A 288,358-nucleotide genomic window follows, 5' to 3' on the forward strand; every position below is an offset into this window, starting at 1 on the left:
ATTTTTATATCTTATGGTTCTTGTCTCGAGCCATGTCATTAAAGTCCAGCACTGGCAGGGTAAATCTCTGCTAATTTCCTTCTTTCCTATGCAATTGTCAATTTGGATGTGGCATGGGTAGAGGCCTTCTTTTGCATTAACACAACAGAATACTAGACACACATACAGAAATAGAACTAGGAAGCTCCCTCAACTTATTCAAAACCAAGGCAGCAATTGTGTCATATATTATATTATAAGCACGGCAACAATTGCAGTTGCCTCTTAGCAAAAGCACTTCAAGACCAACAGTTCATGTCCCATTCCCCCACTGTTGTCACCCCCGGAGGTGAGAAAGTCAATCCTCCCCCAAAAAATAGCAGATGCCTTTGAATTCTTCTGTTCCCCCCTATACAATCTCCACACCCTAACTTCTAGCATCTCCTTCCAGACCCTCAATGAACTGATTGACGTATATACTGTATAAACTCCTTTACCCTTGCCAAATAGAATCCCTATTTTCAGTCCACTCTATACTCAACAATAATGACTGATGAATTCCGTGCAAGCCACCCCACTGTACAAATCACCCAGACTATGTTTTTTACGACCCAATATTACAAAACACTTTGTACCAATCTGGCTAGACACTTTGAAAAAGCATTCAATTCCCCATCTCTAAACTCAAAACATTTCTCCGCTAACTCATTGAAGGCTAATATATCAGTATCCCCAAGGAAGGAAAGGACCCTATCTCCTGTGCCAGAGTCAGCCCCATTTCACATTGAAATATAGATCTCAAGCTGTTTCTAAAGCCAGTTCTGATAGTAATATCAAAGTTCTTAATCTGATACATACAGCAAGGATCACTGCCTCACCTTATATATTATTGGCGACTGACATTGAGAAAGCTTTGGATGAAGTAAATGGCAAATAAAAAAACTTGGTGCTATAGCATTTAGGTTTAAGGGAAACCCTGTTAAAGTGGGTCAATGCCAACTATTCTACTCCCACAGCCTGAGCCAAGATAAATGGGGTCTTCTCAAACTCTTTCACATTATGTATAGCAGCACTTCTCAGCTGTCCTCTATCGACCCTCCCCATTTTAGAACCCTTTCTATGGAAATTATGTGAAAATTCTGACATTTACTGTACTACACTCTACTATACTGTTCCCATCCCAACCCCGTTATTTCCTTCCACAGTCTCTTAAAAGGATTCCAGATCTATAGAGAACTCTCCTATCTGAAATTTAATTGACAAAATCAGAAGCCATAGAGTAAGCAATTCCCACACATGACATTCACAATGAACCTTCTTAAATATTTACAGATAATACTGGAAACGCTAATCACGGGCAACCTGAAGTATAACCATGGTCTAAATATTCCTCCCCTCCTATAAAAGGGTAGAACTCTGCTTTTGAAGTATAATTCAGGCTTGTTTTCATGGTATAGATGCTGTAATATTATCAAAATGTCTATTTTACCCAGATTCTTCAATCTCCTTGTGTTTCTAACTATTCATATCCCTCACTCTTACTTGACACAGGTTAACTCCTTCTCCTCAACTTTTGTCTGGGCCGTTAGATGCCCTAAATTCAAATGTGAGCTTCTTATGGAGAAAGCCTTGCCTGATCTAACCAAATATCACTGGTGAATCACAGATGAGAGATTGGTGGACTTGTGCAAGCATGACCATTCTAAAGTGGTTGTAAACTTCTGTCACGAAATATGAACAAAGCATATAGTATTTACTTGTCTTAATCCAGAGCACTAAATGTCATTTCTGTACACTGGCTCATTTCTCTGCTACCAGCGTGAATAACTTCTGACAATTTTTCCTGACACCAAGAGAAAACGATCAAAGGGGAGAGAGCTCCAGCACACAGACTTTGATTGACAGCCTCAGCATTGTTTCTGTGTAATCGGCTATCACTGAGATCTGCAGAGTGCTTTATAAAAGCTCAGACAAGCTGTATAAATTCCAAACTTTGAATTGCTGTAAAAAAGAGAGGGCTGCAGATGGACAGGTACAGATTTTAGGTTGATTTGTTTCTTCTCTGTGTATCACCTGAGGCCAGTTACTTGGTATCGGGTATATGTAAGGGTACAATCCACACTCACGGAACCCCTTAAGAGACAGACTGGTGTTCTTCTCAGCTTCCACCACTACTGAAGACCCATTGTACTCAAAGACTTTTTCCAGGACAATCTCTCCCCAAATCATCCCCTCTCTAACCAATAATTTGCAACCAGGGATTACCCTTAGGGAACATCTGCAGCTGCCTGAGTACCTGAACAGTGACTGCATATGGTAGGATGCAGTCACTATATGGCAAAGAAATTTCAACCCAAGCCCATTTGATATTAAAATCAATCTCTATCAAGCTGAGTGGTGTCATCAGGGCCACCCACTGCTCGAATTTTGGCAAATTCAGAAGGAATCAGCATACATTTGAGCAAGGTATATCCAGCACACTGTTTCTTTAAAGCTGAACTCCAGGAAACCTAAAAGTCCTTGTTTTCAGTGGGGCTTCTCCCACACTGCAGGGCTAACTGCTATTTTATGCCTAGGGGACCAGGTAAAGCAGTTTTACTTACCCTGCTATGGGAGTGAAGGATCAGGTAAGTCAAAGTGTTTTTGCTGTCCCAAACATAAATGAGAAGGTAAAGCAACATTAAACCCATAGCTCCCAACTGTCCCTGATTTTGATAGACTGTCCCTGATTTGGACAAAGTCCCTCTGTCACTCTTTCCTCTTCAGTGGTCTCTCATTTTGGTCTGATCTTTATAGTTGTATATAAAATGCACTATTTGTCTTTCAAAAAGTGTTTCCCAGTGCTAAACCTTTCAACCAATTTCTAAATTGCTGCATTTGTATATTTCAAAAGCCAATATAAAGGAATAGTAGTGGTAAAAAAAAGTTGTGGCTTTAAAGTGTTACTAAGCTGAGGACACTGCATTCACTATATCTGGTCTCCCACAGTACACAGGATATGGAAATGCTATTATTTTAGTAAATATAAACCGCTAAATACCTTTTCCCATCAGCGGAATATAGCAGTCTTGTGACTTCTATCAGTTCCTGGTTAAAGATTGTAGGAGAAGTTTTCATACTGCACTGAGCTGTCCTATCAGGATGCAGGACCCCTGACCCTCTATCTGGACAGAGCTGATTGGCCCTGTGCTGATCACATGCACTCTGCCAAGAAAAGAAAAAAACTCTCTAGCAATACACACCAAACTGAGCATGTGCAGCCTAACTCTCCTAACTCAGTCTTATCCAGACCTGCTTTGGATTCAGAGGAAGCAGAGGAGGATCTGTGCATATAGGATCAAACAGCCTTTTTATGCAATTCAGAGGGTTAACCCCTTAGGTTCCACAGTGAGTATAACAAGCATGCTTTACTGTATATACACACTGATTTTACTATTGTGGGTTTATTTTTTGTATAATTCAGAGTCTTCTAGCTGCAAAGATGTGGCTTGCAACTTTTTTGACCATCCTGCAAGCGCACCGCTCCAGTGTGAAATGCCTTTTTAAAGATTTTAACCCCCTGATTGCCCCTAGAGTTAACCCTTTCACCAGCGATCACCGTATAAGTGTCACTGGTGACGCTGGTTAGCCAGTTCGTTATTTAGGTTCCCCGTCCGGGTTTTTTATAGCGTCAGGGACCCCCATATACTACCTAATAAAGTTTTTAACCCCCTGATTGCCCCTAGTTAACCCTTTCACCAGTGATCACCGTATAAGTATTACGGGTGACTCTGGTTAGTTAGTTTGCTTTTTATAGCATCGAGGCACTCACCATTTATTACCCAATAAAGGTTTAACCCCCTGATCACCCGGCGGGTGATATCAATTAGGTTTTAGGGTAAGGGTCTGCGTCGCCCCAGGCAGCGCTAGGTTAGTGCCAGTACCGCTAACACCCACGCGCAAAGCATACACCTCCCGTAGTGGTATAGAATCTGAACAGATCAATATCTGATCTGATCAGATCTATACTAGCGTCCCCAGCAGTTTAGGGTTCCAAAACTCAACATTCCATAATGCATTGTTAGCGGGATCAGCCCAGATACCTGCTAACACCTGCGTTTTGCCCCTCCGCCCAGCCCACCCAAGTGCAGTATCGATCGATCACTGTCACTTACAAAACACTAAACACATAACTGCAGCGTTCGCTGATCCCTGCGAGCGCTAACAGTTTTTTTTGGTAGCGTTTTATATTTAAATCCTGAAAGCAGTGCTTGGTTTTCGGGGTCCCGTAAGCGGCTAGGCTCCCAAAAAGTCCCCCACATGTGATATCACCGTACTCGGGAGAAGCAGCAGAATTTAATTTGGGGTGTAATTTCACTTATGCCCATAGCATGTGTGAGCAATATATCATTTAGTGACAACTTTGTGCAAAAAAATTTTTTTTTTAATATTCCTGCAACTTGTGGCAAAATATAAAATATTTCATGGACTCAACATGCCTCTCAGTAAATAGCTTGGGGTGTCTACTTTCCAAAATGGGGTCATTTGGGGGGGGTTTGTGCTATTTTGGCATTTTATGGCCTTCGAAACTGTGATAGGTAGTGAGGAGTGAAATCAAAAATTTGCACCCTTAGAAATCCTGAAGGCAGTGATTGGTTTTCGGGGTGCCGTACGCGGCTAGGCTCCCAAAAAGTCCCACATATGTGGTATCTCCGTACTCAGGAGAAGTAGCAGAATATATTTTGGGGTGCAATTCCACATATAACTATGGCATGTGTGAGCAATTTATCATTTAGTGACAACTTTTTGTAAACTTTCTTTTTTTTTGTGTCATTTTTCAATCACTTGGGACAAAAAAAATATTCAATGTGCTCAACACGCCCCTCAGCAATTTCCTTGGGGTGTCTACTTTCCAAAATGGGGTCATTTTGGGGGGGGGGGTTGTACTGCCCTGCCATTTTAGCACCTCAAGAAATGAGATAGTCATAAATTAAAGGCAGTCATAAATTAAAAGCTGTGTAAATTCCAGAAAATGTACTCTAGTTTGTAGACGCTATAACTTTTGCGCAAACCAATAAATATACGCTTATTAACATTTTTTTTACTAAAGACATGTGGCTGAATACATTTTGGCCTAAATGTATGACTAATATTTAGTTTATTCGATTTTTCTTATAACAAAAAGTAGAAAATATATTTTTTTTTAAAAAAAATTCAGTCTTTTTCCTTTTATATCGTAAAAAATAAATATCGCAGAGGCAATCAAATACCATCAAAAGAAAGCTCTATTTGTGGGAAGAAAAGGACGCAAATTTCGTTTGGGTACAACATTGCATGATCGCGCAATTACCAGTTAAAGCAGTGCAGTGCGAAATTGTAAAAAGACCTCTGGTCCTTAGGCTGACAATTGGTCCGGGGCTTAAGTGGGTAAAATGCGAATCAATTTATAACTATTTTGAAATGCGTTTTTCTAGATATTTTTGTTGGTATTCTGTTTATCACTGTTAAAATAAACCTACCATTACAATTATAGACTGACCATTTCTTTGTCAGTGGGCAAATGTACAAAATCAGCAGGGGATCAAATACTTTTTTCCCTCACTGTACATGTTCCCCAGGGCAGTAATATATATGGAAAATGCGCAGCGCTAAGCAAATAATGATCAATATCAAAAATAACATATGAAAAAATGCAATATAAATAGTGACACGTGTTCCGTGAGTAGGCCCTCATACCCTTTTTATGTCCAATAACTTGCATATAAGCCTTCAAATTGGGGGACTTTTGATTTTTCAAGTTCGGGTCCCTTAGACTTTAATATGGTTTGCGGTTTGGGTTCAAACTTTTTCCATGTTCGGGAGTTCTGGTGCAAATCTGAACCGGGGGGGGGGGGGGATGTTTGGCCCATCTCTACTTATAATGTGTTAGCTGGAGGTCAGCTTTCATTTGCTAGTTAAAGGATCTGTTACCCCAACACTTCATATTCCTGATATGTGCCTGCTGTACCATGAACTTTAATGAGAATGTATCCTGTTCTCTTTGTTTTGCTTCCTTTATGTGAAATCCCTGGTGTTCCTGACAGTCCTTTTGCGTTACTATTAAAAACTGACCACACTAGGCAGCAGAGCACACAGTGGTCAGTCCTCTAGCTATGCTGGGAACTCAGTATGCTCTCCTCCAATGATCAGACACACCCCGCTGCACACTGCAAAGCTATTGACTGGGAAGCTCAGTGTACTGTTGCTTCTCCTCCCCCAGCTCTTATGCAGCTAAGAACAGAGGGAATATGATCACTTATAAAAAGAAAAAAGGAAAAAAGGTATTTGTAATGTTTTTTTTATCTCTATATAAAAATGTTTTGCCTTTCATTTTTATTTTAAACTGAATAGGTTGTTTTACAAAGTGATTGTTTACAAAGACAGGAAGCATGTTGCTGGCCAGGCAAAAAAAAAAAGCACATCTTGTAAGCTGCAATATATTAAAGTTTTGTTTTTGGTTTTAACACGTTACTAAATCCACAATAGTAAAATCATTCTGTGTATGCAGTAAAGCATGCTTGTTATACTCACTGTGAAACCTAGGGGGTTAATTCTCTGCATTGTGTAAAAATGCTGCTTGATCTTGTATGCACAGATCCTCCCCTCCCTGCACTGTCCCCCTGGACAAGTCCGGATAAGCCAGGCCAGAGCCTTTGGAGTCAGGCTGCACATGCTCAGTTTGGTATGTATTGCTAGAGAGTTTTTCTGGGGAAGGTGCATGTGATCAGCACAGGGCCAATCAGCACTGTCCAGACAGATGATCAGGAGTCCTGCAGCCTGATGGGACAATCGGAGGAGAATGAAAACTCTTCCTACAAGTTTCAAGACAGATATACAGGCATACCCCACTTTTAAGTACACAATGGGGTTTATTTACTAAAGCTGGAAAGTGCAAAATCAGGCTCACTTCTACATAGAAACCAATGAACTTCCAGGTTTTATTACCAAAGCTTAATTGAACAAGCTGGGGTTAGAAGCTCATTGGTTTATGTGCAGAAGTGAGACTGATTTTGCACATTCCAGCTTTAGTAAATAAACCCCAATGTGTACTTAAAAGAGGGCTATGCCCAGGGGCAGACTGACAACTCATGGGGCCCACGGGCAATAGGAGATTATGGGGCCCCCAGGCAATCAGAGATTATGGGGCCACACAGTATACACAAACACAGTAAAAAAAAATCACACAGTATACACAGACATGTTTCTATTGGCTGAGAAGGTACTGGAGAGGCCGGGCAGCTATAATCTCAGGATTTTTACCAAAAGGATGTCAGTAAGGGACATTTTAGAGACAGATGTAAAAAAAAACACAGATTTTTACATAATGTCCCTGGTTTTACTGAGGCTGGCCACCCTGATGGGGTCCTCTATTGGCCTGGGGCCCTTGGGCAGTGCTGAATGGTCAGTCGCCCCTGGGTATGCCTATATACTGCTGATGGGAAAAAGTATTTATCAGTTTATATTTACTAAAATAATTGCATTTCCATGTTCTGTGTACTGTGGGAGACCAGATATAGTGAATTCAGCCCCACTTTTAGTTTTTCCCTGGATTCATGCCTTTAACCATCTTGGGATTTGAGATCAACACAGATCTACCCCAAAAAAATGAAAAAAACACTATAAATTGTCAGGTTGGATGGATCATTTGGTCTTTTGCTGTTTTAGTGACCTACCCAGGAGTGTTTGGATAACTCCTTTAACAGATGAGTTCTTCCATTTAGAGGAAAGGACATTTCTCGGTCGGTATGGTAATGTCTGATGCCTGTATTCCCTGGCTGGCAGTATATTGCAGAGTAGCAGGAGCAGGTATCCCATACTGTACTTTCCACATACTCGGCCCCTCCCCTCCTCCTCCTCCTGCCTCCAGCTGTCAGTGTGGCCCCGCCCCCGGCGTGTCTCCAGCACTCGGAGCGGTGCAGGCTGTGCTGGGAAGGGGAGTTGCTCGGCGGGTGCACGGCTGCAACCTTCTCCCTTCTTTCTCACTATTTTAGTCACCCCCCCAACCCACCTACCCATCCCCCGGTCACCGATCAGCTCGGCAAACTTTCCCGGGACGGACGATCTGCACACACAGGTAAGAGGACAGCGGTCACTGGGATCACACATGGCTCTGCTAAACTTCCCATCAAAGTCATCAGATCGGCAGCAAGTGGCACATCGCCAGTAAGTGTCATCAGATCGCCTATAAGTGTCAGATCGCCTGTATGTGTCATCAGATCGCCTATAAGTGTTAGATCGCCTGTATGTGTCATCAAATCGCCTACAAGTGTCAGATTGCCTGTATGTGTTATCAGATCGCCTATAAGTGTCAGATCGCCTATACGTGTCAGATCGCCTGTATGTGTCATGAGATCCCCTATAAGTGTCAGATCTCCTGCATGTGTCATCAGATCGCCTGTATGTGTCATCAGATGGCCTCTATGTGTGAGATCAGCAATGAGTGTCAGATCATCAGTAATGGTCATCTAATATCAAATCACCACTAATGGTCTTCCGATCGGCGCTAAGTGTGATCAGATCGCAGACACGTTGCTCATGTATCTGTGGGGCGATGACGGGTGGGCTGCCATTCACTGACCAGCAGGCAGAGCAGTAAGAGGAGAGTGGGAAGTGATCAGATGATTATATTTCATCTGACATAGGTGAAAGCAGCAGGGATGAAGTAAGTGAAGATCAGCTCTCTTGTTGTGTATAGGGAGTGACAGGTATTTCTTCAAGGGATCCCTAGAGTGTATGCTGGGATTGCTATCTCAGGAAATCCCCCAGTCCCTGGTGACATATAACCCTAGATGATCAGCAGCCTGCTCTGCAGCACTGGCAGCCTATAAATAAATGTGTTTTGCATTGTGTGCATGCAATACACAAGTAGGACTTTCCTGGGTAATGCCATGCATACATTTACCCAATGATACCCGGGTGATCATTCATAATCACAGGCTTATTTAGGCTACTAATAATGCCTTGTCTCTTTAATCCATCATGAAGAAGATATTGACTGTATAGTGGTTAGAATTGATCTGATTTTAGAACAGTGGATAGTGGGGTATGGAAGCCTTGGCTGTGTACACTGTATAGTTTGCTGGATGCCATAAGAGTAATGTCTGGCCTGTGATCAGAGACCATACTGTTATATGTTACCTTTGTGTACTAGCTGGATGGATGCACCTAATGATATAACTGAAAGTAATATTTCCAAATGTCCCATGCGGTGTGCATGCTGTTGCTGTATTTAGAATAGCTTGAGAGGCAGCGTCTTGTCATCACACCCTGCTTCTTCCTCATTCGCCTTGTAAATTGATATACAGCCTGCAAGGCAATATATACAATAGTTCATTCATTTGCAAGATGAAGCATTGCATGCTAGCCCTTGAAAGTGAAACACGCTATAAAATGATAGAAGATAAATGGAATCTATAATGATAGAAGAAGATAAATGGAATCTATAATCTATAATGATAGAAGAAGATAAATGAAATTTATAATCTATAATGATAGAAGAAGATAAATGGAATCTTTAATGATAGAAGACGATAAATGGAATCTATAATCTATAATGATAGAAGAAGATAAATTAAATCTATAATGGTAGAAGAAGATACATGGAATCTATGATAGAAGAAGATAAATGTAATCTATAATGATAGAAGAAGATAAATGGAATCTATAATCTATAATGATAGAAGAAGATAAATTAAATCTATAATGGTAGAAGAAGATACATGGAATCTATAATGATAGAAGAAGATAAATGTAATCTATAATGATAGAAGAAGATACATGGAATCTATAATCTATAATGATATAAGAAGATAAATTAAATCTATATTCTATAATGATAGAAGAAAATACATTAAATCTATAATCTATAATGATAATAGAAGATAAATGCAATTTAAGATAGAAGATAAATGCAAAAATATTATGATAGAAGATAAATACAATCTAGCGATAGAAGAAGATAAATGCAATCAACAATGATAGAAGAAGGCCAATGCAGTCTATAATGATAGAATTATAGAATTAGTCTATAATGCATATCACACTGATGATTAAAATCAATTTCATCCTTAAATCAGTTCACCAAAGTTTGTTGTAAATATTGATAAGACATCTGAGGAATCATAGACTGCGCTCATGTTGTGGTTCCGAAATCTTTGCTCGCTTTAACATTTATGTGCTATGTTACTCTTTACAGTCTGGTGCTTCAGCCTTTAAAATGATTTAAACACATGCCGATCTTGATTTTACTTTTTTCCGTAAAGTTCCCGAGCCAGCACAACTTAAAAAACAAATTTCCTTTGTCCTCAAGCAGAACATGCAGTACAAAAAAATTAGAAAATGTAAATTCGTAACTTTATTTTTGCAGATGCAATTTTTGTGTTAATACCTGAACTGGCCATTTTAGCCAGAAACTATTTTAATTAAATATTTTTAAATATTTCATATTTTTTTTCTCTCCATCTCAGGCAATTTTAAATTATGTAATGTGTTATTATTACCAAACTTAGATTCACATATACCCAAAGCAGGCCATGTTTCTCTAACATCCAGGCAGACAAACCAATGTATTATCTAGGAGCCGATGCGAGTGTCCAGCGGGCGCGATGACCGCCGGACACTCGTGATCGTTCATGACAGAGCGAGAACCGGGATCTGTGTGTGTAAACATCCTGGTTCTCTCAGGGGAGAGCAGACAGATTGTGTGTTCCTACAAAGTAGGAACACCGATCTCTCTTTTCTCCTAGTCAGTCCCATCCCCCCTACAGTTAGAACACCCCTAGGGAACACAGTTAACCCCTTGATCGCCCTCTGGTGTTCCCTTCCCTGCCAATGACATTTATACAGTAATCAGTGCATTTTTATAGCACTGATCGCTGTATAATTGTCAATGGTCCAAAAAATGTGGTAAAAGAGTCCAATTTGTCCGCCGCAATATCGCAGTCCCAATAAAAATCACAAATCACCACCATTACTAGTAAAAAAAACATAATAATAAAAATGCCATAAATCTATCCCAAATTTTGTAGATGCTATAACTTTTGCGCAAACCAATCAATATACACTTATTGTGATTTTGTTTCGTTTTTTTTTTACCAAAAATATGTAGAAGAATACATATTGGCCTAAACTGAGGAAAAACATTGTTTTTTTTAATTTGGCATATTTATTATAGCAAAAAGTAAAAGTTATAGGGGTTGATTTACTAAAGGCTAATCCACTTTGCACTGGAAGTGCACTTGGAAGTGCAGTCACTGTAGATCTAAAGAAAAGATCTGAAATGAGGGGAAGCTCTGCTGATTTTATCATCCAATCATGTGCAAGCAAAAATTCTGTTTTTTATTTTTCTTACATGTCCCCCTCGGATCTACAGCGGCTGCACTTCCAAGTGCACTTGAAGTGCAAAGTGGATTTGCCTTTAGTAAATAAACCCCAATGTGTTTTTTTTTTAAAATTATCACTCTTCTTTTGTTTATAGCGCAACAAATAAAAACCACAGAGGCAATCAAATACCACCAAAAGAAAGCTCTATTTGTGGGGAAAAAAGGATGTCGATTTTGTTTGGGTACATGTATGTTATCCACCAAAGCATACAGTGCAAAGAAGCTCAGCAAAGCATCGATAATACAGAGGGCTGGTAAAATAAGTGCTTACATTTAAAGAGAACCTGTCATTTCAGATCCATCATGGCAGTGGCTGTTAGCGCGCATGCACTCACCTGCTGCCGCCGCGTCCCTCACCTTATTGTGTTACCGCCACAAGTGAATGGTGAGTCAACAGCAGGTCAGAGTAGCTGCAGGACAGAGATGACAGTTGTTCTTAAAAATTATAATTTAAATCAAGTGGATTTAAATCAAGCCTTTTTACTAGTAATTTAAATCAAATCCATCCTGTTGTAAAGGAAAAATATATATTTATATAAAATAACAACATGTTATACTTACCTGCTCTGTGCAGTGTTTTTTTTTGCACAGAGCAGCCCCGATCCTCCTCTTCGTGGGTCCAACACCGGTGCTCTGGCCCCTCCCATTTTCCGAGTGCCCCCATAGCAAGGTGGTTTCTGTGGGGACACTCATGTGTGCTCGCTCCTGAGCCTGCTTTCTGCGTCCACAAGACATGGGTCATGGCTCAGCCCCACCCCCTGCTCCCGCCTCACTGTCTGATTGACAGCAGAGGGAGCCAATGGCCTTAGGTCTTGTGCACATCACTGGATTGAGATGGGGCTTAGGTAAGTATCGGGGGGCCTGAGAGGGGAGCTGCACATTGAAGGTTTTAAAAAAAAAGATATATATATAGAACGGCAGAGCTTTGCAAATTTGTTGTGCCACATCTGATAATAGAAAGCTAAAAAAGAGGGACCCCTAGTGGTGGATTTTGAAGGCACGTACAAAACATTCAAATAGAAAAAGAACAATTTTATTTATTCATTACATTGATATAGAATCATGTCATAAAAGGTCATTTAAGAACAACATAGTAGAAGACACAGTACAATTAGCTAGTAAGCTTATCACCTATACAAGATACAATTGGCTATAGAGCTTATCACCCTACGCGTTTTGGAGTGCTGGGAGTCTCCTTACTCAGGGGTGAATATAAAGCATTGAACGTAATTCTGATGGAGGATACAAATGACAGGGTATTAGGACATGAAAATAATTACAGACATTATTTGCTGTTTTATCTATGTACTTACATATCAAAGTATAGTAATGTACAAATGCAGTATAATATTCGTAAAAAACAGCAAGGCGGATCAGGTATGATGGATGGCTTCCCAATATCCAAGGCTCCCATGTATGGATGGTATTGAGCAAAGTTCTAGAATGTCATTTTTTTTTATTTTTTTTTTACTGCCAATAGGAAGGGGGGGTCCTGGAGATCCCCAGAAAGGTTCCGCTGAGTGAATCTGGGAGAAACACTGAGGCGAAAAAGTGCTAAGCCCTAAGCGCATTTTTGCCTCAGTGTTTCTCCCATATTCACTCACTGGGAGCTTTGGATACTGGGAAGCAATCCATCTTACCTGATCTGCCTTGCTGTTTTTAACAAATATTATGCTGCATTTGTACAACACTATACTTTGATATGTAAGTACATAGATAAAACAGCAAATAATGTCTGTCAGAGTTCAAATTTTTTATTTAAAGAAAAAAAAAAATGTAAGTCTGTTTTTCAGACAGAACTGTAATATAATATGTATGACAGACTCCCTTGTCATAGGCAGGTGATAAAAGCTACCTGAGCTTGCTGTCACTTATGCCAGCCATACAAAAACAATGTCCTTAAAAAAATAAAAATAAAAATTTAAGAGTGTTTGTTTGATTTTCTAATCGTTAGTGGGGTAAAATCGATGTTTGAATTTTCCCATCACTGTGGGTGAAAACTAAGGAGCACAATAGAAAACTTCTTGGTAAAAGGCATTTTCATACAGTGTACAGTATAATATAGAGTGCCCTTATAGCAAGGTAAAAAAAACAACAACTTCTGCCTTTAGAACCATTCACTTCCTGCCCAGGACTACATGTCCCAGAGGCATTGCTCCTCACACATTCACAAGCTCTCAGGCACTTATTGACATGTATGGATGGTGTACTGAGTTGTATGTGTGCTGCACTGTATTTCCTTATATGTAAACAAATAATGCATTCTGTATGCAGGCCAACTAATCGGCTGACTGATTAATCGATTATGAAAATAGTTGACAACTATTTTCATAATCGATTAGTGTTGATTAATCAATTAGTTGTTTCGGCCCTAGTACTTACACTAGTTGGTGTTAGAAAATATACTTTTTATATATTTTAAAGATTTATTTATGTTAAGATATTCACAGAAAATATTTCAATATACTGGGACATTGTCAGAGACATATTGTAAGTTACAATACAAAATGTCAGCAGTAAGTGAGTCCGTAAATGACAACACCCCATTCATAGTTACATAGTTACATTGTTAGGTTGAAAAAAGACACAAGTCCATCTAGTTCAACCATAAAAAAAAATCATACAATCCCATATACCCAATCCTATACCAACAGTTGATCCAGAGGAAGACGAAAAAAACACCAGCAAAATATGACCCAATTTGCTACAGCAGGGGAAAAAAATCCTTCCTGATCCCAGAGAGGCAATCAGATTTTCCCTAGATCAACTTAACCTATAATTGTTAGTACCCAGCTATATTATGCACATTTAGGAAAGAATCCAGGCCTTTCTTAAAACAATCTAATGAGCAGGCCAGAACCACCTCTGGAGGGAGTTTATTTCACGTTTTCACAGCTCTTACTGTGAAGAAACCTTTCCGTATTTGGAGATGAAATCTATTTTCCTCTAGACGTACGGAGTGCCTCCGTGTCCTCACTGTTGACCGTAAAGTGAATAACTTAACACCAAGTTATGGACCCCTTATACATTTGTACATGGTGATCATATCCCCCCTTAATCTCCTCTTCTCAAGAATAAATTCAGTTCCTCTAATCTTTCCTCATAGCTGAGTTCCTCCATGCAGGTACCTAGTGGATAACTGATTCTATCCTGAAGGTCTGATACCTTGGACTCTTCATGGTTGTAATCCTGTAGCAGAGATGGTTAATTGAAGTGGACCTTTGGCTGTATATGAGGCAGGCCACACATATTTTGGATATTCTTAGTTGTAAAAGCTTTTTGCAATAAGTGTGCAGTCATGGAAGGAAGATTAAAAGAATACTAAAAAGAGAATGAGTTCAAGAGGAAGGAGAGGAGGAATAGATAAATGATATTAACTAAGGAGTGGGGGGGTATTGGATATCTGGGTCATGGGAGGGGTGCCATCAAATATTCTACTTTGATAGGAGAATTCATGAAATATTAGCTTTAAATCATGGAGTATCCAAGAAAATGACCCAGATAGTCCAGGTGACAATAATATATACTGTATTGTCAAAAGTATTGGGGCACCTTCCTTTACACGCACATGAACTTTAATGGCACCCCAGTCTTAGTCCGTAGGGTTCAATATTGGGTTGGCCCACCCTTTGTAGCTATAACAGCTTCAACTCTTCTGGGAAGGCTGCTCACAAGGTTTAAGACTGTGTCTATGGGATTGTTTGACCATTTTTCCAGAAGCACATTTGTGAGGTCAGGCACTGATGTTGGATGAGAAGACCTGGCTCACAGTCTGCTCTAATTCATCCCAAACGTGTTCTATCAGGTTGAGGTCAGTCAAGTTCCTCCACCCCAAACTCGTTCATCCCTGTCTTTATGGACTTTGCATTGTGCACTGTTGCACAGTCATGTTGGAACAGAAAGGGACCATCCTCAAACTGTTCCCATAAATTTGGGAGCATGAAATTGTCCAAAATGTCTTAGTATACTGACGCCTTAAGAGTTCCCTTCACTGGAACTAAGGGGCCAAGCCCAACCTCTGAAAAACAACCCCACACCATAATCTCCCCTCCACCAAATGATTTGGACCAGTGCACAAACATTCCCATAGACACGATCCTAAACCTTGTGGACAGCCTTCCTAGAAGAGTTGAAGCTGTTATAACTACAAAGGGTGGGCCAACTCAATATTGAACCCTACGGACTAAGGCTGGATTGGCACCTATGCATTTTTAGTGCTTTTTTGCATTTTGCAGATTTGTACTACAGAACGTGTTCCATAGGAAACCATGTTGAATGGGCTGTAGTGCAAATCTGCAAAATGCGAAAAGCACTAAAAATGCATAGGTGTCAATACAGCCTTAAAGACTGGGATGCTATTAACCTCCCTAGCGGTGATCCTGAGTCTGGCTCAGGTTGGGATTTCAGTGCCATAAGCGGTAACCCCGAGCCAGACTCTGGATCGCATCGCTGGATACAGGGAGACTTACTTACCTTGTCCCCTGGATCCAGCGATGTCCTCCGTGCTGTGTGATCGAGCTGTCCTCCTCTAGATTCAGACAGTGCCCGAGTGCCGCCGAGCTCCGTTCCCTGCGAAGTTATGGCACACGGGAGCAGAGATCGGCGCCAAATTCAAAAAAGTAAAAACACACAAAACACACACAGTACTGTAATCTTACAGATTACAGTACTGTATAAAAAGATTACACACCCCCTTTATCCCTAGTCCAGTGCCCTGCATGCACTTTTATATTATAAATACAGTTTTTTCTGCCTGGAGTTTGGAGATTGCCCACAGCAACCAAAAAGTGTCCCTTTATGTCAAAAGTGATTTTAGACCAACTAGAAAACAGCGATATTAAATTATAATCACTTGCAGAATTGAGCGATAGCGATTTGTGGGGAAATTTGTCATCAAACACTAAATCTAATGACAGCGACAATTCTGCAAATGAGCAAATTTCAGTGTTTTTGGATTTGATTACATTATTGAATAACTTTTATTATTATTTATGATATTATAAATTTTATCATATCCGGGATGTCTGCTAGACTCTGGTTTGAACAGATTTAAGAGAGTTATTCCTAAGAATTGCAGGCCTACAATATAAAACGCTAAATTTCCATGCAAAATAATTGTACCGCTTTCAGCACCTAAAACCAGAACTAATCATACCGCCAGGGAGGTTAAAGTTTATGTGCTTGTAAAGGCAGGCGCCCCCAATACCTTTGATAGTATAGTGTAGGTTGAGTACCTGTCATAGGCCTGAGCTATCAGTTGTTCTAAGCGCTGTTAGTTCAGTACTCCACTTTTTTATCATATAAAAAATTTACATTTTTTCTTTTTAAAAACACATCTGCATGAATTGTTTTTTTCAGCGATAAGGGCAGGTGATAGGAAACTGGGATAACTGATGACATTTTTGAAAGCAAGGAGAAACATACAACCTGTATGGAGGTATATTCATTTCCCAATATAGACCTCTACTACAAACCAGCAATTCTGATCACTGAGCTGAACGTGAATTTTGGGAGGTTAGATTTCCTACTCCTGGTTTGCCTTTCAAAGCATGCTTTCTGGACTTGTTTTCTTTCTTACAATAGATTTATAATTAAAGCACACAGAAAAATAATCAAGCATGGATTTGTTAGTTTGTGTGCTTTTTTTTTCTCCATATTTTTTGATTACGAGCTGCAGCAGTATCTGTACAGCACTCTTCTAATCAAGAATTTTGTGGATGATTGGAGGGTTCTGTGTTGGATTTTTGATGGCTAGAACTCCCAGGAGAAATATATTACGTGTAACAGGTTTAATTTAGGGAACATTTCTTCTACAATTTAATTTTGTGTGCATTGTTGTGTGAATTTTCAGGACATCTTCTGTAGGAAATATTGTGGAATATTGTATGAAAAACGTAGTAATGACAGACTTGTCATGCATTTGTAGAATCCTCTGAATTTTAGAAAGATCAGCGTAAAAAACATTTGTCAGGATGATTTATGATGTTCCGGTTATTTCATTATAAAATCTGCAAAGAGCATCATTAATAAATGTGACCTTAGATAAAGTGATAGCATTTCTCCCTGATTACTACAAAATAAATGAAAAATATCACAAAATTTAGATGTCTAGCCTTATAAAACATAATGTGATATGAATCAAAACTTTTCTGACCTGCAGCTTTAGATGTTTTACATTACTTTCACATGTATGTACACTTAAAGAAACCCTGCACATTAAAATATATTATACACAGGTGGCCAGATTAGGGCCAGCTGACAGTTTTTCATGCAGACCTGATGGGAAATTCCATGTTAGTTTATAGGTGGCTGATCAACTACCATCCAGGCCTAAATGTAAAAAAAGGAAAAGTTCATCCAAACATGACAGCTGGAAGGTATTTGGATGTGTACGTAAATGGGCGTCCATACTGCAGAATTAATACTAGTCTGAAAAGTTCTAATTTTATAATACAACTGTAGCAAGATCCTGGGTGACCTCAAGGGTTAGGGAGAGCTGACAGCCTTCCTTGTAGAGTGCGTTACCAGGCATGGTGGATGTGATGCAAGAAGAATGATGGACACCAGTCGCATTTTGAATGCAAACAAGAGATTTATTGTCTCTTAACGGAACTGGGGGAGAGCGGGCTAGGGCCAGGACACCCTTGAGTAAATGCAATGATAATTGTCAGACTCTGAGACTTCTATAGGTAGATAGCTATATGATGGAAGGCCTCCAGCCAGATCACACATCTGTATAGGTAGGACCGCTGTCTCCTATGGCAACTAGTCTTGCAACAGTCACTAAGTAGTTGTACATAACTCTTGGTAACACAGAACAGTCCTTTTACTTATTTCACAGTATCCCACTGTAAATCTTCACTCAATGAGCTTCAGTCTCTCACTAGACTTCCAGATCCCAGTCGTCACTGGATCGCCTGAGCTCTCCCACAGCTAGCCCGCTGTATACTGCTCAAGCGTCATCCCTGCTAACTTGCTGGGTCCTTTGCTTGGCACTGGCTGATGCTTTTCCGCTTCTTCACCATTCCTGGCTGGTGAGAAGACTGCTCAGGTACTTGCTTCAGCTTGCTCACAGTAGTCTCCGGTAACAAGATGGCCGGTCCCTTAGTGGCGACAGCTTCCCTTCTACCTCTGACCACAACTGGTTCCCTGTCCGGCTGAACCTTCTCAACTCAGTTGGACTCCAATCCTGCAGTCCCAATCCTACACTGCTTCTCCTGCTCCTGGATAGGCCTCAGGCAGCCTAGCAGCCGGGTGTCCCCAGGATAGGCCTCAGGCTTCCAGCCTAGCAGCCCGGGGCGACATAACACACAACCACCAAGACAGATGCTTAGGTGGCACAGAACCCCGATCACCTGGCTCCACACAAATAAAAAGGCTGTCCCAGCAACCTGCTTTCAATTCACAATAGTGTGAACCCAGCCTGATGGTAAAAAACTTTCTGAGTGTACTTCCCCTTCACCCCAGCCAACCCCTAATACTAACCTGAGCTCTCAAACCAGCCATTGGCTCCTGCTGCTGCCAATCACAGCCAGTGAGCCAATGAGGAGAGAGAGTAGGTGAGGTCGAGCCACTGTGTGTGACTGCTGCTTGCTCTTGGGGCAAGAGAGAGGAGCTTTGAGCGCCGGTGGGGAACCCGAGATTAGGAGGATTGGGGCTGAAATGTGCAAAACCACTGCACAGAGCTGGTAAGTGTAATATGTTTTTTATTTTTATTTTTATCAATTTAGCATGTAGTTGATGATACCACAGTGATCAATGCAATAGGCCTCATTTACATGTGGTGTGGTATACTGTACACCCAGGGCTGTGTTTACCTGATGGGGACACACAGGTGGTCCAATATGGCCCAATAGGACATCCGCCTGGCTGCGGATGCCCATCCCTGAATGCAGACAGTGTGAGTTCTGGAACAAACACACACGCAAGCACCGCAGCCACACGGATATCATATTAACACACTGTTGACATGTCTGTGTAGCTGCTGAGCCTCAATTGACATCATTGGAACTTGTCTGCATGGGGATGCTTAGAACACCTGTGCATCCCTGTGTGGTTAAACGTGGCCCTGCATGGGCATACAGTGCAGTGCACCCCATGTGAACTATGCCGTATTCTGTGTCATGTGACGAATGGCTTACCTTTTACATAGTAACCACAGGAGGTTGCTTTCTCAGCCCTCCCTCCATTCTCAGAGCAACTTGTATTTTTTTTCAATAAATACCTTGAATTTTATGCTTGGACGAGGTGGAGATTGTGACCTCACTGCCCTGCAACTCCACCCTACCCAATCAGAGAACGCCTTGTATTTATTTAAAACATTTAAAAAAAAAAAATAAAAGGTTTCAGTGAAAGGTGGCAATGCTGAGTGAGTAACCCCCTTGTCAATACTATGCAGAAGGGAAGACACTCAGCACAGGACCTGGAAGACGGTTGCTATCTCTGTAGTAGTGTTGATTACTATAGCGATTGATAGCTTGTAACAGTGGTCCAAAGATATGCATACTTACATTAGTCCAAGCTGGATCAATTTAACTACCTTACAATGTAACTCACTTTTTTTTCAAATTCTCCATCACTTCTTCCTTTTTCCAATAGTAGGATGGGATACAACCTCTACAGGGCTTTATGCTCATACCCTGATCAATGTGGTCAGGACTCTGCAGCAGGCTGACTTTACCTACAGCTAGAGGTAGGAAGCTGCTGCAGGGCAGTGAAGCCTTTGAGGGGCTTTGTGCAAACCTGCTCACAGCCTGCTAGTGGCACACTACCAGTGCGGTCGCACAGGGGCTGAGGCTGATTCTGGGAATATTTATTGCTGCGGCCGGTGTATTATCACATCAGCATCACATATTCAGCATACTGTATGTGAGTAGTGCTGTGATGCAGGAGCCGAAGGGTTTCATTGCCTGGTGCCTTGCGTTCAGCAGGCCACATGTGGCAGCCTGGTTAGCCCCATTCGGCCAGTGGCCCAAGGGCTGGACACCAGGGGTTTACATCTATTTATTGGAGAATTCGTTAAAAAATGCCTTACTGAGTATTTCAAATGGTAAGCTAGTTTAACAAACTGTTCATTTAGATGTAGATAATTTTGAATATCTACTTTTTTTTTAATATAATTTATTTTTTATTTTTTATTTTATTACATTTTAGTCTAGAACACAAAACAGATAACAAATACAGTTCACAGTTTCAAAATTGTCAACCACACACAAACTGTTTGTGCTCCACTCCTTAAAATTTGGTTGATCGCATCATTGTCATGAATAGAGGTAATATACATGTATTAATAATTCAAACGATTGAGACCGTAGGACATTACAAGCAGACTTAAGACTTAAGCAGAGGACTGCTACTAAAATATTACAGACTGGATCAAATGTGATCTATTTTAAGGCCTTATATACAAAGATGGTGAGAAACATAAAAATGCTGGGTGTTAAAATCCAGGCGTTTTTCCCCACCAGCGGGAACCATAAGTGCCACGTGAACAGCCATTCAATTGTATGGCAGACTGTGTGGCACCAGTGGTTCTTTGGGCTGTACTCTCATTAATGCTGAAGCTTTTTGGCATTGACTTATACCGATGCATGCGAGTACAATATAATTGCTGAATACTAAACTTTAGCATTCAAAAATACATTGTACATATGTGAGCTGATATATGCTGGTACATTTGTGTCCAGTTCACTAAAGTACGGCTGAAATGGGCATTTACTTGTAAGGCAAGGATGTGCGCAACACATGCAGCTCCCTGGGTGTGGGAAAATGCTCAGGTTTTTATGGCCAGTATTTTTATGCCTCTCCCTGTCTGTGTGCATGAGGCCTAAAGGAAATCTGTCATGAGGGTGCCATTGCCTTCTTTATTTCTTGAAAATGTTTGTTGCCTGCCTTCTTTTTTTTTTGTTGACTCCATTACTTTAAGTACTTGACCTGGAACAAGAACATGGATATGGACTTCTGACCTTCCCGATCTGCTTCCTTGTTCTAACTCTGAAAGTGTCAAAGCCATTGGTAAGCATAACAAGCCAATTGGCATTTTCATCAGTATGTCAGCAATAGCCCCTATACATATTTCATAGCAGCTTTTTGATTGAGTAATTAATAGTGCAAGTATAAGGAAAACAGGATAAGCTGTCAACAATTACCTTGTCTTTCCATTTCTGTCTTTCCAATATCATTTGCAGCCCTGAGGACACAGGTGTGCAAATATCAGCATTCCCAAAGCCGCTATTTGCAATAACATAGCAACGCAGCCTCGCCCCATGCATGAAAATGCTCAAACCTGCCAATAGGTAGCCCAACCATTAGACATTGTATTGTGATATGGGGCAAGTGGTATGTCTAATTTTCACTACTTGGGCATGGAGACAGTTGAGGGGATTCCAGGCAGCATTGGGGGGAGGGGGAGCAGAGCAGGCAAGATAAAGCAAAAGCTCGATACTTAATTTTCACAAAAAGGCAAAAAAATCAGCTTAGAGCTGTCGGCAACAACAAGGATACTACCGCTCAGAGACCTTGTAGCTTACTTTTAGGTTTCTTGCTTTTTTTAATTATTTTTATTTTTTTTAAATATGAAAAATATTTATTCATTCGTCATAGATCCTAATAAGATCCAATAGTTAATATGAAGAATAAAAAAGCTGTGGTAATGGAAAGGAATTTTGCAGTGCTGAATGTTTTTTTAGCATACCACTAGCTGCGGCATTTGTCACATTTGAATGTCACTGGTACTCCAATATCCTGCTGAAGTAGGTTTAAGGTTTAAGTCAAATGCCTTGCAAGATGATCACTTTTTTTAGGATTCTTGCTGTAGCTTACTTTTTATATGCTAGGTCGTATACTTTTTATATAGTCTTTATTTAGATGTTGTGTGTTATTTAATACATTTTTGTATTCACTACTTTGGATATTTTTGAATATTAAATAAAACGTTTTAATAACATATTTTACCTCACTGTATTAGCCACAAGTATCGGCAATAGTAACCATTATTTAAAACTCTGGCACTCTTGCTGTAGTTCTTTTTTGCACCATATAAGGGTTACAGCTAAGATCAAGAGAGCCAGAGCCAGAGAACGGGACATAGTTATAGGTAGATGGACAGCATCCACACCATGGACATTGCCCTTATGGATTCTCACCTCATGGAGGTATGCCTGGGCCACTACATTACCTTAGTTAGGATTAGGGAAAGGACATTATTTGCTATGTACGGTCATACTGCATTTGAACTGTAAAGTTGCATTAACCATCTGATGCTTGTCTGAAGGGTCTGTATTTGCACTATGGGGTATGAAGTAACACAACCACGAAAAGGTTAACTCGGAAGAACAATAAGAGAAGTGTAGTTGCTATGGGTAATCTAAGTGAAAAAACAAGGTACAAGCAACCAGTCGTTAAGCATGGTACCAGGTAAGTTGGCAGTTCCTCCAGTAGCAGAGGGGTTGATGTTCTGCCTCCCTCCCTAGCAGTCTGTATCCAGTGGCAACTCCGCATTACGGAGATCTATGGCCTGGTCAAGAGGTATGGGAAGGAGAGAGTTAAGTGGGAGCATGCATGAGGTCCACGCAAGGTGCTTGGCCGGACCCCATTCTGTTACTGGGAGCGGGGTAACAGAGGTATACTGAACTGATGGAGTGGGTGCAGGCTCAGAACCTCCTTCCTATTGCAAATATACAAGTACAGTGTTTAGTGACATGGGACAATTCGCTTTTCAAGGCAACTCTGTATTTTATTACTGCACACAGAGGAAGCTTATCTCTAAGTTGGGGGAACTGCCTTAATGTTTGACTTTTCACATGACTGCAGTCTATGGCTGGCTCCAGGCATTGATGAGCACACTCCACAGGAGAGGAACCTCACGTGCACAGGCGCAGATGACCCTGACCACCAACAAGCTTACTATATAATCTTTTTTCCATGTAACTACCTGCTGTAATGGGTGTATATAATTGTCAGCACACCATGGATCTACAATCACTGTCCAAAGTTTTTTATTGCAAAGAGATCACATCACAGAGACAAGTATAACTTTTCAGAGCCGTGCATGGGGAGCTATGGGGAGCACAGTTGCTTCCTCATTCACATTTGTTTGTTGGCTTGAGGGATTATATGTCTACCCAGCCCTTTTTTTACTGGGTTTGTCAATTTCCTGTACAGTATTTTCTCAGGAATAGTGTTTTTAACCCTGCGATTTTGACAAATCAGATTTCCTTTCTTGATGTGCTAATCACCAACACCCATGGTACCATTACTACATCTCTTTTTAACAAACTCACTGATAGAAACACCGTGCTTCATTTCCATAGTGCACATCCTACACATCTGCGTAAGAACCTACCCATTTTACAATTTGTGAGAGTTTCAAAAATGACAGAAAACAGCAACTTGAGATAATGTATCACAAGTTTTTGGAGAGTGGCTACCCCACTTGGGTGCTTGATCTAGCTCTTGCCAAAATCTTATCTGATTGACCCAGTGCTTCTTGCGCTGCAGATCGTCCACCGTTTGTCCACACATCCAATCGGGAATCAGGTGTGATTAAATGGGCAGTAAAACGCAACTTGAATATTTTACAATCCGACGATTTTTAGGATCTACTATCAGGACCAGGGATGGGCTTTATGTTCGAGTCGGACATTGGCTGTTCGCCGAACAGCAAACAATTTTGGGTGTTCGTGCCACGGAAAAGTCTATGGGAGAAATCAAAAGTGCGCATTTCTAAAGGCTTATATGCATGGTATTGTCATAAAAAGTGTTTGGGGACCTGGGTTCTGCCCCAAGGGACATTTATCAATGCAAAAAAAGTTTTAAAAAGTGAAATTTTTTCGGGAGCAGTGATTTTAATAATGGGTAAAGTGAAACAAAAGTGTCATATTCCTTTAAATTGCGTACCTGGGGGGTGTCTATAGTATGCCTGTAAAAGGGCACATGTTTCCCGTGTTTAGAACAGTCTGACAGCAAAATGAAATTTCAAAAGAAAAAAAAGTAATTTAAAATTACTCGCGGCTACAATAAATTGTCAGTCCGCAATACAAAGTTCACTGATAAAAACGGCATGGGGCTTTCCCCACAGGGGAACCCCGCACCAAAATTTTAAAATAATGCCGTGGGGTCACCCCAAAAATCCATACCAGACCCTTATCCGAGCACGCAACCTGGCAGGCTGCAGGAAAAGGGGGGGACGAGAGAGTTGCCCCCCCTCCTGAACTGTACCAGGCCACTTGCCCTCAACATTGGGAGGGTGCTTTGAGGTAGCCGCTCAAAGCACCTTGTCCCCATGTTGATGGGGAGAAGGCCTCATCCCCACAACCCTTGCCTGGTGGTTGTGGGGGTCCGCGGGTGGGGGGCTTATCGAAATCTGGAAGCCCCCTTTAACAAGGGGACCCCCATATCCCGGACCCCCCTGTGTGAATTGGAAATGGGATACAAATGTACCCCTACCATTTCACAAAAAAAGTGACTAAAAGGTTAAAAAAGACAAGAGACAGTTTTTTCATCTTCTTTCTTCTGGTCTTTCTTCTGTGATCTTCTTGTTTCTCCAACTTCTTCTTCTCCATCTTCTTCTTTATCTTCTTCTTCCTCCGCTGTTCTCGCCCCGGAATCTTGCTCCGGCTTCTTCTCCATGCTGTCCGCATGATCCGCCTCTGTGGGAGTCTTCAGCCATGTGACGCTTGAATTCTTCTGACACTTCTTAAATAATGAAGGGAGGGGCCACCCGGTGACCCCGCCCTTCTCTGACACACGGGGACTTCCCTATGGTTTTCCCCGTGATGTCAGAGGGGGCTGGGTCACCCATTTACGTATACAGAGGCTGATTGTGCGGACAGCGTGGAGAAGAAGCCGGAGCAAGATGCGGGACGAGAAGAGCAGAAGAAGATGATGAAGACGAAGATGGAGAAGAAGAAGTTGGAGAAACAAGAAGAACATGGAAGGAAGACCAAAAGAAAGAAGATGAAAGAAGAAGAATTTAATAAAGGACTTGTCAAAAACTGTCTCTTGTCTTTTTTAACCTTTTTGTCACTTTTTTTGTGAAATGGTATGTGGCCTGGTACGGTTCAGGGGGGGGGGGGGCTCTCTCATTCCCCCCTCTTTTCCTGCGGCCTGCCAGGTTGCTTGCTTGGTTAAGGGTCTGGTATGGATTTTTGGGGGTACCCCACGCCATTTTTTAAAAAAATGTTGGTGCTGGGTTCCCCTTAAAATCCATACCATACCTGCAGGGTCTGGTATCGATTCTGAAGGGGACCCCCACGCCATTTAAAAAACAAAATTTGGCGCAGGGTTCCCCTTAATCTCCATACCAGACCTGAAGGGCCTGGTATGGAATTTAGGGGGACCCCTACGCATTTTTTGAAATTTTGGTTTGGGGGTTCCCCTGTGGGGAAATCCCCATGCCGTTTTTATCAATGAACTTTTATGTGTATTGCGGACCGACAAAGTAGCCGCGAGTAGTTTTAAATGACTTTTTTTTCTGTCAGACTGTTCTAAACAGGGGAAACATGCGCCCCTTTACAGGCATACTATAGACATCCCCCAGGGGCAAAATTTAAAGGAATATTACACTTTTATTGTTTCACTTTAAGCATTATTAAAATCACTGCTCCCGAAAAAACTGCCATTTTTAAAACTTTTTTTTGAATTGAGACATGTCCCCTGGGGCAGGACCCAGGTCCCCAAACACTTTTTATGAAAATACCATGCATATAAGCCTTTAAAATTAGCACTTTTGATTATTCATGTTTGTGTCCCATAGACTTTAATGGTGTTCGCGTCTTCAAACAAATGTTTTGCCTGTTCGTATGTCCTGGTCCGAAACGAACGGGGGGGAGGGGGGGTTGTTCAGCTCATCCCTAATCAGGACTAAACCCATGACAGCATACAAACGCGGTAGGACACTGTGTGACCTATCTGCGTGACCTTATCTGCGGCAAACACTTTTCACACCCACATAGGGGAGATCGCTATCAAATACGGGACTTATTTCAATTGCAACACAGACTTTTGTGTGTACATTTTGAAATACCCATACACATTGACCTATGTGGATGAGACGATTGGCCCATTTAAGAAACGATTCCAAAAGCACAGAAGCGACATTAGGATGGATAGCTTTGACCAAAACAGAAAAGGGTGAACAGATTGACCTCAACAAACCCGTAGCGTACATTTTGTGACATCCAAGCACCAAACCCACGAGTTGCGTGGAATGGTGTTTGAACACGTCAAGCAACCCAATAGGGAAGGTGACAAATTGCTCCTCTGCCGTGAGGCCTATTGGAGACACACGTTAGGCATGATATAGCCTGTTGGTCTTAATACCAATCTGTCTCGTACATGATTTCTTGACAACACATAACAATTACTTTTTTTTTTTTTTTTTTATTCATTTATTTTTTTATCCAATTTTGACATACTTTTTTCCTGATAAACACAATTATGAGCCATCCTTATGATGCATTATTATTTCCAGCTCTGGTTATTCTCTTTTTCTTCCTTTATATTTCTCCCACTCTATGCTAACCTGGGACACTGATTTTGAGTAGCCAAAAATTATTTATACTTGCAGGCTCTTTTAATTTTACACTTTTTGACAATTTTTGCCACTGGCTCTCACTAAAACATTTTAATTAACATTTTTTAAGCTAATACCTTTACCCAGCAATCTCAAAGACAATGAGTGTTTTGCACAGAAGCCATTTGTCCTTCTATTTTTTGTTTATTTTCTAACAGTTTTTTCTTAATTTTTCTTTATTTTCTCCCCCTTTTTTTAATTTTTTTATATATTTTTTTATTGTTTGTTTATTTTCTTATTTGTTGCTTGCATGCTTACTTCTAATTTTTCACTTCTTATTTTGTCATTTTGTAATAAGATTTTTTTCATTATTTTTATTTTACATATATTTTTTCTTTTTTCCCATTTGAGATTTTTTCATTTATTCATCTTTTTCTTTTTTTTTGTCTTTCCCAGCCAGGTTTTTCTCTAATTTCTTTTTCTTTTCTTTTTATGTCCTTTTATTTTTCTCTTTATCTCTGATCGCTTTTCTTCCTTTACTCACTTTTTTCAGCCTGCTTCCTTGGCTCCTTCACGCTCACACTTTCCTTTCTCTCTTCTGGTGTAAATAATGTGGTGCCGGCCTGACATCACGGGTTTCAAATAGCAAATAGATGTCTTCTCGCCGCCTTTTTGCTAACAGTGCGGCACGCATGCGCGCTATACGTGGCGCATACTGATTGGCATACTGATTGGTGGCTGGCTCTACTGGTTGGTGGCTTTGTCCCTATGTCCTAGTCACCATGGGGTTGGATCTGGCACATCTGGCTGATGTGCCTGATCTGCTGCAGTTACATTGATGGGATCCATACAGACTGCAGTCCCCACTAATAGGGAACATAATATTTATGCCTTTATTGTTTATCCTTGTCACCATTAGTTTTTTTAATGCATTTTGGCAGGATTTGACGTCATCTGACTTCAGAGGATGGGGGTGGTACCATTTTTTTTTTTCATTTTTTTGCATGTTCTGATTGGTGTTTGATGTATTTATATTCTGTTGTGCCACTGTTACACTTTATCACATGCCTGATGAAGGGGTCCTGTGCGGCTCCGAAACGTTGCACTTGTCTGCTAGACAAGTTGTACACTCACTAGTTTACATTGTAGCAAAGTGTCATTTCTTCAGTGTTGTCACATGAAAAGATATAATAAAATATTTACAAAAATGTGAGGGGTGTACTCACTTTTTTGAGATACTGTATATATATATATATATATATATATATATATATATATATATATATATATATATATATAGATATAGATAGATATATAGATATATATTGATATATAAAGTGCAGAGACTTTCTGAAGACTATATACAGTATGTCACAAAAGTGAGTACACCCCTCACATTTTTGTAAATATTTTATTATATCTTTTCATGTGACAACACTGAATAAATTATACTTTGCTACAATGTAAAGTAGTGAGTGTACAGTTTGTATAACAGTGTAAATTTGCTGTCCCCTCAAAATAACTCAACACACAGCCATTAGACTCCTTTCACATTGCCCGCTTTTCAGGTGTTTTAGCGCTAAAAATAGCACATGTATAGTGCCTGAAAAGCACCTCTGAAGCCACCCCGGTTTGAAAGCCTGAGTGCTTTCACACTGGGGCAGTGTGCTTGCAGAACGGGAAAACAAGTCCTGCAAGCAATATCTTTGGGGGGGGGGGGGGGGTGAAGGAGCGGTGTATACACCACTCCCAAAACACCCTGCCCATTGATATGAATGGGCAGAGCTGCCGAAGTGCCTGCAAAGCACTTTGGCAGCGCAGCAACACGGTGCTATTAATTCTTCGGCCACTAGCGGGGGTTAAAAGCGAAAAGTATCACTATGACAGTGGTAAAACACCACCAAAACTAGCTGCTCTTTACCGCTATAGCCGGCACCGCCCCAGTGTGAAAGTACCCTTAATGCCTAGACCGCTGACAACAAAAATGAGTACACTCCTAAGTGAAAATGTCTAAATTGGGCCAAATTAGCCATTTTTCCTCCCCGGTGTCATGTGACATGTTAGTGTTACAAGGTCTCAGGTGTGAATGGGGAGCAGGTGTGTTAAATTTGGTGTTATCGCTCCCCCTCTCTCATACTGGTTCGCAGTGCACATTTTTTCTTTCCTGCGGGTTAGCTACACCTTGCCATAGACTTCTATTATAACCTGCAGGTGTGGTGCACTTTCTGAAAGCTCACTAAACCTGCAGGTAATAACAGAAGTCTTTGCCTCAGTGCAGGTAACCTGAAGGTGCACTGCACCTGCGGTTCAGTTTGAAAGCAGCCCAGTAACCACTGCAGAAGAGATGTGTCCATATATACACTGCAATTTTAGTAATAAACTGACCTTTACTAACAGTCTTCCATTCAGGTATTGCCTGCTGTTGCTATCCCCAGCAGAGTGCATTTGGTATCACTCCACCTGTGGCAAGAGACGGCGCTGTATAAGCATCAGCTTATACAGCTCTGCTCCACAGCTGTTTGCTTTGCTGGCTTCATTAACAACACAGATGCTCTGGGATAGCGGGTCTGCAACTCAAGATCTGGGCCTGGCCAATCTGCCATTCCACAGAAGGAGGTCGCCGGCCACATCAGAGGGCTCTGCGGGACACTGGTTGGGCACCCCTGGTCTAATGAGACCCACATAAACATATTTGGTTCAGATGGTGTCAAGCATGTGTGGTGGCAACCAGGTGAGGAGTACAAAGACAAGTGTGTCTTGCCTACAGTCAAGCATGGTGGTGGGAGTGTCATGGTCTGGGGCTGCATGAGTGCTGCCGGCACTGGGGAGCTACAGTTCATTGAGGGAACCATGAATGCCAACATGTACTGTGACATACTGAAGCAGAGCATGATCTCCTCCCTTCGGAGACAGGGCCGCAGGGCAGTATTCCAACATAATAATGACCCCAAACACATCTCCAAGACGACCACTGCCTTGCTAAAAAAGCTGAGGGTAAAGGTGATGGACTGGCCAAGCATGCCTCCAGACCTAAACCCTATTGAGCATCTGTGGGGCATCCTCAGATGGTAGGTGGAGGAGCGCAAGATCTCTAACATTCACCAGCTGTGATGTCATCATGGAGGAGTGGAAAAGGACTCTAGTGGCAACCTGTGAAGCTCTGGTGAACTCCATGGGCAAGAGGGTTAAGGCAAAGCTGGAAAATAATGGTGGCTATACAAAATATTGTCACTTTGGGCCCAATTTGGACATTTTCACTTAGGGATGCGCTTTTGTTGCCAGCAGATAAGACATTAATGGCCGTGTGTTAAGTTATTTTTGGGGGCAGCAAATTTACACTCACTACATTACATTGTAGCAACGTGTCATTTCTTCAGTGTTGTCACATGAAAAGTTAGAATAAAATATTTACAAACATGTGAGGGGTGTACTCACTTTTGTGAGATTCTATATATATATATATATATATATATATATATATATATATAAAACACACAATACAATTATTATTACTGTTATTGTATTTTTATGATTTTTCAATAAAAGCTTTTGTAATCAAAAAAAAATAAAATAAAAGTGTGCAATATCCATTGTAGTTTTTCCTTAAATGAACCTTTTTCGATAGCATTTATTTCAAAGAAAGCTACACAAAATTGCTGCTTTCAGTTTCTCACAGTGGGGGGTGATTTACTAAAACTGGAGATTGTGAAATCTGGTGCAGCTCTACACAGAAACCAATCAGCTTCCAGGTTTGATTGTCAGAGCTTAATTGAACAAGCTGAAGTTAGAAGCTGATTGGCTACCATGCACAGTTGCATCAGATTCTGAGTGCACCAGTTTTAGTAATGGGAGAAAAAAAATCCTGTGTTGACCCTTCTTATGGTAGTAAAAAAAAATCTTTAGACTGATCATCTCACAAGTACATTTTAGCAATTATAGCTGAAGGTGTTATTAGTTAAAAAAAAGTCATGAATACCAAGCACAGAAGAAAATGTATAATTGCAATTATTGATCTCCAAGCATGAATTAATTGTGTGTCACACTGCAAAATTTTTTTTGAGTAATCGCCTACCTTTCTGAGTCACAAAAGCCTGCTCCACTGCTGGTTTTCCTCGCCCATAGTTAGACTCAGAGTACACCCCTAGACCTTCTCACATCATGGACCCTGCCGCCTGTCCACCGCAGAGACCACTATTATCGGAAACCGGACTGCCTGTGGAAGGAGAGGATAGCAGGGTTATGGCAGATAGCTGCTGCCATAACAAAAATATCTATTTTCAAAGTTAGGACGTATATCGGCATGCGGCGGTCCAGAAGTGGTTAAGAATTCTCTCTCTGGGATGAGAGCAGGGAGGGGGCCCTGGGATGAGAGCAAGAAGGGGGCCCTGGGATGAGAGCAGAGAGGGGGGCATGGGATGAGAGCAGGGAGGGGGCCCTGGGATGAGAGCAAGTAGGGGGGCTTGGGAAGAGAGCAGGATGAGGGCCCTGGGATGAGAGCAGGACAGGGGCCCTGGGATGAGAGCAGGGAGGGGGCCCTGGGAGGAGAGCAGGGAGGGGGGCTTAGGATGAGAGCAGAGAGGGGGTCCTGAGAGTGGCAGGTGGCATCTCTTTGATTTGAGGGGGGGGGCAAGAGGATATGTGCTGGGGGGTGCTTTTGGAGGGGAGGGGAATAGTGCTAGTAGGGGGGGTCAAATTTGATTAGCACAATTACTCTCCCCTCCAAAAGCACCCCCCCCCCCGGCACATATCCTCTTGCCCCCTTCTCACATCTCTTCTCCATGTGTATATCCTTGTTACCTGCCCCCCTTTCCCAGTTAAGGTGTTCCCCTCCTCTATCCATTAAGTAACATCGGAGCCCAGGAGGAGGATCCTCAGTGAGCTCTGTGTGGTGCGCAGGCTCATGGGGGAGAGATGCCAGTGACGGCTGGTACAGAGGACGATCGCTGTATGAGGGAGCTTGGGCACACGGCAAGAGACGTGGGGAAGGTGTCCTGAGTGCCTGACACTAACGTGCCCTAATAGTCAATCTGCCCCTGCCCACAGCACACCTGCAATTATCTTGCGGCACACTACAGCGCCACAGCACACAGTTTGACGATCACTGGCCTATACTGTTTAAAAGAAACATGAGCAATGCTGGAGGCAATGTACAGCACATACTAACTTCGGTATCATAATTACTAATGTGGAATATACGTTCCTTGCTAAAGTACATTATTTTTATCAAGTTGTTATGGGACAAGTCACACTTTAACTGGAAGTATATGAATACTGTACACTTGGTGGAAAGACCGACAACAAATGTTCGATGGAACATACACACAGTCGGACTTTCAGCCACCCAGCTCACATTGAACATTTGTTGTTGGAAAATCCGATCGTGTGTACGTGGCATAATACTGTGTCTCTGTGTGGCTATGTACCTTTTCATACATAATATATCACAGAGGAATTCTTTTCCTGCCTTTTTATGTGCAAATTCTTTTCTTCATTACATGCTTACTTTCATCCTGCTGAATGGTTTAAAATTTAGGTACATTGAAAAAAAAAGTCTTTGTAGTTTCTAGAACTAAAAAAGTAATAATATAGAACTAGAGAAGCTAATACGCCAAAATTCTAGCTGAGCAAGAATTCACATGCAAATGCATCAACAGTTTTCTTTCATTTAAAGTAATCCAAGAAATGTTAAACTCTTGACTGAATACATTTTTGGTTCTGTGGTCAAATTTTGTTTTGCTGTACATTTCATGGAATATGACATCAAATTACCATGATGCAATTTATCATGTAGGGATTGCCGTACTTTTAAAATGACTAAAAAATTTATATTTTTCCTTCGTGGTGAAAAATTAATATCTATATGTGTGTGTATGCATGCATGTCTGTGTGTTTATATATATATATATATATATATATATATATATATATATATATATATATTTGTATATTAGACATGTCCTTAAAATGCAATCTGTTGTCCAGTACGCTACAATGCATATTTTTTTGTTACTGCGTAGGAAGAGCTTTAGTGCTGGTTCACACCAAAGAAATGCAGTCAAGAGTCTCTGCATGCACGTTTTTGATGTGTTTCAGTGTGTTTTTCCCCGTTTTTGTTTCCTCAAATTTCTAGGGCTTTTTTTTTTTTTGCTGTAATGCATTTCCGTGATGTTTTTGTTGGGTTTAGATGTGTTCTGACGTGTTCCAGTGCAATTCCTTGCAGAAAAAATGCAATGTTCTATTTTTGTTGACTGTACTTGAATGCACTGCAATGGTGTGAACTTTGTAAATGAGATCTACTGTCCATGCATTTTTCATACAGAAGAAAAAATGCACTGGACTGCATGTGGTATGAATGTGCATGTGAATGTGCTTTAAACACAATGCACAAGCTGAGGTTCATTTATCTGATCTGAAAGTGTGCCCTATATTGGGTGACTGGAATTTTTTGCCTATACCTCCTGCAGTAAACAAGCAGTTGCCCACTATGATTTCCATGGTTTCATATACTTTCCCTAAAAAGATACTGTGAATCGAACGAATGGAAAGAATAAAAATAAATTCAAAATAAAAACATCATTACCAAGACCCCACAGTGCAAAATGACCACATATTAAACAATCACCAGACAACCTCCCCCCACCTACTTTGCTACTAACTTTCCAAAGGGGAAAGTACACCACAAGCTGTGGATTAATACAGACATAGAGAACATGCAACTGGTACAATAGGAGCCGCCCCCTTGGACTTTTAAGGCAGAAATGGGTGTAATGAAGTATGTAAAAGGCAACCAAGTGCCACTTTTATTAAGTACAAAAGATTAATTTTATCATCAAAAACAGTCACTTTAAAATATACAGCATACACCAATGAATTTGTTATACATAAATATATCAATATATATATTATATATCAAACTCAAACCTAATGATCTAGGCACTGCCAGAGTCGAGCTGAGGTCAGTCCGTAAAGATTTGTAGCATGCATCCCGACATGTTTCGGAAATTTTTTATTGGTACATATTTTCCTTCATCAGGGGAGATTTATTTTTGGGTGACTTTCTCTTTATCTGTAACATAGATATAGTATATAGTATTTATACAATGGTACATGAAAACAGGTAATTTTTATATAATGAGCTGTACAATATTTTTAGGCTAAAAGGTACGTACATACAGGGTTCATTGGAATAATGAATGAATGATGAATGAGTGAATGAAAAATTTGTATAGCGCTACAATGCGAACTGAATCGCCTCAAGGCGCTGTATTCATGCTTTGTTGTAACGCTTCTTAGAAGAGGTAGGTCTTGAGTTTTTTCCTGAAGACCTGATGGTTTTCTTCCACGTGGATGTAGGTCGGTAGAGCGTTCCAGAGCCGTGGTCCTTGGACAGTGAATCTCCGTTCCCCCTTTGATTTGTATCGGGATTTTGGAATGAGGAGGAGGTTTTGGTTAGAAGATCGTAGACTGCGGTTGGGAGTGTAGTGTTTTATTTTCTCGAGTAGGTATTGAGGAGCATCTCCATGAGTACATTTGTGGGGGAGGCAGAGGGTCTTGATTGTGATCCGATTCTTTACGGTTAGCCAATGTAGGCTCCTCAGGGAAGGGGAGATGGGTTCCCAGGATTTTTTTCCTGTTATCAGCCTTGCCACCATGTTTTGGATAAGTTGTAAGCGCGCAAGTTGATATTGGGGTAATCCTATGTAAAGGGAGTTTGTGTAGTCAAGTCGTGAATTAATGACTGTTCTAACTACCACCGCTTTGTCCTCCTTTGGAATGAAGGGGATGAGTCTGCTTAACAGGTGGAGCAGATGGTGAGAACCATTGACTACAGCTCCTATTTGCGTGTCCATTGACATTTCTGAGTCAAAAGTGACCCCGAGACTCTTGGCCTTGGTCTTTGGGGAGATGATCTGTCCGAAGATGGTGGGTGGTGTCAAAGGGATCTTGGTTCGGGAATTTTGGTTTGCGTGTAGGATAAGACGCTCTGTTTTCGATTCATTGAGTTTGAGGGAGTTAGTGGTCATCCTGTCGTCTATCCAAGTGAGGCAATTTTCTAGTTGCCGATGATGGTCTTTTTGTCCGGTGATCAGGGCCAGATTAAGAACATCATGGGCCTGGTGCTGAGGATTTTGGTGGGGCCTTTTATAAACAATAAATAAATAAAAATGCTAACTATTTTTTGTGATAACAAATAAAATTAAAGAGAGAGAGGGAGGATGAGAGAGAGAGAGAGAGAGAGAGAGAGAGAATAAAAGAGACAGAGAAAGGGGATTAAATAGGGTGTGAGGGGTAAGGGAGGGAGGATGAGAGAGAAAGGGGGGATGGGAGAGAGAGGATGCACATGAGCATGTGTGGGAATGACATCAACGCAGCCTGGCCAAGGCAAGTGACCGAAGGCACAGAACCCAGAAGGAAGACCGGGTGAAGATGGAAGTGCCCGGGCCCCGCCGGACTGATCACAGCACAGCACTGGAGGGCTCAGTCTGACAATTTAGGTGTACCCTAATGTGCTAATATGCTGGGCATACTTGTACATTATGGCATAACCTACCCCAGGGCCTCTAAAAAGTAGTAATGTTAGAAAAGTTTACTACCGCTTTAATATCACAGGAGCCTCTCATGGGGCCCCCTACTGACCCTGTGGCCCTTGGGCAGTGCCTAAGTGCATAGTTGTCAACATTTCAAAAATATTTTCAGGGACGCTTTTTTTTTACAAGTGCTATATTTAGAGTAGCTGACATCCCCCGTGTTCCTCTATACATCACAATAGTCATTACAAAACTAAATAAGTACTAATAATGGGGCAGAACAAATATGAGGACTGTGAGATTTCCTTTAGTTGAACTGACAAAAGTGCCCATTCTAGAGCTGGTAACATTGAGGATATTCAGTATAATTTTAAAGAACAGTTTTTGTGGGTAAGAGGCATAGGGGAGGAGTATGGATGGTATAAAAGTGGGAAGTATGTGCAGGTGAGGGAGAGCAATGTGGAGGGTCTAACAGTGGGCAATATGTACAGGAGAGGAGTGTGAAGGGTATGACAGTGGGCAGTATGCACAGCAGAGGAGTGTAGATGGTATGACATTGGGCACTATGTATAAGAGAAGAGTGTGGAGGGTATGACAGTGAACAATATGTACAGGAGTGTGGAGGGCATGACAGTAGGCACTATGTATAGGAGAGAAGTGTGGAGAGTAGGACAGTAAGCAGTAATTACAGGAGAAGAGTGTGGAGGGAGGGTATGACGTGGGCACTATGTATAGGAGAGGAGTATGGAGGGTATGACAGTGGGCACATTGTATAGGAGAGGAGTATGGAGGGTATGACAGTGAGTAGTATGTACAGGAGAGGAGTGTGGAGAGTATGACAGTCAGCGCTATGTATAGGAGAGAAGTGTTGGAGGTATGACAGTGGGCACTATGTATAGGAGAGGAGTGTGGAGGGTATGACAGTGAGTAGTATGTACAGGAGAGGAGTGTGGAGAGTATGACAGTGGGCACTATGTATAGGAGAGGAGTATGGAGGGTATGACAGTGAGTAGTATGTACAGGAGAGGAGTGTGGAGATTATGACAGTCAGCGCTATGTATAGGAGAGAAGTGTTGGAGGTATGACAGTGGGCACTATGTATAGGAGAGGAGTATGGAGGGTATGACAGTGAGTAGTATGTACAGGAGAGGAGTGTGGAGGGTATGACGGTGGGCACTATGCATAGGAGAGGAGTGTTGGCGGTATGACAGTGGGCACTATGTATAGGAGAGAAATGTATGACAGCGGGCACTATGTACAAGAGAGGAGGAGTGTGTAGGATATGACAGCGGGCGTTATGTATAGGAGAGAAGTGTGGCGGGTATGACAGTGAGCAGTATGTACAGGAGAGAAGTGTGGAGAGTATGACAGTAGGCACTATGTATAGGAGAGAAGTGTAGAGAGTATGACAGCGAGCACTATGTATAGGAGAGAAGTGTGGAGAGTATGACAGTGGGCACTATGTATAGGAGAGAAGTGTGGAGAGTATGCCAGTAGGTACAATGTATAGGAGAGAAGTGTGGAGAGTATGACAGTGGGCACTATGTATAGGAGAGAAGTGTGGAGAGTATGACAGTGAGCACTATGTATAGGAGAGGAGGATGAAGTAATCTGGGAAGGAAAAATGTAAAGGTTTGTGGAAGGATGTTTAGGGACTGTGTAGTGGTTAAGTGGGCCAGACATATTAAGCAGAGACCAGCCATTGTCGATCTATGTATGGGCTAGCTGGTTTTACACAAGTCAACCTATTAACCGACTTGAGTACAACTAGCCTGTCAGGTTTTCCCCAAAACAATCAGTGCTGCCAGCTATAGTTAGCAACACTAATCATTGTATTCACTGGCAGAACACAATAACACTGCGGGAGTGATTGCCCCATTCACAGGTCAGCAGGTGAGAGGGTGTGTGGGGACAGGCTGGGGAGAGATACTAGTCAGTCCCTGGGTAGGCACTGGTTAGTATCAGAGCCAGATACACAAAGGTTACATACGCCACGATCGTTAGAGCGAGAACAATAATTCTAGCACTAGACCTCCTCTGTAACTCTAAACATGTAACCTGTAAAAAAATGTAAAGCAAAATCGTGCTAACTTTAGTGTTTTTTTTTTATGAATGAAACAGTTTCTTTCCAAAAAAAAGTTTGAAAAATTGCTGCGCAAATATCGTGTAACATAAAAAGTTGTAAGGACCACCATTTTATTCCATAGGGTGTCTGCTAAAACAATATATAATGTTTGAGGGTTCTGAGTAATTTTCTAGCAAAAAAAAAAAGATGATTTTTACATGTAGGAGAGAAGTCTCAGAATGGGCCTGAGTGGCAAGGGGTTAATTATCATAAGTAATATACAAATAATTATTATAAGCTCTGTGAGTTCATCCTCTCAGTCTGCTGCAGAGTGTTCCAGCTTGTATTTAAACTGGCCGGTCTGTATGTAGCTTCTGACAGGCTAAGCAAGGAGCCCCGTATCTCCAGAACCATAGATGATTTTGAGGAGTGGACAGATGTATATGTTGAAGAGCACTGGTGACAAGGTTGATCCTTGAGGAACTGCCCGAGTTTCAGAGGCGAATGCTCCTAGTTTCACTGCCTGGGAACGATTTCCTAAGAAGGATGCGAACCATTGTAGATCTGAGTCTGCGACTCCTGCTACTTCAGTGAGGCGGATGAGTAGAGTATTGTGGTCCACTGTATCAAACGCTGCACTGAGGTCCAACACTACCAGGAGACATGATTCTCCGTCATCTGCTGCTTCAAGGGTGTTGATCCATATCTTGAGGAGTGCTGTTTCTGTTCCATGGCCCGCGCGGAAGCCTGATTGCAGCGGGTCCAGGAGATTGTGTGTGTCCAGGTGGTGTATCTGTTGTACTACCGCTTTCTCCATAATCTTGGAGATGGTGTTAAGGCTTGTTATCGGCCTGCGGTTGTTAGGATCCTGAGGGTCGGGGTTGGGTTTCTTTAAAAGGGTGTAGCTATGGGGGCAAAATATGCCCCCAGCCTCGCCAATTTGTTTTTGGCCAAGTGGGAGGAGGACGTCGTCTATAAGGACAAGAGTCCTCATCTGTCCTTTTGGGCTAGATATATAGATGACGTCCTCCTCCTATGGGATGGGACAGTTTTGGAATTGGAAGAATTTTTTATTAACTTAAACAATAATGAGAGAGGTATTAAGTTCACATATGAGGCTAATCAAGAGAGAATTAACTTTTTGGATTTAACTATTTGGAAGAGTGGTGATACACTTAAGACAGTCTCTTTTTTCAAGAAGACTGATAGGAATGCGTTTATACCCAAAGGGAGTTGCCATCATGAGGTATGGGTGGACTCGGTCCCAAAGAGTCAATTTTTGAGAATGAGGCGAAACTGTACTGACCTCGATGATTATAAGCTGCAGGCAGATATAATTAAAAACAGATTAATAGAGAAGGGCTATGAGGTTGAGTCGTTGAATCAGATAATGCACCAAATAGGAGAGATCGATCGTTCTATCTTGCTAACTGTAGGCCCAAACAACAATAAGAAAAAGAGGGAGAGACCGGTTATACCTTTCATTACCACATTTTCAACTCAACATTACCTCATTAAAAAATTGCTTTGCAAACATTGGCATCTGTTGGGGAATGATAGGATCATTAAAACTTTTTTACCGGCTAAACCTCAGGTGGTGTTTAGGGGAGCACCCTCGCTCCGAGATAGAATTGCTCCGAATGCTGTAGATCCGCCCACTAAAAAGATATCTTTTTTCCAGAACATGTCAGGATATCATCAGTGTCGCAAATGCCAAATTTGCGCACTAAACAAAAATAAACAGAGGAAAACTGAATCTTTCATTTCTACAAGTACATCTAGGGAACACATAATCGAACCGTTCATCACATGTAGTTCCACGGGGGTGGTGTATCTCTTACAATGTCCCTGTGGGTTCCAATATATAGGTAGGACCAAACGCACCATGCAGGTGCGTTTGGGTGAACATCTAACCAATATAAGAAACGGGTTCAGATTTCACTCAGTGTCAAAACATTATGCTATTCATCATAATCGCAACCCAGCTAACACGTTGTTCTTGGGAATAGATAAATACAGTGCTCATTGGAGGGGAAGCTCTCTGGTAAGAGAATTATCCAAGTTAGAAATGACTTGGATACATAGGGTACGTTGTTATACTCCTTATGGCCTTAATGTGGAAGTGGATGTTAACGCTTTTATTGATAATAGTTAGATGGCAGGTGATAAGATAAGCTGTGAACCCACTGTGAGTTTCTCTATGACCAAGTAACATGAATTTTGCTCTCCATTTATTTTTACTATTTTTACTATTTTTTCTAATAAAATGAATTTTCTCTTGAGGTGTCTTTAGAGAGCCCCACTATTATGATGGCAGATTAACGTTTGTTATTATTATTTGTGGGGTGGCAATTTACATAAATAGCCCACCAATAAACAATCTTAAAAGAAAGGTTTCTGACATACCATATATGATCCATTTGAATTAAATGGGGTCCTTATATATTTTCTATATTTTTTATAGGTTCCCCTCAGAAATGTGTAGAATAGTGGCTGGTAATCCTATAGGTAGAAATAATAATGTAAGGGAATTAAACCTTTTTTTCCCTTATTTTATAATTTTTTTTTATATTTTTTAGATATATATTTTTGTCTTTTAAAATAATTTTAATTTTATTTTTTAGATCATTTATATATTGTCTTTTTTGTCTCAAATTAATTAATTATTTTCCCTTGCTCCGATATGCCTATTGATTTGAATGTGCTGGCCGCAAGGTCAATGCATATCCTGGCGTTCGGTTTGATATAAAGTAATTTTTGCCCAGATCTAATATGGTTACTTTTAGATTTAATATGGCCGATGTTGTTTACAATATAGCTGATCACATGTGGCGGAAGTGATCTCATTACAGCTGATCACATGTGGGGGAAGTGATCTCATTACAGCTGATCACATGGGGCGGAAGTGATCTCATTACAGCTGATCACATGGGGCGGAAGTGATCTCATTACAGCTGATCACATGTGGCGGAAGTGATCTCATTTCCGCCCACATTATAGGGAATCTTGCCCTTAACTGACATGGTCAATGGAAGCTCAGAGCGGGGCGGAGTTAATTGTACACAGTGCTATTTAATGCGGTGAGTCAGTACGCCGCCTGTGCCCCTGGAAGACGTTACCTATAACGAAACGGCGTAGGGAGGAGCGACGTACTGACGTCACCGCGATCTACGCTGGACCCGGAAGCGACGGGCAGCGTTACTAAGCCGGCCGGCGAATTTGTTTGTTTTACAAAGGGAGGAGCGACGTACTGACGTCACCGCGATCTACGCTGGACCCGGAAGCGACGGGCAGCGTTACTAAGCCGGCCGGCGAATTTGTTTGTTTTACAAAGCAAAGTTTTTTCTACTTGATGTAAGTGCAATCTTTTTTATTATATTAAATTTCGTGACTATATCACACTATGGCGATTTCTTTCGTTATTATATGTGCTGGGCAATGAGCGGTGTGGCCGTAGGATTTTTCTAACCATTGGAATAAGCGGTGTGGCCGTAGGATTCTTCTAACCATTTGAACCAAGCGCTTAAAGAGGATACACCCTCCATGCAGTCTTGACTCAGAGGAAGCGTTTTTGATTTGGCGATATCTGGTCTCTGAGATGGGATCAGTGTAGCTGGTAAGCGGCAGTAGTGTTGGTGGTGGAAGTCCTCTTTTTTCCTGCAAACTCTGATGACACTTTTCCTATATCGGTGTGGTGTGTTTAAAACACGTTGGAGATTACAAGCAAAATGTTTTTGGTTGATGGGATGATGGACTAATATTTGAACATTAGTATATGCATTTCCCTGTCTGCACTTTGTTAATATTTTTTGATTTCATGCTTTATTTATTCACTCATTTGCTTCACATAGCATTTATCGGATCAGTATAGCGCAGCTTATTTGGGAATAATTCTTTAAAAGGGGTTTGACGATGCCTTGTTTGAGGGCGCCCGGAACAATCCCTTCTTTAAACAACTGATTTATGAGGTGAGTTATAGTGGGAGCCACAATGTTGGAACATTCTTTCAGGAGTTTTGTGGGGATGATGTCAATTGGTTATGTACTGTCTCAAAGGTTTTTGATGATGTTTTTCGTGGTGTCCGTGGTGATTGGGGTCAGAGAAAACTTTGGTGGTTGTGGGATGTTGGTGTCGATATCTTCTTTTTGCTTTAGTTGACTGAAGTTGGCTATTTTTTTTCTGATGAATTGTTTTCGATTTTGTTGATGAAAAACTCATTGCAGAAATCTTGGGTTTCGTTAGCTGGGGGCTCTAAGCATACCGGGTTCATCGATTGCGCTACTATTTTAAAAAGTTCCAGAGGGCAGTTTAAGGCCAATGAGATGGTATTTGAGAAATTATCCTTTTTAGCTTTGAAGATTGCTTTGTGGTAATTCTCTGTGAGTCCTTCGTAGTTTATGTGGTTTTCCTCGGTAGGATTTCTTCTCCATGCTCTTTCAGCTCTTCTACGTTCTTGCTTTAGTAGAGTGAGAGAGCCATTAAACCATCCCGAGTTTTTTCTCCAGATGAGTGTTCTGCGTTTTGGAGCCACTGAGTCTGCTGATTGTAGTAATACCTTGTTTAGGAAGCTGAGTGTTTGTTCCGTTGAGTGGCTTAAATTCAGCGTTGCTATTTTGTTTGATAAAGTGGTTTTGAAGGTTTCGGAGTGTAGTTTCTTCTGCAATATGGTCCAATGAGTTGTTGTTGCAAGTTTCTTTTTTTGGTAAGTGTTATTAGTGGAGATTTTAAATTTGATGGTGTGGTGGTCCGTCCATGGTAATGGTATGATGTCGAGTATGTTGATGTCCATATTTTGTTTGAAGATGGGGTCCAGGGTGTGTCCTGAACCATGTGTGGGAGTCTTTATCAGTTGCTGGAGACCCAGTTATTCCAGTTGGTTGATGCAGGCGGTCGCGATAGGGTCTTGGGTATCGTTTGCCCAGAGGTTAAAGTCCCCCAGTACCAGGAAGTTTTTGGATTTCAGGGTGTGTATTGAAATGAATTCCATGAGGGATGTAAGAAGATTAGTTTTTGGTCCTGGTGGTCTATAGCATAGTAGAATGTGAGTGGTATCATGGGGTATTGATTGAAGATGTAACGTCAGTGTCTCCATCCTGATCCGGGTTTTTTCCTGTAGTCAGTCTAGATATCAGCCTTGCCGCTGTGGTATGGCTATTTGTAAGCGCGCAAGTTGATCATGGGGTACACTATGTGGAAGGAGTTTTAGTATTAGAGTCGTGTATTACTGGCTGCTCCAGCTACCTCTGCTCGTAGCGAAGATCCTGGACCTGAAGAATTCTGCTGGTGACAGCTGTGTAGTTGTGCCGATGATAGTGTAAATAGTTCCGGTGGGGGTGATGGAGGGGGGCCTGCTGACCTACCCCCCTCCCGTTGATCCAGAGGAAGGCGAAAAACCCCTAGCTGTGACAGCCAATTGCACCATTAGGGGAAAAAAATTCCTTCCTGACCCCCGTGGGCGGTCAGACCACAGGACCCTGGATCAACTGCTGGGGGGGTGGCTGGGAGGGTCCCTAGGCTTACCTGATTGGAGATATTACCGTGAAGAGGTTATTGATTTGTGGCAGTCCTGGCTTGCTGTGTCACCTGGTGCCTCTGCGGTGAGGTCCGGTTGTTAGGGCAGCAATGTTCTGGGCCGGGAAGGGGATGCCGGCATGCTGACGGAGGTAGGGTAAGCTGGTAGGTGGGCTGACGTGTGCTGGGGCTCAGCCACTGTCTTCCTCGTCAAGCTAGCTAGAGCTGAGGTGACCAATGATGGCTGTGGGTGTTGCCCACCTGCTGACTGGTGGGAAGGGGACCAGGTCCCGTTAGAACCTGTTAGAGGGGGTCCGGGGTGACTCTGGGTCCTGGTGACATGAGAGGCGGTATCTGGGTGGACTTGGTGGACCAAGATGGCTGCCGGGCTAGGCCGGAGCCGCAGGCTATCCTGGTCTCGAGTTCCTGGTCCTGGTGAGGTTGCTTTCGTGGATGAGGGGGTCCAGTCGGCGTGTGTGCCCGGCGATCCGGCGCAGGCGGGGCTAGGCCGGAGCTGCGGTGTGTCCTGAGAGCCTGCCCGGAGAGGCTGGCGGGATGAGATTGCGGTGGCGAGTGGCGCGATAGAGGTAGGCTGGGCGGCGTTAGTCGTAGGGTGGCCGGGGGGATCATGTTCCTAACCCCGTGCCTGGGGGGGAGAGGGGGGGGGCACTCTCATTGCCGGTTAGGCTGCTGGAGGTTCGGGAGAGCTGTAGTAGCTGTAGTCCAGAAACTGCTAACATGGAGGGGCTTTTAGAGGCAGTTACAAAAAACGTCAAATGCCCAAAACAGCAGCTGTAAAAACATCCTTTTTGCATGAGCCCTTACCTGTAGGTACAGTGAATATCTCCTAAACTGGCACTGTTTAGGGGATATTCACACAACATGCAGCTGGTGATGTCACTGCCTCGTGCTCTGAAGGGACGGCATACCGTGCTGGACCTTCAAAGCTCTGTATCAGACCCGGGATTGATGTCATTGCGACCCTGGCCACTCCATACAGCTGGAGCCCGCAAACCCGAAAAGGAAGACTAGGTAAAGATGGCAGCAGCAGGGAGCTGCCCAGCGCTGGAGGGCCCTGTGTTTGGGTAAGTCTGTCATAATATGCTAGTATGCGGTGCGTACTAGTACATTATGAATTAAACCTGAAGGGAGGCCCATTATTTTTTTATTTTTCTGGTGGTTTACTATCGCTTTAATAAGGCTATAACTCATAGTAAGAGGGAAAGAAAAATCCAGGGAGTTTTAGAAGACCATAGAAGTTAAGTACAGACATCATCAAGGGCCTGCATAATATTACTATACTTTAGATCAGCCTTTCTGAACCGTTTTACTCCATAGGAATTTTTGACACAATTTTCGTGTCTTTGGGTACCCCAGCTAAAATTAAATAATTGGGAGTCAGAAGGAAGAATCTCCCTTACATTAATGATTAGTCTAAGGCCGCGTACACACGGGCGGACTGTTCGCCCAACTTAGTTTGTCAAACAATCCGACAAACAGTCCGCTCAAAATTTGCATGAGCGGACTTGACCACACACGATGAACGAACAGTCCGCTGAAAGCGTGCGCGATGTCGTGAACGGCACGTACGACGGGACGAGAAATTCGACGTCCAATACACTGCAATGCAACCTTCGCCGTGTAAATCCTTTCTGAGCATGCGCGAAACTTAGTTTGTCGAACAAGCCTACACACGAGCGGACTGTCCGCTCAAACCAAGTTTCAGCGGACTGTCTTACGGGAATTCCGAAAAACTTTGTTCGTCAGACTGTCCGCTGAAACTGTCCGCTGAAGCCCACACACGAGCGGACTGTCCGCTGAAACACTGTTCAGCGGACAAAGTTGGGCGAACAGTCCGCCCGTGTGTACGCGGCCTTAAGAATGTTTCTCTTATACCGCGTACTATTCAACAGACTTTGCAGTTGAGGTCCATCAGACTTTCAAACAAACGGACTTGCCCACATACTATCACTCCAAAAGTCTGCCAGATTTGAACGTGATGACGGACGACCGGACTAGAATAAGGAAGTTCATAGCCAGTAGCCAATAGCTGCCCTAGCGTCGGCTTTCGTCCGTTGGACTAGCACACAGACGAGCGGATTTTTTGACTGGACTCGAGTCAGTCGGAAAGATTTAAAACATGTTTTATTTCTAGGTTAGGTTATTACAGCACGACTGCCTCAGGTGACCTGGACGCGACAACTGCGGCGACTTCTGTATAGAAGTCAATGCAAGTCTCCTCAAGTCGCCCCAAAAGTCGTACAGGAACCTTTTTCTAAGTCGGAGCGACTTGAGTCGCTCCAATTAGAATGGTTCCATTGCACAGAGTGGGACGTTACTTGTCAGGCGGCTAAGTCGCCCCTATGTGAACCGGCTCTAAGTGGTAGCATTGAAACTACCATTTGAAACCAAAATGTTATGAGCTGAAGTTATATTTTCCGAATACAGTCATCAGAACAGTAATGTGAAGTCATCCAAGCACTAACCTTCTATTTGATAGATAGGCTTATATGGAGAGCAGCACAATAGGGCAGCACAATAGAGCTACTTTCAGAGTATTTGGGTAATAAACTATTATATGTGATTGGGACAGCTGACATATAAATATAAGATGATGGGCACGAACATAAGCCAAAATCATATCAATAACAATGAAAAATGAACTCTCTCTCTCTCTCTCTCTCTATATATATATATATATATATATATATATAATGTACAGTTGTGCTCATAAGTTTACATACCCTGGCAGAATTTATGATTTCTTGGCCATTTTTCAGAGAACATGAATGATAACACAAAAACTTGTCAACACGGTTGATTGATAATAAATGGCTTCAGCCAAACACCTACCACGAGTGAAAGAAAAGTTTTTGCGTTTTCATATTCTCTGAAAAATGGCCAAGAAATCATAAATTCTGACAGAGTATGTAAACTTATGAGCACAACTGTGTGTGTATATATGTATGTATGTATATGTATGTATATAAATATATATATATATATACACATACAATATATATGATGGTAAAAGCATTTGTTATATAAAGTCTCAAGAGATGAAAATATAGGTCTTCTTGAAGAAGAAATGCTTTTTACACATTGTGAAATTTGATAATGTTGCAAAACAGAGCTATTTTAATGTTCATTGGTATGCTCAAATCTTAAAGACAAGGTCAGCTTTTAGAAAATGTAAGCCTTCTATTCATAGCCCAGACTTGGCCCACCTAAACCTATTCTTCCCATAGGCAGCAGGGCTGAATGAGAAAAAACTCTGGAGGAGCCGCTGTACTAACCATGCAATGTTAGTGCAGTGATCTCTCCTGCTGTGCTATTGTGTTGTGACAGGAGGACCGACACCCCCCCTCCCACGCCATAACACTCTGGTCAGCTGCTCTCAGATTGGCAGACCTTTTTTGGTCATGCCCCATCAACAGAAGACTCTGTTGGACTGGCTGCAGTACACACGGGCCAAATGTTGGCCGGTTTCTATTTATCTGGCCAATGCCGTCTGTGTGTACTAGGCTTTAAAGGGATTGGTTTACTAAAGGTAAATAGACTTCTCACTTTGCAAAATAATTTTCCCTGAGCTTTTTTTTGCACGTGAATGAAGTGGTTGTTAATGTATTCTTGGCATTAAGGAAGAAAAAAAAATCCTTATGATATCAGCTTCCCCCAGATTCCCTAAATACTTACCTGAACCCAATCTCGATCCAGCGATGTGTCCAAGAGCAGCAGCATTGCTCTCTCTCTCTCTCTCTCTCTCTCCCTCTTTTTTCTAACTGGACATGGAGGCAGCAGCAAAAGCTATTGGTTCCTGCTACTGTCAATCACAGCTTGTGAGGAGGGGGGGGCTGAGCTGCGCTGTGCTGTGTGTGGTAGTGGACACACATAGCCTGGCTTGGGAATGAGCCTGCACAAGTGACTTGATATGGGGGCACACAGAAGGGAAGAATAGCCAGAAGTGCCATCGGGGACCTCAGAAGAGGAGGTTTGTGGCTGTTCTGTGCAAAAGCATTGCACAGAGCAGGTATGATTGGTATGTTTATTATTTACAAAAGAATCAAACCTTTAGCATTACTTTGAGTATTCTTTGCAAAAGGAAATTTTACCATGTGACAGAAGGTTAATATCAAGACAGACCTTGGTACTTGTGCACCAACTCTAAGCAGTCTAGAAACTGTGTTAAATAGTTGTAACTTGTATTAGAATACAGTGACTCTCTCTACTTTGTTGTAATAACTAAGAATTTTTGTGCAAGAAAGTCAATAAAGCTTAACGGAGTTGAAAAGCTAGACGTTTTTTTTTTTAATCTTAATGCAGTCTGTGCATTAAGATAAAAAACCTTCTGCGTGTAGCAGCCACCCCAGAACCCCCCTAATTACTTACCTGAGCCACATCTCTCTCCAGCGATGGCCACGAATGTGTAAGCCACCCTGGACACTCCTCCTGATTGTCTGAAACTCAGCAGCAGCATCACTGGCTCTCAATCAGATGAGAGAGGGAGTGGGGGCCGAGTCAGGGTTCCATGTCTGAATGGACACATGGAGCTGTGACTCGGCTCCAGTGCCCCCATAGGAAGCTGCTGGCTGAAGCCACAGCCGGGCGCCCACAGTCAGAATGCTGGCGCTGCGGAGAGGAGCGGGGCTTTGTTTGCCCGCTTGCTGGACCATGGGACAGTTGAGTGTCTGATTATTAAAGCACTTTTTGTAGCTGCTGAGTTTTATATGGGTGGAACTCCGCTTTAATAAAGTGGTTGTGAAGACTTGTGAAGAGGTTTTTTACTTTTTTTTTTTTTTTTTGAAAATGTTTTTTATTGAGTTTTAGACAGACAAACGAACATTCAACAAAAAAAAACAAAAAACAGTGACATGCCACATTGTTATGGTTAGACCCACGCAGGGGTCGTCAAGTGATTCTAACAGAATAATCGACACCTGTAGCACATCCACAACAACAATCACTAACTTAGTGCTAGGTTGGCTCCCGCTCCATATAACAACTTAGGACCAATTTCTGTAGTCGGGCCGCAAGGGGCACCAGAATAAGTGAACTAGGCACATAGGATTGGTAACACTAAAAAACCTAAGACATTGAAGTGGAGCAATGCCAGGGGGCCCTCCCCAACCACACTCCCATCTTCCCTCAGGATGACATCCCGGACATGTTAATCTGTAGTCACTGTGGAGGCATCAGCCAGCCACTTAGACCACACTTTCATGTATTTTTTGGGGCAACCCCTGTTATGATACGTTTCTTTATAATGTGGTAAGATTTTATTGACATGGGATTTCCACAGTTGTAATGACGGCGGGGCCTGCTTTTTCCAGCATAAGGTGATCATTTTCCTGGCATAAAAGAGTAGAAGTCCTATCAGGGTTCTGTCTGCTATCCTGGGGGCCACCCCTTCCACCAATCCCAGAAGGCATATCCGCGGGGTCTGGGCTACATCTATTCCTACCACTTCATGAATTATGGACAGTACCTGTGACCAGTAACGCTGAATTACCGGGCAGGACCAGAAGATGTGTATAAAGTCACCCGGATCCCCAGTACATCTCCAGCATTCCGAGGACAGGGAGGTTCTCATTTTATGTAATCTATACGGGGTAATATATGCCCGGTGTAGAATTTTGTATTGTAAAGAAAAGTCAGTCAGTACTCGCAGCGCTCCCCTAAGAGAAGGGCCTGCGTCATTCAGAAAAAGCAAGAGGTCGTCAGCATACAGTGCCACCCTCTCCTCCAGCCATGCCATTTTCAGTCCCTTTATATGGGGTGAGACCCGCAATGCTTCCGCCACCGGTTCCATAGCAATGGCGAAAAGTGCTGGAGAGAGAGGGCAGCCCTGCCTGGTACCCCTGGACAACGGGAAGGGAGCAGAAACATCCCCCGCCAGCCTAATGGGGATCCTTTGGGGATCTGTACATAGTCTGCAGCCACCCAATAAAAACCAACGGAAACCCCATCCTCCGCAGAACCTCCCAGAGATAAGGCCACTCAATCGAATCGAATGCCTTCTCGATATCAAAGGAGGCAACCGTTCTAGTGCCCACATTATCATGTTTGGCATGGAGATTGGTGAAAAGTCTGCGGAGGTTGATGTCCGTCGATTTCTGGGCCATGAACCCTGTCTGGTCAGGGTCTATAACGGAGGGCAGAAGGGGGTTAAGTCTAACCGTGATTAATTTAGATAAAATTTTAAAGTCAGTGTTAAGAAGAGCAATGGGTCTATAGGAGGCGCATTGTTTGGGATCTTTATTGGGTTTGAGAATTAAAATGACATGGGCATCTGCCATGGAGGGTGGAAGCGCTCCCCCCTCCAGACACTGGGTATACAGGTCAGCCAGTAGAGGGGCCAGGAGATCCGCGTGGGATCGGTAGAACTCGACGGGCAGACCGTCCGGGCCCGGGGCCCTCCCAGCTGCGAGCGAGTTAATAACAGCATGCACTTCCTCCGCAGTAATAGGTCGGACCAGATGGGACCTCTCCTCATCTGAGAGCCACCCCAAGGCCAGGGGGTCCAGGAGAGGCGCCATCCCGCCCGGATCCACAACAGGAGGGAGCGTGGAAGTGTATAATGTCTGATAGAAGGCCCGAAACTCCCTTAGGATGTCCTCCCGGGATGTAAGAGAGTCCCCGGTAGGAGAAACCAATTCGGGAACCAGGGTCATAGGGGTATCATGGTGAGACATCATTGCCAGTAGCCTACCATTCCTATCACCCTGCTCAAAAAACTTTTGTTTAGAGTGAAAAACCTCCAACCGGGTAATCTCAGAGAGGTGGAGGTGGAGACACCGTTTTGTGGAATGAAGCCGATCGAAATTGGAGACCGAGGGGTCCGACCCATAGGCAGCAGCTGCCTCCTCAATCTCTCCCTCCAACTGGGTTTTTGTGACCTGCTGAGTTACCTGGACCGCCTTAATTTCTGACATATATTGCCCTCTAGTGTATGCCTTAAAGGCATCCCAAACTGTGGGAGGAGAGGATGACCCCGCATTAAGTTGAGGTTTTTTACTTTAATGCTTTCTCTGCATTAACCTCTTCACACCGTACACATATATGTGGCTTCTCGGCGGGTGGGCCTTAATGCCAATATATGCGTACCAAAATGTAAACAATGCTGTGCCAAGCATGCGCACTCTTCGCACTCCTGGTACAGTTACCCTTTCTGTCAATGAAATCTAGTGGGGAGGGTGTGGGGCTGATCTGCACTTTGTGTGTCAATAGACTCACACAGACCTTTTTGGGCTCGAGTCTGCACATGTGCCACCATAGGAAGCCGCTTTCTATGGTGGCACATGGAAAAGAAGAAGAGCCGAAAGCGGGAGACCTTTAGAACAGGAGAACTGGGGCCGACATGACATGTTTGTTATTAAAAAAAAACAAAAAAACTTTACAATCACTTTAAATAGGCCTGATGCTGTTGGAGAGCCATGATTTTCTGGATGGGGGATGCCAACTAAATTTTTGACTCTACCTTACTAAGGCAAATATGTATAGTATATGGCATGCTTCCTTTGAATTATTGATTTCAACAAGTACGAATGTATTTTCAGCATTTTTTTTAAGATTTTATGCAGCTTCTTAAAAGCTTTTTTTTAAAGCTTTTTAGAGGTGTATTACACGAGTTTTACAGCTTCAGGCATTTTTGTTTAGCCAATAGAAAGCACTGGGGGAGGAGAGAGAAAGGAAATTAGGGATGGAAAGCTGCTATTTGAACGTTTTATGAGCGTTTTTCGGCTCAAGTCAGGCATTTCTATTGAAGTCTATAGGGCCAAAAACACTTTTTCTGTTTTTTTTTTGTGTTTTGCTTCAGGCCACAGAACGCTCATATGTGAACTTTTGAAATGAATAGAATTTAGCTTTTTTGGCATTTTGGAGCTTCAGAGATGAGCGTTTTACAAGCTGAAAAGGTGTGAACGGGGCCTTAGTTAAAGTGCGGTTCAGTTTTAGCTGATCAAGATGTTTTCTGCTGGGCAAAATAACAAACGTAAATGAGGGCTATACATTTAGGTTGCCTTCACACCTAAGTATTACTGTAATGAACATTTATGGTTACTGTAAAGGCACAGGCTATACAAAGTATCTCACAAAAGTGTGTACACCCTCACATTTTTGTAAATATTTTATTCTATCTTTTCTTGTGACAACACTGAAGAAATGACACTTTGCTACAATGTAAAGTAGTGAGTGTACAGCTTGTCTAATAGTGTAAACCTCAAAATAACTTAACACACAGCCAATAATGTCTAAACCACTGGCAACAAAAGTGAGTACCCCCCCCCCCAAGTGAAAATATCCAAATTGGGCCCAAAATGTCAATATTTTGTGTGGCCACCATTATTTTCCAGCTCTGCCTTAACCCTCTGCGCATGGAGTTGACCAGAGCATCACAAGTTGCCACTGGAGTCCTCTTCCACCCCTCCATGATGACATCACAGAGCTGGTGGATGTTAGAGACCTTGCGCTCCTCCATCTTCCATTTGAGGATGCCCTACAGATGCTCAATAGGGTTTAGGTCTGGAGACATGCTTGGCCAGTCCATCAACTTTATGCCCAGCTTCTTTACCAAGGCACTGGTTGTCTTGGAGGTGTGTTTGGAGTCGTTGTCATGTTGGAATACTGCCCTGTGGCCTAGTCCTCAAAGGGAGGGGATCATGCTCGGCATCAGTATGTCACAGTATGTTGGCATTCATGGTTCCCTCAATGAACTGTAACTCCTCATTGCTGGCAGCACTCATGTAGCCCCAGACCGTGACACTTCTACCACCATGCTTGACTGTAAACAAGACACACTTGTCTTTGTACTCCTCACCTGGTTGCCGCCACACACGCTTGACACCATCTGAACCAAGTAAGTTTAGCTTGGTCTCATCAGATCACAGCACATGGTTCCAGTAATCCATGTCCTTAGTCTGCTTGTCTTCAGCAAACTGTTTGCGGGCATTCTTGTGCATCATCTTTAGAAGATGCTTCCTTCTGGGACGACAGCCATGCAGACCTATTAGATGCAGTGTGCGGCATATGGTCTGAGCACTAACAGGCTGACCCCCCACCCCTTCAACCTCTGCAGCAATGCTGGCAGCACTCATACCTCTATTTCCCAAATACAACCTCTGGATATGACGTTGAAAACACAAGCACTCAACTTCTTTGGTCGACCATGGCAAGGCCTGTTCTGAGTGGAACCTCTCCTGTGAAACTGCTGTATGGTCTTGGCCACCATGCTGAAGCTTAGTTTCAGGGTCTTGGCAATCTTCTTATAGCCTAGACCATTTTTATGTAAAGCAACAATTCTTTTTTTCAGATCTTCAGAGAGTTCTTTGCCATGAGGTGCCATGTTGAACTTCCAGTAAGCAGTTTGAGAGAGTGAGAATGATAACAACAAATAAACACACCCGCTACCCATTAACAACTGAGACCTTGTAACACTAACGAGTCACATGACAACGGGAAGAATGGCTATTTGGGCCCAATTTGGTAATTTTCACTTAGGGGTGTACTCACTTTTTTTTGCCAGTGGTTCAGACATTAATGACTGTGTGTTGAGTTATTCTGAGGGGACAGCAAATTTACACTGTTATACAAGCTGTGCACTCACTACTTTACATTGTAGCAAAGAGTCATTTCTTCAGTGTTGTCACATGAAAAGACGTGTGGCAATATACTGTATATATTGCCTTTAATAATCAGTTTTTATTGTGAATGTGAATGCAGGAGTTCGTAAATGTGCCTCAATACACCCAAAATCTGTATAATTGTTTTTCTACATTTGGCATTACTAAAATGTTTACTAACTTTCTGCAAACAGGGGTGTGTTGGCAAATCATTTTAATAATGGAAAAAAATTCTCCTATTAAAAATACTTTAGGTGTCTTATAAATGTGAAACGTAGGTATTGTACAGTTTTGTTCCTGCAACAGCTTTAAATCAGCTGTTAATATTATAAAATAAACATTACAAGTGTACTACTTACCCTGCCATAAGTGTAAGTGAATTTGGCAGAATTTCACTGGCTCATTATAGAGCAGTAAAATGATTAAAACATTAAAGATTTATGATATTTTTGTGGAATGCAAAGGCAAATGGATTTTGTAGTCCTCAATGGGGAAAAAAACAACTCTAGTTATCTAGATAAATATATCTTGGTATGTATTCATGTACATGTTTTGTAACAGTCTTTTGTATGAAGGTAAATCATTTTATATTTAAATGTTTACATTTGCCACACTTTATAAAAATGTAATAATTTACTGAAGTTTACTGAAGTCTATGTACATCCAATGTTCCTATCACACTCACTCACAGCCCCCAGATGTTAACCCCTTCCTACCCAGTGTCATTAGTACAGTGACAGTGCATGTTATTAGCACTGTTCACTATATTAGTGTCAGTGTCAGTTAGCCAGTGTCGAATGCCCGCTGCACTATCACAGTCCCACTATATGTCAGTGATCAAAGAAAAAAATCCAGCATATATACCGTCATTTGTAGACACTATATTCATGCATGCCAATTAATATACACTTATTGGGGGTTTTTTATGAAAGTTATGTAGCAGAATACATTTTGGCCTAATTTTTTTTTCATTTGTTTATGGGATATGTTTTATAGCAAAAAGTAAAAAAAAATGTATTTTCTTTAATTTTTGTTCTTTTGTCATTTAAAGTGCACAAAATAAAAAACCCAGTGGTGATCAATGGTGATCAATTTCCACCAAAGAAAGCAATATATGTGTGAAAAGAATTATAAAAAAAATGAATTTGTGAACAGTATTGCATGACTTTGCGATTGTCAGTTAAAGTAGCGCTGTGCCTTAGAGCAAAAAACCTTTGTTAATAATAAAACCCAGGTGAGTCACATTCTCTGTTTATGAAGCATTTGGATCTTTCATTCTCCAGAGGGTGTTTCAAGTCTCCAAAAGGTCAACTGATTTTAGGGCCTTTTGGACTTTGCCTGCAGAAAACACTGATATTCTATGAAATACAGTATATCTAGGTGGCAACTGTTGTTTTTTTTTTTTTGCTGTTGAATGTTGATTAAAGGATTCATCATTCTTATAAAAAAAACACATTTGCCCATGGCTTTGGCTAGTTGGACCATATTTCCCCATTTATTCAACATTTGGATCTTTTATTCTTCAGTGGGCATTTCACAAAGGTCAACTGATGTTAGGGCCTGTGTCCACAGCATTTGGTCTTATGTCAATGGCCTTAGTATGACATCAGTTTAAGATACTTCTGAGATCATTCAGAATTCACTGATGGGTGTATTTGACCTGCAGTTGACCACCTTTGGATCCTGGCCCACTTCAAGTAGGTTTTGCATTCCAAAAACGTATAAAGAAATTGATAACCCTTTGAAGAGAACAAAAGCCATGTCACAAAGGTCCTTAAAGATGCTATTTCCATTCACTTATAATTAAATGCTTTTTTCAATTGTTAAATCATTGATTCCTATGGAGACCTTCCACGTCCAATCCTGCCAAGTCACTCAAGTCCTTGTTCAATACAGTGGAAATTAGAATTTAAATGTACAATCTTCATTTACATATGACAGCATTTAGTACGTGTACCTGGTACTGCTGTTATAAGTTCTGATAATATTGGGAGGTGAATGCCAACACATGGCTGGTGAATGTGTAATGCTTCAACCACTTATAATAAAAATGGCCCTTAATTTAAAATTTTTGCATTGGCAAAGAATCCAAACCTAGTACGCAGCTTCTTGCTGAGACTTCCTTTCAACCCATTTTACTGTTGTTTTGCTTCTTGTGATTTTTTTGTATAGCGTTAAGCCCAGTTACTTATGAAATATACTTGAAAGCTCTGACACATCATCTGTGAGGACTGCAGCTTCTGTGACACCTTCACGTGCATGTGCAGGTCATATCTGCTGGGACTGATGCCGTATTATATTTGTAATCCCATTTTGTCTATCCGGAATTGTCTGCCCTCTCTGTCAGAGGACAGCCACATACAACAACAAAAGAGCAAGTTGCAATGGATACCCATTACCCCTGGCCTGGAGATCATTACTTATTAATACTACTTTTATGATCTTAAAATAGACTGCTGTTTACTTGAGAGTGGAGTCTATCTCCTGTCTGAACTTTCTTGAATTCGCCAAGGGTTATGATTCCACAGGAAATTTACATCACAGAGCCAGCCAGCATTAGCTTGTACAATACAAACTAAAACTCGCACTAATGGAATGATAAACAATGAAACAAATGGTGCAAAAAAATGTGAAAACACAGCAGCTATTACAAAGGTGCTAAAACCCTAAAAAATTAGTGTACAGGTATTTAACAGTGCTAGTGCAATATAAGTAGTAGTAAGTAGTAACATACAATAAATGTAAATACAAGTGCAAAGTGCAAATAATATGATACTGAAAAGTGATAGAATAAGGTGTCAAGTGCTTCCAACGACAATTCACACAGCCAGGTAGAAATAAGTCTCAGATAATACTGAAAGTGATACAATAAAGTGGCAAGTACTTCCAGCGGCAATTCACACAGCCAGGTAGAAATGAGTCTCAGAGAACACTCAAAGGACACATGCCCCTCTTGTGACCCCACTCACCAGAACGTATGGACCCTCAGCTTTGCAGTGCAGGGGTCAGAAATGCTTAATGGGGTTGTGGTATAAAGATCCAGAATCAGAGATGTTTCCCCTGATAATATTCATGCGGACCGAGCAGGATAATATATGTTGGAAAAAGAGAAAAAAGTAACATAGTGAAGTACTACCGGCACTGTATTACTGCACATTTAACAAACACCACTCAAGAGACGGCTTGAGAAAACAGGCATCAGTGTGTTCCGGGTTTGCATTGCGTGACTGATACGTAAAACCAAAAATGCGTTAGTGCGCTTCGCCCCTCCTCCAAGGCGTCATCAAGGACATCCTTACTGACACTCTGGAGGAGGTGCAAAACTCGTCAACACATTTCTGGTTTTACGCACCGGTGACTCAACTTCGTAAATGTGGAACGCATGCTGCAGACGCGAACCTGGAACACACTGATGCCTGTTTTCTCAAGCCATCTTGTGAGTGGCGTTTTTTAAATGCGCAGTAATCCAGTGCCGATAGTACTTCATTATGCTAGTTTTTTCTCTTTTTCAAACATATAGTATCCTCTTCAGTCCGCATGAATATTGTCTGGGGAAACATCTCTGATTCTGGATCTATATACCACAACCCCATTAAGCATGTCTGACCCCTGGACTGAAAAGCTGAGGGTCCACAAGTTCTGGTGAGTGGGGTCACAAGAAGGGAGTGTGTCCTTTGAGTGTTCATTGAGACTCTTTTCTACCTGGCTGTGTGAATTGCCGTTGGAAGTACTTGGCACTTTATTGTATCACTTTTCAGTATCATATTATTCGCACTGTGCACTTATATTTACATTTATTGTATGTTACTACTACTTATATTGCACTAGCGCTGTTAAATATTTGTACATTAGCTTGTATTATCATTTACTAGAAAAGGAACTATCAGCTGAATCTGGGGTATAAAGGATTAAAATGAGCTAAATATGAATTGGGTATGGATTATGATGTTGGTATAAGGCATTCTGGTTGGTTGCTATGAGTCCCTGCAGCTGACTCGGAATTAGGTGTCTGTAATGCAATTGTTGAAAGTATGTTTTGTTTCTGAGAAAGGGTTTTGAAGGATCAGCAGGAAGAGTGCAAGTTGCATTTACCGGATGCGTGAATGGTTTGTTGCTGTTGGCTAAGTGGCTTTTATTTTCACATCTATCACTCAAAAAAGCTATATGGGATAGTTTTGTTGAATGCATGGATCAATAAGGCAATGATCACTACTTTAGGTTTATCATGTGACCATAACAGCCACGGTAAGTTCTTTGTCTCCCTCTCTTTCCTTAATTGAAGAAAGGAGGAACTTTTCTCTCCAGTACAATATGTGAGATTGTAATGAAGACATTTTCAGGTTTATTCAGTATGGTAAAATACAGTAATCTGTGGAAACCAAAATAATATATCTCTCTCTCATCTAAATACAATATAATAAATATGATTGGTTGCTCTGTACTTCTGCACTTTCTACTTCAGCTTTGCTTTTTACATTTTATCATAAATGACTGGCAATATTTTGTTGTATTTATTAAGTAAGCCCACGTGATTAATGAGGCACAGGCTAAAAAATAATGCACTAGCAAATAAATAAATAAATTGTAAAAAAAAAAAAAAGTAATTCCCCTTAGTGTGGTTTTATATAGTGTTCCTTCCTGAGCAAAGTGTTGCTTGTTGACTGTAATAAATTGTGCTAGCTTGCAACAAATACTCTTTCATACACTCAGGCTTTGCAGTTGAAACTACAATAGCCATACTTACATCACATAATAGAAAGAATTTATACAGAACCTTTGGACCTGTTCCTTTTGAATGTATTATGCCGTTAATAGTGATATTTTTTTATTCACAAAAGTAATTTCTCCTGTGGTACAGTAGCTGTCATTTCCATTCCTTTACCCTACTTATGCACAGCCAGATGCAAATTCATTTCTTAGAATTTGGCAAACAGTATTATGACTATATAAAAATTATTTCTTTATTGTCCTTTGAGGTACACAAGAAAATAGTAATTCTTAGGCAATTGGGTTATATGCAGCTGCCTTCAGAAGATGGACATTGACAAACAGAAAAAAAAGGCTATCCCTGTGTAACCCCACACATAGCCCCCCGCCCCATCCCCCCCCCCCCTCCAACCATCATACTTTTTTGCTAGTGCCCTACAATAATTTGCTAGTGCCCTAGAAGGTTGAGTGCCTTTTCACCAGCTCTTAGGAGAACTCTATCTATATTTTTACTGTTTCTTTTCTTCTATACTATGAACATTCTCACTACTTTGTAGATGTTTTTTTCTCTTCAGTCAAGACTTGCCACTAGAGCTGGTCCCTACACAGCTGCGTTTCAAATAGCTTTGGACGTGGACTCAGCTGAACCGAAGATTGATCAGCCTCTGTTGTGGCCCAGTGTCTAAATACTCATATGAGTGAGTAGGCCTCTGGGCGTGGCAATGCTAGGCTGGAATGTGGCCTTCAGGTACCAGGTGTCAAAGGGCTTTCTGGGTCCACAGCTGTGGTATGACCTCTGGTGTGACATGGTCTCTGAAAATTCATTATGTAAGTAGGCTCATGGATGGGGCATGATAAACTGGAATGTGATCTTCAGGGCAGTAAGCCAGTTTCAGAGAAATGGTACAGTCTTCAGTGTAACCCAGTCTCTGATGTCTGATGTTTCCGAGTGTATGTAAGCCTGCAGATGTGGCAATATCCTGATATGTTTTTTAAACACTGAACTCTGCATTGTGGCATTTTTAACTTCTTAATATTGTATTATAAGCCTATTATGTGATCTTCCAGCACTGGGCTCTTTCCAGTTTCAAAGCCTTGGCTCAACCCTTGTTGTGATCCAGTCACTGAAACTCATATGCCCTGGACTTTGCCTTATGTCACAGTTGTCTGTTCACTGCTTTTATTATTTTGTGGAGTACTATCCAGGTTTAGAGCTGTAGCACCGCCTGTAGGTGTGACCTAGGCTCTCCTAATGCATTTATTGATTAGGCCAGCCAGGGTGAAGCAAGGGAGCAGCATCACAATTGTAAATATTATTCTGGATTTTTTTTCTTTTAATACTGCCCTTTTACCGAGATAACATTTTTAGACTGAGGGAATTTAGTGCTAATTCTATTTTCCTAGAGATGTTGCTTCTGAACTCCTTTTCTGCATTCATTCAGAAGAGAGTATTTTCCCTCAGCTTTCACTCTTTGAAATGCATTGTTGACTGTCCTATTTCTATAGGATTGCTTTATTAGGAGCTTCTATGTCTATGTCTCAATTGATTACATACTTTAAAAAGGACTCTTCTAACATAGAACGAGACGCTCAAGTTTTTCCACTTCTTGAGCAACTGTTTGAAGCCCTCCACAGGTACAATGACCCTTTAGAAGCATCTAAGTTGGTTCTTCGCATGATAGCAGGGCTCAAGTCCTGCGGGAACGCATGGAAACGGAGTTCCTGTACTTTTTCCACAACAGGAACTCAGTTCCCGTTAGCAGCCGCGTCCCGCATATGCCTGAGTAGGTTGCTAGGCTGAGCAGCACCTTTGAGAGATAGCAGCCAGCCACAGACACCACACCAGACAGAGCCACACTTACTGCTGGTAAGGATCCAGCCTTTGCCCACTGCCCAGTCAGTGCCAGACAGTCCCGGGGCTGCCGCCGACTACTCCCACAGTCGCTGTAGCACATTGCAGCCCAACTCTGAGCTGCCAGACTTCTCCAGTTCAACTTCTCCTCTCCTGAGCTGAGCCTCTGAGTCCTCCCACCCACGAGGTCCGCTGCGAGTTTGCCACCCGCCAGAGTCATTGACAAACTTCCAGGTTTGTGTGTTACACACACTTTGTTAGTTACAGTGAGCATGCTCCCCCTCCGTTCTGCTGCTGTCCCCCACTCCCTCTCCGTTCCGCTGCTGCCCCCCTCCAGTTTTCCTCCATGTCCCCTTCCGTTCTTGTGGTTATTAGTCTGTTAGTTTGACAAGTTAACTTATTTTGTTGTTGTAAACTGGCACTTTATAATAAATGTTGCACTGTATATTCTGTGAAATATATATGCATATGAGAGCATCCTTTTATTTATTTTTTGGTGGGGGAGTGGATCTTAGGTGGGAGTTCCCACACTTTTTTCCCCAGGACTTGACCCCTGCATGACAGTAATGATGTCCATATGGTCCATATGGGTACGGTCCTGGAACATATATTCAAAAATGCATAAGGCATCTGTTTTGAACATATAGTGTACATAACAGTGGCATGTCCAAACCTCCTAATTCTCGCGCTGCACACCATTTTAACAAAGAAGTACCCAGTCTTCGGATGATACAGCTAAAATATCTTATAGGTAATCAAAACTTTCTCCCATGTGAACTGTAGATCTTGTAGCCATACACTTTCTATTCAAATGTATACCCCCATTTTTACCTGTGGGTTATTGTTTCCTCATTCTATTTGATCTCTGGGAAGTTTCTTCCTTTCAGTTTGAATCATCAGGCTTAAACCTACAGCTTATTTTGTCCTGTCCCAAAGTTTTCAAACGTCAGTTTTCTTAATGATTACATTCAGTTCTCAGAAGATTTTGGGATTCTTCCTACAGCACTAGGTATTCAGTCTATACAAGTGTTCTTTGATCCTCACTGAAAACTTGTCAGTGCCCTGGATTCTGATAGTTCCTGTTATGCTGTCAGAGTGTCAAATTGTCTCTACACTTTAAGTATAGCAGGTTCTATCTTGAGTTGCAGAATCTGGATTTCAGTAAATATATTTCTCTCTTAGGTTTGGTTCTATAGAAGCGGGAAGCTTCCTAAGTCTTAAGACAATATTTGATTCCATCTTTAGTGCTGACTCGCTCTTCACTTTAGGTGTGCAGTTTTCAGGGAAAATGAATACTCAGGCTGTCATTACAGATATCTGCCTTTTTTACACTGCACAGTGTTGGCGATCCCCTCAGTATTTCCATGTAGGATACAAAGTTTTACCTCTGGGTCCCTCCATCTGAAAAGATTCCTCCTTCCCAGGAGGGTTCTGTTTGTGAACGCAACTTATTTTCTTTACTTACAAGAATTCAGTACATCCTCATTTAACCTTTTTATATATAGGTATAGATCTTCCACCCTTTCCTTAAAAGGAACTTGGTAGTCTTGTCTTCTTTGTTTTATTTTGAAGGGTTCCTTTTAGAATACAATTAAGAGGGCTGAGCTGACCCTCAGTTGTTTACTGGTTGGTCCTTGGTGGGAACATACTTTGTCCAACATTCCTTTCCCTGGGGTCAAGGGATAGGTATCCTAGGTTTCAGCCTTTTCCTTACAAACATTATTGTATCATTGATCTGTTGGTCTAAGTTTTCTTTCACCTGTTTTAACTTACAGTGGTTGCTTTTTTGTACTCCACATTATTGTTAAGGTCTATCCCTCTTTCAGAATAGCAGCCCTACACTTTAGCTACCTGCCCTGCTTTTTTCATCTTGTCTTGCTCAGGCATTTATTCCTTTGAATATTTTTCTAGTAGGATTTTCACATCTGTTGGATTTCTAAGTTACAGTTGCCCACCCCTCCGATGGAGTGCTTAGGGTCACCCCAGTTATCTAAGAATTAATATTTCCTGTGTGCCTTAAAGGACAATAAAGAAAATAAGATGTTCGAAATGTGTTGAGATAAAATAGTCACACAAAGAGGAGGGAATGTTAGAAAAGTTTTAAATGTTTATTGTGTGACTATTAGAAAAACAATATTCCTGAGACTGATTTTTAAAAACTTACTTCTGAGCACATTATTGTATTAACTTGTTGTATTGTTTTGTCTTAACTAACTCCATAGTAAGTTGTAGGATATATAGATTTAACTAAATATGATAGCCTAAGAATGTACGGGGAACATGAATCTCAAAATAAAGTACCATCGTGTACCATGACAACGTTATTTATGTTTCCTCAGCCAATAGAAGCATAGAGGTGGTATTCCTGTAGGAATAAGGGGGGGGGGGGGGAGACACATTCTTTTGTGAGACATTTTTCTTCAGCTTCTGTCCTGTAAGCATGTCTCCCTGTTGTGGGCCACATCAGAAATAAATTGTCTGCTTCTCAATACATCTGGAGTTTTGACTGATCACAAGAGAAGATTCCTACCATTTGTACTTACCATAGATTTTTTTTTCATGAAGTCCATTGAGGAGTACAGGTCCTATGATATTTATGATCCTATGATATTTAGGGATGAGTTTATACTACAGGCTGCCCTTCAATTTTTTTTGTTTGCCACTTACTGAGGGCACAACCCAGTTGTCCAAGGATTAGTAACTTGCTGTGTACAAAAAAATATTTTGTTATCTTGAAACACTATTGTAGTGTCCACACCTATAGGATGATAAACTGACTTTTCTGAGTTCGGCATAATTATATAACTGCGGGCATTTTTTCAATGCTTTAATAAGGGTAAATACTAGCCAGATAGGATCAATACCAAGTCAACAGACATATATGCATGTTGCTGTAGAATACATGTAATGGAACTTTAGTAATATGTGTAAAATATATGTGTTTGTACATATGAGTATTTCCACATGCTCCTTGCAGGTTTTAGCTTATCCTTTTAAATGTTTACAATACATTTATTTAAAAAAATTCAAGTTAAGGGTTATGTTGCACCAGAAACTTAGCAGCAAATATTTGTAGCAGCTACAAATTTCACTTATTTGCTTTGGAGTTTTGTAGCTGGCTACAGAGTTGTTGCAGTAGCTGACTACAATCCTGCTTTATGCAACTACAAATTGCTTGTGTGCCTTGATCACCACCAGCTGCATTGGATAATATCATTAACTACTGAACCAGAGATTTTGTACCTTGCCATGAGTACTGCAAAATGGTTAATGGCTCAGTGACAGAGTTACAAATCACTGGAATCAATGCAAAAAAAAAAAAATGTGTTAGAGAGAAAATCTGTATCTGCAACAAAATTACTCTACCTAAGGCTGCCAATAAGATGGATAGATATCTGTCTTAAAACAAAAAGGATTATTTGCCAGCACGACACAATATTTAAAAGTACTCCTTCCATATTCAGTTTTAAAAAATAATCGTTTAAAGAAAAAACTTTTCTTGCATATACTGTATCACCGAAAGAAAGTGTTTGCTTATTTAGCCAAATTCCCAAGCATCTTCTAACTTTTTCCTGTTTCTTTTTTTTTTTTTAAGGCAGTGCTCTTCATACTGGTATATTGTGAATTTAAATCAGTACAAGTACTGTTCGGAGTGAGGATGGTACCACAGACAACTGCACTATGGCCAAATCTATTTCTTCACTAATGCTTACACAACTTGTTGGAGTAATGAACATGTCAAGCTACCAACTTAATCATGGATTGAATATAAAATGGCAGCATTTCACAATTTAGAAAAAATGGGGGACAGCATACATGGTTGACCTGAAGGAAAGAAACAATGCTATCCTGATGTAGAAACCTTCTTGATCAAGGCAGCCATGGGCGAAAATGTGAGTTTTTGGGAAAGCCTTGTTACCGGACATCCAGTGTGTCCTGAGTGGAGGCAAGAGGCCGAGGGATCCATTTACCACCTGGCCAGTGTTCTCTTTGTGTTAGGTTGTATGGGTGGAAGTGGTTTCTTTGGACTTCTATATGTGTACGCCTTCTTTGCCTTGAGTTTTCTCTGTACCTCTATATGGGCCTGGCTGGATGTCTGTGCTGCGGATGTCTTCTCCTGGAACTTCATCCTTCTTGTGATCTGTATTGTGCAGATCATTCATCTTGCCTACCAGCTGAGAAGTGTCACCTTTGACAAAGAATTCCAAGATGTGTACACTGCAGTCTTTAAACCCCTGGGGATCTCATTAACTATATTCCGGAAGATCATTTCATACTGTAATGCAGAAGTGGTCACGCTGGAAAGGGAGCATTGTTATGCAGTTCAAGGCAAAACTCCCATTGATAAACTTTCAATGCTTGTGTCTGGAAGGTTGGTGTTATAGTTTAATATATCTATATATACATATGTAGATGTTTGTAAATACGTCCAATCAGGCCAGTGGTAGCTTAGCTTATCAGCTTTTAAATTGATGCTAACCTTTGCCAACCTTGGGTATGCAGCTTTACGTTGCATATTCCTTATTGAGTGTTTTTCTACTTTTAATGTGTATGTAGGGGCAAAATACAAAAAATAAAAAACACACATGTGCAGCATATCTCTTTATGCAATTAATGCACATTTACTCATGTTCTGTCTGTTTAAAAATACCTAATGGCCAGGGTTGCCAACCGCCAGTATGTTTACTGATAGTTTGTAAAAATCTGTGATTTTTATTTATTTTTTTACAACTGCCAGTAAATATCAGGGACTACTAATTTCACACTGTGTTGACTTTTTAAGTGTAAATCAAGCAAATTGCTTTGTTATAGGTATTGTCAATGTTTCCATATCATGTGTATACTGTTTAAATATTCACTGTGTTAATTTTCAATAGGAGTTCTGTAATTTGTCAGGTTGGCAGTAAAAAAATGTGCTCCGCCAGTAAGTTTTCCATGTTTTGTCAGTAAAAACTGCTGCAGCTGCAACTATTGGCCCTGCCACAAATCCATCAAGCTTCTAGCTTTCTGTAGCAAATTGACAGTGCTACCTCTGCTGAAATACATAGTAGTGTTGTCAGCCTTGCCCATTGTATTCCATACTGGATTGTAGGGGTGCAACGGATCAAAAAACTCACGGATCAGACCGTTCCTCGGATCAGAGTCACGGATCAGATCATTTTTTGGATCAGCAAATAATAATTGAATTTGCAAGAACCTGTGAAAATTCCACCACCGTATAGTCCCCAGTGTAATATCCACAATCTCCCCACTGTAATATACATCTCCCCCACTTGTAATATCCACAATCTCCCCCACTGTAATATCCACGTCATCTCCCCCACTGTAATATTGGCTGAGCATGGCTGCGTACGGCTGAGTATCGCTAAGTATGGCTGGGTATTACCGGGTATGGCTGGGTATGGCAGAGTATTGGCAGGGTATTGCAGAGTATTGGCAGGGTATGGCAGAGTATTGGCAGGGTATTGCAGAGTATTGGCAGTGTATGGCAGAGTATTGCAGAGTATTGGCAGGGTATGGCAGGGTATTGGCAGGGTATTGCAGAGTATTGGTAGGGTATGGCAGAGTATTGGCAGGGTATGGCATAGTATTGGCAGGGTATGGCATAGTATTGGCAGGGTATGGCATAGTATCGGCTGGGTATCGCTGAGTATGACTGGGTATTACCGGGTATGGCTGGGTATGGCAGTGTATTGGCAGGGTTATGGCAGAGTATTGGCAGGGTATGGCAGGGTATTGCAGAGTATTGGTAGGGTATGGCAGAGTATTGGCAGGGTATGGCATAGTATTGGCAGGGTATGGCATGGTATTGGCAGAGCATTGGCAGGGTATTGGCAGAGTATTGGTAGGGTATGGCAGAGTATTGGCAGAGTATGAAGGGATGGCTGTGACTGCAATTGTCACAGAACAGAGCTGTGGGCACAACAGATGCAGCCCACAGTGCTCCCCCCCCCCCCCCCACTGTACAGATCTGTACACAGAGGAGAGAGAGGAACTGGCATCATCATGACGCCAGTTTTGTTTACAAGTGATCGCTCCGCCATTTGACGGAGCGATCACATTGTAAACGCCGATGGGTGCACCAAGATGGCCGCCGCTCCGGAAGTAGGCCAAAGCCGCATCCTTTCCTAAGGCCGAGACCGCGGAGCACTCGGTGACGATCCGTTGCACCCCTAATGGATAGCATAACTACATGATGACATCACCACCCTCTTTTCACCATTTATATTTTGAATAATTCTTAGTACAGGTGAGGAAGTGCTGATAACATAAATAGGGAGAGATTGTTGAGACGAAGAGGAGGATTTGTTCTTTAGTCCAGTAGGTGAAAACATAGGGCTCATAGAAGTTAGGAACTCCCTGAATAACTGTACTTGCAGCATTTTTACAAAATGTGATGAGGCGTGCATACATTTTTTTTTTTTTTTGCCCAGACATAAACCTTGAAGAAAACTTAGCCCTGTTTCAGACTAAGGGAATACTGCTCTGTTGGAATAGGGGGGCTTTGGAGGTGCAGATGATGTAGAAATATTCCTCACTAATCTGCCATTCCTAAAGTGTTACTAAACCCAGGACCCTGCATTCAATATATCTGGTCTCCCACATTACACAGAACATGGACATGCAATTATTTTAGTAAAATAAACTGCTAAATACTGTGTCTCATCAGCAGTATATAGCAGTCTTGTGACTTCTATCAGTCTGGTTAAAGCTTGTAGAAGGATTTTTCCTTTTACTATGACTGCCCTATGAGGCTGCAGGACCCAAGACCTTCTGTCTGCACAGCGCTGATTGGCCCTGTGCTGATCACATGCACCCTCCCAAGAAAAAAAAATAATAATTCTCTAGCAATGCACACCAAACTGAGCATGTGCAGAGTGCCCCCCAAGGCTCAGCAGATGGGTTGTGGACTATGGAAGAAGGGGAGGATCAGAGAAGACGGAATCAAACAGCCTTTAGGTTCCACAGTGAGTATAACAAGTATGCTTTACTGCAAATACAGACTGATTTTACTGTTGTGGGTTTAGTAACACTTTCAATTACCTTCTCACCTCTTGTGTATTAGATGTACGTACCTCTGATTGTAGTAAGCAGTGATCCCAAGGAATGGTACGGGTATTTTCCAAGCCTAAGCAGGAACCAGAGGAGGAGCTTTTCTGATATTTACAATACCTACTTTGACTGGTTACATTTGAAACTCATCTTTTATGTAATATTTATTTGTGAGCTTCAGCATTTGTGTATATTGTTTTGTGTTGATGTTTAAGCAGAATATATACTGTATACATTTTTAATTGCTGAGTTATTTTATTTATTTCTGTTCTCTTGAATGAGACACAATGCAGACACCACTAGGTATTCTAATTTCAGACAGGAGTGGTAAATAACTGATTAGATGATTGGTATAAAAAGCAAGAAAAATGTTTGAATATTATAATCTGTAGATGCCAATAGATTTTTTTTTAATACATATTTTTTGTGCCATATACATTATATCTATAAAACTAGAATTTTTTTTATACCCCCTGTGAAATGTGAATCTAACTGAATACAGCTAGGGGGATCTGAATGGCATAATCTATCACTCTAGTCTGTGTTCACATGAAGTACAAATCAAAGTTTTTTTTTCTAAAATAGAAACTTACACTAACCAAAATGGGTCATTTCAGATAACTAAAGCTTTGTACAGACAATCGGATTTTCCGCAGACAAAGCGTCTGACTTTTGTCTGAAGAGCGCTGGCCAGAAACTTAATATATAAACAGCATACAATTGTTGGCCAACAAACACGAATGTAGTGAAGTACTACGTGGTTTTTCACCTCTTTAGCGCCACCCTTTGGGCACCTTCTGCTAATGTTGTGTTTGGTGAGCATTGATTCCGAGCATGCGTGTTTGTACTTTGGACTTTTGTCTGACGGACTTGTGTACATACACTCGGAAAATCCGTCAACACACCGTTGTCCACGGAAAATTTGTAAACCTGTCATCCAACATTAGTCCACAGAAAGTTGGCCAACAATTGTCTGATGATGGAGCGTACAAGCGGTCAGATTTTCCGCCAACAGCCTGTCATCACACAATTCCCGTCGGAAAATCCGATCGTGTGTACAAGATTTTAGAGCTAGGGTGCTTTGTGGGTAATTTGTCACTGTTCAGATAAGCCTGAAGGCCTCAGATAAGCCTGACGGTTCTCTATGTATGCGAGGTTGGATTAGACATCCCTTTACAGAGGAAGTAAACCCTGATGGGATTTACTTACTTTTTTTGTTCCCTGCAAAGTAAAAGCATAATGTGCTAGTATGCATCACATACTAGTACATTATGTGACACTTACCTGAAAAGCCCATGCTGTCCCCACTGGCCGCATCCATGTTCGCCCTTCTTCCTTCCTGGGGGCCACGAACTCCAGCTCTGTGACTGTCTGGCAGTCACTGCACTCGCTAGTAAAGAAACGGCACAGAGGGCCGTTTCTTCACAGCGCATGCGCTGATGACATCATCAGCGCAGTACAAAGTAAGTATCTCCTAAATGGTGCACGTTTAGGAGATATTTACTGTACCTATAGGTAAGCCTAATTATAGGCTTACCTATAGGTACAACTTGAAAATGGACATTTACAACCTCTTTAAGTATTGTCATTTGTTTTTTTCTGGGGGGGAGGGTTGAGACACCTAGTATCTGTTAACTCAAAATTATTCTGCCCCTTCAATTGCTGTAAAGCACTCTGCCCCAGCTGTCAAGGTGTATTCATCAACCCCTGTCCCACTGTCTGTCTCTCTGACAGCGCCTGCATCTGCCGCTGTAGATATAATGTGACCAGCATCCCTGCCCTTTTATTATGTGTGGCTGCATTGAGGAATTTCACGGCTGCAGCTGATTGGGCATGTGGCCTGCTAACATGTAAAAATTTCCCATGGGTTTGGCCTGGTTCTCTTGGTGTTGTTCCTCTAAAGAGGCCTGGTGGGCTTCAGATAGCTCTTGTATCTGTGGGGCAATTAAGAGGTTCACCTCCTGCAGTAGCTGATTAGTCGGTTGATTATTGTTTGCCCAATAAAAGCTTTTTTTTTTTTTTTCCAAGTTCCTTGTTTGGATTCAATAATAGATTTCTATAATATTAAGGCACTGCTTACACCTGAGCACTAAGTTTTAAGAGGAATAGGCTAGACTGCTAGTGGCAGTGCTAAACCATGCATGAGACCAGGATACCCAGGAGCAGTAAGAGCAGGCTTGTCTTGCACTTTTATTCAGTAAGGCAGCAAAAAAACATGCAGTAGTTTCAGTACAGGAGGGCTTTGTACATCATGTCTATAGCATAAAATATACAAAACATCTGATTGTCCAACTAAAAGACTAAACTAATAATGTAGAATATTTTTGTGTAAAATAACTACGTATTTGTTAGAAAAAACTAAAAAACTCAGATCAATTTCTGACTAATAGGGACCCCCTTAATAGGGTTCTCCAAATCAAACAGGCAGCACCTGTATCTTTTTAGTGTTATGTCAGCACTTAGTCTTTTCATACTGCAGCAGCTCCCACAGCAGAGAGCAAAAGACAGGCCTGAAGACCTGACCATTGGTATGCTCACATATAAGCCTGTGTACAGCTGAGACAGATAACAAGGTCTGACTACCAGGTAGGATGTGGACCTAGGAATGGAGGATTATTCCAATCAAATTCTGCAAATCCTCCGGGTTCCAGAACCCAGTACAGAATTTATTATGATTCTACAAAAACACGTTTGCTTTCCCTATATCGGTCATCAACCCTGGAGCCTCCCACAATGTGTAGGTGAGTAAACTAGGTGACACATACAGTATACACCCTCCACTAACCTACTAGCCAGTGCCTCACAGCATATATTTCAATACTGAAAAAAAAAAACCTTTCCAATGAAATTTTTTTTTTGCAATGATGAAAAATGAAAATCAGACAGCTTTTATGTTTATGCAAATACCATTGAATAGGGTCAATTCTGTAAGCTATTTGTAGTTATTTGTATAATGATCTTTATTTTCAGCTTTTTTTTTCGAAAAGCTAAAAATGCTTGTCGCTATGGCAAATCGAAATTATTATAGCTTTGTGAATTGAGCTTGGTGTCTTTTCCATGACCCTGGGGAACCTGATTTACAAAATAGGATTTTCGTACGTACCATAAATTCTTTTTCTTAAAGTCTGTTGAGGGACACAGGACCTGTAGAAATTCCTAATGTGGTTGTAAGGGCAGAAGGTTTTTTATCTTAATGTGTTCAACTCTCCCTCCAACTCTCTCTAAATACTTACTTAAGCCTGATCTTGATCCAGCACTGTGCCTAAGAGCAACAGCTCTCTCCTCTCTCCCCTCTCTCTCTCTCTCTCTCCCCTCACTGGACACGGAGGCAGCAGTGGAAGCCATTTGTTCTTGCTGCTGTCAATCACCACCTGTGAGAATAGAGCGGGGGCCAATTCATGCTGTGTGTGTCAAGGGACACTCATAGCCCTGCTTAGGATTGATCCTACACAAAAGCCCTCATAGTAAGTGTCTTGCTATTGGCACTTGGAAGGGAGGAGGAGCCACAAGTGCCGACGGGGGACCCTAGAAGATGAGGAGCAGGGTTGCTCTGTGCAAAACCATTGCACAGAGCAGGTAATATGAAATGTTTATTATTAAAAAATTATTACCACCACCACATTTAGCCAGCCCCTGTATAATCCCACCTCCTACTGTCATGCTTCAGTTTTGTGAGCAAGCAGGACAAAGAGCTAGTGAGAGAGTGGGATGGGACATTTATCCTTTAATGGACAGTAAGTAAAAAAAATCGCATTTCTTTATTGTCCATTAAGGGACACATGAATTGTAGAATTCCTTAAACTATTGAATGAGTGAGTGACTTGTATAGCGCTACCTATGCAAACTGAATCGCCTCAGGGCGCTTTCTTGCCACCAGAGTCCATCTGTGGCTTTGTGTGGTCCTTTATCCCGTAAGGTCCTGACACGCTTACAAACACATACAACATTGACATACACATACACACATATTAAGGCCATTTTTTTTATTTTTTTTTAGACAAGGTCTAATTAACCTACCAGCATGTCTTTGGAGTGGGACATCCGAAAGCAGTTCAACTCAGGGGTGGGTAGTAGCCACTAAGAGATCCAACAGATGTGGAGATCATACCACAAGGGTATCTGAAGAAATCAACGTCTGAACAAAGACTAGAGGATCAACCAATAAGAAAATTGCCTTGACCAATAAGGGGGTACAGAGGATCAGCCTAATGCTCCAGACCAAGAAAGATCATCACAACTAAAGAGAAAAAAATTACCTCAAGTAGCTTTAGGCCTCAATCAGTTAAGTGTAGGACCAATAAAAAATATAAATATAGTTGCGCTACCAAAATAAAGTGAAAAGTGTAGCAGCCAGCATCAACAATGATGAATTGTGAAATCAAAAATAAACAAAAAACGCAGCGCTATATTAAAGAGGAAGTAAACCCTGATGAGTTTACTTTCTCTTTCATTCCCTGCAAAAGTAAAGCATAATGGACTACTATGCATCGCATAGTAGTCCATTATGTGTCACTTACCTGACACAGGAGCCAGCGAAGTCACCGCTGTCCCCTGTAGTCCGGCGCATCCATCTTCTCGGTGGGTATTGCTGCTCCGCCGCTGTCATTCGGCGAAGCCGCGATAACGTCACTCCCGCGCATGCGCATAGAGGGGCGCCACTCTCAGCATATCGCCGTTGACAGTGGCGTGCTCAGTGCTCAAGTAATCATAAATAGAAATGTGATAAACAATCAGGGAGATAAACTCACTAGTGGCAGTAAACCAAGCAATAATAGTGAGACAAAGAAATATTATATAAAGAATTTCATGACATTAAATCCAGAAAAATTATTAATATAAAAAACTGTGCAGTTCATAATAAATGTAAAGTATCCTGAACATAGAATCAAAAATCACATGGGAAATCAAGTAAAGTTTACTGCCACAACACTGATTAGTCAGTCCTTCATGAAACACAATCCAGTTCTGATAAGGGGGACTTCAAATGTACAGTGCCTTGCGAAAGTATTCGGCCCCCTTGAACTTTTCAACCTTTTGCCACATTTCAGGCTTCAAAACATAAAGATATAAAATTTTAATTTTTTGTGAAGAATCACCAACAAGTGGGACACAATTGTGAAGTGGAATGAAATCTATTGGATTTTTGAAACTTTTTTAACTAATAAAAAAATGAAAAGTGGGACGTGCAAAATTATTCGGCCCCCTTGCGTTAATACTTTGTAGAGACACCTTTTGCTGCGATTACAGCTGCAAGTCACTTGGGGTATGTCTCTATCAGTTTTGCACATCGAGAGACTGAAATTCTTGCCCATTCTTCCTTGCAAAACAGCTCAAGCTCAGTGAGGTTGGATGGAGAGCGTTTGTGAACAGCAGTTTTCAGCTCTTTCCACAGATTCTCGATTGGATTCAGGTCTGGACTTTGACTTGGCCATTCTAACACCTGGATACGTTTATTTGTGAACCATTCCTTTGTAGATTGTGCTGTATGTTTGGGATCATTGTGTTGTTGGAAGATAAATCTCCGTCCCAGTTTCAGGTCTTTTGCAGACTCCAACAGGTTTTCATCCAGAATGGTCCTGTATTTGGCTGCATCCATCTTCCACTCAATTTTAACCATCTTCCCTGTCCCCGCTGAAGAAAAGCAGGCCCAAACCATGATGCTGCCACCACCATGTTTGACAGTGGGGATGGTGTGTTGAGGGTGATGAGCTGTGTTGCTTTTACGCCAAACATATCGTTTTGCATTGTGGGCAAAAAGTTTGATTTTGGTTTCATCTGACCAGAGCACCTTCTTCCACATGTTTGGTGTGTCTCCCAGGTGGCTTGTGGAAAACTTTAGACGAGACTTTTTATGGATATCTTTGAGAAATGGCTTTCTTCTTGCCACTCTTCCATAAAGGCCAGATTTGTGCAGCGTACGACTGATTGTTGTCCTATGGACAGACTCTCCCACCTCAGCTGTAGTTCTCTGCAGTTCATCCAGAGTGATCATGGGCCTCTTGGCTGCATCTCTGATCAGTCTTCTCCTTGTCTGAGCTGAAAGTTTAGAGGGACGGCCAGGTCTTGGTAGATTTGCAGTGGTCTGATACTCCTTCCATTTCAAAATGATCGCTTGCACAGTGCTCCTTGGGATGTTTAAAGCTTGGGAAATCTTTTTGTATCCAAATCCGGCTTTAAACTTCTCCACAACAGTATTACGGACCTGCCTGGTGTGTTCCTTGGTCTTCATGATGCTCTCTCGCTTTCAACAGAACCCTGAGACTATCACAGAGCAGGTGCATTTATACAGAGACTTGATTACACTAAGGTGGATTCTATTTATCACCATCAGTCATTTAGGACAACATTGGATCATTCAGAGATCCTCGCTGAACTTCTGGAGTGAGTTTGCTGCACTGAAAGTAAAGGGGCCGAATAATTTTGCACGCACCACTTTTCAGTTTTTTATTTGCTAAAAAAGTTTAAATTATCCAATAGATTTCGTTCCACTTCACAATTGTGTCCCACTTGTCGGTGATTCTTCACAAAAAATTTAAATTTTATATCTTTATGTTTGAAGCCTGAAATGTGGCAAAAGGTTGAAAAGTTCAAGGGGGCCGAATACTTTCCTAAGCCACTGTATACAGTGGTGTGGAAATGTTGATACTTTGCGGTCCAAATTCCACCAGCAAAACTCTTGTAAGGAGATAGCAGGCACACTTAATAAAGAAATATAATGGGCACTCTTACCCTAAGGTGTGGAGCCACACACCATGATGGTGAGTCAATCATGCATCGAAATGAATCCACCGCAAATGGTCCTCCAAAGGTGATGGACGAACTCCCAACTTTCAATCAAGATATCCAATGTAGATTGTCAGTGTCTTGAACTCCATGGAAAGTGTGATTGTGCACGTGAAGGTAAGTATAATGGGGGGAAAAAAAAATAGAAAAAAGGCCTCCACATAGAGTAGATCACTCCAATACAAAAAATAATTTATTTAAAAATATATAAAAAAACATAATTCATGAAGGTACAAGCCATCAAAATAAAATATGCAAAGGCAGAGTAATTCATAAAAAAGCATGGTATATCTGGCCGACAGGCTATGTAACCTATCCCATACACACGGTCGAATAAAGTTGTCGGAAAATCCGATCGTTCGGAATGAGGTGAAGTACAAAATGTACGACGGGACTACGTAGAGGCCAGTAGCCAATAACTTTAGTCTGCAAATTTTTTCTGAGCATGTGTGGCACTTTGTGTGGAGGAATTTTCTACACACGATCGGAAAAAGTCAGAACGGATTTTATTGACGGAAAAACTTTAGATCCTGCTCTCAAACTTTTTCCGTCTGAAATTCCAACGGAAAAAGTCCGATAGAGCTCACACATGATCGGATTTTCCAACAACATAATCCGATCTGACTTTTTCTGTCGGAATTTACGACCGTGTGTACAGGGCATTAAGCTGGTAAAAAATTGAAGTATACTAATCTGTAATCCTTCGTAAAGTGGTTGTAAAGATTTAAGGATTATTATTTTATTTTTTTACCTTATTGCATTCTCTGTATTAAGGTAGAAAACCTTCTATGTTCAGCTCTCCCCCCCCCCCCCCCCCAAATGCTTACCTGAGTCTGATCTTGATCCAGCACTGTGCCCAAGTGCAGCAGCACTGCTCTCTCTCCTCACTGGACATGAAGGCAGCAGAGGGAGTCTCTGGCTCCTGCTGCTGTCAATCAAATCCACTTAGGAGTAGGAGGGGCCTAGCCACACTATGGGTGTCAATAATTACATACAGCCTGGCTATGGATCAAGCCTGCACATGCTCTACCATAGGATGTGGCTTCCTGTGGTGGCACACAGAGAAGAAGAATAGTCGAGAGTGAAGATTGGGGAGCTCGTTAGTATGATATGTTTGTTATTTTTTTTTAAATGTACTTTATAATCACTTGAAAGCCTAAGTACATCCAAAATCACAAACGGAAAAATCAGCACAACACAACTTATAGTCAGTAAGATGTGTCCCTTGTGCTGATTTCTCTTCTGTTAGTGAAAATCTCCCTGTGTCCGAGATAGAAGAGGACTCCTCTGCAAGGAGGACTGTGAGTATGAGTGGGATACCATAACCAAGGATAGGGTAGGCTGCTGATTCAAAGGTAAAAAGTATAAGCTACAGGGGGAAGCTTGAGCACTAAAATTGCAAGGGAATAAATTAAGTAGGATGAACAAATAGGTCCTCACTGAGACATAGGGCTTTTGGCATATTAAGAAATTGCTCCTAGAAGCAATAGAGGAGTATGAGTTGAGGTCACCTATGGCACAGGGGCTGCCCTTTGAGTGCAACATGTTGCACTATGTAACAGAAAACTAGGCCCAAAGTGAGGCAAGGTCTAGTGTACTCACAAACCCAAACAGCTGATGCTCATAAGGGCCGCAGGTCACCAAGTCAACGACAACAAATGATCCATGAAGTGTTTCAGAAGTAGGAACAGCAGCAGGGTGGTGTTTCCTGTAGGCTAAATGGTGGGAGGAGTGCATGCAACATTAAACCTAGTGGATTATGGCTGAAAGATGTCAGTGGTGGGAAAATGGCACCCAACTGTACTAATTATGAGGTATCTCTCAGTTCTTCAGCCAAACTGGCCTCAGAGACAACACCAGAGGCTGTGCCACAGCTCTGGGCCTGTAAAGCACTCTGCGGCTAACAGTATACAACGGCCTGGAAAAAGCCACAATGTGGAGTGCCCAAAGGTCACTTTTTAAGCTAGCCCTGCAATCTTTGGTCCAGCAGATCCCAGGTACAGTTTACGTTTTTTCTGAGAATACGCCAATCTGGATTGCTGCTGTTTAGAGACTAGCTCAAGCAGTGTTTTTGTCTTAATTAACGTCCCTATTGAGGAAAAATATTGACGGTGAATTGAGTATATCGATTGAAGAAAAAAACGGAATAAAAAAAAGAACAAAAAGGCTAGTAAAAATATAGTTAGGCCTCATTCACATGGGCTTTTTAAAGCAGAGAGCAGATCCCCGTGCAAGAATCAGCAGATTCTTGTGGCTGGCTGGAATCACGGAAGGTTTTAGATAGCTGTGGCTGCTCAGCCAGTATAAATCAATGACAGGAGGAAAGGAGCTGCAGCTATCTCATACTGTAATATCTGCACATCCATCTGTTGCCTGTGGCAAGGAACAGATGCAGACAGATAGCGTCCAGGGCCAATCATCTGTCATCTGTACCCACAGGTAAGGCTGAGTAGCCACAACTGTCTGAAACCATCTGTGATTCCAGCTGCAAGAATCCGCTGCTTGGACAAAAAAGTCTGTGAATGAGACCTTTTACTTTTGAGATACTTTTTCTTAGCAGAGCTCCAGTCTCCTAGCACACTAGTGTAGTACACCCCACGTAGAAGCTGCAGATGAAAAGGGATCCCCCACCCTCCACAACTAGGCATTCCAAATTTCCACAGTCTCCCAAAGTAAAAATTTTGTATTTTATTGAGGGGATAAAACCTTGATGGGGAGTAGGTAGGGCGGCCTGTCCATTAATGCCGCTCGGGTGCCACCCCCGTCCATCGGCGCCTCCCCTATCCATGCGTGCGGCCCCTTTCAGGACACCGGCGCATGGATTCCAATGCGGAGGGGCTGTTTTTTTGAAGCATCGATTAGAGACAGAGGCTCTAATAGGCTTCAGTATAGGGTGGGCTCGGGTCGCAGAGAGTGCAGAGAGAGCCCACCCAAGTGTGTTACAAAAGTGAATCAATATTTACTGTTGTAACACTGATCCTCCTCCCGGCCAATCAGGAAGCAGGTCCATCGCCACTTTCCCTATCCATGCGTCTGGCCCCTTTGAGGACACCGTCGCAAGGAATCCAATGCAGAGGGGCTGTTTTTTTTGAAGCATCGATTAGAGCCAAAGGCTCTAATAGGCTTCAATATAGGGTGGGCTCAGGGCGCAGAGAGTGCGCTCTGAGCCTACCCAGGTGTGTTACAACAGAGAATATAATGGGCTAGCATAATGGGCTTGTATGTATCGTCCCTCTTCCTTCCGGGGCCGTGGACTCCAGCTCTGTGACTAGCCGGAGTCATGAGACGTCACTCCTGCGCATGGGCGTGGAAGCCGTCAGTCATGGTACTTGCTAGTGAAGAAATTGCATGACAGTGGCGGCCCGTCATTAGGGGCACCCGGTGCCGCCACCTCTATCTTCACCACCCCCTATATGAATAATGGATAGATTCATGCATAGCTGTTGTAACACTAATCCTCAATATGGGCAATCAGAAGCGGGTGTTAGACCCATTTTCTGATTAGCTGAAAAGAGAAGACTCCCGATTGGCTGGCGAGAAAGATGGAGGAAATGGAAGCTGCTGCCATGGGGACCCGTGGAGAGCAGGGGAACAGGAGGCCACTGCCGAGCCTGAAAAGTCATGATGGGGTAAGTGCAACTGACCATCCAGTCCAACTGACCGAGCGACGGTTGCATACTGTTTGCCGCCCCCCCCCCCCCCCAAAAAAAAATGTCCACCTGCAGCCACTGGAGGCAGGTAGACACTGAGGGCCATTTCTTCACAGCGCATGTGCCGCTGACATCATCGGCACAACTACAAGGTAAATATCTCCTAAACGGCGCACGTTTAAGAGATTTTTACAGTACCTATGAAATGGATTAGAACTATAAATCAGTTCTTGGTTATCTGCTGCTATTCCTAATTAAAAAGTATAAATGTGCATGCACATTAGAAGTAAACACTCTCTGAGATATGTTCAGCTCAGGCTACTTCTAAATACTGATTTATTGGTGGGCGGTGTTAATATTTTATACAGAAAGATACGTCATTGCTATGTCAGTCTAATTGGTACATCTCATTGGTTACAATACAAGAGAAATTAAGAAACTTGATGCTTGAAGTTTGGTTGAAGCTGGTTCTGTTATCTCAAATGAATTCTTCTAATGCGTGGGATGTAGGGAGTGGACGCCATCTTGGCTCCGAACATATAGTCAATCTGTATACTACATAATAAGTAAGGAACATGTATACACATAAGCAAATAGACATTTTCTGATTATCATTATGTACATTGGATTCCTTAACAGTCCCCCCTAAAATGGCTATTTTCTTCTGTCCCTCATCTAAAAGGTCCTACTCACCTGGCCCATTCTCCTCAGCAACTCTTTTTAGGCTGTATATAGAGTTAGGCAGCAACTAGTTCACTACCCCCCTCGATACAGCTGGAGAAGGGCAATCAGGTGCTATCTACCCCTATAACCCTAGAGGATTGTGAGATTTTGGACAGGAAGTGACTGTAGAGGAGTGAAGGGTTTGTCACCCTCCATCATAAGAGGGTCCTCTTCTTCTTGGTGGAGAAATGTAGGTGTGCTGTTGTCTACAGCCTTGCTTATTAACTTCTTTACGAAAGGTAGAATACAGCATACAATCAGGGCTAAAAGAACCAGGATTATTAGTACCGTTACCCCTATCTGGGCGAGCACCTTCTGCCACCCACTCATCCAGCTAAAATATTGATCCCATGGGTCTGTAATACCGGAGTTCTTCTTCAATTCCAATGACAGATCCTCTAATTTCTTTATAGCTAAAGTTACTTTACCATTTGGGCCGGTATTATCAGGAATGTAGGTGCAACAGGTTCCCGTTTTTTTTTTTTTCTATCATTTTACAGACACCTCCTTTCTCAGCTAACAGCATGTCTAAGGCCATCCGGTTCTGGAATGTCATGTAGGAAGTGGGGGGGTAACTGATCAGCAATTCCCTGGCTTTGAATTCATCAGGGACCCCCCTTGGGACCCCTATAGCATCTATGTACACATGAGTGTCAAAGCTTCCGGAGAGAGCTGCTCGCTTCCTCCTCTGACTGTGTGCTGGGTCAGTGTATGTATCAGGGGTATCTTCTGCTAGGATATGGAGGGGCATAATGACCTTTTTAAGGGCACATTCACCGGTCCAGATACCCTCTAATCTGGTCCTATGTTCCAACCCACTGTCCCTCCCAGGAACCACAATTCTGGCCCCAGTAACTGTCTGTAAAACACACATATATATCCTTACCATCAGGGATGTCACTGTACCAATGGCATTGCCATGAAAAAGTCAAACGGACAAGGTACTATGTCACAGTAATCAAAGGTAAAGGTGGTCACATGTGTACCTGAAGAGTTGTACCAAAATGTAATTATGTTATCATTTTTTGTGATGACCCCCTCCTGGGCCTCCCCCCTAGACCAAACAGAAAAAGGATATGCAGCATGGTCGTCATGAAGTGGGCGGGATCTTGTCCTTGGGGGTGGAGCTTTCTTGCAGTGGGAGGCGTGTATTCAGGTGTTCTTCCCGGCCAATTCCACTGAGGTGGCTGTGGTCAGCAAAACTTGGAATGGACCATCATATCTGGGTTCAAGAGAATGTTTTCTCACAAATTTCTTTACCAGCCCCCAATCTCCAGGCAGTAGTTGGTGTGTTCCTGTATCTAATTCAGGATCTGGAATGGAAGAAAACACCTGGACATGCATTTGGGTTAATTCTCGTGATAATGAGGTCACATAATTAGTCAACACATCAGATTGCAACTGTAACTGTTGTGGAAAGTGACAGCCAAGTCTGGGGCTGAACCAAACTAAATTTTATAAGGGGGATAGGGTATATTTCCCCCGGGGTGTGTAGAGCCAACTGAACCCCCAGTGCTGCCCTAATCTTTTGTAAGGGTTGCTGTGAAGGCTGGGCCTGATCACTCTCTATCACCTCTGGGACCTCAAATCTACATACTATCTCACTCAGTAGTTCCTTAGCTGTGGTCCTGGCAGTCATGTCCACCTGCACTAGGGCGTATTCGAATCTGTCACTCCTTTGGCATTTGGGAGTGATCAATTTGTATCCTCTGGAAGGGGTATAGAGCTTTTGCCAGGTGCTTCTTCTGTGCCTTTTCTGTACATTCTGGGTTACATTTGTTGCAGATAGTGCATGATCTGCAGAAGTTGTTGGTCAATGAAGTAACTCATAAGTTCATAAGAGTCTTTGTCAAGTGGGCAGTTCCATTTCCCCATTGCACCATGGCTGGGTACATACTCCTGGGTAGACAAGGCTTCTTGCTGCACTCGAATAGTCCATCTCTGAGAGTTCCTCCTCTCCGTTTTCCAGCTTTCCTTCTCATCCGGACTTGCTGCTTCCTGTAATTATTTCAGATAAACTCTGTCCACTGGGAGAGTCTGTAGGATAAGCACAGGGTGGTCTTCTTCTACCACCCTGCTGTCCACTTCCCGTGGAACACTGCCTGTCTGTTTGGCAGCTGAATCGTCTAGATTGCCTCGAGCTTCCTTCGAGTTTAGTTTGTCGTGTGCTTTACTTTAGAATAGTCACTTGGGTTGGGAGAAGCAGGGCGTCCATCAAGTCCTTGATGGCTGAGCTGTGTTTCACAGGTGTTCCTGCAGCCATCAGGAACCCTCTGTCCTTCCAGATAACACCAAAATCATGGGCAACGCTGAAAGCATATCTTGAGTCCGTATGAATGTTGGCTCTTTTTCCCTCTGCCAATTTACATGCTGTAGTAAGTGCTTGCAGCTCTGCCACCTGTGGCATCACCGGCGGTAAGGTTTCAGTTTGGAGAACCGAGTTTTCAGTGGTGACCTGGATCCTGCAGGGGTATTTCACTCACGGTGGGGAGATGGAGATGCGTGGTTTCCAGCCGCATTCGTTCGATGCAGTTATGGGGTGACAAGTCAAGACTCCTCCTCCTTACCCCCCTCGAGAAGTGGAAGTAGGGTGGTAGGTTTCGGTGTTTGACAACGTAAGAGTAATGTTGTCTAGAAGGTAGAAACACAGGAGTCTCAAGTGTCTGGCAATGGACAGATGTTTCGGCTGGATCTTGGTGGAGTATGGGAGCAATGTCATGGGAGCAAGCAGAACGAGGCAGAGTCCGAGAGCCAAGTCCAAAGTTTTGTCAAACAAGGCTTGTGCAGCAAAGACAGCTCGCAGACACGATGGGCCTCCTCTTGCTATCGCATCCAGCCGACAGGAATAATATCCTATAGGGCGTAGGCAGATGCCGTGTGATTGGGCGAGTACACCTGTAGCATGTCCCAGATGTTCGGATACAATGGGCTTGAACGTTTTGTCGTAGTCTGGGAGCCCTAGCGCCAGAGATGGTGTGCTTGAAGGCCTCAAAGTTGGATATTGCTTCAGGAAACATCTGGAAGGGGTCTGCTTTCAGGGCATCATACAAAGCTTGCATCAGTAGGGAGCCTTCTGGAATCCATGCTCTGCAATACGAAATTAGTCCAAGGAAGGAATGAAGGGGCTTCTGGCCTTGTGGCAGTGGGATGTCAGAGATTGCTTTCACCCTGTCTTCAGTGAGGTGTCTTGTCCCATGGGACAGTGTCCAAGAACAATTACAGATGTTGAGCACCACTGCAATTTGGGCTTTGAGGCTTCGCAACCCTGTGTGGCAAGATAGCCCAACTGGCTTTCTGAGGTGACTTCAACAGTGGGTAAGTCAGCTGCACAGTGGAGAAGGTCATCAACATATTGGAGGAGAATCACTTCCAGGTGATCCTCTTGTTATGTGTCAAGGATGATAGCCGTAGCATTTGCAAACTAGCTTGGAGAGTTCTGTGCCCCTTTTTGGCATAACTGTCTGGGTACGTTGCTGCTTCTTTTCGTGGGAGAAGGCAAAGAGGTACCTGCAGGAAGGATGCAGGGGTACACTGTAGAAGGCATTTGCCAGGTCCACCACAGTGAAGTACTCAGCCATTGGAGGTACAGCTGATAATAAGGTATGTGGATTTGGCACAATTGGGGTGTCCAACACTGTGACTTCGTTAATTGCTCGCAGATCCTGCACCATCCTGTATCTGTCAGGTTCTCCCTTAGGTGTTTTCTTCTTGACAGGAAAAAGAGGTGTATTACATGGTGAGGTACAGGGGATCAAGGCCCCATTCTGGACCAAGGCAGCTACATGTTTCGAGATAGCTTCTGATTGCGCCAACTTAAGTGGGTATTGTGGTTTCCGGGGCAATGATGCGCCCTCTTTGAGCTTGACTGAAACTGGTGGCACTTTTAAGTGACCAATGTCTTCCGGGCCCGTGGACCATAGACACGCAGGAATTCTGTCAAGTACTTCTTTTGGTATTGAACTTGGAGTTATTGCTTCATGAAGTGTCATCAGGAGAGGCAGAGAATACAAAGCAGATGAGTCTTCCAAGGATAGGGGAGTATGTAACTTCACCCCCCCCTATAGGTGTGAAGATGAATGACGCCTGTAGTCTAGACAGCACATCAGCTCCTTGTAGATTCAAGGGACATGTAGAGGACACCGCGAATCTGGTAAGCAAATCAGGAAATGTCCCCACTTGGAGAGGCTCAGTGAGTGGACTGGAGAGGGGCACCCCATCGACTCCCACGCAGGAAACATCAATAGTGGAAAGGAAAGAATTATCAGGCAGGTCCTCAGCCCTCAACACACTCCTGGCTGCACTCATGTCAATGAGAAAAGTGGTAGGTTTTCCTTGTATAGGTAACGTGACCTTTGCTAGGGGTCCTCCAGTCACATTTGAGGACACTGTCATAAGGGGTGTTACGGGTTTGCCCATTTCCTAGCGTGAGTTGGGGCATGGTGGTGGAGGTTCATTTCCACGTTGCCCTTCGCGGGGATCCCTGTCTTGTCCCGGATATCTTGGGGTTCTGCATACTCTTCTGATGTGACCCCGCTTCCCACAGTTGTAACAGATGATCTTTTCCCTGGTATTGGGCAGTGGTGGTGGACGAGTGTAGGCGGGATCTTCATCTTGTGTTACCATGAGGGGCGTTGGTTTTTTCCTTTTTGGTTTTCTATCCCTCTGGCCACCAACAGTAAATTAAACATTTTCATTGAGCGATATTCAGGGCGGGCCACCATCAGGCTTTTTTCTGATATCCTCTCTGAGTCCTGAGACAAAAGCAGATGATAATGTGTGTGTCTTTTCATAGAGGGAGAAGCCCAGATGTTCAAAGGCCTGTATGAGTCTAGCATGATACTTCTCCACAGACTCCCCTTTATCTTGGGCAATATCTTGGATTGTGGTGGTCTGATCTGCCAATTTCTCCTTTGCCCAGTCGCGGAGTTGTGCACAGAACTCCAAGCCTGAGGTATAAGAAGTGGCACTTGCCAGGCAGGCATCATTGAAGGCTGTCTGCATGACTGGCCAAAAGACATGTCCTGCTTTAATTTGGCATAGGGTGATCAAGTCTCTCCAGGCAGCTGAGTAAGCTTCTTGTATCTGCACTATCCTGCGGTAGAAGGGCATTGGCTGTTTCTCTGGGTCAGGCAGACTTGTCACTAAGGTTGCTGCTTGTGATGGGGTAAAAGCGACATACATCACCAGTGCCCCTTCTGGTAACCGAGACTGGTGTTGAGGCGGGGGGGCTGAGAATGGGCACTGTTTCTCATGGTTGTCAGCATATGTTTGAGATCCTCTCGGAACTGTGAGTCCGGAGCCGGATTAGGGGTTAAGACAGCAGGTGGCCTTGCTGCCTGTTGTTGGCCTTCCCACTCGGACGCTTCTTCATCATTAACATATCCAGCCTGTGAAGGTAGTGCTTCCATATTAGGGAAGACAGGTGTGTGGTAAGAACCATCCTGGTTTAAATGGGAAGAACTGGTTATATGCCACGGCTGGGCCTATTGGGTGTACCAAGATGGCCGCCGGCAGGAAGTGCACTGGGCTGTGCCTGAAGTGAGGGCTTGGGTGTACCAAGATGGCCACCTGGGAGTGGTCACAGTGGGTTGTGCTCGGGTTGGGGTGGTGAGAAGGGAGTGGGCGGATAGCAGGGTTGTCCCTCTCCTCCTTCGTTCCAGTTTTTGTATATGGGGGCGGTACAGCCACATGATTATTAACTCTGTGATTCACATACATCCTCTTCTATCCAACCTTCTTTGCAATGCCCTAGCTGTCCTGAACCATGCTTCTGCCACATCCAATAAGCCGTTATCACACAGAGTCCCCTTTGTCTTCTTATCAGCACATGCCATTCCTCTGCTTCTTGCAACATCTTCTCTCTTCTTCTAATATCACATTCTAGCATTCCCTTCTCTCTCTCTCTCTCTTTTTCAGCGGACGGCTTAAGAGGAGAATACAGGCAACAAAGTGGTTAATACTCCTCTGACTGCTGTCTTATCAAAGAATTCCTAGGGTGGGGGCTCGCATCCCTGCGAGAGATCTGTCTCCTAGCACACTCCTGACTGTTCGAGGGTCAAAACTAGCACGTCAGAGGTGGTGTGGAGCAGTGGCTTATGGCCCAACTGATCCTTCAGGTAGCCACTTTCTCTCACTGTCACCCTCTTCGTGTATATCAAACAGTAATGGACAAATACATACAGGACATGACACCTGACACTCTTTGAACTGCAAAGATAGCTCTCGGGAAAAGCTCACCTGAGTCACAAGACTGCCAAATTCCAGCTAGCCTTCTTTCAAACTGCCCTAATTCACAGTTTGAGATAAACCCTCAGGAAAGCTTTCCCGAGCAGAACATTCATAGACGTTTCGCAAGACTGCCACATCCGCAAGCCTTCTTTCAAACTGCCCTAATTCACAGTTTGAGATTAACCCTCAGAGGTCCTACACAGCCAACCTCGAGTAACCCCGTCTATAAATGCCTGCAGAATTCCACCCCACCACTAGAGGTAGAATCTAGGGGTGAGGATGGACACACGCGCCTGCAGCTGCACTTTCAGTCTGCTAAATCTGCAGCCCTTCAGAATGACAGACACTGAACAGATAATAGTCAGCAGAAAACCATTAGCAGGTTCGTTAAAACGGCTTCAGGCGAGAAATAAGTTACCTGCCTCTTTGAACAATCGAAAGGAGCCAACAAGACCAAATCAACCAGCCAAATCAGAGAGGTCGTACAAATGGTAAGGATAAATATGCTTACCGTACTGTTAGGGCTGCGCGCTTAACCCCCTTCTCTGATCTGGCCAGCCGTTCAGTCCTGGAATGCGGTCTCCCTTCGATTGAAGCCTGAAAGCCCCCGCAGATTTGGGCGCCAGTTGAAATGGATTAGAACTATAAATCAGTTCTTGGTTATCTGCTGCTATTCCTAATTAAAAAGTATAAATGTGCATGCACATTAGAAGTAAACACTCTCTGAGATATGTTCAGCTCAGGCTACTTCTAAATACTGATTTATTGGTGGGCGGTGTTAATATTTTATACAGAAAGATACGTCATTGCTATGTCAGTCTAATTGGTACATCTCATTGGTTACAATACAAGAGAAATTAAGAAACTTGATGCTTGAAGTTTGGTTGAAGCTGGTTCTGTTATCTCAAATGAATTCTTCTAATGCGTGGGATGTAGGGAGTGGACGCCATCTTGGCTCCGAACATATAGTCAATCTGTATACTACATAATAAGTAAGGAACATGTATACACATAAGCAAATAGACATTTTCTGATTATCATTATGTACATTGGATTCCTTAACACCTATAGGTAAGCCTCATTATAGGCTTGCCTATAAGGAAAAGTGTCAATGAGAGGTATACAGTCACTTTAAGACTGTTTTCAAATTTTCACAGTTCCTGTGTCTATTAATGAATTATAAAGAAATATTTATTTGAGAATCAAAATTCAAGACTGGCTTTCCCCTGTTTTCTTTTAAATGTGATGGTCAGTAACCAGTAGCGAAGTGTAGTAGACAAATCAGCTTTCAACTCTTGAATTTCAAGGCCTCTAAGTGTCTGGAGAAGGCACTGAAATCTATATGCTATTCATTAATGTTGAATGAAAGAAAGCTACAGATCATTGCAGTGCAGTACTGAGCTCAGCCTGCTCAGTTATAAGGCAATGTACACAAAGCACTGCGCTCTGCTGGGCCGCTAGATGATGCATCTGGAGCTCTGTGGTCTTTTAGTGTAAATACTGCAGACGCCAAGGTGGGCTTACAGAACTCTTTTCACGTAATTGATGGAACGTATCCGTTTATAATACCTATATGTACTGTATGAAATCTATATGTCCATTTTATTACAGAGATTACTTTTTTTGTCATATGTTTAACTGATTGTCAAGGCATCTATAATGTTCACATTACAACTAGATGTCACTTTTACTTGGGTGCTGTTCCCTATTTTACCTTCAGACTTGCATGTTCCCCCTGACTCTATCATTTTCTTCCCACAAATAGAGATTCTTTTGGTGGTATTTAATCACCTCTGGGGTTTTTATTTTTTGCTAAACAAATTAAAAAAGACCCCAAATTTTTGAAAAAAAAAAGTTTTTCTTAGTTTCTGTCATAAAATTGTGTTTTCTCCTTCACTGACGGGCACTGATGAGTTGGCACTGATGGGCACTGATGAGTTGGCACTGATAAGGTGGCACTGATGGGCACTGATGAGGAGGCACTGATATGTAGAATTGATGGACACTGATAGGTAGCACTGATATGCAGCACTGATGGGCACAGATAGGCACTGACAGGCAGCACTGATGGGCACTGACCGGCGGCACTGATGGGCACTGACCGGCAGCATTGATGGGCACTGATAGGTGGCACTGATAGGCACTGACAGATGGCAATGATGGACACTAATAGATGGCACTGATGAGCAGCACTGGTGACAGGTACAGGTATTGACAGGTGTTACTGTTGGGCACTGTGATGGGCACTGATTGGTACTGTGATGGGCTCTGATTGGCACTGTGGTGCACTCTTTGATTGGCACTGAGAGACTTTATTGAGGGGGCACCGACTGGCAGCTGTTGGGCACATCTGAAGGGGGCTGAAAATGAATGTGCTGCACAGACACCCCCCCCCCCCTTTCTGACAGGGAGAGCCGCCGATCGACTCTCGGGGTCAGCTTGAACCGATGAAAGACGTTTACCGGCACTTCCTAGTTCACACGATAATCAGCAGTAATTGGTCACAGCTGATCATGTGGTAAGAAGCCACTGTCCGAGGCTCCTTCTTACGATCAGAGATGCGTTGTGTCAGACTGACACGCCGCACCACCAATCGCCGTGCTGCACGCCCCCACAGCAGCATGTTATCCTGCTGGACCTCATATGACGCCAAGTCAGGATAACAGAACTACCGCACAGCCGTCAATCTGCTATAGGCCGGGCAAGAAGTGGTTAACAGACAATCTAAGAGTTAAAGGATGAAGCTAAAACATACACTCACTGAGCAATTTATTAGGTACACCTTGCTAGTACCGGGTTGGTCCCCCTTTTGCCTTCAGAACTGCCTTATTTCTTAGTAGCATAGATTCAACAAGGTATTGGAAACATTTCTCAGATATTTTGGTCCATATTGACATGATAGCATCACACAGTGGCTGCAGATTTGTTGGCTGCACATCCATGATGTGAATCTCCCGTTCCACCACATCCCAAAGGTGCTCTATTGTATTGAGATCTGGTGACTGTGGAGGCCATTGTAATACAGTGAACTCATTGTCATGTTAACCACTTCAGTTCCGGACCAATAAACACCTTAAGGACCAGAGGTCTTTTTGCAATTTCGCACTGCGCTGCTTTAACTGGTAATTGCGCGGTCATGCAATATTGCACCCAAACGAAATTTGCGTCCTTTTCTTCCCACAAATAGAGCTTTCTTTTGATGGTATTTGATTGCCTCTGCGATTTTTTTTTTTTGCGATATAAATGAAAAAAGAGCGAAAATTTTGAAAAAAAAGATATTTTCTTCTTTTTGTTATAAGAAAAATCGAATAAACTAAATTTTAGTCATACATTGAGGGCAAAATTTATTCAGCCACATGTCTTTAGTAAAAAAAATGTCAATAAGCGTATATTTTTTGGTTTGCGCAAAAGTTATAGCGTCTACAAACTAGAGTACATTTTCTGAAATTTACACAGCTTTTAATTTATGACTGCCGATCTCATTTCTTGAGGTGCTAAAATGGCAGGGCAGTACAAATCCCCCCCAAATGACCCCATTTTGGAAAGTAGACACCCCAAGGAAATTGCTGATGGGTATGTTGAGCCCATTGAATATTTATTTTTTTGTCCTAAGGGATTGAATAATGACAAAAAAAAAAAAAAAAATTTTTTTTACAAAAAGTTGTCACTAAATGATATATTGCTCACACATGCCATGGTTATATGTGAAATGACACCCCAAAATACATTCTGCTGCTTCTCCCGAGTACGGGGATACCACATGTGTGGGACTTTTTGGGAGTCTAGTCGCGCACGGCACCCCGAAAACCAATCACCACCTTCAGGATTTCTAAGGGTGCAAATTTTTGATTTAACTCCTCACTACCTATCACAGTTTCGAAGGCCATAAAATGCCAAAATAGCACAAAACCCCCCCAAATGACCCCATTTTGGAAAGTAGACACCCCAAGCTATTTACTGAGAGGCATGTTGAGTCCATGGAATATTTTATATTTTGCCAAAAGTTGCGGGAATATTACAAACTTTTTTTTTTTTGCACAAAGTTGTCACTAAATGATATATTGCTCACACATGCTATGGGCAGAAGTCAAATTACACCCCAAAATAAATTCTGCTGCTTCTCCCGAGTACGGGGATACCACATGTGGGGGACTTTTTGGGAGCCTAGTTAACTAGCTACCTAGCGACACTAGCGACACTGATGCAGCGTTCAGAAAAATTATCGCTTAGTGACACTGGCAAAAGGGGGTGAAAGGGTTAACTAGCGGAAATCAGGGGGTTAAAACCATTATTGGGTAGTATATCGGGGTACCTAGCGCTATAAAAACCTGGCGGTGAACCTAAAAAAATAACTAGCTACCTAGCGACTGTAGCGACACTAATGCAGCGATCAGAAAAACGATCGCTTAGTGACACTGGCAAAAGGGGGTGAAAGGGTTAACTAGCGGCAATCAGGGGGTTAAAAACATTATTGGGTAGTATATCGGGGTACCTAGCGATATAAAAACCTGGCGGTGAACCTAAAAAAATAACTAGCTACCTAGCGACACATGCAGCGATCAGAAAAATGATCGCTTAGTGACACTGGCAAAAGGGGGTGAAGGGGTTAACTAGCGGCAATCAGGGGGTTAAAAACATTATTGGGTAGTATATCGGGGTACCTAGCGCTATAAAAACCTGGCGGTGAACCTAAAAAAATAACTAGCTACCTAGCGACTGTAGCGACACTAATGCAGCGATCAGAAAAACGATCGCTTAGTGACACTGGCAAAAGGGGGTGAAAGGGTTAACTAGCGGCAATCAGGGGGTTAAAAACATTATTGGGTAGTATATCGGGGTACCTAGCGATATAAAAACCTGGCGGTGAACCTAAAAAAATAACTAGCTACCTAGCGACACTAGCGACACATGCAGCGATCAGAAAAATGATCGCTTAGTGACACTGGCAAAAGGGGGTGAAAGGGTTAACTCTAGGGGCAATCAGGGGGTTAAATCTTTATTGGGGGGTGATAGGGGGCTACCCTGGACCTAACACTAACTGTCCTGACAGTTTTTACTGTCACAACTGACACTGAATGCATTGATCAGTAAAGAAATGATCAATGCAATCAGTGACACTGTGACTGGGGGGGGAGGGGGGGCGGGGGGGGGATCGGGGGGCGATCGGGGGGGGTTTGTGTGCCTGTGTGTACCTACATGTCAGTGTAGTGTTCGTGCAGACTTACTTTTACTCTTCTCCTCGTAGTCCGGTCAAAAAGACCGCCCCGAGGAGAATGACATCACTTCCTCCTTCCTGTGTAAACAATACACAGGGGAGGAAGCTTCTCATTGGCCAGGAGCGATCCAGAGGGGGTGGCCGAAAACGAACGGCCATCCCCTCATCACGGAGCGCTCCTGGACCGAATCGGACCGCCGTATCCAGCGGGAGGGGGTCCGATGGGACCCCCCACCCGCTGGAAGGCAATCACGTAGATGTACGTGATTCTGCCTGCCTGTGCCATTGTGCTGACGTACAATGGCAATACGGCGGTCCTGAAGTGGTTAAAGAAACCAGTGGGGAGATGATTTGAGATTTGTGACAAGGTGCATTATCATACTGGAAGTAGCCATCAGAAGATGTGTACACTGTAGCCATAAAGGGATGGACATGGTCAGCAACAATACTCAGGTAGGCTGTGGCATTTAAATGATGCTCAATTGGTACTAAGGGGCCCAAAGTGTGCCAAGAAAACATCCCCCATACCATTACACCACCACCATCACCAGTCTGAACCATTAATACAAGACAGGATGGATCCATGTTTCATGTTGTTTATGCCAAATTCTGACCCTACCATCTGAATGTCGCAGCTGAAATTGAGACTCAAGAGATGGGGCAACGTTCTTCCAATCTTCATGCAATTTTGGCGAGCCTGTGTGAATTTGTAGCCTCAGTTTCCTGTTCTTAGCTGACAGGAGTGGCACCCAATGTGGTCTTCTGCTGCTGTAGCCCATCTGTTTCAAGGTTCAATGTATTGTGCATTCAGAGATGGTATTCTGCATACCTTGGTTGTAAGATGTGGTTATTTGAGTTACTGTTGTCTTTCTATCATCTCAAAACAGTCTGCCTACAACAAGGTTTTTTTGTCCACACAACTGTCGCTCACGGGACATTTTCTTTTTTCGGACCGTTCTCTGTAACCCCTAGAGATGGTGTGCACAAAAATCCTGTCACTTCCTGTCGAGTATCTTGTGGCCATTTCCTGGTGCTGGAAGGCATGCTGACTCTTGGAAGGGCAGCATTGGTGTACCCAGGGCCGTCTTTAATATTGATTGGACCCCGGGCAAAAAAATTTTTGGGGGCCCCCTCCCAATTTCACTCTCCACCTGCTCTGAGACATACAATAAATAGAAGCTGGACTTAAAATCTGTTTACAGTATCAGATCAGGCAGCAATTGTGATTGCTTGCCAGAGGTTACAGCATATCATTACTGCTTACTGACTGGTTGCTAGAAGTTACAGCACACATTACGGCTCACTGATTAGTTGCTAGAGGTTACAGCAAATGATTTCTGCTTGTTAATTAATTGCTAGAGATTACTGTACAGTAATACTGCTCACTGATTGCTAGAGGTTACAGCACATCATCTTCTCACTTCAGGGAAGCATGATATACATATGAATGCCACCTTTATTTACATATCAATGCAGATGGCCACAGCTCTTTGCTTAGTAATGCCGCTGCTATTTACATATGAATGTCAGTTATTTACATGTAAACACAGGGTCTGCAGGTGAGTCATCTGTACACAACAACAGGGCTAAAACTTCAAGGGACAAGGAAATTTAAACTGGGATATTTGGCAAGTATGAGGCAGCTGCTTTGGGTCCCTCAACAATGACAGGGCCCAGGGCAGCTGCCCCTTTTGCCCTGCCTTAAAGACGGGCCCTGGGTGTACCCTGCTTGAGGCTGTATATGTTGGCAGCACTGGAAAATAATTAAAAATAAAAAAAAATTGATTTTTTCTTTTAGCTGCTATTTCGGGTAATAAACCTATTGCACTATCACCATTGTTATACTTTTTTTTGGGTACGTGGTTATCCACGGAGGAGATCAGGAGTAACTATTGGTTCTAAAGGCTTGTTAAATTTTGATGCCTGGTGGGTGTTCATCTGTCACACACTGTGGTGGAGCACATATGAGCTAATATTGGCACACTATTCACTTCTGAGCACGGTGTTTGGAGGACTTTTGAGAAGAAGATCTTCAGTTTTTTGGGATATTCCGGACTTTATAATTCTTCTCTTTTTTTTATAATATTCTTATTTTTTGCACATACAAATTGTGAAGATTTATATATTTGTTCAAGGATTATATTATCTTTTATGGATATTTTTATGTAATACACTATGTGATTTTGTGGTTGCACAATAGTGCCTTATGCCCCGTACACACGGTTGGATTTTACGATGGAAAATGTTCGATGGGAGCTTTTTGTCAAAAATTCCAACCGTGTGTAGGCTCCATCGGACATTTTCCATTTGAATTTCCGTCATTCAAAATTTGAGATCTGGATTTCAATTTTTCCGACAACAAAATCGTGTGTACACAATTCCGACGCACAAAGTTTCATGCATGCTCGGAATCAAGCAGAAGACCGCATTGGCTATTGAACTTTATTTTTCTCGGCTGGTCGTATGTGTTGTACGTCACCACGTTCTTGACGTTCGCAATTTCCAGCCAACTTTGTGTGACCGTGTGTATGCAAGACAAGTATGAGCCAACATCCGCCGGAAAAAATCCATAGATTTTGTTGTTGGAATGTCCGATCAATGTTTGATCATGTGTACGGGGCATTACTTTTTTGTTATATTTTATGCACATTGAAAGGAGAGATCGCTGGTATCGCGACCACCGGCCACGCTCATCGGCTCCGGCATCACGCACACGCCCCCTACAGCTCTTAAAGCAGCGTGCCATGGCTGCGATTTGTCCAGGGGAGCCAACCTGTCACAGTGTAACTGCGGCAGCTGTTCCCTAAGTGGTTAAAAAAGACCTCCACAAGGCTCAAATCATCCCATAAAAAACATCAAGGACAGTGTTTGTACAAGTTTTATATACATGGTGGTGATACCAAATACCATAAATGACTGTACATTTCAAATAGTTCAGTTATGCCGCATCAACACGACCGGACTTTCCGGCAGAAAAGGTCCAATTGACTTTCAACGGAGTTACAACGGACTTCCAAACCAACGGACTAAAGTCCATTCAAAAGTCCATTCGTTTTGAATGTGATGACGTACGACGGGACTAAAAAAAGGAAGTTCAATAGCCAGTAGCCAATAGCTGCCCTTGTGTCATATTTGGTCTGTCGGACCAGCATACAGACAAACGGTTTTCCCAATAGCAATTGAATCTGTCGGACAGATTTGAAACATGTTCCATTTCTAGAAAAACAAACAAAAATCTGATTATCCCACACATTCCGTAAGACCTATTCTGCCGGAAACTCCGGTCTTGTATATGTGGCATAACAGTTTTGTATGGAAAGGGAACCCCAACGCATTTCAAATATCTGTAAGTTATCTTCATCAGGGATAGCTATCCCCACCCTGTAATGTAGAAAAGGCTGCTAATAATTTGCATTCTACATTCGTACATCATAATACATAATTCCAAAGCTATATATTTAACATCTGCCAGTCTCCATGTAGAGCTCAAAAGTCCTCCACCCAGCGGGCGCTTATAGAATCACCCAACAGGACCACATATCTTTTTGATTCATATACATAACCCCTTAGGGCTGAGGGCTTTACCTATCTCTCAATACCGTATTTGCTTCCAACTCCAGTCTCTGGAGGGATTTTTCCTTGTTGGACAACTCAGCCCTTGGGGGTTATATATATGAATTAAAAAGATATGTAGGGTGATTCTATAAGCGAATACTCTCATTGGTGTTTTTATGGGATGATATGAGCCTCATGGAGGTCTATTTTAGAATTGGGAACAATAAAAATTTATATTTTTATACCATATTTTTTTGTTACATTATTTGCCATGTAAAAGTCCCACAAAGAGGCATATTGGAGTATTCTTGAATTAGGCTGAACTCTACTAGGCACAAAATTGTTCATTTATTTTATATTCCTCAATGGCCACAAAGGATTGAAATGCACTTTGTCTTGCTTTGCGAAGAGCAGTGACATAATTACTGTGTTGTACATACGTAGCTTGCACAGAGAGCAGAGATGTGGAAGGAACCCAGCAGGCTCCACCCACTATCGTCTGCCTATAGAAAACTACAGAAGGGGCGGAGACAAGACCAGTCAGCCTACAAAAGGAGCGAGAGAGCAGCAGTGACTGGTCTTTACTACAGGAAGCTAACGCTATAAATAGTGGGTGTAGACTATGAGTAAATGAAAGGGGCTCTAGAAAAATCTTGTTTTATATTTTGCTTCCATAGAGATGTGAACATCCTAAACTCATGCAAGACTTGGACTAGGAGGTCAGGTTGTCTTATGCAAAAAAAACTTGTTGGTTGGCACATTTCCCTTTTCAAACCACTTCTAGTTCATAAAACAGGCGTTTGATGTAATAAACTGGGGTGCTGGATTTCCCAATCTTCATGTTACATGATTCAGTTCTAGGAGTGGGTCCTCTAGAGCAGGGATCTCCAAACTTTCCAAACTAAGGGCCAGTTTACTGTCCTCCAGACTTCACGAGGGCCAGACTGTGGCCATTGGGAGTAGAAATTGTCCTGGTGTCAGAGGGAATAAACAATACATCTTTGGTATTAGGGGGAGGAATATTGCCCTATCGCTGGTGCCCCATCATTGGAATAGTCCCCCATCATTGGTGTCAGTGGGATTAATAGTGCCATATCGCTGGTGTCAGTGGGAGGCATAGTGCCCTATTGTTGGTGTCAGTGGGAATAATAGTGCCCCATTGTTGTTGTCAGTTTGAATAGTACTCCACTGTTGGTGTCAATGGGAGAAATAGAGCCCCATTGTTGGTGTCAGTTTGAGGAATAGTGTTTTGTATCAGTGGAAGGAAAAGTGCCCCAAGGGCCAAATAAAGACAAGCAAAGGGCCGCAGTTTGGAGACCCCTGCTCTAATGGTTTTCTATGTGCCCTGTTCACATTTGAATGCAGCCTCTGGGTGAGTTGCAATGCAGTGCAGAAATCTACAACATGTCAGTATTTTTCTACTCCACACCCGCCAGTCCTTTTCTCTACATTACAGCTGAGCTGTGATGTATCAAAACAAATGAAATGTAACACTGTGACATTTTAATAAATGGAAAAAAAACAGGACTCTGCGCTTTACAAGTGCAAGGCACGTCCTGCCAGAACAGATATTTCATGCATGATAAATTGTGGCATTTTACCATGCATGAAGTGTGAACAAGCCTGTAAACTAGCAAAGCAAAATGTATTTTATTTATTTTTTTGGATGGAGGAGAGAAGGGTTATACCCTCTTTCAGCTTTTTTTTCATTGTGTTTCTTTAGGGACACTTCCTGTTCCATAGTCTAAACAGGAAGAGGGAGAAAATCCTCCCAAAGTGAGGAAATTCCTTGTTGTCACCAGAACTAGTGTCCCCATTAGAAGATTTCCCTTTATTACTGTTCTGGTGACATCCCAAAATTTAGGATTTTCTTGCAGTTTCATTTTTGGTGTAAAGAGGACAAATGGAAAGAGTGAATCTTCCTAATGGGAGTACAGATAGCAATAAAAACCTGACAGGTGTTCAAATCCCTCTCCACTCTATCCAAAACTAAAAACAAAAACAAAACAAAAAAAAAAAATCTAAAGCCCAACTGTAGCCAGGAAAGGGCTAGAATCTCTGTCAGGTTTTGACTGCTATTTGGCTATGTCACTTTTGGAGAAATGAACAATCACTTTCTGTTCTGATAAAGCAAAAACATTTATAGTAGAGTTGGGAAGAGTTGAACTTCTGATACTGTTTTTATTGCTGTTGGTGCTGTCCTGGTAACAACCTTGTCCTGGTGTTAGAGGAAAATCTTTCAATTGGGGTCACAGACATAAGTAAAATCTCATAGAAATGTGTATCTTCTCGATCTTTGGTGTAAAGTTTTAACTGATATTGTATTGCTATCTGAAAGCATAAAAATACTATAAGGGCTCATGCACAGAGGTGTATCAGAATATAACAGGCAAAAAATCCAGCGTAACTAATGCTTGTTTTGTCACACAATTATACATTTTTAACCCCTTAAGTACTGGATATTTTCGGCCCCCTCCTGCCCAGGCCAATTTTCAGCTTTCAGAGCTGTCACACTTTGAATGACAATTACTCAGTCATGCAACACTGTGCTTGAATTAAATTTTTATAATTTTTGTAGAAAAAGAACTTTCATTTGGTGGTATTTATTCACCACTGTGTTTTTTTCCCAAATAAACGAAAAAAGACCAAACTTTTTAAAAAAGAAAAAAGTTTTTCTTAGTATCTGTTTTAAAAATTAGCAAACAAGTGTTTTTCCTCTCCACTGATGGGTGCTGATGAGGCTGAACTGATGGGCACTAATGAAGCAGCATTGATGGGCACTGATGATGCAACATTGACGGAAACTGATGCTACAGCACTGATGGGCACTGATAAGCTTCACTGATGATCAGGGCATTATGGGGTTGATTTAATAGGCAAAAGGCAAACAGACAAGTGCAGTTGCTCCAGAGCTTAGAAAATGAGGTAAAGCTTTACTTTGCAAAGAATACCCAATCACATGCCAGGAAAAAAATTTAATAAAAAAATTAGCTTGCACATGATTAGATTATGAAAGTCAGCAGAGCTCTCCCTCATTTACTAAGCTTTGGAGCAACTGCTTTTGCAAAGTGATCAGTCTATTTGCCTTTAGTAAATCAACCCCTGTGTGTCAGAGTATATAATTTACTCACTGTGCCCCTCACAGATCGTCTCTCCTTTCCTCACATGCTGTGAGGAAAGGGGAGCCGATAACTAGCAAAGGCAATTTATTCTGTTTACATCTGTTACAGCTGTGATTGGACATAGCTGATCACATGGTAAAGGGCCAATGTGATTGGCTCTTTACCCAGATCTGTGACCTGCTGTGTCCAAGGCACACAGCGATCCCAGAGCATGCCCAATGCATGCTTCTGGGGTTGCACAGGAGCTGTGCACATGGGAGGACGTCCAGAGACACCCTCCTAGATCTAGGAAGCCATATTGTAGTTCAGCCCTCAAAAATTCACCTGATAGCATTTTGCGAGTGAATTTTGAGGGCTGGCGAGGAAGGGCTGCCTGGGAGTGAGGGGTGGCGAGCACCGCCGGCCAGCGGGTTGTATTGGAGTCCTTTACCCAGCAGAGGGGAAGAGAGAAAAGAGAGCTGGCTGGATGATCATTTCATTTCAATAACCGAGTATTCCCCGCACTCGCTGTCACACACAGCCCCGCCCTCCTGGTCCCAGGGAATTTGATAGACAGATCACCCATCCAACCCGGGACAAGTGATGTGTATCAAAGTTCTGAGGCCAGAGGGGTGGGGCTGTATGGGACACAAGCAGCGGGAACAAACAGCAATTGAAATCAAAGCTGTTCCAGTGATGCCCCTCTGCGCTCTCTCATCATCCGGCCAGCAATGTCCTTCTCCTCTGCTCCGCTGCATGATGAACACAGGTAGGCAGCACGATGAACATGGGCAGTCTGCATTGGTGGACACGGGTGAGGCTGCATTGGTGGACACGGGTGAGGCTGCATTGGTGGTCACGGGGGAGGCTGCATTGGTGGACACAGGGGGGGCTGCATTGGTGGACACGGGTGAGGCTGCATTGGTGGACATGGCTGAGGCTGCATTGGTGGACACGGGCGAGGCTGCATTGGTGGATAAGGGTGAGACTGCATTGATGAGCATGGATAAAGCTGCTTAATTCTGCATTTAAGGGTAATTTCATGAGATAATTTATGAGGGTGTGTTTGGGGGTGGAATTAGGGGCACGGAAAGGTAGGGGTTGGGTGGGGCAACTGGTGGTGAGTAATCCTTGAGGCCTGGCTAGTAGCTCAGGGCTTGAAATTTCTAGCACTGTAGTAGCCATATATCGGCTATAAACCAAGCGGCAAGTGGTTGAAGGTGTAGAGTGTTTCGAAGCATATGCATGTAAACTAATTTTCTTCCTAAAATATAATTTTTTTTCTAGCCACTAGAGTGCATTTACAAGTGTTTATATGCAGACGCCCACCTCCCTTTTCTAAATGCAGCTCTTCCGGGCCAGAGTAGATCGATTCTCTGTGATGGCAATGAACAATAAGAATCACTGTGGTCAAACCCGTAAGCATTACACAGGGAAGAGGGAAAAGAGCGGGGATTTTAAATCCTCAGACCACTAAACCAGCTGTGGGGACACAGCTCAACAATGGTACAGAACAGAGGTAAGTACAGTCGGAACCGTGAGGGTGGGGAGGGCTGTGGTGCCAGTCCACCTTTACATATTTTCTGTAAAGGTGAACTAACACTTAAAGGCTTCATGCACTTGGCGTAGCAGAAAATTCCAGCACAAAAGAGTGTTCATTTTGGGGCCTTAACAGATGTGTAGCATTTAGAAATGTATGTGTGTTAAACTAGAATATTGTTATTTTGGCCACTGGAATTCATTTAATTTGTCACCTAGGTTTATGTGTGTTTATGTGTAAGTCGTGTCAGTAAACTCCTCTCTGAATGCAGGTTTGGGACTAATAAATATGGGCCTAAATACCACATTATATGTGGACATATTGGCTAAAATAGTGCTCAATTCCGAGGCATAAACAAAATGAAAAATTTCTCCAAACGTGGCATGAGCCGAGGGCCCCATGCCACTAAGGAGCCCCATCAGGGTTGCCAGCCTCAATAAAACCAGGGACAGTATGTAAAAATCTGTATTTTTTTTAAAAATCCCAAGATTATAGCTGCCCCGCCTCTTCAGTACCCTTTCAGTGTGTGTATGTGTATTCTGTGTGTGTATACTTTGTGTGTGTATATTGTGTGTCTATGTGTGTATACTATATGTGTGTGTATACTGTGTGGCCCCATAATCTATTGCCTGGGGGCCCCATAATCTTCTATTGCCGGGGTACCCATAATCTTCTCCTATTGCCCAGGGGCCTCATGAGTTGTCAGTCCCCCCCTGTGCATAAGTCCTTAGTGAAACCTAAAGGATTCTCCCTGCATTCCTATTGTTCTTTACTGGTAAGTACTTTAGTGTTTCTCTGTGTACTTGAGCATAATATAGAGATGGAAACACTAAGAGCGTGGAAAGCTGTTAACTACTAGCGTATGGCCAGAACCACCATATTTGGTCATTGGAATGTTTCCACGCAGCCCTGTGACATTTCCAAGTCCTTCAACCATACCTTTTGTGGAGTCTCACATTTTACCATACCTTAGATAGGATGCTAAACATATAGACGCTGATTTGGAAGCTGGGATATATTTGCCACCAAACCTTCAAAGCTTATCGCCTTTCACACACTTGTCACTTGTCACAATGAGCGTTTGCTTTGCTTTGTGTTCCCTTTCTATAAAGAACATAGTTCAGATGGGATAAGAGAGAAAAGAAATCTCCAAAAGGAATTTCATTTTGTACCAGGAATAGAAGGTTGACCTGCAGATACAAGAGGGAGCACACAAGAAACAAACCAAGAATTAAAATGACATTAACTCCTGTTCTTGGCTAAGGCTAGCATTCACGTGACAAGCTCTGGAGCAGATCGCCGACCTAGAAAAAAAAACGCAGGCCTTTTGGGTTTTCTTTATCAAGGCTTTTTTTTTTCTGATTTCAATGCATTTCATTATAAAAGAAAAGATCCAGATGTATTAACTGCTCTTGTCTCTTGGATTGTATCTTTTTTTTTTTTTTTTTTTTTTATAATGCTTGGCCAAGATGAATATATAAAGGTTTTAATATTTCTTCATTTTATAGCAGAGGATGAAAAATGATCAGATATCTTTTCACAACCTTCAGTTAATCAGGAAATATTCTTCTCTGTTTTAATTTTAGAAGAAAGATATTTTTTTTCTGGCAAAGCATATAACTGAATCGCACCTGAGGTGTTTAGGAAATAGTGTCATCATACCACCAATTTATTTGTTTTAGTTTTAAATGCAGTAACCCAAAGAATCCATTTTGTACCTGTCCTTCAGCGAAGTTCGATTTGATTGGTTGCTATGGTTTACTGTGGGATTTTCATATAAAGAATGTGTAAACCTTTACATACTGTAGACTCAATGAAGTGACTGGCCTCATGTGATACACAGAGATTAAACAAATCATCCTACATATGTTGTACCTGTGTATCTACAGTCTTCTCTACATCTGCTCAGTCCAGAAATATAAAGCTTGTCTGACAGTTCAGAAAAAAAGCGGGGGTGGGGGGGGAGCTGAAGTTACACTCTGAAGAGCTGAGTTAGGAGACACCTCCCCTCACACAACTCACAGGAATAGACCTAAGGCTGTGAATCTGCTGAAGGTCCCTCCCCTGTCACCATTTTTCTCTTGGAGTCTGTAAAACTTGTCAAAAGTTATTCTTGCTTCCACCTCCCCATACAAAGAGAAGCCAAGTTTGCCCTACTACATTGCCCAATTCCAGCCTGTTTGCCTACCAGTGGAAGCTCGCTTCCTTTCTATTTCCTATCTATTTTTTTCACCCAAGAGATTGATTGCCCAAGCTTGGAAGAAACCACCTGTCCCCTTCCAGGGAGTAAGAGATCACATGACCACGTTGATGTTTAAAGAACAGATGTCTAGCATCCGCAACAACACTCATAAGTTCCTGAAGGTTTGGGAACCATGGCTGACTTATGCCTTTCCTACTCTCCCCCCAGCTAGTTTGGGTCACCTATGATGGACGGCCTTGATGTTCCAGAGGCCCCCTCTCTAGGCCTCTAAACCACTTCCTCTCTAGCTTTCTTCACTCTCTCCCTGGCTCCCTACTCTTCGGGTGTGCATTCTCTCTTTCCTTAAGCCCCATCTTTCTGTCTACCTTCCTCCTGGTTTTTAATCTATCTCTTCTTTTTTTTAGATTTGTATAGGCCATAAATTGCACCAATGTATGGATATTGGTGGGCCTAGTGGATGTGCTGTTATTGTAGGGATCTTCCATAAGACCCCTTGGCCCTCATGGGCATTATGAATAGGCCTATCTCATGTTGTTACACTGGTTCTTGTTTTAATACCGCTGCATTTTTTCTGTGTAATCTAACTTTTGTTACCACTGTCAATGCTAGCCCCTTTGAGGGTAGAACAATAGCATGCTAACTACTTGTTAAACTGAATAAAAATGATTGAAATACAAAAGTGATCCATGCTGATATCAGAGGAACGAAGTAGCAGACAGAAATGTCACTTAGTGCACATATTTGAGACAAGTAGACACTATAGAGGGATATGCTTTGTTAACATTTCATATCTGAGGTTTACAACCACTTTAAGTGACACCAAAATATATAATTTTTCTCCAAATATAATCCATAATCATCTCCCACTTGTTGGTCCTGCAATCCATATTACATTGAACATTGCCTTCTGGGTAAGCATGGGTAATGTCACATGTACCCCGTGTACTCAGAAGTCCAAGTTTGCTCTCCAGCTTCTAGCTACAGATCAGGAAGTTGAGAGCAATATAAATAAATGCTTTCAAAGAGGAACTTCACCTTTACCTTACAACTAGGGTGTGCAAACTTTTTAAGCACAGGAACAGTTTTCTGTCCTTCAGACTTTAGGAAGTAGAAAATGCCCCAGGCTTGGTGGTCAGTGGTGGGGAAAAAATTACCTAACGTCTGTTGGCAATAGGAAGTATTGGTATTGGTGAGAATAATAATCTTCATTGTTGGTGTTAATGGGAGGAATGGTGCCCCATCATTGATATCAGTGGAAAAAATAATCCCTATCTCCCCATCATTGGTGTCATTGGGATCATTGGTGTCAGTGGGAGGAACAGTACCCCATCTCTGGTGTCAGTGGAAGGCATAGTGTCCCATCATTTGTGTCAGTGTAGGGAATAGTGCCCCATCATTTGTGCCAATTAAATAAATAGTGCCCCATCTATGGTGTCAGTGGAAAGAACAGTGCCCGATCATTGGTGTCAGTGAAAGGAATAGTGTCCCATCTTTGGTGTCAGTGGGAGGAATAGTTCTCCATCTTTGGTGTCAGTTGAAGGAATGGTGCCTTGTATCAGTGGGAGGAATAGTGCCCAAACGGCCACATCTGGCCCACAGGCCGCAGTTTGGAATCCACTGCCTTACAACAAAGACACCGTTAGAAATGTTTAGTAATAATCTACAAAAAGATACTTATAGGTAATTGCCTTATTTTTGTTTTCTATATATACCTTTATACCTTTTATACCTCAATGTTTCTTTTCCTACCCATTCTTCTCATGGTGGTTATTTTTGAAATAAATCCATTTCCCTATATTTCCTGGAGCTCTCTCTGGAACTCTGGGTCTGCCTCAAGACAGTGTACATCATCTGACAGGGGAGGAAAAAGCTTTTCCCCTGAGATCCCCAAGTTTTAGGTTCCAGGTGAGATTTCCCAGGAAGTCACTGGTGATATAGCCACCCCAGAATGCAGCTGTGAGGCCAGGGCTACATCACCAGTGTTCCACTCAACCAAGGCAGTAGTCTAAAAGTAACTGTAAGTAAAAGTAAAACATGTTTGTTTATGAATATAAGAGGAGGCAAAGTTCTGATTTAAGAATCCCTGCAGTAAAGTGAACCTGTACTGTGCCCAGTATGAGGAAGGTACAGGTCCACTTTAAGAAAAGGAATACTTTATTGAATAAGTCTGTAAAACTTTTCCTTGGACAGTAATGGTGACATTATTTATAGCAGGAAAGGAGTGAAATCCTTCATGTCATTCAGTTTGAATGAGTGCCAAGATATAATTCATAACTGTCAGTGGCATGCCGATAACCTTGTAGAGTTATCTTTGTGTTCTACAAGCTTTAACTTTCAGTAGGATGCCTAGGAAACACATAAAGTTATACAAATTTGGATACCCCTATATAATACAGCGGGGATACATTATTCCCAATATTATAATATGTTTACACACATAATAGAAGAGGAGCATGCATATATTTAGCCAGTGATCGGTGTTGCAAGACGAATGCCATAGTATACATAGTTATTTACTGCATAGTCAGTTTTTATATTTAGCATAGGCTGTGTGCTGGTTTTATCCTCCTAATTAAAGATGGCATTTTATATCTAGCATACGTAACAATTTCACCACCAAAGCATTGTATACGTAACTGTTCTTTAATCTGTAATGCTTTTTGCACTTTGACCATTGGTGACACACAAAATAAGCCAATTCACTTCATTCCTTTCTGACAAAGGGACCTTAGCATGTCTGTGCTACCCCATTTACTGCCCAGGCCAGCTATTGGTTCAGGTATCAGATGGCAGCACATTGACAGAAGCATACCCATAGGAAAACTATTGTGAAAGCTTATGGGGTTTCCACATGATTAGGGAGAGTTAGAAATGCGCACATGTTCAGCTGCGCTTGGTGGAAAAAAATTTAATCCCAGGCTGTTATTAACATTTTCCTACAATTCCACAAGGTGAAAGAAATGTAAAAGGGATCATTATAAAGTAGGACAAACAGGGTAAGCATTTAGATTGAAGAAGAACCTTTAGGATCATAATCAACTAAATACGTTGTGCTTTAAATGCTGAGTTTATAAGTGGCCATGTTCATGCATGTTTCTGTGCAATAATTAATGTCTTTGAATGTCCAAAATGCATCTTAAAGTGGAACTAAACATTCCTATCCTTTTCAACCAAGGGAGCTGCCATCTTGGCTTCTGTTTGATTTGTAACTGCCATGATGCAACACATGTTATCAGTTATGACTCCACCCATTTGATGGTTTGACAGTTTGGTTGAGGGCACAAGCAAATGTGACAGTTAGCATTCCTGGCATTCCGGGAATATAACTGTTTTTTGAAACTGCTAAATCAATGGGTTTAGTTCCACTTTAAACAGGAACTAAACCCTTCTATTCTTTTCAGCCAAGGAAGCTACCAACTTAGCATTTGTTTGATTTGTAACTGCCATGATGCTGCACATGTGATCAGTTATGACACCAGACATTTGATGGTTTGACAGTTTGGTTGAGGGCACAAGCAAATGTGACAGTTAACATTCCCAGCATGCCTTGAATATACTGTAACTGCTTTTTGAAACCATAAAATTGATGGGTTTAGTTCCGCTTTAATAGAAACCTACACTATGAAGGAGGCTACTGCTGTCTGACCTCTGAAAATGTTCACTGCTTGGCTGATCCTGGCTACAATACTCTGGGAATTATTGATGGTTGGATTGAACCAATTTTGTCAGCTCCCATGGAAAACTGTCACATGATCACATCTCCACCAGCCCTCTCAGCAGTGCCTGGGTCATTCCCCACCCTGTAGTTGCACATACGATGGGTGGGAATACTCATGACAGCATTAACCTAATATGAATAAATAAAGCTGCAAGACCAGAGGAAGAACAAGAAAGATGGCGCCATCTTTGTCCAGGCATTATCCAGAGTCACTGTCTACTTCTTGGACTGAGATGCCAGTTCAGTGATAGTTGAGGAAGTCTTATACCTCATTCACACAATCAGATTTTCCGACAACAAATGTTGGATGTGGGCTTGTTGCCTTTCCACCAACAAATGTTAGCTAGCAGGTTCTCACATTTTTCCACCAACAAAACGTCGGAATTTGCAGATCGTGTGTACACAAGTCCGCCACACAAAAGTCCACACATGCTCGGAATGAAGCAGAAGGAACCGCACTGGCTATTGAACTTCCTTTTTCTTGGCTCATCGTATGTCTTGTATGTCACCACGTTCCCACATTCGTAATTATTGGCCAACATTTGTGTGACCGTGTGTATGAGAGACAAGTTGGAACCAGCAACCTTCAAACAAAATTCCATGTTTTTTTTGTCAGAAAGTCCAATCGAGTGTACGGGGCATTAAAAGAACCATACCTCCATCTATTGACTGGGAGTGCGCACAGTTGTAGGAGAGTCCCTAGTGGAGAGGAGGTTTTGGAGTATCCACAGATTGGGAAACATACAGGCACAATTTCTTTTGATTGGTATGAGTTTTGAGAGCACATTGGTTTTACCATAAGAGCACATTTATATACAGTACAGTGTTGGATTTTTATGAACACTATTTTGTATGATTGGACATTTCTAGTTTATGATAATATTATATATTGCAATATGAATTCGTTTTATGTTCATGTGTCGTTTTATATACTACTATGAGCATATATACACTATGTTGTGAAAAGTATTGGGAGGCCTGCCTTTACACGCACATGAAATTTAATGGCATCCCAGTCTTAGTCTGTAGGGTTCAGCTCTTCTGGGAAGCTGTCCACAAGGTTTAGGAGTGGTCCAAATAATTTGGTGGAGGGGGGGAATCATGGTGTGGGGTGGTTTTTCAGGGGTTGGGCTTGGCCCTTTAGTTCCAGTGAATGGAACTCTTAAGGCTTATGCATACCAAGGCATTTTGGACAATTTCATGCTCCAAACTTTGTGGGAACTGTTTGGGTATGGTCCCTTACTGTTCCAACATGACTGTGCACCAGCGCACAAAGCAAGGTCCATAAAGATATGGATCAGCGAGTTTGGGGTGGAGGAACTTGACTGGCCTGCACCTAGTCCAGACCTCAACCTGATAGAACATCTTTGGGATGAATTAGAGTGGAGATTGCAAGCCAGGCCTTCTCATGCACATCAGTACCTGACCTCATAAATGCGCTTCTGGAAGAATGGTCAAACATTCCCATAGACACACTCCTAAACCTTGTGGACAGCCTTCCTAGAACAGTTGAACCTGTTATAGCTGCAGTGGGTGGGCCAACGCAATTGTGAACCCAATAGACGAAGACTGAAATGTCAAGTTCATGTGAGTGTAAAGGCAGGTGTCCCAATATTTTTGGCAATATAAGATGTATGTTTCTATATGTGATTTAATTAGGCAGTCACTTTGGTCAGTGTACACAGTGAAGTGTTATTCACAAGTATTTATATATACTACTTTTCTGAATAGCACACTAAGCATTATTGATTATTCAAAGATCAGGGCTACACTAGTTTGCTTTTAAGCATTAAAGGGTCCATATAGTGAACTTGGTGTTGAGTTATTCACTTTAAAGTATAACTAAAAGGTAAAACTTGTTTTTTAGTTTTGGATAGAGAGGAGATGGGTCAGAATACTTGTCAGTTTCCATAGCTGTCGCTGCCCCCGTTAGGGAGATTTACTCTCCCTATTTGGTTTGTTTACCATTATCGCTGAAAATGAAAGTAAAAGAAAATGCTAAATTCTGGGTTGTCCCCAGAAAAGTATTAGCCCTTGAACACACAGTCGGAGATTCCGACGGAATGCTTCCTATTGGACCGTTTTGTCGGATATTCCGACTGTGTGTGGTCTGCATCGGACTGTTTCCGTTGGAAAATCTGACGGACCAAGTTTTCCAACTTGCCGGTAAAATTTTCAGACAAAATGCTTCTATTGGACATACTCTGATCATGTGTAGCCTACTCCGACGGACAAAGTGCCATGCATGCTCAGATCAAATTCCTAGACCAAAGCTATTGGCTACTAGCCTGAACGTAGTCCCGTCGTAACGAAATAACGCCATCACGTTATGTACAATCTGATTTTCCGACAACTTAGTCCGACCGTGTGTATGCAACATCACTTCTGGGCCTCTTCCGGAATTAATCCGTCAGAATTATTCCGACGGATTTGGTTGTCGGAATCTCTGACCGTGTGTACAAGAGCTAAGAGGGGAAATCTTCCAAAGGGGACACTAGTTCTGGGGACCAAGGAATTCCATTAATTTGCAGGGATTTCCTCTCACTTCCTTTTTGGCTACGGGACAGGAAGCGAAGGGAAATCTTTGCAATGGGATGGCGAGAAAAAATCTGACAGGGGTTATAACCCTCCCTTACTCTATCCAAAATGAAAAAAAAAGTTTTGCTTATAGTTCTATGTTAAAGTCATCACAGAGGACAAGAGGTTACTCTTTGCATTTGCAGGAAAAGAGATTTAATCTCCAAACATGGAAAGGGTTCTTGCCGCGTACACACGATCTGACTTTCCGGCGGACCAGAGACCGTTGGACAATTCGATCATGTGTGGGCTCCAGCGGACTTTTTCTTCCCAAAAATCCAGCAGACCTAGAAATATTTGTCTGCTGGACTCAGCTTTTAGCGGACAATCCGTTCGTCTGTGTGCTAGTCCGACAGACTAAAACCGATGCTAGGACAGCTATTGGCTACTGGCTATGAACTTCCTTATTCTACGTTATCACGTTCAAATCTGTCAGACTTTTGCAGTGATCGTGTGTGGCCAAATCCGTTAGTTTGAAAGTCCGACGGACCTCAGCTGCAAAGTCCGTCGGATTGTCCGCCGCACCAAGTCCGTCAAAGTCCAGTCGTGTGTAAGGGGCATTAGAGCTGTGAAAATGTCAAATAGACTCCCTCCAGAGGTGGTTCTGGCCTGCTCAGTAGATTTCTTTAAAAAAGGCCTGGATTCTTTCCTCAATGTACATAATATAACCGCGTACTAACATTTATAGGTAAAGTTGATCCAAGGAAAATCTGATTGCCTCTCGGGGGATCGGGAAGGAATTGTTTCCCCTGCTGGAGCAAATTGGACCATGCTTTGCTGAGGTTTTTTGCCTTCCTCTGGATTCACTCAGAAGGATTGTGTATATGGGATTGTATGATTTTATTTATTTATTTGTATGGGTTGAACTAGATGGATTTGTGTCTTTTTTCAACCTAACTACTACCTAACTATGTATGTAATATAGCCAAAAGGCCATGTTTGGTTTATGACATTAATCTAATATGGCCATGTGGTCATATTAGATCTATGATGTCACAAACATCCTCTGCCCTTTGTGCACGTTCAACTGTGATATGGGGAATGCCCCAGGTGTTGCTGATTGTATCGGAGGGAGTGCAATCATTTATCAACTCCCCACAACTTCAGTCAAACTGGATTTGGACCAGTTTGGACTTAACCCAGCTAATCCCTCCTCTTGATCAGCATGCTTGTTCCAAGTTAGCACCTTAAAGTGTATTTGCTCTTTTATAAACCCGGTGGTCCTGCCAGTTGTCCCTTGTCTGACCACACCAAGCACTAAAGCTTGTAGCTGCTGGCGTGGTCATTTAGCTTGCCAATATTTGCTCCTTGGAGATGCTGGATACACTGTTACACAGAGTGCCTATATCTCTATAGTCAGTTTACCAGGGAATTGGTGTTTTTACAAGGAGAGCTCACTTACCTGTCTCCATACATCCTTGTTTGAGGTTTAAATCAAGATAGGTCCTCGTAATCCAGTGTGGATGGACAGTGAGATATCTACAATAACTGAACTGGGCTTGTTTAATAATCAGTGAGAAGAATTTATAATGTATAAATAAACCATAACAACGAGTCAGCTTTTACCTAATCAGATCAGTACTTTCTGATTGGTCAGTAACTGTAATTTGTACTTCATCGTTGCTCCATGTGCTGCCTTATTTAATAATCATATATCAATGATCTCACTTATAATAAGTTTCTGTGAACTTTCTTAGATGTTCAATTTCTGTGTTATGAATTATATCTTACAAATTTGGCAGGATACGTGTGACAGTCGATGGCGAGTTTCTTCATTATATCTTTCCGCTCCAGTTTTTGGATTCACCAGAGTGGGATTCACTTAGACCCTCTGAAGAAGGGTTTTTTCAGGTAAATAGCTGCAATAGGCTAATGCATGGCTTTTGTTTTAAAGTGGATCTAGAATTCTTGTGTCATTGTTTAAAAAAAAAAAAAAAATCTGTATTTGGAAGCAGCTATATTTGATATTTACAGTTACATGCCATGTTTCCTGTTTACTGACGCTGTATAGTGATTATGCTTTTTTGTTTCTTTCTGGCAGTCTGCTCTGAGTGATTGGCATCTTGAAACATCTTCACCTTGCAACCTCAGTGTTTGTTAGGTAGGGGTGCTGTCTGTACTGCCTGTTGATGCCAATTAACGCTTAAGCTAGCCATAAATGGCTCAGTTTTTTTTTTCATTCAGCCAGCGGGCTGTGGTGACAGCAGGGGAGTTAGCTGGACTCCACTGTCAGAAAACACCAATTAGCAATGTAGCCTATAGACTATGACACCTGTGACTTCCTGCTATCTCACAGCCAGTTTCCCACTGCGCGCTACACTTTCTCAATGGTCCCGCAGTCTTCTGGGACATGTGGCATAATGCTCCAGTCATCACAATAACCTGCAGCCCAAGGATCACATGCGGCCTTTTGGTATATGATGTGTGGCCCTCAGACCTCAGCAGTTTGTCAGTCCAGTTTGTAGAAACATTGATTGGGGTAATAGCGTTGATGTCTACTAGCATCATGTAGCATGCTCCCAATTTCATATTGTCTTCTGCAGCATATCCTCAGCCAAACATGTACACAACATACACTCTCTAACTCTCCTTTTCATAAAGAGGAAGTAAACCCTGATGGGTTTTACTTCCTCTTTGTTTCCCTGCAAAGGTAAAGCATAATGGGCTACTATGCATTGCATAGTAGCCCATTATGCATCACTTACCTGACACAAGAGCCAGCGATGTCACCGCTGTCCCCTCTTCCACAAAGCGTCCATCTTCCTTCTGGGTATTGTAGCTCTGGCGCTGTGAATGGCCGAAGCCACGATGACGTCACTCCTGTGCATACGCGCGGGAGCTGCCACTAATGGCATGATCGCTGTTAACAGCGGCACGCTCAGTGCACCTGCGCGCCCCTGTCCACAGTGCATGCGCTGTAGACAGCGGTACCTAACATTTGCAAATATCTCCTAAACCGTGTAAGTTTATGAGATATTTCTTGCACCTACAGGTAACCCTTATTCTAGGCTTACCTGTAGGTAAAAGTGGTCTGTAAGGGTTTACAACCACTTTAATTGTTTCTGCCGTTTCTGACACTTGTATCAAGCATTTCATATATGGAACATTCTGTGTGGCCCTTTGAAGATGTCAGGGGTCACATGTGAGGCTCCCTATTGCTCATATGTTGGCAACCACTACCCAAGTGCATACTACTTATGTAGCTTCATTCATGACTGTATTTATGAGCCTTGGAGTCACAGGCCTTGCATACATTCATCTGTAAAAACCAATGACAGGATGTGGCTATACACTGGTAAACATGGATCTGAGTGTATACATGGGAACAGATACAGATGGACACCCCTGGACGCAGTGTGCATCCAGAGAAATACACATGTACGCTTTGTTTACCAATGTAAAGACACATCCTGTCATTATTTTTTATCTGTAGAGGTATGCAAGACCTGTGACTCCCGGGCTTAAAAATATGGCCGCATATACACTGTATGGCCCCCACTGCACCTGTGTGCATGAGCCCTTAGGCTTAGTTCACATTGGGGCAGCTTCAAAGTCGCCCCATACAGCTCGACTTTAGCGCCGCTTGCAAATGACTTCTTTCATAAAAGTCAATGCAAGCCACTCCAAATTCGCCACCCAAGTAGTGCAGGAAACTTTTTCTACTTGAGTCGCTCCGATTAGAATGGTTCCATTGCACTGAATAGAGTGCGACTTGTGAGGCAACTAATTCGTCTGATAAATCGCCCCAGTGTGAACTGGGCCTTAGATTTGACAGGTTGTGTTTGGTACACAGATGTGCTAATTAGTAATGGCACACAGAGCTCATTCATGCTGCATGTGTTTTCATTGGAAAAGGTATATACATTGAGGCAGATTTATTAAAGCAGTTGAGAATGTTCACACAATAAACAGCATAGAAATTCACTTTAATTATCCAGTCATATGCAGATGAAATAATTAAACAGGAATTTTCTTTTCACCTGATTGGATAATGAAAGTAAATCTTCACGCAATTTATTATGTGAACTTACTCAAATCTTTTTGTAATTTCATTGAGATGTAATGTTCTGCATGCTTTTACATGTATTTTAAATGCATTTTACATCCTTTGTCATCATTTTAATGAATTCTTATTGATGCTGAAAACGCTTATAAAAGTACAATTTCTCACAAAGTATATTTCCTCCCATTGCTTGGAGAGGATAAGGCACCTTTCACACAGGCATTCCATCTGTCCATTTTTCATCCATCCATTGATGGATAAAAAATGGACAGCAATGCATTTCTATAGGCAAATGGATGTAAACGGATGATCCGTCCGGTTCTTTTATTTTGTTTTAAATGGAACAAGTCTCTATTTTTTAAAAACAGAAGCAGACCTAAACAGAAATAAACTGATATATTCAGAATACTTTTTTAATCCCAAAGGGAAATTATTATAACATCAGTTTTTTTTTTATCTGTTTGTCCATCTGATTTTGCATTGGTTGTTAGGAGCCAGCACCCGCCAGAGTCCTAACAACCAATGACTTGTCCCTTCTGTCAGCAGCAGGGATGAGTCATATGATGTTAAAGAGCCAGCACAAACCAGCATTATAACAATCATGACCCATCCCTGCTGTCAACGGGGAATTCCACAATCGACGTGCAGTTCCTGATGAGAGAAAGAGCTGGGAACACACCGCTCAAAGCTACCTGTGAGGATCTGATGAGATGCTGAAGAGATACGGGTGCTTGCTTGGTCCACAGCCAGGGAAATCCAATGGCAACAAAGAAGAATGGTGCAGAACCTGGAAGTAAAATCAAGAGAATTTATTGAAAGTTCATAAAATCAAGCGAATATGACAAACATCAATCCAAAAAAGATGCTTAATTATCCCACAAGGGATGAGTAAGCATGTCTGTGTGAAACGCGTCCACTGAGCACCTTTTTTAAATCGATGTTTGTCATGTTCGCTTGATTTTATGTACTTTCAATAAATTCTCTTGATTTTACGATTTTACTTCTGGATGTGCCACCTTTCTTCTTTGTTTCCATTGGACGTGCAGTTCCCCCGACTAATCCATACCAGGCCCACAGGTCTGCTATGGATTTTGGGGGGGAAACCTCACCCCAGGAAACAAAAAAAATGGCGTATGGTCCACCCAAAATCTACACCAGGACCTTTTCTGAGCATGGAGCTCAGCAAGCCAGCCAAGAGGTGGTGAGCGTGCCCCCTCCTGAACTATACCAGGCTATATGCCTTCCATCGCTTAAGTAAACAAGGGGGTGGTATCACAGCGTGTTTATTTAAGTGGCTGGGGAAAGTGGAGCTGCCATTTGGCGTTAGCAAGCATCAGGTGCAATCAGGAGTCGGCAGCCCTCGTTTACCATGATTGACATGGAACCTACATCATTTTTAAATAGATTTTAATACTTGTAAAAAACTGTTTTGTGTTTTTATTTACAATTGTAATTGTTTTGGTAAATGGGTAGGAGTACTCATTCACATGGAGGGACCAGGATCTGTGGGCCCATTGTTAAAGAGGGCTTCCAGATCCTGATAAGTCAACCACGCACCCCCCACAACCACTAGCTTGGGCTAAGGGGAAGAAGACCTTGCTCCCCCTGGCAATGTACCCATATGGAGGAGGACATGTGTGTGTGGCCTTTATGGTTCGGGGGGGACTCTTGATTATCCCCTCCAATTTCTGGCCTGCCAGGCTGCATGTTGGAATAAGGGTCTAGTATGGACTTTGGGGGAGACTTAATTACTTTTTTGTTTTTTTGTTTTCTTTTTGGCATGAGGTCTCCCTTAAAATCCATACCAGACCTGAAGGGTAGGGGGAACTGCACACGTTTAGAAAAAAATAAATATTTGTTCACGTTCTGCTGGATGTAAAAATTGATGTAAACTGAACTGAACTGAAAACTGAATCTTTTTTTCTATGCATAAACCTGATTAAATGGATGATGCCCATGTGAAAGAAGCCTAAAGCTAAAAAAAAGTTAATTTCCAATGCCATGTAGTGCAGAAAGATGCATCAAAATAGAGACGGGGGGGGGGGGGGTTTACTAAAGCTGGTCCACACAGAATCTGGTGCAGCTTTGCATACCGGTAGTAAACAATCAGCCTCTAGGTTTTAATGTCAAAGCTTAGTCGTACTAGCTGACATTGGAAGCTGATTGGTTATTATGTACAGCTGCACCAGGTTGTGTGTGCTCCAGTTTTAATAAATCTCCCTCAATGTGTATGAGGTCAGGTTTTGATTCTATGAAGAGATCTGAGCATGGTACATTTTCCAAGTGGACTGGATTCTGAGAAACACTATAATAGAGAATGGTGAATGCACTTTGATAGAAACAATATATGTTTTAGAGTGACATTTTGTAATGTTGCAAATTATGTCATTTTGCAGGTAACTCTAACTGCAGAAACAAAGTGCCGATACATTACCTGGAGGAGGAAAAAACTGTATTTATTATTTGCCAAGCACCGCTTCATCTCAAGACTCTTTTCAGTGTTGATTAGGGGAGACATTGCAGATAAACTCTATGCATTAAATGAAAAGGTGTTTGTGGACAGTGGGTTCCGATTTGACATCCGATTACCCAACTATTATCACATGGCGTTACCACAGCAATCAAATACGACCACGCCTACTATTCGTGTTCAGGACTTTTCTACGAGGAGGAAAGCAGCCAAACAACCATAATAAACTCTACTACTTTCTTACTGGCATCCCAGAATGATCTGGGGATCGATTATGGTCAAGACTTCTCAGCCATTCAAAGTGCCACTAACTGCATTCATAATGAGCAGTTTTCATTCGTATTCAGTCTTTTTATAATGTCCAATGTCTATTGATCTCATTACAGATCATTTGAATAGGTACTGTATTTTAATAAAATAAATGTAGGCATTGCAAAAGCCATTGGTGTTACGTTACCCAGATTGCAGAAATCTATACGTGGGCCAATTACTGTGCCAGTTTTGAAGTAAATACACCATCAATTGCGACTTATATAGGGAAAACATGGCAGATCAGTTTCTGAGATAAATCAAATACAATGGATGGAAACTTGAATTATAGAATACTTTTATGTATCAATATATGAGGTCCTCCTATTTTTTATTAGTTTTTTTATTATTTAACACATGATCCAGTTGCAAAGGGAAAATTCATGGGACGCCATGCTGGCCTTCCCTTCTAAAAATGCTTGCCTGGGGTTCAAGGTGATCCAATAACTTCAATACTTTTAAGTTGCTAACTCAGAATAAGCTTGCAGATCTGGAGTTGTGACCTTATTCTGATAAAACAAAAAAAAAAAAGTTTTGATTACATAGATACACTTAGGTGTGTGGTCTTCAATGTTTGTGTTAGCAATGTAGATGGAAACCCGATGTGAGTTTATCTTCACGTTCTCTGCATACGTTTAGGGCAATAGAGTAATGTTTCTTTTACAAGGATATATAACTTCTGCCACACATTGCAACATTCCTGAAGAATGACTAAAATTCCTAAGCCATGAACCCTGTAAATGAAGACCAGCCTGCTGCCAAATAAGCCTTTAAACCAAAAATGTGCATGTTTTGGCCTAGGAAGGAGAAAAAAGTTGAGGGTTCAGTCTCCAGCCTACCCAAGGGTAAACCAATATCAAATGGCTCTGAAAATCCATTACAGCCTATTACATTGTCCCCCAAAAGTCCTCACGTGGGAGATGCTGGAATAGGGCCACAGATATGGAATAGTTATTTATGTAACAATCTAACTGTACAAATCCTTTTGGCTAGGGCTACATGGGCAATTTATTTTTTTTGCTATGAGGAAGTGTAACTACATGCGCTTTTCACTGGCTACACACTGAAATCAACATGGTGCTAATGAAATAACAGTCATTAAGCAATTAAATCTGTAAGTAGAAAAGAGAGTTATTCGTCCATGCAGCACTACCCTTAAGATTACCAAAACTATGTAATGTGAGGGTCCATCCAATTAATGTATTCAATTTGTATTCGCTTAGGCAGACCTTTGCACTGCATACCTGTTAATTGATCTAAAGGAGGCTGCAATTATAATGTAACGTCCATTGTGTGCTTAACATTTAAAGCACACCAATTGTTTTCATGTGACAAGCACATAGCATTTATAAGTATTTGCTAAATATGCAGTTTTCATGAAGGAAATCTGTACAGACGGGAACTTATAGACTGCCATGCTTGCTTTCCAGGCCGCAATTATACCCAACATATTTTTCTCACTTTAGATTTCCTTTAGGCTACAACTGATTGAGCCTTACCTGGCATAGGTGGTCACATTAACCAGCAAAAAATGTAAATTAACCTGCTAGTCCAGGCCTGAATTGTGTGTAAGTTACTCATAGGAAACCTATGGAGATTTCCATTAAACAGAATTTGGCTTTAATGTTTTCTGGGTTTCTGACCTGAAAGGTGTATGCAGCTAGTGAAGTCAGAACACTTGATTTGCATACTTGTTCCAGGATATGGACACAAATGGGTTGATTTACTGAAACTGGAGAGTGCAACATCTGGTGCAGCCAATCAGCTTCTAACTTCAGGTTTTTCAATTAAGGTTTGACAATAAAACCTGGAAGCTGACTGGTTTCTGTGCAGTGTTGCTCCAGATTTTGCATTCCCCAGCTTTAATAAATCAACCTCAAAGTGCTGAAGCTAAGGAAGTCCCAGAGACCGCCAGGCAGTTTCAGCTTTAGAAAAATGTTGGTAATGGTAGCCTGTACATTTCTCTCAGTATGGAATTTCTTGTAAGGGCTCATTTACAGTACACTTTCTTCAACTTCAACACACATTAACCTCCCTGGCGGTACGATTATTTTGGATTTTAGGTGCTAAAAGTGGTACAATTATTTTGCATGAAAATTTGGCGTTTTATATTGTAGGCCTGTAATTCTTAGGAATAACTCTCTTAAATCTGTCCAAACCAGAGTCTAGCAGACATCTCGGGTATGATAAAGTTTGAAAAATGAAATCATAAATTATAATATAATAATTAATCATACCAAATAATAATATAACAATAATAAAAATGATTCAATAATGTAATCAAAAACACTGAAATTTGCTCAGTTGCAGAATTGTCACTGTCATTACTTTTCAATATTTGATGACGGATCTACCCACAAATCGCTATCTCTCAATTCTGCAAGTGATTACAATTTATTATCGCTGTTTTCTAGCTGGTCTAAAATCATTTTTGATGTAAACGGACAGTTTTGGTTGCTATGGGCAATCTCCAGTTTCCTGCCATAAAGAACAGTTTGTATAATATAAAACTGCATGCAGGACACTGGACAGACCAGTAGGGACAAGGGGGATGGGAAATTATTACATACAGCAATGTAATCTGTAAGATTACATTATACTGTATGTAAACTGTGTGTTTCACTTTTTGAATTTGGCGCCAATCCCTGTCCCCGTGCGTCGCAATGCTCACAGGGAACGGAGATCGGCTCTGTGATGAATCGAGCGGAGGACGAGCCGCTCGTACAGTGGGGGGACATCGCTGGATCCAAGGGAGAAGGTAAGTAACCTCCTCCTGCATTCAGCGATGCGTCCCGAGTCTGGCTCGGGGTTACCGCTTTTGGTATAAAACTTCCACCCCGAGCCAAATTCGGGAATACCGCAAGGGGGGTTAAAGTGCCTACCGCTTCAACATGCTTTTTTCATGTGTTTTTGATGCTTCTGTATTGCTTCAGTAGTGCCTCGGTGGTACTTCTATGATGCTTCGATGGTACTTCAGCAGTGCTTTTTTCAAGCTTTAATGAAGCTTGGCAGATGCCCTGTGTGTGTGTGTTGATATCGCATACCTGCAAGTTCTCCAAAACAAAGCGAAGCTAAAGAATTAAAGCCACTCAAAAGCTGCAGGTGCTTCAAGCAAGCTTTGCCATAGACTTCTGTGGAGGCTTTGCAGATGCTTTGAGCACCAATAAAGCAACATGGGGTATCATTTTTCAAGCAAAGCCAAAGCAGATCAAACGCAAGGTGTAAACAGGGCTCTAAGATAACCATTTTACTTAGTTACAGGTGCTTTGACTGGCATTCAGAACGCTTTTGCAAAGCGTGTCCAAAGCCATGTTTTGAAGCAAGTGTAAATGAGCCCTTAGGGTACATTTTTAGCGAAGTTGACCTTTAGATCTTTCCTCCCCCTCAGTGGAAGTCACATAGCAATGTAATTACCTTTAGTTCCACTACCAGAGATCTGTGACCCTGGAACATCTCTAAAGAGCCTTTGTACAAAAGAGTTCCATCCTTGCCCATCTCCCTACTGTGCATGTACCTCATTACTCCATTCCTTCTTATGGCTGGGTCCATACTCTTGATGAACCAAGCTATCCGAAGGAGTACAGAGTCAGTCATAGGAAAGGATGGGGCAAGTGCCACACACGAGCAGTGTGAACCAGATACAGCCAGTGAAAATCATTGTGCTACCACAACAGGTTGGTATAAATGGGCCCCTAAGGATGAAGAAAGTAAAGAGTGACCTATAATTGACACACACCAAGCAATACTACTAAGAATGAATGCTTTCTAAACATCATTAATAATTGACATTTGTTTCCTGAGGAGGCTAAGTGCTCAAATTGAAATAGTGACACTTGCTAAGAGCGTTGGTTTTAAGGCTACCCATAGACATTAGATAGGATCTTAAGTAACATGTGATTTACAGTTGATTAGAAAAATAGCACAACCAATACTTCCAGGAAAAAATAATGATGAAAAAAAGATGGAATTGATTTACTGTTTCTGCTAAATAAAAAATCTATTCACATGAATTTTTATTTATCCACAGGTTACAATTCACATACAAGGGCACCCGTCAGCATTACGTAATATTATATTGTAATAATATTACAATATTATTTTGAAAAACCTACCTCTTGTGATAAATAAAAAAAACGCCAATACCAACCCTTTTTAACTAGACAAAGCAAGTCATATGGGGTGGATTTACTAAAGATAAATCCACTGTACACTACAAGTGCACTTTGAAATGCAGTCGCTGTAGATCTGAGAGGAAGATCTAAAAAGAGGGGAAGCTCTGCTGATTTCTATTATCCAATCATGTACAAGCAAAAATGCTGTTTTTTTTATTTTCCTTGCATGTCCCCCTCAGATCTACAGTGACCACACTTCCAAGTGCACTTTCAGTGCACTTGTAGTGCACAGTAGATTTACCTATAGTAAATAAACCTCCATATGTCTCTGCCCATGAGGAGCATTATGTATATTTTACATATTAGAGAAAATAGTGAACCCTGACGTAAAGTGTATTCTGATAGGAACCCCTGGTGTAAGGTGTACTCTGATGGGGACATGTGATGTAAGGGGTGATGTAAGGTGTAATCTGATGGGGACCCTTATGTAAGTGGTACTCTAATGGGGACACCTGATGTAAGGGGGTACTCTGATTGTGACTGATGTAATGGGGGACTTTGATGGGGATACCTGATGTAAGGGGTACTCGGATGGGGACCCTGATATAAGGTGTACTCTGATAGAGACCCCTAGTGTGAGGGGTACTCTGATGGGGTCGTGATGTAAGGGGTACTCTAATGGGGACACCTGATTTAAGGGGTACTCCAATGGTGAACCTCGTGTAAGGCGTACTCTAATGGGGACACTTGATGTAAGGGGTACTTTGATGGTGACCCTGATGTGAGGGGGGCCCTGATATAAGGGGTACTCTGATGGGGACCCTAATGTAAGGGGGACTCTGATGGGGACCCTGATGTTAGACACGACTCAGATGGGAACCCTGATAAAAAAATGGGCTCTGATTTGGTTTCCTGATGTAAGGGGGGACTCTGATAGGGAAACCTGAAATAAGAGGCATAGGTTCTGCTTAATCATCCTAATGTAATGACAGCATAACACAAACTAGTGTTCCCTGTTCACTCTTGCACTGCTTCTGCACTACCTGTCATACATTACTTCCGGGTTATGATTTATGGTACAGAAGCGCACCGAGTATTCAGGGAATACTGGTTCCCTGCATCACTGTTATACTGTTGACATTATGCCCCCTGACTTTTTTTGACTGCACCCCCAGATCACATAAGCTAGATCTGGCTCAGGGCTGTATATGTAATGAGTTAAGGTGGTTATAAAGTCAAGACATTTTTTATCTTAATGTATTCCCTGCATTAAGATAAAAAATGTCCCACTACTATCGCCCATTCACCTCCCTAAATACTTACCTGAGTTCTATCTTGAACCAGTGCCTGTCTGCAGTGGCACTTGTCTGTGTTCCTCCCCACAGGACACATAGGTAGCCAATGGCTCCTACTGCTCTCAATCAAATCCTGTGAGAAGGGAGTGGACCTATGGACACACACAGCCCAGCCCAGGAGCGAGCCTATACGTCTGTCCCCATAGCAATCAGTTTACTAGGAGGGCAGACACAGAAGAGGAGGAGCAGACAGTGCCAGTGGGAGACACTAGAAGAGGAAGTGCAGGGCCACTCTGTGCAATACCATTGTACAGAGCAGATAAGTATACCACATTGCCAATTTGAACTGTTCTATTGCAGACAATGGGGTGCAACTTGTCATGTGATTTGGAACTGTCAAATTGCATGACAAATCTCCCCCACAAATGGGGGCAAATGGTGCTACTAATAAAAGGATTGCCAACAATGGGTTTAAAACGTAGTAATGTGAGTCGTATTGATCCATGTTGTTGGGATCATTTTTTTACATTATATATAGAGACCAACTGAAAACTAGTACTTAGACCTTGAGATGCATATATAGTACAGCATACTTGCCAAGTAAAGCTTCGTACACACATTTTCTGATGGGAATTGTGTGATGACAGGCTGTTGGCGGAAAATCCGACCGTTTGTGCGATCCATTGGACAATTGTTGTCGGATTTTTCCACAGACAAATGTCTGCTGTCGGATTTTCCGAGCGTGTGTACACAAGTCCGTTGGACAAAAGTCCAAGGTACAAACACACATGCTCGGAAGCAAGGACAAGCTAGAAGCAGTCGGTCTTGTAAACTAGCATTTGTAATGGAGAATTAACATTCCTGACGTAGCAAATTATGAAATGTTGAAATGCAGAGCACATTCTCTTCTTCTTTAATGGGATAATAATGAAGCTGCTTTTCTGGTGATACTGATGGAGTTATTGCAAACACATTTTCAAAGGCTTTTTTTTTGTAGTAATATCATGCTTGTTATTTTTTTGTTTGGTGCAAGTTACCACAACACCATTATCCCATAGTTTTTAAGATCAAAGATACAACTATGTTGGTGTCCCTTGTTAATTTTACATTGTATTATTTAAAATGTAACTGCCTACTCCCAAACTGTTATTTGAAGTAAAACACATAGCCAATTATTATTCTCCACAATTTTTTTATTGTGCATTAAAAAAAAGAAAACAAATAAAATTAGACATGCTATCTGCCAATAGAACTTAACCAAAAAGTGCATTCTATGCATCCAAAAATATAGAAAATATACCAAATCAAATCATTATTCAACCAAAAAATTGAAATAAAAGCCTCATGCATGTGTCTTGCTTCTTAATATAGGGGGTCAACAATGCCAAGAGTTGGTGAAAGCAGGGGTCTGTCATCCGGAGATAATTCTGAAAATCATCTGGATTATTCTCCTGGAGCTCCCGCAGCAAAGGCATATGAGATAATTGGTCATGATTAATAAAGCAACCAATTTTTGGTCCAAGAAATCCTCCTCCTCCTGTTCTTGGACTGGGCTTGGGTCAAAGCAATTACTTCAAGGCCAATAATAAATAACACATTATCTCCTCCGAGTCCGCAACATGGCTGGTTGACGAACGGCCATTCAGAAACAAACTGAAAAGCTGGAAATTAAATGCATGAAATGAGAAGCGCAAAGCAACACTCACCAAACTTCTACTAGCATGAAATTAGCAGAAGGAGCCCAAAGGGTGGCACTAAAGAGCTGAAAAACCATGTAGTACGTCACTAGGTTCATGTTTGTTGGCCAGCAATTGTGTGCCTTTTGTATGCAAGACATGTTTGGGGCCAACGCCCTTCGGACAAAAATCTGAGGTTTTGTCTGTGGAAAATCAGATTGTGTGTACAAGGCTTAAGTTCACTTTGTCATCTAGACATTGCTCTAGAGCACCAGTCTAACCTAATCCCCTCTTATCATTAATTTGATGATCTGAGAACCCTGCTTGTGATTTCCAAATATCTATTGCATGCTGCCTTTCTCTTAAAGAAAGCCTATTTCAAAAAATGATAGTAGTAAGAAGTTTCTCACAGCCTTGTATAAAAGTTTTATTACCTAGTAATACCATAAACTATGATCCAGCAATCTTGACGCTGATGGTTTAGAGTGCACTGATCAGTCCGCTGAAGGTGTTTATTATACCAGTCTGCAGCCATCCCTTGGTGGTCTTCATCACGCCTGCGCTGTCATCTTTGTGGGACCGGTAGCCATGTCATCAAGATGGAACTTGGTTGCTGCTAGTGGTACCTACTTTCCATCCCTAAAGATCAGAGGACTGGTATGTCAGCTGTTGTGGGACAATGATTAGATAATTAGATATTACAGAATATTATATATATATTTTTTTTTAAACTGTGTTTGTTTATAGGTAGGAGGCATTTTTAATGTGGCCAGAATTCCACTTTAATTAAGGCGTGTACCTGTCCAGATTTGTAGTGTTTGCTGGGTAGCATTAGTAGCTCATGATTGGTTTTCCTTTAAATAGAATAGCTGAAGCATGGGGCAGACATTAGTTTATGATGCTCTTGCCACCGAGACCAAAAATCATCTAAAAATGTTGCTTTCTTACTAAATTGAAAATTAAAAAAAAAAAAATTGTAGAAGGAATGTTTTACAATACTATAATAGTAACCTGCCCCACCTTAGAATATGATTGATAATCCCTTGATGCCTGTTGCTTACCTGGCATGCCTTGCAGTGCTTAGATCCTGGCTTTTGTTTTGTCCAGGAACAGTATCTGCATGCAGTTTGAATGTTATTTACTGTATGTGGGTTTTCCTCCAGCATTCAAAGTCACACTAATGGGTTAAAGTGTATGTATACCCTAACAATGAACTTCTCATATTTTTTTTCGCTTTTCATATGTTAAATACAGCATTAAAATATTTTTTTTCTTATTCAATATCTGTTCTATGCGTGCAAAAAAAAAACCAACAAAACTGTTGATCCTGCCACAAATCTAACGAGCTGATAACTTTCTTTACTCTGCACCTGTGCTGCCTTATATCAGATAGCATTGTTCCCAGCTATCTCCGTAAATGACAGAACACCAGCTATATGTTATGGAGAAGAGGGGAAGTGTTCTGTAGTCCTAAAACACTTCCTGTGCTAAGTTGCCAGCGCAATTCCTCAATAGTTTCAGTACGGCGAGTAACTGTTGTCAGCCTAGGACAGTAAGTGTGTTACTGGTCAGATTACTAGGAGAAATTAAGGAAAAAAGCCTGAAAACCAATGCAGCCCACACATCCAAAGAGGGGTAAGTTGCAGTATTTTATATTTTTGTTCTTGGGTTTAGATACACTTTCATTTGATCTAATGTATCAGTGTTTGACTGAAGTAGGGAGTTACATTGCACTGTAATCGCCATCTGGAGATAAGAATTATTTTGTGTACTTTGTAAGGTGCTGCACAATTTACCCGCACAATATTAATCAATAAAACAAGCTAATGCAACCATACTGATACAATAAATGTTTCTTGATAATTGCATGCACATGTACAGATAACAGTCACCCGCCTAATGTGTTATCTCCATGGTGCTGAAAAAATACTTGAATTCTTTTTCTGCCAGAGCCATTTTTAAAAGAGAAGTATGGACTTTTTCTGAAACATACCAAGCCGAGTGCTCGGTTCTCAGAACTCCCTGAGCAGAGAGCTGGTGTCTGTCAGTCACTGCTGTCTGCTCTGCAGGGGCGGGGGCAGCCAGCTCAGGCTCTCAGCAACTCACTGAGAGACTGAGCCAGGTGGCGGTCCAGGCATGTGGGCAGATCCCAACTTCATTGTCGTGATCTTGCCTGAGCCTGGACCAGCTCTGTGACATCAGCTGACAGCAGGTTTTGGCCCGCTGTCAGCTGAAAATGGGTCACAGGGGTGCAGAACGAACTGCACTTCTTTGATCCACAGGGGAAGTACAGCCAACTGAGCTTTGGCTGTACTTCTCCTTTAATGTTTTTTAACTGCAGATTTTAGACCTGAAGGTTAAATGTAAACATCTTCCCCCACCCCAAAGCCTATTATATTTTCTGAAAACTCAAACACTGTAGAATAAAATAGTGGCAAAAAATGGTGGCAGTGGTAGTGGTAATTATTTATGTTATTTATGTCACAAGATAATTAAGCTACTGTTCTTCAAATCAATATTTTCAGTAATACACTTTTACTATATTGACACTTTAATATGTTAACACACACAAACAGAATATGCTACACAATTTTTGTTATGATATAAAATATTAGGTTGTGTCATGTAATTAGATATCAAATATGTCATATCTTAAAATAGCACGCACCTGAAATGGCAAAAAAACTATAGTATCTAAATTTGCCCACTTTAAAAACCTTATCATTTTAGTGTTAACAGTGAATCATGGCACTAGCAATTTTGCTCTAACTTTTTTGCGCACCCGACACATGCATTTGCATTCACATGTGCACACTCTTTTTGTTGTATTCATTTTTAATTTTAACCATTTCACCGATCCTAGAGCCATTTAGTCATTTTTTTTAGTTTTTGTTTGCATATTTCAAAAATCATTTTAGGTCTAGAGATTACTTAAAACTCCCAAAATTATTTTTTGAAAGCAGACACCCTAGTGAGTAAAATAGTGGTAGTTTCATGTGACAAGTTTTTGTGTCACATGATATTAGTGCAACCGTTTTTAAAATGCTAATTTTCATTAAAAAATATATACTAAAGTTAATTTTAGGGCATCATACATGTCACTTCCTGGTCCATTCATGGGGGGGGCCTTCACACTGACACCCGCTATGACTGCACTGGGCCCGCAGATGGGGCAGCGGAGCCCAGTATACATGGCATGGGTTGGCACATTGTGCTGATTGTGAAAGTGATTGTTAGCTTCAGAGCTGCTCGTATCACTTCAAAATGAAAGCCGACAGTCAAATTTGCAAATGTAAACACACCACCGGCCGGTATACCAACTGGGTGTGTGTTTAAAGCATGTGCTCCCAGTGCAGTTTTTTTTTCTAAACTTTATTTCTCTCATAGTGTTTGCACAGTGTAGGTGACAGGTTTTGTTTCTATTAGACCCCTAATGTTACCTCAGCACTCTTTTGAAGCCGACTGGGCATAGATTGAGTTTAATCAACTTTTTACCTGGCCAAGAAGACCAGTGATTGACAGGTCTGAACCTTGAAATGCTCAGAGCTGAGCATTTCCAGGTTCATTTTTCACAAAGGTGATCAGTGAATGGAAGTTCCATGGCTCTTCATCCTGACACCTGCTATGAAGGTACCAATCACCCAGGAGGGACAGGGGAGCCTTGGATACATGAAGTGATCAGCCACCTGAAGTACTTCTACTGCATAGCCTGAGGTAAAAATGCAAACAAACTGCTGGCTGCTATAGCAGTCTGTTTACATGCCAGCAACATAACATTTGTTGACGGCAGCAAAAGGATTAAATCGCAGGTATAATATACCTGTTTATACAGTATATACATACACACACACATGCTAATCTAAATGTAAAAATAATATCATAAAAGTTATACATAGTTGTTTTTACTAAATGTGGCTCAATTGACCAAGTTTTGCATCAGTCATTTTTTTTTTTGCACAAATTTTTCTTAATAATATTCAATTCATGAAAAAAAAAAAAAAAGATCACAGCACTGAAATCGTTTTTTGTTCATAAAATGGGCATCTAACAGCTGACAGCCTTATTTTTTTTTCTTGATTTAGTCACCTCAAAGCACAATCCAATCTCCATTTACAGACATTAGGCAATGCTACTGTATTTTTGAACACTGCAATTCACTCAACTTTAAAATGAGTTTCTGGAATGGATCACTTTCTCCTGGTAAGCCAGTTGAAAAGCAATTGCCTCTAAAACTCACGCTGAGCTGACATTGTGAGTGAGCAGGCATGGCATAGAGAGGCAATGATTATTCATATCTAACAGAATTCCTTCTCATCTGAAAGTGAAAGCAAGATTCCTTGATTTCTAGTTATTCGGCACATGTCATCCCTGATGTAAAAGAGTGGTCATAATCTTATTGAAATTGTGCGTGTAATTATGTAAGGGCCAGAAGCATGGGGCTACACAATATTTATCTGCTACTAAGTACTTGGTGACATAAACGTCTAAAAAGGGAAATTCCCTCTGGTGTTTCGATTTTCAACCACAACAAGCATGCACAGACTAAAAGTTCCCTCTCAAAGAAATAAAGCAGGCTAAATACAGCAGACATTAAGACACAATCTGACCACTTTCAGATATATTTGTCTCTTAAGGGCTAGAGATCAGGAAACTCTAGTTTAGGACTAGAGAGTAGGCATCATGGTAACATACTGTATTAAGATTGGCTAAAAAAATAAAATAAAAAAAAGACAAAATTTCCACTAAGTTAAAAAAAAATCCTAAACCCACAGTCAATTTTGCAGAAATTTGTACATCTACCATATTTGAAGCAAAACAAAAGCTATCCAACAATTCCTCCTCCATAGCCAGTAACCTCATCCATAGCCAGTGCTGACTGCAGATGTCCAATACAGGCATACCCCACTTTTAAGTACACAATGGGGTTTATTTACTAAAGCTGGAAAATGCAAAATCAGGCTCACTTCTGCATAGAAACCAATGAGCTTCCATGTTTTATTACCAAAGCCTAATTGAACAAGCTGGGGTTAGACGCTCATTGGTTTCTATGCAGAAGTGAGCCTGATTTTGTACTTTCCAGCTTTAGTAAATAAACCCCATTGTGCACTTAAAAGCGGGGTATGCCTGTAAATGGTAGATTGCTGCCTCTATCTGACTAGGAACTGCATATAATGTTTTCTGGCATTCTTTTTTCCAAATAATAATATAGTAGTAAATGGTCAGACGATTTGAAAGTGGGGATTTCTTCTACAGCAACTAAAACTACTAGCCATACAACAGCAAAAATGGGGACATTCATACATATTAGCAGGGCCGTCTTTAATATTGATTGGACCCTGGGCAAAACTTTTCTTGGGGCCCCCCATGCAGTTTCACTCTCCACCTGCTCTGAGACATACAATACATAGCAGTTAGACTCAAAATCAGTTTACTGAATCAGATCAGGCAGCTATTGCGATTGGTTGCCAGAGGTTACAGTGTATCATTACCGCTCACTGACTGGTTTCTAGAGGTTACAGCACACATTACGGCTCACTGATTAGTTGCTAAAGGTTACAGCACATGATTTCTGCTTGTTGATTGGCTGCTAGAGATTACTGTGGATATGACCTCAGGGGACATATCAATGCCGCCGACCGCTGCTATTTACATGTGAATGCCAGTAATTTACATGTAAACACAGGGTCTGCAGGTGAGTCATCTATACACAACAAGAGGGCAGAGCTGGGCAGCAATAGTAGCAGCACTTCACACTGAGATATTGGGACACAGCACAGGACTAAAACCTCAAGGGACGAGGGAATCTAAACCAGGATAGTTGGCAAGTATGAGGCAGCTGCTTTGGGCCCCACAACAATGGCAGGGCTCAGGGCAGCTGGCCCTTTTGCCCTGCCTTAAAAACAGCCCTGCATATTAGGCTCACACCTTCAGACCTCCAGCCCCAGTCTTTTTCCTGGAGAACATAAGCAACTGTCCAAGGAAAATCCATCTCATACTAATGATTTTTTTCTCTGGGACCTGTTCCATTATCTGACCATTATCTGCTGGATCAGGTCATGATCTGTTAATGTATTTGGGTTCCTTACAACAAAGGTGTGGTTAAAAATTAATTTGTTGTGTTTAAATAGCCCAGAGGTGTAGAGTCAAGAATAATAGATGCTGTAAATAGCTGGTGTAACAGATACATGTTTTTCTCAGTGGTGCCTGGAATTCTTGGCTGCCATGCAATAACTAATTCTCCTCATCCACTACTTGCTCCTAGTGTGAATCAGACTAATGGAGGGCAAGGTTTTTACTGACAAATAGTGATATCTTTACTGATGAAACACATTTTTACCAACAGCCTAAAAAAAACCCCAAAAAAACAGAACTCCTATTAGAAACGAATGCAATTAGTATTTAAAGAGTAAAAACAATATGTAAAGGTAATGCCCACAATAAAGCCTGGGACTCTATTTTAAAAGAGAAGTTTGTCATTATGAAGCAAGTGTTAAGAGAAGTATGGGATTCCAAAATAACGAACACACATACTTTGCTAGATGGCTGCAACATTGATCTGAGTTACAGCTGTCCCCCACAGAGAACTAAGTGATTAAAGACCACTGACTGTCAATCAGCCCTCTATGCTCTGCCCCTCCAGCGCTCACGGAAGTGCTGGACTGGAGGAGCGAGACCGGCTAGCTCAGGCTCTCTGCTGCATGCTGAGAGGCCGAGCCAGCTGCAGGTCAAGCTCCTGGGTGGATCCTGACATTATTGTCAGGAACTTTTCAGAGCCTGGACCAGCTCTTTGATGTCAGCTGACAGCTGGCTTTAGCCTGGATACAGAGCACTTGACAAAACACATCAAATGGTTAATAAACTATAGAAATAGCCGCTTACATCTCGGTACCTTTTGTTGTTTTAAATACATTTGGAATCATGCCCTAAAGCCCGGATAAAAGCAAGGACAGTGCCACATCTGGCCCCAGGGCCACATTTTGGAGACCACTGGTTTAGATTATTTGGATGACCATGACTGTGACCATTTCCACAAAATATATGAAGGGAAATCTGTGAAACAATTGTTTATACTGGTATCATGCATGTTGGTCAGTGGCTTGAGATAAGCCGTTAAAAGTGCCATATACAGTGTATAAGAATCATTCCTAAACACTTCATCCATATCTATATAAAAGTTACCAATGCAGGAAAATAAATCATTTCCCTAAAAATAGACCAAGTGATACATAAAATATACTCGATTAACATCTCTGAGATAGACATCAGGCAACAGCATGAATAAATATGACACAGCATTCTGTATGCCAGACTAGAATGTCTGTGCTGTCCTAATTAGTGAACATGTGCTTTTCTTGACATCATCCCTGACAAATACCCTGCTGTTAGAACTCATACAACACCTGTTGTACTTTCTGTGCCCCTTATTGTCCAGTAAACTATAATAAATTCAGAATCAATTCTGCTGTGCAGCAGCTGCCGTCATCATGACCTCCGTTTGTTAGCGCAAGTGTTAATCAAATGAGTATAAGCTTTCCTTTTTTAATTGCCATCATCCCCCTAGTGGAATAGTTGTCTTGTACATCCAGGTAAGTAATACCCAAATACAATTCCTTTTTCTTAGCACAGATCTCTGCATAGAACAAGAGTCACTAAAGCAGTTGGGATGATTAATATGTTGAATATTATCTTTTGTAATAATTTTCATTTCCTTTGGGACGCCAGCTCATTATCAAAATGGCTTTGCTGCAACACAAAAGATTCTGTGGGGCCTCTGACATCAGCAGCTGCTACAGGGATTACTGGCATAATGTTGTCAATGGTAGAACTCTGGTAGATGCATGGACATGACAATAATAAATACATACATTTTATTTAATAGAGATGAAACTCAGAATTTGATTGTACTCTCAAACAGTGGTAAGATTTAATTACATAAAAGCAAATCACACTATCCGCAAAAACAAAATGTATGACTGCATTACTAAGGGTGCATACATTCATCATTATGTTGCTGTATACTCATTTGTATACGTACCAGCATGCGGCAGACTTGTAACAGTAACAGCTAAGAGAACATAATGATAGCAAAATGTGCTTTTACATTTAAGTTTGCTTATTGAGCAAAACAAGTTAATTTTTGCTCTGATAAATGTTGCATTAGAACACAAAACATATTAAAAAACAGTATTTGATATTCACGCAACTGATATATGAACTCATTATCTGCCAAATCAGACCTTATATGTCAATAATATGCACATACGTAGTAATTAAACTAGATAGACCTTATTTCCCAATAATCTGCACATACTATATCTATATATATCAGACAACCCTTAAATATAAGACTGAACATAGGAAAAAACAGCAGTCAGGCAGGCAATCCGGTCAATATGAGTCTATTCAACCAGGGTTGATTGTTCCTCTTCAGATTATTACACAAAGCTTTTATTAGCCAGGCTACATTAAACTGATCTAACATCTAGGTATCATTAGTAGTCCCAGGACCCAGAATGTTCCAATATTCATATTTCAAAACTGCCTAGCAATGTTAAGCTGGCCCTGAATCACATCATTATTTGGGCCCAGTCCTGACAAAGAAAGCTGGATGGGGCAGGCCAGCGCTTAAGACCTCTAGGAAGTGTTATATAAAGCATATTTGAGAACAATGGATTCCAGGAACTTAAAATCTCTGAAGGTATTGTTAACTGAGTGCTGTACTTAAATCTGTAAAATGTAAATAGAGAATGTGAGAGAACACCTGGCACCCAGCTTGGGTGCTTCCACCAAACAGCGCCTCATGCCTTCCAAACCGTTCCAGCAGATTGAATGCTAATACCAGACCTTTTATGCAAAGCATCGTACACACTTATATACAAGATGTTGAGGTAAAATCCAAAGGAATGACTGTTTTTTGAACAGAAATACTGTTTTTTATACACTTCAAAGGTAGGTCAGTTATCACATGAACAATGAAGGCAAATATTTACCCAAAACATTACACAAGGGTTAGATAACAAGCTAAAGTTGACACAAGGCTAATCCCATCATAAGCACCTTCAATAGTTAGCCACATTAGCCAACAGACAGAAACAACAAGTGACTCAATTAACTCAATTAACAATGGGAATGCACACCTAGGACACAAAGGGAGAGATATACATAACAAAAACAGTGATCCCATCCCACCTCAGACTAGCCGGCAACAGCCTACAACAGTCTATGAGACAAACTCATACAATGTTCCAGTAGTCTGAAAAGGTGGAATTAATAGACCTCCTGTGGGATATTGTTAAATAAATAATTTCTGTCCCAAGTGAAGTTGCCTCTGCAATCCAGTCTGAAGTAAGGCCACCATATTTCCTCTGACCCTTAACCTATGCAAGATTCATATTACACCTTCCCATCCACTCTAGAAGGGAACCTTTTTTGTCCTTTTTCAGAGAGTTAATCTAGGCCTTACTCTCAGCGTTAATCACATTGTTGTCCATCGTCCATTGTTGAGAGAATTATCTGCTTTCTCCATGGGATCAGAGGTTGAACTGAGCTCTTCACCATGATCTGACTTGAAGGAGCAGACAAAATCCCTAGTCTCCTCCATGGACCATAATCAGTTGGTAGGAGGTTTGCACCTAGCCCTCTCCAAAAACCTCTGTCCTGGTTGGGTCTGTCACAGAGAACATTGTCCACCAACTCAAGGCAATAATTTTTCATCCGGGTACAATCACAGTGCATAATTCCATTCTAGTGCCCTTTGACATTAACTTAGGATCCCCTTTTTCTTCCTCTATTATATTACTATAAGTTCCTCATTGCCACCAGTGAAATCAAAACATGTATCCTGTATTGAAGATGGGGCCAACAGATGAAACCACAGTGTGCAGCAGGGCACATAAGCATCTGACACAGTCAAACGCTTTGGATGCTGAAGATTCTGACAGGCCATAGCCCTAAAGAGACATCCCTTAATGCCAGATAGGTAAGTATTTTTAGCCATCTTTTGCAAGCAGTTTTTTTGGGGCATCTTTTCTAGCAATAGTTTTAATTATTAATGTATCGGCAGAAAGCATTACATTAAACAATGTATGACAATAATTTAGGTCAAAATCTTAAACTATCCACCAAACAACCAAACCACTAAAAATAAAGTAATAAAAAGACTGCTACTCATCCTTTAGCAAAATCAGACTTTCACTTATACTTGCACCCCACTCGATTCCTGGCATCTGTAAGATTCCAGGGCTGTGCACTGTAATGCAAAAGACCTGTTGGAAAATGTTTGTTTTCAAGTTTTACTACCCAATTTAAGGTTTATTTTAAGATTTCCTTTAAATCATGTCATTATTTGCATAATGGTATATAATATGTTAAGTAATTAGGGAGTATTTAATTGCTAGTCAAACAGTTGCATTGGGGTTCATTTACTAATGGCAAATTTTCAATTTGCATGGACATTTTCACTTAGCCTAAACTCTGTTAACTTCTATCTTCCAATAATGTGTACACAAAAATACTATTTCTTTTAATTTCTCTTACATGTGATTGGGAATTATTTGCAAAGTGAATTCTCACCACCTCAGTAAGCTAAGGTAAAACTTCCTTGTAAAGTGAGCAGTCTCTTTTCCGTTAGTAAATCAACCCCATTGTGTCACTCCTGGTGTTATAAATATACTGGTATATGTAAGCAGCAGCAGGGGAGTCTGACAATGATGCTTACAGGTTGAGCAATCCAACTATAGGTTTGTACAGTGGTAACTGAATTTAGGTCTGTTTGTTCATGTGGACAATTACAAAATCTCCAAACCTACAGTGCATTGGAGAAGGAATATATGAATATGAATCTAAGTATTATTAATATGATGCAGAATTTATATAGCGTCAACAGTTTGTACAGTGCTACAAAGTTAAGACAGACTGCTACAATACAAATCCATACAGGAGGGTCCAGAAGACTCTTCTCATGAGAGTGTATAATCTAAAGGAAGAGTAAAGCCAGCACTGAACTATGTAAAGGAACAAGTGCATTAAAATGTATCTCCGAGACATTGTAGGTATGGTAATTTTCTTTCTCATGACAGGGACTGTTTCGGTATGGTATGACTAGTGCTTTAGCTATCTCAGTAACATAACACTTGCTTCATAATGACAAGGCCTAAGAGTGCAGCTGACATTTACCATGCACTCAATCCTGTTTCCATCCAGCAAGAAGCAGGCAAACACACTGATAAGTCTGTAGTTTGCTCTGAATACTCACACTTCTTTTATTCACTGACCTCTGTCTTCTCAGACTAACCTTTAAAGGAAGCCTTTGTGCTGATCCTCTACTGTAGATTCAATGTCTTCTGAGTCACTGAACTTGAGCAAGCATACTGATGGGGATTTCTAACTTCACTTGCTTCATCCTTTTTCTCAGACTGTGACTAAGGAAGTATATTTGCTGCAGATTCTTTGTTAAATAAAATAATTACAAGCAATAAGATAGCTTTGTTTGACAAAATATAAATTATTTCTCGTCTACATAATGAGATGGGTATTGGTTCAGGAGTACTTTTCTCCAGGGCCAGAGTGCACCCCCCTCCACTATCCTCTATTCTTCTTTCTATCATCCCTTTTCTCTCCCTCTTTTCTTTAAACTCAAATTTGCTGCTTTAAGTCAGGGACTCCGAGGGTCCCCTGCTTTCTGTCTCTAGTTAGTACTTGTAAGCTTATTCTCTGCTTTTTTTCCTTTCCAAATAAACCTAAGGAGTATTGTTTTCCAGATTTTAAAATACGCTTTTGGGAGAGGTATCGGCAGCATCTGAAATTGATACATGATCTTTGGCAGTAGACCCATTTTAAATATATTGATTCTCTCCAGCCATGACACGTGTGTAGACGATATCTTACTTAAGTCCTTTTTAATTTCATTCAGTAAGGGCAGGAAGTTTGATTGGTAAAGCATGTCCATGGACTTTAATGTTGACCCCTAAATAGTCTGTAATCTTGACCCCTAAATATTTTAGCTCTTTCTCTCTCCAAATAAATTGGAACTTATCCTGATATATAAGTGCCTCCTGAAAAGGGACACCTATATTCAGGATCTCTGACTTAACTGGGTTTATTTTAAAATTGAAACATTCACCATACTGTTGGGGGATGGTATAACAGTATTGAATTTGCTTCTAAGGGCACATGGACCAATTATGGTCCCCGGGTCCATTCAAAAGTTAAACTAGTAGGTTGCGCCTAGTAGTGGTGACAGGGGGAGATAGGCTTTTCCCCCACGGATCCCCCATGCTGCATGTTGGAGCACACCTGTGCACCACCTAGAGGAGGTGTTTTATTTTGGTTTAGGTCTGACCATACTATATAAACCTAAAATAAGGATAATGATAAACAAAACCTCACATAAATACAAGATAATTTGTGATGTGACTGACTCATAGCCGATTTGTTAAATGTACCATTACTTCGTACTACTAAATCTTGTACTTGTTAAAAATTTTCTGAATAAAAATATTGGAAAAGAAAAAAAGATTGCCAGATAACCAAGGAAGTCAGCAAAGGCAGGCCACATACTTCTGCCATGACAGGTGCTTTTTTCATTATCTCCATTAGGGTCCTTTCACACAGGCCATGTCCGGCCAGTTCAGCAGTGGATCTGTGGACAGATCCACTGCTAAATCGGAGCAGAACAGGACAGATGTCACTTTTGTGATGTCCTTGTCTGTTTTTTCCTTCATTTTCACAGCAGACTTTTGCAGACTGAAAACAGACTTACATCTGTTTACATTAGACAACCTCTGATGTGTCACACAGCCCTTGATTTTTTTTTTCTGGAACTCAAGGGTCTCGAGGGTAAGTGGATATAAATGGAAGCATGTCCATTTACATCTGCCCATAGATTTACATGGAGCTTCCAATCAGGTCCACCTGACCAAACTAACAGCCTTTAGAAGGAGCCTTCCCTAGGTCAGTGATGACGAACCATGGCAACTTGTTTTCCCATGATGCTCCTGCTCTTTGCAGTGTAGTTGAGCATCATGTGACATGTAGTTCCAAAACATTTGGGGTGCCAATGTTCGCCATCATTGCCCCAGGCTATAAGAGGAAGTGCATTCCCCTTCCTGAGGGACACAAATGTTTGCACATAATGACACATATTATTTTCTCAATGTAGTTCAAAGAGAGATGAAAATACAAGTGGCAACTATTGCAATGGGAAATTACATACATATTATAGCTTAGCAAATTGAAAAACATTGTACAATACAATTCATGAATCACAGTTCATTCTATGCATTAAGATAAAAAACCTTCTGTGTGCTGCAGCCACCCCCAGCCCTCCTAATACTTACCTGAGCCTCAGCCGTCCATGACTCTCCCTCCTAATTGGCTGATACAGAGCAGCGGCACCATTGGCTCCCGCTGCTGTCAATCAAATTCAGTTACCCATTCAATAGACAGAGGGGACGGGCTGAACAAGGACTTCGTGGCTGAATGGACACACTGAGCTGCAGCTCAGCTTGGGTGCCCCCATAGCAAGCTGCTTACTGTGGAGGCATGTGGCAAGAGGAAGGGGCCAGCAGACCCGAAGAGGGACCTGTGAAAAGGAGGATCAGGGCTGCTCTGTACAAATCTACTGCACAGGGCAGGTAAGTATAACATGTTTATTATTAGGCAGATTCCTACCTTTTGTTTCTCTAAAGAAATAGCTGTTTGTTTCTCTGTGTTCTTTGTGGACTGATTCTGAATGGGAGGGCCTGGCTCATTATAATTACCTGGTGCACTTTCAGTATTCTGATGTGAAAAACTGCAAGGTCTACATCCCTTTATTGCTGATGGTGAATAAAACTTGACTTGTATGTCAGTGCAGATGAGAAATTCAGTAAGCCAATCACACAAGCAAGAAATTACATTTCCTGGGGCATTTCATACACCAGTGGTGTACAGAACGCCTTCAGTTTATCATACTGCATTGAATTATACAGTAAATTACATTAGCTGCAGATTCAAAGGTAATTTTTAATAACATTAAACTGCTATATGGCATGTATATGAAGTATAGATATATATATATATATATATATATATATATATATATATATATATATATATATATATATATATATATATATGCATACACATACATATATATATATATATATATATATATATAGAGAGAGAGAGAGAGAGAGACACACACACATACTGTTATATTTGAGTTACCCTTTAAACAGTTGAATGCCCATTTCATGTCAGGAGAGATGATTCAATATTTAAAGCATATTTATGTTTGTAACCATATGAAATAACAAATACAGTTCAATTAACTTCTCAATTTTAATGAATTTAGCCTTGTAATCTACAGTATGTGCCATATCAGTCTGCGTTTTTTGAAGTACAGTCTGACCAATGTCATTGAGAACTGATGCTGTGAATTTTTAAAATGCACCCTATATATTACATTAACATTACAAGGTATTCTAAGGCAAAAGATAGGCCTGTGATAATTGTTCAACAGTGGCTTATTAAGAACCCAGCTGCAGGGATAACAGGATGAGGGGTGAGGAAGGTGGGCAATTGAATCAGCCAATTGAATCAAGCAATTGAATATGTGCTACCAATGTCCAGTGTAGGAGATGAATAATTATTCACCATTTCCTACACTGGACATTGGTAGCACATTGGACCTCGATCTATATCCTAGAACGAGGCAATTTTTGTGTTCAACTGTCACTCCACTGTTTTTTTAATTTTTTTATTTCACTTAGTTTTGTATATGGGTGATTCAATTGCTCACCTACCCAACTCCACATCCTGTTATCCCCATAGCTGGGCTCTTAATAAGCCACTGTTAAACAATTATCACAGTCCTATGTTTTGCCTGGGCTATCTTGTACAATATTGATTTATACAACGTATTATGTTATTCTCCACAGAGTTCCCTATTGACTGATCCCACTCATCTACTCAGCCAATATCAATGATTTGTACCCACCTTTCTTGCTGTCCTGCTTTGGCACGCCACCACAGCTCCCGGCAATGACTTTCTTGGGGTAGTAATATAAATATAGTTTTTTATCATAGATCCATTTTCACGCGTCTCGCTCCTGAAGATTGGCTTCAGCCATGAAACGCGTTGAGATACAGATGCGTGTACTAGGCTATGCCCACCCAAAACATTTTATGTTTTTTATCCTAGATAATTGGTTCCATGGCTGTCTATGTTTATTCCTTATGGGATGATATAATGAATATTTATGATAAGGATCCATGACGCCCCACAATTGGCCACTATTGTTTATGTATATATATATATATATATATATATATATATAATCAATAATCAATTTAACTATGTATTGCTTTACAGGCGTACCCCACTTTTAAGTACACAATGGGGTTTTATTTACTAAAGCTGGAAAGTGCAAAATCCAAAGCTTAACCTCCCTAGCGGTAATCCTGAGTCTGGCTCGGGTTGGGATTTCAGCACCACGAGCCAGACTCGGGATTGCTGGATGCAGGGAGGACACAGGGAGAGTTACTTACCTTGTCCCCTAGATCCAGCGATGTCCTCCGCGCTGTGTGAGCGAGCTGTCCTCCGCTCAATTCACACAGTGCTGAATGCCACCAAGCTCCGTTCCCTGCGACGTTACAGATTACAGTACTGTATTAAAAAATACACACCCCCTTTGTCCCTAGTGGTCTGTGCAGTGCCCTGCGTGCACTTTTATATTATAAATACTGTTTTTTTCTACCTGAAATTTGGAGATTGTCCATAGCAACCAAAAAGTGTCCCCTTTTCAGTGTTTTAGGATTTGATTACATTATTGAATAATTTTTATTATTCTTTATTATATTATAAACTTTATCATACCCGGGATGTCTACTAGACTCTGGTTTGGACAGATTTAAGAGAGTTATTCCTAAGAATTACAGGACTACAATATAAAACGGCAAATTTCCATGCAAAATAATTGTACCGCTTTTAGCACCTAAAACCAGAACGAATCATACTGCCAGGGAGGTTAATTGAACAAGCCGAGGTTAGAAGCTTATTGGTTTCTATGCAGAAGGGAGCCTGATTTTGTACTTTCCAGCTTTAGTAAATAAACCCCATTGTGTACTTAAAAGTGGGGTATGCCTGCACTTTATAACCACTTAAGGACCGCCGTATTGCCATTATACGTCATCGCAATGGCACAGGCAGACACAAGCACGTAGATGTACGTGCCTGCCTTCCAGCGGGTGGGGGGTCCGATCGGACCCCCTCCCGCTGGATACGGCGGTCCGTTTCCCTCAAGAAGCGATCCGTGATGAGGGGATGGCCGTTGGTTTCTGGCCACCCCCTCTCGATCGCTCCTGGCCAATGACGAACTTCCTCCCACTGTGTATTGTTTACACAGGAAGGAGGAAGTGATGTCATTCTCCTCGGGGCGGTCTTTTTGACCGGACTACGAGGAGAAGACTAAAAGTAAGTGCACCAAAACACTACACTGACACATAGGTACACATAGGTACACAAACCCCCCCCCGATCGCCCCCCGATGCCCCCCGCCCCCCCTCCCCCCCCAGTCACAGTGTCACTGATTGCATTGATCATTTCTTTACTGATCAATGCATTCAGTGTCAGTTGTAAAAGTAAAAACTGTCAGGGCAGTTAGTGTTAGTTCCAGGGTAGCCCCCTATCACCCCCCAATAAAGATTTAACCCCCTGATTGCCCCTAGAGTTAACCCTTTCACCCCCTTTTGCCAGTGTCACTAAGCGATAATTTTTCTGATCGCTGCATCAGTGTCGCTAGGTAGCTAGTTATTTTTTTAGGTTCACCGCCAGGTTTTTATATCGCTAGGTACCCCGATATACTACCCAATAATGGTTTTAACATCCTGATTGCCCCTAGTTAACCCTTTCACCCCCTTTTGCCACTGTCACTAAGCGATCATTTTTCTGATCGCTGCATTAGTGTCGCTACTGTCGCTAGGTAGCTAGTTATTTTTTTCGGTTCACCGCCAGGTTTTTATAGCGCTAGGTACCCCGATATACTACCCAATAATGGTTTTAACATCCTGATTGCCCCTAGTTAACCCTTTCACCCCCTTTTGCCAGTGTCACTAAGCGATCATTTTTCTGATCGCTGCATCAGTGTCGCTACTGTCGCTAGGTAGCTAGTTATTTTTTTAGGTTCACCGCCAGGTTTTTATATCGCTAGGTACCCGGATATACTATCCAATAATGGTTTTAACATCCTGATTGCCCCTAGTTAACCCTTTCACCCCCTTTTGCCAGTGTCACTAAGCGATCATTTTTCTGATCGCTGCATCAGTGTCGCTACTGTCGCTAGGTAGCTAGTTATTTTTTTAGGTTCACCGCCAGGTTTTTATAGCGTTAGGTACCCGGATATACTACCCAATAATGGTTTTAACCCCTGATTGCCCCTAGTTAACCCTTTCACCAGCGATTACAGTATAAGTGTCACTGGTGACGCTGGTTAGCCAGTTAGTTATTTAGGTTCCCCGTCAGGTTTTTATATAGCGCCAGGGACCCCCATATACTACCTAATAAAAATTTGAACCCCCTGATTGCCCCTAGTTAACCCTTTCACCACTGATCACCGTATAAGTGTTACGGGTGACTCTGGTTAGTTTGCTTTTTATAGCATCAGGGCACCCACCATTTATTACCCAATAAAGGTTTAACCCCCTGATCACCCAGCGGGTGATATCAATTAGGTTTTAGGGTCAGGGTCTGCGTCGCCCCAGGCAGCGCTAGGTTAGTGCCAGTACCGCTAACACCCACGCGCAAAGCATACACCTCCCGTAGTGGTATAGAATCTGAACAGATCAATATCTGATCTGAGCAGATCTATACTAGCGTCCCCAGCAGTTCAGGGTTCCAAAAAAACGCATTGTTAGCGGGATCAGCCCAGATACCTACTAGCACCTGCGTTTTGCCCCTCTGCCCAGCCCACCCAAGTGCAGTATCGATCGATCACTGTCACTTACAAAACACTAAACACATAACTGCAGCGATCGCAGAGTCAGGCCTGATCCCTGCGATCGTTAACAGTTTTTTTGGTAGCATTTTATATTTAAATCCGGAAGGCAGTGCTTGGTTTTCGGGGTCCCATACGTGGCTAGGCTCCCAAAAAGTCCCCCACATGTGGTATCCCCATACTCAGGAGAAGCAGCAGAATTTATTTTGGGGTGTAATTTGACTTCTGCCCATAGCATGTGTGAGCAATATATCATTTAGTGACAACTTTGTGCAAAAAAAAAAAAGTTTGTAATATTCCCGCAACTTTTGGCAAAATATAAAATATTTCATGGACTCAACATGCCTCTCAGTAAATAGCTTGGGGTGTCTACTTTCCAAAATGGGGTCATTTTGGGGGGTTTTGTGCTATTTTGGCATTTTATGGCCTTCGAAAGATAGGTAGTGAGGAGTTAAATCAAAAATTTGCACCCTTAGAAATCCTGAAGGTGGTGATTGGTTTTCGGGGTGCCGTGCGCGACTAGACTCCCAAAAAGTCCCACACATGTGGTATCCCCATACTCGGGAGAAGTAGCGGAATATATTTTGGGGTGCAATTCCACATATAACCATGGCATGTGTGAGCAATATATCATTTAGTGACAACTTTTTGTAAAAAAAAATGTTTTTTTTATTTTTTGTCATTATTCAATCCCTTGGGACAAAAAAAAAATATTCAATGGTCTCAACATGGCCCTCAGAAAATAGCTTGGGGTGTCTACTTTCCAAAATGGGGTCATTTGGGGGGGTTTTGTGCCATCTTGGCATTTTATGGCCTTCAAAACTGTGATAGGTAGTGATAGGTAGTGAGGAGTAAAATAAAAAATGTATGCCCTTAGAAATCCTGAAGGCGGTGCTTGGATTTCGGGGTCCCGTACGCGGCTAGGCTCCCAAAAAGTCCCACACATGTGGTATTCCCGTACTCAGGAGAAGCAGCAGAATGTATTTTGGGGTGTCATTTTACATATGCCCATAGCATGTGTGAGCAATATATCATTTAGTGACAACTTTGTGCAAAAAAAAAAAAAGTTTGTAATATTCCCGCAACTTGTGGCAAAATATAAAATATTCCATGCACTCAACATGCCTCTCAGTAAATAGCTTGGAGTGTCTTCTTTCCAAAATGGGGTCATTTTGGGGGGTTTTGTGCTATTTTGGCATTTTATGGCCTTCGAAACTGTGATAGGTAGTGAGGAGTTAAATCAAAAATTTGCACCCTTAGAAATCCTGAAGGTGGTGATTGGTTTTCGGGATGCCGTGCGCGACTAGACTCCCAAAAAGTCCCACACATGTGGTATCCCCATACTCGGGAGAAGTAGCGGAATATATTTTTGGGTGCAATTCCTCATATAACCATGGCATGTGTGAGCAATATATCATTTAGTGACAACTTTTTGTAAAAAATTTTTTTTTTTTGTCATTATTCAATCCCTTAGGACAAAAAAAATAAATATTCAATGGGCTCAACATACCCATCAGCAATTTCCTTGGGGTGTCTACTTTCCAAAATGGGGTCATTTCGGGGGGGGTTTGTACTGCCCTGCCATTTTAGCACCTCAAGAAATGAGATAGGCAGTCATAAATTAAAAGCTGTGTAAATTCCAGAAAATGTACTCTAGTTTGTAGACGCTATAACTTTTGCGCAAACCAAAAAATATACGCTTATTGACATTTTTTTTACTAAAGACATGTGGCTGAATAGATTTTGCCCTTAATGTATGACTAAAATTTCGTTTATTCGATTTTTCTTATAACAAAAAGAAGAAAATATCTTTTTTTTTCAAAATTTTCGTTCTTTTTCCATTTATATCACAAAAAAAAAAATCGCAGAGGCAATCAAATACCATCAAAAGAAAGCTCTATTTGTGGGAAGAAAAGGACGCAAATTTCGTTTGGGTGCAATATTGCATGACCACGCAATTACCAGTTAAAGCAGCGCAGTGCGAAATTGGAAAAAGACCTCTGGTCCTTAAGGTGTTTATTGGTCCGGGGCTGAAGTGGTTAAACTTGTTTATTATGTATGTTGGGGATTAAGAGAGGCCCCAGATTATATTGGCTAAATTGTATTTTATATACCGTTTGTTTAATCATGCACACTGTTCGATTTTGTATTATTACCATGTATGAATCAAACTGGGTTCTGATGTATTATTACCATAATACAGCCTGGTTATGAACTATTAAATATCAGTTTTACTCAATCAAATATATCTATTTACTTTGTACCCACATGTTTCAATTAAAGTCCAGATTTCCTCAGCCCCCCCATTTTTAGTAGAAACAGGAGTAATATGCACAGATTATGTAAATCACATGGGCCTTTAATGAAAAATCAGTATTCAGTTTGTGCCAGCAACTGGCCTTGATTGGAGACCTTTAGAAGGACAAATCAGCAACAAAAAAAAAGGGAAAAAAGGTTGTATACTGAATGTGAGAAGATTGTGAAAATGAAGCAGAGTATGCCTAGTGTGATATTATCAAGGGAGGTGTTACCCCTGATATCACAAGATCATCTTTTACTGTTACTTGTTTATATAGTATACCACGTCAAAGCGCTTTTTGTGCATAATAAACTATCCATTAAGTCAGGAACAGACAGGTCTTATACCAGAAAGGATTTCATTTTAACTGGAGATAAATTTTATAAAGAAAAACATATGCAAAAAGAGAGAAGAATTCTAGAAGGTAGTGAAAAACTATATATAGTACCGTAAATATGATCTGAAAAAAGGAAACATGGGCAAAAAGATTACATAAAATATCCACTAATTGTGTCTTGTCTGATAAAGTCATAAATTGAAATCTATTCAGGAACTGATATAAAACATCCACGGAGGCTAAAATGCACCTGCTGGGTATACATCTATATTTAGCACATTTAATTGTAGCATTTTGTATAGCAGAATTCCATGCACTGTCTTGGTGAATTTGTCAAGTAATGTTAATTCTGCTCTATCCCCCAGTGGGGCTGCTGGGAAACATCAGTGTTTTTTTTTCTTCCGAAAAATTGGCATTAAGCAAGGTATAATATTTCATATGCAAGTCTGCGTTGTAATTTTCAAAGAGGTGTAGCTGTACAAGATAACACAGCACAAAAGAAAGCAGCAGGGGATTTCATTTGATGGATACTGTTAGCCTCAGGATATGCTGACTTTGCCTTGAAAACATTTTTTGATGCTTACAGTTTTGGGTGCTGATTTGATACGGGAGTTCTAACTCAATGAGATCTGTGCTGAACAGTGATAGTAGTAGTGATAATATTCTGACATCGCCCACACCTAGCAAGTTGTGTTGTCATGAATTACGTTGTTCAAACCAGGAAACTTGTCATGTGATGGCTTTGAAATTGGTGTTCCAGTTAACTTCTAGCAAAGATATCCAACACTAGGATGAGGGATTTTTAAGGGGCCAAAAACTACAAAGATAAAATCAAATCCAAATGAGAAATACAAATCTATCTATCTAAATATAAATATATATATATATATATATATATATATATATATATAAATATAAATATATATATATATATATATATATATATATATATAATATATATATATATATATATATATATATATATATATATATATATATATATATATACAGTGCCTTGCGAAAGTATTCAGCCCCCTTGAACTTTTCAACCTTTTGCCACATTTCAGGCTTCAAACATAAAGATATAAAATTGTTATTTTTTGTAAAGAATCACCAACAAGTGGGACACAATTGTGAAGTGGAACGAAATCTATTGGATTTTTGAAACTTTTTTAACTAATAAAAAAATGAAAAGTGGGGCGTGCAAAATTATTCGGCCCCCTTGCGTTAATACTTTGTAGAGCTACCTTTTGCTGCGATTACAGCTGCAAATCGCTTGGGGTATGTCTCTATCAGTTTTGCACATCGAGAGACTGAAATTCTTGCCCATTCTTCCTTGCAAAACAGCTCGTGCTCAGTGAGGTTGGATGGAGAGCGTTTGTGAACAGCAGTTTTCAGCTCTTTCCACAGATTCTCGATTGGATTCAGGTCTGGACTTTGACTTGGCCATTCTAACACCTGGATACGTTTATTTGTGAACCATTTCTTTGTAGATTTTGCTGTATGTTTGGGATCATTGTCTTGTTGAAAGATAAATCTCTGTCCCAGTTTCAGGTCTTTTGCAGACTTCAACAGGTTTTCATCCAGAATGGTGCTGTATTTGGCTGCATCCATCTTCCCCTCAATTTTAACCATCTTCCCTGTCCCTGCTGAAGAAAAGCAGGCCCAAACCATGATGCTGCCACCACCATGTTTGACATTTGGGATGGTGTGTTGAGGGTGATGAGCTGTGTTGCTTTTACGCCAAACATATCGTTTTGCATTGTGGGCAAAAAGTTCGATTTTGGTTTCATCTGACCAGAGCACCTTCTTTCACATGTTTGGTGTGTCTCCCAGGTGGCTTGTGGCAAACTTTAGACAAGACTTTTTATGGATATCTTTGAGAAATGGCTTTCTTCTTGCCACTCTTCCATAAAGGCCAGATTTGTGCAGTGTACGACTGATTGTTGTCCTATGGACAGACTCTCTCACCTCAGCTGTAGTTCTCTGCAGTTCATCCAGAGTGATCATGGGCCTCTTGGCTGCATCTCTGATCAGTCTTCTCCTTGTCTGAGCTGAAAGTTTAGAGGGACTGCCGGGTCTTGGTAGATTTGCAGTGGTCTGATACTCCTTCCATTTCAAAATGATCGCTTGCACAGTGCTCCTTGGGATGTTTAAAGCTTGGGAATCTTTTTGTATCCAAATCCGGCATTAAACTTCTCCACAACAGTATTACGGACCTGCCTGGTGTGTTCCTTGGTCTTCATGATGCTCTCTGCGCTTTCAACAGAACCCTGAGACTATCACAGAGCAGGTGCATTTATACAGAGACTTGATTACACACAGGTGGATTCTATTTATCACCATCAGTCATTTAGGACAACATTGGATCATTCAGAGATCCTCGCTGAACTTCTGGAGTGAGTTTGCTGCACTGAAAGTAAAGGGGCCGAATAATTTTGCACGCACCACTTTTCAGTTTTTTATTTGCTAAAAAAGTTTAAAATATCCAATAGATTTCGTTCCACTTCACAATTGTGTCCCACTTGTCGGTGATTCTTCACAAAAAATTAAAATGTTATATCTTTATGTTTGAAGCCTGAAATGTGGCAAAAGGTTGAAAAGTTCAAGGGGGCTGAATACTTTCGCAAGGCACTGTATATATATATATATATATATATATATATATATATATATATATATATATATATATATATATATATATATATATATATATAAAACAACAACATTAGACAGTGTTGTTGAGCTTTAAAACAGTCAAGGAATACCCATGTGGTCTGTACATATAGTTATATCCACTCAACATGTTTCGCCAATCACTAGCTTCTTCTTTTTCAGCTTCTGGGGAATTTCTCATCCTGATGACATACATTGAAGCCCATTTAACATTTTTGATCGGGCGGACCTCAATTTGTTTGTATTCCTCCTAGGGCTCACTAATATGTCAGTGGGTGATCCTTAATTGCGCAAAGGCTGTTTGTTAACTGGTTCTTGCTGGCTAGGCTTGGACATTCCTGTGGCATTTTTATGTAGTACTGTAAAATCTCCTGGACATTCCTTGATTGCTTTAAAGCTCAACAACACTGTCTAAAATGTTTTATATATATATATATATATATATATATATATATATATATATATACTTCTCAATAAAAATTGTGGATATTTTATCTTATTTTTGTAGCTTTTGCCATCTGATGCCCCATACACACGGTCGGACATTCCGACCACAAAATCCGTCTGATTTTTTTCTGATGGATTTAGGGTCAAACCTGTCTTGCATACACACGGTTGCACAAAGTTGTCGGAAAATTTGATCGTTCGGAACGAGGTGACCTCAAACACGTACGTCGGGAGTATAAACGGGTCAGTAGCCAATAGCTTTATTCTGAGCATGCGTGGCACTTTGTCCATTGGAATTGTCTACACACGATTGAAATTTAAACGTTCGGATTTTGTTGTCAGAAAATTTTAGATCCTGCTCTCAAACTTTGTGCGTCGGAAAATCTGCCGGAAAAAGTCCAATAGAGCCAACACACAATCGGATTTTCCGACAACATAATCCGATCTGACTTTTTCAGTCTGAATTTCCGACCGTGTGTATGGGGAATTAAAAATCCCTCATCCTAGTGTTGTCTTCAAAATGTCTTTATTGGATGTGGTGCCCATGGTTTCCGGGTTGACCGGTGCTATTCTTACTTAAAGCAATCATCAATCATCAATTAGCAACAGCAACCATCAAAGTTAAAGGCAGTTAAGTATAGACTCAGCCCCATAAAAGAAAAAACACTTTTCGTATTGCCTTGCCTTGTCACTAGCTGGGGACTTGCATGAATCCCAGGAGTCCTAGATTAAAGGCTATTACAGACAACCTGTCCCTGAGAGCCTCTTGGAATGGTAGTAAACCGAAAGCTAAAAATGAAGAGTAGATTTGATTGCCTGGAATAAAATGACCTAAAGTTACCGGTGTAACTGATTTTTTGCATACCATTGATTGTTATACACCATTGTGAAAATATTTATTGAGAAAAAAAAAACAGAAGGAGAATGCATATGATGGCAGATTTGACTAATTCAAGTTATTTAACAACAGCATAGTCTGCAGACCTATACAGGGTACATAAAACCAAATAAGCCCCTCCACTCACAGTAGCTTATCATACACCAGTGCCAATTTTCAGTGGAATATTTTATACGGATTTATATTAATTATGATAGGAAATCACAACAAATGCAAACACAATGTGTTAGTACTTACCTTGAGTATCAGACAAGAGCCCTTTCATTTCATGCTGCTGGCTTTCTGACGACCATTGCTCTCATCCTGCACCTCTTTCTTTGGGTATGGAGTACACAAGAAGCAGTGGGCCCCAGTGGGCCCCAGTGCTAAAAATGATGGGCAGATATTTCCTTGTCCAATATGTTTTGTGAAAAGATGTGCTTGTCTTTGTCTAGCCAAACACAGCTACCTTTCTTTATAAACACTTAGATAAATTATATTTTTGTTTAGGGGAATACTTTGCCTTATTTTGCTGTTAAATTTTGCTTTTGTACAATCTAAAAATTATATTGAAGTAAAATATATCAAAGAGGAAAGTATGCTGAATGAAAAAAGGTGCAAAAATAGTAAAATGCTGTTAAAAAAAAAAAACAATAAACTTTGAGGAAGGTTCCTTCCCTGGGTTCACTCAATTAAAAATACTAAGTGGTATAATTTTTTTAACACAATTACTCACCATAGCCCGAATATGGGATACATAGGTAGAACCAAAGTAACTTTGTTGGGTAAAACTGTTGACAAAAATTTCCCATAAACAAAGAAGATCAATTCCGAACTTTTGAAACTAGGTCTTCAATTCATTGTGCATTATAAGACACGTTTAAATTCTTTAGCCTTCAGGTGAACTGAATGCAGCTTTTTGCTTGCAATACGGGAATAGCACTAAGCTATTGAAAAATATTATCAGCAAGGACATTATCTGCCACACAGATTTCCAAAAACTACTATACTGTTAGCTTTTATCTTGCCAACATTTTTATACAGCATGGTGCCTGGACCTCCAATCAAAATAATCATTATGACCTATCAAACAGGAACAAATCTATCTGGGCATCCTGCCACAGTGAAAGTTAAGATGTTATGGTTCTCAGTGAGATCTAAAAGATTTGGAACTACATTGCTACTCGAGACATTGATTCCCAACATTACCATCAAGCAAAGCTAGGAAGATAATATCAATGTATTTACAAATGTAGGTTCATTAAAGTGGAAGTACAACCTAGGATTACTCTATGAACCTTAAAAAGCCATATAACACATGTACTTGCATAGCATTGTGTTTGACATATGTCCATGGTCTGGTTGTTTAACAATCAGCACTTAAAACTGTCAGCTGTTTATGAGCGATGTCATGCAACTTATAGTGTTGCTCAGCCCCCCTAGTTCCATCTACGTCGTTGATTGCATCAAGGCACAGAGAAAGCATCTTCAAGTTAAGCTTTGCAATCACATGACACAGATAGCATGAGGGGGCCGAGTGACAATATGAGTTGCATAGTGTCGCTTGTAAATGGCCATGGGTTTCCACTGCTGATTTCTGGACAACAGGAGCACGGGAGACAGATATCAAACATGCTTTTTTTCATGATACATGTGTTATATGTTACATAGTTACATATTAAGTCTGGTTGAAAAAAGACACAAGTCCATCCAGTTTACCCAATAGAAGGGGGAACAAAAACATGCAATCCCACATACACAATCCTATACCCACAGTTGATTCAGAGGAAGGCAAAAAAAAAAAAAATACAATAAAACATAATCCAATTTACTCCAGCTAAGGGGGGGGGGGGAGATTCCTTCCCGATCCCCTGAGAGGGAAACGGATGATCCCTGGATTATTTTTACCTATAAATGTTAGTATCCAGTAACAGTTATATTATGCACATTTAGGAAAGAATCCAGTCCTTTTTTTAAATAATATACCGAGCTGGACAGAGACACTTCTGGAGGAAGTCTATTGCACATTTTCACAGCTCTTAAGCCTCATGCACACGAGACGCAGTTAAACGCGCGTTCAGATGCAGTTGGACAGTTTTTTCAACTGCACCTGAACTCATTCAATGTTATCCTATGTGTCCATGCACACAGTCTCGTTTTTTTCCGTTTATATGCAGTTGCGTTTAATCTCGTTTTTCCAGAAGCAAAAAAATGCGTTCAGAAACAAAAATTTCTGCGTTTCAGACGCAAAACGCGGCAAAACGCGGTAAAACGCGGCAAAACGCCGCTACCGCGTTTAGCCGCGTTTGCGTTTATATGCGTTTTTAAAGGTGACCTTTTTTTTTACATTAAAAATCTCAAAAATGATTGCAAATGATGAAAAACCATTAGAAAAATATTTTAAACAATTGCAATTGCAAGTGGACAATCCACAACTTGTGGCAAGTGACGTGGCAAGTGGACAATCCACAACTTGTGGCAAGTGACATGGCAGGTGGCAAGTGATGTGGCAAGTGGACAATCCACAACTTGTGGCAAGTGACGTGGCAGGTGAAGTGGCAAGTGACGTGGAAAGTGGACAATAGACAACTTGTGGCAGGTGACGTGGCAAGTGACCTGACAGGTGACGCGGCAAGTGACTTGGCAGGTGACGTGGCAAGTGGAAAATCAACAACTTGTGGCAGGTGACTGGCATGTGACGTGGCAAGTGGACAATCCATAACTTGTGGCAGGTGACGTGGCAAGTGACGTGGCAAGTGGACAATCCACTTGTGGAAGGTGATGTGGCAAGTGACGTGGCGAGTGGACAATCCACAACTTGTGTCAGGTGACGTGGCAAGTGGACAATCCACAACTTGTGACAGGTGATGGGGCAAGTGATGTGGCAAGTGGACAATCCACTTGTGGCAGGGGATGTGGCAAGTGACGTGGCGAGTGGACAATCCACAACTTGTGTCAGGTGACGTGGCAAGTGGACAATCCACAACTTGTGGCAGGTGATGTGGCAAGCGATGTGGCAAGTGGACAATCCACTTGTGGCAGGTGACGTGGCAGGGGACGTGGCAAGGGACGTGGCAAGTGGACAATCCACAACTTGTGGCAGGTGATGTGGCTGGTGACGTGGCAAGTGGACAATCCACATCTTGTGGCAGGTGACGTGGCAGGTGACGTGGAAAGTGGTGTGGCAAGTGGACAATCCACAACTTGTGGCAGGTGATGTGGCTGGTGACGTGGTAAGTGGACAATCCACAACTTGTGGCAGATGGCATGGCAGGTGACGTGGAAAGTGGACAATCCACATCTTGTGGCAAGTGACGTGGCAGGTGATGTGGCAAGTGACGTGGCAAGTGGACAATCCACAACTTGTGGCAGGTGATGTGGCAAGTGATGTGGCAGGTGATGTGACAAGTGGACAATCCACATCTTGTGGCAAGTGACGTGGCAGCTGACGTGGCAAGTGACGTGGCAGGTGACGTGGCAAGTGACATGGCAAGTGGACAATCCACATCTCGTGGCAAGTGACGTGGCAGGTGATGTGGCAAGTGACGCGGCAAGTAGACAATCCACAACTTGTGGCAGGTGACGTGGCAGGTGACGTGGCAAGTGAACAATCCACAACTTGTGGCAGGTGACGTGGCAAGTGACGTGGCAGGTGATGTGGCAAGTGACGCGGCAAGTAGACAATCCACAACTTGTGGCAGGTGATGTGGCTGGTGACGTGGCAAGTGGACAATCCACAGCTTGTGGCAGGTGGCATGGCAGATGACGTGGAAAGTGGACAATCCACATCTCGTGGCAAGTGACGTGGCAGGTGATGTGGCAAGTGACGTGGCAAGTGGACAATCCACAATTTGTGGCAGGTGACGTGGCAGGTGATGTGGCAAGTGGACAATCCACAACTTGTGGCAGGTGATGTGGCAAGTGATGTGGCAGGTGATGTGACAAGTGGACAATCCACATCTTGTGGCAAGTGACGTGGCAGCTGACGTGGCAAGTGACGTGGCAGGTGACGTGGCAAGTGACATGGCAAGTGGACAATCCACATCTCGTGGCAAGTGACATGGCAGGTGATGTGGCAAGTGACGTGGCAAGTGGACAATCCACAACTTGTGGCAGGTGACGTGGCAGGTGATGTGGCAAGTGACGTGGCAGCTGACGTGGCAAGTGGACAATCCAAAACTTGTGGCAGGTGACGTGGCAAGTGACGTGGCAGGTGACGTGGCAAGTGGACAATCCACAGCATGTGGCAAGTGACGTGGCAAGTGGACAATCCACAACTTGTGGCAGGTGACGTGGCAGGTGACGTGGCAAGTGAACAATCCACAACTTGTGGCAGGTGACGTGGCAAGTGACGTGGCAGGTGAAGTGGCAAGTGACGCGGCAAGTAGACACTCCACAACTTGTGGCAGGTGATGTGGCAAGTGACGTGGCAGGTGATGTGGCAAGTCACGTGGCAAGTGGACAATCCACAACTTGTGGCAGGTGATGTGGCTGGTGACGTGTCAAGTGGACAATCCACAGCTTGTGGCAGGTGGCATGGCAGATGACGTGGAAAGTGGACAATCCACATCTCGTGGCAAGTGACGTGGCAGCTGACGTGGCAAGTGACGTGGCAAGTGGACAATCCAAAACTTGTGGCAGGTGACGTGGCAAGTGATGTGGCAGGTGACGTGGCAAGTGATGTGGCAAGTGGACAATCCACAGCTTGTGGCAAGTGACGTGGCAAGTGGACAATCCACAACTTGTGGCAGGTGACGTGGCAGGTGACGTGGCAAGTGAACAATCCACAACTTGTGGCAGGTGACGTGGCAAGTGACGTGGCAGGTGATGTGGCAAGTGACGCGGCAAGTAGACAATCCACAACTTGTGGCAGGTGATGTGGCTGGTGACGTGGCAAGTGGACAATCCACAGCTTGTGGCAGGTGGCATGGCAGATGACGTGGAAAGTGGACAATCCACATCTCGTGGCAAGTGACGTGGCAGGTGATGTGGCAAGTGACGTGGCAAGTGGACAATCCACAATTTGTGGCAGGTGACGTGGCAGGTGATGTGGCAAGTGGACAATCCCCAACTTGTGGCAAGTGACGTGGCAAGTGGACAATCCACAACTTGTGGCAGGTGCCGTGGCAAGTGACACGGCAAATGCAAGTGTACAACTGCTCTCTATGCTGCTGCTGCTCACTCTGATCAAAATAGCAGAAATAGTTAAAAAAAATGCTTTGAGAGCTTGGGGAGGGTCTACATGATGTTATCTTTATAAACGCGTCTAAACGCAAACGCGTCTAAACGCGTCTAAACGCGTCTAAACGCGACATGCAAACGCGGCAAAACGCGCGTTTCTAAACGTGCGTTTCAGCTTTTTTTTAACAGAGGTTTCATCTGCGTCTCGTGTGCATGAGGCCTTATTGTGAAGATATTTGTATTTAGAGATTAAATCTTTTTTCCTCCACACTTAAAGAGTGCTCCCTTGTCCTCTGTGATGACCTTAAAGTGAATAACTTCACACCAAGTTCACTATATGGACCCCTTATGTATTTATACCTGTTGATCATATCTGCTTTGCCTGATTAATGTTCATAGAGTAATTCTGTGGAGAACTTACACTTTAAAGTGATTGTAAACGATCGTCTTTTATTTTATCTCTCTCATGGCTCCTACCCACATCAGATAACCCCCTAGGTGAAGCACCTACCTTGTGGGTGCACTCCCGAGTCCACAGACACGAATGCCGGACTCGGCCCTGCCCCCGGAGCCCACGTCATTGGATTTGATTGACAGCAGTGGGGGCCAATGGCTGTGCTGCTATTACTCTATTCAATCAAGAGCCAGGACCCCGTGGAGAGAGGGACAGCGCATCCCCGCAAAGGAGATGAAGGGGCTCAGGTAAGTAAAATGGGGGGGGGGGGTCTGGGGGGCCGGTGACTGCCAGATGTTTTTTCACCTTAATGCATAGGATGCATTAAGGTGAAAAAACACAACGGTTTACAACCACTTTAAGGCTGTCCATAATGTCCATGCAAAGAAAATATGTTCTAAAAAAAGACTGGATTTTCTGGGTATACCAAGTATGCTATTATAGCTGAACCTAATAGAAAAGGTAAGAAGGGATGATGGGTTGGGTTGGTTAGTTGAAATGCCTCCTTAAACATTTTTTCAAATGTTCAGTATAAATTAAATGAAGGTTTGTGGCAGGTATACCTTTTGCAATGCAATTATTCTGCAAAAGTTTAGGTTTAATGTTATTATAGGAACGAATCTGTAAATATGGTGATTTACCTGTTTTGTCCTAGGAAGCTTTAGTGACCCTAAAGTAAGGTGATTTCCTGGTCAAATAAAACAAATTAAAGTGAATTCTCTAATTCATTCTGAAATTAATATTTAAAGTCTCCACATGATCTCCTCTCTGAACAAAGCATTCCTTCTAACAGTAATATGGAATTAAAAAGCAGACGCTTGCTGGAGATGTGAAACGAAAACAGGCACAATGACCCACATTTGGCGGCATTGCACCCTGATTGCAACCTTCTGGAACAAAGTCAGAAACTTGATTAAGAAATTTACAGAAACTAAATTGAATATTATGCCCTATACCAGTGATGGCGAACCTTGGCACCCCAGATGTTTTGGAACTACATTTCCCATGATGCTCCACTACACTGCAGAGTGCATGAGCATCATGGGAAATGTAGTTCCAAAACATCTGGGGTGCCAAGGTTCGCCATCACTGCCCTATACACACGGCCGGAATGAGGTGACGTATAAAATGTACAACAGGACTAGGTAGAGGCCAGTAGCCAATAGCTTTCGTCCCCAAATTTTTTGTGAGCATGTGTGGCACTTTGTGCATCGGAATTCTCTACATACAATCGGAAAAAGACAGATCAGATTTTGTTGTGGGAAAATATTAGATCCAGCTCTCAAACTTTTTCCGTTGGAAATTCCAACGGAAAAAGTCCAATAGAGCCCACACATGATCGGATTTTCCGACAACAATCTGATCTGACTTTTTCCGTCTGAATTTCCGACCGTGTGTATAGGGCATAAGTGCGCCATGGTGCTTGCTACACGTGGCTAACTTCTCCTTTAAAAGATATAAACACTCACTGACCAAACACCTCCTCAATGCGGCCAAATCACTGATTCCATTGCAGTGGAACTCTCCTCAGGTCCCCTCTATTTCAGAGTGGCTGAACAGGGTCAAATACATCTGTGTAATGGAGGACACCTTGGCGCAAGATAAAGATAATTTGGAAAGATTCCACAAGACTTGGCAACCATGGTTTGTTTTTAAATACGATCAGGATTTTGTAGACGCCATGTCATCTTAACAGGTGTCCCCCATTGATGGTCCTCATCAATGACTTCTAGGAGCCAGTTGACAATGGTAGTACACAACACACACTAAACCTAACCCTTTCCCCTCATTTCACCCTTCTTCTCTATTCCTTACCTATCTTTTCACTCTCGGCTACAATTTTGACAGCAGATGACGACAAACATTCAGACTAAAATGTGGTTATCAATTTTTTTCTTTTCTATATGTTGATATTGTTGATCCGATGATAACGGCCAAATTTAATCCTTTTTTTTTTCCTACCTCTGGATTTGATGTCATGAGACCAGTTCTGATGTAATTGATCTATGGGTAAATTACAAATGCTGAAAACAGCTAGACGATATTCTCAGGTTCATATATGCTTTATAAAAAAGTTATGGAAAAACTCGTGCAGTTGCATGTTCGATTTGCGTATTGTGCATTTTTTTCTTTTCACTTTTCAATAAAATTTTGAATGACAAAAAAAACAGTAATACTGTATGGAAGTATGAGCATACATTTTACTGTGGCATGATAATAACTTTATCAGGAGGCTAGGAAACAAAAATCATATCATGGCATATATGCTCCATATACGGTAACTACTGAAATCAGTGCCTTTCCAGATAACTATTTTAGTATTCTAACAGACGTGTCCCACCCTAACATTCATTTTATAGTAAATTATTTCCAACATGTTAAAGCTTATAAGAGATTTTAGTTATTGGATTTATGAAGCATCAAAACATATTTTCCTTTGTTATATATTTTTGTGGCTCCTCTGCGATATCTGTACAGTCATTAATTCCATTATACTAAATCATGTTTCAATTACTGCTTGTATCTCATAATATATGTACCAACTCTTTGTTGGAATGTGTAATCAATGTGCAATATTTTTTATGGATTGTATATGTGTAAAAATATAAAAATATTAATATATAGCAAAATGTATGGAATCAATTGATACAAATATTTAAACATAAACAATTCGAATAATTAAAAACTACTTTTGATCCAATCTGTTTCATTGCTCCCGTGTGCTTCATGGAAAAGTCCCGCTAGCTACGTTCTCCTACTTTTATATATTTTCCTTTGTATCTCGTTGTTTCCAGATGTCTGATTTACATATATTCTTTGCAGTGCATCATGGAATAAAGTATAAAGTATTCCATGTGCAATGAAGGGCCCATAGAAGTCTGGGGGCGCATGAAAATGCACCATACATGCATTTTCATGTGCTCTCAACACATGGTTACATAGACCCTTCCTTGGCAATAAGTCATTGTGGGGAATTCAATAATGTCCTAGCTACACTTTTCTGTCTGTATGGCCCAGGCATGTACTGTCCATTGGGACTACAGGGGGTTTCCCGATGGGCCGATGGCTCAGTGGGCCGGTTCCAGTGACAGCCTCTCAAATTAATGGCTACATGACTTGCATGACAAGGGTAGGTATGTAACTTCCTAAAGCAGCGTGAAGCACTTTAGCTCTTCTGCCCCCGCTCAGCTCTTTCTAGACACTGCACACATCCTCGGCCACTTCCGACCCACACTCGTCCTCCACCATGCGTCACCATGCGACTTCCCTGCCCCCTTCCTCTCCGACAGTTCTTCGGCTTCTTCGGGCAAAACTCGTCTATCACTGGCGGCCTCCAAAATAAGGGATGCTGTGAGTTTAAGTGAGCTGCCTGTGTGACATTCTGAGAGCAGCCAATGGGCATCCGGAGTGGATGAAGGAGGCTGGAGGTTGACGGTGCTACAGGAACCTGTCCAGGTAACTGGCCGGCCCAGCACAGCCGCATAATGCAGATCCATTGAATATATAGCAAAGGATGTGGCGCTAACAAAAATAACATCAAAAATCCATTTGGTGCAAATAATGATTGAAACAATATGCAAAATCCAACTTAACTAAAAGTTCATCAAAAGTGTCAATTAATATTGAAATGTGCAAAAAATAAACGCATAAAAATATTTTCAGTAAAAAAAATCATATATAAACCATGCTTATAATTAAAACCATTATATCCAAACTATGTCCATGGAATTAAAGTGCAAAATGAGTGCAAAAAAATTTGCAAATTAGTCTCTTCGAATGTGCAGAGAAAACAAAACTGTGCAAAATATGCAATCAAAGCAAGTCACGCTGTAATTCATACTGAAGTCGTGTCCAAGTTGCCTCCCAAAGTCGCGCTGCAAGTCGTGTTGCCCCTGTGTGAATGGACTCTAATGCCACGTACACACGATTGGAATTCTCGTTGGAAAAAGCTCTGATGGTTTTCCAGACGGAATTCCAACGGAATTCGGCTCAAGCTGTCTTGCCTACACAGGGTCACACCAAATTCCGATCGTTTATAATGTGGTGACGTACAACACATACGACGGGACTAGAAAAAAGAAGTTCAATAGCCAGTAGCCAATAGCTTCTGTCTCGTAGTTGAATCTGAGCATTCGTGATTTTTGGCGTGTCGGAATTGCATACACACGATTGGAATTTCTGATAGAAAGTTTTTCCATCTGGAAAATTGAGAACATGCTATCAATTTTTGGCTGGTGGAAATTCGGACAGCTAAATTCCGATGGAGCATACACACCGGTCGCATTTTCCGATAAAAAGCTCTCATCTGTCTTTTTCTGGCCGGAATTCTGATCGTGTGTACGCGGCATAAGAGTAAAGTGTCCCAGTGCAAGAAAAAAACTCTGGGTAGTATGATCCCACTTTTGAAAAAAGATTTGTTACTTGATCCTCCATCCTGCTAGACCAGTTTTCAGAGAGTCTTTTCCCCCATGCACCAGTAGTCTAAGGTCTTCTGATGTCATCGAGGCATCATCCCTCCATTGTAGGGCTATGGACCCTGCTCTGTTCTTGATGATATCAGGGGACATTAGATCACTAGAGCATGGGGAAGGAGAACACATCATGTGGAGGAAGACTTATCATCTCGTCCAGTGTAGGGCTATGGTTTCAGTCTTGATGACATCAGAAGACCTTAGACTGCTGGAGCATGGGGGAGAAGACTCTCCGAGGACAAGTTTAGCAGGATGGAAGATCAAGTAAGCAAATCTTCCTTTTTTATGCTGTCTGGACCTAAACAAACCCTTACAGTGTGGGCACGATTTTATTGTCACATGACAAACTTTCCTGCTGTCACTTCTGCCGGGGGCTTCCCCCCTCATGGGGTCTTTCTTCTGGGTTTGCGTGCTCCTGCTGTGTGGATAGCCGGGCCGTAATGATGTCACTCTCGTGCAAATGCACAGGAAACTGTTCTTGTGCGTGTTCGCAAAGTGGGCCTGTCTGGATGAATTTTTGTCCCAGTCCAGCCCTGGTATGCCCTCTTAAATCAGCTTTACTGGCACATGCAGCAGATTCAGGTAGTCCGTAATAACTCAATTTTTATAAAGTGGTGCTATTACTGCATAATATATAATATATATATACAGTATATCTGATAGTAAAGCTGGTCATGCATGACTTAAATTTTGGCTGATCCCTTCCTCATGAATATGAATGGGATTTGTATGGGGGGGGGGGGGGGGGGAGTGTGTTAAAATAATAAAATAAAATCCACACAGAAACTTTGTTTTAAAGCAATAGTAAACTTGCATTAACCACTTCAGCCCCGGACCATTTTGCTGGCTTAAGACCAGACCACTTTTTGCGATTTGGCACTGCGTCGATTTAACTGACAATTGCGCGGTCGTGCGATGTGGCTCCCAAACAAATTTGACATCCTTTTTTTTCCCCACAAATAGAGCTTTCTTCTGGTGGTATTTGATCACCCCTGCGGTTTTTCTTTTTTGCGCTATAAACAAAAATAAATCGACAATTTTGAAAAAAACAAATTATTTTTTACTTTTTGTTATAATAAATATCCCCCTAAAATATATATAAAAAAAAAACATTTTTTTCATCACTTTAGGCCGATACGTATTCTTCTACATATTTTTGGTAAAAAAATCGCAATAAGCGATTATTGATTGGTTTGTACAAAAGTTATAGCATTTACAAAATAGGGGATAGTTTTATGGCATTTTTATTAATATTTTTTTTTTTACTAGTAATGGCGGCGATCAGCGATTTTTATTGTGACTGCGACATTATAACGGACACATCGGAAATTTTTGACACATTTTTGGGACCATTGTCATTTATACAGCAGTCACTGCTATACAAATGCAGTGATTCCTGTGTAAATGACACTGGCAGTGAAGGGGTTAACCAGTGGGTGGCAGTGTAGTGGTTAAGTGTTCCTAGGGGCGTGTTACTAACTGTTGGGGGCTGGGCTTTCTTTTAGTGAACACTGATCTCTGCTCCAATCACATGGAGCAGAGATCAGCGTCACTTGTTGCTAGTCAGAACTGAGAGATGCTGTTTACAATGGCATCTCCTAGTTCAGCCGCCCCGTGAGACGATCGCGGGTATGCCCGCGGCGATCGAGTCCGCAGGACAATCGAGTCCGCGGGACATGCTAGCATGTGATGCATACTAGCACCAGGGCTCAAGTCCTACGGGAACGCATGGGAATGGAGTTCCTGTACTTTTTCCACAACAGGAACTAAGTTCACGTTAGCAGCCGTGTCCTGCAAGACTTTGAAGTATGCAAGCTGTGTGGCAGGTGCTACACCAGCAGCCGCTGACACAGCTCGCAATAGTAAGTGCCGCACACCAGGGGTGGACTGACCAGTCAGGCATTGCCAGTAGGGGGCCCCATGACAGCTTCCGCTTCGATCTACCTGTCAATCACAGCTAGCTGATGAGTAGATCAGGTCCCTGCTGCTAAGAGATTGTATTTAGTCAGATCTCTCGTGATGCGCTCCTCCCCGCCGACCCCTCCTGATTTTCTGTCTCCTCATCCCCCCCCCCCCCCATGCCCAGTCTCCTGCATACTTGCTCTATGTGTCCCGCTGAATCCCCCCCTCCTCTATCTTCAGTGCCATATGATGAGAGAACCCAGAGGAGGAGCACAGCTATTCTGCTCACAGGACATGCAGGGAGAGAGGTGAGCTGAGAGAGGAACATCAGTTCGGGGTGGTAAGCTGAGCACAATACCTGGCAAAGTTTAATGCCAGGAGGGAAGTCTATGTGGAAATATGTGAAGGGTTGGAATAGCAGTGAGTGTGTGTTGGAGCCCTGCAGAGTTTGCAGCCCCACAAGCTAACATACATTGCCTAAGCAGGAACACATCAATGTCCAGATAATGTACAGTTAATTTATGATCTTTCCGTTTAACCCTGTGTTATCCAAACTCTGTTTAATGAAAAGTGTAAACTCACCACATAAACACTCTATATACAAAATAACATTCCCCAATAAAGATCAGAACACGATGTTCACATTTGCATGGAAACACGATTGAATGAATGCTGATTATTCCGAGAATTACCGTATTTATGTTTATTGAGGATTGTTTTTTTTATGTACTAACAGTTAAGCTTCATACACACAATACGAAAATTGGATGAAAAATACCACTTTTGAAGCGTTCGTGCATATGAGCGTATCAATTTTTTTTTTTGGTGGGGGAGTGGATCTTGGGTGGGAGTTCCCACACTTTTTTCCCCAGGACTTGACCCCTGACTAGCACATTATGCTTTTACTTTGCAGGAGCAAGTAAATTGCACCCACATTTCACCCAGGTGTGTTAGAACAGTGAACGAATATTCTCTGTTCTAATACTAAACTGCCTCTCCACGACAGGCGCTGTGATTGGACACCTATCAGGAGGAGGGGAGGAGATGCATGGAGGACACAGCTCGCTGCTGTCACCCACTGCCCCACAGAGATAGGGTAAGTGCTAGGCAGATAGCAAGCGGGCAGGGGGTCACAGTGTTAACTTTTAAATGGGCACAGTGGTGGTACTTGATGGGCACAGTGGCAGCATTTGATGGGCACAGTGGCAGTATTTGATGGGGCACAGTGGTGGTATTTGATGGGCACAGTGGCAGCATTTGATGGGTCACAGTGGCGGCAGGTGATGGGCACAGTGGCTGCAATTGATGGGCATAGTGGCTGTGCTTCATGGCACAGTGGCTGCGTTTGATGGGCACAGAGGCTGCATTTTATGTTTTTTTTCCTGAATTTTTCAGTTTGTTTCCGCCCCCCCCCCCAAAAAAAAAATTTGACCGCCAGTTGCCATTGTACCTAAGGGTGTCCTGGCCCTCACCCTCTCTCCCACAGTTCTGTTTAAGAGACAATAAATCTCTTTGCATTCAAAAAAGTGTCTGGCGCCCACCCTTTTCATCCTGCATTACACCCACCATGCCTTGTAACCCACTCTACACAGAAGAATGTCAGCTGTCCCTGACTCTGGAGGTCACCATTAGGCCTAAAGGGGCCCAGGACTTTGTTACATAAATAACGAGAATACTGTCATTATGATAAATGAGATCATTTACTGAAGTTTGTTATCAGCTAACAAGTTAGGCTTGGTTCACACTTGTGTGATGAGGGAACCCTGTGAATCCACTGCAAGTTCCCGCATCACACTGCCATATACTAACTGCTGGTAGTGTTAATACATTGTTAATGACACCCCCATTTCAGCTCGCATATGCGAACTGGACATGAATCATATGTACACACCCATGCGATCCCATTCTGGTGCAGACCAAAAAAAGGATCCTGTGCGAGTATTGTCCGCATGCGATGCAATATTAGCCATATTGTCTGTATGGCTGAAATCGCATCGCACGGACATCACATGTGATTTGCAATGCAGTGCGAATTTCATGCGATATCACAGAGCGCGCAAGTGTGAACCGCCTTTCGTCTTTAAAAAGAGGGTTCCCAGTCCCCACGCTCTCAAAATATTAGTGTAACTATTTTGCTAGTTTTGGATCTTAGTAAAGCCTGAAGGGTTACCTATGGATGTCTGTGCTGTATGGTTTGCTGAGACATTGTCCAGAGCAGAATGCAGTCTGCCCAGAAGCCTACTCTAAAATTAACATCCAAAATGTAATAAATATATATTTTTGTTATATTTTTATGTATGCTGTGTGAATCTGAACACATAACAACCTCTGATTCCTCCTGTATTGTAACCGTACTGTCTGATCTCATGTTAGAAAGTGCTGTGCAAACTGTTGGTGCTGTATAACGGTATAATAATAATAATAATAATAACAAATGGTGTGATTTTCTCAAATGTGACTGTAAAAGTGTAAATATACTTTAACTGTATTTTGTTTTGTACATTAAAAAAAAACAGCCATAAATAAAACACCTTAAAAAAAGCAAAAATTTGTTAAAAGCATGTGATGAGCTATCAGTGTGATCGTCCAATGCACAGTAGCAGAAAACTTCTACCTAGGAGTGATGTGATCTCTCAGTGCTCGGCCCCTCCCCTCCTCCTCCTCCTGCCTCCAGCTGTCAGTGTGGCCCCGCCCCCGGCGTGTCTCCAGCACTCAGAGCAGTACAGGCTGTGCTGGGAAGGGGAGTTGCTCGGCGGGTGCACGGCTGCAACCTTCTCCCTTCTTTCTCACTATTTTAGTCACCCCCCCAACCCACCTACCCATCCCCCGGTCACCGATCAGCTCGGCAAACTTTCCCGGGACGGACGATCTGCACACACAGGTAAGAGGACAGCGGTCACTGGGATAAAACATGGCTCTGCTAAACTTCCCATCAAAGTCATCAGATCGGCAGCAAGTGGCACATCGCCTATAAGTGTCAGATCGCCTGTATTTGTTATCAGATCGCCTATAAGTGTCAGATCGCCTGTATGTGTCATGAGATCGCCTATAAGTGTAAGATCGATTTTATTTGTTATCAGATCGCCTATGTTAGATCGCCTGTATGAGTAATGAGATCGCCTATAAGTGTCAGATCGCCTCTATGTGTCATGAGATCGCCTATAAGCGTCAGATCGCCTGTATGTGTCATCCGATCACCTATAAGTGTGAGATCGCCTGTATGTGTCATCCGATTGCCTATAAGTGTTAGATCGCCAGTAAGTGTCTTCAGATCTCCTATATATGTCAGATGGTCTGAAAGTGTCATGAGATCGTCTATAAATGTCAGATCGCCTGCATGTTTCAGATCGCCACTAATGGTTATCAGATCGTCAGTAAATGTCATCAGATTGCTTTTAATTGTCAGATCGCCTGTATGTGTCACCAGATAGCTACTAAGTATCAGATCACCTGTATGTGTCATCAGATTGTATATACATGCCAGATCGCCTGTATGTGTCATCAGATCGATTATAAGTGTCAGATCGCCTATATTTGTGTGTCGGATCACCACTAATGGTCATCAGATCGCCAGCAAGTGTCAGATCACCTGTATGTGTCATGAGATCGCTAATAAGTGTCAGATCACCACTAAGTGCCCAGATCTGGCAGCCCTAGGTGTAATCAGAGGTTGCTGCCATGGTTTTAATTGCAGTGATGCCTGTTATCTGTGGTGATGGTCCCCCAGGAGGGTTGTTTTGTTAGCAGTGCACTTCTAAGCACTATTGCATACACAATCCGATCTGATCTGAATGTGCCTGGCCTGTAATCACTGACAAGTGCAGTGGTGGGAGGGAGGCAGCAACAAGAGAGGCTGCTTGGGCTTTGCTGAATATTTTATAAGAGCAGCTCCAGGTTCAGTAAACTTGTGTGTACAGCAAGCCTGGAGAAACACAAGGCTGTCCATGAGCAGAGATCTGATGAGGACTGCTACATTTGGGCACAGATACAAAGCAGTCTTCCAGATATGCTCTTTTCAGGCTGATTTACTAAAGGAGGTGACAGTCTGCACTTAATAAATTGGGTGAGAATTCACTTTAGTTAGCCAATCCTGTGAAAAGCTAATTCCTGCTTAATTAAATAGTTAAAATGTTACTAAACTCTCAACAGTAAAATCAGTGTGTATATGCAGTAAAGCATGCTTGTTATACCCATTAGTGTGGAACCTAAGGTGTTAATCCTGTGCATTGTTTTAAAAGGTTGTTTGATCCTGTCTTCTCTGATCCTCCCCTTTCTTTTAGAGGACAGAGCCTTAGGGGTACTTCGCACATGCTCAGTTTGGTGTGTATTGTTGGAAAGTTTGTTTTTTCCTTGGGAGGGTGCATGTGATCAGCACAGGGCCAATCAGCACTGTCCAGACAGATGATCAGGGGTCATGCAGCCTCATAGGACAGTCAGAGGAGAATGAAAACTCCTCCTACAAACTTTAACCAGTGCTCTGCTGCGTACTGATAGAAGTCACAAGACTGCTATATACTGCTGAAGACAAAAGGTATTAGGGGTATTTCACACCACAAGCAGTCCAATGCATTTTTGTCCTGCATCAAAAACACATGGAAAGTAGCTTATATGGTTTTTAATGGCATAGTTCACACCAGTGCGTTCCAGTTCCAGAAAAAAAGTAGAACATGCTGCATTTTTCCTGCACTGGACTGTACTGGAAAGCTGTAAAAGCATCAAAAACACACTGGAACGCATCGGAATGCACTAAAACACACTGGAACACACATGTCCTTATTTAGGGCTGGTTCGCACCACAAAAACACACTCCAGATCTGTCATGGATGCAGTTCTGCATGCACGTTTTTAACACTTTTTCTATGCATTCCGGTGCATTTTTGAAGCGTTTCAGAATGCATTCCAGGTGCTCGTTTTCTCCCTTTTTCCAGATTTTTTTTTCAGCACTATACTAGGGTCCGGTGCATTTTTGATGTGTTCCAGTGCGTTTTCATATGTTTTTGATGGATTTTACTGTGTTCCAGTACAGTCCAGTGCAGGAAAAATGCAGCATGTTCTACTTTCTTTTCTGGAACTGAAAAGCCCTGGAACTGACTGCACTGGTGAGAACTATGCCATTGGAAACCATATAACCTACTTTTTATGCATTTTTGATGCAGAACAAAAACACACTGGACTGCATGTGGTGTGAGGTTAAGAAAAAAGAGGGAGGGAAATGCGCTGGACTGCATCAAAAATGCACATGCAAAAAAGCATCTGGAATGCATTCCTATGGTGTGAACTGGCCCTTAAAGTGGTTGTATAGTCAATTTTGGGACATTTACCTACAGGAAAGTCTATAATAAGGCTTACCTGTAGGTAAAGGAGATATTCCCCCTCGCAATGCGCCGCTGACTGCAGCGGCGCATGCGCACAGGGGATTCTCAGCTGAAAGTCCGGCAGACGCCAGACCCTGCCAGAAAGAAATCTCTTGCGCACATGCGTGGGAGTGACAATATCGTGGCTCCGGCCACTCACAGCGCTGGAGCCGCCATACCCGGAAGAAACGCAGAGGGAACATGTCAGCTCCCTCGGCGTGGATCGGGCCAGATGTCGGGGCCTCGTTCTAAGGTAAGTATTTCATAATAAGCTAGTATGCGGTGCATACTAGCTCATTATGCCTTTTCCTTTGCAGGTGAGTAAAAAAATTAAAAAACTTCAGTGGGTATACAACCGCTTTAAGCAGTTTACTGTATATTTATATGTAAAACGCTGTGCAAACTTTTGGCACTATATAAATCCTGTACTGTATAATAATAATAATAATAATATTTACTAAAATAATTGCATTTCCATGTTCTGTGTACTGTGGGAGACCAGATATAGTGAATGCTGGGTCCTGGGTTTAGTAACTTTTTAACCCTTGCAGGATGGGCACAGCTTCACTTCAGGGGAACTTTTTTCCCAAAGTTAACTATAGGGAAAAAAAAGTGCAGCATCATAGTTATTTGCAAACAATATAAAGACAAATCATAACCAGACCATAGGCACTGTGCATTGGACACAGATCTGCTGTCTACCATACACTCTCCAATTTGTACAGTAAATCCCATGAGTTAACTGAACTTAAAGTGATACTTAAGTCTCGTTTTTGTTCTTCTTTTAGTTAAAATGAACAAACATATTATACTTACCTCCCCTGTGCAGTTGGTTTTGCATAGAGCAGCATGGATCCTTGTCTTCTCGGATCCCTCTTCAGTGCTTCTGGCCCCTCCCTCCTGTTGAGTACCCCCACAGCAAGCAGCTTGCTATGGGGGCACCCGAGCCGAGCCACAGCTCTCTGTGTCCATTCAGACATGGAGCCGTGGCCCGCCCGACACCTTTTTCTCCTTATTAGCTGACTGACTTTGATTGACAGCAGTGGGAGCAAATAGCGCCCCGCTGCTGTCTTATGCCGCGTACACACGAGCGGATTGTATGGCGTACTTAGTCCGTCGAAACACATTTCAGCGGACAATCCGCTCGTGTGTGGGCTTCAGCTGACTTTTTCAGCGTGCAGTCCGGAGTACTAAGAATTTCGTTTTTTTCTAAATTCTGGACTGCATGTGGTGTGAGGTTAAGAAAAAAGAGGGAGGGAAATGCGCTGGACTGCATCAAAAATGCACATGCAAAAAAGCATCTGGAATGCATTCCTATGGTGTGAACTGGCCCTTAAAGTGGTTGTATAGTCAATTTTGGGACATTTACCTACAGGAAAGTCTATAATAAGGCTTACCTGTAGGTAAAGGAGATATTCCCCCTCGCAATGCGCCGCTGACTGCAGCGGCGCATGCGCACAGGGGATTCTCAGCTGAAAGTCCGGCAGACGCCAGACCCTGCCAGAAAGAAATCTCTTGCGCACATGCGTGGGAGTGACAATATCGTGGCTCCGGCCACTCACAGCGCTGGAGCCGCCATACCCGGAAGAAACGCAGAGGGAACATGTCAGCTCCCTCGGCGTGGATCGGGCCAGATGTCGGGGCCTCGTTCTAAGGTAAGTATTTCATAATAAGCTAGTATGCGGTGCATACTAGCTCATTATGCCTTTTCCTTTGCAGGTGAGTAAAAAAATTAAAAAACTTCAGTGGGTATACAACCGCTTTAAGCAGTTTACTGTATATTTATATGTAAAACGCTGTGCAAACTTTTGGCACTATATAAATCCTGTACTGTATAATAATAATAATAATAATATTTACTAAAATAATTGCATTTCCATGTTCTGTGTACTGTGGGAGACCAGATATAGTGAATGCTGGGTCCTGGGTTTAGTAACTTTTTAACCCTTGCAGGATGGGCACAGCTTCACTTCAGGGGAACTTTTTTCCCAAAGTTAACTTTAGGGAAAAAAAAGTGCAGCATCATAGTTATTTGCAAACAATATAAAGACAAATCATAACCAGACCATAGGCACTGTGCATTGGACACAGATCTGCTGTCTACCATACACTCTCCAATTTGTACAGTAAATCCCATGAGTTAACTGAACTTAAAGTGATACTTAAGTCTCGTTTTTGTTCTTCTTTTAGTTAAAATGAACAAACATATTATACTTACCTCCCCTGTGCAGTTGGTTTTGCATAGAGCAGCATGGATCCTTGTCTTCTCGGATCCCTCTTCAGTGCTTCTGGCCCCTCCCTCCTGTTGAGTACCCCCACAGCAAGCAGCTTGCTATGGGGGCACCCGAGCCGAGCCACAGCTCTCTGTGTCCATTCAGACATGGAGCCGTGGCCCGCCCGACACCTTTTTCTCCTTATTAGCTGACTGACTTTGATTGACAGCAGTGGGAGCAAATAGCGCCCCGCTGCTGTCTTATGCCGCGTACACACGAGCGGATTGTATGGCGTACTTAGTCCGTCGAAACACATTTCAGCGGACAATCCGCTCGTGTGTGGGCTTCAGCTGACTTTTTCAGCGTGCAGTCCGGAGTACTAAGAATTTCGTTTTTTTCTAAATTCTGGACTGCATGTGGTGTGAGGTTAAGAAAAAAGAGGGAGGGAAATGCGCTGGACTGCATCAAAAATGCACATGCAAAAAAGCATCTGGAATGCATTCCTATGGTGTGAACTGGCCCTTAAAGTGGTTGTATAGTCAATTTTGGGACATTTACCTACAGGAAAGTCTATAATAAGGCTTACCTGTAGGTAAAGGAGATATTCCCCCTCGCAATGCGCCGCTGACTGCAGCGGCGCATGCGCACAGGGGATTCTCAGCTGAAAGTCCGGCAGACGCCAGACCCTGCCAGAAAGAAATCTCTTGCGCACATGCGTGGGAGTGACAATATCGTGGCTCCGGCCACTCACAGCGCTGGAGCCGCCATACCCGGAAGAAACGCAGAGGGAACATGTCAGCTCCCTCGGCGTGGATCGGGCCAGATGTCGGGGCCTCGTTCTAAGGTAAGTATTTCATAATAAGCTAGTATGCGGTGCATACTAGCTCATTATGCCTTTTCCTTTGCAGGTGAGTAAAAAAATTAAAAAACTTCAGTGGGTATACAACCGCTTTAAGCAGTTTACTGTATATTTATATGTAAAACGCTGTGCAAACTTTTGGCACTATATAAATCCTGTACTGTATAATAATAATAATAATAATATTTACTAAAATAATTGCATTTCCATGTTCTGTGTACTGTGGGAGACCAGATATAGTGAATGCTGGGTCCTGGGTTTAGTAACTTTTTAACCCTTGCAGGATGGGCACAGCTTCACTTCAGGGGAACTTTTTTCCCAAAGTTAACTATAGGGAAAAAAAAGTGCAGCATCATAGTTATTTGCAAACAATATAAAGACAAATCATAACCAGACCATAGGCACTGTGCATTGGACACAGATCTGCTGTCTACCATACACTCTCCAATTTGTACAGTAAATCCCATGAGTTAACTGAACTTAAAGTGATACTTAAGTCTCGTTTTTGTTCTTCTTTTAGTTAAAATGAACAAACATATTATACTTACCTCCCCTGTGCAGTTGGTTTTGCATAGAGCAGCATGGATCCTTGTCTTCTCGGATCCCTCTTCAGTGCTTCTGGCCCCTCCCTCCTGTTGAGTACCCCCACAGCAAGCAGCTTGCTATGGGGGCACCCGAGCCGAGCCACAGCTCTCTGTGTCCATTCAGACATGGAGCCGTGGCCCGCCCGACACCTTTTTCTCCTTATTAGCTGACTGACTTTGATTGACAGCAGTGGGAGCAAATAGCGCCCCGCTGCTGTCTTATGCCGCGTACACACGAGCGGATTGTATGGCGTACTTAGTCCGTCGAAACACATTTCAGCGGACAATCCGCTCGTGTGTGGGCTTCAGCTGACTTTTTCAGCGTGCAGTCCGGAGTACTAAGAATTTCGTTTTTTTCTAAATTCTGGACTGCATGTGGTGTGAGGTTAAGAAAAAAGAGGGAGGGAAATGCGCTGGACTGCATCAAAAATGCACATGCAAAAAAGCATCTGGAATGCATTCCTATGGTGTGAACTGGCCCTTAAAGTGGTTGTATAGTCAATTTTGGGACATTTACCTACAGGAAAGTCTATAATAAGGCTTACCTGTAGGTAAAGGAGATATTCCCCCTCGCAATGCGCCGCTGACTGCAGCGGCGCATGCGCACAGGGGATTCTCAGCTGAAAGTCCGGCAGACGCCAGACCCTGCCAGAAAGAAATCTCTTGCGCACATGCGTGGGAGTGACAATATCGTGGCTCCGGCCACTCACAGCGCTGGAGCCGCCATACCCGGAAGAAACGCAGAGGGAACATGTCAGCTCCCTCGGCGTGGATCGGGCCAGATGTCGGGGCCTCGTTCTAAGGTAAGTATTTCATAATAAGCTAGTATGCGGTGCATACTAGCTCATTATGCCTTTTCCTTTGCAGGTGAGTAAAAAAATTAAAAAACTTCAGTGGGTATACAACCGCTTTAAGCAGTTTACTGTATATTTATATGTAAAACGCTGTGCAAACTTTTGGCACTATATAAATCCTGTACTGTATAATAATAATAATAATAATATTTACTAAAATAATTGCATTTCCATGTTCTGTGTACTGTGGGAGACCAGATATAGTGAATGCTGGGTCCTGGGTTTAGTAACTTTTTAACCCTTGCAGGATGGGCACAGCTTCACTTCAGGGGAACTTTTTTCCCAAAGTTAACTTTAGGGAAAAAAAAGTGCAGCATCATAGTTATTTGCAAACAATATAAAGACAAATCATAACCAGACCATAGGCACTGTGCATTGGACACAGATCTGCTGTCTACCATACACTCTCCAATTTGTACAGTAAATCCCATGAGTTAACTGAACTTAAAGTGATACTTAAGTCTCGTTTTTGTTCTTCTTTTAGTTAAAATGAACAAACATATTATACTTACCTCCCCTGTGCAGTTGGTTTTGCATAGAGCAGCATGGATCCTTGTCTTCTCGGATCCCTCTTCAGTGCTTCTGGCCCCTCCCTCCTGTTGAGTACCCCCACAGCAAGCAGCTTGCTATGGGGGCACCCGAGCCGAGCCACAGCTCTCTGTGTCCATTCAGACATGGAGCCGTGGCCCGCCCGACACCTTTTTCTCCTTATTAGCTGACTGACTTTGATTGACAGCAGTGGGAGCAAATAGCGCCCCGCTGCTGTCTTATGCCGCGTACACACGAGCGGATTGTATGGCGTACTTAGTCCGTCGAAACACATTTCAGCGGACAATCCGCTCGTGTGTGGGCTTCAGCTGACTTTTTCAGCGTGCAGTCCGGAGTACTAAGAATTTCGTTTTTTTCTAAATTCTGGACTGCATGTGGTGTGAGGTTAAGAAAAAAGAGGGAGGGAAATGCGCTGGACTGCATCAAAAATGCACATGCAAAAAAGCATCTGGAATGCATTCCTATGGTGTGAACTGGCCCTTAAAGTGGTTGTATAGTCAATTTTGGGACATTTACCTACAGGAAAGTCTATAATAAGGCTTACCTGTAGGTAAAGGAGATATTCCCCCTCGCAATGCGCCGCTGACTGCAGCGGCGCATGCGCACAGGGGATTCTCAGCTGAAAGTCCGGCAGACGCCAGACCCTGCCAGAAAGAAATCTCTTGCGCACATGCGTGGGAGTGACAATATCGTGGCTCCGGCCACTCACAGCGCTGGAGCCGCCATACCCGGAAGAAACGCAGAGGGAACATGTCAGCTCCCTCGGCGTGGATCGGGCCAGATGTCGGGGCCTCGTTCTAAGGTAAGTATTTCATAATAAGCTAGTATGCGGTGCATACTAGCTCATTATGCCTTTTCCTTTGCAGGTGAGTAAAAAAATTAAAAAACTTCAGTGGGTATACAACCGCTTTAAGCAGTTTACTGTATATTTATATGTAAAACGCTGTGCAAACTTTTGGCACTATATAAATCCTGTACTGTATAATAATAATAATAATAATATTTACTAAAATAATTGCATTTCCATGTTCTGTGTACTGTGGGAGACCAGATATAGTGAATGCTGGGTCCTGGGTTTAGTAACTTTTTAACCCTTGCAGGATGGGCACAGCTTCACTTCAGGGGAACTTTTTTCCCAAAGTTAACTATAGGGAAAAAAAAGTGCAGCATCATAGTTATTTGCAAACAATATAAAGACAAATCATAACCAGACCATAGGCACTGTGCATTGGACACAGATCTGCTGTCTACCATACACTCTCCAATTTGTACAGTAAATCCCATGAGTTAACTGAACTTAAAGTGATACTTAAGTCTCGTTTTTGTTCTTCTTTTAGTTAAAATGAACAAACATATTATACTTACCTCCCCTGTGCAGTTGGTTTTGCATAGAGCAGCATGGATCCTTGTCTTCTCGGATCCCTCTTCAGTGCTTCTGGCCCCTCCCTCCTGTTGAGTACCCCCACAGCAAGCAGCTTGCTATGGGGGCACCCGAGCCGAGCCACAGCTCTCTGTGTCCATTCAGACATGGAGCCGTGGCCCGCCCGACACCTTTTTCTCCTTATTAGCTGACTGACTTTGATTGACAGCAGTGGGAGCAAATAGCGCCCCGCTGCTGTCTTATGCCGCGTACACACGAGCGGATTGTATGGCGTACTTAGTCCGTCGAAACACATTTCAGCGGACAATCCGCTCGTGTGTGGGCTTCAGCTGACTTTTTCAGCGTGCAGTCCGGAGTACTAAGAATTTCGTTTTTTTCTAAATTCTGTCCGTCGTACTTTGGTTTCAGCGGACAATACGGTCGTCAGTATGCTAGTCGGACAGACTAAGAATGACACATGCCCAGAAAGGATTTACAGGGCTTTGCTGTGTCTTGGACTTCCTATTTCTAGTCCCGTCGTACGTGCTGTACGTCATCGCGCAAGCTTTCGTCGGACTGTTTGGGTATCCGTGTGTGGTCAAGTCCGTTCAGTGGAAAGTACGACGGACTATCCGTCGGATTGTATGACGGACTAAGTACGCCATACAATCCGCTCGTGTGTACGCGGCATTAGTCAATGAGGAGGGGAGGCCTGCACGGCCGAGACTCCCCTGCAACATTGCTGGATTGGGATGGGGCTCAGGTAAATATTAGGGGAGGCTGCTGCACACACAAGGCTTTTTATCTTAATGCATAGAATACTTTAAGATAAAAAAAAAAAACTTCTGACATTACAACTCCTTTAACAACTTCAGCCCTGGAAGGATTTGCCCCCTTAATGACCAGGCTGTATTTTGTGATACGGGACTGTGTCTCTTTAACTGACAATTGCACGGTCGTGTACTAAAACAAAATTGACGTCCTTTTTTTCCCACAAATAGAGCTTTTTTGGTGGTATTTGATCACCTCTGCGGTTCTAATTTTTTGCGCTATAAACAAACAAACAGCGACAATTTTGAAAAAAAAAAAAAAAACATATATTTTTTTTTTTTTACTTTTTGATATAATACATATCCCCCCCCAAAAAAAAAACACATTTATGAGTTTAGGCCCATATATACTCTTCTACATATTTTTGGTAAAGAAAATCGCAATAGGCGTATATGAATTGGTTTGCGCAAAAGTTATAGCGTCTACAAACTATGGGATTGATTTAGGGACTTTTATTGATTTTTATTGTTTTTACTAGTAATGGCGATGATCTGTGATTTTTAGCGGGATTGCGGTGGACAAATCTGACCCCAAATGACACTTTTTGGGGACCAGTGACATTATTACATTGATCAGTGCAATAAAATACACTGATCAATGCAAAAATGACACTGGCAGGGAAGGGGTTAACACTAGGGGGCGATCAAGGGTTTAAGTATGTTCTCTGGTTGTGTGGGGGATGGGTTCACTGGGACATGACAGAGATCACTGCTCCCGATCACTGGGAACAGATCTCTGACATGTCCCCTGTCAGAACGGGGAATCGCCTTGTTTACACTGGCATATGCCTATTCTGCCTCTGTACTAGGCGATCGACGGGCCCTGCCAGACATACGGGCATGCTCCTGTAGCATGCAGTGGAAACTAGGGTGCGCCACCGGCGACGCGCAAGTGGGCAAAATAGTTTTACATATACCCAGTGAAGTAACTGGCCTCAGGTAAAACACAGAGATGAAACAAATCCTCCTACACAAGTTCTATTTGTTATGTGCAGTCTTCTCTTCTCTTTTCAAAGTCCAGAATTTATAAAGCTTGTCTGAGATTTCAGAAAAAGGGGACAGAGAGCTGAAACTACACTCTGTAGTGCTCAGTGAGTTAAGCTCTGCGAGTTGATTGGAGGGAAGGGACACCCCCCCCCCCCTCCCCTTCACACAGCACACAGGAACAGAGCTGAAGCTGTCACTCACAGGTTGTGTGCTGAAGCTACCTCCCCTGTTACCTTTTTTGTTTTTGGTGTCAGAAAAACTTGTCAGACGTGATTCATGCTGATAGCCAAGGAACGAGGCAGCAGGCAGAAATGACTTTCATGCCCTGGAGTGAGACAAGTACACACTATAGACTAGAGGGATATGTTTTGTTCATATTTCATATCTGAGGTTTACAACCAATTTAATTCTTAATATACATGCACACATCTTGCACATTGGCCTGGGTGATAGGCGCTGTGGATTGGACACAGACTTGTGGCCTACCATACACTCTCCAATTTGTAAAGCAGATCTCAAGAAGGATCCATTCTGCTTTTTATCTAAATAGTACATACGGAACTTGTGCATTCCGTTGCTGCATAGCTCTCTATACTCTGAGGAACTTGTTTTTAAACAGCAACTGTTTGTTGTTACAATGTTTCACTTTGTTTAAATAAAATGTAACTTTTTTTCTTACTTTAGTCTTCATGCACACTGGTGTATTGTAAACGCTGTTACTCCTGACAGGAGATAATCATCAATAAAGTGCCAAAAAAGGAAGCGCCACTTGTTTGTACCCTCCCTCCCTCCCTCCTCTGCCACATTTTTGGGGGCAAGAGGGGAGCGGGTTTCTGGTTTTACCCACTCCCACTTCCAGGTCAGAGCGATGCGGCAATCTATGATGATGTCATGTCCAGTGGCGTAACTAGAACCTTCCCCGATGCAAGAAACCATGAAGGGCCCCCATGACCCCTGTACAGGGCCCTTTCCTCCGAGCCCAGTGGTGGAACACCAGGGCCCAGTCACAAGTGGGTGGCTGCGTATGAAGGAACCAATTTCTCCATTCCCCCCCCCCCCTCAATTCTCCTCCTCTCCCTCCCACAGGCATTCAGTGGCTGCAGGAGGAAAATGGAGAGATCGGTTCCTCTATGTCAGTGTTTCTCAATCTTTTTCCAGTCAGGGCACCCTTGAAGTATACCCCCCTGCAACTGTGTGCATTGCATGCAATTGCAGCATAGTGATGATTCATTTAAGGGGTTAAAACAGCTGGTCAGGAGGCAAGCTCGATGAGTCGGGTCATGGGTCCTGTGGGGATACCAGCGATCATTTCACGGAGAGGAAGAACGGGGAGATGCTAATGTAAACAAGCATCTCCCCGTTCTGCCTAGTGACAGTGTCACTGATCTCTGCTCCCTGGGATCAGGAGCAGAGATCAGTAACGTGTCACACGTAGCCACGCCCCCCACAGTTAGAAACACGCCTCTAGGACACACTTAACCCCTACACTGCCACCTAGTGGTTAACAACTTCACTACCAGTCTAATTTACACAGGAATCAGTGTATTTGTATAGCACTTATTGCTGTATAAATGACAATGGTCCCAAAAATGTGTCAAAAATGTCCAATGTGTCCACCATAATGTCACAATAAAAATTGCTGATCGCCATTATTTAAAAAAAATATATTAATAAAAATGCTATATCCCCTAACTATATATAACTTTTGCGCAAACCAATCAATAAACACTTATTGTGATTTTTTTTCCCCAAAAATATGTAAAAGAATACGTATCAGCCTAAAAAAAAAAAAAAAAAAAAGGGAAAAAAATGTTTTTTTATATATTTTTGGGGGATATTTATTATAGTAAAATGTAAAAAATACAGGCATACTTTTAAGTACACAATGTGGTTTATTTTCTAAAGCTGGAAAGTGCAAAATCAGTCTCACTTCTGCATAGAAACCAATGAGCTTCTAACCCCAGATTGTTCAATTAAGATTTGGTAATAAAACATGGAAGCGCATTAGTTTCTATGCAGAAGGGAGCCTGATTTTGCACTTTCCAGCTTTAGTAAATAAACCCCATTGTGTACTTAAAAGTGGGGTATGCCTGTAATGTGTTTTTTTCAAAATTGTCACTCTTTTTTGTTTATAAAGCAAAAAAAAAAAAAACTGCGGAAGTGATCAAATACCACCAAAAGAAAGCTCTATTTGTGGGGAAAAAAGGACGTCAATTTTGTTTGGGAGCCACGTTGCATGACAGCACAATTGTCAGTTAAAGCAACGTAGTGCCGAATCGCAAAAAGTGCTCTTGTCAGGAAGGGGGTAAATTCTTCCGGGGCTGAACTGTTTAAGGGCTTTTTTGGCCCATGTTTATTAAAGTAAAAGAAAAAAAAGTCCATCCAGGATTCCCACGTAGGGGTTTCAACTTCAAAGCAATAATGAAATAAATGAAATAAATGAAAAATACCGAGTCACCTGGCTCTCTGGTCAGCACTGCTATTCAGGCGTTGACCTCGGTCCTCTTGACCCTGCAACTATGTCCCTGTTTGGTACCCACTCTGTACCTCTGGTGACACTCTCTTTCACAGCTTCCTGACTGCTTCAGCCCACCGGCTTGTGCCCTCCGTCTGCTCTGTCAGACTGTCCTGTGCAAACAGGCACACTTCTCCCTTAAAACGTTTTTAAAATGATCATTTTTAAATGAGCAGAGATTTAATAATGCTTAAAGTGAAACAATAAAAATTAAATATTCCTTTAACCACTTCCCGCTCGCCCTATAGCCGAATGACGGCTATAGAGCAGGCGCTTTCGTCCGGGAGGCCGTCCCTGGACGTCCTTGTGTTTACTTCCGCAATGTGCGCCGCCGCAGGCGCGCATCGGGGAAGTTTTGTGTTTGCCGTGTCCCCCGGAGACAGGCAAACACAGATCGCTGTAAACGGCCAATCACAGCGGCCATTTACAGCACGATTTACAGCACGATCGCCATGTCCAATGTGAGATGATCTCATATGTAAACATGTCATCAGTGCCACATAGTGCCATCTGTCATCAGTGCCACATATTAGTGCCATCTGTCATCAGTGCCTCGTATCAGTGCCATTTGTCATCAGTGCCACATGTCAGTGCCATCTGTTGTCAGTGTCATTTGTCATCAATGCCACTTATCAGTGCCATCTGTCATCAGTGTCACTCGTCATCGGTGCCACGTATTAGTGCCATCTGTCATCAGTGCCACGTATTAGTGCCATCTGTCATCAGTGCCACGTATAAGTGCCATCTGTCATCAGTGCCACATATTAGTGCCATCTGTCATCAGTGCCACGTGTCATCAGTGCCACGTATAAGTGTCATCATTGCCACGTATCAGTGCCATCTGTCATCAGTGTCACGTGTCATTGTCCTGGTGCTGCAGGGCCTTCAAAAGTGTAATAGATAGTCAACAAGTTGTGTAATTTATGCTTCTAGAACACCTGATGGCACTCCCTGCATGTTGGGCCTCTCTATGTGGCTGTGAAAAAGTCCCACGCATGTGGTATTGTAATACTCAGGAGGAGTAGCAGAATTTTTTTGGGGGTGTCATTTGTGGTATACACATGCCATGTGAGAAAAATAACCTATTACAATGACAATTTTGTGGAAAAAAATAAAAAAAATTAAAAATCTTAATTTTGCAAACAATTGTGGGAAAAAAATTACAACGTCAAAAAGCTCACTATGCCTCTTACTAAATACCTTGGAATGTTTACTTTCCAAAAAGGGGTCATTTGGGGGGTATTTGTACTTTCCTGGCTTGTTCGGGTTGCAAGAAGTGAGATAGTCCACCAGTACATCAGATGTGATCAATTTTGTGCGATTCGCACCACAGCTTGTAGACTCTCTAACTTTCACAAAGACCAAATAATATCCACTAATTTGGGTCATTTTTACCAAAGATATGTAGCAGTATAAATTGTGGCCAAAATTTATGAATAAAAAAATAATAATTTGCATAATTTTGTCACAGAAACAAAGAAATATGCGCTTTTTTTTCAAAATTTTCATTCTTTTTTCATTTATAGCGCAAAAAATAAAAACCCCAGAGGTGATCAAATACCACCAAAAGAAAGCTCTATTTGTGGGAAAAAAAGGCCAAAAAATTCATTTGGGTACAGTGTTGCATGACTGAGTAATTGTCATTCAAAGTGTGAGAGCACCGAAAGCTGAAAATTGGTCTGGGCAGGAAGGGTGTTTAAGTGCCCAGTAAGCAAGTGGCTAAATATTGTGCCGGGGGGGTGGGGGGGGGGTAAACTTAGTCTGCCTGTAAAGTGGCACATCTGTGTGCAGTGTAGAACATGCTGCAGCAATAATGACATTCGTAAAGGAAAAAATGTAATTCAAATTTGCTCGCGGCTGTAATGTATTGCAGGCTCCCGGCAATAGAGATGAAAAAAACATTGCATTATTCAATGCTGGTGCCTAAAAATTCAGTTCCCCAATATCCTTTTTGAGAACTGGTGCCCAAAACTGAACTGCATATTCCAGATGAGGTCTTACTAATAATTTGTACAGTGGCAATATGATATCACTCTCTCTAGAGTCCATACCTTTCAATACAAGAAAGGACTTTGCTCGCTTTGGAAACCACAGCTTGGCATTGATTGCTATTATTAAGCTTATGATCTACCAGAACACTCAGATTATTCTCTTCCACTGATTCCCCCAGTTGTATTCCCCCCATTATGTATGATGCATGCATATTCTTAGCTCCCAAGTGCATAACTTTACAGTTATGAACATTAAAACTCATTGCCACATAGTTGCCCAATGAAACAGTGCATTGAGGACAGCTTGTAAATTGGAGACTGCATAGACTCTGCAAAGACTGAAATGGTACTTTTAATGTCAGACTCTATATCATTTATAAATATATTAAAAAGTAAGGGTCCCAAAATGGAACCTTGGGGTGCACCACTAACAAGCATAGGTTACTTACTTTAATGCCCCGTATACACGGTCGGATTCTCCAACTGAAAATGTTTGATGGGAGCTTGTTGTCAGAAATTCCGACAGTATGTAGGCTCCATCGGACATTTTACGTCGGAATTTCCGCCAAACAAAATTTGAGATCTGGATCTCAAATTTCCGACAACCTAATCTATTGTTGGAAATTCCGATCGTGTGTACACAATTCAGACACACAAAATTCAATGCATGTTTGGAATCAAGCAGAAGAGACGCACTGGCTATTGAACTTAAAGCGGTTCTTCACCCTAAAGGGGAAGTTCCGCTAATCTGATCCCTCCCCCCCTCCGGTGCCACAATCGGCACCTTTCAGGGGGGAGGGGGGTGCAGTTACCAGGATAATCCAGGTAACTGCACCCACTTCCGGCCAGACCGCCGCAGACCCCCCGCCCCCCCCCCCGTTGTGTTCTGGGAAACACACAGTTCCCAGAGACACAGCGGGGGACCATAAGAGACGCGCAGCGCGACTCGCGCATGCGCAGTAGGGAACCGGGCAGTGAAGCCGTCATGCTTCACTTCCCGATTCCCTGACAGAGGATGGCGGCGGTGGCAGCAGCGAGACGAGCGATCGCTCGTCATCTGCCGCCGACATCGCTGGATCCTGGGACAGGTACGTGTGATTTTATTAAAAGTCAGCAGCTGCAATATTAGTAGCTGCTGGCTTTTAATATTTTTTTTTTAGGTGCAGCTCCTCTTTAATTTTTCTCGGGTCGTCATAGGTGTTGTATGTCACCGTGTTCTTGATGTTTGGAATTTCTGACAAGATTTGTGTTACCGTGTGTATGCAAGACAAGTTTGAGCCAACATCCGTCGGAAAAAAAAACATGGATTTTTTTGTCGGAATGTCCGATCATGTGTACAAGGCATAAGAATCATTAACCACTACTTTTTTGGATATGGTCTTTTAGCCAGTTTTCTATCCAATTACAAACTGATTTTTTAAAGCCTGTAGACTTTACCTTACACATATGCCATGGTAGGGGAACTGTGCCAAATGCTTTTGCAGAATCGAAGTATACTACGTCCACAACCACTCCTTTGTCTAAGATTTTACTTACCTCCTCATAAAAAGAAATCAGATTTTTCTGGCAACTTCTGTCTTTCATGAATCCATGCTGTCTGTTGCTTAAAATATTTTTAAAAGTATCTGGTATTAGTGGAAGTAATAGTGAGCCAGGGGCCACATAAAGGCGAGCAAAGGGTTGGACACAAATGCTCTATATCACTGAGGTTGATGCACCCTCTTCATAAAAATATGTTAAGCTACACTAGCAGTGGGATTGTATTCTCTTCCTGTAGAGGACTACATTACAATATTTAGTGGAATCATTATCCCACAATAACATGGCTCCTCCACTACTAATCTAGAAGATCATTAACCATGTCTGACTTGACAGACTCTTTCTAGAGGAATACCTGGGAAATTGTCAGGCTGCACAAAAATAAAAATGGGCAATGACAAGAAGAGGAAATGAGAGCATAGTATAATTGCTAATCGCCACTTTAGTAAATGCACCCTGACTTGTGCTTTACATAACTTGGTTTAATGTGGTTTTGCATGTGCAGCTACATAATGCATAATTATATTTGTGCCAGTGTAATCAATAGGGCTGTTTGCATCCCTGCCATCTCCATGTTGTTAGTAGCATATACCATATGTCATCATGCATTTTATGTGCAGCTTCATATGTATTTTAACTGCATAAGGAATGCACAAGTGTGACATGACCTTGGAAGCAGCTGTTCTGGGGCCACTAGCATCCCAAGACAGTCCAGTTATTTGATGCATCATGAGTGCTATAACCCATGCCACTAGTCAAAACTGCTCTAGGGCAGATGGTTCAACTGCTCCTTGGCCCACGTGCAGTGCTCGATTAATTTTAAGAACAATTGCTCCAGGCCTCCTGCTAGAGGGGGCCCTCCCTATGTAAAGCTATAATATTTAATTTTTTTTATATTTTAATAAAAGTTATGTTGTAATGCATCTGTAAAATGTATTGCTTGTTTATGGCTGCCTTGCCCATGGAAGAGTGATCTGCCATGGATAGGTTTTCAGAATATGTCTCCTCCTTACCACCAGTTTTAACCTTGCAATGCCCTGAACACTGCACCACAACCAGCCGTTGCAAGGCAGTTGCAGCACAGATTCCATTCACTTGTGTTTAGGTAAATTTTCCTGCAGCCACAAAGAAAAGCATAGTGGACAGGGCATGTGTGAAACCCCCTCCCTCGCTGTGTTAAGATTTAAGTTGAGTACACACCACAGTTTTTTTTTTCATACCCAGGACTTTTGTTCAGCCGGAACATGGTGGAAATCCTTTCTACCTCCTCCGCCCCTCACCACTGTCTTGTAAACATAGAAGCCTTCCTCTCACAGATCCCCGCCTGCCCTGCATTCATGGTGGGGACAAGGAAGATGCAGATGCAGCGTGGTCATAGGTGGAATGGGGCATCATGTGGTACGCTACACTAGGATCCCCATCTGTTCCCGGGTGCACAGACGTTGACCAATGATCTCACTGCCAGTGGGAATAAGCAGCAGAGCCACCTACACTGCGGAGAGGTACTAGAGCCGGATCGGGTATTTTTTTGAAAAGGTGAGATGTGAAGAAGCTTTTGGTGGGGGAGGGGTGAGGGCTGTGAAAGGAGGTGTGGGCAGAGGTAGGGGGTGGGGGAAAGTGGTGCTGAGGTCAGAGCTGAAGAGGAGTGGAAGTGAGATGTGGACAGTCTTTAAAAGAGATCTGAACCCTGCACACTGTGCATAGCACACCCCAAAGTCCTGTACTCTGTACATAGCACATTTCTGAACCCTACACTCTGTATAACCCTGAACTCTGTATTCTGTATGTAGCACACCCCTGAATTCTACACTCTGTGCATAGGGCACCTCTGAAACTGAACTCTGTACATAGCGCACCCCTGAACCCTGCACTCAGTACATTGCACACCCCTGAACTCTGCACTCTGTTCATAGTGCATCCCTGAACTCCACACATAATGCACTCCTGGTATTTATTACCCCAATAAGATCCTCCCACTGTTAGTGCAATTTGGCCACACCCACCACTGTGGATAATGGGGGGCATGGTTGGGTTCCTACACCTAGTCCCTGAGAAAAAAAAGCCCTGGATACATTTATATAGTCTTACAGATTCAACCGACCCTTTCAGGGCAACCAAAATGCTGATGGCGGCCCACAATCAAATTGAGTTTGACACCCATGCTCTACTGTAAAATGGTTGAGAAAGGCTGCTCTATGTTTATTACACTTACTAAAAACAGGACAAACTTATACCTCATTTTATTAAATTGCTGTACAAAGCACATTCCTATAAGAGATAAGTGAGACTTCTGTTAAGGGTTTGCTCTGGAGTCCTCGGCTTTTGGTTCTTTTTAGACATTTTGTTGGCTATTTACAGAGAAAGATGTTACACCAGAATGTTATGGCTCCAATCTTTGGTGTGATTTTGGTTATAGTTGAGCACAGGCAACTCAGATATTTTATAGAGTAAGGCCTCTTTCACACCAACGTGCCGTTCAGGCCCGCCTGTCAGTTTTTCAGGCGGACCTGAACGGGTGCTCCATAGAGCTCTATGGAGCGTCGGATGTCAGCGGTGACATGTCCGCTGACATCCGACCCGCTCCGATCCGAAAAAGTGTGACGGAGGAAAAAGCTATTTTTCCATCCGTCTGCGGATCGGATCGGATGACGACGGGCACTGCGGTCCGTCGTCATCCGATCTCCCATAGGGGAGAGCGGCGCTGTGACAGGTCCGTCCCTGCGCAGTGTGCAGAGACAGACCTGTCATCTCCCTGCTCAGCGGGGATCGGCGGAGTGATCCCCGCTGAGCAAACGGACATCCACGGGGCGGATCACAACTGATCCGCCCCGTGTGAAAGGACCCTAATGCCGCGTACACACGATCAGACTTTCCAGGAGACTTGGTCCAGGGACCAGAATCCGTCGGACAATTCGATCGTGTGGGCTCCAGCTGACTTTTTTTTCCGATGGACCTAGAAATAAAACATGTTTCAAATCTATCTGACGGACTCAAGTTCGACAGACTAAAAATCGAGAAAACTGTTCGTCTGTGTGCTAGTCTGACGGACCAAATATGACGCAAGGGCAGCTATTGGCTACTGGCTATTGAACTTCCTTGTTTAGTCCCGTTTACGACATCACGTTCAAAACGAATGGACTTTAGAATGGACTTAGTCTGGCTGTGTGTGGCCAAGTCCGTTTCATTCAGAAAGTCCTTCGGACTTCCGTCGAAAGTCCGTCAGGAAGACCGTCGGAAAGTCTGGTCATGTGTAGGCGGCATTAGGGTCAAATTATCTATGTGTTAAATTACTGCAAGATGTGGAAATGCCTGTGTTGAAGCATTGCCATGCCATTCATTTTGAATTACACCCCAATGCACTAAGTCAATGCACCATAGGAAATTGTGATGCATTGCGGAAAAAAAATTGTGGCATGTCCAATTTTTGAGGTGTTTTGGTGCATCAGAAGCACATTGATTTCAATAGACTGCCTTAAAGTGCAACTTTAGACTGTATAAATTGGCGGACAGGCAGGAATTTTAATGCAGAAGAGACATGGTTTGTCACTTCTGCCTTAAAGCTTGTTACCTGCCTATCAGCCCTTGTAAAGTGAGTTGTGCACATGCAGTTCACTGTGCAAATTTGGCAATGCCGAATCTGACTGAGCTCCCACTCATGTACCCAGCTGATGACAGCGGCTGGTGATCGAGTCCCGGAAGCCAGCCACCCAAAGATGTCAGTGGCCGGGAGGGGAGTTTGGAGACACCGCATCATTGGAGAGGTGAGTATTGTTCTGCATTCATGCGAACATACATGCATTAATGCATTTTCACAAATGTAACTGGGCCCTTGGGGCTCATTTTCACTATCAGTGGTGACCTCTAACTTTCCGCACTGGATAAATTCAAGTCGCTGCTAGGATACATAGCAATCAATTGTATTCTATTTGTTCCAAATGCATTGCAATGCTAGTGTCATGTGCGGTTTATGTCCATGTTTTTCTGCAGTACACTGGATGGCCTTGAAGGCACCATGCTGCTGCGCAGTGATATGAATGAACTTAAATAAGGTTAAGAAAAAAAAACAAGTAAGCAATGTGATGTACTGGAACACGCAATGCACCGCTCCCTCCTAGAGCTGGTCTACATGGTAGCATGCTAGTGTGTACCTAGCCAGAAACATTGAGCAAGAGCTGTTAGATGCTGACTAGAAGCAGGCATGTACTCATTACACTGGAAAAAATTTATCTGCAAGGCTTTTAATGTGGTTTCTCATCATGCTCCATATCGCATTACAAGATCGCATTTACATAGGGTTGTGCTGGTATGTTTTGTTGTTCGATTTTTTTTGATGTCTGCAAATTTACTATTCGCAATCACCTTTTACAGAGCAGTTTAGCTTCCGTATTCTGGTTCTCATTTGTGTGTTTCACATCATTCAGAGAAAGAGGCATACAAACACTTAGCTTGCAGTTATGGCTTGTCTAATGGATGCTTTATTTTCCGCAGGGACTGTGCATTACATACATTTACAAGTTTTCATAGAGTGCAATGTCTCCATGCCATAGATGACCTTGAGAGTTGTAGGTATGCTCCAAGGTAAAAGCCATTGGTGGAATTCTTTGATCCTTTCAGGTGTACTGAGCCTAGAGTATATGAAAGAACATATCTACACCTTTCATCTATCTTTCTTCAGTTTTAGCTCACAGCAGTGATTGGCTGCAATCAGTTACATTTGCAATTTCAGTTACATGCCTCCATAGTGCTCATTCAAAGCAGAAGTGAAGGCAAAACTTTTTTTTTTTTTTTGTAACAGCATAGGAGGGTTATATCCCTGTCAATTTATTGCCATCTGTGTCTCCATTGGGGAGATTTTCTTCTGTTTCCTGTCTCATAACCACAATAGGAAGTGAGAGGAAATCCCTCCAAAGGGAGGGAATCTCTGGTTCTCACCATGGTCACCAGAACTAGTGTCCTTATTGGAAGATTTCCCCTCTATTACTGCTCTGGTGAAAACCCCCAATTTGGGATTTTCTTTTATTTTTATTTTTGGTGATAACAGTAAACAGGACAAATAGAGAGGGTGATACAGACAGCAGTAAAACGTAACAAGTGTTTTAAATCCTCTCTACTCCATCCAAAACTTAAAAAAAAGTTTTGTCTAGAGTTATACTTTATCTTGGTGTCAACCTCATGCAGTCTGTTCTTCCCCATTATTAAGTATTATTATGTCTTGTGTTGAACTGCATGAGGTTATAATTTTGCTGTATTATGCTGACATCCACTGGTGCTTTCTGGCCAAAACAACATGTCTGCTAATGTGATTTTGGTAGCTTCCTCTGTCCTCCCTTCCTGATTCATGCTAGTCAGTTTATTCCTAGCCCTCCACTTCTTCCATGTTCCTTCAGTTAGTATTAATTATTCACAGAGACAGGGCTTAGGAAAGAAATTGTCTTCCTACACTTTAAAAGACAGGAGAAAATCTTCTGTACTACAGTTAGCTAAAGTAATATTGCATTGGATTCAACATCTGTGTCTTATACAAGAGTTAAATTGTCTGTGGATGGTGCCAAGTCAGCGTGTCACCATACTGTCTGGACAGACTGGGTCTAGAGAGGTATATCAAAGCATAAAGTGGCATTTGAAACAAAACACAGTCCCTGTACATCAGGGATCAGACTTATTTTTCTATTTTTACATTCTGTGATCAGAGCAGTACATTGTCTTCATATTGACACTGTACTGCTCTAGGGAGTTGATCAGGATTTTTTTCACCATAATTGCTTATTATATTGATGATCTGATCACGGTTATAAGCAATATTTTTATGAATGACATCCATTGATTTGCTATTGTGTACTATTGTGATTGCTGTGATTGGCTACAGTTATCACATGGTACAGGTCTGCTGTGATTGCCCCCTGTACCACATGATCACTGAGACTAATTACAGCGATCACAATAGTACACAATAAATAGCTATTCATGAAAGCCATTGTGTACTATTGACATGTGACTGCTGTGATTGGTCACAGCGATCAAATGGTATGGGACAGGCCTGGTACAACGAACTGTCTTCTGGACACAACAGATACAGCAGGTGACAGTTTGCAGCTGCTAGGGTGTGCAGGAAGCATGCTCCTGGAGGATGTCATATGACATTCACCCAGGATTAGAAAGCTGAAGTTCAGCCGTTATTTTACAATAGCCTGGTCTAGAAGTGGTTAAAGTTATAATTTATCACATGGTAGCATTACAACCTCGTTCATGCATTTGGCAGGGCTTGTTCATGCATTTTGCAGGGCTCATTCATGTGTTTGGCAGCCTTTGCCACCCTTCTGAAAAGCGACCCACCGTAAATGTCACCTCTTCACTGCTTGTTTTAACCCTCAATCATTCACACAAATAGGTTGCGTTGGTCTGCAATACTGAATTCTTCTTTAAATAGCGGCCACAACCAGGAACCATTAAACCTCTACTGTGTTTTACACACAAGTGCCTAATAATAAAGCGAGTGACTACATCATAACTATACTTTACTACTGGCAGTTGCAGAGATCCAGTACAATAAAAAGCTATTTTCTTTGTTTCCAGAAAACAAATTTCATTGGCACTTTATGCATTATGTTTGGAAGTAGATTATACCATTACGTAATCACTGGAAGAATTATTTAGTAATAAAACAATATGTGTGTCTGCATTTATATGCACACTTAAAAAGGAAGAACTAAATATATAGTTATAACCTTCTAATACCTAAATGGCTAAACATTGTGCAGCACCCTCTTTTTCTATTTGTATTAGCATAACGATTTCAGTGTTAGTGTACTCTGAAATGTATCCACTTGACCTCCGGAAGATTTACCCCCTTCACGACCAGGCCATTTTTTGTGATACAGCACTCCGTTACTTTAAGTGACAATTGTGCGTTTATGCACCACTTTACCCAAATTCGATTTATATGATTTTCTTACCACAAATAGAGCTTTCTTTTGGTGGTGTTTGATCATCACTTTTTATTTTTTTGTGGTATAAACAAAAAAAAGAACAACAATTTTGTAAATAAGCGTATGTTGATTGGTTTGTGCAAAACTTATAGCAACTGCAATCTATGGTAAATACTGGAATTTTTATTTATTATTACATTTTTTCATACTAGTAAAGGCAGCAATCAGCGAGTTATAGCAGGACTGTGATATTACAGCAGACAATCTGACACTTTTGACATCTTGTGGGAACCGTTGACACTAAAACTGTGATCAGTGCTAAAAATATGCACTGTCACTGTACTAATGACTTTGGCTGGGTAGAGGTTAAACATCTAGGGTGATCAAAGAGTTAAATGTGTGCCTAACCAGTGTTTTTGTGTACTATGTGTGCTGCTTCCACTAAGGGATGTGCTTTGCAGGGAAAGAAAATCCATTGCATCCCTGCTGTCAGGACAGAGCTCTGCATTATTTACATGTGCAGAACTCTGTCCAGCCTCTCTCCTCAACGATCAGTGGGTGCCAGCGGACATCTGTTGGCCGGCACCCACTGATCGGCTTCTGCTATGACTAAACACAGCAGAAGCAGTGCATGCGTCCCCTCCCCAGAAGTGCAGGATCACATACATGCATACATGTGATTCTGCATATAACGGCTGACCTGTAGCAGTAAATCTGCTATAGGGCGGTCAGCAAGTAGGTAAAGCGAAGCGCCAGTCTCCCCCAGAAAAATTTAAAGTCAGCAGCTACAAATACTATGGGGGAAAGAGGGGGGATTAACTTTTTCTCAGATTTTGCTCAGATTGCGTGACGATCAAAACGAGGTACCTGCTCCCCCCACCCCCCCCCCCCAAAAAAAAACTTCCAATAATTAAAGAGGATGGGGGAAGGATGCAAAGAAGTGTAACTTCCCCTTTTGGGTGAAATTCCGCTTTAAGTATGGAACAAATAAATAATATGCAATAACAGTCAATAAAATCATGGAAGTATTTTCTTTAATAAAATGTAATCTGAACATTTTGTGTCTAAAGTAGACACTGTTGCAAAAATAAAGTGGCCAAACATATTGGTATTTGGCTGTAAGTCTTCATTCAAATGGGTAGTGAGCCCCATAGAGTGTGAAGAACAGTTTGTTTATTTACTTTGGGGTAGAACATATCTCTGTTCAACCCATATATAGGTGAATGGAGATGCAGCAACTATATGGACTTGGGTGCGCCCTCCGTTTAAATTGATAAAAAAAATAGCAAAGCCGATAGAGTACATCAGAAAACCACTCCATAATTACAATAAGTGCAAACACAAGACTGAAAAGTGCATGTCCTTTTAAATGTGAACAACAAAACCCATAAGTGACTGTTAGAATCTTGAATCCTATGGCTATATTGTACCTTATTTAGTGATATGCCCTGTACACGCAGTTGGACATTCCGACAACAAAATCCATCACACAAAGTTGACAGAAAATCCGATCGTTCAGAACGGGTGACGTAAAGCACGTACGACAGGACTTTAAAGAGGCCAGTAGCCAATAGCTTTTTGTCTTGTAATTCATTCTGAGCATGCGTGGCACTTGTGCGTCGGAATTGTATACACACGATCGGAATTTAAACAATCGGATTCTGTTGTCGGAAAATGTTAGATCCAGATCTCAAACTTTCTGTGTCGGAAATTCCAACGGAAAAAGTCAGATGGAGCCCACACACGATCAGAATTTCCGACAACACAGTCCGATCATATATTTTCCATCGGAAAGTCCAATCGTGTGTACAGGGCATAACACAGCACCAAATGTGCCCAAGCTCCTTACTAAATGAATAAGATCTCCATATTATAAGAGATTAGCAATGCATAAGGAATAAACACCACAACAGGTTTTCTGCATGAATCATCTAGCGACATCAAAGATGCCTGACAAAGGAGCTCAAAAGCTCCATGTGGAGAACAACCAAACCACATAGTGTAATACTACTGGTCCAAATCATTTGGTGGAGATGGGATTTTGGTGTGGGGTTGTTTTTCAGGGGTTGGGCTTGACTCCTTAGTTCCAGTGAAGGGAACTCTTAAGGCTTTAGCATACCAAGACATTCTGGACAATGTCATGCTCCCAACTTTGTGGAATCAGTTTGGGGATGTTCCCTTCCTGTTCCAACATGACTGCAAGGCAAGATGGGGACCAGTTCCACCCCCACGTCTGCCGGAGCAGAATTCTGGCAAGGGCAGTAGAGAGGGTGGGTATGCTTCTGGGCATGCATGACCCCATTGTGACCATGCATGCCCAGAGGTGGCAGGGAAGCGTCAAACAGGTGCGGCCATGCCAATCATAGCAATCAGCCTCCAAGAGAAGGGCGGAAGTGACGACAGCCCAGTCCCAGCAAGCAGTTTTTATTTATTTTATATTGTATTGTTGATATAAGTATAAACAGTATTTCCCAAAAGTGAGTACACCCCTCACATTTTTGTAGATATTTTATTTTATCTTTTCATGTGACAACACTGAAGAAATGCCAATTTGCTACAATGTAAAGTAGTCAGTGTACAGCTTATATAACAGTGTCAATTTGCTGTGCCCTCAAAATAACCCAACACACAGCCATTAATGTCTAAACCTCTGGCAACAGAAGTGAGTACACCCCTAAGTGAAAATGTCCAAATCAGGCCCAAATCAGGCCCAAAGTAGTCAATATTTTGTGTAGTTGGGCATGTAGTTCACCAGAGCTTCACAGGCTGCCACTGGAGTCCTCTTCCACTCCTCCATGACATCATCACGGAGCTGGTGGATGTTAGAGACCTTCGCTCCTCCACCTTCCATTTGAGGATGCCCCACAGATGCTCAATAGGGTTTAGGTCTGGAGACATGCTTGGCCAGTCCATCACCTTTACCCTCAGCTTCTTTAGCAAGGCATTGGTCATCTTGGAGGTGTGTTTGGGGCAATTATATTGGAATACCAGTCTTCCCTCAATGAACTGTAGCTCCCCAGTGCCGGCAGCACTCATGCAGCCGCAGACCATGACACTCCCACCACAATATACACTCTCCCTGAGGAAGTCACGCGTGATGTAATGCGCAGGGGGCGTGGCCGGAGCACATTACGGACTGGAACTGACATGAGAGGCGGCGTGTACACCGATATTTGTTTCTTTTAAAACACATCTTTATTTTAGCTGTGTAAGCAGGCATTTTTTAGTCTAAAAAATGGTTTTAAAGTGGAAGTAAACCCATCGATTTAAACAGTTTAAAAAAAAGGCATGCCGGGAATGCTATCTGCACATTGGCTGTGCTCTCAACCAAACTATCAAACCACCCAATGGCTGGGGTCATAACTGATCACATGTGCAGCACCGTGGCAGCTGAAGATTAAACAGAGGCAAAGATGGCAGCTTCCATGGATGAAAAGGATAGGGGGATTTACTTCCACTTTAAGTGATAATGCACCATTGGAGGCTTGTTTACTTTGCATGGTGAAAGGAATATCCTGTATGTGAGGAGGAATCCTTTGTGGAAAGCCGTAGCTGTGGATGAAAAGCGTGCTGATCTCGCCCTTTTTCTTGATTAACATTCAAGGCTTATGATATATACCTATGAGGTGAGAGTTCTGTGAGCACAGAGGTGTTGGTGATAGCGGCTCTGTCATCTGAAAAAACACTAATAGACTACTCATTTCACTATTTACATTACTTGGATCACTGGATGAATCACATGACTTTATTTTCTATAATTAATCAATTCTTCACATTTATGTTTGAAATACTGTTTATTATTATTTAGACACGAAAGGTTTTGTGCAAGATCACTGTATACTTTAACTCCCACCACTATGCTTGACTGTAGGCAAGACACACTTGTCTTTGTACTCATCTGTTTGCCGTCACAGACGCTTGAATCCAATAAGTTGAACCCAATAAGTTTATCTTGGTCTCATCAGACAACAGGACATGGTTCCAGTAATCCATGTCCTTAGTCTGCTTGTCTTCAGAAAACTGTTTGCGTGCTTTCTTTTGCATCATCTTTAGAAGAGGCTTCCTTCTGGGATGACAGCCATGCAGACCAATTTGATGAAGTGTGCGGCATATGGTCTGAGCACTGACAGGCTGTCCCCCCACCACTTCAACCTCCTCAGCAATGCTGGCAGCACTCATACATCTATTTTCCAAAGACAACCTCAAGATATGACACTGAGCACGTGCATTCAACTTCTTTGGTTGACCATGGCAAAGCCTGTTCTGAGTGGAACCTGTCCTGTTAAACCGATGTATGGTCTTGGCCACCGTGCTGCTGCTAAGTTTCTGGGTGTTACACTGTTATACAAGCTGTACACTCACTACATTGTAGCAAAGTGTAATTTTTTAAGTGTTATCACATGAAAAGATAGAATAAAATATTTACAAAAATGTGAGGGGTGGAACAAATTTTTATGAGATACTGTATATTATTACTAGTTTGTGTTATTTTGGTTTTCTTTGAATTTAATTATGTATATGTATCCTGAGGAAGCACTTAACTGCAAAATGTGTCGGAGACCTTGGATGGTTCCCATATTTTTCCAACCTCATTTCTAAAGAGTACTTCATGCCTATACTCTAAGTACATGCTTAATAGTCAGTATAATCTCGCCTATGTTTATGACAGGTCTACTTGGTTAATAAATGCAACCTATTTTGCATACTGTTGATGTTTTTATGAACTTGGATTTAAATTATTAAAATAAAACATTTATGCTTTTATAACAATGCTGTAAATCGTATTCCTGAGGTTTCAAGCACCTTAAAGTGGTTGTAAACCCTTACAACACACTATGACCTACAGGTAAGCCTAGATTAAGGCTTACCTGTAGGTCCAAGAAATAACTCCTAAACCTAGACGGTTTAGGAGATATTTGCCCGAAGACAGGCACCGCTGTCTACGGCGCATGCGTCGTAGACAGCGGCGCGCAGGCGCACTGAGCGCGGCATTTCCAAGAACGGAGCTGACGCGCGTGTTGGCTCCCGTGCGCATGCGCGGGAGTGACGCCATGGCGGCTTCGCCGAATGACAGCGGCGGAGCTGCAAGACCCCACCGACAACATGGATGCGCCAGACTACAGGGGACAGCGGTGACTTCGCTGGCTCCTGTGTCAGGTAAGTGACACATAATGGACTAATATGCGATGCATAGTAGTCCATTATGCTTTGCCTTTGCAGGGAATGAAAGAGGAAGTAAACTCATCAGGGTTTACTTCCTCTTTAAAAATCCCTAGTGTTCGCTTCCTTTTTTTTTTTACGCAAGGAATTATAATCAGCTAGAGAACAGCTAGGATGCATTTGTATTTGCGTTTAACCACTGAGAATTGCAGAGGAGGGGTGAAAGGTCCATAAAATATCAGGTAGACATGCTTTGTCTACATACTGATGGCTAACTTGCTACTTCTTTGTCTCCCTGCAAAGGTAAAGCATAATGCATAGTAGCCCATTATGTGTCGCTTACCTGACACAGGAGCCAACGATTTCACCGATGTCCCCTGTAGTACGGAGCGTCCATCTTTTTCCAGGTATCGCTGCTCCGGCCACTCGCAGCGCCGGAGCAGCGATGGCGTCACTACCGCACATACGCAGGAGCCGCCACTAACGGCGATAGTGCGCCTGCGCGCCGCTATGTTTACGGCGCATACACTGTAGACAGCGGTGACTGTCTTTTAGTAAATATGTCCTAAACCGTGTAGGTTTAGGAGATATTTCTTGGGCCTACAGGTAAGCCTTAATCTAGGCTTGCCTATAGACCAAAGTGGTTTGTAAAGGTTTACAACCACTTTAAAAAGGTATTACTCATGACTGGCTGAAATTGTAATTTATTATGTTAGTTAGTTGCTTTGAACTCAACTTCACTCCCGCATGTCAGTCTCGATTTCGGTGCTGATTTCACAGACATCTGTGCATGTTTCTGCACAGATGTCAATGGAAACTGCACCCGAAATTGCAAAAAGTAGTACAGAAACTGCTTTTTGAAATTGGTGCGGCGCCACAAATGCAGCGTCTCACTGATTAGGATGGTGCCATTGCTGGCAATTGATGCCGATTTGATATGCAATTTGAAATTGCATGTCAAATTGGCGGGCAATTGCTGGCAATGGCACCATCCTAATTGGTGAGATGCTGCATTTACGGCAGCACACTGATTTCAAAAAGTAGTTTCTGTACTACTTTTTGCAATTTCTGGTGCGATTTCCATTGAACCCACATGGCTTCATTGCCGCAGCTCAGTGTGAACCTGGGCTAAATAAAAGACCAATAAAGAGGTCAGCTTGTTCAGAGCACAAACCTTTAGATGGAAGGATCAGAAGGATCGGATATTTTTATTTAGGGGAAAAGCATGCTAAGTAATGTGTAAGGTATTTGTTACTCCCCAGAGATCACAGTATTCTCCCTGACAATGACTTTATGTGCTTTACTCTCCAAAAGAAAAGCATTGTCATCGTTCAGGTGTCAACCAGGGTCAGCATCTACTTACTCGAGAGAGAAATGCTGGCTCAGAGATGACACAGTCATGTCAATTTTGGTGCCTATGCAGTTCTTGGCTGTGTTCTCAAATGTTTAACAGATCAGTCACCTGCTGCAGCCTCCCACCCTGTCACTCTCTATAAAGCTACAATGTTCCAGTCTGATCAGCGAGGGAGACAAGATACATATAATGCTTCCTTCTGCCTGTAGCAGACTGGTGACATCATCTCTGCTCAGGCAAAATCAGTTTGCTGAAGTTCAGGGATGACATTTTAATTGGAAAAGCTTTTTCTGAAAAAAATAAAAAAATACAGTTGCCCTATATTGTGACATGTCAGGAATCCACGATCAATGCACATACTCGCCAGCACACTATGAATCTTCCCAGGGCCATTTTTAATATGGATTGGACCCTGGGCAAAAAAAATCTTAGGCCCCCCTCCATGCAGTTTTGCTCTCGACCTGCTCTGAGACATACAATAAATAGCAGCTAGACTCAAAACCTGCTTACTGAATCAGATCAGGCAGCGATTGTGATTGGTTGCCAAAGGTTACAGTGTATTATTCCCAAATACCAACAAAACTAATACAATCAATAGAAAATAAATAATGAATGAATAAATAAGTGTCAAAAAAAGTGCAATAGTGCTTTAAAAACTACAACAACACTTAAAGCTTATAAAAAAAGTGCATCTGTGCATTACACAAACGACTGATATAAAGTGCTCCTGTGCATCATTCAAGTGTCTAAAAGTACACAATTGTGTGCATTAAGACCAAAAAGTACATATAATGAAAAAATTGCAATATATATAAAAATAAAAGTATGTGATATAAACGCAGACAGACAAAACTGTTCTATAACCACAGAAAAATAAGTGATCTAGACACAGGAAAAAACGGTGCAAGAAAACAAAAATGTACTAGTTAAATTCCAAACAGAAAAAAAAAACTCAATAGCAGCAAATTAACAGATCTCAATAGAGTGTCCCATACACAGTCCAATCGTGCAACTTTGAATGCAATATCAAAACCACAAATAAAGTGCAATGTGCCAAGTCAACTCCCTTCCAATGGTGCTCCGTGCCAGTGCTGGTTATATTAAATAATTACCTCATGGCTGCGAGGTATGCAGCAAAACAGCTAATATGCAGGGGGTACTTGGAAGAGTCAGGGGGGGCTGCAGAGAGGACTTATATCACATACTTTTATTTTTATATATATTGCAATTTTTTCATTATATGTACTTTTTGGTCTTAATGCACACCATTGTGTACTTTTAGACACTTGAATGATGCACAGGAGCACTTTATATCAGTCGTTTGTGTAATGCACAGATGCACTTTTTTTATAAGCTTTAAGTGTTGTTGTAGTTTTTAAAGCACTATTGCACTTTTTTTGACACTTATTTATTCATTCATTATTTATTTTCTATTGATTGTATTAGTTTTGTTGGTATTTGGGAAGCGCAACACAACCCCCCCTCCCCTTTTTTCTGTTTATTATTGAGAGTCAACTCATAGAGTGTTTGCTGCTCCCATTAGAATAGATCTTTTGCCTTCTTACCATCTTTTGGCCATAGAGCGCAGGAGCCTTTTATATATACAGTGTATTATTACCACTCGCTGACTGGTTGCTACAGGTTAAAGCACACATTACGGCTCACTGATTAGTTGCTAGAGGTTCCAGCACATGATTTCTGCTTGGTAATCGGTTGCTAGAGATTACTGCATATCATTACTGCTCACTGATTGGTTGCTAGAGGTTACAGCACATCATCTCCTCACTGCCTGCACACCATGGACTGGGGAGGTGAGAGAACCCATTAATAAACAGAAAACTCCTAAAGATCCTAAGACTCTTGGGATCAGTGGCAATGCTGGGGGAAGGGGAGGATGTGATCAATGGCAATGCTGATTTTTTTTTTTTTTTTTACCGACCAATAATATAAAGAGGAGTTTCAGCACTGGCCACCAATGTAATAGGTGTTTACGCTGACCACTAAAGTCATAGGGGTTTGCACTGACTATTAATTTACTAGAAGCATTCACAGTAACCACCAATGTAAGGAGGGATTTACACTGACCACCAATGTAGGGGGGGGGGCATTCACACTGGATACTAGTGTGAATGAAACAATTCTACACCAAGCACCAATGTAATGAGATTTACACTGACCACCAATGTAACTGAGACATTTAGCCTGCTTTCACATTTGTGTGTTGGGAACACATGCAAAATCACTTTCCTGACACCACAGAAACGTGCTGCCCTTTAGCAGATACACAGCAGTGCTATTAATTGTTAATAAAAACAAAGTGGGGTAGATTCAGCGCACTCTGGGTAGGGTGAAATGAATAAAAACATATATTTAAATCAAGTCCATAATGGAAAGTCCATATATGCAAAGCAGAAACTAATATTCTGAGAAGGCTGCCGGCTTGCAGATAGAAGTGAATCTGGAATGTGAACAGGAGAAAAAAGCAGCGTCTTCTAAGCGTAGTAAATCAAATTTTCTTTAATAAGTTCAGTGTAAAAAAGGTTAATACACTCACAAACAAGGGATGGAATCAGGCGTATAACATAAAATTCATCCGCACTTGTCCGGGAGGAACAGGCTCTGGCCAGCATGTACCATAGAACAGTCCAATGGTTACTGCAGAGAAGGAGTCCGATTCAGCCGGCGTCTAAGGAAAAGGAACTGCAGACACCGGAACATAGCAATGTGATGACATCACTTCCGGATCAAGGTCAGCGGGAGGGTGTGCACGTTCGAAGCAGGTGTGCTTCTCCCTCAGGCTCTCAAGTGCAGATTAATTTTATGTTATACTCCTGAAAACCTTTACACTGAACTTATTAAAGAAAATTTGATTTACTACGCTTAGAAGGCACTGCTTTTTTCTCCTGGGCCATTAATTGTTAATGACACTTTCACGCATCTGCTGGCATGTGCCTTGGCACCATGTGATTTTGAAAAAGGGTTTGGGAGTTTCCTCCGCATTTTTATTGCATAGAACAGCACATTAAAATGAATGGGCTGCCCAACACGTGACCTACATATTTATCCACCCTGTCAGTACACCTTTGCATCCTAAAACCCATGCTAACCTCTGCACCTCAAACCTCCCCATGCTCTGCACTCCAACCCCCCTCCCCTTTAACTATACCTGCCTCCTCTACTCATCTTTGCACCAACCTTCCTTACCTCCATACATCCCCTCCTTGCCTACTTGTGCACCCCAAACTGAAATTCCTTCTCTACCTACCTCTGCACACCCCATGCGACCCTCCGCCCACTAATTTGCTTACCTTTGCAGAACAGGCTGATGGTGGGCTTAATGACCACAGTTGTAGGCAGGACTTTCAAGCATGCCCCTTTATCTCTCCAGTGGGCAGCATTCAGTATAGGTGATGGTGCATATAACCTCAGGGGGGAATAATATACATATGAATACTGCCTCTATTTACATATGAATGTTGCTAGTCTGCAGTAATTTACATATGAAAGCAGTTGATATTTACATATCAATGCTGGTATTTACATGTAAACACAGGGTCTGCAGGTGAGTCATCTGTACACAACAATAGGACAGAGCTGGGCAGCAGTAGTAACAGAACTTCACACTGAGATATCAGGACAGAGCATGGGACTAAAACCTCAAGGGAAGAGGAAATTTAAACTGGGATAGTTGGCAAGTATGAGGCAGCTGCTTTGGGTCCCACAACAATGACAGGGCCCAGGGCAGCTGCCCCTTTTTCCCTGCCTTAAAGACGGTCCTTGATCTTCCATTGTAGTCCAAAGCTTTTATTGCAGAGAGATCACATCACAAAAGAACAAGTGCAAAGATTTGGAGCCTGACATGCCTGACATAGGGGTCCTGCGTGGCTCTGTTTTTTTGTCAGCTCTCTGCAATAAAAGCTTTGGACCAGTGGTGGCCCGTCAATTAGGGGTGCATGAGCGTTGCCCCCCCCATCCATATGTCCGGCCCCCTGACCTACGTGCAGGACCCTGGACGCATGGATTCAAATGGGGGGGAGGGGTTGAGGCACGTGATTAGAGCCAGGGACTTTAATAGGCTTCAAAAAAGGGTGGGCATGGGACACACGTGCTCCGAGTGCCCACCTAGTTGCGTTACAATAGCGAATGAATATGGATTGTTTATGTTTATGGAATGATTATATGTGGAATGTTTGCCCTGCCCCCCCCCCAAAAAAAAAAAAACACCAGCCGCCACTGCTTGGGACTACAATTGAAGAGCCATGGTGTGCTGGGGAATATGTGCATTGATCTGTTATATCCAGTGTCCAGCTAGTAGTTGCTACAGCACCGGCTACATATAAGCCTAGTGATTCAGGAATGTGTGTGACAGGAATATAGACAAGAATGTCAGGATCCATTAATGCACACATGTAAAGTTAAAGAGAGGCCCATTTGAATGATTGAATATTGTGTAGGGATCCTACCTTATGCACTGAGCTACATTTGAATTTTGTTTTTTTAATTGTAGTCAGCCCAGCTCTCCTTACTGGAGGGTTCACATTTCCTTTAGAAGGCTGTGATTTTTTTTTCTACCAGCCACTGTTGATTGGTGAAGTCGATCTGTTCCAGAATTTTTGCTATTTGCTATAAACATTATTACACAAGCCAACTGCTGGTGAGGTCGTTCAATGGTTAGGTTATACAGGGCTGGATTTATAAGGAGGAAAAAGGGGCAATTGCCCCAGGCCCCCTTGACAGAAGGGCCCCCCCTATACAAAAATTATATAAAACAATATTAAAAAATTATATAAAACAATATTAAAAAATTATATAAAATGATATAAAAATGATATAAAACAATATAAAAAAATATATAAAATTATAAAAAAAATAATAAAATATAAAATGTAATACAAAATGTATTTTCTTTGATTAAATCTTAAATCTAAATTAAATCTACTTTTGGAAGTAATATTTTGCACGCCATCATCTGTAAAACTCTGGACTGTTATGTGGTATCTCTTTTCAAAAATTAATTTTGGCAGCTGAAGCAAATCACACATAGAGCACTATGACTGCGTATGTGTGGGGATGTGTAGCCTCAGAATGATGTTGTGTCATGCTTTTTAAAAATGTGTGACTGTCATTGAGAATGTAAACCAACTTTGTGTATAAGGAGCCCCTCAAAGCTGAAGTGCCCTGGGCCCCCCAAGGTCTAAATCTGGCTATGGGGTTATACTTCTATTAAGTATTTGGAGTCCTGAGCTTTTAGAAGGTTCCTGAGAAAATAGCAAAAATTGCACCAGAGATATGAATAGAGGAATTTGCAGCTGACTACCCTGGATATAAATGAGATCCAGCTGCCTAGGAGGAGTTGGAGCACATGATCGGATAGTGGGTACTTCTCTAGATTCAGTGAGATCAATTAGTCTAGGATTATTGTTTTAAAGTGCAGCCTTGGAATACTACAGGGGACATAAAATACTGGTGCTGCCATTTTAGCAAAATGGATGCTTGGAGAGGGTTATTGATGACGTATTTACTGTAGTTGACATCAAAGTGGGCGTGGCTAAACAGGCATGGTTTTACTGGTGTGGCTTGGTCAACAAATAAAAACTGCAGTGCAGTGGCTAAAATAATTTAGAAATTATTATAGGAGACCTTGGCAAATATCATACAATGCACTATATGTAGGATGTAAATAAAATAAAATGCTTAGCCTTTTACATAATACCACTATAATTGAATATATATATTTGGCCTTTAGGAACTTAGGTTGAATGGGGGATTGTTTTTTTTGTTTAATTAATCTCCATCTGGCTGTACATACACCACAACCCAAGCTGCAAGGGAGCAAAGTATCAATGCAGCCTTTCTCAACCTTTTCAACACAGAAGAACCCTTGAAATAGTTCTCCGGTCTCAGGGGAACCCCTGCTAAAAATTATAAATCTACAACTCAAGATGCATTAGTGTGATGGTCAGTGGAAAGAATGGTCCTTACACTTGTGGTCATTGGGAAGAATTACCTCCTTACAGATAGCTAAAAAGATCAATGGTGTGAGTGGGAACTTATCTGAGAGGCAGAAATTGCCCAATGCTGAAGGAACCCCTAGCAACCTCTGGAGGAACCCTGGTTGAGAGTCACTGTATCCATCCATAACCTTAAAGTCAGTTGCTACTTGGTGGCGGTAAGTAGTCAGTTATGCTAACATCACTGATCAAGCCACTTGAAGTAAAAATAAACTTCATACAGCAGTTTCCCAGAAAATGGCCTATGGATTGTGGATAACTGGCACTGGTTCACCCAGCTGAACACGTTTTTTATATTTCAGTCTGTTTATTGAGTTTTTCAAAGTACATAGAAAGGAAATAAACACCTTACAGGACCAAAAGATTCTTGTGAAAGAAAATAAAAAGATGACACACTAAACATCCACTGTTATTGCATTGATAAGGCTAGCAATCCCCAGCCACACGGGTCCAGAAAGTAAGATAAAGAACTAATTGGTCTGAGTTCCCGTTTGCCAAACTACTGTCAGGAAGTAGAGCTTTCTGTATGGCAGGGGCAGTCACAAATAATACCAGTAAAAAGGAATCTTGGATTGGTCCCTAGGAAGCACTATTATCTTGAGTGGATGTAAACCTGAAAAAATCTTTTTTAACCATTTCAGCCGGAGGATTTGGCTGCTCAATCAGAGCACTTTTTACAATTTGGCACTGTGCTTCTTTAACTAGTTAAAATGGGGTTTTTATTTGGGGGGGGAGTGGTGTTATCTGGGTATTTCATGGCCTCCAAAACTGTGAGGAGTGAAATTAAAAATGTACGCCCTTAGAAAGCCTGAAGGCAGTGATTTGTTTTCGGGGGGTCCTGTACGTGGCTAAGCTCCAAAAAAGTCTCACGCATGTGGTATCCCCGTACTCAGTAGAAGCAGCAGGATATTTTTGTTTTAAAAAAAAAAAAAATTAATAAAAAATGTAATTTTCCCAAAACATGTAGTAAAATATAAAATATTCCATGGACTCAACATGCCTATCAGCAAATAGCTTGGGGTGTCTACCTTCCAAAAAGGGGTCATTTGGGGGGGTTTTGACCTGTCCTGGCATTTTATGCACAACATTTAAAAGCTTATGTCACACATCACCCACTCTTCTAACCACTTGAAGACAAAGCCCTTTCTGACAATTTTCGTTTAAACCAAAGGCCCTATAGATTAAAATGGTGGGTGTTTTAGTTTTTTTTTTCACACAGTATTTGGGCAGCGATTTTTTCAGATGCTATTTTTTGGAAAAAACACATTTTTTTTAAATTTTAATGCAATAAAACACACTATATTGCCCAAATGTTTGATGAAATAAAAAAGATGATCTTATGCTGAGTACATGGATACCAAACACTACATGCTTTAAAATTACGCATAAACGAGCATCGGTGACTTTACAGGTTACCATTTTAGATTTACAGAGGTGGTCTACTGCTAAAATGACTGCCTTCGATCTGACCTTTGCGGTGATACCTCACGTGCAATTGCTGTTTACATATGACAACAGGCCGATGATTGCTTTCGCCTTTGCATGTGAGCACGTGGGGACATGGTTGATTTTTATTATTATTTTTTTATTATTATTTATTTTGCTTTTTTATTATATTTTTAAACTGTTCCTTTCATTTTATTGTTTAGGATTTTTATTGTTATCTCAGGAAATTTAAATATCCCCTATGATAGCACCAGGTAGTGACAGGTACTCTTTTTGAAATAATTGGGGTCTATTAGACCCTAGATCTCTCCTCTGCCCTCAAAGCATCTGACCACATCAAGATTGGTGTGATAAAATGCTTTGCCAATTTCCCAATGGCGCTGTATAATCTGCCTGAAAAATATATACCGAAGCATGGGGTCAATCTGTCCCTAAAGTTAGGAGCAAATCGCTCCTCCACCCCTGCCCCCATGCTTTAGCACATATGCTCTTTTTTTTTAACTGTGGTGGTGAAATCACCTCCGGCAGCGCTGGAGTCATGGCTTTACATATCATTGGAGCAAACGCTGTTGCTGTTAAGATGAATGGCGTACCTGAAAACAAAACAAATAATGGTTAACAATAAAACACAGTAAACAGTAAAGTATAAAAGAATTGCATACCTTAAAAGCAAACATGATAAAACATAGTAACAATAAAACATTGCATTGTAGAATACCGTAAAAAAATCAGAACAATCGAAAGAGAAGAGAGAAAGAGAGAGAGAGAGAGAGAGAGAGAACAATAAAACGACAACTATGGTATTTATTTATTTATTTCAACTTTTTTTTTTTACACTTTTTTTCTAACTGTAACAGTTGTAAAGGTCCGGTTCCAGGTCCAGTTCTCCCAAAATGCGATGGCATCTTTGGAGAACCTGTGGATGTTTGTCCTAGTCTGTGCAGTGGTGTACCCTACGCTAATACTCCACTAGTGTGTGGTAGCATTCAAAACATTCACCAATGCAAAGACCAGGATAGTCAGGACAGGAGGGACAATTATAGCAGGTGTCATGCCAATATCTGTGCTTTCTACAGACATGACATTTTCTTTGGGGGGCTCATTGGGTAGGGGTGCCAAGGAGATAATAAGGAAAATGCCTCCTATGTAGCAGGCTTACCGCATTATGTTTGGGAAGCTGGGCCACAGCACCGTCTGGAAACAGAAGGGCTTGGATGATCTCTTCCTGAAATTTAAGGAAGGATCCAGTTCATCATGAAGCTTTGTATAGCCCATTAGCATTCAGCAGAGCCAATTGAAACAAGTATACAGGCACTTTTTTGTACCAGCGTCTGGCCTTACGGCCAATTAGGTACTGTGCCAACAACTGGTCGTTGAGGTCCACCCCTCCCATATTGAGGTTATATTCGTGGACACAGAGGGGTTTCTCCACAACACCAGTCCCTGTAGGGATTTGGACGCTCCCTATGTAATCTGGGCAGTTCTCCGGCTCTACGTGACTATCTCTTCCCTCGTAAACCATAAAACTATATGTATAGCCTGTGGCCCTGTCACAGAGCTTATACATCTTGACCCCATATCGGGCACACTTGCTGGGAGGATACTGTTTGAAAGACAAGTGGCCAGAAAATGTAATCAGGGACTCATCAATGCAGACAACTTGATCAGGAGTAATGAAGACTGCAAACCATTGGTTGAAGTGGTTTACGAGGGGCCGAATGTTTTAGAGCCAATCATATCCAGGGTCACCCCGAGGATGACAGAGTTCATTGTCGTTGAAGTGCATGAACCGCAAGATCTGCTCGTATCGTGCCCTGGTCATGGAGGCAGCGAACACACTCATGTGGTGAATTGGATCAGTGGACCAATATGACCGCAACTCACTCTTTTTGGTTATGCCCATGAGTAGGGATAGGTCCAGAAAGGTCTTAAATTCGGAAACCGTAATTGGTTTCCAATCTCTGGCAAGGGTCAAATGGGGATTAGCGGGGATGAATTGACCAGCATATAAATTGCTTTGGTCCACAATAGATCTGTCACAAAATGTCCAACACTCCGCTTGAGTGCTTTTGTCATATACCACTTCCTTCCAGCCTGAATATAGATATCAAATATTCCAACCACTCACAAGCACAAAACAAGACGATACTTGTGTAGTTGCTGAACATGGACTCTTTTATTAGAACCAAAATACAAGCCTTATATACAGTTAAAGAGGAGGAGGTTCCTACCTCCTTCTCATATTACTCTGACAATACAACTGTAACCAGAAACAAAACTAACATGAGCTAATTAACTAATCCCTTAAAGCAGCTGATGTGACTCCATGCCCTCCTGAGGATTGTTATGATTAATCAGGATTTCAATACATGTGTGTACCTATGTGTGCTGATGTCAGTGTACTGTTGGTGCAACTCACGCCTCTCTCTCTCTCTCACTGGAATCAAAAAGATTCCATGAGGAGATATGACATCACTTCCTCCTGTCTGTGTTTACACTTACACAGGCAGGGGAAGATTTTCATTCATTGAGAGAGATCACCAGGTCCAGACCATAAATCATTGGTCTGGCCCTGGGGACTGATCGCTCCCCTAATGAACCCGACCACCGCAAGCACATGGGGGGGGGGGGGGCGGCGCGATCACTCCCCCGATCACTGGGAGGGTGGGACGTACAGGTACGCCCGTTTGCCTACCTGTGCCATTCTTCCAACGTATATCGACGTGTACCAGTCGGGAACCGGTTAAAGAAGACTTCTACCTGGTACAGTAGAGGTTGTTAATTCATCTGTGCCCAGTCTTGCCACGAAGAGATAATCCAGCTCTGAGCAATCCTCTTATCTTTTTTGAGTAAGATAAAAAATGACACACAGATAAGTTTGTGTCGCCACATCCCCTACTGCTGTGACTGACATCTGATTTGTTTATCTCATGAGCATTAGAGCAAAGAACGTTTTTACGATTCCAGCTTCACATCCCTCCTCCTTTCTTCTCCAGCTCTCCCAGGATTAGCTGCTCCACACCTCAGCATGATTGGGCATACTGAAGTCATGTGGTGCCTTTCCTGAGTTTTGACTGGATGTTACTCATCATGGGGCATGATCAGTGTGGCCGAGGAGGATATTCATGGTGCAGTCAGCTTCCAGAGCCAGCTGAAAGAGTAGGAGAGTGTAGAGCTGGGCAGGGGGTCTTGTGACATCACAACTCTGCCAACCAGCTCCAGCAAAGAGACCCAACCACCGATTCCAGAGTTCTGCGGGGCTCCTACTGCTGAAGGGGTTGACAGTTGCAAGGTAGGGATACATGCAGGAGGCTTGCATTTATGTATACATTAATACTGTGCCATTAGTTTATACTGCGTGAGAGGTGGGTTTACATCCACTTTAAGAAATTTTCTTCTGGGACCCCATCAATCTGGAGAAATATATCTGATTCAAGGGTCCCAGGTCTTGTCAAATTTTGAGTTATTATTCTGGAGAGTATATGCGAGTTTGTCATTGATCTTAATCCATAAAACATTTTGTTTGACAGAATCCATGTGCACCACAGTCTGTTTTTAGCATCTCGCTATAACAATTCTGGCCGCTAGGATTATATACAAGATTATCCATCTGCTCTATTTAGGAATGACAGGGTCCCATTTCTAAAATAAGGCCTCTTCCAGGGATCTAGGGATATTTAATCCCGTCACCTACCAGATAAGTTACTTTGAGACACTGCCACCATTTATGGTGCCCAGTTGGCCAAACACATTTTTTTGAATGCCCTTTTGGGTAAAAGATTATGTCCAAATTACGGTAACTTGAGCAGCTGATTAATTGATATTGGAGAAAAAAAAAACTAAATTTGCTAACAGCAACCAACCAAAAAAACTGATGAAGCCTTGTTGATTCCTGCTGGCAAAAAAATCTCATTTGACAGGTACTAATTGTGCCACCTTTTTTGGCCACTGAGGAGCTTCAAGATGCATAGAGGCTGAGCCGCGACATCATATCTGGTCTATCACCTGTCTCTTATCCATTCTTTGGAACACACACTGGCTCAGTGGCCACCAGTGGCGGCACAGTTTGTACCTGTCAAGTGAGCTGTTTGTATTGGTGTCTCACAGACACCTGAGAAATGTGAGTAGCTGATTTTATACCTACTATGTTAGCACCTTGTTTTAATAAACATACAACACAATGATCTATTTTTTGGATATTTTATTCACCCCATGATGGTGTGAGAGTGCATACTAATAGGATTTCCAGACTGAGTCATAGCAGGATCTTGTTAGAGAAGATATATCTTCCTTACAGTGCATAGGCTACTTTGTCAGCCATATATATATGGTAAGTGCAGATGTCTGGAGAAAGCACTTACTCACCTAATGTGAATAATTAGTTATCACACACAGCTTCACACAGTGGACTGGGATTATCGTTAGTGAATTTGTCAAATTATATATGGACTTGTATTAAGTTGACCATTTCATAATATAGATGTACTCATTGGTTGTGTCTAAAAAGCAACTGTGGAAATTGATGGTATATCGTGAGTAACTAGCGCCTACCTTCTGTTACATCTAGGTGTTTACACACTTAAAGGGGCAGCTGGTTCTGTCATACTGTATATTCAAAATACTAGCAGCTTTCAAGGAAGCACCTTAAGAGCTATTATATATAAAACGGGTGGAGATCCGCTTTAACTGTGTTTGTTTGTTATTGCATATGTGTGCTACAGCCTCATTTATTTCTATGGTTGGGTCTGTGCGCCTCTGGATAGTTACAGTATCTCAGAAAAGTGAGTATACCCCTCACATTTTTATAAATATTTTATTATATCTTTTAAAGGGGACAACACTGAAGAAATGACACTTTGCTACAATGTAAAGTAGTGAGTGCATGGCTTGTAAAACAGTGCAAATTTGCTGTCCCCTCAAAATAACTCAACACACAGCCATTAATGTCTAAATCGCTGACAACAAAAGTGAGTATACCCCTAAGTTAAATTGGGCCCAATTAGCCATTTTCCCTCCTCTGTGTCATGTGACTGATTGGAGTTACAAGGTCTCAGGTGTGAGTGGGGAGTAGGTGTGTTAAATTTGGTATTATCACTCCCAGTCTCTCATACTGGTCACTGGAAGTTCAGCAGAGTGGCCAGGACCATACAGCAGTTTTACAGAACAGATTCCATTCAGAACAGGCCTCGCCATGGTTGACCAAAAAAGTTGAGTGCACGTGCTCAGCATCATATCCAGAGATTGTCTTTGGGAAATAGATGTTTGGGCCCTGCCAGCAATGCTGCATAGGTTGAAGGGGTGGGGGGGTCAGCCTGTCAGTGCTCAGACCATACACCACACTCTGCATCAAATTGGTCTGCATAGGTGTCATCCCTCACTACTTTACATTGTAGCAAAGTGTAATTTCTTCAGTGTTATCACATGAAAAGATATAGTAAAATATTTACAAAAATGTGAGGGGTGTACTCACTTTTGTGAGATAATGTATGTATGCCATTAGTAGGGACTGGCCATAGGGATGAATCAGGCAAAGCTGTTCATAGCCTGGCTGGGGCTTTACTCTGGAGCGAGGAGATGTGGGTTACACTGAAGTTAAAAGCTATAAAAGACTACTTCACTGAAAGTGAAGTTGTTATTTAAAGTAAAGCTGTAAGGATAGAAAAGATGGAACTGCCATTGCCAGGTGCTAGCTCTGAGGCTTTCATCCCGATCCTTGCTACACTATTTAGTGAGTTCTTGATCTGGAGTGGCATGCAGAATAGGACTTTAGACTTCATTGGCCGCATGCTTGATCTGAATCTTTGACATACAAAATAATATTGCGATGTTTACAATAATACCCCAGAGGAATGGTAGCTTCCATATTCCTATCATCACATGCTCAAAGTAACAACATGTCAAAAAGAGTTACTAAGAATAGACTGTGAAGGGATGTTCTCACAGAATGTGAAGAAGTCAGCCTGTATCTATGCTTTGTTTATCTCACTGGCAGCAGAAAGATCCTGGGAGAGTGTCCAGGTCATGCACTTATCAATCAATACATACAGGAAGGTCTCCTCTAGCAAGGTGTGAGGTATAAAAATAACATTACAATGAAAATCACAGCCAGATATCGCAGAAAGCATTGTTTTTTTTTATCACTTTTATCACTTTTACTTTTCCTTTCATTATACTTACATCTGTATACAGTAGGTGAGAAATTATTCTCACAACTTTTATGGAATAAAGGAATAACATTACAGTAATTCAGACATGTAACAAATGAAGTTGGCTTTCAAGGAGACATTATAACACCATAATGCATATAAAGATTAAAGAGGAACTTCCGTCCCCTTGATTGTGGTTCCATTTTTGATTTTGCCACACGTGGACAGGTGCTGAAGGGCTCTGCCAGCCTTCGGGACCTGGTAGAGCCCTGCGGTGGGTCTGTGCAAGCTCTGAGCTGTGCCCACACATGCACTGGTCCCAGACCTCCTTCACTGCTCCTCTGCCTGCATCTGAAGCCAGGCAGAGCCCTTCAGCGCAAGTTCATTCTTGCCTAGACAAGAAAGGAGGAAAGCTGCCCCACAGCCCAAAAAATAAAAATATGGTATCATTATAGTGGGAGGAGGCTGGCGCCAGATACACCGACATCGAGGGGGTGGGGCGTAGCTGTCGGAAGTGAAGTGAAAGTGTGAAGTCTCTTGTGGATGCTTCTGTGCAGCGGTTATGCTGTTGGGGGGAGCGGCCGGGCCACTACTGACACTCGGGCCCCTTTAGGTACATTTCGTACTGCAAAAAAAATGGGTCCAACTTAACTAATCAGTACGTTTTTTAAGAGACAGTCACTTTGCCCTGAATGGGTACCCAAAGAGCTCCAGCTGCTGGGACTCTCTAATACTGAACAAAACCTCATGCTAGAGAGCCTGATTACATTTATTGTTCCTTGCTATTGAGGGACCACTGGGTGGTAGAGAGGAAGGAGAGCAAGTTCTTGAAAGCTGCAAACCAAAGATTCAGGCCTTTTGGTTCATTACGTAGGCAAATAAAACTGATATGCAGGCATCTGAACTTGCTATACCATAACCCAGGCATTGTTCACAGTTTTGATGCAAATCTTAGGATGCCTACCGTTACTACTTCTCCAGTCCATACTGTTACTCTATAAGAACATTTGGGCATGGGAGAATAAGGGACATGCCATCTGCACCACCACAAAGCAGATCTTAAGTTATAAATCACAAAACGCAAGGCTTCAACCATGTCACAGCAGGTCCTTTCATCAAAAGTGTGGTTCTCAAGAGTACTAAGTATTGTTGACAATTTCTTCATTGAGGCAGTGGCAACAATTTAGAGGCAGCATAGGTCAATATGGGCAGAGTGCAGGGTGGAGAGTTGGAATTACCCAACAGCTTTACATTAGGATGATTGAGATGATGTCAGAATTACCTTAAAATTGTGTTTTTGCCTACAAGATAACTTCTGCTGATTTTTTTTTAAGTACTGCTGTAAAGCAGAGGTGCCCAACCAGTGGCTCAGGGCCACATATGGCCCGCAGAGCACTCTGTTGCGGCCCGCGACCTCCAGCTCTGGGATGGCAGATTGGGAAAGCCCAGATTGTGGGTTGCCGACCCACCATTCCAGGGCATCAGTGGTGTGATTGGAGCAAGCAGCTGCAGAGCAGAGCCACGTAAGCCGATGCTTCCTGTATAGTGCCAACTCCTGTCACAGGCAGAGTGATACCAAATGCCTGGGACAGCAACAGCCAGCAATACCTGAATAGAAGACTGTTATTAAAGGTAATTTTATTACCAAAACCCCAGTGTATATATGGGCATATCTGTTCTGCAGGGGCTGGTTTCAAACTGATCTGCGGGGTTAGCTGCACTGAGCCATAGACTTCTGTTATTACCTGTGGGTTTGGCGTGCTTTCAGAAATTGCACCACACCTGCATGATATAATGGAAGTCTATGGCAAAGTGCAGCTAACCCACAGAAAGCCACAGGTGCACTGCCCTTCATCTGTAGTGTGGGTAAACTGCAATTCATCAGTGTGAAAGCTGCCTTAGACCCCTTTGACACGATTGGTCCGACTCAATTGGACCATGCATTCACCTCTATGGAGCGGCAGATGTAAACAGACTTGTGTCCGTTTACACCCGCCTACCTTCAATCTGATCCGCTAAAAAAACAAAACAAGGGAATTCATCCCCTTCCACCTGGCGGATCGGATCAGACACCCATATAGTAGAGTGGTCTGTGTCTGCTCTACATATGCAGAGTGGACACGGATCTGTCATCCGCCTGTTCCACTCATTGTGGCCCGCAACTGCTTACAAGTCGCTTAAGTGGCCCTCACTCTTCAAAAGGTTGGGCACCTCTGCTGTAAAGGGTTGAAATCAGTAAAAATCTAAGAAAATAACCAGGAATTTAGCAGAGGACATGTCAATCATATCTTTTGCATTCTAATATTTGAGTGAACAAAAAACCTAATCTCTGCTTGCTTTATTTGCAGAAACATGATTTACTATTTAGATGTTTATATTATTGAACAGGAACACATAATAAAGCAAGCCATGCATGGATAATCCAACTGAAATTCCTTCAGTGGTTGGATCTGTTGGCATCCTCCTGCCCAACAGGAACCCCAATGGCCAAAAAACACTTGCAGCCAATCAGATGCAGGCACCTGGTTCTGGTATTTTGACAGCCAGCAAATTCATTGCCCACAATGGAAGATTCGTCCATCCTTGCTGCTTAGTGTGAATGGAGGAATTTGTTCGATTTTTTTCCATTTAAAAAATCTTTGTGTGGCAAGCTTTGTTTCTGTGTGTTTGCGGAGACTTCTATATCAATATAATGGATAAATATGCTCTTTAAATAAAAATCATTGTGTGTACATTGTACACAAAACAAATCATACCCTATATACTTTCAGTTCCTTTTAAAGGTAAAAATAGAGTGCATTTGCAGTGTATACATTTTGTGGTCTGTTATTATAAATCTTATAAGAAATATATTTTTGATGTGACTTATATTTTTACTTGCTTGCTCTTCCATATTTTACTAAGGTGTCTTATTTTTAGATAGAAATAAATCACACACATGTATGTATATGAGTACCGACTTTCCAGGGATGATAATTTACATATGTGCATAGTATTATCTTTATTGACTTTATAATATGGTGCATTGAGCGGAAGAGTGAAAACATATTCTACTATAGTACTAAAAAGGAACAACTGTCTGTATATATAATATATTTCTTGTATCTTATTATACATAATATGAATTCGCCCTCCCAAGTTGCACCAATAATAGGTAAAAACAAATGTGTATTTTCACGCTTAGTAGAAATTTTGCACTTAGTATCTGGAGTAATTTTTTAGTAAGGTACATTCAGACATCAATTACCAGTCATTGGATTGGTCTGCTTTCGTATTTATTGCTTCCATACAAAGATTGCCAGAAGATAATCATCTAATCATCTAGAGCAGGGGTAGGCAACCTAGGACCTCCGGCTGTGGTGAAACTACAAGCCCCGTGAGACATTGCAAGACCCTGACAATCACAGGCATGACTCCTAGAGGCAGAGGTATGATGGGATTTGTAGTTTCACCACAGCTGGAGTGCCGAGGTTGCCTGCCCCTGATCTAGAGGCTATAGAAATTAATGAACATCTTATTGAAATATTGTTTCCCTTATAAACCAGTACTACAGTATTTGATGTCTGCATGTGTTAACCATGACACTATCCATGGGCTAAATACTTGTCACAACATTAAAATTATGGTCATCATGGTCAAATATATATATTTATAGATGAAATGAGGCGACGTTCAATGCTGCTACATGGTGAACACCAGTTGCACACTAAAACAGATAGTTTTAGCGTGTGGTTGGTGTGAATATACCAAAGAGCACAAGAAAAGAATGCCATCTTCATGTAACAGCTGCAAAATTGTAATGTAACAAAAAAAAGTTACATTGCGTTTAACAATAATTCAAAAGTTACATCATATTTAAAAGTGTATAACATTTGATCATAAGACACTCAACCACGACACAGTCAAACTAACATCTGGTCCCTGCTGGAGTGCACAGAGTGGGGGCAGGGGGGGCATTGCAGGTTATGCCTTGTATGGACGAAGCACAGAACATTCTATTGCTGGCCTCTTCTTATAAAAATTCTAGTTACCTGGCTGTCCTTGCAGATATAATGGCTGTAATACTTTGAGTCACTGACCCAAAACAAGTATGCAGATCACATAGACTCAGTGGCATCTGGTGCTAAACTTTTCTTTGGGGGGGGCAAACAACCCAACTCCCCCCCCCGCCCCTCCCATCCGCACTCATCCTGCCACCACCGAGGCTTCCCTGGCTTTTCCTCCCTGCCAACTCGGTCTTCTTAAGATCTGCCTCCTGCCCTGATTGACTAGGAGGAGAAGTCGGAAACCAATAGTGAATATTGATTCGCTAGTGTCACAAGTGGGTGGGCACTGTGCCCCGAGCTGCGGCATGTACTGTCTAATCTACGTGCTTGTTCCTGGTCTGTGACTCAAATTATTAAAGTCAACAACAGTTAGACAGCTAGTATTTTCAATAGTAAAAAAAGTAACTGTAAATGCAAAGATAGTGTAACTGTGAACATATAAGTAGGCAATAAACCAAAATTTGTGTTAATCCATAAGTCCGTAAAAGGTAAATTCTTAAGATAGATGGCGGCAGCTGTCCTCAGAGAAAGCCAGATCTGTAAACAGGATAAAAGGAGGGGAAAACATGGTAAGCACCACCTGAGTGTAGTATTAAAGCACAGTTTTAATGGCAAGATGTGCAATACACTCACAGGTTAAAGATTAAAATCAGGCTAATCTGTGTGTATATGTGGTATCTTTCCTGGCATCCGAGACATGCATTCATGCATTGAAGAGATGATAGGGGATCCATTGTCAATCCTGTGGCCACCAGGAAGTCGGCCAGAACCAGTGTGGAATACAGAGAAATTAGGTCACCAGAGACAGGAAGACAGAGAGACCGTACTGGATAGGCAGAATGGGCAGGCTACTCGCTCGGAGCTTCAGCTTCTTCTACAAGCATGTAGATTGACAATGGATCCCCTACCATCTCCTCAACGAATGGATGCATGTCTCGGACGCCAGGAGAGATACCACATATACACACAGATGAGCCTGATTTTAAAAAGGAAGTAAACCCTGGTGGGTTTTAATTCCTCTTTATTTCCTTGCAAGGGGAAAGCATAATGAGCTACTATACACCGCATTGTAGCCCATTATGTGTCACTTACCTGAAACTGAAGCCTGCAATGTCGCCGCTGTCCCCACTAGCAGCGAGCATCCATCTTCACCCCTCTTCCTCCGGGGCTGAAAACTCCGGCTCTGTGATTGGCCGGAGTCGCCAATCATGGCATGACCCCTATTAGAAACAGCACGATGTGCCCATTCTAAAGTGTGCATGTGCCATAGACATTGGCGCATACACAGCAGTCATCGGCGCACGGCTTTTTTGTAAATATCTCCTAAACCGTGGAGGTTTAGGAAATATTTCCAGCACCTACAGGTAAGCCTCAATATAGGCCTTATGTATTTTGTTTGATATGAAAATATACATATAAGTTAGTCTTTACAAATATTGGCACACATTAATGAATATTGCCATTGAGCTTATTACATTTGCATGTATATCTATGGGGGGGGGGGGGGGGAATGTAAAATTATTATAGATTTCTTTTAAAGTGCTTTCTGAAGTGCACAGCTGCTCAGAAAACAGTTTGAATGTTCTGTGTTATACATTACAAATTAAAATGACTTGTTTATAACATTAATATACAAGATTTTGGTTGCAGTATCATCATCTTATCTTGAAGATGGGTATATATAACCTCTAGCTAAAATGCCTCAGCAGTCACAAGTACCTCTTCACTTTAGGACTGTTATTTTGGAAAGATAGTTATGTCTCTGTGCTTAATAAAAAATAAATGTAATAATGTCTGTGTGGGGATTTCATTCAGTACCATCTGTTTTTATTACAAATAATGTTTGGCATCTGTTAACATGGTATGCTCTCCAGGCAATCATAATCCCATTTAAACTACCTTATTTTCAGGTAATGCATTAGAGTATGCTTACTATAATAATTTCCCTACATCTCAGGCCTGTTCGTCCTAGCTGCGTTATTTCTTTTGGCCAGTATGGCCACCCATCATAGTGATGAGCCAGAATTGCTAGGAATATTGATATTTATGCATGTATCTTTATGTAGAGCAACAATTCTTTTTTTCAGATCCTCAGAGTTATTTGCCATGAGGTGCCATGAAAAGTGAGACCAAGGTGCTCAATTCGAGGACTCTGCTCCACTGTTCTTCCGTTATAGTTCGTACGTCTTGTTCCCACCTCCTCCTACCTGGTGGGGCCCCTATTCCCTCCAGGCTCCCCTTGTATATGTGCGGATATAAGCTCTAAATAAGGCCTTTTAGGGTCGTTGCTTTAATATTCCCTTCTGGAGCAAAGGAATCTTGCTCCATTCCGGCGCCCCCTCTCTAAACTGCTCTCCCAGAGCATGCCTAACCTGTAGGTATCTAAAAAAGAATTTATTCAGTATTGTATATTGTTCTCTCAGCTCCTGAAAGATTTCAGAATGTCATATTTATATAGCTGGCTAATAGACTTTATTCCACACCTTTCCCATTCCTTAATTGTCCGTGTCTTCTGGATTTCTCCCAGATTTCTATTCTCCCATGTGGGGGGGGGGGGGGGGGGGGGGCTATACTCTTTGAATCCCTTATACTCCAGCAATGTCTTCACTGTATCCCATACTCTTACCATTAAGCTTGATGTGGGGAGCCCAGAAGGGAAAGAGCCCGCCTCCATGGCTGAGCCCACCTCCATGGCTTCCTCCATTGATCCATGCGGTGTGTTTTGTAGCAACATTTCCCTCCCTACATATCCCCCTTCTGACCCATTACACCCTCCCATATGCTGTATTGTGCCGCAAGGAAGTAACTCTGAGGGTGTGGAAGTGCAACCCCTCCTTCCTGTCTTTGCAATTGTAGGGTACGTAAGTGGATTCCACCTTTCCAGATGAATTCTCTAAAGGGAGTTGCCAAGAGACAGACAATAAACCTTAAGGATTTAGTGAAGATCTGTAAAAAAGAGTGGACCACAATCCCTCCTATGATGTGTGCAAACCTGATCACCATCTACAAGAAACATCTTACCTCTGTGCTTGCCAAAGTGTTTCTCCACCAAGTACTAAGTCATGTTTTGCTTGGGGATCAAATACTTATTTTAATTACTGAACTGAAACTCAATTTATAACATTTGTAGCCTGCGTTTTTTCTGGATTTTTGGTTGATATTCTGTCTCTATCATTTATTATATGATGATAAGGAGCTACAGCGCTATTGTGTACTAAGTACTAAGGGCCGGTTCACACTGCAGGCGATGCGAGGCGACACCGACTTGCCTCGCCGCGACCTGCCGCGACCTCAGCGGCAACTTGCAGATGACTTCTGTATAGAAGTCAATGCAAGTCGCCCCGAGGTCACCCGAAAGTAGTACAGGAACCTTTTTTCTGAGTCGGAGCGACTCGAGTCGCTCCTCTCAGAACGGTTCCATTGTACAGAACGGGGGCGACTTGTCAGATCGAGGCGAGGCAAGTCGTGTCGCCTCGCATCGCCCGCAGTGTGAACCGGCTCTAAGTCATGTTTTGCTTGGGGATTAAATACTTATTTTACTCACTGGACTGCAACTTAATTGATAGAATTTGTTTTATGTGTCTTTTTCTGGATTTTTGGTTGCTATTCTGTCTCTATCATTTAAAATGCACATACCATAAAAATGATTGGCCCTTCATTTTTTTGTAAGTGGGCAAACTTACAAAATCTACAGGGGATCAAATAATTATTTTCCCCACTATATTTGTTAAACATGGTAAACATAGCTGCCCAGATGAAGTTTTCTTCCCTATCACGTTGTCAACAAAAGCAGTACTGGTCTGCAGCCATGGCACACTTTGTGTTACTTTTCTGAGTTGGTCATGGAGCCAACAGATAATTAAGCTGAAATGGTGTGAAAGAATGTGGGCATCCACCCAAGGATTGACAGAACAAGTCTAAAGAACAGCTTTTAAAAGCTTCAAAGTATCTATCTTACTTAGGTGATGCAGGAGTTGCTACCAAGTATGGACAGCTGGATTACTTTGGTCAAGTATTTGATCCATATTTGCCTAAACAAAACATGGTATGACCAAAATAATCTGTTGACCAAAATAATCTGTTGACAATTAATTTAAAGCATCAACGTAACTGAACTTTGTCTAAAAGTACACTTGTTAGTTAAAATGTAGCTTTGGGTGGGAAATACATAGCAGTGCACATGAAAATATTGTACCCAAAAGGCAAACCATAAAAGTAAAATAAATTACTTACATGCCTGAAGAAATCTGCCATGTAGAGGGGCATTCTGACCAGAATTGGTGTTTATATTTTAGGAAAATGCATGTAGATTGTTGCAAAGATTTCCTTCTCATGCTTGTATTTTTATTTATTTTTTACTATGGAGAATGCAGAAAATGAATAATGCCTTGCTTTATCCAACAACTCTTGTCAGTGAGAGATTTGATCATTGACCACCCATTAATGAACTTGGTAGCCAGAATGTTTAAATACAGTTAAAGCTGAAGTCTGAGCTGGAGAAAAAGTTACCCATGAAGTCTTCTTCCACACTTCAAGTGTGTACTGCTTGCTTTGCCTATGGAGATAAAGTGAAATACTTGACATATTGCTTGCTCCACACTGCACTACTGGTCCCCCAAAGTGCCCCGCTTTGCTACCCAACCAATCAGGACTGTCTGACACCATCCTGTACAATTCGGAACCACTGTTTGTATGTTTATCTAGGGCCCACCAACATCCTGGTGGCGTCACTGTGGAGGAGAATGCTGGTTGCCAAGTAAGCAAGAAATAACTATTAGTAATTCACCTTATAACCAGACTACTGTTCAGCTTTAAAGAAGAATTCCAGGGGAAAAAAAATGTTTCCATGCAGCGGGGTTGTGCCCACACTGTATGGGTTAACTGCTCATTTTGGTCTATGGGTGAGGAGAGCAGAGATATACTTACTTAATCCACCAATCCCCTGATTGTAAGACTGGTCCCTGCCACTCCTGCCTCCACCCCTGCGGTCTAGCATTCTTGTGCAGTGGACTGTTCCTGATGTCATCACGGCCATAGACCGGCTCTGGACATGAGGATGGCAGGAACAGTCCACTGCTGGATGTGTGGCAGTGCTGTTCTTTGGAAGATTGAAAGATCGGATAAGTATATACTTTCTGTGCGCCCCAGAGTTCCGCTTTAAAGTAAACGGTCATGAGTTATCACACTGAGTATATAAAAGTTCCCTTGAGACCCTAAAAACTGTAATCATTTTTTTGTATAGCTGGCATGACTTATATAATCATATCCTTGCATTTTTTTTTTTTTTTACCAGATCCTGAGGATTTCTAAAGATGACTACGGAAAGTATATTAACTGTTGTGCTATCAATGAATGCTACAAGCAGCATCCAGAACATGACTCTGGAGGAGGAGGAGGTGTGTGACAACTGGAGAGAGATCCACCACTTGGTTTTTCACTTGGCAAATGTGTGCTTTGCCCTAGGACTGGTTATTCCGACTACTCTGAACCTACATATGATATTGCTTCGTGCTTTTCTCTGCCTGGGTAAGTGCTCTAGTTCTAGGGATGCTTTTTTTATTTAGCCTTTTGTAGTAGTATGTTGCTATTTATGGTAAACGGTGCTTTTCATTTGTAAGGAAATTCTAAAATAAAATTTGCCCTAAAAACAAGGTACAAAAATAACCTGGCATACCTTGAGATATTTTATAGAGTTTAACACTTGCTGTATTGCTAAGAGCATCATATTGATTCTGGTTATGACCGTTTTCCTGCTGATAATAGGCTTAATGCAGTGTAGCTCAGAAAGATTACAGGGCAGATTCTGTAGGTAGTGAAGTATTTTTCACCACAAGAAATATCTTTTATTTTAAAGATGATAATTTACTATATGTTTGAGTGTAGTACATTTTCAGTTATTATTGTAGTGTTTACCTTAAAGCAATTTTAAACACTTGACCTCTGAAAGATTTACCCCCCTTCATGACCAGGCCATTTTTTTGTGATGCGGCTGTGCGTTACTTTAACTGACATTTGTGCGGTCGTGGGACAATGTTTTTCCCACAAATAGAGATTTTTTTGGTGGAATTTGATTCCCTCTGTGTTTTTTGTTTTTTAAAAAAATAGACCGACAATTTTGAAAAATTTCTTCTGCGATAAAACGTATCCACTGAAAAATGTAAAAAATTTAATTTCTTCATAGATTTTGCCCAATATGTTTTCTGCTACATGTTTTTAGTAAAAAAACAAAAAACAATAAATTTATTGGTTTACACCAGGGGTGCCCAACCGCTGACCCATACATGTGGCCCACGGCACCTACTATTGTGGCCCGCGTGTCCTGCTCTGGGATTGGGGGTTGGCAAGCCCAGATTGGGGGTTCCTGACCCGCCATCCCTGAGCATCAGTGTGAAGAATGGAGCCGGTGCTAGAGGAAGCAGAGCCGAAGCCAAATGTACCCCGCCTGTGACAGGTGCGATACAATAAGCATCGGCTCTGCTCTCTACTGTAGCTGCATGCTTCCTCCAGAGCTGGCTCCTGTCACACCGATACTCAGCCCTGATACTGATACTGATAACCATGATCTAGAACAGCAGCCACCAGGAATACCAACCACCAGTACCAGCCAGCGCTACCCGCCAGCAGTACCCCAAAGCAGTAACCGCCAGCGGTACCAGCCAGCAGTAGCCCCCAGTAGCATCATCCAGCAGTACCAGCCAGCAGTACCCACCAGCAGTACAAGCCAGCAGTACCCCCCAGTAGTACCAGCCAGCAGTAGCCCCTAGCAGTACCAGCAATAAGTACCCACGAGCAGTACCCCCTGGTAGTATCCTCAAACAGTACCAGCCAGCAGTATACCTTCAGTAGTAACAGCCTGCAGTACCCCAAGGCAGTACCAGACAGCATTACCCACCAGCAGTACCAGACAGTAGTAACCTCCCTCAATAGTACCAGCCAGCAGTACCACCCATAAGTACCAGCAAGCAGTACCTGCCAGTATTTCCAGTCAGCAGTACCCGCCAGCAGTACTAGCCAGCAGTACCTGCCAACAGTACCAGCTAGCAGTACCCACCAGGAGTACCAACCAGTAGCACAAGCCAGCAAGTTCCAGCCAGCAGTACCCACCAGCAGTACTTGCCCTGGAGGACAGCCAGCAGCAGCCGCCAGCCATACTTGTCCTAGGGACAGCAGCAGCCACCAGCCATACCTGCCTGGAGGACAGCAGCCACCATCCATACCCACCTGGGAGACCGCAGCCACCAGCCTTACCCGCCTGGGAGACAGCAGCCACCAGCCTTTCCTGCCTGGGTAACAGCAGCAGCCAGCTATACCTGCAGGAATCCTGAGGAAGAAGTGAAGATTGAGGTCAATTGAGGTGCAGGTAAACCTCAGTGCATCAGTGTGAAAGCAGCCTTAGGCCCCTTTCACGCGAACGGTCTCATTAGGTCCATCTGTCCATTTTTCATGTGGACCCAAACGGACTCTCCATTCACCTATTTAGAGACTTGTGTCCATTTACACACACCTATCTCCAGTCTGATCTGCTTAAAAAAACAGAAGGCAATCTGTCACGTACCTTACAGTGGAGTCAGACTGTTGAGGGTGGCCTCTTGCACGGTTCCGGTCTCCACACCCCTGGAAGTTGTAACAGGGAGCGTGAAGACAGCGAAAGGGTGCAGGTGCCTGCAGGTGGAAGTTGAAGACCTGGAGACGCTGGGACCTCACGGAGGAAGAGGTGTTGGTTGATCACGGAGGTAGACAGCGGAGGTTCAGCAGGTATACAGGAAACACTGCGCGTCTGGAACAAGCAAGGTCGGCAACTGGCAGGCAATGCGGTACAGGAACAAGAGGCAGGTGCGTAGTCAAGGACGAGCAAGGGTCTGGTAACGTGCTAGCAATGAGGTACAAAATCAGGAAGCAAGCCGAAGTCGAAAGTCCAAGCCGAGGTCAGGGGTAGTCCAGGAGATCAAAACAAGGAGTATCCAAAGGAATGGGTATCAGGAACAAGGTCACAGGAACAAGAGCACAGGAACAATGGTCAGGGTGTCTCAGGAGTAGCTGAAGACGATCCAGCACTGGTATCACGTCAGGATCCTGTTTATATAGGGTGAGATGTGCCCGGATTGGTGGACGTGGCCGTGCGTGCGTAATTACGTACACACGTTCGGTTGGCGCGAGTGCGTCCACGTGTTTGTATTGGCGTGCGTCCGTTCGTACCGGAACTCGCATGCCTCCGACGGGGACACCGCGCATGATCCTTGGGTCGAAAGTGAGCTGCTGCTACACGGGGACGGATCTTCGCATGGTGAGTTCTCTGACAGTGCCCCCCCCTTAAGGGCAGCCTCCGGATGCCTCTTCGAACCACACTTTGAGAATGATGAAAGGCCCGTATGAGCCTCTGGGCATGGAGGTTTGTTTCGGGTTCCCAGGAATTCTCCTCAGGACCAAAGCCTTTCCATTTAATTAAAGATTGGTTTTGTCCTTGGCGTTTCCTGTAATCCAAAATGGCTTCGATTTCGAACTCCTCCTGCCCATCTACCAACACAGCTTCTGGAGGGCCTATTTCACGACCTGGAAAGGAATTGGGTACATCAGGTTTAAGTAAAGAAGCATGGAACACAGGATGGATCCTAAATGAGTCAGGAAGTTCAAGTTCATATGCCACTGGATTGATTTTCTTTTTAATTGGACAAGGTCCCAAATATCTGGGTCCCAATTTTCTAGATAGACATGCCAGTTTTAGGTTCGCGGTTGAAAGCCATGCACAATCACCAACCTTTAAATCCAATTCTCCCCTTTTCTTTCTATCGAAGAATCTTTTATTGTCTTCTTGTGCTTTGGCAATGGTTTCCTTAAGTACCTGATTGTTGGCAACAAAGAAATTTAGCCTGTCCTGGACAGCTGGTACAGGAGAATCCACTACAAATGTTGGCAGAAAAGAAGGATGAAAACCATAGTTAGAAAAGAATGGTGACTGGTTTGTGGCAGAGTGAGTAGAATTATTGAATGCAAATTCTGCCAAGGGTAATAATGAAGCCCAATCCTCTTGGGAAAAGGAAGTGAAACAACGTAAATACTGCTCCAACGTCTGATTAGTACGTTCTGTTTGTCCGTTGGTTTGGGGATGATAGGCTGAAGAAAAATTCAATTTGATGCCTAGTGCCTCACACAAGGATTTCCAGAATTTTGACGTGAACTGAACTCCACGGTCAGAGACAATATCACTGGGAATTCCGTGGAGCCTAACAATTTCTTTAATGAATATTTTGGCTGTTTCAGTCGCAGATGGAGTTCCTCTCATGGGAATGAAGTGTGACATTTTAGAAAAACGATCCACTACCACAAAAATGGAAGAAAACCCTTCAGATGGAGGAAGTTCAACAATGAAATCCATTGCGATCTTATCCCATGGTCTTTCGGGAATGGGTAGTGGTCTCAACAGTCCCCATGCTTTATTCTTGCTATTTTTATTCCTGAGGCAAGTTGGGCAAGAGTTGACATAGTCCCTACAGTCTTTTGCAAGATTTGGCCACCAGAAGTGTCATTGAACTAGATTCGTAGTCTTGTGACCCCGAAAGTGACCAGCCAGAGGATAGTCATGGCAAACCTGTAGAACAGAAGTGCGAAGATCCTGAGGGATGAAAAGTTTGTCTTTCAGCCAGAAGAGACCATCCTTCTCTTGGAGATTTGTATCTGGAGGGATTAATGTTCCTTGGGAGGACTGACGAACCTGTGATAAGAAACTAGGTTGTGTTAATAAGAAATTTCCAGCTTGCAGGATAGTGTCTGGAGGAGATGAGACTTCAGTTTCTGTGAACATACGGGATAACGCATCAGGTTTACTGTACTTGGATCCTGGTCTGTAAGTTATGTGAAAATTAAAACGAGAAAAGAAAAGAGCCCATCTTGCCTGCCGAGGCCTGAGACGTTTGGCCGTTCTGAGGTACTCCAAATTTTTATGATCTGTGAAGATCAATATTGGGTGTGTTGCCCCTTCCAGGAGGTACCGCCATTCCTCTAAAGCTGATTTTATTGCCAAAAGTTCCCGATCCCCCACATCATAGTTCTTTTCCAATGCACCTAGTTTTTTGGAAAAGAAAGCTACAGGATGCATTAAGGACTGAGGCCCTTGGCGTTGGGACAAAATGGCTCCTACAGCATTTTCTGATGCATCCACTTCCAGGGTATAAGGCAGAGCAGGGTCAGGATGTTTTAATATTGGGGCAGATGTGAACAGTCCTTTTAATTTATCAAACGCAGCTTGAGCTGCAGCAGTCCATTGAAACCGACTTTGTTTTCTTGTGAGTTGTGTGATAGGTGCAATAATGCTGGAGAAGTTTTTGATAAATTTTCTATAGAAATTAGAAAACCCAAAAAAACGTTGTACCCCTTTCTTATCGGTTGGAGATGGCCAGGATAAGATGGCTGAAACCTTCTGAGGATCCATTTCCACACCCTCAATCGATATCACCAAGCCGAGAAAGTGAATGGTCTGGCGCTCGAACTCACATTTCTCGGCTTTGGCATAGAGTCCGTTTTGCCTCAGTCTGAGAAGAACCTGTTTTACGTGGTTACGATGTGTTTCTAAGGAGTCTGAAAATATCAAAATATCGTCCAAATAAACGATCACAAACAAATCCAAAAAGTCTCTGAAAATATCGTTAACAAAATGCTGGAACGTAGCTGGTGCGTTGCAGAGACCGAATGGCATGACCAAATACTCGAAGTGGCCAAAGCGTGTCCGGAAAGCCGTTTTCCACTCATCCCCTTCACGGATTCTGATCAAATTATAGGCCCCTCGCAAATCTAGTTTTGTAAATATTCTTGCCGACCGAAGTCTCTGGAATAATTCCGGGATCAATGGAAGGGGATATCGATTTTTAATCGTTACTTTGTTCAAGTCCCTGTAGTCCACGCATGGGCGGAGGGAATGATCTTTTTTCTCCACCAGCTGGAGAGGAGGAATGCTGGATGAACCCCTTCTTGAGGTTCTCATCAATATATTCTTTGAGGACCAGAAGTTCAGGTTCCGATAAGGGAAATATTCTTCCGAAGGGAATTTCAGCTCCTGGTAATAATTCAATTGGGCAATCGTAAACCCGATGTGGAGGAAGAGTGTCAGCTTTTTGTTTGTCAAAAACATCTAGAAAACTGTGATAAGTAGCCGGGACCAGTCTTTGAGCCTCGGATGCGGGCTCTGAGCAGGCAAGAACTGGGACCAAGTGATGGGAGATCTTGAGGCAGTTCTGAAGGCAGTAGGCGGATTGAAAAACCACTTCACCAGTCACCCAGTTTATTTGAGGATTATGGGCTTGTAGCCAGGGCATCCCCAGAATGATCGGAAATAGAGGTGAAGAAATAACGTCCAGGCGGAGTAGTTCCTGATGGTTGGGTAGTATGTTGGCGGATAGTGGTTGAGTCTCATGGGTGATGGGGCCAGATTTAATGTTTGACCCATCCACCAACCGTATGGAGAGTTGACGTTGCTTGGACATCAGAGGTATATTATGTTGAAGGACCAGAGCGTGATCAATGAAGCAGCTGCAGGCGCCAGAGTCAACTATAGCTTGAACCTGGAGTGTTCCTTCTGGAAGCTGTAAGGAAATGGGAACAGCGATGTGAATGGATTTTGTTAAAGGCAAAGCATTGGGTTCAAGAAATGAAGGATGGAACTTACGAGTCTTGTTTGGACACGTATTTGCATAATGACCAGCTTCTCCACAATAGAGACAGAGATTGTTCTGACGACGGCGCTGTTTTTCTTCCCCAGATAACGGCGAACGAAGCAAGCCTATTTGCATTGGTTCTGGAGTTTCAGAAGTGGTAACAGGTGTATGAGATGAAGGAATGGGAGGATGATTTGGGATTTGGGATTTTAGGCAACATCCATGTGGGACGAATTTGGCTGATTCTCTCAGATCTCCTTTCCCTGAGACGACGATCAATTTGAATTGACACTTGTATTAGGTCCTCCAAAGAACTGGGAACTCCGATACGGGCCAACTCGTCTTTTAGAGCCTCGGATAGTCCAATGCGGAACTGATAACGGAGGGCGGCGTCGTTCCATTGAGTATCAGAACTCCACCTCCTGAAGTCCGTTACGTAGTCCTCTACAGGTCTGCGACCCTGCTGAAGGGCATGGAGACTGGCCTCTGCAGTTGTGGCACGCTGAGGGTCATCATATAACTTAGCCATCTCATTTAAAAAAGAGTCCATGGTATCAAGCAGAGGGCTGGCCTGTTCCAATAAGCGGTGGGCCCAGGTTTGGGGTTCGCCCTGAAGTAAGGAAACAATGAATCCTACCTTTGTGCTTTCCAGGGAAAAAGTACGAGGCTGCAGCAAAAAATATACCTGGCAGGCGTTCTTGAAGGCGCGAAATTTGCTGCGATCTCCGGAAAACCTCTCTGGGGTAGGAACTCGAGGTTCTGGGGGTGGCATCACTACTGTATGTGCAGATGCGGATGTTGTCGGAACGGAGGATCGGGATGCTGTGGCCCCTTGGAGAGCAGCGGTGCTTGGTGTAAATGACTCCACCCTCTGCTCGAGTTGGTGATAACCATCTTGCAGGCCCTGGACTGCTTGGGTGAGGGTGGAAATTTGTTGGCACAAGGCTTCCAAGGGTGAGGCCCCCCTGTCGGACTCCATTCTTGGCTGGATCGTACTGTCATGTACCTTACAGCGGAGTCAGACTCTTGCACGGTTCCGGTCTCCACACCCCTGGAAGTTGTAACAGGGAGCGTGAAGACAGCAAAAGGGTGCAGGTGCCTGCAGGTGGAAGTTGAAGACCTGGAGACGCTGGGACCTCACGGAGGAAGAGGTGTTGGTTAATCACGGAGGTAGACAGCGGAGGTTCAGCAGGTATACAGGAAACACTGCGTGTCTGGAACAAGCAAGGTCGGCAACTGGCAGGCAATGCGGTACAGGAACAAGAGGCAGGTGCGTAGTCAAGGACGAGCAAGGGTCTGGTAACGTGCTAGCAATGAGGTACAAAATCAGGAAGCAAGCCGAAGTCGAAAGTCCAAGCCGAGGTCAGGGGTAGTCCAGGAGATCAAAACAAGGAGTATCCAAAGGAATGGGTATCAGGAACAAGGTCACAGGAACAAGAGCACAGGAACAATGGTCAGGGTGTCTCAGGAGTAGCTGAAGACGATCCAGCACTGGTATCACGTCAGGATCCTGTTTATATAGGGTGAGATGTGCCCGGATTGGTGGACGTGGCCGTGCGTGCGTAATTACGTACACACGTTCGGTTGGCGTGAGTGCGTCCACGTGTTCGTATTGGCGTGCGTCCGTTCGTACCGGAACTCGCACGCCTCCGACGGGGACACCGCGCATGATCCTTGGGTCGAAAGTGAGCTGCTGCTACACGGGGACGGATCTTCGCATGGTGAGTTCTCTGACACAATCTGTCCCCTTCTGTCTGGGTGAATCAGAATGGAGAGCCCATAGAGTAGAGCGGGCTGTGTCTCTGTCTGCTCTGCATATGCAGAGTGGACACAGACCTGTCATCTGTCCTCATTGTGGCCCACGACCGGTTACCAGGTTGCTAAAGTGGCCCTCGCTCTTCAAGAGGTTGGGCACCCCTGGTTTGCACGAACATTATAGCATCTACAAACTATGGGATATATTTATGGAATTTTTAAATATTTTTTTTATAATAGTAATGGTGGCGAACAGCGACTTATAGCGGGACAGCGATATTGCGGAAGACAATCGGACACTAACTGACACTTTTGACACTTTCCCGGAACCAGTGACACTAATAAAGTGATCAGTGCTAAAAATATGGGAAGGGGTTAAACATCTAGGGTGATCAAAGGGTTTACTGTGTGCCTAGCTAGTGTTTTTGTGTACTGTGGGAGGTGCGTTTACTAAGGCAAGAGATAGATTTTGTTCACATTCCTTCTCCCCTGTCAGAACCGAGATCTGCCTTGTTTACATAGGCAGATCTCCATTCCATGTGTATTACTGAGGTTCAGCAGGTGCCGGAGGACATTGAGATCTCGGCACATGCAGATCGGCTTCTGCTGTGACTATATATATAGATATATATAAAAAATATATATATATATATATATATTTTTTTTACAAAATTGGAGCTGCCCTTCAATTGCCTTAAAATATTCATGGACTAATATACTTGCACCAACTCTGGATGAAAGAGCACAGGGGCACCTTTGGACTGCAGCATTGTCAGACTAGGAGAAGGGGAGTGTTATATGCACTAGTAGATTTACACTACACTACCAAATAGAAGCCATACTCCAGCTTACACTGCAGTTACACAATAAGATACAGCAACAGTTTTTTCTTTTGTGATACAAGTTTTACATAAAAAAAATAATTCTGATCATTGTAAACACAGTGGTGGTAAACACAGTCAGTAGTAAATGGTTTGTCTCAACACTCCAACTGATACATTTGCAGGAGAGTTTGTTCTGTTGAAAGACAACAGACTTATGCCACGTACACATGACCGGACTTTCCGGCAGACTAGGTCCGACGGTCTTCTCGACTGACTTTCGGCAGAGTTCCGATGGACTTTCCAAAAGAACGGACTTGGCCACACACAAATGGACTAAGTCCGTTCGAAAGTCCATTCATTATAATAAAATAAATGAAAGAAAGCATAAAAAGGAAAACAAATGTAGCTACCACATCTAAGAATTGATAATCTGCAAAATAATAAATGTTTGTATTTGGGTTTATTGCCATTTTAAGCTCCACTCTAAAAGGCTGAGTTGAGTAAGAATTAAAGTGTTTGTAAATGGTTCTAACCAATCACAGCAGGTCACATGACAGTTATAAACAATGATATATCAAATTAGTATTGGAGCTTGGAGATTCTATTAAATGTACCACCTCCACTAAATATGACAAAAAAAAAGTATATACCCAAAGAGCAAAGAATGGAGTTTTAGGGTGCAAGAAAATCAATCAAAATCAAATTTACAAAAAAATAGAAAATTACTTTTATTACATAGTATAAAACTATTTATAAAACTGGGGCCAAAACAGCCCAATGGTCAAAATAGAAAAGAATGATTGCCTCTACATGTTTCACCACAAACGTGGCTTCTTCTGGAGCTTTTGTAGGACCTTTTTTAATACATTACCATCTTTCAAAATGAGAATGGTTCCAAATAATCCCCAAGACCCACCAAGAGGTCCAATGGGGGACGTCTGTGCCGCAAAGAATGAGGGAAGAACAATTGCCCTACAGTCACACCTGTTACATCAAAAAATTTAGCAAATGAATCGATCAATATTTATGTCCTTTTCCCAAATGCAAACTTCCTCTGGTGACGGCAACATTTCAAGGTACTTGTGCCATCTGAACACTCCCTGCTTTCAATTTTCCACTGTTCCTTAGCTCAGTATTAATATGACACCTTTTAACCAGGGAAGATCAAAACTTTTATTCAATCTATCCCAAGGGATTGACCCTTTTAAACAGGTTTTAGAGCAGGGGTCAAGTCCTGGGGAAAAAAGTGTGGGAACTCCCACCCAAGATCCACTCCTCCACCAAAAAAAATAAATAAAAATGATACGCTCATATGCACAAACGCTTCAAAAGTGTTATTTTTCATCCAATTTTCGTATTGTGTGTATGAAGCTTAACTGTTAATACATAAAAAAAACAATCGTCAATAAACATAAATACGGTAATTCTCTGAATAATCAGCATTCGTTCAATTGTGCTTCCATGCAAATGTGAACATCATGTTCTGATCTTTATTGGGGAATGTTATTTTGTATATAGAGTGTTTATGTGATGAGTTTACACTTTTCATTGAACAGAGTTTGGATAACACAGAGTTAAATGGAAAGGTCATAAATAAACTGCACATTATCTGGACAGAATGCTTAGGGAGATAGTGATGTGTTCCTGCTTAGGAGATGTATGTTAGCTTGGGGGGCTGCAAACTCTTCAGGGGCTCCAACACACACTCGCTGCTATTCCAACCCTTCACATATTTCCACATAAACTTCCCTCCTGGCATTAAACTTTGCCAGGTATTGTGCCCAGCTTACCACCCCAAACTGATGTTCCTCCCTCAGCTCACCTCTCTCCCTGCATGTCCTGTGAGCAGAATAGCTGTGCTCCTCCTCTGGGTTCTCTCATCATATGGCACTGAAGATAGAGGAGGGTGGGATTCAGTGGGACACACAGAGCAAGTATGCAGGAGACTGGGGGGGGGGGGGGGGGGAGACAGAAAATCAGAAGGGGCCGGTGAAGAGGAGCACATCACGAGAGGTCTGACTAAATACAATCTCTTAGCAGCAGGGACCTGATCTACCCGTCAGCTAGCTGTGATTGCGGAAGCTGTCATGGGGCCCCCTACTGGCAATGCCTGAATGGTCAGGTTTTCGGCACTTACTATTGCGAGCTGTGTTGGCGGCTGCTGGTGTAACACCTGCCACACAGCTCACATACTTCAAAGTCTTGCAGGACATGGCTGCCAATGGGAACTGAGTTCCTGCTGTGGAAAAAGTACAGGAACTCCGTTCCCATGCGTTCCCGCAGGACTTGAGCCCTGTTTTAGAGCCTCACTGGTAACAGGGTGAATGGCCAATTTGCCGTCACCAGTTTGCATTTGGGAAAAGGACATCAATATTGATTGATTCATTTGCTAAACTTCTTGAAATAACAGGTGTGACTGTAGAGCAGTTGTTCTTCCCTCACTCTTGGTGTCACAGGCGTCCCCCATTGGACCTCTTGGTGGGTCTTGGGGATTATTTGGAACCGTGATCATTTTGAAAGGTGGTAATGTATTAAAAAGGTCCTACAAAAGCTCCAGAAGAAGCCACATTTGTGGTGAAACATGTAGAGGCAACCATTCTTTTGTATTTTGACCATTGGGCTGTTTTGGCCTCAATTTTATATATAGTTTTATACTATCTATGTAATAAAAATAATTGTCTATATTTAGTAAATTTGATTTTGATTGATTTTCTTGCACCTTAAAACTCCATTCTTTGCTTTTTGGGTATATACTTTTTAAATTATAAATAATGGATGGCTTTGTTTCATGCCATCCATTGTGTACAATTGTGTTGCTAGCTGTGATTGATCCGTGTGATCACATCGTACAGATAGGGTCAATCACTGCCCGTCTGTACTGTGTGATTAGCTCTAGCCAATCAAAGCTAATCAAAACAAAGCAAACTGAATGAGTACGTTTCTTTCAGTAAAATGATTGCTTATAGCAGTGATGGCGAACCTTGGCACCCCAGATGTTTTGGAACTACATTTCCCATGATGCTCAACTACACTGCAGAGTGCATGAGCATCATGGGAAATGTAGTTCCAGAACATCTGAGGTGTCGAGGTTCACCATGACTGGCTTATAGTAATATAATGCACTGCTATAAGCAATCAATATGTGTAATAAAAAAATCCTGATCACTTCCTCAGATTAGTACAATGTTATTATAGTAACATTATATTGCTCTGGTCACAGTGTGTTAAAAAAAATTGTAAAAAAATAAAAATAAAAAAAAATTATTTTGTATTTAAAATAAATGTAATTAGATTAAATTTTTTTTTCCATTTTGTCACCAGTCATTGTCCTTGATCACCGCCACATCAATTATATGATAACGTTCTACTGCACTGGTGACAGTATGTAAAATAAATTAAAATTTTCAAAAAAAATTATGACAAAAATTTACAAACTTCAAAATATTTGCCATGCCTTTTACTAAATTCCTTGGACTGTCTACTTTCCAAAAAGGGGTAATTTGGGGGTATTACCTGATGTTTTCAGGCCTGAGATAGAAAGAGATAGGCCATCAGTACATCAGGATTGATACATTTTCAGATATATCACATAGTTTTTGGACTCTATAACTTTCACATAGACTAAATATTATACCCTGATTTTGGTTATTTTCACCAAAGAAAAGATTTTATGTTTTTTTCTTCGTTTATTTAGCAAGAAGTAAAAAATCCAGTGGTGATTAAATACCAACAAAAGAAAGCTCTAGTTGTGTGAACAAAATGATAAACATTTAGATTAGGTACAGTGTTGCATGGCCGCACAATTGTCATGCACAGTGCGACAGCGCTGAAAGCTGAAAATTGCCCTGGGAAGAAAGGGGGTAAAAGTGCCCAGTATTGAAGCGGTTAAAGAGTTCAAAGGCCTCTGGGTGATGCCAAGTCATCAGGTGACCATAGTGTCTGGACAGGCCAGATTTAAGGAGGTATGTCCATCTATAAACTGACATTTGAAACATAAGAGCAGGTAGTGCTCCATGATTCTGTAAAGATTTTGTGAAAGATCTTTTTCTTTAGACTGGTACATTTGGCGAGAATGCAGTTATCTAGATTCTCCCCTCACTCCCCTAAGCTGAGCCCAGAAGAACAGGTGGTAGATGGGAACACTTGATGTGACATGTGCAAGCCGTCTATTGTTAATGTGCAGAGAGCTAATTAACTGGGTATACTCAGTTCTGTTCACGTGACAGCTGCTGAAACTAAAAATGATGATGCCTCCACTGAAAGTGTTGGTCCGTCTAACCTCAGGTACTGCCTGGCAGAATTTCCAACGCTTTGACTGGTTCTCCTTCAGGCATTGAAGGACAGGGAATGTGATGCCTCTAATGTGAATCTTAATAGACCCAAACACCAAGTAATAGTATCCACTATGCCACAGCCCTGTTAGACTATTAAGCATTGCTGTGGGTAAAACATCATATACAAGTTTCCCTTACTAAACCTAATAATGACAACCCCTTTGTCTATCACCTTTCATTAACCGTTACTTCACCATTTTAGAACTGTGTGGGAGAATCTTGGGACACAATGCTTTGGGTAAAATGGCTTGCACTTGGTGAAAGTCCAATAGTAGAGTAGAGTGCCTTATGCTGTGGCTAGTCTAATGCTGCGTACACACGACTGGACTTTCCGGCAGAAAAGGTCAGACGGACTTCCGACCGAACAGACTTGCCCACACACGAACGGACCAAAGTCTGTTCGTTTTGAACGTGATGATGTATGACGGGACTAGAAAAGGAAGTTCAATAGCCAGTAGCCAATAGCTGCCCTTGCGTCGTATTTGGTACGTCGGACCAGCATACAGACGAACAGTTTTCCCGATAGGAATTGATTCCGTTGGACAGATTTGAAACATGTTCTATTTCTAGATCCGTCTGAATTTTTGAAGAAAAAAGTCAGATGAAGCCCACACATGATCGTAATATCCGACTTGACAATGATTCTGTCTGACCTTTTCTGCTGTAAAGTCTGGTCGCGTGTATGCGGCATAAGAGTGAACAAGGTGAGTCTTGCCATCCCCATGCCTGGGAGGCAGCGTGAAAAGCATTTTAGACAAACTCTGCACAAAAATTGCACCAGGTCTAGGGAGTCCTTTGGCTGCTTAAATTTTATCTCGAAACAGGAGGATAAGAATGACAACACTTGATGCTGCACCTCCTCAATCAATTTCACAATAGCAGCTCACATATTTCTATCCTGATGGGTTCCCTTTAAATGTTATATTCTAAAGAATATATGTATGTTGCTCATCAGTAGTCACCTTATGCCAGTTTTATAAAATACAGATTATTTTTCTACTTTTTAATTAGCTATGCCAGTCACTTTGATGTCTGTGCAGTGACTTTGCTTTTCCAACTTTCAGATTGTGGGGAGGAAATATAAATAGGTCATGGAATTATATTGGCTGGATTAAATGTCAGGGCTTGACACAAGATTTGTGGCTTGGTAAGCAGCCTGAAAAATATAAACCAAAGATCAGACAGCCCTTTAGAAATCTATTTCTATGTTGATATTTAGGGTATTTGACAGGGTTTAAGTGATTGGTAATGCTGCTTATCTATAATGAAGGCAGTTTAGGCATACTTGCTGTGTATCAGTATGGCACTACACTTATAAAAGAAATAAAATTGGTGTATATAATTTTAGCTAACCGTGCTTTTAAAAGTTCAACTTTAAGATGATTTTAACTACATTTCCAATTCATGCTGTAGGTTGCCTGTGGGTAATGGTTTTGCTGATGTTTTGACCCATTGATCAATATACATGTTGTTTTAATTACGGTGAAATATTTGGCGTTGCAAATCTTGTACATGTATTCAATCATTTACAATTGTATCATGCATGCATGTGGTATATTTGAAAGGAAACTAAATGATATCTATAGCAAAACTTGCAATGAAAAGCTAATGGAGATTTACTCTTATTTCCTCTTTGGATGATAGCAAAACCATGGTTAAGGGCCATAGACAGAAAGAAAAAAAAATACAAAAAAGATAGTGCTTCTAAATATTCAGGGCTAGGTGACAGTGTTGGTGTAAAGGGTCTCCCTTTGACCAACTGATACTTTCCCAGAAATCTCCTCCACACCTTGCTATGTCACATCTGCCACCAAAATACCTGGTGTTACCCCATCTGTCATGTGACAGGGTTTGATTATTAAGAATTGACCACTAGGCATCATGGAAGGAGGTCACATGGAAGCGCCAAGTATTTTGCAATGACTGTGACAGAGCAAGGAGTGGCAGGGGATCATTGAAAGGTCCAGTACCAATGGGTCATGGGTGCCTTTTAGGCCTCATGCACATTGGGTGTGCATTGTACTTTGATGCTTAGGTGCAGGCAGAAGGCACAGTCACACTGCCCAGCCCCACTTCCAGCAGCCTGTAAAACACTATGAGAGGTTGAAAGCTTTTGCAGCTGGATGGGGCTGTACAATACACTGAGCAGTACTAATGTTTAGGGCAGTATGCATCAAAGCCGAATGCACAGAACACAGACCTTTAAGGTTCAGGGCATTTGTCCCTTGCTGCATACTGCCCTAAACGTTAGTACCACTCCAGCTTCTTTGCCTTCCTCCCATCCACTGATTTTTATTTACCTAACTACCTTACCTATATAACCACCTCCTTTTCCCCCTTTCATCTCTGAGCACAACCCTCCACCCCAAAAGGAACACATTACAAACAATCAATAGTTCGATGTAGCTTATTAATGACAGTAACAGAATTACATCATACTAAGCCTTTCTTCAACTGTGTTATAAATGTATTACTTAACGTATTACATATTACATAAACTCATTATATAAACTTATTGCTGGAAAACGTATGTATATTATTCAATGTTTTCAGTATTCAATATTTTTCTATAAACTCTAACACTGTTGTACATATAAAAGGTACGGGCTATGAACTAATGTACTGTTTTATCATGGTTATATGATAATTTACATTTTGGGGCTTTTTGAGATGTGCAAAGAGATCACATAAACACTTGTCGGTAAAGTCAAACTGTATATTACATTTAATTAAATAATAACAGATAAATATAACAAATATAATTATATTGGAAAATGTAACAAGAATAATTAGCTATGTATGCCTTTTTCCAAGGAGGCCTTTGCTTCCAGCTTAGCAAATAATCAAACCAGGTTCATGCTTGCCCTGGTACAGGACTAGTTTATTACAATTTTGACTTTGGTATATACAGGACTAGTGGGTACGTAATGACCCATTACCTTTTAGGAAGATAGCACACAAGAGATATTACCTTTTAGGAAGATAGCACACATTCCTGAAAGTGCTTGGTCAGTTTGTCAGTTCGTAATGACATTCCTAGAGTATGAAGTCAGTTAAGGTAACCAGGCTTAGGATTCATTCTTAGATAATGGTGAACCAATAATAATAAGGAAATATTATTATTATTATTATACAGGATTTATATAGTGCCAACAGTTTATGCAGCGCTTTACAATATAAAAGGGGGACAATACACTTATAATACAATAAAATACAAGAGGATTAAGAAGGTCCTGCTCAAAAGAGCTTACAATCTAATAGATATGAAATTTACCACCATGCACTGTTCTATATTGTTTACATAAAGAATAGACATTTACTGAAACAGAATCTAGGTACTTGTATTTATTGTAAGTAAAAATGGAGTTCCAAATAAGCAGTTATGACCTCCTACAAAGCTTCCAAAATTCAGAATATAATAGATTGTTGCTTTGTACTGCTTCCCCTAAGCATTCTAACTTCAACTTAGAAGACTCTCAGAAAATGTTTCTGCATCTGCCGTAGTGTGAACAATAAGCTTATAGCAAAGCAGAAAGTAAAGTATACGAATCGACAACTACTCAGTAACTGAACATTACATCTCATCGCTGTTTGTTGCAATAATTTACTCGGTAACCCCGTCAGAATACCATTGTCAAGTATATAATGTACATGAGATGTGAAATTTGCTAATTATTCAATTTATAATATTTAATGTATTTAGTTAATGCATTTGTTTTAAATTTACTTTCTTCAACAGGGTGTGCCTTCTTTATCATTTGGGCAACTCTTTTCCGCTGTGCTTTGGATATAATGGTTTGGAATGCAGTTTTCCTGGGGATTAATTTTATGCATTTTATATATCTGGTATATAAGAAAAGACCAGTAAGTATAAAAATAAGAGCTGAAATAGCTTGGTTTGCTTCTTTTTCTTCCTTAAAACCCAGTGTAGAAAATCTAATCACTAGCATGTATGGCGGAGTGCTATTTTACCAATTTGAATTTATTTCATGGGCGTTTTTTGGTTTCTTGACATAATTTATACACTTACACTAGAATTATGCCTTGGAAGTATTTGCAGTGCTTTTTTTTCTGTATATTAAAGTGCACCTGTGTTCAGGCTATAGACATTAAATGACTGTATTTAAATATTTTTAACAAGCCGTAAAAGTTAACAAGCCATTCCTGACCTCTCTAGCTGCTTGTAATGGGAAGTAGTTTGTTCTGAAAGATCCTCAAAGATTACAACAAAGACTATGAAGTCAGGTTTCAGTAATTTTCTAACAGCTTAGAAAAATCTGATACTTTTTTTTTATTTGAGGGCTGGCAGGCTTCCAAGATTCTGGTGTCATAGAAAAAAATAGATTCACACTTCATCAAGCTTTTTTATAGCTTTTTTTTATTTGTCAACATGTTTTTTTTAGGTGTTTCTGGGCTTGAGTGTTGTTATTTTAACTAGTAGAAAGCTAGGTAATAGGAGAAAGACAGTAGAGAAGTTGTGTAAAAAATTGTGCAATTTTCAGGCACTCCCATTGAAAACTGTAGAGACTAGGGTTGAGCTCAGGCGTGTTTGCATGGTCCACATGCAGAGCCTGCCAGGAAGTCAGCGTAGAGTTGCGCTAAACACAGGCAGTGAAACATTGCCCGATCTCTGCAGCCGTGCATCGGGGCAATGTCTCACTGCCTGTGATTAGTGCAGTGCTGTGCGACTTCCTGGCGGGCTTTGCACGTGGACCATGCGAACACGACTGAGCTCATCCTTAGTAGAGACCAAAAAAAGGCGTGCCCCTCTCCCCAAAGAGACTCACATACTTTTTTCGAGCTTCAAACAACAAGTGACACAACACTTAGGTGTGAATGGGCACTTGGAATATAATGGGGATCTCAATGTTGAGCATGGAGGCACTTTAGGAGTCGCTGGTTCCAATTGCTCAGGTGTGAATTGGAGCTAAGATTTCTGTCCTTTTTTATGTACTTTGAAGACAAATTTTTTACACAATGCATATAACTACAGAGATGAATAAGGGCTTGTTTTAACCAATTGCCGCCCCAACACAGTACATTTTCTGTGGCAGGGTGGCAGCTGCAGATTGGGTCATGTGTATATATACATGATTCTGCCTCTTCTGGGTTAGGAGCATGCAGTGCGCATGCTGGGGTTCTTAGCATGATCCTCCTGTTACCGTTAATCGGGTAATCTTGTGACCAATATTATTAATTATAGAGATCACATGATAACAATGTAAACACAGTAATAGTTTACTAGGGAATGTTCATTTTATTGTGTTCAAAGTGTTAAACTAAAAACCACTGAGGGTTTAGTACTACTTTAGGGACCAAATGACAGGCATTATTATTTAGGCTTTAATCACATATCAATAACCTTCGTCTTATTACTTCTGACAATATATTGCATTACTAATTTGTCAAACAAATATGATCGCTGCATTACTTCTTTTCCTTTTCTAGATCAAGATAGAAAAGGAGCTGAAAGGAATCTATCACAAAATGTTTGAGCCTCTTCATGTGCCCCCGGAGCTGTTCAAGAGACTCACTAGCCAGTTTTGCAGGATTCAGACCTTACCAAAGGGACAGACCTATGCAATAGAGGATAAAACATCTGTAGACGACCGCTTAAGTATACTGCTGAAAGGGAAGTAAGTTTTCAGATAACTTGAGCATCTGCTATTTCTATAATGAAAAAATGTTGTTACTTTGTATTATTATGTTAAACCTTTTTTTTTGTAACAACTCTGGCTGGTGTTAATTTTAATGAATTTCGTTTTTGTTTTTTTTCTTATTTATCTAGTTATATCTGATGCTAGTCAACAAATACAATCAGTTCTTTTAATTCTATGTCGTATGTAAGGTGTGATGTTTAAAGCGGTAATAAACCCAAAAACAAAAATATGTTACATTTAAGCAATCCTTAGATGTGGTGGTTGTATTAGCTTTCTTTTTTGAGGCCTTTTATTTTTCTTTTATTTCACCTGGTGATCCAGCCAGTCTTAGGGCCAGTTTACACAGGAAAAAACGAATTTACTTTCTGTTTCTGACAGCCAATTCAATTCAGTGGGCTGCCAAACGCATGTAGCATGCAAAACATAGGCCCCTTTAGCACCTGATGAATTATATACATGTACAAGCTATTGTGATCTGAGCACAGGTATATCTTATTTTTTTTGCATTGTAGGTCAGTGACCAGACCTGAACATAGTGGCTCTCTCTCAATTTGTGTCTGCTTGCTCCATGTTGACATTGTGTCCACTGTAGGATTTGTATTGTGCAGAGCAGGTTAGGGACTGGCCATAGAGGGATTACTTTGATGCAGTTGGCCAGCTTAACCATCTATTGCAATAAGTATGAACTAAAAATCCATGTTTTTTTAGTGCAAAACTTGCTATAAAGGCTATATATCAGTGTGCAGAGGGTTCACCCAGAATATTTAGCGCAAAAAGTAGGCCAGGCGTGACTTTTAACCACTTGACTTCTGGAAGATATATCTCCCTTCACGACCAGACCATTTTTTGCTTTTTGGCACTGCGTTACTTTTACTGGCAATTGTGCAGTCATGCGAAGCTGTGCACAGATTACATTAATATATATTTTTTTCACATAAATAGAGCTTTCTTTTTTGTGGTATTTGATCACCACTGGGTTATTTTTGTTGGGCTATAAACGAAAAAAGTCCAACATTTTTGAAAAAAACAACAATATTTTTTACTTTCTGTTAGAGCAGATTGAGAAGATCTTTCTAATTTTCTAAATACATTAAAGTTGATGTAAACCCTCTCTTATACCCAGTGAAGTGAACAGCCTCAGATGATACACAGGGATGAAACACATCTCCCTACATAAGTTTTACATCATATGTACAAGAAGAAAGTCATTGTCGAAAGAAATCCATAAGAAGTCCTGTTTGTAGTTTGCGAGAAGCCATGTGGGGGACACAGAAAATATGTGGAAGAAGATGAGAGCAAATTGAACCTTTTGACCTAAAAGCAAAACGCTATGTGTGGCGGAAAACTAACACTGCACATCACCCTGAACACACCATCCCCACAGTAAAACGTGGCAGCAGCATCATGTTGTGGGGATGCTTTTCTTCAGCAGGGACAGGGAAGCTAGTCAGAGTTGATGGGTAGATGGTACAATGGAATGGCTTAGATCAAAGCATATTCATGTGTTAGAATGGCCCGTTCAAAGTCCAGACCTAAATACAATTGACAATCTGTGGCAAGACTTGAAAATTGCTGTTCACAGATGCGCTCTATCCAATCTGAAAGAGATTAAGCTATTTTGCAAAGAAGAGTGGGCAAAAATGTCACTCTCTAGATATCCCAAAAAAGACTTGCAGCTGTCATTGTAGGGAAAGGTGGTTCTACAAAGCATTGACGGGGGGCTGAATACAAATGCATGCCACACTTTTCAGATATTTATTTGTAAAAAAAATAGAAAACCATTTATAATTTTCCTTCCACTTCACAATTATGTGCCACTTTGTGTTGGTCTATCACATAAAATTCCAATAAAATACATTTACATTTTTGGTTGTAATATGAGAAAATGTGGAAAATGTCAAGGGGTATGAATACTTTCTCAAGGCAATGTATATTCCTACAGAGTTATAAAATAGAATTTTGGGCCATCACAAGGATGATCTATATCAATAGGGACTTCCATGACTTGAAGGAAAATGTAGACATTGCCAGGAACTTAGACCCAAGAATAAATGTATTCTTCCCCACCACCAGACAGACAGCAGCCCATTAGCTTCAAACATATAGACTGCTATCCTTATATAAACCTTGTGCTGATGTGGGGAAGGAGGTAAACCACTGCTTAACCATTGATCATTATATTTTATTTTTTATTTTTTTCACCTATATCTTCAAACCTCCATATAAAGTGTTAAAAAGTCCCACCCCATAACAATTTTTTTGTAAAGGGAATAAAAAAAGCATTGAAATTCAGTAGTAGCCAGTATGTCTCATGTTGTCCATTATTGTTAAAAGAAAATCATTGCCATCAAGAGATAAAGGGAATTTGCAATATTTAGTATACGGTATATGTTCTTTGTGCTCAGTGCCAAATACAAAAATAGTTACATTATTTTCTGTTCAGGTGGTTAAATATGAAATATTGCATATTTCATGACTTTTTCATATATATATATATATATATATATATATATATATATATACACAGTAGCTCACAAAAGTGAGTACACCCTCACATTTTTGTAAATAATATACTGAAGAAATTACACTTTGCAACAATGTAATGTAGTGAGTGTACAGCTTGCATAACAGTGTAAATTTGCTGTCCCCTCAAAATAACTCAGCAAACAACAAAATGAGTACACCCGTAAGTGAAAAGGTCCAAATTGACCCAAAATTTCAATATTTTGTGTGGCCACCATTATTTTTCAGCACTGCTTTAACCTTCTTGGACATGGAGCTCACCAGAGCTTCATAGGTTGCCAATAGAATCATCTTCCACTCCTCCATGACGACATCACGGAGCTGGTGGATGTTAGAAACCTTGCGCTCCTCCACCTTCCTTTTGAGGATGCCCCACAGATGCTCAATAGGTTTTAGGTCTTTAGACATGTGATGGCCCCGCAGGGTTGCTCTACGTGTTACAGCATCCACACATTTCACCCTGCTCCTAGACCTCAATTAGACACACTTCTCAGTCAATGAACAGTCTTTTGCTTGTTTTTTGTTGTTTTTATTAGGAGATTGAACTTGGTTGGGGAAGAGGGACTTGAGATGCCCATAGCATAAATTGTAATAAAAATAATTGTGCCACACTTCTCAGAAGAACAAGATGGCTGACCGTAAACTTGACAGAATTTTACCTCAGGAAACTTCTTTCAGCTCACTCCCTCCAGTACATTACTTCACTGTCCAATTTTAGTAATCCTGTCATACCATCAGAACATGAATAGGCCTCACTCTGTATAAGTCTCAGTGTCTTTACTTGATGACCCTTTTGTAGGCCAGGGCCTGCAGTACCCCTTTGTGGTAGCAAACGATTTACTTGAGAAGAATAAAGGTACTTGATGGACTACTAATCCCAGACAGTCTGACTTGCAAATCCTGTCCGCCCTCCTGGTTGCATCGACTTGACACAAACTTCCACAGTCTCTCCCTCTGGCTCTACATCCAGCTCCCCTGGCATGCCTCTTCCAGAGCTTTCCACTGTGCTTTTCCCTCACCGACACCTGCCCTGGATCCTTCCTGAATGACTTTACTCTGGACGTGCGCACCGACTGTCTCCTCCAGCTCCTGTTCCAGGACACCTCTCCATGACCTTTTTGACCACTAGGCCATCTTTATGTAGCGCAACAATTTTCAGATCCTCAGAGCATTCTTTGCCATGAGGTGCCATGTTGAACTTTCATTGACCAGTATGAGAAAGTAAGAGCGATAACACCAAATTTAACACACCTGCTCCCCATTCACACCTGAGATCTTGTAACACTAACAAGTCACATGACATCGGGGATGAAAAATTGCTAATTGGGTCCAATCTGGACATTTTCATTTAGGGGTGTACTCACTTTTGTTGGCAGTGGTTTAGACGGCTAATGGCTGTGTGTTGAGTTATTTTGAGGGGACAGCAAATGTGCACTGTTATACAAGCTGTACACGCACTACTATAAATTGTTGCAAAGTGTAATTTTTTCAGTGTTGTCACATGAAAAGATATAATAAAATATTTACAAAAATGTGAGGGGTGTACTCACTTTTGTGAGATACTGTATATATATATATATATATATATATATATATATAGATATATATATATATATATATATATATATATATATATGTGTGTATATATATATATGTGTGTATATATATATATATATATATATATATATATATATATATATATATATATATATATATATATATACTGTATAATACACTGGAAGCTACTCACCACCACTTTTACATTCTCTCCCTCAGGCATTACTGAGAGTTCTTTTCGGGAACCCCTGTGTAATGCAAACTTTATGTAATGGATGAACTATTCAAAGATTCAAAGAGAGGTTCGGGTTCGGGTAAAAAAAATGTTACTCCATTAGGTAGATGCAGCATTGATCCAATGCTGCCTCTGTTCCCCGCTGCTTCTAAGACCACTGATTGCTCAGTTCTCAGTCTTCATTGAGCAGAGAGCCGGTGACTGCTAGTCACTGGTCCTCTGCTCTGCCCCTGGTTCTCTGCAGCGCTCATTGGAATGCTGGGCTGCTGGCAGCTGGCTCAGTCTACTAGCGGCTCGCTGAGAGGCTGAACCAGCTGCCAGTCAAGGCATCTGGGTGCATTCCCGACAGTAACATTCCCGACAGTAGCCTGCATTCCCGACAGTAGCCTGGAGCATGTCAGCCAACAGCAGGCTTTAGCCTGCTGTCGGCTGAAAATGGGTCACAGGAGTGCAGAATCAAGCTTTACCATTTGTAAAGTGAAGCTTCTGTCAAGATAATGAAAAATATATAAAAGACGAGTTTATAAATTTGTTAAAAATTATTAAATAATTGACCATGGAACCCTTATACTTCTTTGTTGAAATCTAGTGAAAAAGTGTTAAAGTGGTTGTAAATGTAGAAGGTTTTCTACCTTAATGCATTCTCTGCATTAAGGTAAAAAAAAACTTCTGTGTGCAGCTCCCCACCCAACCCCACCTTATGCTTATCTCAGTCTGATCTCGATCCAGCACTGTGCCTGAGAGCATCATCTCTCTCTCCTCTTTCTCTCTCTCACTGGACATGGAGGCGGCAGTGAGAGCCGTTGGCTCCTGCTGCTGTCGACCACAGCCTTTGAGGAGAAAGCGAGGGGGGGGGGCGAGCCGCACTGTGTCTGTCTATGGGCCAGGGCCAAAACTAGGCGGCACATGCCCGGGAGACTAATATTTGGAGGCGCTGTCAGGACTGCTGTCCCCGCCCATACTGGGAAGCACTGTTCTAAGAGTGTCACTGCCGCCCGACCAAGTGTAATGGATAGGCAGTGCCTGCTGCATATTTTGCCAAATACTGGAGAACCAAATAGGAGGGAGACTGCACAGGTGCACTAGCGCCGAACCACTCCATTCACCAACCCGCGCTATAGAGAGGCATTCCAGAGTGACGCTTCAGCATGGGAGAGCCTTCCTAGATCTGGCATTTATTAGGACAGGGGGGTGCAGAGGAGGTACTGGGCTGGGGGGTTGGTGCAGAGGAGGCCCTAGACTGGGGGGGGGGGGTGTGCAGAGAATTTGCATGAACTGGGGGGCTGCAGAGGAGGCCCTGGACTAGAACAGGGTTGGTGTGGCAAAGACCCTGGATTAGGAGAAGAGGCCCTGGACTAGGAGGGGCGTACACATGACCTTGGGGTCCTAGTAGACTCAGATAGGCTCAGCAATAGCATGCAATGCCAAGCTGCTGATAACAAAGCAAACAGAATATTGGCATGCATTAAAAAGGAGATTAACTCTAGGGATAAAGCGATAATTCTCCCACTCTACAAGACTCGCGAGTACAAAGAAGAGCACCAAAGCTAATAAAGGGCCTGGGTGATATTAGTTATGAGGAAAGGTTGCAAGCACTTATTCTCTCTGGAGAAGAGACGCTTGAGAGGGGATATGATTTCAATTTACAAATACCATACTGGTGACCCGACAATAGGGATAAAACTTTTTTGCAGAAGGGAGTTTAATAAAACACATGACCACTCACTAAAATGAGAAGACAATAGGTTTAACCTTAAACTGCATAGAGGGTTCTTTACTGTAACAGTGGCAAAGATGTGGAATTCCCTTCCACAGGTGGTGGTTTCAGCAGGGGGCATTGATAGTTTCAAAAAACTATTAGATAAGCACCTGAATGACCGCAACATACAGGGATATACAATGTAATACTGACATATAATCACACACATAGGTTGGACTTGATGGACTTGTGTCTTATTTCAAGCTCACCTACTATGTAACTATATGTAACTTGAGGCCCTGGACTGGAAGGTGCAGAGGAGGTCCTGGACTAGAAGGGAAGTGCAGAGGAGGCCTTGAACTAGGAGATACAGAGGAGGCCCTGGGCTAGTGGGGGAGTACACAGAAGGCCCTGGACTAGGTGATGCAGAGGAGGCCCTGGACTAGGAGGGGAGTACACTGAAGGCCCAGGACTAGGGATTATAGAGGAAGCCCTGCACTTGAAAAGTGGGATTGGTGTGGCAAAGTACCTTAATTCAGAGGCATGGTGCAGAGGAGGCTCTGAACTTGGGAGGGGGGGCTGTAGGGGAGGATTTGGACAAGGAGGGGAGTGCAGAGGAAGTCATGGACTGGGGGAAGGGGGGGTGCAGAAGAAGCACTTGACTGGAAAATGGTAGTTGGTGTGGCAAAGGCCCCTGGATGGGGGGGTGCAAGGGAGATACTGGACTAGGTGAGGGATAGCCTGGAGGTCCTAGATTAGGAGAGGGGGTGTCTGGAGGCCCTGGACTATGAGAGGGGGATTGTGTAGGCCCTCTGGACTAGGAAAGAGGGTGCCTGAAGGACTTGTCAGTTTCACGGAGAAGGAGCCTGCATCTAAAGCCTGGGCTGAGGAAGAGCCTGGAGGGTGAGTTCATAACATAAATGGGGACATTTATCAAATGTTGCAAGTAATGCCAAAAAGCAGCAGAGAGACAGGTCGTGTGATAGATTTATTGCTTGTTTGGCTGTACTTCTGTGGATCACACCGGTGCAGATTGTTTTGCACTCCTGTATCCCATTTTAAGCTGACATCAGGCTTTCAGCTGATGGCATAGAGCCAGTTCTGGCTGGGGAAAGATTGCAACCATATGATCTGGATTTAAATATATGTTTAAAATCGCTTTAACTACAGTGCATCCGTAAAGTATTCACAGCACTTCACTTTTTACACATTTTGTTATGTTACAGCCTTATTACAAAATGGATTATAATTAATAATTTTCCCCAAAATTCTACAAACAATACCCCATAATATCATCATAAAAGAAGTTTGTTTGAAATCTTTGCAAATTTTTTTAAAGAAAAATAGAAAAAAAATCACATGTACATAAGTATTCACAACCTTTGCCATGACACTCAAAATTGAATCTTGTTTCCACTAATCATCCTTGAGATGTTTCTGCAACTTGATTGATTTACCTGTGGATTGGACATGATTTGGAAAGGTACACACCTGTCTATATAAGGTCTCAGTTAACAGTGCATGTCAGAGCACAAACCAAGTCTTGAAGTCCAAGGAATTGTCTGTAGACCTCTGAGACAGGATTGTATTGAGGCACAGATCTGGGGAAGGGTACAGAAATATTTCTGCAGCATTGAAGGTCCCAATGAACACAGTGGCCTCCATCATCCTTAAATGGAAGAGGTTTGGGACCACCAGGACTCTTCCTAGAGCAGGCTGCCTGGCCAAGCTAAGTAATCAGAAGAGAAGGTTCTTGGCCAGGTAGGTGACCAGGATCCCAATGGTCACTCTGACAGAGCTCCAACATTTCTCTGTGGAGAGAGGAGAACCTTCCAGAAGGACAACCATCCCTGCAGAACTCCACCAATCAGGCCTGTATGGTACAGTGGCCAGACAGAAGCCACTCAATAAAATACACATGACAGCCCACTTGGAGTTTGCCAAAAGGCACCTGAATGACTCTCAGACCATGTGAAACAAAATTCTCTGATGAAACAAAAATTTACCTTTTAGGCCTGAATGGCAAGCATCATGTCTGGAGGAAACCAGGCACATCAGGCTCATCACCTGACCAATACTTTTCCTACGGTGAAGCATGGTGGAGGCAGCATGTTTTTCAGTGGCAGGAACTGGGAGACTACTAAGGATCGAAGGAAAGATGAATGCAGCAATGTAAAGAGAAATCCTTGATGAAAACCTGCTTCAGAGTGCTGTGGACCTCAGACTGGGGTGAAGGTTCATCTTCCAACAGGACAACGACCCTAAGCATACAGGCAAGATAATAAAGGAGCAGCTACGGGGGACAACTCTGTGAATGTCCTTGAGTGGCCCAGCCAAAGCCAAGATTTGAACCCAGCTGCACATCTCTGAAGACGCTCCCCATCCAACCTGATGGAGCTTGAGAGGCCCTGCAAAGAAAAATAGGAGAAATTACCCAAAAATAGGTGTGCCAAGCTTGTAGCATCATACTTAAAAAAGATGTGACACTGTAAATGGTGACAAAGGTGCTTCAACAAAGTATTAAGCCAATGTGAATATTTCTGTACAAACTTCTTTCATGTGTCATTATGGGGTATTGTTTGCAGTATTCTGAGCAAAATAATGAATTCAATCCATTTTTGGAATAAGGCTGTAACATAAAATACGTTGAAAAAGTGAAGCGCTGTAAATATTTTCCGATCGCACTATATATGCTAACTACAGCATAAATGGGGTTTTCTAAAAAAATTTGAATATTTGCTCCCAGAAGGTCAGTTGTAGCTAATTAGGAGTTTAGTATTGTAACAAACAGTACCCTGTTTAGATTTGATTTATATTATTGTAAATGCCCTTAAGGAGCCTGAAAAGAAATCTGTGTATAACCAGCAGCAGTATTTATAATAAATCGGTATACATTTTGGGAATACTGTAAATATTCTGTTATCTTGTTTTTACACAATCAATCTTAGGATGAAGGTCTCCTATCGAGGTCATTTTCTTCATAACATATATCCCAATGCTTATATAGATTCTCCAGAATTCAGATCGACAGAAATGGGGAGAGGAGAAAAATTTCAGGTAACTTTCCATATCAGTTGTTTTGTATAGCCTTGAAGTCCAACAATGGCATGAGTTAATAAAAAATATAAAAGCAGCTGTTTTATCCCCAATCCTCAGTGCACTGTATAGTCAAAATGTGTACTGTTCATAGCTGTTGTTGTAATATGCATATCTATTATAGAGTTTTAGTACCTGAGCACTGCCTCAAAGATATCCACTTACGGTGCAGGAAAAGCAGGCACAGATTGGATGAGGATCCTTCAGTGAGCACCAACTACGTGCCCAAAAAAATAAATAAAAACCTAGTGGGGGGCTTTAAGTTCTACTTGTCAATGTCATACCTGCCTCTCAGCACCAAGTATCCTACCCCAAGGCCCCAAGCTATGTCTTTTCCATCATTGAATAGTCTGAGCATTGCGCAGCAATTTTAGCAAGTGTTATGTGTACTTACTTAACACCCACCACCTGGCTGCGACCCACCTACCCTCTTCTGCTGTGCCTGTATCCTGTTGTTAGGCAGTGATATAACTACCTACAGAGCAAGGTCCTGACATCTGATTTACTGCCCCCCCTCCTTCCCCCATCAGCACCCTTTGCAACACCCCAAAAAAGCAGGCTGCATGAGCGTGCCTTAGGAGCTGCAGAAGACTGCACTGCTGAACTGGTTGGCTGTTTAGGCCAGCGTTCAGGGAGAAAAAGACGTGGCAGCAGCGGCCATCTTCTCTAAATAAGTGAATCAAGAATGCCTAAAGTATTCTCAATAACTTATAAAATATATAGAATCGTGCTAAATAGAAAACAGAATATCAGCTGAGAGGCTTCTCTATGACCCAGGCGGCCGTTCCAGGACCCCCCCCCCCCCCCCCCCAAAGCCAGAGCAAGTGTGGCTACCTAGGGTCATTTGTTTTTGTTTCTTAAAGTGGAACTTTAGTCAGAAAATGTTGTCCTGCTACATCACTTCAGACTACTGATATAATTTAGTAGAATTGTTGAGACAGTGGGATTGGGGAGTCCAGAATGAGACGCGTGGCACAGACAGTGTCCATCTTCTTCAACAATTAATAACTACGCCTTATCTAACCAACTTACTGAAAAAAATATTTTGTCTTAAACCTGGATCATTAACTTGGTAAAGTTCACACAAAATATATACAAAAAACAACGCTCAATAGGACCAGACAAAATTCAATTAATAATCAAAGTTCATTTAATAAAATCCACAGAAATAGATTAACAACAATCCGATGAAGAAGATTAAAAACAGTTCAGTCAAATGCTGTGCGCCTTATCAATGCAATATGTCAAAAAATAATAAAAATAATAGATAATCACAGTACTGCCTCAAATCCTGACAACAAGGGGTTAACCATGATGTATAGATGTATCGGAACCCAGTATGAAGGTGGAGGATACCATGCCTCATTCTGCTCAGGACAAATAATGGCAAGGAGACGCCGCTCTCATTGCTGCAGCCACTGGTATGATGGAAAAAAACAGGGAGATATTATACTGTTCCCAATCTCTGACCCCCAACACCGCATCGCCTCTTCAGCTGCCATCAGACAGGCATCCTGAATGGTACTCAGTGCGTCGGAAGGGAAAACACCAAGTCCTGGAACCGAAGGTATACCTCTGGTCAGGAACAGAAGACGGCGGTACGCAAGCTTAGTTCGTTGCTATGGCGACTGTGACTGACATGTTTCGTGCGCCTGCGCTTTGTCAAGGCTTTCACAAAGAGCAGGTGCACGAAACATGTCAGAAGAAAGAAGATGAAGGCGACAGCGACAAGACCGGGCCAACGCTAATAAAAGAGCTGTAAGAAGATAGTGGAGACCCGGCAAGAAGAACCAAAGAGCGGGACAAGACCCCCGAAGTCGGAAGAAGACCCCCGGACGGTGGCGACAACGAAGGAGAAAGCCGGGCTCCTCTGCTAGTAAAAGAGCTAGCGGTAAAAGAGCAGAAGATAGCGGAGGAGTCCTGCGAGAACACCCCCGAAGACGGAAGAAGACCCCTGGAGCTGTATAATAAAGTATTTTAAAAACCTGTGTTGTTTTTTTATTAACACTTGTTTTTACCCAGGTGATGGGTAGGGGTACATCGTACCCCATACTCATTCACATAGGGTAGGGTGGGGAGCCGGGATCTGGGGGCCCCTTAATTAAAGGGGGCTCCCGGATTCCGATAAGCCCCCCACCCGCAGACCCCAAAAACCAACAGCTAGGGTTGTTGGAAAAAGGCCCTTGACCTCATCAACATGGGGACAAGGTGCTTTGGGGTGGGGGGACGCATGGGCGCTCGTCCCCACCCCCTTTCCTGACCGGCCGGGCTGCGTGCTCGGATAAGGGTCTGCTATGGACTTTGGAGGGACCCCCATGCCGTTTTTTCCGCGTAGGGGTTCCCCTTTAAATCCATACCATGCGACGGGGCTCGCTTCCTTCGCTAGACTCAGCTACCTGGAGTCACGTTCAAAATGAACGGACTTTACTCCATGTGTGGGCAAGTCCGTTCATTTCAAAAGTCCAGTGGACTAGCTCACAGACGGGCGGATTGTCCGCCGGCCAAGTCCGCCGGATAGTCCGATCGTGTGTATGTGACATTAGTGACACTTGATGACATCCTTGATAAAGTTGCTCAATCTCCATTATTCTTACTAGAGAGACATTGCTAAACTCTACATAATGAATGTCAACATCTTGAAGATTGGATAATAGTGATTCCAGGTGTCATTTTAAATTCATCTGCTATTAAAGCGGGAGTCCGCCGTTTTTTTTTTTAAAAGCCAGCAGCTACAAATACTGCAGCTGCTGACTTTTAAAATAATGACACTTACCCGCCCAGCGCGCCCGTGATGTCGGCACCCGAAGCCGATCTCTCGATCGTCTCTCGGGTGCTGCCGCCGCCATCTTGGGTATGGGAATCAGGAAGTGGAGCCTTGCGGCTTCATTTCCCTGTTCCCTACTGCGCATGCGCGAGTCGCGCTGCGCAATAAGGATGGTCCCACTGTCTCTGGGATCCGAGTGTTTCCCAGCAGACAGCGGGGGACCTTCGGAAAGGGGCGTAGATTCTGCGGAAAGGGGCGTACCTTCTGCAGATATCTATGCCGGAAGTGGGTGCAGATACCTGTACTGTACAGGTATCTGCACCCCCCTCCCCCTGAAAGGTGCCAATTGTGGCGGCAGAGGGGGGGAGTTTTCCAATGAGCGGAAGCTCCACTTTAGGGTGGACCTCCGCTTTAAGCTGCTGTTTACAGCTTGGATGTTGTTTATTGGTCACAATAATGAAACCAGATGAAATAAGTTGTCAAAATAAAATATATTTGCACAATTGTGTTATAAATACAATGCAATGTATAATTCTTTTGTGTTAAGTTGCAGCATCAGAAATAATGTCATTGTTGTTGGGTAAATTCTTTGTATTGTGTTGAAAATATTGATGGGTTGACCAGGTGGGCCCCTAGACCTAAGTAACTTTCTCCATTGGGCCTCTGAGTAAAAGCAACAAATTGTGTAATTATTTTTACTGTGGATTTAGTTCAGGTGATATAAAAGTCAATGTGTGCCATGAAATGCAATTAATTGAATCTAGATTTTTTTTTTTTTTTTTTTAAAGAAAGCAATAGAACCTTTTTCCATTTTTACTTGTCTTAGGTTACAATCACAGCAGATGATAATTGTGCATATCTGTGCTGGTCTCGGGAGAGGCTAACATACTTTCTGGAGTCCGAACCATTCCTTTATGAGATATTTAAATATTTGATTGGTAGAGACATTACAAATAAGCTATACTCACTGAATGACCCCACATTAAGTGACAAGGTAAGGGTGTGTTTAACATTTCTTCAACTGCTATGAGAAGATAATTTACAGTTATTTGAATGACACAAGTAGGGCCTTATTACATTGTAGAATTTTGTTAGTATGTACGTTCAGCTTTACAAAAAAGCACTCTATGCTGTCCCATAGCAGTATAGTGTGCTTAACTTGCTTACCAGCCAGGGGTTTTTTTTCTGTTTAAAAAAAATGTAGTCCAAAACCATATTTAAAATCCTATGCGGCCTGTGATGGCTCCCATCCTGTTGCCTATGAGGTTAGCGGCTACGACAGGAGAGAGTATACACTGTGCATGTGTGGTTGAAAGAACTGGACTGCGCTCCTTCCCATGGCACTAAGAAGGGCTGGTCCCAACGGCTGCTTCATCCTTACAAGAAATCGGAACTGAGCCATCGCAGATTACACAGGATTTTAAGAAGCTTCTTCTAAATGTAGTTTTGAACTACATACTTTAAACAGAAAGGGAATCATGGCTTGCAGTTAGATTTAGCACACTAGGCTGGTAAAGCTGAATTTACACTTTAATACAGATATGCTGACATGTAAAAGATTCTGCATTTAGGCTTTCTTTCACAGCGCTGTATTAAGAGCACAGAGAGCACAGCTTCAATGACATCAGCATTTTCTATCATTTGTTTGTAATCACATGTATTGATATATTTGTAATCACCTAGACCACAATTATAAATCCCCCCACTCCTTGAGTGCGTCCCAGCAGCTGGAATACTTACTAAATCTCTCCTTGATTCGGTGATGTTTGCTGTGCATGCTCATACAGTGTCTCACAGCCTTTCTACTGAATATGTCCCGCTCGGGTCTTCCTCTTAGTGCACATGGAGCCCGGCCCAATTCATTTCTATGGGACATCTGTACTTATGGTAGCCTCCAGCAGTCCAGTAGGGTATGACTTCCCAATGAATTGCATGGGGCCAAAGGTGCAGTTGTCTCTTAAAGCAGATTTAAAGGTAGCTTTTATAAACTAAATAGAATGCTGATAAGCTATATACTTACTAAGTTACATGTGTTTTAAAAAACAAAGTAATTTTTTTTTAGTTATGAAGTGAACACATTATCTCTAGTTCTCTGTCTGTTAATGAGGCTGCAGCAGAACATCACTTCCACTAATATAATACCATAGCCATAGTTGGTGACAGTGCTAGGTCCTGCTAGATCTGCTGTCAGGCAGAAGGGTATGGGGCTGGGCAGGAAGTGCCAGCTCTGTGCTTTGAAATAGGCAGTGAGCATTGTCACCTTGATAAGTTTACTGTATACAGTGGTAGGGTAAACCAGTTTTTCTCCCATTATGCTATACCGGTTTTAAACCACCAGTCCAGCCAAGCATTTGTTTTTAGGTTTACAATAAAAACTCGGTAGATGTTCTAACTCTTCCCCATTTTATAAAAAAAAAAAAAAAGTTTGGCTAAACTAGGGGTTTAAAACATTTAAGGACTACAAATGCAGTGAGGTTTTTTTTTTTCCAATAAGGTAAGAATAAAATAGTGCATATTAATATTTCACATTTACAGTACATTTGTAACCATGTGGTGGAAAATAGACACTTTATAACATGTTTACCTAGCTGTTTTTATCTGCGCTACTGAACGAATCCTGTCTTTCATAGAGCTCAATAGCTCAAGTTCAAATTAGAAACAGTGAAATTAGTCAAAGGAGTCAGTCTTTCCCTCCATATATGAAACGGCACAGTAAAAACCTTCTGTTAGAGAGTGTAGCTGTGGTCGCTCTGTAAAAAACAATATTGCTCTTGGTGAGCCAGCATCCCAAGTCAGCCCATCAGAGGTCCAAAATTATACAGCACTGGGGCTGTAATTATATCAGTATTTTTCACCATTATGTTAAATATGCTTAAGGAGGATGCGCTCACAGCAGAAAACTGCCAAAGCCTGCTTACAGTTATATGCAATTTCTCCAGAAAAAGAGATCTCATATAGTCACCCCAACAGAGAACTGATGAATCCCATACTTTGTAGTATACAGTCATAAAAATTATATAACAAAAAGTGCAGCTTTAGAAATGATCACTTACACATATGTGAAAACTAAATATGAAGTGCAAATGTGCACATGTAAACCATAATTAATGTACAATATTCATGTGACTAAAAACAGTGCAAAAGCAAAAATGACTGAATTACAAGCAGAAATTTAAATAAAGTGCAAATTAGACATGTGCAAAAAAGTTCATTGGTGATAAGAGTTCATAAGGAGAGATCCTCATAAAGCATTGATCCAATGGGTGAAGTTTTGTTATATATTTTTTTGTGAATAATATCTGGGTTATAGTGCTTAGCTGCTTGTTTTGCTGTTTTTACTAAGTGCGGATATCACTCTCATCCAGTCATAAAAATTACAAGAGTGTAAATATGCCCTGAAAGTCTTGGGATATGTATTTAAAAATGTAGGCCTTACTAGGACTAAAATGGGTTTGATATGTGTAGATTAATAAATGCCACAAACGTTATCATAATTCCATATTTGTATGCCATAACTCAGAAGCTATGTAGGAGTGAAGCTCTTTCTTTGGTCTGAACATGTTTATGGATTGGAAATGAACATAGCATAAAAATAACAGACTTTTACATCGGATTGGAGAGATCTACGCAGTATAAAGGCTTTTGTCTGAAATTTAATTCATGTTCATATACTTGCGGTCCAGTTTCTGACTAGGGGTATATTCCACATTTGTTTTAACCCCCTCGAACAAAAGAGTACTTGGGTTATCTGTCTGTTTTTATCCCTTTAAAAAAAAAAAAACATTCTGCTTGTATGTACATCCTTTGTATCATTTTATATTTTTGGTATATATGCACTGCCCCCCTTTAAGAATATTAAATATACCATTAGCAAGTTTATTTTTGATTACACTAAAATACATACAAATTCAGAGAGACAGAGCTTCTCATTGTATGTGTCTGCACTAACCTTGTAGGTGGAAGTAGCTAGTTTAGTCAGCCTTTTAAGTACACAATGGGGTTTATTTACTAAAGCTGGAAAGTGAAAATTCAGGCTCACTTCTGCATAGAAATCAATGAGCTTCCAGGTTTTATTACCAAAGCTTAATTGAACAAGCCGAGGTTAGAAGCTCATTGGTTTCTATGCAGAAGTGAGCCTGATTCTACACTTTACAGCTTTAGTAAATAAACCCCATTGTGTACTTAAAAGTGGGGTATGCCTATTGACAAAAGAAAGTGGCATGCTTCTTTATTAACCTGTTATCTGCTGCATAGAAGAGTTTGACTACAAATTTGTGAAGTGTGCGTCTCTCACAGCTTGTGTGTGTTCAAATCAAAGAAATTGTGTTTTTGTGTTATTGGCTAGTGTGTTGATAATTTTTTTTTTTTTTACGACATGGTTGTCACAGATGCATGTAATTTATTAGTAAAATAAATATATTATACACATGGTAAAAAAAAGTCAATGTAAAAAAAAAACAATAAAGTTAGACTATAATGCTGCGGTAAGTGCAGCAAAAATGTGTTCAACAGCACACCATTAAACTAATGAAAAGTGCGGTATTTATTTACTGGCAAAACCCATTATTTGTTTGCTCCTAAATTACTGCAGTCTACTGTCTACTGCAGTTTACATTCTATTTCATGTGCAACACCATTCAGATTTTGCTAAGCTGCAAGCTATATCAAAGTCTTCTCAAAGTTTTCATTAACTGACTATTTAATGTGATGTTATAGTAGAAACCTTAGCTTGGCAGACTGGTCCAAGAACATGTTGCTATAGATTTCAGAAATAAAATTAAATGCATTTATTTTTTATCAGTTGATGCATGTAAATGTGTTAAGCCGGCTATACGCTATACAATCTGCTTATACAATTATACCAAAGCTGCATAGTATGAAGAAAAACAATGCATTTAATTTTTATCAATTCGGGCCAGCCCCTGTTCTAAGGAGTAGGTAGTAGACCTAAATGATTCTGTAAAATCAGATTGTATAGTGTATGGTGAGCCTTGGAGGTATTTTTATATAAAGGCCATTCCCATATTTTGAAGAGTACAATAAAAAAAAAAATCAACTGAAAAATCAATAAAAATATGGCTAGACTAGCTATAGCCGAACATCTTTGTTTAGAATAAATACACAGTTCTTTATTTGGTAGAAAAAGAATTACAGTATGTAGATGGTTCTGGTAAACTGTGTTTTGTTATATGGTCTTTCAGTTGTTTAATTAATTGAAGTAAATTTGGTAGCTCAGTCTCTATGTTTTTTCCTGGGCCATTTACATCTTTTGGCAAAAGGTAAACTTCCCCTAAGCCAATTATAAAATATTCTACAAAAAAACCCCCTGAAGACCTTTAAAGACATAGTATAAGCCCTTATCTTAAAGTAAATCTTCTAGAGATCTTGATAATTTATACCAAGCTGTTAATAAGAAAAAAAGTAGAGGTTACCTAACTAAAGCCCGCACACAAAAAAAAACGGCTTCTGTCGAATGAGCATGCTGGAAAACCAGCAGCCAACCAACTCCCTATCAGAGTGCTGGTTGGAGTGTTCTGGGGGGGGGGGGGGGAGGTGGCTGTCCCCCTGTCAGAACACAACAGCTCAGCAGGGGAGATTGCTATACTAACTTTGAATAGTTAGTACAGCTGTTATGACTGGAGCTGACAGTTTTTTTTTCAGTTGAACGAAATAAAAACTCATAGTGTGTACCAGGTTTAGGCCTCCTGATGCCTCCTAATGATCATTTTAGACTGACCTTCATTTTAAAGGACCAAAAGGAGACTCTGAAAGCAGAAAGTATCATTTCTCATTCCTTCTGCTTTCAGAGTCTCCTTTTGGTCCTTTAAGTGGGAGATCAATATCTGCATATCATGGCTTGATCTACTGGTCATCACACTGGAAAGTACTTTTCAATTAAGGAAACATTTGCTTATACATGTTCTATAATTTATTTGAATTACCCAGGTGTGTGACACATTTGGTTTAAAAAATAAATCCTTATATTTTAAACTGATGATTCAATGCTACTAATCTTAATCAAACAAACAGCAAATTAAAGTTTTAATCCTACGGCAAGTATAAACACTAGACCAATCTCTAAGACGTCTGCCTCCAAAATCGAACACTCACAGAATATCTTGCACAGCATTTAAATGTGTCTAAAGCCAAAAATGTTTTACTGGCTTTAGACAGATTGTGAAAATAATACTTCGGTGAGGTTTTTATTGCTCTCTGTATTTGTTCTGGTGACTATTGTCATTCGTACAGTGAGCGATATGAAATCCAAACTTTATAGGTGATTCCAAAACGGGCATAAAGGGGAAATCGTCCAATGGGAGCAACTATTTCTGTGACAAGTGTCTAGGAGTAGATTTTTTTCCTTTACCTATGGTTGTGTCTCAAGGGCAGGTAGAAAGGAGAAATCATATAATTGGACACAAATGGGAGTTTTATCCATTCCCAACCTTATTCAAAACAAAATAGAAGGGTAAGCACTTTAGATAAATATATTCTATCTACCGTATATACTCGAGTATAAGCCGAGATTTTCAGCCTCTTTTTTGAGGCTGAAAGTGCCCCCCTCGGCTTATACTCGAGTCATCGCTGTCTGCCAGCTCGATCAGCGTGTCGAGCAGACAGACAGCGGCCATTCTATGATTCAAAAGCCGCGCCTCCGGCTCCTCCTTCGCCTGTGATAGGCGGAACACTGAATTTCCCAGCAGCCTGTGTTCCGCCTATCACGGACGTCGTATCATCCTCGTACTACGGACGAGGATGATACGACGTCCGTGATAGGCGGAACACAGGCTGCTGGGAAATTCAGTGTTCCGCCTATCACAGGCGAAGGAGGAGGCGCGGCTTTTGAATTTTACAATGGCCGCCGACGAAGAGGGCACGGGACGGAGGCAAGGCAAGGCACGGCACGGGACGGGACGGGACGGGACGGGACGAAGGCAAGGCACGACACGGGACGGAGGCTCGGGACAAAGGCTCGGGACACAGGTAGGCTGGACACACACACACACACACACACACACACACACACACACACACACACACACACACACACACACGGATGGAGACACACACACACGGATGGATGGATGGATGGAGACACACACACACACAGGGATGGATACACACACACACAGGGATGGATGGATGGATGGATGGAGACACACACACACAGGGATGGATGGATGGATGGATGGAGACACACACACACAGGGATGGATGGATGGATGGACACACACACACACAGGGATGGACGGACACACAGGGATGGACGGACACACAGGGATGGACGGACACACAGGGATGGACGGACACACACACAGGGATGGACAGGCATGTCTCACCCTCGGCTTATACACGAGTCAATAAGTTTGCCAGTTTTTTTGGGGGTAAATTGGGGGCCTCGGCTTATATTCGGGTCGGCCTATACTCGAGTATATACGGTATATAAAGATGGTCCCATTAGGTTAATTATTTCCCTGGACCCAATTATTTCTTAAACCATGGGAGGCTGTTCTACTGCTTATTCTTTTACAGAGGACATAAACACAAGGTTATGCTAGCTATTATTTAGAATGCTATATTCCACATATATATTTTATTTTTTAGATATAAATTGCTTTATTCCTACAGTAATTCAGTTTGTGCCAGGAAAGTAGAGTTCATTGAAAATGTTTTCTGCTTCTGTTTAGGTGGCAAAGAAAATGGACAGGCAGCCAAGTCTGTGCTCACAACTGTCTGTAATGCAGATGAGAAACAGCATGGCCAGCACAAGCGACAGTGAAGATGGTCTGCAGAACTTTTTGCGGGGAACTTCAACTGCTTCTTCTCTGCGTAAGTTTCCCAGCAAGATCATAAAAGAATCTGCACGTCAGCATCTGTCTTATTTAGTTTGAGGAACAGATGGTCATGTATCAAGTAACTGCTTATCTTGAGAATTATTATGCAGCTTGAAGGCCATTGTTAGTGTATCTTTGCTAGGAAAATGCAAGACTATAAAGGTTCCTTTGTGACTTAGATGTTTCCACAGTGAGTACATGATCATGGCATTCTATTCTCGCAGCTCCAGAACTATACGCTAATTTGGTAGATTCTAGTTAAATAGCTTTGGAATAATATTTAAGGTTGGTAAAAAAATGTAAGTAGCATTTGATGCATGGCATGACAGTTAAAGAGCATTTTACTTACAAAAGTTACAGAGCTATAAATCTTAAAGCATGCTTTCGAGGATTTATGGAATGCACTGTCTATGAAAACGTAGATAACTCTAGCAAGTTTGTTTAAGAGTATTCTTTTTACTTTAATAGACAAGTTTCTTTTTTATTCTATTTGTTTACATTTTTTTAACCCCAATCTATAAATGAAATTATGGTATAACCATGACTATAAATGTCTTGGATAAAAAGCTTGTCATATCCTGTCACTCAGCATCAACAATACTACATATTGTTTCACAAGGCCGAGGTTATTGGTGCAGCAATAATCAGTTTCGGAGTATATAAATGCACACAGTTTTATAGTTTGGAAGTTTTTTTTTTTTCAAAGCAAGATTGACTATTATAAATTAGTTGTAAAGATAAGCTTACTAAACAAGACAAAGAGACATGCACAAAATGAAGTAACTCACAGAAGCTTAACAAATTTAATCTGTTGCCAACTTAAAACTGGTTGTTGCAGGCTACGGCACTCTGACCTCAATTGTTGCTTTTTGAACTTCTAGACCTAATAAATAGTTTGCCTTTCTTTATTATTATAAACAGTTTGGAAACTAATTGATGTAACGTGTTTGACTAAGAAAAACTAACCATCTGCTTTTACGTTAAGGGAATAACCACCAAGAGTTCTATAATTCTTACGGAATGGGTCGTGTGGCGCATGATGTTTTCTGTTGATAACTGCATATTAAAAATAAAAAGATCCACTCACAAGGTACTAATAGGTGATTCTTAAATGCTGTTTGCTGGGAATTTTTTCATAATCATGTAATTCTTGAACTAATGTAGTAATTTTACTGTGCAAATGTTTATAAATCAATCATCCACTCTACAGTGTGATGGATTGTTGACCTCTTGTGGATGATGGAAAACTGAGCTAATTGATTGCAGTGGTAATGTTAAGCTTTCGGTGGCTTTGAATATTTTATGTGTGTTTATATAAAATTACGTTTTCTTGTGGTAATAATCATCTATCCCAAAGCTATTTATTTAAGTTTACTGTTTAACTTGTATGGTAATATAATGCACGCTAACTCTTACATCATTTCTATTCTCGTGACATCTTTCACTCTTTTCACATCTCACTAATCCATAACAATAAAAAGCACACACTCCTGTTGGCTGCAAGAATATTTTGTTCAATATTGTTATTTAGAAAGATTTTAGTGGTAATGCATTGTTTTAGATAAAGGCAAACAATATGATTCAGGCAATGATTTGGCTGTGTAGGTGTTCACATGAGAGCAATAATGGGAGTGGAATGTAAAGGGGGTTTGGAGAATCCAAGCAACGCTGCCCCCCCCCCCCCCCTGTCCACACTTTTAAGACCTTGAATTAGCACCTTAACCTCTTTACAAAGTGTCTGTCTATGCAACACCCCACTGCAAAAAATTCAACGGTGTCAGTAAATGACGGAAAGAAAAGATTGGACCAGCCCTGTTGTTATGGGGCACCATAATTTTTACTCATTCATATACAAATTTGGTACATGTAAGTGCTGTAATTGCAAACAAATTAATCATGTGAAATGATGTTCTTTTTAACAAAAGTACTTCTGGAGTACACAGCTTAATCATTGACTGGTGCCAGGACCCCCTTCAGCAACTTGTCGGAACCTTAAAGAGGAGTTGCGCCTGGAAAAAAAACTAAAAACTAAAAGTCAACAGCTACAAATACTGTAGCTGCTGACTTTTAATGTAAGGACACTTACCTTTCCAGGAAGCTCGTGATGTCGGCACCTGAAGCCTACCCGTTCCTCTGCTCCAGATGCAAGTGCTGTTAAGGGAAACAGGAAGTGAAGCCTTCCTACTGCTCATGAGTGAGTTACACTGCCTTTCTAAATGGTCCCTGCTGTCTTCTGGGAGCTTTGTGTCTCACAGAAGGTAGCGGGGGGGAGGGGGGAAGAAGGAGGAGGGGTCAGACATTGCGTAGTTCGCAGCAGAGATTGCAGTGATCTTTCCCCAGAAGTAAGAGCAGATACTCCAGTTCCAGATTTGGCACCTTTCAGGGGGGAGGAATCCGATCTGCGGAATTTCCATTTCTGGGTGGAACTCCACTTTAAGCATGCAAAAACATAGTATATCCACACCCACATCTTTGAAAATATTAGTTTGCTTCTATCCTTCTATCTTGGTAAAGGGCTAGACATGGTCCAAAACATTGCTTTGTGAAATGGGAGCGTGATTGTTTTGTGCTGCCATGCTTTTGGAACAAATTAAAAGAATTTTTAGTAAACAAAGACCTGTATGTTGATGTACTATGTTTTTGTTTCCTTTCTACCATTCCTTTCTAATATTTCTGTAAATTCTTATCAGATTTTTTTAAATGTTTAAAACATTGCTTTGCATTTTAGATTAATACAACTCCTGGCAAAAAGTATGGAATCTTGGAAAATATCAACAGTTTAATTGTGCAGAAAAAAAATTAATCACATACATGCTTCAAAACTATTTTCATTTAACATTTCAACCTTCTGGCTTTAAGAAACACTAAATGAAAGACAACTGCAGTCAATTGCAACTGTTTTTGCAGATCAAGCAGAGGAAAAAAATATTGAATCACTAAATTCGGAGGAAAATACTGTATTTATCGGCATATAACACGCACTTTTTTGGCCTTAAAATCAGGGGAAAATTGTGGGTGCGTGTTATACGCCTATCCCCGCTGATTGCGAGCGGAGCGAGCGCCGCCGACATACAGAAAGCCGAGTGTACTCGGCTAGGCTCGGCTCCGCTCACAGTCACGTTCAGTCCTGCCATTGAACCTGTGTTCATCATAGGGGCGGGACTGGGCAGGACTGCGAGAGGAGCTGAGAGGAGCCGAGCCTAGCCAAGTACACTCGGCTTTGTATATGTCAGCGGCGCTCGCTCCGCTCCTCTTGCAGTCAGCAGAGATCGGCGCCAATTTTTTATAAGGCTGCATTGATGGGCATTTAAATGTAAGTTTTTTTTCCTTAAACTTCCTTCCTAAAAGTTTTTTTCCTTAAAATTCCCTCCTAAACTTGGGATGCATGTTATACACCGGCGCGTGTTATACACCAATAAATACAGTATTATGGAATCATCATGTACTTTGCAATTCTAAAACAAATATCTGCATCAGATTACATCTGCTAATTAGTCTTCAGTTACAAAGCAGTGCTTGTACAGCTTGGTGAGCTGTTGCACCAACCTTATTGACATGTATCATGGCTCCAACACAAAAGATTCCAGTTGAAACAAAGGTGAGGATTATAAAACTTCTTCAAGAACATAAATCATCACAGAATGTTGCAAAAGATGTTGGTTGTTCCCAGTCAGCTGTCTAAAATCTGGACCAAGTACAAATCAAATGGCAAGGTTGTTAAAGTGAAGCGTACTGGTAGATCAGGGAAGACAAACTTAAAGTAATATGCCTTGAAAACAGAAAATGCACAACAAAACAGATGAGGAACAAATGGTCAGAAACTGGAGTCAATGTCTGTGACCGAACTGTAAGACATTACCTAAAGGAAATGGGATTTACATACAGGAAAGCCAAACGAAAACCATCAGTAAAGCGGAGGTTCACACAAAAATTGAACCTCTGCTTTTCAGAACCCCCCCCCCCCCCCGGTGTCACATGTGGCACCTTTCAGGGGGGAGGGGGGTGCAGATACCTCTCTAAGACAGGTATCTGCACCCACTTCTGGGCATAGACTCCCTCGGGAGTCTATGCCTCTTTCCGCCCCCCCCCCCCCCCACGCTGTTTGCTGGGACACGGTTTTCCAGAGACAGCAGGGACCATTCGGACATGTGCAGTAGGGAATCGGGAAGTGAAGCCGCAAGGCTTCATTTCCTGATTCCCTTACTGAAGATGACGGTGGCAGCATCCAATGACCGCGGGTTTGGCCTCGGGTGCCGACATTGCTGGACCCTGGGACAGGTGAGTGTCCTTATTTTAAAAGTCAGCAGCTGCCTTATTTGTAGCTGCTGACTTTTAAAAAAAAAGTTTTCGCAGGACTCCCGGTTTAACACCTAAACAGAAAAAAAACAAGGTTACAGAAGGCTAAAGAAAAGTAATCATGGACTGTGGATGGCTGGATGAAAGTGATATTCAATTATGAATAATGTATCTGCATCGGGCAGGGTGATGATGCTGGAACTTTTGTTTGGTGCCGTTCCAATGAAGTGTAAAAAGACAACTGCCTGAAGAAAACATGCAAATTTCCACAATTATTGATAATATGGGGGCTACATGTCAGATAAAGGTACGGGGAGATGACAGTCATTACATTTTCAATAAATACACAAGTTTATATTGAGATTTTGGACACTTTTCTTATTCCATCAATTGAAAGGATTTTTGGTGATGATGACATAATTTTTCTGGATCATAATGCATCTTGCCATAGGGCAAAAGCCGCAAAAACTTTACTTCAAGAAAGACATATGGGGGGTTATTTACTAAAGGAAAATCCACTTTGCACTACAAGTGCACTTGGAAATAAAGTCGCTGTAGATCTGAGGGGAACATGCAAGGAAAATAAAAAACAGCATTTTAGCTTGCACATGATTGGATGATAAAATCAGCAGAGCTTCCACTCATTTCAGATCTACCCCTTAGATTAATAGCGACTGCACTTCCAAGTGCATTTTCAGTGCAAAGTGGATTTGCCTTTTGTAAATAACCCCCTTGAACTCAATGGCATAGCTTGTAAATAGGCCGGATCTCAATTCAGTTGAATATTTATGGTGGAAATTAGAGAGAATGGTCCATGACAAGACTTCAAGAGAAAAAATAAGAGAAAATTGGAGCCGGGTTGATGAAGAATACTGTTTATTGATAGTTAAATCCATGCCTCAGAAAATTCAAGCTGTTATAAAAGCCAGAGGTGGTGCAACAAAGTACTATTGGTGTACTGTAGTGGTCATTTTCCTCAGAATTTAGTGAATTCAGTTGCAATTGACTACAGTTTTCATTTTTTTTATGTTTTAAGTGTTTCTTAAATCCAGAAGGTTGGAATGTTAACCACTTAAGCCCCGGACCATTTGGCTGGCCAAAAATCAGAGCGTTTTTTTGTGATTTGGCACTGCGTCGATTTAACTGACAATTGTGCAGTCGTGCAACGTGGCTCCCAAACAAAACTGACGTCCTTTTTTCCCCACAAATAGAGCTTTCTTTTGGTGGTATCTGATCACCTTTGTGGTTTTTATTTTTTGCGCTATAAACAAAACAATAGCGGCAATTTTGAAAAAAATGCATTATTTTTTACTTTTTGCTATAATTAATATTTCCCAAAAATATCTAAAAAAAAAACATTTTTTTCCCTCAGGTTAGGCCGATATGTATTCTTCTACATATTTTTGGTAAAAAAAAAAATCGCAATAAGTGTGTATTGATTGGTTTGCGCAAAAGTTATAGCGTTTACAAAATAGGGGAGAGTTTTATACCATTTTTATTGATATTTTTTTTATCAGTAATGGCGGCGATCAGTGACTGCGACATTATGGCAGACAGATCGGACACTTTTGGCCCGATTTTAGGACCATTCACATTTATACAGCGATCAGTGCAATTAATGCATTGATTACTGTGTAAATGTGACTGGCAGTGAAGGGGTTAACCACTAGGTGGCGCTGTAGGGGTTAAGTGTGTCCTAGGGAGTGATTCTAACTGTGGGGGGAGGGGCAGTGTGTGATACGACACTGATCACCGATCCTGATTACTAGAACCTCTAAAACAACCCCAGTGCTAGGCTATATGTATTTAAAATAGGAATAGCATAACCAAGTGACTTCATTCTAAAAGAAAATTGCATGGATACTTACATCATTTTTTATATGTGAAAGTTTTAATGGAGGTAAGAGGACAGTTCAAAGCTAACCCCTAGGCAGATATAAAAACACAAATTATTGTGGCTTTGTAATCACTAATATGTAAGTGAAAGCAGTGTATATATGTAAATTTGACTTAATATCAGCCTCTTGCATTCACTTGTGCAACATGGCTGGAGTGTGCGAGGAATAAGCAACACAAAGAGCCAATCAGTTCATTTGCTGACAAGTAGCATTATGGTAGGAAGAAAAAAAAGAGTGACAGAGAGGTGGGCTCATCACTGTGCTGCTTCTCCTTTCACTTTCCAATCACAGGCTGGGGCTGCTCCAGGATGACCTGGGCTCAGGGGAAGGTGTTTGAATGATAATTGCTATAGGATTGAGAACATCTTGTTATAGAAAAAGAGTACTACAGGGGAAATCTGTAGAATTAAGGTGAATGTGACAGCAAAAGCTGTTTCAGTATTTTTTATTGGAAGTGTTTAACAAAGGTAAAGCGGTAGACAGAAACATACAAAAATAAGGCCTACAATCTGAATCATCTTATGCCCCATACACACGGTCGGAAATTCTGACGGAAAAAGTCAGATCGGATTATGTTGTCGGAAAATCCGATCGTGTGTGGGCTCTATCAGACTTTTTCTTTTGGAATTTCCGACGGAAAAAGTTTGAGAGCTGGAAAGTGCCACACATGCTCAGAAAAAATTTGGAGACGAAAGCTATTGGCTACTGGCCTCTGCGTAGTCTCGTTGTACTTGTTTTATGTAACCTGGTTCTGAACAATCGGATTTTCCGACAAATTTGTGAGACCGTGTGTAAGCAAGACAAGTTTCGGACAAAATCCGTCGGAAAAAATCCGATGGATTTTGTGGTTGGAATGTCCCACCATGTGCATGGGGCATAAGAATGAACAAAGTGCAACACAGGAGGCATACCTAATTTTGTTTTTTACCAATTAACTTTTATGTTCTTTTTGGTTGGGGATCTGCTATAAAAGTAACCTCTCATGCGAGAAAAGTAGAGGCTCCCATTGGTAACAACTTTGCTTTTTGCTTGCTTATAATTCTGACCTTCTTTCTTCAGTGCTTGCTTAGCCACAACTGGAACAAGAATGCATAAAAGGAGTCCCGACTTTGCTTTTACTACCCTTTTCTGAATAGTTTGCCTTGGGTCAGTGATTCTAAGTACTGAGTTCAGCAAACAACCAACAACTAGCATTTTCAGATGGAGGTCAACCCTCATATTTCTCTTGTTATCAGTTTTCTTTGATGCTGCATACACACGACCAGTTTTTCCGTCGGAATAAACTCTGACAGTCTTTGTGACGGAGTTCTGCTGAAGCAGACTTGCCTACACATGATCACACCAAAGTCTGACTGTCTAGAGCGCAGGGACGTACAACGGGACTAGAAAAAGAAAGTTCAATAGCCAGTAGCCAATAGCTGCCCTTGCGTCGTTTTTGGTCCGTCGGAACAGCATACAGACAAATGGTGTTCACGATAGGAATTGATTCCGTCAGAAAGATTTAAAACATGTTCTATTTCTAGGTCCGTCAGAATTTTCAAAAAAAAAAAAGTCTGCTGAAGCCCCCACACGATTGGTATTTCCGATGAAATTATTCCGTCTGACTTTTTCTGCCGGAAAGCTGACCATGTGTACATGGCATAAGGGTAGCCAAAAAGCCATTAATTAAATACATTGATGTAGTACTTGCTCAAGGCTCAGGTAATTTAAGGCCAATGCTAGTGGAGGGTAACAAATGGAGATGTCGCATGTACTGGTGCCACTCTTCACAACCTATATTCCAATTTGGGTGCAGGTATTTTCCTTGGTGTTAGGCTCTTAGCAAATTTCATTCTCTAAAATTCAAAACAGAACTCAAGAGACAGACTCATATTTTCATTTCTGTTGTTTCCTGACCGACTTAGTCATTGCGTTAATCACAAAAACTCTCAAAACCCTTGATTGTTTACCATAATTTTTACACAAAAATTGTACAATATGCCTTATCAAAAGAAAAAGTGACTTCAGCATGAAATACAAGGAAAACTGGCTTTGGCCTGTGGTGTATATTGTGCTACTGTATATTACATATCTTATGCTGTGTCCTATATACTCTGAATGGGCAAAATCTGTATTTATTTGGTCAATGAAAAACTGGTTCTGTTCATTCATATATAGGAAGAACATGGATTTTCAGTGGATTTCCAAATGATTTCATCATACCGTGATGTTCCTTTTAGATGCGATCTTGGTTGCGTCTTGCCATATTGATCATACTTATTGTACTTTGTGTATCCATTTTGCCTCCTACAGAGTGGATATTTTAACTTTTTTTCTTTTTGTTTGTCAAATGTTTTAATAAGATTAGACTACTGTTTTCATTTTTGGTTAGGAACATTGAACAAGAATAAAAGTATAGGGTTTGCTCATCCGTAATCCATTTAACATTAACATTTTTCTGAACGCCAGCTTTACCTTCAGTCTAGTACAGTTGTACAGTCCTATAGTGAAAATGTTTCCACCGATTTCTCTGTATATTGTGCACATGAGCGCACTGCATGTGAGAGTCTCAGCGTGCGTTAAAGTAAGAAAGAATCTGCTTCATTTCCTGGCTCAAGGTCATCCATCATCTTCTTTCTTCTCTACCTTTACTGCCCCTGGCTCCAGGGCTTGGACCAAGGGTGGGCAGGGGGGGCAGCTGCCCAAAGCACAGCAGAGCAAGGGGGCAGAGAATGGATAAATGGCAGTAAACCCATTCTACAGCATGCATTAACAGTGGGGGAGGGTGTACAGTTCCACATCCTTGCCATGGGCGCTAGATGAACTTGTCCTGGTAGTGCCTGGCCCATCCATTTTATTTGTTGAATTTCTATCCTGGAGGCTCAGCATCACACGTGGGCATTACCTAGAGCAGTCAGCATGCAAATGCAGCCTGCCTGGGAATAAGACTAACATCCATCCATCAAGGCATTCTGATATTTGCATAACTCCTCCAAAGAGCCAGCACACAGGTTCCATCATGGAGGAGGATTCTTGAGAGGAGCACTAAAACATGATGCTGTGATGTTTTCAGTAAGCTATGTACAGCATCCTGATGTCAGCTCCCACCGGCCATGATCTGCCTGCATTGCATAGAAAAGCACAAAAACCCAGTGATGATATCACTGGGTTTAAAATAAGATATGTAATGAAAAGATTTTTTATTTTAACTATTTCATTAGCAGGTTAAAGAAGAGCTCCACCCAAACGTGGCAGTTCAGCTTTAAGCATCCCCCACCCCTCCTATGCCACATTTGGCATGTCATTTTTTTGGGGGCGGGGGTGGGTACCCACTCCCACTTCCACTCAGAATGCCTATTTCTCCTATCCCCCTCCCCCCATGCAGTCCTCTGGGATGCGTCTCACCTGCAAGGTGTCACAGCCGGGTGCCCACAGTTGAAATGCCAGCACCTGGCAGAGGAGAGGGAGAGAAGCGAGGGTTCAAGCAATCACATTGCTGGACCGTTGGACAGGTGAGTGTGTGTTTATTAAAAGTCAGCAACTACACTTTTTGTAGCTGCTGACTTTTAATATTTATGAAAACTACTGAAGCTCCGCTTTAAGGATGGGGATAGGAAGAAATATAAGCAGAGTGCTTAGAAAAAAAAAAAAAACTCCATTGAAATCTATGCGTCCGGTGCCCTGCATGTAGATTGGGGGCCGGGCGCATGGATTAGAGAGGCGGTGCCCCTGTGCCCCTAATAGACGGGGCGTCACTGCCAAAGACCTCAGTACTGCAGAGCAGAGGTCTAACCACTTTGCTGCACATAATGCTTTGGGAACAGCATTACACACAGGATGCCATGGGAAAGCTCTTGTACTCAGAAATAAGCACATTACCTTTTGAGTCCAGCATCTGTTTGTTGCACTGTGATGAAGATCTTTTGAAGTCTTTTTGGCTCTAAAGATTTGTTTTTACTTCCTTTGGTATTTTGTTCATTTATTCAATAAATGAAAAATAAGAGAAGGCTGTGATTGATTTTTCAAATGTCAGTTTTTTGGGTTTTTTTTTTAAACCTTTTCTGTAATTAATATATAGAAAATGTATGCAGATCAGCCTTTGAGGATTGCAACCCTAGCATAAAGAAATATACGCAGATTGGCTTTTGCTGGTTGCAACCTTAGCATAAGCTAACTAAACAGTTTTATGACTTCCTATAAAAGATATTACCACTATTGACTTTAATTTAACATATTGATATCTACAGTAACATAGAATTAATGGTGTATTGACTGAGCTATTGGTGATGGAGTAAAATCTATACTTCTTAGTGCTGTTTATGTAGTAGGAGTAAATATTTCCTGCCTGACTGGTTATGTTGTAACTAGGGTGGCCATCTGGAAAATGAATTTCACTTTTTTCAATATGATTTTATATATGGTCCCGCAAATCAACAGATATGGAGTTTCAAAATGGCATTTGGATAACATTTTACAGCATGGTGATGCTTACATACAAGTATAATGGATTGCTTATCAGTGCAGTGTTAGGCATAATGTGCTTACTGGTGATTTACTGCCTAGTGGTTTTGCTACAATAGGCAGTTCATCTGTTTATCTGTTGTCATGATAAACTTCACTACTGTTAAATCTGCAAGAAATGAAAAAGGCTATAGACATAAGATAGTGTTTGAATATGGGGACAAGATCTGTAGCTTGACCAATTATTTTTTTTCTTTCTTGTCCATTGAGGGATTGGACACTAGCAAACAAAAAACTGTAGGCCAGCCCAGAATAACACTTTCCAGCATGCTTCAATTTTTTGCTAATGTCTTTAGAAGATGAATGTCTTTTCTTTAGCTCTGTTAGCACAGTTTTTTCTGCTATTTTTTTTACTTTCAATCAAGGATCATCTCCATTAGACCGGGTGTTTTTGATTGCAGCTAACTGAACTGGAATTTCTGGGACAAGCCCTAACGTGACCTGTGAGCACTGGGTTCCACACAAAGAACTTTCCAAACAGTGTTCCGGAAACAAGTTAGCCACTCTGCACTTTCCAGGTCCAAATAACTCAGTGTTTTGATGACTCTGACCCCAGAGGCCACAGGTATCCTTGCCCTGCAAATTCTATATCTGATATGCCCATTCCATTGCCTTAGTGGCCCTGAGTTGAGATATGATATTGAGTTAATCCAGTCCTTACTGGCTAACCTTGTTAAATCAAGGAGACCATGCCTGCTGTTTCTGGTGCAGTACACACCATGGCTGTTTTTTCTCCCAGTACGATTCTTAGTTCTTTAGAGCCCCAAGACCACAATGACTTTCTGGCCCACTGTTCCAAATCTCCTTCTACAGAGACCGGTAAGACCCTGTTGAAATGCTCCACTCTTATTAACCTTGTACCCATTTAGAAGAGGCTTGTTAAAAAGTGATCTTCATCTACCGTGGGTCCTGCAGTGTCCCAGCGTAACAAAGCAATGACTGTAATAGTGGAGGTATATTCTTTTAAGGACCTGTCCAATAGGCTGTTTTGAAGTCCTTTCTAGAGCTCTATTCTTTATGGCAGATCCTGCTCTTCATCCTGTCTTAGCTGTAACTCTGAACTTCCAAACTTTGGCTTATTGGCTTAAGGCTACAAGAAGAGATGTTTACGCTATTGCTGTTTATTCCTTGGTCATAGAACATTTTTGAGAAAATGATTGATTCAAGAGCCCCAGTACTGGGGGGGTTAGGAGGATAGTACAGGGGGTGTTGGGAAGTTATGGTATTGGGGACTAGGCGGGCATGGTACCGAGGGGCTCAGAAGGACAGAGTACGTTGGGGGTGAGGAGGGTACGGTGCAGGGACACAGGATGGTACAGGGAGATTAGCAGGGCATGGTGCAGGCAGGTCAGGAGGCCATGGTGCAGGGAGGTTGGGAGTGAACGGTGCAGGGAGCTCAAAAGGGCATGGTGCAGGCAGGTCAGGAGGGCATGGTGCAGGGAGGCCAGGAGGGCTTGGTGCAGGGAGGTCAGGAGAGCATGGTGCAGAGAGGATAGGAGGGCATGGTGCAGGCCGGCCAGGAGAGCATGGTGCAGGCAGGTTAGGAGGTTATAGTTTTGGGGGGTCAGAAAGGCACAAATGTTCTGTACTAATGCAGAGTGGCACAGGGAAGCTGTCATGGCAGAGCTCCATATTCTGATCCCACCAGCCCTCCTCTCACTCGTCACACGCAGCCACATATGCCTTGGATGGATCAGAGGGGGAGAGCCATTGCAGAGGCACACACTGCAGTCAGTGGAAGAGTTTGGCATGTCACAAGCCCAAACCCTCTGAGCTATTTCCAAGGCTTTCCTGTACCAAAGCTGCATGTATACAAGGGGCAGGGCTGTCTCTGCAAGCGGGGATCTGCACGCTCTGAAGCTGTCAGGAAGAAACAGTGTTGGTAACCTGGGGATCCCTTCGGGATCCACCTGTCACCTTCCCGTTGTCCACAGGTGGATCGCGATCAATGGGTTGCCGACCGCTATAAAAGGTTGGGTTTCTGCTCTTGCTATCGTGTTCCAGAGACTATGGGGAGTCTCCCAGATGGCTCCTCCTGTTTATTCCTGTGTAACTCCACGTAGTCTGAACCTAGTTCTCTTTGCTCATCAAGCAATTGTGTTACTTATTTCTGACATTCCTCTCTCTACACTCACACATAGGGTGGTGTTTCTTGTATAAAAATGATAAAGAAAAAGAAACTGCACTACGGAAAAATTGCACCTGGGTGCATAAATATCTGAGAAGGTAGATCTTCTATAGAGATCTATAGGAAGCTGCAACTCTGCTGTATAACATAACTACAGTAAGGGTAAATAGAAATATAAAAGAATTGCGCTAAACCCATGACACAGAATAATTAAATCATGTGAAAAAATGCCCCAATAATTGTGTCATCAATAAAGGAATACAGTGTTATATACCAAAAATACAGAAATTATTAAAACACAAACTTATACATATATGTGTTATTTATATGTTATACAGTAAAAAACATACGTGAAAAAGTCCTCACAAAAATAACAATAGACACCAATGATAGCAAGTCCATGTGTAAATTCAAACACCAGCACCCGTGCAAAATAATTTAAAAATAACAAGAAAAAATGCCATATTGCAAATTATATAAAGTCCATCCGTGAGTGAAAAATCTTCATAAGTGTGTGCCGTATCCAATCCACCACCCATATATAAAGATTTACTTCTAACCAGAAGTCTATGATCCCCCCCGTTACAGAGGGTCACAGAGAGCTTGCAATACCAATAGATCTTCTCCTGAATCGCCAAACGATCTCTTTACTGCACAGCCTCCAAACTATAGGCAAAACCACTCAGCACTCTCCGATCCACCTCTCATGAACTCAAAAGCTGGCAGTCACGGAAAGCACAAACAGCGTTCAGGGCCGCCCCAAGAAGCCAGGACAAAGTATACATCTCAAAGGGAACCTTCCGTTACCGTGTCACCAGCGCCATGGGAGACGGGGGGGGAGGGGCCAGCGGGAACCAAAAGCCATCCTTGTAGCCATCCTCAGCAAGGCGAGTGTCTGAACTGGCGGCTTTATATTAGATGTAAAGACATCCGTTATCCCTCATTGGACTCCAAAAAGGATTTTACGTTGAGTACAAAAATCCTTTTTTTTTTATTAATATATCTGTATAGACATGCTAATTTATTGCGCATTTATGCATCTACATTTACATTTGCTAGCAGGAAGTGAGCATATACCAGACTTATTTCAAGGGTCAGAGTCATAAGTGTTGTTGCCCAGTTCACTCAATGATCACCTCGCATCCATCTGTACCTTAATGGGTGCAAAAAAAAATTAATTTTAGTGATGCATACAGATTAGTTGAAGTTTAAGAGGTTTTGCTATTCTAAGGCAAAGGGCAGGGCATTTCCAAGATGAGACTTTGTCACTATGCAGCTCTCCAAACAATGATAACCACTTAAGGACCGAGCCTCTTTTTGAGATTTGGTGTTTACAAGTTAAAATAATTTTTTTTGCTAGAAAATTACTTAGAACCCCTAAACAATATATATATATACCGAATAAAATGGCGGTCATTGCTATACTTTATGTCACACTGTATTTGCACAGCGGTTTTAGAAGCTCAATTTTTTCTGAAAAAATATACTTTTTTAAATTAAAAAATAGGACAACAGTAAAGTTAGCCCTTTTATATATATATATATATATATATATATATATATATATATATATATATATATATATATATATATATATATATAGATAAATATAAATATAAATATATTTTGTGAAAGATAATGTAAATTGAAACTCAACATGTCACACTTCAAAATTGCGCTCACTTGTGGAATGGTGACAAACTTTGACCCTTAAAAATCTCCATAGGCGACGTTTAAAGATTTCTACAGGTTACCAGTTTTAAGTTACACAGAAGATCTAGTGCTAGAATTATTGCTGTTGCACTATTGATTACGGCAATACCTCACATGTGTTGTTTTAACACAGTTTTCATGTGTGGGTGCGCCTTACGTAGTGTTCACTTCTGCGCGTGAACTCGGCAGGACAGGGAACTTAAAATTTTTATTTTTCTTATTTATTTTTATTTTTATTTTTACACTGTCTTTAAAAAAAAAAATAATTGGGTCACTTTTATTCCTATTACAAGGCATGTAGACATCCCTTGTAATAGTAAAAAAGTATGAGAGGACCTTAAATGTGAGATCTGGGGTCAAAAATACCTCAGATCTCATATTTACACTAAAATGCAATAATAAAAATGAAAAAATTTAATTCAAGACCATTGGGGGAAGTGACGTTTGACATCGCTTCCGCCATCCAATGGTGGGGAGGCGAGCGGGGGCCATCTTTCCCTCACTCTGCATCCAGCCTGTGAGGGAAGAGGACCCGATCATCTCAGCCACTAACGACGGCTACGGTAAGCGGTGGAGATGACTGGAGCGCAGCGGGGACCCCTCTCCCACCCCTGATAAAAGTGAGCTTGGCGCAAACCTGCCGCTGAGACCACTTTTATCTGAAAGCCGAACGCCTGCTGAAGAAGAGGATATCGGGCTTATCTGCAGCGACGCGGGTCTGTGTTCCTCTCCTGAAAGGACACAGAGGCAGCAGCAGGCGCATGTGAGGAGGAAGTGGGGGGTGGGGCCGAGCTTTTCTCTGTGATGACATATACCGCATCGGCAAGGGACCCCAGAAGAAGGGTTTGGGGATGTTCTGTGCAACACAATTGAACACAGCAGGTAAGTACAACATGTTTTTTATTTTAGGGAAAAAAAAAACATTACCTTTACATACACTTGACAGTTTCTCTACATACTACTTTACTACATACTGTGACATTTTCTTCCTCAATACTATCTGAATACTATTTGCATGAATCAGCTGTGACAATTTGCACGCATATTGCATGTCTCAAAAATGTATTAATTGCATGTTCTGCATGTAGTCATGTGCGTGTGTTAACTAAAATATTTTAATTTCAGAAAAAGTGCTGTGTTTTATGAATATATTATATGTAGTCATATGAATTTATTTTTAAGAGGTCTTCATAACGTAAAGAAATAGTAACAAAGTCTTTCATCTGCCTTTGTTGGATGACTTCAATTGCATTAAATCAGTTGACCAGTTTAAAAAAAAAGTGTTCTACCGGTATAACAGGCAACCCTTGAAATTCATGTGGGTTATGTTCGTAGAGAACCCGTGAATTGTGAAAAACCACAAATTTTGGATGTGCTAAAAAAAATGCATACAAATGCCTATTTTTATGCTAACTACTGTACCGTAATAATTTAATGACTGAAATAAATAAAATGAAATAAAAATACAATAAAATATACAAGTGGCATCTTAAGGCTTTAAGAAGAACGAAAAACATGAGAACATAGCTACACATGGTAAACTGAGGCCGCAAACTCTGAACTGCGACTCTGCTGGGCTCGACTGTAGTGCTAGAGTGACTGTATAGGGTTTCCTGTTCCATAGGATGGCAGATGTAATCACTAACAGGACCCAGGACTAGCAGATGTGTAGCTCTTGCCCAGTGATACATTTGGAGAGTTTTTACTTTTAGTTTGAGAGCACCTTTTCACGTGGTACAACTTTTAGAATTTTCTAAACTATACTTATTATTGAACTAATATTGGCATTCAGAAACTAGCAGAATGATTTAATAAAGAGGAATCGCTGTAAAGCGCACACTAAGGAGTTCAGTAATTACCATATGTGCAAAGTTTTGTCGCTTATAGCAACTAAACGGGTTTGATGTTTTACTAATCTGATTACAGCACATGCAAATTGCCACTTTCCTCTCCATACTTACATTTTAAACTTATTTAAAGCAACCCAGAAGTAATAATACTTACCCGAGCTGCTGCTGGTACCACATAGCAAGCACCTTGTACTCTTCACCATTCCCATTCCCCCTAATCTTTGGACACTCTGGTAGGCATGTATTGACCAAACTTTCTGAGTTGAGAGCTTAACCCTATCGTATTCCATCTCTAGAGCCCCACTTTTGGGTTAGTTAAGCTAGTGATGGACCAAACATAAGAATTAAGGTGAAGAGTACTATGGACCCATTAAGCTGAGTCTATATTTACATACCAGAATGGTCTTGAATTTGGGGGTCTAAAAAGTCTGTAGAGGAATTGCTATCCTAACTGCCAGGGGCACCAAGTAGCAGATAACCTTTTTTTTAGTAATTGGGGGAGATATTACATGTATAGTATGTTTTCTAAGCTTATTTAACAAACACCATCTCCCCCTTATATCAGAATCTTATCTTGCTTTGCAGCAAAATATATGGGGGAACATGAAATACTCTGCTGTTAACAAATACTGATAATTACCCATTATAAACTTGCAAGGTGTAAAATGATAATCAGAGTGAATGTCAAGCGACATCTCAGCCACCCAAAGTCAAACAGGACAGGAGAGCATGTTAGATCCACCAGCTACCTAAGACTAGACCTCATTCTAATGCGCATAAACCTTCATAACGTGTCTTCAGATGTGCCATATTCATAGCCCATACATAATTTTTGCAAAATAGGTGAGATGGTATTCTTAAGATGGTTAAAGCAGAAGTCTGCTCAAAAAAACTTTGCTTGTGTATGGGGGTTGTTAATACACCTGTCAGAACTTCATGTCTGTAATATGTATCAGAATTCCATGTCTATATCCCAATTGGGAATAATTTAACTAACTTTCTGTTACAGAATCTAACCATACATGGGGCCAAACAGCCAAACATTCTAACCTTCCCCACAAAAGTGGTTTACAACCTAGTCTAATCACAAGAATAAGTAGTGAGTGGAAGGGAACATAGTAAACAGTAAAAACCTTCTCTGCTCTATCCTAAAGTAAAATATGTTGTTTGGTAGACTTCTTCCAAAATATGTGTCTTAGATCAAAGTTGTAGAAGTTGTCACTAGTATGGTACCAGTAAAGTAATTTGGCCTTACATCATTTGTAATGCTTGTCTGTATTCTTCCTCACCAACAGGTCACTCTCCCTGCCCAAGAGCATCTTCCAAGATGAAACCAATTGAGGAAGGTGTGGAGGATGATGTCTTTGAACCAGCATATCCACTTTCATCTAACATTCAGAGGTTGCCATAAGCACACAAATGACCAAACCACTGTGGATGAAAATGTCACTTGGAGGAAAACACAAACTCAGAAAGCTATATATATATATATATATATATATATATATATATATATATATATATATATATATATATATATATATGTATAAAAATCGAGAAGTGTGCTACCAACAAGCACACTTTTTATGTTTCAATATTTTTGTATTTCCTAGAAAAATAATGAGGGTGTACTTACCAAAGTGGAGCTTATCTGATGAGATAGCACAGTTCAGATACACATATGCAGCTATTATTTCCATACACCAAAGTACTGTATGTATTTCATGGGTGTCAATGAATGTAATGTTAATGTACGGTATAAATGTAATGTGTTCTGTGTATATATAGGGAATATGTGTTTTGGAAGGCTGGAAATACATATCTAATAATTCAAATTCAAAATCATCTGTGCAAGATTAAAGAGAAACTCTGGGTATCTCCCCATTTTTTATTTTTTGCTGTAACTGATGGTGGTATCTGGACATTTCAGATACTCACCCATCCAGTGGATCCAGCGTTATCCTACTGAGATCATCTCATGCCCAGCCACAGATCCGTCCTGCGCCTCTGTTTTCTCTGACGTCATCGAGAGGCCGGCTTGGCTTTTCTGGGTTAAGTGGGCGGGCCTCTCAATGACGCGCCAATAGGCCTGCCCCCTCCTCCTGTTCTTGAATGGAAGGCTATGCCTCCTGGGATATGTGATGTACATATCCCGGGAGGCACAGCGGGCAGTGTGCATGTCATTCGCTTAAGGCAAGTGATGTGCATGGGGAGGCAGGGTGGACTTAACATTAAAAAAAAAAAATTATGCCCTATTCCAGCAGAGGAAATAAGGAGCGGGATCATCCTCGGGATGGAGAAGGTCCGCTTTAAGGATTTCCTTTAAAATATAATGTACTGGTAAACTTGATGAATGGAGTGGAAAAAATAGAGATCTAGTCTTAGATTAGCCTCTATAAGAATCTATTTAGAGTTCAATATAATTACTTTGTTATTTGTTGAAATAACATATCATCCACATAGGGAGTGCATTGTTTTCAATTATCCAGCTCACTCAAAACATAAGATGTAGCATTAAAGTGAAGGCATTAGGCACACTAGCATTTTTGTAAGATCCTGGAAGTTGTTATTAGTATCATTTCTGCTCCTAGAGGCTAAATAGTATGTGTCCATACTTTAGGCTATTAGTGTTTTTAGAGCTTCAGCATCTAGCAATAAAAAAAAAAAAATGTTTTTGTTGAGTTTCTTGGAACATTTTTACAGCAGAAAAAAATGCTGAATGCTCATAAACCGTTCTAAATGCTGCTAAATGCCCCTAAATACTACTAACTTTCTTTTTGCGTTTTTTTCCTAAAGGGACTGCAAAAAACACTGTTAAAATGCTAACACTCCTAAACGTTCCTAAGATGCTACTAAAAATGCTATTACCAGCTTTATTTAAGCTTAAAATGCTACTGTGCATGGAGCCTTAATGTTAATTTATTAATGGCAAATATATTGTGCACCACAAGTGCATTTTATCCATAGCTTAGTAAATGAGGTAAAGCTTCACTTTGCAAAGAATACTCAATCACATGCCAGAAAAATAAACAGCATTTTTGCTTGCACATGATTGGATGGTAGAAATTAGCAGCGCTTCCTCTCAGATCTAGACCAAATGCACTTGCAGTGCACAGTATACAGTACATCTGGAAAGTATTCACAGCACTTCACTTTTTGCACATTTTGTTATGTTACAGCCTTATTCCAAAATGGATTAAATTCATTATTTTCCTCAAAATTCTACAAACAATACCCCATAATGCCAACATGAAAGAAGTTTCTTTTAAATCTTTGCAAATTTATTAAAAATAAAAAACAACATGTACATAAGTATTCACAACCTTTACTCAATACTTTGTTGAAGCACCTTTGTCACCAATTACAGCCTCATATCTTTTTGAGTATGATATTACAAACTTGGCACACCTATCTTTGGGCAGTTTCTCCCATTTTTCTTTGTAGGACCTCTCAAACACCATCAAAATGGATGGGGAGCGTCGATGCACAGACATTTTCAGATCTCTCCAGAGATGTTTAATTGGGTTCAAGTCTGGGCCATTCAAGGACATTCACAGAGTTGTCCCATAGACACTCCTTTGTTATCTTGGCTGAGCGCTTAGGGTCATTGTCCTGTTGGAAGATTAACCTTCGTACCAGTCTGGATGTCTCATCAAGGATGTCTCTGTACATTACTGCATTTATCTTTCCCTCAATCCTGACTAGTCCCCCAGTTCCTGCCACTGAAATATATCCCCACAGTATGATGCTGCAACCACCATGCTTCACTCTAGGGATGGTATTGGCCAGGTGATGAGCAGTGCCTGGTTTCCTTCAGACATGAAGCTTGCCATTCAGGCCAAAGCATTCAATCTTTGTTTCATCAGACTAGAGAATTTGATTTCTCATGGTCTGAGAGTCCTTCGGGTGGGCTGTCATGTGCCTTTAACTGAGGAGTGTCTTCCGTTTGGCCACTCTACCATACAGGCCTAAATGATGGTGTGCTGCAGAGATGGTTGTTCTTCTGGAAGGTTCTTTTCTCTCCACACAGAAATGCTGGATCACCTCCATGACTAAGGCTTTTCTCTCCTGATCGCTCAGTTTGGGCGGTCGGCCCTCTCTAGGAAGAGTTCTGGTGGTTCCAAACTTCTTCCATTTACAGATGATGGAGGCCAGTGTGTTCATTGGGATCTTCAATGCTGCAGACATTGTTTTGTACTCTTCCCTAGATCTGTTCCTTGATACAATATTGTCTTGGAGGTCTACAGACAATTCCTTGGACTTCATGGCTTAGTTTGTGCTCTGACATGCACTGTTAACTGTGGGACCTTATATAGACAGGTGTTTGCCTTTCCAAATCATATCCAATCAATGGAATTTACCACAGGTGGACTCCAATCAATTTGTAGAAACATCTCAAGAATGATCAGTGGAAACAGGATGCACCTGAGTTTAATTTTGAGTGTCATGATAAAGGTAGTAAATACTTATGTACATGTGATTTTTTCGTTTTTATATTTTTAATAATTTGCAAAGATTTCAAACAAACTTCTTTCACGTTTTCATTATTGGGTATTGTTTGTAGAATTTTGAAGAAAATAGTGAATTTAATCCATTTTGGAGTAAGGCTGTAACATTACAGAATGTGGAAAAAGTGAAGCGCTGTGAATAATTTCCGGACGGCACTGTATTTGCTTTAAGTAAATCAATCTCATTGTGTAACACTGCAAAAGCAGAGGCAGAGCCTGCAAATGTAATGAGCAAATATGTCTGCCACTTGTACTTATACTCCTATTTACAGCAAACTTTTTTTTTACCTGTTTATCTGAAAAAAATGAAAACTGTACATATTTCCTATGAATAAGAAAATGCAGTTACCTATGTCACCTGTAAAATTGTCTTTGCAGTTTTTCACCGGCTTATTTAATAATATTGTAAAAATATTTTATCAGAACCATGGGGGATTTAGTACTTTTAGTAATGAAAGCGTGTTTCTAGTGTTCATAATATAACTTAAAAGCCCCATACACACTATCAGATTTTCTGCATATTTTTTCCTTCCGATATACCAAAACCATATAATATGAGGTCAAACCTTAGGAGTTTCAATTTGTATGCAATCAGGCAGGGCCTTGTACTACATGGTTGTGGTAAATCTGAAGACGAAAATCAGCAGAAAATCTGATAGTGTGTATGGGGCTTAAAGGGGTTGTAAAAGTTTGTTTTTTATTTTCTAAATAGGTTCCTTTAAGCTAGTGCATTGTTGGTTCACTTACCTTTTCCTTCAATTTCCCTTCTAAATGTTTTTTTTCTTTGTCTGAATTTCTCACTCACTTCCTGTTCCTCCTTAGTAAGCTGTTCAGTAAGCTGTTTTGGCTGACTAAACACCGCTTCGATGATGGTGTGAAGTTTACAGAGGAGAAACAGGAAGTGAGAAATTCAAAGAACAAAAACATTTAGAATGGAAATCGACGGAAAAGGTAAGTGAACTAACAATGCACTAGCTTAAAGGAACCTATTTAGAAAATAAAAAAACAAAGCTTTACAATCCCTTTAAGTGGTTGGGAAGGATTAGGAAGGGTCTGATCATCCAATCTAACTAGTCATACTAAATAATATATCACACTGTTTTTTATTTGTTTCTTCTCATAATATTAAACACATTTATTCATCACTAGTGTTTAGATGACATTTACACAGGGCATATATAAAAGTAAGCACACATATTTATATTATTTATATAAGCAGAAAGAATTTACAGAAATGCTTAAGATGAGGCCGTAAATATATCACATACGATAATGAATGCAGCTCTTGGTTTTCTTTACATAAATTACAGTTGGACAAGAATACTTGTGATTTCATTTTTATTGGTTGTAATGTTGCTGTAAGATAAGTCGAACATTTACAGTTAAAAAAAAGATTGCAATAGCGTATTAAAGCTTAACTTCATGCAAAATACAGTTCCACATTTAAAAAAAGCTATTTTTTAAAAAATTCAAATTTTTTCATGCAAATGGAAGGAGTACCATAATTTGCCCAAAAGTAGTGGTAAACCACTGTGTGATTTTTCCCCCCCTGGAACCTACAAGGTAAAGCCACAATGTGCTAGTATGCATCACATCTTACTTTAGAATGAAGCCTTCCAGTGGCGAGCTGTCATTACTGACAAGGCTTCTATCTTCACTCGTCTTCCTTCTGGGTTTTTGCGGACTCTGGGTGTGTGTGAGTGGCCGGAGCCGTGATGACATCACTTCCGCCAATGCACGCAGGAGCCATCGTTTACAACACAGGAGTCTGATGGGATCTCCCAGGTGGCCGTTCCTTCAGAGCGTGTGTGCTGGTGACGTAACCGGTGAATTTACAAGTCGTCCCCAGCTGACCTGGTTAGACACAGCACAACTTTGTCAGCAGGTTGCAGCCAATGATTTGGGCTGTATATCTGCTGATCGGCTGTGGCCAATCACAGCACAGTGTTCTATGTTTACAAACACACAGAACACCAATCACAGAACAGTGTACTGGCTGTTTCTTTTCCCTGAAATCAAATCTGAGTTCAGGGAGAAAAGATAGCCAGATCCTGTGAGTAAAAGCAGCACACATACACTTGTTAGGCACACATTTAACCCCTTGATTGTCCTTCTGATCACCCCTGTCACCATCAGTGTCATTAGTACAGTGTAAAGTATTATCACTGTATTAGTGTCCCTTTTGATGTCTGTGTCAGTTAGTACCAGATTGGCCACCACACTATCACAGTCACAGTATAAGTCATTTATGACCGCCATTACTAGTTTATCATCTATAGCAGCATAAATTTGTATATATATATATATATATATATATATATATATATATATGTATATATATATATATATATATATCTATCATAGGTTGTAGACAATATAACTTTCACACTTACTTAATAATATACACTTATTGTGATTTTTTTTTATCAAAGACATATAGCAGAATACATTTAGGCCTACATTTATGAAGAAATATGATTTTATTTGATATGTTTTATAACAAAAAGTAGAAAATATTGCCTTTTTAAAAAAAAAAAAAATTCAGTTTATATACTAAAAAATAAAAACCCCAGTGGTGATCAAATACCCCCAAAACAAAGCTCTATTTTGTGAAAAAAATTATCTAAATTTCATTTGTGTACAGTGTTGCATGACCGAGCAATTGCCAGTTAAAGTAGCACAGTGCTGAATAGCAAAAATAGCCTTGGTCGTTAAGGTGGGGAAACCATCCAGAGGTCAAGTGATTAAGCCTCTGTACATCAGGACTAATGATTGTTGTGCTGGCAGGAAGTATACTGCCAAAAAGAGAGCGCAAAGTGATGGCTGGGCGTAATGCTGATCACTGCTGACCACATATTCACAAACATATATACTATAAAAATGAAGTGACATCCTTTACTCCTCATTGTAAACCAAGCAGAAAAAATAAAAGATATCAAGAACTAAAACCAAAATGTTCTAGGATCAATAAAGCGCCCCATCCCTCCTTGGTCGCGCGCACAAGCGAACACATACGTAAGTCGTGTCTGCATATATGTACATATGTAAACAGTGTAAGTATGACATTTTAGGTACCTATTTACTCGGCATAACATCATCTTTCACATGATACAAAACAATTGGGCTAACTTTAGTGTTTTATTTATTTTTTATTCATTAACCATTTTAAGTGCACCCCATGCAGATATACTACGGCAGGGTGAAATAATGTATCTGTATGTGATTTTGTGCAAAGGGTCTGGGGCACACACGCTGCCGGTGACCCGCTCCCGCAGTGATTGGACACAGCGGGAGCCAATCAGCGGGTCCGCTGGGACGTTCTAAGAAGGGGAAGGGAAGGAAAGTGGTCTGCCTATGTAAACAAGGCAGATTGCGGTCCTGCTAGAGGGAAAAATGGAGCTCTTGTGTTTCTGCTAAGCAGAAACACAGATCTCTGTTTTCCCCAGTTAAAGCATCCCCCACACAGTTAGAAAGCACTCCCAGGGACACACTTAACCCTTTGATCACCCGTGATGTTAACCCCTTCCCTGCCAGTGTTATTAGTACAGTAACAGTACATTTTTTTAAGCACTGATCACTGTATTAGTGTAATTGGTCCCCAAAAAGTGTCAAAAGTGTCAGTTCCGTGCAATGTCACAGTCACGCTAAAAATTGCAGATTTTGCAAGTCTTTTTTTGTTTATAGTGCAAAAAAAAATGTTTAAAGACAATTTTATTTGGGTACAGCATTGCACGACCGCACAATTGTCAGTTACAGTAACGCAGTGCCACATTGCAAAAAATGGCCTTGTCTGGAAGGGGGGTGAACCTTCTGGGGCTGAAGTGGTTAAAGTGTATTTTTTCCCAAAAAATTGCATTTGAAAGACCGCTGCGCAAATACTGTGTGACATAAAATATTGCAACGATCGCCATTTTATTCTCTAGGGTCTCTGCTAAAAAAAAAAATATATATATATATATATATATATATATATATATATATATGTATATATATATATTATATATTATATATATATATATATATATATATATAAAATGTTTGGGGGTTCCAAGTAATTTTCTAGAAAAAAACACAGATTTTTACTTGTAAACAACAAATCTCAGAAAAAGGCCTGGCCTTAAAGTGGTAGTTTTGGAAAGGGATGTCTGACAAGCTTATATAAGTGTATTAGTTATAGTTAGGTGTTAGGATAGGTGTTAAGATAAACTTCTGCCCATACAGAAAATTTCTCTAAAAATTTTTACTTCTACTGTAGGCAGTGTTTTAGGCATTTCTAATATTTCCATTACTGTAAAAATTAAGTGACATCCTTTACTCCCCATTGTAAACCAAGCAGAAAAAAACAAAGGACATTCAGAACTAAAACCAAAATGTTCTATGATCAATTGTAAGGACTGAACTGCATGGACCATGGACAGTTATAAGGACTGAACTACTTTCACAAAAGTAATCTGTGTACCTTATCTGTATACTTGCACCACTGTCAAGGATTGCTAGGCAAAAAAGATGAGAAAACTGAAAGATTTGACACTGATTCCGACTTCCCACTATCAACCTATACAGACTGGAACTCCCCTCAGGGTGATCAATGTACATTGCAAGGATTTTCACAAACTTTGTTTCAGATTATTACCTCTTTCTGCTCTGAAGAAATAGCTCTTATAAGATAATGTCTTTTGCAGAGTGAATCTGAATGGAAGTGACTAATTCATTTTAATCAGCTGATGCACATTCTGTGTTCTGATGAGAAAAGTTGCAATGTCTGCATCCCTTTAGAAGTAATTAATCCTTAGGGAGTATCTCACCAAAAATGAAATTTTTGTTGCAAAGGATACTTGAAATCTGACGTGTATCTTAATGTAGAACCCTTCCATCTACCTCGGGTCGTACACAGAGATGAAATAAATTCTCTACATAAGTTGTACTGGTTTATCTGCAGTCTTCTCTGCTCTACATCCATTCAAAGTGCTGAATCATGAAGCTTGTCTGAGAGTTTAAAAAGGGGGGGGGGCAGAGAGCTGAAATTACACACTTCAAAGCTCAGTAAGTAGAGCTCTGAGAGCTGATTGGAGGGAAGAGACACAACCCCTGCACACAGTATACAGGAACAGATCTGAGTCTGTCAATCGGCTACCTCCCCTGTCACCATTTTTTATAAGAAAAACTTGTCAGAAGTGATTCATACTAATACTAGGGGAATGAAGCAGCAGACAGCAGGACAATGACCTGAAACATACAACCAGAGTTACAATGGAATGGTTTAGATAAAAGCATATCCATGTGTTAGAATGGCCCAGCCAAAGTCCAGACCTAAATCCAATTGAGAATCTGTGGCAAGACTTAAAAATTGCTGTTCACAGATGCTCTCCATCCAATCTGACAGAGCTTTAGCTATTCTGCAAAGAAGAATGGGCAAAAATGTCACTCTCTAGATGTGGAAAGCTGGTAGAGACATCCCTAAATAGACTTGCAGCTGTATTGCAGTGAAAGGTGTTTCTACAAAGTATTGACTCCGGGGGGCTGAATACAAATAAAGGCCACACTTTTCACATATTTATTTGTAAACAAATTTGAAAACCATTTATCATTTTCCTTCCACTTCACAATTATGTGTCACTTTTTGTTGGTCTATCACATAAAATCCCCAAAAATACATTTACATTTTTGATTGTAACATGACAAAATGTGGGAAATTGGGTATGAATACTTTTTCAAGGCACTGTAGATGTGGGAAACATGGACCTATCAGCAAAGGTATGTTTGCCATGATATGCAATATCTTGTAAACCCGGGTGCTTAGTTCTCTGTTAAGGTTCCTGCAGAAGTGTACTTTCTTGTGACTGGTAGAAAGCAAAATTACCTATGGTTGGTCTCTCTCTCACATTCTTAAGCCTCATACATACGATCGGACTTTGTACAAACTTTCTCGTGGACTTTTGTACAAAGGGCGTAGTCCACAAGTTTGTATTGCATACACACGATCAGACTTTTTAGGCAACAAACACGAACCTAGTGATGTTTCAACGTATTGATGACACTTCAAAAGAGGACGTTCAATTACTCCAGCGCCACCTTTGGTCAACTTCTGTATTGTTGTCTGATCTTTTGCATTGGTTCTGAGCATGTGTGTTGAGCATGTAAGATGATATTACACAACCAGTGACCCATTTCTCTCTGTGGGGGGAAAATGTGGAACCTTGAGATTAGCTTCAAACACATGTGCATCTGGTGAAATTTGGAATTCCTGATTTTTTAAATGCAGCCCAAACCAGATAATATTATCAGTCTCAAAATACAGAAAAATAAGTACAGTATGTTGTTTAGATGATGATGATCCAGTTGTTCATACTACAAGTTAATAAAGGGGAGTTATTCCAGTCAGGTGTGGATATTGATTAGTTGAACTCTTTCATAATCTCTGCTCTGGCACAAGCCCATGGTCTTCTTGACAAGCCAAGAGTTAATGTGGGATAGCAGTTAAATATGATAAACTGATATACTGTTGTATAGAAATACTGGCAATTGTCCACAGTAGTTGTTAAACCTTGACTATTTATAGCGAGTGGATAAGGCATGTCTCCAAGACAGCTGACACGGCTGTATTCCTAAATGTGACGTAAGTTTAGCAATTCTCATTTGGGAACTGAAGACAAATTTCATAGAAAGTGCATCCTCTGTTCCAGCTCCATTGGGATGTATCCATGATCTTGTCAGACAATGAAAAAAGTACAGTACCTCACATTGGCAATTCATGAATGTGTAACCTCTGCCAAATGTATCCCCAGGACATATTTCTTGTTCTATACAACAGGGAAATCAGAAGCACGTGGATTCATTCACCTTGTACAAGAACAATGTACACAGTGCTCTGTACATTTCTTCTTTGTATCAAGAGGATAAGGTAGATCCGTGCCCTTAAAATACATTTTTAAATATTACATTATAAATGCCAAACCAAAGTCTATAGATAAGCTTAGCTCTTTTAAAATATATATTAACTATAAAGAAGACAATCGGCGCACCCTAAATCACATGAAAATAATAAAAACAGCAATAAAAAATCTGCAAGCTGGACACCAAAGGGAATTTCACATAACCCCTAATAACATCCACAACATATGTAAGGTGCAGCGCAGATAATAGGTATCACAGTATAAAGGTAATGCAAATAGCAATAGTCCATAATCAGAACCCTTAATCCTCCAATAAGTTAATGAGCCCTCCACCAACACATAAAATGTGTGCTCCCCTCACAATATTGATCCCTAAATGAACAGGAAGGTCCAAAACACTGTTTCCCTCTATGGGAACAGGAGTGTATTGAAGAGATATCTGCTATGCCAGCAGTCACAGATGCAAACCAACGTCCATGAAAAATACAGGACTAATCTAAGTGCTCTCCATATGATTAAAACATACCACACTTTATTAACAATAAAACGCACATTTTCCTCCTCTTGGATCATGTAACAAGTAAATTACAGCTGGAAGCCGGTAATCTTGTCCTTCACGACCTGTTAATTAGAATTCGGATAGAAGTGGGTGACATCACACTATGTGGTTCCTTCTCCCGTACTCGTTACGTCCTCCTTCCCCCGTACGCGTTACAGCCTAGGTCTCTACATAGGTGAAAATCACCAAAATTATTTAAAGCTGAACCCTGAGGGGGAAAAATACTTCATATTCCCCCTCAACATTGCAAGAGTCATCTGCTCATTTTGCCTAGCTGATGATGAATAAGGTGATATACAGTACTTCGCCTATTTCTCCTGCAGGCTTCCTCCTCTTTGTGTGACCAGTCCCCTGAAGCTTGTTCCCTGTGTTGATCAGCTTTCTGAGATCATCCGGTACAATGTAGGACCAGCAGTAATGCATTGTACGAAATAATGCCAAGGGCCCACTTACAACCCAGGTGTGTTGGACAAAGGAGGAGCCATGGCTGGAGGAGTAAGGAATAAGGTAAGTATACGGTGTATATGTTATGAACATAATTGGTAAACAGAAACCCTGGAATAATTAGAATCTGGGTGATTTTATGTAATGTAAAATAAAGATGCTTATCTTAGCTCACGTGTTTAGTTTAATTAGTAGACAGACATCTGACTGCATCCAGACTCGGACACACATTCCTAACTGCAGGTAACTGCTTGGTGTGGCTACATGCAAACAGCGACTGCAACTGTCAGCCTGTCAATAATTTGTACATGTTGAGCAACTGCCACTATTTACATGCACCTGTCATTCAAGCCGCAAGAAGAGCTGCTGGAATCCAGTGTATGCGGCTAAACGGCTAAATGAAGGAGGACTAATGTACCCCTTTCCAGCAGCATATACTCTTCTTCCATCTTGTCCTCCCTCTGGCTCGGAAAAGAAAATATCCAGTACTTATGGCTGAACGGAAAGAAAACAGATCCCTTCATTGAGGAAACTAAATGGACAGTGAACCCCTCACTGGGACATTGTATTCTGACAGCTGCACCCTTGGAGGCTGCATTCACTAAATGAGAAACATTTTCCAACATGTCTCTTCGACAGAAGTCAGTCAATCACCAGACTTCTATCAATCATGAACTGCAACACACTGATTGAAATTCAGCTGGTCCCTGATGACCTGGCCAAATTGTAAGCATTGTATAGCCAGCTTAAAGTAAGGCCTATCGGATTTAATTTCTAAAGGTCTACAACAGAACAATGTATGTAAAGAATGTAGCACATGAATCAGCATTTACAATAAAAAAATATTCAGAGAAACATGTGACAAATTATGGCTGATGTTAAGCTTGTAACACTTTTGATTTCATATGAGAACAAAATTTCACTTACATATTTATATAAAGATGCACAAATGCATCTGTTACACTTAAAGAATATTAACAATTCAAACAGAGAACTTAAATTACACCTAAAGGCTCCCATATGACAGTATATACAGTACAAGTCCTAAATGCATTTACGATGTTGTGCACAAGCCTCATAAGGCCCATTGCATATGGGGGCAATAGCTAGTGCACCTACGAGGCACAGGTGCAACATCCAGCCCTACTTCTTGCAGCCTGTCCAATAAGGGCTGTGGCTGGATGGGACTGAATGCTGTATCAAGTGGTACTCACACTTAGGGCCCTATGTGCTAAAATGCTGGAAGTGTGCAAGGAGCTTAAAGTAAACAAAAACCTTTACCTTCCTTGATTGAGCCAAATTCTCCTTCATTTGTGTCTCACATGCACCCCCTTCCATACACTGCAGCTCACAGTGGGAGGGTTTCAGCAACAGAGGTTGTGCTGCCGATCCAGAAAATAGTTCTAGGACAGAACTAGGTATGGCCAGTTGCTGGTTGACGAGCTCCAGGTTTATGAATCAGCATTGCCTATACTGATATCCATACAGCCCTGCAACATTTAGACCCATTCAGCTTGCCATTGGGGCTATAGTGAATACTGTTGGTAAGTATCAAAGGCTTCCTGAGTCCAGAACAAATGTTTGCAAATAGCTGTGGCCACTCAGCCTATACAAAGTAATGACAAATTGAATGCTGTAGTCTGCCTGTCCCTTTACGCTGTTTTCTGTTTCAGTCTTGCGGTATGCTGCTTCTCACACTCCCCCCCCCCCCCTTTTATATATGACTTTAAGAGCTCTTCTGTCACCACTGATATTAACTTTTCCATGCCTGGGGGAATGCTGAGGTCACGCAGTGGTCAGTAGTACTCTGCCACCAGCAGGGCAATTTATAATCATTGCTTGCCATGCTCCATTGTTTTGTAATTAACACTTACTGTACTTCCAATTAGTTTGTAATCAGTCAGCTCCAGAATATATCTCTCTGGTGACTGTACATGTTCCACCCTTCACTAATCCACCCTGCTTATTCTCCTCCCCACTTTTTTCTGTGCCACAGTGACAGGTCATGTCACTATATGTTTCTAACTTTTTATGTTAGCTGGCATGGGACTTTTCAACAAAATGCTGGGGAGGTTGATTGGCTATTGTCTAAACTGGCTCATGTACAGTGTGCATGCACAGGGATAGGGTTCTTAGATAGTTAGCTCAGTCTAGGGACTGTAAATGTACATTTTGTAAATGTCACTGCTAATAAATGGCTGTGACATTATTAATAATAATATAAAGAGGCTAATACCATGTACTGATAGCTGTGCAGTTCCCTTCTATCTGTCAGCATCTGTTGGTATGTGTCCTCATGGATTATACTTCCCTCCAACACGCCACACTCCAGGATCATGTAGGTTGTGGTCACCAGTGACTATGCAGGAGTCAGGGGTAGAGGCATCATTTTAGGTACATGCTTTCCTTATGTTCCTTATGTAGTGCTTACCGCTGGAGGAGCTACTTGGTATGATGGGTTTTCTGTTTGCCACGACTCTAAGAACTGCTTTGTCCCCTCTGACATGCCTGGTTAAGAAATTAGTTGCTGTAAATACTTCTGAGGTCCAGTATTACTTTATTTACAACTAAGATGCCTGGTGTTTATTTATTTTAATATATGCTAATATAGTTGTGGTTAATATACTAAGCATTTTTTACAAGGCAAACTAATGTGCAAAATCAATGAACAGGTAAGGGAGTCAGTTTTCATGCAATAAACTATCTGATGCGAATACTAGGCTATATTATGGCAGTTAATTTAGATTACTGAGGTACTAAGAAAAATTAACCTAGTATCAGCAGCTCTGGTAAAGAGCAGCATAAACAGTGAACTGTATAAACAATGAACAGCATAAACAGTAACGAAAAGTCTCTCAGTACCCCTCCGCAACAAACAATCAAAAGTGTCTCAGAGTGCACTCTAGGTATATTTCATGAAAGGGGTACCCCTGGGAAGCAGTTGCACAGTATCTGATGCCTGATTTGTAGACTTCAGTTGGCTAACAGTGGGGTACAGTCTGTATGGTGGTGCACTTATTACCATCCATTTTAGTCTGCATGCATTGATTTGTTTTGGAGCTATTAGACAAATGAGCAGTCTCCTCTTGTACTGAAATACTAAACAATGATAAAGTAAGCACAGCCGCAACTGGTAACCAGTTATGGCACCCAGAGAACTTTTTCCTGAACACTTCTCTGAACCGAAGCTTAAGCCTGCTGTCAGGCGATATTACAGAGTCGGTGCAGGCTGAGGAAAGTTTACAACCATATGGCTAGGATCCACTCACATGCCTGAACCCAGCTCAGCCTCTCAGCAAGCCACTAAGAGCCTGGACCCTCCACAGCCCAGTGTTTCAATGAGCACCGGGGTGGGAGGGGGGGCAAAGAAGAGAGCCAGGGACTGACAGCCACCAGATCAGGAAGCACTATGAACTGAGTGATTGGCTGTTTGATTACTTAGTTGTCAGCCTTAGAGCCGGTGGTGGACAGACAGATGTAGCATCTACCTAGGTAAGTATGATTCATAAATAAAATTCCCATATTTCTCTTTTAATTACCCAACATCTCCTCTTTCTTGCTATTTGGTCCACATGACAACAATTGGGCCTCATTCACATGGAGCATATGTGTCCATGCCCAGTGTGATGGCGGTGTACCGCCTGGGGATGCATGGTGTCCTGTGCATATCTGTGCAGGCAGTCCAGTCAAAGTGAATCGGGACACAGAAGCTACATGGACAGTCAAATGTCAACATTTGACATGCAGACAGGAAGGGTGCATGTATCCAAACGCACAGTGTCTGCATTCTGATCTGTGCACCCACTTCTATAGGAGAAGCTCCCTGGTGAATGCAGCAGCAGCAAAAGGTGTCTCAGCATACAGGATCTGTCTCAGCGCCCGTCTGAATGAGCCCCTAGGGCAGTGATGGCGAACCTTGGCACCCCAGATGTTTTGGAACTACATTTCCCATGATGCTCATGCACTCTGCAGTGTAGTTGGGCATCATGGGAAATGTAGTTCCAAAACATCTGGGGTGCCAAGGTTCGCCATCACTGCCCTAGGGGAATTTATCAAAACTAGAGCAGACAGAATTTGTAACAGCTGTTAATGGCAACCATTCAGCTCATAGCTTTCATTTTTGAAGCTGAACAAGCTGAAGATAGAAGCTGATGTGTTACCATGCACTGCATAGCTGTTTCAGATTCTGAATGCACCAGTTTTGATAAATTCCCCTCACTGTGTTTTACATTTCTTGCTCCTGACTACTGCATTCTAAGTACAGCACATTATTTGTTAAAGTGGTTGTATAGGCACAAGGTTTTTAATCTTTATGCATTCTATGCATGAAGGTAAAAAACCTTGTGTGCAGCTCCCCCCCAGCCCAACCTAATTATTACCTGAGCACACTCTCGATCCAGCGATGTCCTGATTGACTTCTGATTGGCTTTTGGCAGCAGCGGGAGCCATTGGCTCACACTGCTATCAATCAAATCCAGTGAGCCAATTAGAAGAGGGAGCTGAGTCGAGCCATGGCTACATGTGTGAATGGACACACATAGCCGCAGCTCAGGAGCGTGCCTGCTTGGATGGCCCCATAGCACGCTGCATGCTGTGGGGTCACCCAGGAAGAGGGATGGGCCAGGAGTGCTGACGAGGGACCCAAGAAGAGGAGGATCCAAGCTGCTCTGTGCAAAAGCACTGCACAGAGCAGGTAAGTATAACATGTTTATTATTTAGAAAACAAAAACAAAAAACAAGACTTTAACTACTAGGCATCCACGCTATAGCCGAAAGACGGCTACAGCGCAGACTCCAATTGCCGGGTGGGTGTCCCTGGGCGTCCTCCTGTTTACTGCCGCAATACACGCACCTGCGGGCATGCATTGGGAAATTCTGTGTTGGCAGTGTCCCATGGACACAGCCAATCACAGATCGTGCTAAATGGCCAATCACAGCGGCCATTTAGCGCTCAATCTGAGTGTCCAATGAGAGATGATCTCATATGTAAAAGATCATCTCTCATTGCTGGCTCTCCCTCCTCACACAGAGACAGCGTGTGAGGAGGGAGAGTGAACAGCTGCAGCGTCAGTGTAAAAAACAAAAAAAACAAAAATAAAGTGCCCACAGTATCTGTCAGTGCTATCTGTCTCAAGTGCCATCTGTCCCCAGTGCCATCTGTCCCCAGTGCCACCTGTCAGTGCCATCTGTGCCCAGTGTCACGTATAAGTGCATCTGTCATCAGTGCCAAGTATAAGTGCCATCTGTCATCAGTGTTACGTGTCATCAGTGCCACGTATTAGTGCCATATATGAGTGCCACGTATTAGTGTCATCTGTCATCAGTGCCACATATAAGTGGCATCTCATCAGTGCCATATCAGTGTCATGTGTCATCAGTGCCATATATTAGTGCCATCTGTCATCAGTGCCACGTGTCATCAGTGCCACGTATCATCAGTGTCACGTGTCATCAGTGCCACGTATCAGTGCCATGTGTCATCAGTGCCACCTGTCAGTGTCACAAGCCATCTGTTATCAGTGCCACGTGTCATCAGTTCCACGTATCAGTTCCATCTGTCATCAGTGTCATGTGTCATCAATGCCATGTATTAGTGCATCTGTCATTAGTGCTACATATTAGTGCCACCTGTCATCAGTGCCACATATTAGTACCACCTGTCATCAGTGTCACGTGTCATCAGTGCCACATATTAGTGCCATCTGTCATCAGTGCCACATCTGTGTCACGTGTCATCAGTGGCACGTATCAGTGCCATCTGTCATCAGTGCCACATCAGTGTCATGTGTCATTGTCCTGGTGCTCCAGGGCCTTCAAAAGTGTAATAGGTAGTCAACAAGTTAGATGTGTCATTTATGCTCCTAGAACACATGATGGTGCTCCCTGCATGTTGGGCCTCTCTATGTGGCCAGGCTGTGGAAAAGTCCCACATATGTGGTATCGTAATACTCAGGAGTAGCAGAATGTATTTTGGGGTGTCATTTGTGGTATACACGTGCCATGTGAGAGAAAAAACCTATTACAATGACAATTTTGTTGAATACAAAATCTTAATTTTGCAAAGAATTGTGGGAAAAAATTACAACATCAGAAACCTCGCCATGGGTCTTACTAAATACTTTGGAATATCTACTTTAAAAAAATGGGTCATGGGGGGGGGGGGGGGGTTTACTTTCTTGGCTTGTTTGGGTTGCAAGAAATGAGATAGGCCACCAGTACATGAGGTGTGATCAATTTTGTATGATTTGCACCACAGTTGTAGACTCTCTAACTTTCACACAGACCAAATAATATCCACTAATTTGGGTTATTTTTACCAAATATATGTAGCAGTATATATTGTGGCCAAAATTCATGAAGAAAAATTTATAATTTGCATAATTTTATCACAGAAACAAAGAACAATGTGTTTTTTTTTCAAAAATTTCGGTCTTCTTTCATTTATAGCGCAAAAAAAATTAAAAACCCAGAGGTGATCAAATACCACCAAAAGAAAGCTCTATTTGTATGAAAAAAGGACAAAAAATTCATTTGGGTACAGTATTACATGTCTGAGCAATTGTCATTCAAAGTGTGAGAGCACCAAAAGCTGAAAATTGGTCTGGGCAGGAGGGGGGTTTAAATGCCCAGTTGTCAAGTGGTTAATATCACTTTAAGGTTAGGTGTCTGTAGTAAAGGATATGCAATAGAACAGTTTTATTTATTTTAAATGAGTGTACTGAGGTTTGTACTGTCTGCTACATACTCGCTTGTGGCACAGTCATTAAAGCATATGGCCCTTTAAGCTCATCCCACTGTTGATGCATTCTGACCACACCCACAGTGTTGGCATGGTGCCGCTATATTGCCACATACCATTTTTCTTCAGTGGGGGGAGGGGGGGTGCAAAAAATGTCCAGTCCAGGGTGCCAGATGTGTTAGCTATGCCACTGGTTCAGATAAATTATTATTATGTTGTATACAGTTTGTTAAATTCTACTTTTTCATTTTTTATGATATTCAGTTCTAATTTTTTCTTTTTAAATGAGGTGCTAATAGCAGGACTTACATACTCTTATGCCGCGTACACATGATCAGACTATCCGGCGGACGCTGGAGGATGCTGGGACTGTGACATCATAAGGGGGCATGGTCACCATGCGACATCACCCAGTGACCACGCCCCTTGTCCCTATATAAGTCACCGCACAATGCATCCCGGCCAAAGAGAGCATCGATTCAACATCTCAAGGAAGAAGAAGAGAAGGCCGCGGCGGCGGCGACAGCAACAGAATGAGAGCCGTCTTAATGTACACTACTGACTACTGAAGTCGCTCCGTCTTCAGAAAAGGTTCCTGTACTACTTCAATCCGACTTCTAGGCAACTTGTACCCATTGATTTCAATGGAAGTTGCCTCCAAGTCGGATCCCCTGTCTTAACTGAAGCAACTTTCCAGGAAGTAAAAATAGTTTTCTAGGCAAAGTTGAGAGTTGATTATTATGTGATTGGCCACTGGCAAACTCCCCTGTCCTGAAGGCAACTTCAAGTTGCCTTGTAAGTTGCCTCAAGTCGTGCTGTGATTCATACTCAAGTTGTGTCCAAGTTGCCTCCCAAAGTCTCGCTGGAAGTCGTGTTACCCCTGTGTGAATGGACTCTTACTATTGCTGTTTTTCTCCTCTGCAATTCCTCCTCATGCTGCCCATCAGTCCCCATGCCTGACTTCAGGTATGTACCCCCTGTGCCTGCTTGGTCCCATGGAGCCCTGTCTAGGTCACCACTATGTGCTCCCTCTGGTTTAGATCTACAAGCTTATGTGTAGCTGTTCGTTCCTGAGAGGGACACAGAATCAAAGCCACCATGACTTGGGAGCTGCTGTCTGTCACCGCTGTCTGTCACTCTGCCTATGTATGTGGTGCTAGTAGCTCTAAACAGGAGCACACAGGTAATGGAAAACTTTAGCAGGCCTCCATAGGTTCCGGAGGCACTGAAGTCACCCACATACCTGGAGTCAGGCAGTGTAGCCAGGGAGCAGTATGAGGAGGAAGCTCAAAGAGCATATACAGTAAATTATATTAGCAGTTTTCTTAACAAAAAGAAAAAAAATGGACTTGAACTTGGAACTTTACCCACAACTTGATAAAAAAATAATGTTCATTAGCAAGGACATTCCACATAAAAAATTATGCCACCAGAATTATTTGGGGCTGTAAATTGCCTCCAGCATTGCTCCTGTTTCTTCTTGGTGGAGGCTGCCATTTTGCTGAAGCCCAGAGCCCCTGAACAGCAGTAAATCATAAAGTGGAACTAAACCCATCGGTTTAACGTTTTTAAAAAAAACAGTTCCATAACGTGAATGCCGGGATTGCTAACAGTCAGATTTGCTTGCATCCAAACCAAACTGTCAAACCATCAAATGCCTGGTGTCATAACTGATCACATGTACAGCACCCTGGCAGTTGTAGATCAAACAGAAGCAGCTTCATTGGCTGTAAATGGTAGTAAAGCTGTCAGCAGATAAGCCTCTACAAAATTCTGCAGTGCGTAAAAATGCCTACAAATGGAGAGCAACTGAGCATGTGCAGAGCAGGGTGAGACAATGTATTACTGGATTTTATACTTATTTTTGATGTTTTACATAGCTATACCTGCAAAAGAGGTCAGCCTGAAGTGATCTAGCAGGACTTCATTTTCTGACTGAAGTTCCACTTTAATATCACTTTAAGTGTGGCTATATAATGGACATATTCCTGTATGTATGTCTACATAGTAAAACACAAAATTCATCAAGATAAAATATATTTTAATAGCTATAAATTGTGCAGACATATTTTCTGTTTTCAGGAAAATCGTATAATATTTGGTGCTCTGGTGCCCCCTGCTGTTTTAAGACAAAACTCAGCTTGTATCACGAGACGTTCATAAAACACAGCCTTGT

At 41.7% G+C, this 288,358-nt stretch overlaps 2 protein-coding genes across 4 annotated transcripts; both read left to right on the plus strand.

Annotated features, from left to right (window-relative positions):
• The first annotated feature begins 7,881 nt into the window (after positions 1 to 7,881).
• On the plus strand, positions 7,882 to 120,659 carry POPDC3 (popeye domain cAMP effector 3). Of its 2 annotated transcripts, none has more exons than XM_077487185.1 (4): positions 7,882 to 8,160; positions 62,768 to 63,544; positions 107,261 to 107,369; positions 111,918 to 120,659. In XM_077487185.1, exons 2-4 carry the CDS (start codon positions 63,054 to 63,056, stop codon positions 112,212 to 112,214), a joined length of 897 nt encoding a protein of 298 aa, XP_077343311.1. In that variant the 5' UTR covers positions 7,882 to 8,160; positions 62,768 to 63,053; the 3' UTR covers positions 112,215 to 120,659. The 2 variants fall into 2 exon arrangements, with proteins under 2 accessions (XP_077343311.1, XP_077343310.1); XM_077487184.1 differs by having other exon boundaries at positions 7,882 to 8,071.
• A 38,048-nt stretch (positions 120,660 to 158,707) lies between these two features.
• On the plus strand, positions 158,708 to 272,868 carry POPDC1 (popeye domain cAMP effector 1). Of its 2 annotated transcripts, XM_077487183.1 has the most exons (9): positions 158,708 to 158,884; positions 212,021 to 212,253; positions 229,025 to 229,149; positions 230,734 to 230,921; positions 239,908 to 240,016; positions 243,646 to 243,813; positions 250,508 to 250,649; positions 251,640 to 251,744; positions 268,335 to 272,868. In XM_077487183.1, the coding sequence occupies exons 2-8, from the start codon at positions 212,040 to 212,042 to the stop codon at positions 251,705 to 251,707; spliced, it is 1,014 nt and encodes a 337-aa protein (XP_077343309.1). In that variant the 5' UTR covers positions 158,708 to 158,884; positions 212,021 to 212,039; the 3' UTR covers positions 251,708 to 251,744; positions 268,335 to 272,868. The 2 variants fall into 2 exon arrangements, with proteins under 2 accessions (XP_077343309.1, XP_077343308.1); XM_077487182.1 differs by lacking the exon at positions 251,640 to 251,744.
• Positions 272,869 to 288,358: the final 15,490 nt, after the last annotated feature.

This window comes from Lithobates pipiens, unplaced genomic scaffold, assembly GCF_037356315.1.
Source record: "Lithobates pipiens isolate NorthernLeopardFrog02 unplaced genomic scaffold, aLitPip1_a1.2 Scaffold_18, whole genome shotgun sequence".
In the NCBI taxonomy this organism is placed as follows: domain Eukaryota; kingdom Metazoa; phylum Chordata; class Amphibia; order Anura; family Ranidae; genus Lithobates; species Lithobates pipiens.

Coding starts and splice junctions, on each gene's coding strand:
- POPDC1 (XM_077487182.1), top strand. CDS start 212,040: ATGACTACGGAAAGTATATTAACTGTTGTGCTATCAATGAATGCTACA. Junction 229,150..230,733: donor TGGTATATAAGAAAAGACCA/GTAAGTATAAAA, acceptor TTCCTTTTCTAG/ATCAAGATAGAAAAGGAGCT. Junction 243,814..250,507: donor ACCCCACATTAAGTGACAAG/GTAAGGGTGTGT, acceptor GCTTCTGTTTAG/GTGGCAAAGAAAATGGACAG.
- POPDC3 (XM_077487185.1), top strand. CDS start 63,054: ATGGGCGAAAATGTGAGTTTTTGGGAAAGCCTTGTTACCGGACATCCA. Junction 63,545..107,260: donor TCAATGCTTGTGTCTGGAAG/GTTGGTGTTATA, acceptor CAAATTTGGCAG/GATACGTGTGACAGTCGATG. Junction 107,370..111,917: donor CTGAAGAAGGGTTTTTTCAG/GTAAATAGCTGC, acceptor GTCATTTTGCAG/GTAACTCTAACTGCAGAAAC.